General features: G+C 46.4%; 2 protein-coding genes across 9 annotated transcripts; one reads left to right on the top strand and one right to left on the bottom strand.

The window, feature by feature from the left end:
- Nucleotides 1-90985: 90985 nt before the first annotated feature.
- Nucleotides 90986-104684, top strand: LOC130297318 (E3 ubiquitin/ISG15 ligase TRIM25-like). 2 transcript variants are annotated; one of them, XM_056549666.1, is made up of 5 exons: nt 90986-91401; nt 101653-101874; nt 102039-102156; nt 103190-103303; nt 103386-104684. In XM_056549666.1, exons 1-5 carry the CDS (start codon nt 90988-90990, stop codon nt 103970-103972), a joined length of 1455 nt encoding a protein of 484 aa, XP_056405641.1. In that variant the 5' UTR covers nt 90986-90987; the 3' UTR covers nt 103973-104684. The 2 variants fall into 2 exon arrangements, with proteins under 2 accessions (XP_056405641.1, XP_056405640.1); XM_056549665.1 differs by having other exon boundaries at nt 102036-102156; nt 103386-104677.
- Nucleotides 104683-249262, bottom strand: UNC13D (unc-13 homolog D). 7 transcript variants are annotated; one of them, XM_056549659.1, is made up of 34 exons: nt 249223-249262; nt 244202-244265; nt 200837-200875; nt 197783-197881; nt 196576-196683; nt 195424-195483; nt 194635-194701; nt 194308-194485; nt 193175-193219; nt 190235-190303; nt 188908-188977; nt 188721-188825; nt 186800-186889; nt 184988-185091; nt 177242-177359; nt 170930-171054; nt 168711-168801; nt 155895-155951; nt 153507-153604; nt 150361-150412; nt 149833-149963; nt 148962-149082; nt 145585-145728; nt 142864-142959; nt 136311-136517; nt 136157-136225; nt 133707-133786; nt 132471-132576; nt 128355-128426; nt 121416-121499; nt 114526-114646; nt 112269-112392; nt 111883-112085; nt 104683-104820 (listed from the first exon to the last, which is right to left on the bottom strand). In XM_056549659.1, exons 3-34 carry the CDS (start codon nt 200873-200875, stop codon nt 104711-104713), a joined length of 3243 nt encoding a protein of 1080 aa, XP_056405634.1. In that variant the 5' UTR covers nt 244202-244265; nt 249223-249262; the 3' UTR covers nt 104683-104710. The 7 variants fall into 7 exon arrangements, with proteins under 7 accessions (XP_056405634.1, XP_056405632.1, XP_056405633.1 ...); XM_056549657.1 differs by lacking the exon at nt 244202-244265 and adding an exon at nt 209465-209797 and having other exon boundaries at nt 249223-249252; XM_056549658.1 differs by lacking the exon at nt 244202-244265.
- Nucleotides 249263-259756: the final 10494 nt, after the last annotated feature.

Genomic DNA, 259756 nt, shown 5'->3' with positions numbered 1-259756 from the left:
TGCTGCGACCCAAGAGGTCTCAGCCGCTTTTAAGAAGGGGAGGGCGTTTACGGCCGCTGCGACCCAAGAGGTCTCGGCCGATTTTTTAGGGGAGGGGTTCTTCGGCCGCTGCGACCAAAGAGGTCTCCGGCCGCTTTTAAGAAGGAGAGGGGGTCTCGGCCGCTGCGACCCAAGAGGTCTCGGCCGCTTTTAAGAAGCGGGAGGGGAACTCGGCCGCTTTTAAGAATGGTTAACCCCCTCCCTTTCTTAAACAGGGGCCGAGACCTCTTGGTTTACAGTTGTCTAGACGCCCTCACCATGAAGGGGAGGGGGTCTCGGCCGCTGTGACCCCAAGAGGTCTCGGCTACTTTTAAGAAGGGGAGGGGGGTCTCGGCTGCTGCGACCCAAGAGGTCTCGGCCGCTTTTAAGAAGGGGAGGGGGGTTTCAGCCGCTGCGACCCAAGAGGTCTCGGCCGCTTTTAAGAAGGGGAGGGGGTTTTAGGCCGCTGTGACCCACGAGGTCTCGGCCGCATTTAAGTAGGGGAGGGGGTCTCGGCCGCTGCGGCCCAAGAGGTCTCGGCCGCTTTTAAGAAGGGGAGGTTTCTTGGCCGCTGCGACCCAAGAGGTCTCGGCCGCTTTTAATAAGGGGAGGGGTCTCGGCCGCTGCGACCCAAGAGGTTTTGGCCGCTTTTAAGAAGGGGAGGGGAACTCGGCCGCTGCGACCCAAGAGGGTCTCGGCCGCTTTTAAGAAGGGGAGGGGAACTCGGCCGCTGCGACCCAAGAGGTCTCGGCCGCTTTTAAGAAGGGGAGGGGCTCTCGGCCGCTACGACCCAAGAGGTCTCGGGCCGCTTTAAGAAGGGGAGGGGGTTTTGGCCGCTGCGACCCAAGAGGTCTCGGCCGCTTTTAAGAAGGGGAGGGGGTTTTGGCCGCTGCGACCCAAGAGGTCTCGGCCGCTTTTAAGAAGGGGAGGGGTCTCGGCCGCTGCGACCCCAAGAGGTCTCGGCCGCTTTTAAGAATGGTTAACCCCCCTCCCCTTCTTAACAGCGGCCGAGACCTCTTGGTTTGCAGCGGTCTAGATGCCCTCACCATGAAGGGGAGGAGGTCTCGGCCGCTGCGACCCAAGAGGTCTCGGCCGCTTTTAAGAAGGGGAGGGGGTCTCGGCTGCTGCGACCCAAGAGGTCTCGGCCGCTTTTAAGAAGGGGAGGGGGTTTTGGCTGCTGCGACCCAAGAAGTATCGGCCGCTTTTAAGAAGGGGAGGGGGTTTCGGCCGCTGCGACCCTAGAGGTCTCGGCCGCATTAAAGAAGGGGAGGGGCTCTCGGCCGCTGCGACCCAAGAGGTCTCGGCCGCTTTTAAGAATGGTTGACCCCCTCCCCTTCTTAACAGGGGCCGAGACCTCTTGGTTTGCAGCAGTCTACACGCCCTCACCATGAAGGGGGAGGGGGTCTCGGCCGCTGTGACCAAGAGGTCTCGGCTACTTTTAAGAAGGGGAGGGGGTCTCGGCTGCTGCGACCCAAGATGTCTCGGCCGCTTTTAAGAAGGGAGGGGGTTTCGGCCGCTGCGACCCAAGAGGTCTAGGCCGCTTTTAAGAAGGGGAGGGGGGTTTAGGCCGCTGCGACCCAAGAGGTCTTGGCCGCTTTTAAGAATGGTTGACCCCCCTCCCCTTCTTAACAGGGGCCGAGACCTCTTGGTTTTGCAGCAGTCTACATGCCCTCAACCATGAAGGGGAGGGGGTCTCGGCCGCTGTGACCCAAGAGGTCTCGGCTACTTTTAAGAAGGGGGAGGGGGTCTCGGCTGCTGCGACCAAGAGGTCTCGGCCGCTTTTAAGAAAGGGAGGGGGTTTTGGCTGCTGCGACCCACAAGGTCTCGGCAGCATTTAAGTAGGGGAGGGGGTCTCGGCCGCTTCGGGCCAAGAGGTCTCGGCCGCTTTTAAGAAGGGGAGGGTTCTTGGCCGCTGCGACCCAGAGGTCTCGGCCGCTTTTAAGAAGGGGAGGGGTCTCGGCCGCTGCGACCCAAGAGGTCTCGGCCCGCTTTAAAGAAGGGGAGGGGAACTCGGCCGCTGCGACCCAAGAGGTCTCAACCGCTTTTAAGAAGGGGAGGGGAACTTGGCCGCTGCGACCCAAGAGGTCTCGGCCGCTTTTAAGATGGGGAGGGGCTCTCGGCCGCTGCGACCCAAGAGGTCTCGGCCGCTTTTATGAAGGGGAGGGGGTCTCGGCTGCTGCGACCCAAGAGGTCTCGGCCGCTTTTAAGAAGGAGAGGGGGTTTCGGCCGCTGCTACCCCAAGAGGTCTCGGCCGCTTTTAAGAAGGGGAGGGGGTTTTGGCCGCTGCGACCCAAGAGGTCTCGGCCGCTTTTAAGAAGGGGAGGGGGTTTCGGATGCTGCGACCCAAGAGGTCTCGGCCGCTTTTAAGTAGGGGAGGGGGTCTCGGCCGCTGCGAACCAAGAGGTCTCGGAAGCTTTTTAAGAAGGGGAGGGGTCTTGCTGCTGCGACCCAAGAGGTCTCGGCCGCTTTTAAGAAGGGGAGGGGTCTCGGCCGCTGCGACCCAAGAGGTCTCGGCCGCTTTTAAGAAGGAGAGGGGGTCTCGGCCGCTTTTAAGAAGGGGAGGGGAACTCGGCCGCTGCGACCCAAGAGGTCTCGGCCGCTTTTAAGAAGGGGACCTCGGCCGCTGCGACCCAAGAGGTCTCGGCTGCTTTTAAGAAGGGGAGGGGTCTCGGCCGCTGCGACCCAAGAGGTCTCGACCGCTTTTAAGAAGGGGAGGGGTCTCGGCCGCTGCGACCCAAGAGGTCTCGGCCGCTTTTAAGAAGGGGAGGGGTTTTCGGCCGCTGCGACCCAAGAGGTCTCGGCCGCTTTTAAGGGGAGGGGTTCTCGGCCGCTGCGACCAAAGAGGTCTCGGCCGCTTTTAAGAAGGAGAGGGGGTCTCGGCCGCTGCGACCCAAGAGGTCTCGGCTACTTTTAAGAAGGGGAGGGGGTCTCGGCTGCTGCGACCCAAGAGGTCTCGGCCGCTTTTAAGAGGTGGAGGGGGTTTTGGCTGCTGCGACCCAAGAAGTATCGGCCGCTTTTAAGAAGGGGAGGGGGTTTCGGCCGCTGCGACCCAAGAGGTCTCGGCCGCATTTAAGAAGGGGAGGGGCTCTCGGCCGCTGCGACCCAAGAGGTCTCGGCCGCTTTTAAGAATGGTTGACCCCCTCCCCTTCTTAACAGGGGCCGAGACCTCTTGGTTTGCAGCAGTCTACACGTCCTCACCATGAAGGGGAGGGGGTCTCGGCCGCTGTGACCCAAGAGGTCTCGGCTACTTTTAAGAAGGGGAGGGGGTCTCGGCTGCTGCGACCCAAGATGTCTCGGCCACTTTTAAGAAGGGGAGGGGGTATCGGCCGCTGCGACCCAAGAGGTCTAGGCCGCTTTTAAGAAGGGGAGGGGGTTTAGGCCGCTGCTACCCAAGAGGTCTCGGACGCTTTTAAGAATGGTTGACCCCCTCCCCTTCTTAACAGGGGCCGAGACCTCTTGGTTTGCAGCAGTCTACATGCCCTCACCATAAAGGGGAGGGGGTCTCGGCCGCTGTGACCCAAGAGGTCTCGGCTACTTTTAAGAAGGGGAGGGGGTCTCGGCTGCTGCGACCCAAGAGGTCTCGGCCGCTTTTAAGAAGGGGAGGGGGTTTTGGCTGCTGCAACCCAAGAAGTATCGGCCGCTTTTAAGAAGGGGAGGGGGTTTCGGCCGCTGCGACCCAAGAGGTCTCGGCCGCATTTAAGAAGGGGAGGGGCTCTCGGCCGCTGCGACCCAAGAGGTCTCGGCCGCTTTTAAGAATGGTTGACCCCCTCCCCTTCTTAACAGGGGCCGAGACCTCTTGGTTTGCAGCAGTCTACACGCCCTCACCATGAAGGGGAGGGGTTTCGGCCGCTGTGACCCAAGAGGTCTCGGCTACTTTTAAGAAGGGGAGGGGGTCTCGGCTGCTGCGACCCAAGATGTCTTGGCCGCTTTTAAGAAGGGTAGGGGGTTTCGGCCGCTTTTAAGAAGGGGAGGGGGTTTCGGCCGCTGTGACCCACGAGGTCTCGGCCGCATTTAAGTAGGGGAGGGGGTCTCGGCCGCTGCGGCCCAAGAGGTCTCGGCCGCTTTTAAGAAGGGGAGGGTTCTTGGCCGCTGCGACCCAAGAGGTCTCGGCCGCTTTTAAGAAGGGGAGGGGTCTCAGCCGCTGCGACCCAAGAGGTCTCCGCCGCTTTTAAGAAGGGGAGGGGAACTCGGCCGCTGCGACCCAAGAGGTCTCGGCCGCTTTTAAGAAGGGGAGGGGAACTCGGCCGCTGCGACCCAAGAGGTCTCGGCCGCTTTTAAGAAGGGGAGGGTCTCTCGGCCGCTGCGACCCAAGAGGTCTCGGCCGCTTTTAAGAAGGGGAGGGGGTCTCGGCTGCTGCGACCCAAGAGGTCTCGGCCGCTTTTAAGAAGGGGAGGGGGTTTTGGCCGCTGCGACCCAAGAGGTCTCGGCCGCTTTTAAGAAGGGGAGGGGGTTTCGGCCGCTGCTACCCAAGAGGTCTCGGCCGCTTTTAAGAAGGGGAGGGGGTTTTGGCCGCTGCGACCCAAGAGGTCTCGGCCGCTTTTAAGAAGGGGAGGGGGTTTCGGACGCTGCGACCCAAGAGGTCTCGGCCGCTTTTAAGTAGGGGAGGGGGTCTCGGCCGCTGCGACCCAAGAGGTCTCGGCCGCTTTTAAGAAGGGGAGGGGTCTCGGCCGCTGCGACCCAAGAGGTCTCGGCCGCTTTTAAGAAGGGGAGGGGATCTCGGCCGCTGCGAAGCAAGAGTTCTCGGCCGCTTTTAAGAATGGTTGACCCCCTCCCCTTCTTAACAGGGGCCGAGACCTCTTGGTTTGCAGCAGTCTACACGCCCTCACCATGAAGGGGAGGGGGTCTCGGCCGCTGTGACCCAAGAGATCTCGGCTTTTTTTAAGAAGGGGAGGGGGTCTCGGCTGCTGCGACCCAAGATGTCTCGGCCGCTTTTAAGAAGGGGAGGGGGTTTCGGCCGCTGCGACCAAAGAGGTCTCGGCCGCTTTTAAGAAGGGGAGGGGGTTTCGGCCGCTGTGACCCACAAGGTCTCGGACGCATTTAAGTAGGAGAGGGGGTCTTGGCCGCTGCGACCCAAGAGGTCTCGGCCGCTTTTAAGAAGGGGAGGGTTCTTGGCCGCTGCGACCCAAGAGGTCTCGGACGCTTTTAAGAAGGGGAACTCGGCCGCTGCGACCCAAGAGGTCTCGGCCGCTTTTAAGAAGGGGAGGGGTCTCGGCCGCTGCGACCCAAGAGGTCTCGGCCGCTTTTAAGAAGGGGAGGGGTACTCGGCCGCTGCGACCCAAGAGGTCTCGGCCGCTTTTAAGAAGGGGAACTCGGCCGCTGCGACCCAAGAGGTCTCGGCCGCTTTTAAGAAGGGGAGGGGTCTCGGCCGCTGCGACCCAAGAGGTCTCGGCCGCTTTTAAGAAGGGGAGGGGTCTCGGCCGCTGCGACCCAAGAGGTCTCAGCCGCTTTTAAGAAGGGGAGGGGTTTACGGCCGCTGCGACCCAAGAGGTCTCGGCCGATTTTTAGGGGAGGGGTTCTCGGCCGCTGCGACCAAAGAGGTCTCGGCCGCTTTTAAGAAGGAGAGGGGGTCTCGGCCGCTGCGACCCAAGAGGTCTCGGCCGCTTTTAAGAAGGGGAGGGGAACTCGGCCGCTTTTAAGAATGGTTAACCCCCTCCCTTTCTTAACAGGGGCCGAGACCTCTTGGTTTACAGTTGTCTAGACGCCCTCACCATGAAGGGGAGGGGGTCTCGGCCTCTGTGACCCAAGAGGTCTCGGCTACTTTTAAGAAGGGGAGGGGGGTCTCGGCTGCTGCGACCCAAGAGGTCTCGGCCGCTTTTAAGAAGGGGAGGGGGTTTCAGCCGCTGCGACCCAAGAGGTCTCGGCCGCTTTTAAGAAGGGGAGGGGGTTTAGGCCGCTGTGACCCACGAGGTCTCGGCCGCATTTAAGTAGGGGAGGGGGTCTCGGCCGCTGCGGCCCAAGAGGTCTCGGCCGCTTTTAAGAAGGGGAGGTTTCTTGGCCGCTGCGACCCAAGAGGTCTCGGCCGCTTTTAATAAGGGGAGGGGTCTCGGCCGCTGCGACCCAAGAGGTTTTGGACGCTTTTAAGAAGGGGAGGGGAACTCGGCCGCTGCGACCCAAGAGGTCTCGGCCGCTTTTAAGAAGGGGAGGGGAACTCGGCCGCTGCGACCCAAGAGGTCTCGGCCGCTTTTAAGAAGGGGAGGGGCTCTCGGCCGCTGCGACCCAAGAGGTCTCGGCCGCTTTTAAGAAGGGGAGGGGGTTTTGGCCGCTGCGACCCAAGAGGTCTCGGCCGCTTTTAAGAAGGGGAGGGGGTTTTGGCCGCTGCGACCCAAGAGGTCTCGGCCGCTTTTAAGAAGGGGAGGGGTCTCGGCCGCTGCGACCCAAGAGGTCTCGGCCGCTTTTAAGAATGGTTAACCCCCTCCCCTTCTTAACAGCGGCCGAGACCTCTTGGTTTGCAGCGGTCTAGATGCCCTCACCATGAAGGGGAGGAGGTCTCGGCCGCTGCGACCCAAGAGGTCTCGGCCGCTTTTAAGAAGGGGAGGGGGTCTCGGCTGCTGCGACCCAAGAGGTCTCGGCCGCTTTTAAGAAGGGGAGGGGGTTTTGGCTGCTGCGACCCAAGAAGTATCGGCCGCTTTTAAGAAGGGGAGGGGGTTTCGGCCGCTGCGACCCTAGAGGTCTCGGCCGCATTAAAGAAGGGGAGGGGCTCTCGGCCGCTGCGACCCAAGAGGTCTCGGCCGCTTTTAAGAATGGTTGACCCCCTCCCCTTCTTAACAGGGGCCGAGACCTCTTGGTTTGCAGCAGTCTACACGCCCTCACCATGAAGGGGAGGGGGTCTCGGCCGCTGTGACCCAAGAGGTCTCGGCTACTTTTAAGAAGGGGAGGGGGTCTCGGCTGCTGCGACCCAAGATGTCTCGGCCGCTTTTAAGAAGGGAGGGGGTTTCGGCCGCTGCGACCCAAGAGGTCTAGGCCGCTTTTAAGAAGGGGAGGGGGTTTAGGCCGCTGCGACCCAAGAGGTCTTGGCCGCTTTTAAGAATGGTTGACCCCCTCCCCTTCTTAACAGGGGCCGAGACCTCTTGGTTTGCAGCAGTCTACATGCCCTCACCATGAAGGGGAGGGGGTCTCGGCCGCTGTGACCCAAGAGGTCTCGGCTACTTTTAAGAAGGGGAGGGGGTCTCGGCTGCTGCGACCCAAGAGGTCTCGGCCGCTTTTAAGAAAGGGAGGGGGTTTTGGCTGCTGCGACCCACAAGGTCTCGGCAGCATTTAAGTAGGGGAGGGGGTCTCGGCCGCTGCGGGCCAAGAGGTCTCGGCCGCTTTTAAGAAGGGGAGGGGGTTTTGGCTGCTGCGACCCAAGAAGTATCGGCCGCTTTTAAGAAGGGGAGGGGGTTTCGGCCGCTGTGACCCAAGAGGTCTCGGCCGCATTTAAGAAGGGGAGGGGCTCTCGGCCGCTGCGACCCAAGAGGTCTCGGCCGCTTTTAAGAATGGTTGACCCCCTCCCCTTCTTAACAGGGGCCGAGACCTCTTTGTTTGCAACAGTCTACACGCCCTCACCATGAAGGGGAGGGGGTCTCGGCCGCTGTGACCCAAGAGGTCTCGGCTTTTTTTAAGAAGGGGATGGGGTCTCGGCTGCTGCGACCCAAGATGTCTCGGCCGCTTTTAAGAAGGGGAGGGGGTTTCGGCCGCTGCGACCAAAGAGGTCTCGGCCGCTTTTAAGAAGGGGAGGGGGTTTCGGCCGCTGTGACCCACAAGGTCTCGGCCGCATTTAAGTAGGGGAGGGGGGTCTTGGCCGCTGCGACCCAAGAGGTCTCGGCCGCTTTTAAGAAGGGGAGGGATCTTGGCCGCTGCGACCCAAGAGGTCTCGGACGCTTTTAAGAAGGGGAACTCGGCCGCTGCGACCCAAGAGGTCTCGGCCGCTTTTAAAAAGGGGAGGGGTCTCGGCCGCTGCGACCCAAGAGGTCTCGGCCGCTTTTAAGAAGGGGAGGGGTACTCGGCCGCTGCGACCCAAGAGGTCTCGGCCGCTTTTAAGAAGGGGAACTCGGCCGCTGCGACCCAAGAGGTCTCGGCCGCTTTTAAGAAGGGGAGGGGTCTCGGCCGCTGCGACCCAAGAGGTCTCGGCCGCTTTTAAGAAGGGGAGGGGGTTTCGGCCGCTGTGACCCACGAGGTCTCGGCCGCATTTAAGTAGGGGAGGGGGTCTCGGCCGCTGCGGCCCAAGAGGTCTCGGCCGCTTTTAAGAAGGGGAGGGTTCTTGGCCGCTGCGACCCAAGAGGTCTCGGCCGCTTTTAAGAAGGGGAGGGGTCTCGGCCGCTGCGACCCAAGAGGTCTCGGCCGCTTTTAAGAAGGGGAGGGGAACTCGGCCGCTGCGACCCAAGAGGTCTCGGCCGCTTTTAAGAAGGGGAGGGGAACTCGGCCGCTGCGACCCAAGAGGTCTCGGCCGCTTTTAAGAAGGGGAGGGGCTCTCGTCCGCTGCGACCCAAGAGGTCTCGGCCGCTTTTAAGAAGGGGAGGGGGTTTTGGCCGCTGCGACCCAAGAGGTCTCGGCCGCTTTTAAGAAGGGGAGGGGGTTTCGGCCGCTGCTACCCAAGAGGTCTCGGCCGCTTTTAAGAAGGGGAGGGGGTTTTGGCCGCTGCGACCCAAGAGGTCTCGGCCGCTTTTAAGAAGGGGAGGGGTCTCGGCTGCTGCGACCCAAGAGGTCTCGGCCGCTTTAAGAATGGTTAACCCCCTCCCCTTCTTAACAGCGGCCGAGACCTCTTGGTTTGCAGCGGTCTAGATGCCCTCACCATGAAGGGGAGGGGGTCTCGGCCGCTGCGACCCAAGAGGTCTCGGCCGCTTTTAAAAAGGGGAGGGGGTCTCGGCTGCTGCGACCCAAGAGGTCTCGGCCGCTTTTAAGAAGGGGAGGGGGTTTAGGCCGCTGCGACTCAAGAGGTCTCGGCCGCTTTTAAGAATGGTTGACCCCCTTCCCTTCTTAACAGGGGCCGAGACCTCTTGGTTTGCAGCAGTCTACACGCCCTCACCATGAATTGGAGGGGGTCTCGGCCGCTGTGACCCAAGAGGTCTCGGCTACTTTTAAGAAGGGGAGGGGGTCTCGGCTGCTGCGACCCAAGAGGTCTCGGCCGCTTTTAAGAAGGGAAGGGGCTCTCGGCCGCTGCGACCCAAGAGGTCTCGGCCGCTTTTAAGAATGGTTGACCCCCTCCCCTTCTTAACAGGGGCCGAGACCTCTTGGTTTGCAGCAGTCTACATGCCCTCACCATGAAGGGGAGGGGGTCTCGGCCGCTGTGACCCAAGAGGTCTCGGCTACTTTTAATAAGGGGAGGGGCTCTCGGCCGCTGCGACCCAAGAGGTCTCGGCCGCTTTTAAGAATGGTTGACCCCCCTCCCCTTCTTAACAGGGGCCGAGACCTCTTGGTTTGCAGCAGTCTACACGACCCTAACCATGAAGGGGAGGGGGGTCTCGGCCGCTGTGACCCAAGAGGTCTCAGCTACTTTTTAAGAAGGGGAGGGGGTCTCGGCTGCTGCGACCCAAGATGTCTCGGCCGCTTTTAAGAAGGGGAGGGGGTTTCGGCCGCTGCGACCCAAGAGGTCTCGGCCGCTTTTAAGAAGGGGAGGGGGTTTCGGCCGCTTGTGACCCACGAGGTCTCGGCCGCATTTAAGTAGGGAGGGGGTCTCGGCCGCTGCGACCCAAGAGGTCTCGGCCGCTTTTAAGAAGGGGACCTCGGCCGCTGCGACCCAAGAGGTCTCGGCCGCTTTTAAGAAGGGGAGGGGTCTCGGCCGCTGCGACCCAAGAGGTCTCGGCCGCTTTTAAGAAGGGGAGGGGTCTCGGCCGCTGCGACCCAAGAGGTCTCGGCCGCTTTTAAGAAGGGGAGGGGTTTTCGGCCGCTGCGACCCAAGAGGTCTCGGACGCTTTTAAGGGGAGGGGTTCTCGGCCGCTGCGACCAAAGAGGTCTCGGACGCTTTTAAGAAGTAGAGGTGGTCTCGGCCGCTGCGACCCTAGAGGTCTCGGCCGCTTTTAAGAAGGGGAGGGGAACTCAGCCGCTTTTAAGAATGGTTAACCCCCTCCCTTGCTTAACAGGGGCCGAGACCTCTTGGTTTACAGTTGTCTAGACACCCTCACCATGAAGGGGAGGGGGTCTCGGCCGCTGTGACCCAAGAGGTCTCGGCTACTTTTAAGAAGGGGGAGGGGGTCTCGGCTGCTGCGACCCAAGAGGTCTCGGCCGCTTTTAAGAAGGGGGAGGGGGGTTTTGGCTGCTGCGACCCAAGAAGTATCGGCCGCTTTTAAGAAGGGGAGGGGGTTTCGGCCGCTGCGACCCAAGAGGTCTCAGCCGCATTAAAGAAGGGGAGGGGCTCTCGGCCGCTGCGACCCAAGAGGTCTCGGCCGCTTTTAAGAATGGTTGACCCCCTCCCCTTCTTAACAGGGGCCGAGACCTCTTGGTTTGCAGCAGTCTACACGCCCTCACCATGAAGGGGAGGGGGTCTCGGCCGCTGTGACCCAAGAGGTCTCGGCTACTTTTAAGAAGGGGAGGGTGGTCTCGGCTGCTGCGACCCAAGATGTCTCGGCCGCTTTTAAGAAGGGAGGGGGGTTTCGGCCGCTGCGACCCAAGAGGTCTAGGCCGCTTTTAAGAAGGGGAGGGGGTTTAGGCCGCTGCGACCCAAGAGGTCTCGGGCCGCTTTTAAGAATGGTTGACCCCCTCCCCTTCTTAACAGGGGCCGAGACCTCTTGGGTTTGCAGCAGTCTACATGCCCTCACCATGAAGGGGAGGGGGTCTCGGCCGCTGTGACCCAAGAGGTCTCGGCTACTTTAAGAAGGGGAGGGGGTCTCGGCTGCTGCGACCCAAGAGGTCTCGGCCGCTTTTAAGAAAGGGAGGGGGTTTTGGCTGCTGCGACCCAAGAAGTATCGGACGCTTTTAAGAAGGGGAGGGGGTTTCGGCCGCTGTGACCCACAAGGTCTCGGCTGCATTTAAGTAGGGGAGGGGGGTCTCGGCCGCTGCGGGCCAAGAGGTCTCGGCCGCTTTTAAGAAGGGGAGGGTTCTTGGCCGCTGCGACCCAAGAGGTCTCGGCGCTTTTAAGAAGGGGAGGGGTCTCGGCCGCTGCGACCCAAGAGGTCTTGGCCGCTTTAAAGAAGGGGAGGGGAACTCGGCCGCTGTGACCCAAGAGGTCTCGGCCGCTTTTATGAAAGGGAGGGGAGTTTTGGCTGCTGCGACCCAAGAAGTATCGGCCGCTTTTAAGAAGAGGAGGGGGTTTTGGCCGCTGCGACCCAAGAGGTCCTCGGCCGCATTTAAGAAGGGGGAGGGGCTCTCGGCCGCTGCGACCCAAGAGGTCTCGGCCGCTTTAAGAATGGTTGACCCCCTCCCCCTTCTTAACAGGGGCCGAGACCTCTTTGTTTGCAACAGTCTACAAGCCCTCACCATGAAGGGGAGGGGGTCTCGGCCCGCTGTGACCCAAGAGGTCTCGGCTACTTTTAAGAAGGGGAGGGGGTCTCGGCTGCTGCGACCCAAGAGGTCTCGGCCGCTTTTGAGAAGGGGAGGGGGTTTTGGCTGCTGCGACCCAAGAAGTATCGGCCGCTTTTAAGAAGGGGAGGGGGTTTTCGGCCGCTGTGACCCAAGAGGTCTCGGCCGCATTTAAGAAGGGAGGGGCTCTCGGCCGCTGCGACCCAAGAGGTCTCGGCCGCTTTTAAGAATGGTTGACCCCCTCCCCTTCTTAACAGGGCCGAGACCTCTTTGTTTGCAACAGTCTACAAGCCCTCACCATGAAGGGGAGGGGGTCTCGGCCGCTGTGACCCAAGAGGGTCTCGGCTTTTTTTAAGAAGGGGAGGGGGTCTCGGCTGCTGCGACCCAAGAGGTCTCGGCCGCTTTTAAGAAGGGGAGGGGGTTTCGGCCGCTGCGACCAAAGAGGTCTCGGCCGCTTTTAAGAAGGGGAGGGGGTTTCGGCCGCTGTGACCCACAAGGTCTCGGCCGCATTTAAGTAGGGGAGGGGGTCTTGGCCGCTGCGACCCAAGAGGTCTCGGCCGCTTTTAAGAAGGGGAGGGTTCTTGGCCGCTGCGACCCAAGAGGTCTCGGACGCTTTTAAGAAGGGGAACTCGGCCGCTGCGACCCAAGAGGTCTCGGCCGCTTTTAAGAAGGGGAGGGAGGTCTCGGCCGCTGCGACCCAAGAGGTCTCGGCCGCTTTTAAGAAGGGGAGGGGTACTCGGCCGCTGCGACCCAAGAGGTCTCGGCCGCTTTTAAGAAGGGGAACTCGGCCGCTGCGACCCAAGAGGTCTCGGCCGCTTTTAAGAAGGGGAGGGGTCTCGGCCGCTGCGACCCAAGAGGTCTCGGCCGCTTTAAGAAGGGGAGGGGGTCTCGGCCGCTGCGACCCAAGAGGTCTCGGCCGCTTTAAGAAGGGGAGGGGTTTACGGCCGCTGCGACCCAAGAGGTCTCGGCCGATTTTTAGGGGTGGGGTTCTCGGCCGCTGCGACCAAAGAGGTCTCGGCCGCTTTAAGAAGGAGAGGGGGTCTCGGCCGCTGCGACCCAAGAGGTCTCGGCCGCTTTTAAGAAGGGGAGGGGAACTCGGCCGCTTTTAAGAATGGTTAACCCCCTCCCTTTCTTAACAGGGGCCGAGACCTCTTGGTTTACAGTTGTCTAGACGCCCTCACCATGATAAGGGGAGGGGGTCTCGGCCGCTGTGACCCAAGAGGTCTCGGCTACTTTTAAGAAGGGGAGGGGGTCCTCGGCTGCTGCGACCCAAGAGGTCTCGGCCGCTTTTAAGAAGGGGAGGGGGTTTCAGCCGCTTGCGACCCAAGAGGTCCTCGGCCGCTTTTAAGAAGGGGAGGGGGTTTCGGCCGCTGTGACCCACGAGGTCTCGGCTGCATTTAAGTAGGGGAGGGGGGTCTCGGCCCGCTGCGGCCCAAGAGGTCTCGGCCGCTTTTAAGAAGGGTGAGGGTTCTTGGCCGCTGCGACCCAAGAGGTCTCGGACCGCTTTAAGAAGGGGAGGGGTCTCGGCCGCTGCGACCCAAGAGGTCTCGGCCGCTTTAAGAAGGGAGGGGAACTCGGCCGCTGCGACCCAAGAGGTCTCGGCTGCTTTTAAGAAGGGGAGGGGCTCTCGGCCGCTGCGACCCAAGAGGTCTCGGCCGCTTTAAGAAGGGGAGGGGGTTTTGGCCGCTGGCGACCCAAGAGGTCTCGGCCGCTTTTAAGAAGGGGAGGGGGTTTCGGCCGCTGCTACCCAAGAGGTCTCGGCCGCTTTTAAGAAGGGGAGGGGGTTTTGGCCGCTGCGACCCAAGAGGTCTCGGCCGCTTTTAAGAAGGGGAGGGGTCTCGGCCGCTGCAACCCAAGAGGTCTCGCCGCTTTTAAGAATGGTTAAACCCCCTCCCCTTCTTAACAGCGGCCGAGACCTCTTGGTTTGCAGCGGTCTAGATGCCCCTCACCATGAAGGGGGAGGGGGGTCTCGGCCGCTGCGACCCAAGAGGTCTCGGCCGCTTTTAAAAAGGGGAGGGGGTCTCGGCTGCTGCGACCCAAGAGGTCTCGGCCGCTTTTAAGAAGGGGAGGGGGTTTAGGCCGCTGCGACCCAAGAGGTCTCGGCCGCTTTTAAGAATGGTTGACCCCCTTCCCTTCTTAACAGGGGCCGAGACCTCTTGGTTTGCAGCAGTCTACACGCCCTCACCATGAATTGGAGGGGGTCTCGGCCGCTGTGACCCAAGAGGTCTCGGCTACTTTTAAGAAGGGGAGGGGGTCTCGGCTGCTGCGACCCAAGAGGTCTCGGCCGCTTTTAAGAAGGGGAGGGGCTCTCGGCCGCTGCGACCCAAGAGGTCTCGGCCGCTTTTAAGAATGGTTGACCCCCTCCCCTTCTTAACAGGGGCCGAGACCTCTTGGTTTGCAGCAGTCTACATGCCCTCACCATGAAGGGGAGGGGGTCTCGGCCGCTGTGACCCAAGAGGTCTCGGCTACTTTTAATAAGGGGAGGGGCTCTCGGCCGCTGCGACCCAAGAGGTCTCGGCCGCTTTTAAGAATGGTTGACCCCCTCCCCTTCTTAACAGGGGCCGAGACCTCTTGGTTTGCAGCAGTCTACACGCCCTAACCATGAAGGGGAGGGGGTCTCGGCCGCTGTGACCCAAGAGGTCTCGGCTACTTTTAATAAGGGGAGGGGCTCTCGGCCGCTGCGACCCAAGAGGTCTCGGCCGCTTTTAAGAATGGTTGACCCCCTCCCCTTCTTAACAGGGGCCGAGACCTCTTGGTTTGCAGCAGTCTACACGCCCTAACCATGAAGGGGAGGGGGTCTCGGCTGCTGCGACCCAAGAGGTTTTTGCCGCTTTTAAGAAGGGGAGGGTTCTTGGCCGCTGCGACCCAAGAGGTCTCGGACGCTTTTAAGAATGGGAGGGGCTCTCGGCCGCTGCGACCCAAGAGGTCTCGGCCGCTTTTAAGAAGGGGAGGGGGTCTCGGCTGCTGCGACCCAAGAGGTCTCGGCCGCTTTTAAGATGGGGAGGGGGTCTCGGCTGCTGCGACCCAAGAGGTTTTGGCCGCTTTTAAGAAGGGGAGGGGTTCTCGGCCGCTGCGAACCAAGAGGTCTCGGCCGCTTTTAAGAAGGGGAGGGGGTTTAGGCCGCTGCGACCCAAGAGGTCTCGGCCGCTTTTAAGAATGGTTGACCTAATTCCCTTCTTAACAAGGGCCGAGACCTTTTGGTTTGCAGCAGTCTACACGCCCTCACCATGAAGGGGAGGGGGTCTCGGCCGCTGTGACCCAAGAGGTCTCGGCTACTTTTAAGAAGGGGAGGGGGTCTCGGCTGCTGCGACCCAAGAGGTATCAGCCGCTTTTAAGATGGGGAGGGGGTTTCGGCTGCTGCGACCCAAGAGGTCTCGGACGCTTTTAAGAAGGGGGGGGTTCTCGGCCGCTGCGACCCAAGAGGTCTCGGCCGCTTTTAAGAAGGGGAGGGGGTTTCGGCTGCTGCGACCCAAGAGATCTCGGCCGCTTTTAAGAATGGTTGACCCCCTTCCCTTCTTAACAGGGGCCGAGACCTCTTGGTTTGCAGCAGTCTACACGCCCTCACCATGAAGGGGAGGGGGTCTCGGCCGCTGTGACCCAAGAGGTCTCGGCTACTGTTAAGAAGGGGAGGGGGTCTCGGCTGCTGCGATCCAAGAGGTCTCGGCCACTTTTAAGAAGGAGAGGGGGTCTCGGCTGCTGCGACCCAAGAGGTCTCGGCCGCTGTTAAGAAGGGGAGGGGTTCTCGGCCGCTGCGACCCAAGAGGTCTCGGCCGCTTTTAAGTAGTGGAGGGGGTCTCGGCCGTTGCGACCCAAGAGATCTCGGACGCTTTTAAGTAGGGGAGGGGTCTCGGCCGCTGCGACCCAAGAGGTCTCGGCCGCTTTTAAGAAGGGGAGGGGTCTCGGCCACTGCGACCCAAGAGGTCTCGGCCCGCTTTTAAGAAGGAGAGGGGGTCTCGGCCGCTTTTAAGAAGGGGAGGGGAACTCGGCCGCTGCGACCCAAGAGGTCTCGGCCGCTTTTAAGAAGGGGAGGGTTCTTGGGCCCCTGCGACCCAAGAGGTCTCGGCCGCTTTTAAGAAGGGGAGGGGCTCTCGGCCGCTGCGACCCAAGAGGTCTCGGCCGCTTTTAAGAAGGAGAGGGGGGTCCCGGCTGCTGCGACCCAAGAGGTCTCGGCTGCTTTTAAGAAGGGGAGGGGATTTCGGCCGCTGCGACCCCAAGAGGTCTCTCGGCCGCTTTTAAGAAGGGGAGGGGGTTTCGGACGCTGCGACCCCAAGAGGTCTCGGCACTTTTAAGTAGGGGAGGGGGTCTCGGCCGCTGCGACCCAAAAGGTCTCGGCCGCTTTTAAGAAGTGGAGGGGTTCTTGGCCGCTGCGACCCAAGAGGTCTCGGCCGCTTTTAAGAAGGGAAGGGGATCTCGGCCGCTGCGACCCAAGAGTTCTCGGCCGCTTTTAAGAATGGTTGACCCCCTCCCCTTCTTAACAGGGGCCGAGACCTCTTGGTTTGCAGCAGTCTACACGCCCTCACCATGAAGCGGAGGGGGTCTCGGCCGCTGTGACCCAAGAGATCTCGGCCGCTTTTAAGATGGGGAGGGGGTCTCGGCTGCTGCGACCTAAGAGGTCTCGGCCGCTTTTAAGAAGGGGAGGGGTTCTCGGCCGCTGCAACCCAAGAGGTCTCGGACGCTTTTAAGAAGGGGAGGGGGTTTAGGGCCGCTGCGACCCAAGAGTCTCGGCCGCTTTTAAGAATGGGTTGACCCCCTTCCCTTCTTAACAGGGGCCGAGACCTCTTGGTTTGCAGCAGTCTACAACGCCCTCACCATGAAGGGGAGGGGGTCTCGGCCGCTGTGACCCAAGAGGTCTCGGCTACTGTTAAGAAGGGGAGGAGGGGGTCTCGGCTGCTGCGACCCAATAGGTCTCGGCCGCTTTTAAGAAGGAGAGGGGGGTCTCGGCTGCTGTCGACCCAAGAGGTCTCGGCCGCTGTTAAGAAGGGGAGGGGTTCTCGGCCGCTGCGACCCAAGAGGTCTCGGCCGCTTTTAAGTAGTGGAGGGGGTCTCGGCCGTTGCGACCCAAGAGGTCTCGGACGCTTTTAAGTAGAGGAGGGGGTCTCGGCCGCTGCGACCCAAGAGGTCTCGGCCGCTTTTAAGAAGGGGAGGGGTTTCGGCCGCTGCGACCCAAGAGGTCTCGGCCGCTTTTAAGGGGAGGAGGGTCTCGGCCGCTGCGACCCAAGAGGTCTAGGACGCTTTTAAGAAGGGGAGGGGTTCTCGGCCGCTGCGACCAAAGAGGTCTCAGCCGCTTTTAAGAAGGAAAGGGGGTCTCGGCCGCTGCGACCCAAGAGGTCTCGGACGCTTTTAAGAATGGGAGGGGCTCTCGGCCGCTGCGACCCAAGAGGTCTCGGCCGCTTTTAAGAGGGGAGGGGGGTCTCGGCTGCTGCGACCCAAGAGGTCTCGGCCGCTTTTAAGATGGGGGGGAAGGGGGGGAAGGGGTCTCGGCTGCTGCGACCCAAGAGGTTTTGGCCGCTTTTAAGAAGGGGGAGGGGTTCTCGGCCGCTGCGAACCAAGAGGTCTCGGCCGCTTTTAAGAAGGGGAGGGGGTTTAGGCCGCTGCGACCCAAGAGGTCTCTGCTACTTTAAAGAAGGGGAGGGGGTCTCGGCTGCTGCGACCCAAGAGTGTCTCGGCCGCTTTTAAGATGGGGAGGGGGTCTCGGCTGCTGCGACCCAAGAGGTTTTGGCCGCTTTTAAGAAGGGGAGGGTTCTTGGCCGCTGCGACCCAAGAGGTCTCGGACGCTTTTAAGAAGGGGAGGGACTCTCGGCCGCTGCGACCCAAGAGGTCTCGGCCGCTTGTAAGAAGGGGGAGGGGGTCTCGGCTGCTGCGACCCAAGAGGTCTCGGCCACTTTTAAGATGGGGAGGGGGTCTCGGCTGCTGCGACCCAAGAGGTTTTGGCCGCTTTTAAGAAGGGGAGGGGGTTCTCGGCCGCTGCGAACCAAGAGGTCTCGGCCGCTTTTAAGAAAGGGAGGGGGTTTAGGCCGCTGCGACCCAAGAGGTCTCGGCCGCTTTTAAGAATGGTTGACCTAATTCCCTTCTTAACAAGGGCCGAGACCTCTTGGTTTGCAGCAGTCTACACGCCCTCACCATGAAGGGGAGTGGGTCTCGGCCGCTGTGACCCAAGAGGTCTCGGCTACTTTTAAGAAGAGGGAGGGGGTCTCGGCTGCTGCGACCCAAGAGGTCTCGGCCGCTTTAAGATGGGGAGGGGGTCTCGGCTGCTGCGACCCAAGAGGTTTTGGCCGCTTTTAAGAAGGGGAGGGTTCTTGGCCGCTGCGACCCAAGAGGTCTCGGACGCTTTTAAGAAGGGGGAGGGGGTCTCGGCTGCTGCGACCCAAGAGGTTTTGGCCGCTTTTAAGAAGGGGAGGGGCTCTCGGCCGCTGCGACCCAAGAGGTCTCGGCCGCTTTTAAGAAGGGGAGGGGGTCTCGGCTGCTGCGACCCAAGAGGTCTCGCCCGCTTTTAAGAAGGGGAGGGGGTTTCGGCCGCTGCGACCCAAGAGGTCTCGGCCGCTTTTAAGAAGGAGAGGGGGTCTCGGCCACTGCGACCCAAGAGGTCTCGGCCGCTTTTAAGAAGGAGAGGGGGTCTCGGCCACTGCGACCCAAGAGGTCTCGGCCGCTTTTAAGAAGGGGAGGGGGAACTCGGCCGTTTTTAAAGAATGGTTAACCCTCTCCCCTTCTTAACAGGGGCCGAGACCTCTTGGTTTGCAGGGGTCTAGACGCCCTCACCATGAAGTGGAGGGGGTCTTGGCCGCTGTGACCCAAGAGGTCTCGGCTACTTTTAAGAAGGGGAGGGGGTCTCGGCCGCTGAGACCCAAGAGGTCTCGCCCGCTTTTAAGTAGGGGAGGGGGTCTCGGCCGCTGCGACCCAAGATGTCTCGGCCGCTTTTAAGAATGGTTGACCCCCTTCCCTTCTTAACAGGGGCCGAGACCTCTTGGTTTGCAGCAGTCTACACGCCCTCACCATGAAGGGGAGGGGGTCTTGGCCGCTGTGACCCAAGAGGTCTCGGCTACTTTTAAGAAGGGGAGGGGGTCTCGGCTGTTGCGACCCAAGAGGTCTCGGCCGCTTTTAAGAAGGGGAGGGGGTTTCGGCCGCTGCGACCCAAGAGGTCTCGGCCGCTTTTAAGAAGGGGAGGGGACTAGGCCGCTGCGATCCAAGAGGTCTTGAACGCTTTTAAGAAGGGTAGAGGGTCTCGGCCGCTGCGACCCAAGAGGTCTCGGCCGCTTTTAAGAAGGAGAGGGGGTCTCGGCCGCTGCGACCCAAGAGGTCTCGGCCGCTTTTAAGTAGGGGAGGGGGTTTCGGCCGCTGCGACCCAAGAGGTCTCGGACGCTTTTAAGAAGGGGAGAGGTCTCGGCCGCTACACCCAAGAGGTCTCGGACGCTTTTAAGAAGGGTAGAGGGTCTCGGCCGCTGCGACCCAAGAGGTCTCGGCCGCTTTTAAGAAGGAGAGGGGGTCTCGGCCGCTGCGACCCAAGAGGTTTCGGCCGCTTTTAAGAAGGGGAGGGGAACTCGGCCGCTTTTAAGAATGGTTCACCCCCTCCCTTTCTTAACAGGGGCCGAGACCTCTTGGTTTGCAAATGTCTAGACGCCCTCACCATGAAGGGGAGGGGGTCTCGGTCGCTGTGACCCAAGAGGTCTCGGCTACTTTTAAGAAGGGGAGGGGGTCTCAGCTGCTGCGACCCAAGAGGTCTCGGCCGCTTTTAAGAAGGGGAGGGGTTCTCGGCCGCTGCGACCCAAGAGGTCTCGGCCGCTTTTAAGAAGGGGAGGGGGTTTCGGCCGCTGCGACCCAAGAGGTCTCGGACGCTTTTAAGTAGGGGAGCGGGTTTCGGCCACTGCGACCCAAGAGGTCTCGGACGCTTTTAAGAAGGGTAGAGGGTCTCGGCCGCTGCGACCCAAGAGGTCTCGGCCGCTTTTAAGAAGGAGAGGGGGTCTCGGCCACTGCGACCCAAGAGGTCTCGGCCGCTTTTAAGAAGGGGAGGGGAACTCGGCCGCTTTTAGGAATGGTTAACCCCCTCCCTTTCTTAACAGGGGCCGAGACCTTTTGGTTTGCAGTTATCTAGACGCCCTCACCATGAAGGGGAGGGGGTCTCGGCTGCTGCGACCAAAGAGGTCTCGGCCGCTTTTAAGAAGGGGAGGGGGTTTCGGCTGCTGCGACCCAAGAGGTCTCGGCCGCTTTTAAGAAGGGGAGGGGGTTTCGGCCGCTGCGACCCAAGAGGTCTCGGCCGCTTTTAAGTAGGGGAGGGGGTCTCGGCTGCTGCGACCCAAGAGGTCTCGGCCGCTTTTAAGAAGGGGAGGGGCTCTCGGCCGCTGCGACCCAAGAGGTCTCGGCCGCTTTTAAGAATGGTTGACCCCCTCCCCTTCTTAACAGGGGCCGAGACCTCTTGGTTTGCAGCAGTCTACACGCCCTCACCATGAAGGGGAGGGGGGCTCGGCCGCTGTGACCCAAGAGGTCTCGGCTACTTTTAAGAAGGGGAGGGGGTTTCGGCCGCTGCGACCCAAGAGGTCTCGGCCGCTTTTAAGTAGGGGAGGGGGTTTTGGCCGCTGCGACCCAAGAGGTCTCGGACGCTTTTAAGAAGGGTAGAGGGTCTCGGCCGCTGCGACCCAAGAGGTCTCGGCCGCTTTTAAGAAGGAGAGGGCGTCTCGGCCACTGCGACCCAAGAGGTCTCGGCCGCTTTTAAGAAGGGGAGGGGAACTCGGCCGCTTTTAAGAATGGTTAACCCCCTCTCTTTCTTAACATGGGCCGAGACCTCTTGGTTTGCAGTTGTCTAGACGCCCTCACCATGAAGGGGAGGGGGTCTCGGCTGCTGCGACCCAAGAGGTCTCGGCCGCTTTTAAGAAGGGGAGGGGGTTTCGGCCGCTGCGACCCAACAGGTCTCGGACGCTTTTAAGAATGGGAGGGGGTTTCGGACGCTGTGACCCAAGAGGTCTCGGCCGCTTTTACGAAGGGGAGGGTTCTTGGCCGCTGCGACCCAAGAGGTCTCGGCCGCTTTTAAGAAGCGGAGGGGCTCTCGGCCGCTGCGACCCAAGAGTTATCGGCCGCTTTTAAGAATGGTTGACCCCCTCCCCTTCTTAACAGGGGCTGAGACCTCTTCGTTTGCAGGGGTCTAGACGCCCTCACCATGAAGGGGAGGGGTTCTCGGCCGCTGTAACCCAAGAGGTCTCGGCTACTTTTAAGAAGGGGAGGGGGTCTCGGCTGCTGCGACCCAAGAGGTCTCGGCCGCTTTTAAGTAGGGGAGGGGGTCTCGGCCGCTGAGACCCAAGAGGTCTCGGACGCTTTTAAGAAGGGGAGGGTTCTTGGCCGCTGCGACCCAAGAGGTCTCGGCCGCTTTTAAGAAGGGGAGGGGCTCTCGGCCGCTGTGACCCAAGAGGTCTCGGACACTTTTAAGAAGGGGACGGGGTCTCGGCCGCTGCGACCCAAGAGGTCTCGGCTACTTTTAAGAAGGGGAGGGGGTCTCTGCTGCTGCGACCCAAGAGGTCTCGGCCGCTTTTAAGAAGGGGAGGGGGTTTCGGCCGCTGCGACCCAAGAGGTCTTGGCCGCTTTTAAGAAGGGGAGGGGGTTTCGGCCGCTGCGACCCAAGAGGTCTCGGCCGCTTTTAAGAAGGGGAGGGGAACTCGGCCGCTTTTAAGAATGGTTCACCCCCTCCCTTTCTTAACAGGGGCCGAGACCTCTTGGTTTGCAAATGTCTAGACGCCCTCACCATGAAGGGGAGGGGGTCTAGGTCGCTGTGACCCAAGATGTCTCGGCTACTTTTAAGAAGGGGAGGGGGTCTCAGCTGCTGCGACCCAAGAGGTCTCGGCCGCTTTTAAGAAGGGGAGGGGTTCTCGGCCGCTGTGACCCAAGAGGTCTCGGCCGCTCTTAAGAAGGGGAGGGGGTTTCGGCCGCTGCGACCCATGAGGTCTCGGCCGCTCTTAAGAAGGGGAGGGGGTTTCGGCCGCTGCGACCCAAGAGGTCTCGGCCGCTTTTAAGTAGGGGAGGGGGTTTCGGCCGCTGCGACCCAAGAGTTCGTGGCCGCTTTTAAGAAGGGGAGGGGTCTCGGCCGCTGCGACCCAAGAGGTCTCGGACGCTTTTAAGAAGGGTAGAGGGTCTCGGCCGCTGCGACCCAAGAGGTCTCGGCCACTTTTAAGAAGGAGAAGGGGTCTCGGCCACTGCGACCCAAGAGGTCTCGGCCGCTTTTAAGAAGGGGAGGGGAACTCGGCCGCTTTTAAGAATGGTTAACCCCCTCCCTTTCTTAACAGGGGCCGAGACCTCTTGGTTTGTAGTTGTCTAGACGCCCTCACCATGAAGGGGAGGGGGTCTCGGCTGCTGCGACCCAAGAGGTCTCGGCCGCTTTTAAGAAGGGGAGGGGGTTTCGGCCGTTGCGACCCAAGAGGTCTCGGCCGCTTTTAAGAAGGGGAGGAGGTTTCGGCCGCTGCGACCCAAGAAGTCTCTGCCTCTTTTAAGTAGGGGAGGGGGTCTCGGCTGCTGCGACCCAAGAGGTCTCGGCCGCTTTTAAGAAGGGGAGGGGCTCTCGGCCGCTGCGACCCAAGAGGTCTCGGCCGCTTTTAAGAATGGTTGACCCCCTCCCCTTCTTAACAGGGGCCGAGACCTCTTGGTTTGCAGCAGTCTACACGCCCTCACCATGAAGGGGAGGGGGTCTCGGCCGCTGTGACCCAAGAGGTCTCGGCTACTTTTAAGAAGGGGAGGGGGTTTCGGCCGCTGCGACCCAAGAGGTCTCGGCCGCTTTTAAGTAGGGGAGGGGGTTTTGGCCGCTGCGACCCAAGAGGTCTCGGCTGTTTTTAAGAAGAGGAGGGGTCTCGGCCGCTGCGACCCAAGAGGTCTCGGCCGCTTTTAAGAAGGAGAGGGGGTCTCGGCCGCTGCGACCCAAGAGGTCTTGGCCGCTTTTAAGAAGGGGAGGGGTTCTCGGCTGCTGCGACCCAAGAGGTCTCGGCCGCTTTTAAGAATGGTTGACCCCCTCCCCTTCTTAACAGGGGCCGAGACCTCTTGGTTTGCAGTTGTCTAGACGCCCTCACCATGAAGGGGAGGGGGTCTCGGCTGCTGCGACCCAAGAGGTCTCGGCCGCTTTTAAGAAGGGGAGGGGGTTTCGGCCGCTGCGACCCAACAGGTCTCGGACGCTTTTAAGAATGGGAGGGGGTTTCGGACGCTGTGACCCAAGAGGTCTCGGCCGCTTTTACGAAGGGGAGGGTTCTTGGCCGCTGCGACCCAAGAGGTCTCGGCCGCTTTTAAGAAGCGGAGGGGCTCTCGGCCGCTGCGACCCAAGAGTTATCGGCCGCTTTTAAGAATGGTTGACCCCCTCCCCTTCTTAACAGGGGCTGAGACCTCTTCGTTTGCAGGGGTCTAGACGCCCTCACCATGAAGGGGAGGGGTTCTCGGTCGCTGTAACCCAAGAGGTCTCGGCTACTTTTAAGAAGGGGAGGGGGTCTCGGCTGCTGCGACCCAAGAGGTCTCGGCCGCTTTTAAGTAGGGGAGGGGGTCTCGGCCGCTGAGACCCAAGAGGTCTCGGACGCTTTTAAGAAGGGGAGGGTTCTTGGCCGCTGCGACCCAAGAGGTCTCGGCCGCTTTTAAGAAGGGGAGGGGCTCTCGGCCGCTGTGACCCAAGAGGTCTCGGACACTTTTAAGAAGGGGACGGGGTCTCGGCCGCTGCGACCCAAGAGGTCTCGGCTACTTTTAAGAAGGGGAGGGGGTCTCTGCTGCTGCGACCCAAGAGGTCTCGGCCGCTTTTAAGAAGGGGAGGGGGTTTCGGCCGCTGCGACCCAAGAGGTCTTGGCCGCTTTTAAGAAGGGGAGGGGGTTTCGGCCGCTGCGACCCAAGAGGTCTCGGCCGCTTTTAAGAAGGGGAGGGGAACTCGGCCGCTTTTAAGAATGGTTCACCCCCTCCCTTTCTTAACAGGGGCCGAGACCTCTTGGTTTGCAAATGTCTAGACGCCCTCACCATGAAGGGGAGGGGGTCTAGGTCGCTGTGACCCAAGATGTCTCGGCTACTTTTAAGAAGGGGAGGGGGTCTCAGCTGCTGCGACCCAAGAGGTCTCGGCCGCTTTTAAGAAGGGGAGGGGTTCTCGGCCGCTGCGACCCAAGAGGTCTCGGCCGCTCTTAAGAAGGGGAGGGGGTTTCGGCCGCTGCGACCCATGAGGTCTCGGCCGCTCTTAAGAAGGGGAGGGGGTTTCGGCCGCTGCGACCCAAGAGGTCTCGGCCGCTTTTAAGTAGGGGAGGGGGTTTCGGCCGCTGCGACCCAAGAGGTCGCGGCCGCTTTTAAGAAGGGGAGGGGTCTCGGCCGCTGCGACCCAAGAGGTCTCGGACGCTTTTAAGAAGGGTAGAGGGTCTCGGCCGCTGCGACCCAAGAGGTCTCGGCCACTTTTAAGAAGGAGAAGGGGTCTCGGCCACTGCGACCCAAGAGGTCTCGGCCGCTTTTAAGAAGGGGAGGGGAACTCGGCCGCTTTTAAGAATGGTTAACCCCCTCCCTTTCTTAACAGGGGCCGAGACCTCTTGGTTTGTAGTTGTCTAGACGCCCTCACCATGAAGGGGAGGGGGTCTCGGCTGCTGCGACCCAAGAGGTCTCGGCCGCTTTTAAGAAGGGGAGGGGGTTTCGGCCGTTGCGACCCAAGAGGTCTCGGCCGCTTTTAAGAAGGGGAGGAGGTTTCGGCCGCTGCGACCCAAGAAGTCTCTGCCTCTTTTAAGTAGGGGAGGGGGTTTCGGCCGCTGCGACCCAAGAGGTCTCGGCCGCTTTTAAGAAGGAGAGGGGGTCTCGGCCGCTGCGACCCAAGAGGTCTCGGCCGCTTTTAAGAAGGGGAGGGGAACTCGGACGCTTTTAAGAATGGTTAACCCCCTCCCCTTCTTAACAGGGGCCGAGACCTCTTGGCTTGCAGCAGTCTACACGCCCTCACCATGAAGGGGAGGGGGTCTCGGCCGCTGTGACCCAAGAGGTCTCGGCCGCTTTTAAGAAGGAGAGGGGGTTCTCGGCCGCTGCGACCCAAGAGGTCTCGGCCGCTTTTAAGAAGGGGCGGGAATTTCGGCTGCTGTGACCCAAGAGGTCTCTGCCGCTTTTAAGAAGGGAAGGGGTTCTCGGCCGCTGCGACCCAAGAGGTCTCGGCCGCTTTTAAGAAGGGGAGGGGGTTTCGGCCGCTGTGACCCAAGAGGTCTCGGACGCTTTTAAGAAGGGTAGAGGGTCTCGGCCGCTGCGACCCAAGAGGTCTCGGCCGCTTTTAAGAACGATAGGGGGTCTCGGCCGCTGCGACCCAAGAGGTCTCGGCCGCTTTTAAGAAGGAGAGGGGGTCTCGGCCGCTGCGACCCAAGAGGTCTCGGCCGCTTTTAAGAAGGAGAGGGGGTCTCGGCCGCTGCGACCCAAGAGGTCTTGGCCGCTTTTAAGAAGGGGAGGGGAACTCGGCCGCTTTTAAGAATTGTTAACCCCCTCCCTTTCTTAACAGGGGCCGAGACCTCTTGGTTTGCAGTTGTCTAGACGCACTCACCATGAAGGGGAGTGGGTCTCGGCCGCTGTGACCCAAGAGGTCTCGGCTACTTTTTAGAAGGGGAGGGGGTATCGGCTGCTGCTACCCAAGAGGTCTCGGCCGCTTTTAAGAAGGGGAGGGGGTTTCGGCTGCTGCGACCCAAGAGGTCTCGGCCGCTTTTAAGAAGGGGAGGGGGTTTCGGCCGCTGCGACCCAAGAGGTCTTGGCCGCTTTTAAGAAGGGGAGGGTTTCTCGGCTGCTGCGACCAAAGAGGTCTCGGCCGCTTTTAAGAATGGTTGACCCCCTCCCCTTCTTAACAGGGGCCGAGACCTCTTGGTTTGCAGCAGTCTACACGCCCTCACCATGAAGGGGAGGGGGTCTCGGCCGCTGTGACCCAAGAGGTCTCAGCTACTTTTAAGAAGGTGAGGGGGTTTCGGCCGCTGCGACCCAAGAGGTCTCGGCCGCTTTTAAGAAGGGGAGGGGGTTTCGCCTGCTGCGACCCAAGAGGTCTCGGCTGTTTTTAAGAAGAGGAGGGGTCTCGGCCGCTGCGACCCAAGAGGTCTCGGCCGCTTTTAAGAAGGAGAGGGGGTCTCGGCCGCTGCGACCCAAGAGGTCTTGGCCGCTTTTAAGAAGGGGAGGGGTTCTCGGCTGCTGCGACCCAAGAGGTCTCGGCCGCTTTTAAGAATGGTTGACCCCCTCCCCTTCTTAACAGGGGCCGAGACCTCTTGGTTTGCAGCAGACTACACGCCCTCACCATGAAGGGGAGGGGGTCTCGGCTGCTGTGACCCAAGAGGTCTCGGCTACTTTTAAGAAGGTGAGGGGGTTTCGGCCGCTGCGACCCAAGAGGTCTCGGCCGCTTTTAAGAAGGGGAGGGGGTTTCGGCCGCTGCGACCCAGGAGGTCTCGGCGGCTTTTAAGAAGGGGAGGGGGTTTCGGCCGCTGCGACCCAAGAGGTCTCGGCCGCTTTTGAGAAGGGGAGGGGTTCTCGACTGCTGCGACCCAAGAGGTCTCGGCCGCTTTTAAGAAGGGGAGGGGGTTTCGGCTGCTGTAACCCAAGAGGTCTCGGCCGTTTTTAAGAAGGGGAGGGTTCTCGGCCGCTGCGACCCAAGAGGTTTTGGATGCTTTTAAGAATGGTTGACCCCCTCCCTTTCTTAACAGGGGCCGAGACCTCTTTGTTTGCAGCAGTCTACACGCCCTCACCATGAAGGGGAGGGGGTCTCGGCCGCTGCGACCCAAGAGGTCTCGGTCGCTTTTAAGAAGGGGAGGGGGTCTCGGCTGCTGCGACCCAAGAGGTCTCGGCCACTTTTAAGAAGGGGAGGGGGTTTCGGCCGCTGCGACCCAAGAGGTCTCGGCCACTTTTAAGTAGGGGAGGGGGTTTCGGCCGCTGCGACCCAAGAAGTCTCGGCCGCTTTTAAGAAGGGGAGGGGTTCTCGGCCGCTGCGACCCAAGAGGTCTCGGCCGCTTTTAAGAAGGGGAGGGGGTTTCGGCCGCTGCGACCCAAGAGGTCTCGGACGCTTTTAAGTAGGGGAGCGGGTTTCGGCCACTGCGACCCAAGAGGTCTCGGACGCTTTTAAGAAGGGTAGAGGGTCTCGGCCGCTGCGACCCAAGAGGTCTCGGCCGCTTTTAAGAAGGAGAGGGGGTCTCGGCCACTGCGACCCAAGAGGTCTCGGCCGCTTTTAAGAAGGGGAGGGGAACTCGGCCGCTTTTAGGAATGGTTAACCCCCTCCCTTTCTTAACAGGGGCCGAGACCTCTTGGTTTGCAGTTATCTAGACGCCCTCACCATGAAGGGGAGGGGGTCTCGGCTGCTGCGACCAAAGAGGTCTCGGCCGCTTTTAAGAAGGGGAGGGGGTTTCGGCTGCTGCGACCCAAGAGGTCTCGGCCGCTTTTAAGAAGGGGAGGGGGTTTCGGCCGCTGCGACCCAAGAGGTCTCGGCCGCTTTTAAGTAGGGGAGGGGGTCTCGGCTGCTGCGACCCAAGAGGTCTCGGCCGCTTTTAAGAAGGGGAGGGGCTCTCGGCCGCTGCGACCCAAGAGGTCTCGGCCGCTTTTAAGAATGGTTGACCCCCTCCCCTTCTTAACAGGGGCAGAGACCTCTTGGTTTGCAGCAGTCTACACGCCCTCACCATGAAGGGGAGGGGGGCTCGGCCGCTGTGACCCAAGAGGTCTCGGCTACTTTTAAGAAGGGGAGGGGGTTTCGGCCGCTGCGACCCAAGAGGTCTCGGCCGCTTTTAAGTAGGGGAGGGGGTTTTGGCCGCTGCGACCCAAGAGGTCTCGGACGCTTTTAAGAAGGGTAGAGGGTCTCGGCCGCTGCGACCCAAGAGGTCTCGGCCGCTTTTAAGAAGGAGAGGGCGTCTCGGCCACTGCGACCCAAGAGGTCTCGGCCGCTTTTAAGAAGGGGAGGGGAACTCGGCCGCTTTTAAGAATGGTTAACCCCCTCTCTTTCTTAACATGGGCCGAGACCTCTTGGTTTGCAGTTGTCTAGACGCCCTCACCATGAAGGGGAGGGGGTCTCGGCTGCTGCGACCCAAGAGGTCTCGGCCGCTTTTAAGAAGGGGAGGGGGTTTCGGCCGCTGCGACCCAACAGGTCTCGGACGCTTTTAAGAATGGGAGGGGGTTTCGGACGCTGTGACCCAAGAGGTCTCGGCCGCTTTTACGAAGGGGAGGGTTCTTGGCCGCTGCGACCCAAGAGGTCTCGGCCGCTTTTAAGAAGCGGAGGGGCTCTCGGCCGCTGCGACCCAAGAGTTATCGGCCGCTTTTAAGAATGGTTGACCCCCTCCCCTTCTTAACAGGGGCTGAGACCTCTTCGTTTGCAGGGGTCTAGACGCCCTCACCATGAAGGGGAGGGGTTCTCGGCCGCTGTAACCCAAGAGGTCTCGGCTACTTTTAAGAAGGGGAGGGGGTCTCGGCTGCTGCGACCCAAGAGGTCTCGGCCGCTTTTAAGTAGGGGAGGGGGTCTCGGCCGCTGAGACCCAAGAGGTCTCGGACGCTTTTAAGAAGGGGAGGGGGTCTCGGCTGCTGCGACCCAAGAGGTTTTGGCCGCTTTTAAGAAGGGGAGGGGTTCTCGGCCGCTGCGAACCAAGAGGTCTCGGCCGCTTTTAAGAAAGGGAGGGGGTTTAGGCCGCTGCGACCCAAGAGGTCTCGGCCGCTTTTAAGAATGGTTGACCTAATTCCCTTCTTAACAAGGGCCGAGACCTCTTGGTTTGCAGCAGTCTACACGCCCTCACCATGAAGGGGAGTGGGTCTCGGCCGCTGTGACCCAAGAGGTCTCGGCTACTTTTAAGAAGGGGAGGGGGTCTCGGCTGCTGCGACCCAAGAGGTCTCGGCCGCTTTTAAGATGGGGAGGGGGTCTCGGCTGCTGCGACCCAAGAGGTTTTGGCCGCTTTTAAGAAGGGGAGGGTTCTTGGCCGCTGCGACCCAAGAGGTCTCGGACGCTTTTAAGAAGGGGAGGGGGTCTCGGCTGCTGCGACCCAAGAGGTTTTGGCCGCTTTTAAGAAGGGGAGGGGCTCTCGGCCGCTGCGACCCAAGAGGTCTCGGCCGCTTTTAAGAAGGGGAGGGGGTCTCGGCTGCTGCGACCCAAGAGGTCTCGCCCGCTTTTAAGAAGGGGAGGGGGTTTCGGCCGCTGCGACCCAAGAGGTCTCGGCCGCTTTTAAGAAGGAGAGGGGGTCTCGGCCACTGCGACCCAAGAGGTCTCGGCCGCTTTTAAGAAGGAGAGGGGGTCTCGGCCACTGCGACCCAAGAGGTCTCGGCCGCTTTTAAGAAGGGGAGGGGAACTCGGCCGTTTTTAAGAATGGTTAACCCTCTCCCCTTCTTAACAGGGGCCGAGACCTCTTGGTTTGCAGGGGTCTAGACGCCCTCACCATGAAGTGGAGGGGGTCTTGGCCGCTGTGACCCAAGAGGTCTCGGCTACTTTTAAGAAGGGGAGGGGGTCTCGGCCGCTGAGACCCAAGAGGTCTCGCCCGCTTTTAAGTAGGGGAGGGGGTCTCGGCCGCTGCGACCCAAGATGTCTCGGCCGCTTTTAAGAATGGTTGACCCCCTTCCCTTCTTAACAGGGGCCGAGACCTCTTGGTTTGCAGCAGTCTACACGCCCTCACCATGAAGGGGAGGGGGTCTTGGCCGCTGTGACCCAAGAGGTCTCGGCTACTTTTAAGAAGGGGAGGGGGTCTCGGCCGCTGTGACCCAAGAGGTCTCGGCTACTTTTAAGAAGGGGAGGGGGTCTCGGCTGTTGCGACCCAAGAGGTCTCGGCCGCTTTTAAGAAGGGGAGGGGGTTTCGGCCGCTGCGACCCAAGAGGTCTCGGCCGCTTTTAAGAAGGGGAGGGGACTAGGCCGCTGCGATCCAAGAGGTCTTGAACGCTTTTAAGAAGGGTAGAGGGTCTCGGCCGCTGCGACCCAAGAGGTCTCGGCCGCTTTTAAGAAGGAGAGGGGGTCTCGGCCGCTGCGACCCAAGAGGTCTCGGCCGCTTTTAAGTAGGGGAGGGGGTTTCGGCCGCTGCGACCCAAGAGGTCTCGGACGCTTTTAAGAAGGGGAGAGGTCTCGGCCGCTACACCCAAGAGGTCTCGGACGCTTTTAAGAAGGGTAGAGGGTCTCGGCCGCTGCGACCCAAGAGGTCTCGGCCGCTTTTAAGAAGGAGAGGGGGTCTCGGCCGCTGCGACCCAAGAGGTTTCGGCCGCTTTTAAGAAGGGGAGGGGAACTCGGCCGCTTTTAAGAATGGTTCACCCCCTCCCTTTCTTAACAGGGGCCGAGACCTCTTGGTTTGCAAATGTCTAGACGCCCTCACCATGAAGGGGAGGGGGTCTCGGCCGCTGTGACCCAAGAGGTCTCGGCTACTTTTAAGAAGGGGAGGGGGTCTCAGCTGCTGCGACCCAAGAGGTCTCGGCCGCTTTTAAGAAGGGGAGGGGTTCTCGGCCGCTGCGACCCAAGAGGTCTCGGCCGCTTTTAAGAAGGGGAGGGGGTTTCGGCCGCTGCGACCCAAGAGGTCTCGGACGCTTTTAAGTAGGGGAGCGGGTTTCGGCCACTGCGACCCAAGAGGTCTCGGACGCTTTTAAGAAGGGTAGAGGGTCTCGGCCGCTGCGACCCAAGAGGTCTCGGCCGCTTTTAAGAAGGAGAGGGGGTCTCGGCCACTGCGACCCAAGAGGTCTCGGCCGCTTTTAAGAAGGGGAGGGGAACTCGGCCGCTTTTAGGAATGGTTAACCCCCTCCCTTTCTTAACAGGGGCCGAGACCTCTTGGTTTGCAGTTATCTAGACGCCCTCACCATGAAGGGGAGGGGGTCTCGGCTGCTGCGACCAAAGAGGTCTCGGCCGCTTTTAAGAAGGGGAGGGGGTTTCGGCTGCTGCGACCCAAGAGGTCTCGGCCGCTTTTAAGAAGGGGAGGGGGTTTCGGCCGCTGCGACCCAAGAGGTCTCGGCCGCTTTTAAGTAGGGGAGGGGGTCTCGGCTGCTGCGACCCAAGAGGTCTCGGCCGCTTTTAAGAAGGGGAGGGGCTCTCGGCCGCTGCGACCCAAGAGGTCTCGGCCGCTTTTAAGAATGGTTGACCCCCTCCCCTTCTTAACAGGGGCCGAGACCTCTTGGTTTGCAGCAGTCTACACGCCCTCACCATGAAGGGGAGGGGGGCTCGGCCGCTGTGACCCAAGAGGTCTCGGCTACTTTTAAGAAGGGGAGGGGGTTTCGGCCGCTGTGACCCAAGAGGTCTCGGCCGCTTTTAAGTAGGGGAGGGGGTTTTGGCCGCTGCGACCCAAGAGGTCTCGGACGCTTTTAAGAAGGGTAGAGGGTCTCGGCCGCTGCGACCCAAGAGGTCTCGGCCGCTTTTAAGAAGGAGAGGGCGTCTCGGCCACTGCGACCCAAGAGGTCTCGGCCGCTTTTAAGAAGGGGAGGGGAACTCGGCCGCTTTTAAGAATGGTTAACCCCCTCTCTTTCTTAACATGGGCCGAGACCTCTTGGTTTGCAGTTGTCTAGACGCCCTCACCATGAAGGGGAGGGGGTCTCGGCTGCTGCGACCCAAGAGGTCTCGGCCGCTTTTAAGAAGGGGAGGGGGTTTCGGCCGCTGCGACCCAACAGGTCTCGGACGCTTTTAAGAATGGGAGGGGGTTTCGGACGCTGTGACCCAAGAGGTCTCGGCCGCTTTTACGAAGGGGAGGGTTCTTGGCCGCTGCGACCCAAGAGGTCTCGGCCGCTTTTAAGAAGCGGAGGGGCTCTCGGCCGCTGCGACCCAAGAGTTATCGGCCGCTTTTAAGAATGGTTGACCCCCTCCCCTTCTTAACAGGGGCTGAGACCTCTTCGTTTGCAGGGGTCTAGACGCCCTCACCATGAAGGGGAGGGGTTCTCGGCCGCTGTAACCCAAGAGGTCTCGGCTACTTTTAAGAAGGGGAGGGGGTCTCGGCTGCTGCGACCCAAGAGGTCTCGGCCGCTTTTAAGTAGGGGAGGGGGTCTCGGCCGCTGAGACCCAAGAGGTCTCGGACGCTTTTAAGAAGGGGAGGGTTCTTGGCCGCTGCGACCCAAGAGGTCTCGGCCGCTTTTAAGAAGGGGAGGGGCTCTCGGCCGCTGTGACCCAAGAGGTCTCGGACACTTTTAAGAAGGGGACGGGGTCTCGGCCGCTGCGACCCAAGAGGTCTCGGCTACTTTTAAGAAGGGGAGGGGGTCTCTGCTGCTGCGACCCAAGAGGTCTCGGCCGCTTTTAAGAAGGGGAGGGGGTTTCGGCCGCTGCGACCCAAGAGGTCTTGGCCGCTTTTAAGAAGGGGAGGGGGTTTCGGCCGCTGCGACCCAAGAGGTCTCGGCCGCTTTTAAGAAGGGGAGGGGAACTCGGCCGCTTTTAAGAATGGTTCACCCCCTCCCTTTCTTAACAGGGGCCGAGACCTCTTGGTTTGCAAATGTCTAGACGCCCTCACCATGAAGGGGAGGGGGTCTAGGTCGCTGTGACCCAAGATGTCTCGGCTACTTTTAAGAAGGGGAGGGGGTCTCAGCTGCTGCGACCCAAGAGGTCTCGGCCGCTTTTAAGAAGGGGAGGGGTTCTCGGCCGCTGCGACCCAAGAGGTCTCGGCCGCTCTTAAGAAGGGGAGGGGGTTTCGGCCGCTGCGACCCATGAGGTCTCGGCCGCTCTTAAGAAGGGGAGGGGGTTTCGGCCGCTGCGACCCAAGAGGTCTCGGCCGCTTTTAAGTAGGGGAGGGGGTTTCGGCCGCTGCGACCCAAGAGGTCGTGGCCGCTTTTAAGAAGGGGAGGGGTCTCGGCCGCTGCGACCCAAGAGGTCTCGGACGCTTTTAAGAAGGGTAGAGGGTCTCGGCCGCTGCGACCCAAGAGGTCTCGGCCACTTTTAAGAAGGAGAAGGGGTCTCGGCCACTGCGACCCAAGAGGTCTCGGCCGCTTTTAAGAAGGGGAGGGGAACTCGGCCGCTTTTAAGAATGGTTAACCCCCTCCCTTTCTTAACAGGGGCCGAGACCTCTTGGTTTGTAGTTGTCTAGACGCCCTCACCATGAAGGGGAGGGGGTCTCGGCTGCTGCGACCCAAGAGGTCTCGGCCGCTTTTAAGAAGGGGAGGGGGTTTCGGCCGTTGCGACCCAAGAGGTCTCGGCCGCTTTTAAGAAGGGGAGGAGGTTTCGGCCGCTGCGACCCAAGAAGTCTCTGCCTCTTTTAAGTAGGGGAGGGGGTCTCGGCTGCTGCGACCCAAGAGGTCTCGGCCGCTTTTAAGAAGGGGAGGGGCTCTCGGCCGCTGCGACCCAAGAGGTCTCGGCCGCTTTTAAGAATGGTTGACCCCCTCCCCTTCTTAACAGGGGCCGAGACCTCTTGGTTTGCAGCAGTCTACACGCCCTCACCATGAAGGGGAGGGGGTCTCGGCCGCTGTGACCCAAGAGGTCTCGGCTACTTTTAAGAAGGGGAGGGGGTTTCGGCCGCTGCGACCCAAGAGGTCTCGGCCGCTTTTAAGTAGGGGAGGGGGTTTTGGCCGCTGCGACCCAAGAGGTCTCGGCTGTTTTTAAGAAGAGGAGGGGTCTCGGCCGCTGCGACCCAAGAGGTCTCGGCCGCTTTTAAGAAGGAGAGGGGGTCTCGGCCGCTGCGACCCAAGAGGTCTTGGCCGCTTTTAAGAAGGGGAGGGGTTCTCGGCTGCTGCGACCCAAGAGGTCTCGGCCGCTTTTAAGAATGGTTGACCCCCTCCCCTTCTTAACAGGGGCCGAGACCTCTTGGTTTGCAGTTGTCTAGACGCCCTCACCATGAAGGGGAGGGGGTCTCGGCTGCTGCGACCCAAGAGGTCTCGGCCGCTTTTAAGAAGGGGAGGGGGTTTCGGCCGCTGCGACCCAACAGGTCTCGGACGCTTTTAAGAATGGGAGGGGGTTTCGGACGCTGTGACCCAAGAGGTCTCGGCCGCTTTTACGAAGGGGAGGGTTCTTGGCCGCTGCGACCCAAGAGGTCTCGGCCGCTTTTAAGAAGCGGAGGGGCTCTCGGCCGCTGCGACCCAAGAGTTATCGGCCGCTTTTAAGAATGGTTGACCCCCTCCCCTTCTTAACAGGGGCTGAGACCTCTTCGTTTGCAGGGGTCTAGACGCCCTCACCATGAAGGGGAGGGGTTCTCGGCCGCTGTAACCCAAGAGGTCTCGGCTACTTTTAAGAAGGGGAGGGGGTCTCGGCTGCTGCGACCCAAGAGGTCTCGGCCGCTTTTAAGTAGGGGAGGGGGTCTCGGCCGCTGAGACCCAAGAGGTCTCGGACGCTTTTAAGAAGGGGAGGGTTCTTGGCCGCTGCGACCCAAGAGGTCTCGGCCGCTTTTAAGAAGGGGAGGGGCTCTCGGCCGCTGTGACCCAAGAGGTCTCGGACACTTTTAAGAAGGGGACGGGGTCTCGGCCGCTGCGACCCAAGAGGTCTCGGCTACTTTTAAGAAGGGGAGGGGGTCTCTGCTGCTGCGACCCAAGAGGTCTCGGCCGCTTTTAAGAAGGGGAGGGGGTTTCGGCCGCTGCGACCCAAGAGGTCTTGGCCGCTTTTAAGAAGGGGAGGGGGTTTCGGCCGCTGCGACCCAAGAGGTCTCGGCCGCTTTTAAGAAGGGGAGGGGAACTCGGCCGCTTTTAAGAATGGTTCACCCCCTCCCTTTCTTAACAGGGGCCGAGACCTCTTGGTTTGCAAATGTCTAGACGCCCTCACCATGAAGGGGAGGGGGTCTAGGTCGCTGTGACCCAAGATGTCTCGGCTACTTTTAAGAAGGGGAGGGGGTCTCAGCTGCTGCGACCCAAGAGGTCTCGGCCGCTTTTAAGAAGGGGAGGGGTTCTCGGCCGCTGCGACCCAAGAGGTCTCGGCCGCTCTTAAGAAGGGGAGGGGGTTTCGGCCGCTGCGACCCATGAGGTCTCGGCCGCTCTTAAGAAGGGGAGGGGGTTTCGGCCGCTGCGACCCAAGAGGTCTCGGCCGCTTTTAAGTAGGGGAGGGGGTTTCGGCCGCTGCGACCCAAGAGGTCGCGGCCGCTTTTAAGAAGGGGAGGGGTCTCGGCCGCTGCGACCCAAGAGGTCTCGGACGCTTTTAAGAAGGGTAGAGGGTCTCGGCCGCTGCGACCCAAGAGGTCTCGGCCACTTTTAAGAAGGAGAAGGGGTCTCGGCCACTGCGACCCAAGAGGTCTCGGCCGCTTTTAAGAAGGGGAGGGGAACTCGGCCGCTTTTAAGAATGGTTAACCCCCTCCCTTTCTTAACAGGGGCCGAGACCTCTTGGTTTGTAGTTGTCTAGACGCCCTCACCATGAAGGGGAGGGGGTCTCGGCTGCTGCGACCCAAGAGGTCTCGGCCGCTTTTAAGAAGGGGAGGGGGTTTCGGCCGTTGCGACCCAAGAGGTCTCGGCCGCTTTTAAGAAGGGGAGGAGGTTTCGGCCGCTGCGACCCAAGAAGTCTCTGCCTCTTTTAAGTAGGGGAGGGGGTTTCGGCCGCTGCGACCCAAGAGGTCTCGGCCGCTTTTAAGAAGGAGAGGGGGTCTCGGCCGCTGCGACCCAAGAGGTCTCGGCCGCTTTTAAGAAGGGGAGGGGAACTCGGACGCTTTTAAGAATGGTTAACCCCCTCCCCTTCTTAACAGGGGCCGAGACCTCTTGGCTTGCAGCAGTCTACACGCCCTCACCATGAAGGGGAGGGGGTCTCGGCCGCTGTGACCCAAGAGGTCTCGGCCGCTTTTAAGAAGGAGAGGGGGTTCTCGGCCGCTGCGACCCAAGAGGTCTCGGCCGCTTTTAAGAAGGGGCGGGAATTTCGGCTGCTGTGACCCAAGAGGTCTCTGCCGCTTTTAAGAAGGGAAGGGGTTCTCGGCCGCTGCGACCCAAGAGGTCTCGGCCGCTTTTAAGAAGGGGAGGGGGTTTCGGCCGCTGTGACCCAAGAGGTCTCGGACGCTTTTAAGAAGGGTAGAGGGTCTCGGCCGCTGCGACCCAAGAGGTCTCGGCCGCTTTTAAGAACGATAGGGGGTCTCGGCCGCTGCGACCCAAGAGGTCTCGGCCGCTTTTAAGAAGGAGAGGGGGTCTCGGCCGCTGCGACCCAAGAGGTCTCGGCCGCTTTTAAGAAGGAGAGGGGGTCTCGGCCGCTGCGACCCAAGAGGTCTTGGCCGCTTTTAAGAAGGGGAGGGGAACTCGGCCGCTTTTAAGAATTGTTAACCCCCTCCCTTTCTTAACAGGGGCCGAGACCTCTTGGTTTGCAGTTGTCTAGACGCACTCACCATGAAGGGGAGTGGGTCTCGGCCGCTGTGACCCAAGAGGTCTCGGCTACTTTTTAGAAGGGGAGGGGGTATCGGCTGCTGCTACCCAAGAGGTCTCGGCCGCTTTTAAGAAGGGGAGGGGGTTTCGGCTGCTGCGACCCAAGAGGTCTCGGCCGCTTTTAAGAAGGGGAGGGGGTTTCGGCCGCTGCGACCCAAGAGGTCTTGGCCGCTTTTAAGAAGGGGAGGGTTTCTCGGCTGCTGCGACCAAAGAGGTCTCGGCCGCTTTTAAGAATGGTTGACCCCCTCCCCTTCTTAACAGGGGCCGAGACCTCTTGGTTTGCAGCAGTCTACACGCCCTCACCATGAAGGGGAGGGGGTCTCGGCCGCTGTGACCCAAGAGGTCTCGGCTACTTTTAAGAAGGGGAGGGGGTTTCGGCCGCTGCGACCCAAGAGGTCTCGGCCGCTTTTAAGTAGGGGAGGGGGTTTTGGCCGCTGCGACCCAAGAGGTCTCGGCTGTTTTTAAGAAGAGGAGGGGTCTCGGCCGCTGCGACCCAAGAGGTCTCGGCCGCTTTTAAGAAGGAGAGGGGGTCTCGGCCGCTGCGACCCAAGAGGTCTTGGCCGCTTTTAAGAAGGGGAGGGGTTCTCGGCTGCTGCGACCCAAGAGGTCTCGGCCGCTTTTAAGAATGGTTGACCCCCTCCCCTTCTTAACAGGGGCCGAGACCTCTTGGTTTGCAGTTGTCTAGACGCCCTCACCATGAAGGGGAGGGGGTCTCGGCTGCTGCGACCCAAGAGGTCTCGGCCGCTTTTAAGAAGGGGAGGGGGTTTCGGCCGCTGCGACCCAACAGGTCTCGGACGCTTTTAAGAATGGGAGGGGGTTTCGGACGCTGTGACCCAAGAGGTCTCGGCCGCTTTTACGAAGGGGAGGGTTCTTGGCCGCTGCGACCCAAGAGGTCTCGGCCGCTTTTAAGAAGCGGAGGGGCTCTCGGCCGCTGCGACCCAAGAGTTATCGGCCGCTTTTAAGAATGGTTGACCCCCTCCCCTTCTTAACAGGGGCTGAGACCTCTTCGTTTGCAGGGGTCTAGACGCCCTCACCATGAAGGGGAGGGGTTCTCGGCCGCTGTAACCCAAGAGGTCTCGGCTACTTTTAAGAAGGGGAGGGGGTCTCGGCTGCTGCGACCCAAGAGGTCTCGGCCGCTTTTAAGTAGGGGAGGGGGTCTCGGCCGCTGAGACCCAAGAGGTCTCGGACGCTTTTAAGAAGGGGAGGGTTCTTGGCCGCTGCGACCCAAGAGGTCTCGGCCGCTTTTAAGAAGGGGAGGGGCTCTCGGCCGCTGTGACCCAAGAGGTCTCGGACACTTTTAAGAAGGGGACGGGGTCTCGGCCGCTGCGACCCAAGAGGTCTCGGCTACTTTTAAGAAGGGGAGGGGGTCTCTGCTGCTGCGACCCAAGAGGTCTCGGCCGCTTTTAAGAAGGGGAGGGGGTTTCGGCCGCTGCGACCCAAGAGGTCTTGGCCGCTTTTAAGAAGGGGAGGGGGTTTCGGCCGCTGCGACCCAAGAGGTCTCGGCCGCTTTTAAGAAGGGGAGGGGAACTCGGCCGCTTTTAAGAATGGTTCACCCCCTCCCTTTCTTAACAGGGGCCGAGACCTCTTGGTTTGCAAATGTCTAGACGCCCTCACCATGAAGGGGAGGGGGTCTAGGTCGCTGTGACCCAAGATGTCTCGGCTACTTTTAAGAAGGGGAGGGGGTCTCAGCTGCTGCGACCCAAGAGGTCTCGGCCGCTTTTAAGAAGGGGAGGGGTTCTCGGCCGCTGCGACCCAAGAGGTCTCGGCCGCTCTTAAGAAGGGGAGGGGGTTTCGGCCGCTGCGACCCATGAGGTCTCGGCCGCTCTTAAGAAGGGGAGGGGGTTTCGGCCGCTGCGACCCAAGAGGTCTCGGCCGCTTTTAAGTAGGGGAGGGGGTTTCGGCCGCTGCGACCCAAGAGGTCGCGGCCGCTTTTAAGAAGGGGAGGGGTCTCGGCCGCTGCGACCCAAGAGGTCTCGGACGCTTTTAAGAAGGGTAGAGGGTCTCGGCCGCTGCGACCCAAGAGGTCTCGGCCACTTTTAAGAAGGAGAAGGGGTCTCGGCCACTGCGACCCAAGAGGTCTCGGCCGCTTTTAAGAAGGGGAGGGGAACTCGGCCGCTTTTAGGAATGGTTAACCCCCTCCCTTTCTTAACAGGGGCCGAGACCTCTTGGTTTGCAGTTATCTAGACGCCCTCACCATGAAGGGGAGGGGGTCTCGGCTGCTGCGACCAAAGAGGTCTCGGCCGCTTTTAAGAAGGGGAGGGGGTTTCGGCTGCTGCGACCCAAGAGGTCTCGGCCGCTTTTAAGAAGGGGAGGGGGTTTCGGCCGCTGCGACCCAAGAGGTCTCGGCCGCTTTTAAGTAGGGGAGGGGGTCTCGGCTGCTGCGACCCAAGAGGTCTCGGCCGCTTTTAAGAAGGGGAGGGGCTCTCGGCCGCTGCGACCCAAGAGGTCTCGGCCGCTTTTAAGAATGGTTGACCCCCTCCCCTTCTTAACAGGGGCCGAGACCTCTTGGTTTGCAGCAGTCTACACGCCCTCACCATGAAGGGGAGGGGGGCTCGGCCGCTGTGACCCAAGAGGTCTCGGCTACTTTTAAGAAGGGGAGGGGGTTTCGGCCGCTGCGACCCAAGAGGTCTCGGCCGCTTTTAAGTAGGGGAGGGGGTTTTGGCCGCTGCGACCCAAGAGGTCTCGGACGCTTTTAAGAAGGGTAGAGGGTCTCGGCCGCTGCGACCCAAGAGGTCTCGGCCGCTTTTAAGAAGGAGAGGGCGTCTCGGCCACTGCGACCCAAGAGGTCTCGGCCGCTTTTAAGAAGGGGAGGGGAACTCGGCCGCTTTTAAGAATGGTTAACCCCCTCTCTTTCTTAACATGGGCCGAGACCTCTTGGTTTGCAGTTGTCTAGACGCCCTCACCATGAAGGGGAGGGGGTCTCGGCTGCTGCGACCCAAGAGGTCTCGGCCGCTTTTAAGAAGGGGAGGGGGTTTCGGCCGCTGCGACCCAACAGGTCTCGGACGCTTTTAAGAATGGGAGGGGGTTTCGGACGCTGTGACCCAAGAGGTCTCGGCCGCTTTTACGAAGGGGAGGGTTCTTGGCCGCTGCGACCCAAGAGGTCTCGGCCGCTTTTAAGAAGCGGAGGGGCTCTCGGCCGCTGCGACCCAAGAGTTATCGGCCGCTTTTAAGAATGGTTGACCCCCTCCCCTTCTTAACAGGGGCTGAGACCTCTTCGTTTGCAGGGGTCTAGACGCCCTCACCATGAAGGGGAGGGGTTCTCGGCCGCTGTAACCCAAGAGGTCTCGGCTACTTTTAAGAAGGGGAGGGGGTCTCGGCTGCTGCGACCCAAGAGGTCTCGGCCGCTTTTAAGTAGGGGAGGGGGTCTCGGCCGCTGAGACCCAAGAGGTCTCGGACGCTTTTAAGAAGGGGAGGGTTCTTGGCCGCTGCGACCCAAGAGGTCTCGGCCGCTTTTAAGAAGGGGAGGGGCTCTCGGCCGCTGTGACCCAAGAGGTCTCGGACACTTTTAAGAAGGGGACGGGGTCTCGGCCGCTGCGACCCAAGAGGTCTCGGCTACTTTTAAGAAGGGGAGGGGGTCTCTGCTGCTGCGACCCAAGAGGTCTCGGCCGCTTTTAAGAAGGGGAGGGGGTTTCGGCCGCTGCGACCCAAGAGGTCTTGGCCGCTTTTAAGAAGGGGAGGGGGTTTCGGCCGCTGCGACCCAAGAGGTCTCGGCCGCTTTTAAGAAGGGGAGGGGAACTCGGCCGCTTTTAAGAATGGTTCACCCCCTCCCTTTCTTAACAGGGGCCGAGACCTCTTGGTTTGCAAATGTCTAGACGCCCTCACCATGAAGGGGAGGGGGTCTAGGTCGCTGTGACCCAAGATGTCTCGGCTACTTTTAAGAAGGGGAGGGGGTCTCAGCTGCTGCGACCCAAGAGGTCTCGGCCGCTTTTAAGAAGGGGAGGGGTTCTCGGCCGCTGCGACCCAAGAGGTCTCGGCCGCTCTTAAGAAGGGGAGGGGGTTTCGGCCGCTGCGACCCATGAGGTCTCGGCCGCTCTTAAGAAGGGGAGGGGGTTTCGGCCGCTGCGACCCAAGAGGTCTCGGCCGCTTTTAAGTAGGGGAGGGGGTTTCGGCCGCTGCGACCCAAGAGGTCGTGGCCGCTTTTAAGAAGGGGAGGGGTCTCGGCCGCTGCGACCCAAGAGGTCTCGGACGCTTTTAAGAAGGGTAGAGGGTCTCGGCCGCTGCGACCCAAGAGGTCTCGGCCACTTTTAAGAAGGAGAAGGGGTCTCGGCCACTGCGACCCAAGAGGTCTCGGCCGCTTTTAAGAAGGGGAGGGGAACTCGGCCGCTTTTAAGAATGGTTAACCCCCTCCCTTTCTTAACAGGGGCCGAGACCTCTTGGTTTGTAGTTGTCTAGACGCCCTCACCATGAAGGGGAGGGGGTCTCGGCTGCTGCGACCCAAGAGGTCTCGGCCGCTTTTAAGAAGGGGAGGGGGTTTCGGCCGTTGCGACCCAAGAGGTCTCGGCCGCTTTTAAGAAGGGGAGGAGGTTTCGGCCGCTGCGACCCAAGAAGTCTCTGCCTCTTTTAAGTAGGGGAGGGGGTCTCGGCTGCTGCGACCCAAGAGGTCTCGGCCGCTTTTAAGAAGGGGAGGGGCTCTCGGCCGCTGCGACCCAAGAGGTCTCGGCCGCTTTTAAGAATGGTTGACCCCCTCCCCTTCTTAACAGGGGCCGAGACCTCTTGGTTTGCAGCAGTCTACACGCCCTCACCATGAAGGGGAGGGGGTCTCGGCCGCTGTGACCCAAGAGGTCTCGGCTACTTTTAAGAAGGGGAGGGGGTTTCGGCCGCTGCGACCCAAGAGGTCTCGGCCGCTTTTAAGTAGGGGAGGGGGTTTTGGCCGCTGCGACCCAAGAGGTCTCGGCTGTTTTTAAGAAGAGGAGGGGTCTCGGCCGCTGCGACCCAAGAGGTCTCGGCCGCTTTTAAGAAGGAGAGGGGGTCTCGGCCGCTGCGACCCAAGAGGTCTTGGCCGCTTTTAAGAAGGGGAGGGGTTCTCGGCTGCTGCGACCCAAGAGGTCTCGGCCGCTTTTAAGAATGGTTGACCCCCTCCCCTTCTTAACAGGGGCCGAGACCTCTTGGTTTGCAGTTGTCTAGACGCCCTCACCATGAAGGGGAGGGGGTCTCGGCTGCTGCGACCCAAGAGGTCTCGGCCGCTTTTAAGAAGGGGAGGGGGTTTCGGCCGCTGCGACCCAACAGGTCTCGGACGCTTTTAAGAATGGGAGGGGGTTTCGGACGCTGTGACCCAAGAGGTCTCGGCCGCTTTTACGAAGGGGAGGGTTCTTGGCCGCTGCGACCCAAGAGGTCTCGGCCGCTTTTAAGAAGCGGAGGGGCTCTCGGCCGCTGCGACCCAAGAGTTATCGGCCGCTTTTAAGAATGGTTGACCCCCTCCCCTTCTTAACAGGGGCTGAGACCTCTTCGTTTGCAGGGGTCTAGACGCCCTCACCATGAAGGGGAGGGGTTCTCGGCCGCTGTAACCCAAGAGGTCTCGGCTACTTTTAAGAAGGGGAGGGGGTCTCGGCTGCTGCGACCCAAGAGGTCTCGGCCGCTTTTAAGTAGGGGAGGGGGTCTCGGCCGCTGAGACCCAAGAGGTCTCGGACGCTTTTAAGAAGGGGAGGGTTCTTGGCCGCTGCGACCCAAGAGGTCTCGGCCGCTTTTAAGAAGGGGAGGGGCTCTCGGCCGCTGTGACCCAAGAGGTCTCGGACACTTTTAAGAAGGGGACGGGGTCTCGGCCGCTGCGACCCAAGAGGTCTCGGCTACTTTTAAGAAGGGGAGGGGGTCTCTGCTGCTGCGACCCAAGAGGTCTCGGCCGCTTTTAAGAAGGGGAGGGGGTTTCGGCCGCTGCGACCCAAGAGGTCTTGGCCGCTTTTAAGAAGGGGAGGGGGTTTCGGCCGCTGCGACCCAAGAGGTCTCGGCCGCTTTTAAGAAGGGGAGGGGAACTCGGCCGCTTTTAAGAATGGTTCACCCCCTCCCTTTCTTAACAGGGGCCGAGACCTCTTGGTTTGCAAATGTCTAGACGCCCTCACCATGAAGGGGAGGGGGTCTAGGTCGCTGTGACCCAAGATGTCTCGGCTACTTTTAAGAAGGGGAGGGGGTCTCAGCTGCTGCGACCCAAGAGGTCTCGGCCGCTTTTAAGAAGGGGAGGGGTTCTCGGCCGCTGCGACCCAAGAGGTCTCGGCCGCTCTTAAGAAGGGGAGGGGGTTTCGGCCGCTGCGACCCATGAGGTCTCGGCCGCTCTTAAGAAGGGGAGGGGGTTTCGGCCGCTGCGACCCAAGAGGTCTCGGCCGCTTTTAAGTAGGGGAGGGGGTTTCGGCCGCTGCGACCCAAGAGGTCGCGGCCGCTTTTAAGAAGGGGAGGGGTCTCGGCCGCTGCGACCCAAGAGGTCTCGGACGCTTTTAAGAAGGGTAGAGGGTCTCGGCCGCTGCGACCCAAGAGGTCTCGGCCACTTTTAAGAAGGAGAAGGGGTCTCGGCCACTGCGACCCAAGAGGTCTCGGCCGCTTTTAAGAAGGGGAGGGGAACTCGGCCGCTTTTAAGAATGGTTAACCCCCTCCCTTTCTTAACAGGGGCCGAGACCTCTTGGTTTGTAGTTGTCTAGACGCCCTCACCATGAAGGGGAGGGGGTCTCGGCTGCTGCGACCCAAGAGGTCTCGGCCGCTTTTAAGAAGGGGAGGGGGTTTCGGCCGTTGCGACCCAAGAGGTCTCGGCCGCTTTTAAGAAGGGGAGGAGGTTTCGGCCGCTGCGACCCAAGAAGTCTCTGCCTCTTTTAAGTAGGGGAGGGGGTTTCGGCCGCTGCGACCCAAGAGGTCTCGGCCGCTTTTAAGAAGGAGAGGGGGTCTCGGCCGCTGCGACCCAAGAGGTCTCGGCCGCTTTTAAGAAGGGGAGGGGAACTCGGACGCTTTTAAGAATGGTTAACCCCCTCCCCTTCTTAACAGGGGCCGAGACCTCTTGGCTTGCAGCAGTCTACACGCCCTCACCATGAAGGGGAGGGGGTCTCGGCCGCTGTGACCCAAGAGGTCTCGGCCGCTTTTAAGAAGGAGAGGGGGTTCTCGGCCGCTGCGACCCAAGAGGTCTCGGCCGCTTTTAAGAAGGGGCGGGAATTTCGGCTGCTGTGACCCAAGAGGTCTCTGCCGCTTTTAAGAAGGGAAGGGGTTCTCGGCCGCTGCGACCCAAGAGGTCTCGGCCGCTTTTAAGAAGGGGAGGGGGTTTCGGCCGCTGTGACCCAAGAGGTCTCGGACGCTTTTAAGAAGGGTAGAGGGTCTCGGCCACTGCGACCCAAGAGGTCTCGGCCGCTTTTAAGAACGATAGGGGGTCTCGGCCGCTGCGACCCAAGAGGTCTCGGCCGCTTTTAAGAAGGAGAGGGGGTCTCGGCCGCTGCGACCCAAGAGGTCTCGGCCGCTTTTAAGAAGGAGAGGGGGTCTCGGCCGCTGCGACCCAAGAGGTCTTGGCCGCTTTTAAGAAGGGGAGGGGAACTCGGCCGCTTTTAAGAATTGTTAACCCCCTCCCTTTCTTAACAGGGGCCGAGACCTCTTGGTTTGCAGTTGTCTAGACGCACTCACCATGAAGGGGAGTGGGTCTCGGCCGCTGTGACCCAAGAGGTCTCGGCTACTTTTTAGAAGGGGAGGGGGTATCGGCTGCTGCTACCCAAGAGGTCTCGGCCGCTTTTAAGAAGGGGAGGGGGTTTCGGCTGCTGCGACCCAAGAGGTCTCGGCCGCTTTTAAGAAGGGGAGGGGGTTTCGGCCGCTGCGACCCAAGAGGTCTTGGCCGCTTTTAAGAAGGGGAGGGTTTCTCGGCTGCTGCGACCAAAGAGGTCTCGGCCGCTTTTAAGAATGGTTGACCCCCTCCCCTTCTTAACAGGGGCCGAGACCTCTTGGTTTGCAGCAGTCTACACGCCCTCACCATGAAGGGGAGGGGGTCTCGGCCGCTGTGACCCAAGAGGTCTCAGCTACTTTTAAGAAGGTGAGGGGGTTTCGGCCGCTGCGACCCAAGAGGTCTCGGCCGCTTTTAAGAAGGGGAGGGGGTTTCGCCTGCTGCGACCCAAGAGGTCTCGGCTGTTTTTAAGAAGAGGAGGGGTCTCGGCCGCTGCGACCCAAGAGGTCTCGGCCGCTTTTAAGAAGGAGAGGGGGTCTCGGCCGCTGCGACCCAAGAGGTCTTGGCCGCTTTTAAGAAGGGGAGGGGTTCTCGGCTGCTGCGACCCAAGAGGTCTCGGCCGCTTTTAAGAATGGTTGACCCCCTCCCCTTCTTAACAGGGGCCGAGACCTCTTGGTTTGCAGCAGACTACACGCCCTCACCATGAAGGGGAGGGGGTCTCGGCTGCTGTGACCCAAGAGGTCTCGGCTACTTTTAAGAAGGTGAGGGGGTTTCGGCCGCTGCGACCCAAGAGGTCTCGGCCGCTTTTAAGAAGGGGAGGGGGTTTCGGCCGCTGCGACCCAGGAGGTCTCGGCGGCTTTTAAGAAGGGGAGGGGGTTTCGGCCGCTGCGACCCAAGAGGTCTCGGCCGCTTTTGAGAAGGGGAGGGGTTCTCGACTGCTGCGACCCAAGAGGTCTCGGCCGCTTTTAAGAAGGGGAGGGGGTTTCGGCTGCTGTAACCCAAGAGGTCTCGGCCGTTTTTAAGAAGGGGAGGGTTCTCGGCCGCTGCGACCCAAGAGGTTTTGGATGCTTTTAAGAATGGTTGACCCCCTCCCTTTCTTAACAGGGGCCGAGACCTCTTTGTTTGCAGCAGTCTACACGCCCTCACCATGAAGGGGAGGGGGTCTCGGCCGCTGCGACCCAAGAGGTCTCGGTCGCTTTTAAGAAGGGGAGGGGGTCTCGGCTGCTGCGACCCAAGAGGTCTCGGCCACTTTTAAGAAGGGGAGGGGGTTTCGGCCGCTGCGACCCAAGAGGTCTCGGCCACTTTTAAGTAGGGGAGGGGGTTTCGGCCGCTGCGACCCAAGAAGTCTCGGCCGCTTTTAAGAAGGGGAGGGGTCTTGGCCGCTGCGACCCAAGAGGTCTCGGATGCTTTTAAGAAGGGTAGAGGGTCTCGGCCGCTGCGACCCAAGAGGTCTCGGCCGCTTTTAAGAAGGAGAGGGGGTCTCGGCCGCTGCGACCCAAGAGGTCTCGGCCGCTTTTAAGAAGGGGAGGGGAACTCGGCCGCTTTTAAGAATGGTTAACCCCCTCCCTTTCTTAACAGGGGCCGATATCTCTTGGTTTGCAGTTGTCTAGACGCCCTTACCATGAAGGGGAGGTGGTCTCGACAGCTGTGACCCAAGAGGTCTCGGCTACTTTTAAGAAGGGGAGGGGGTCTCGGCTGCTGCGAACCAAGAGGTCTCGGCCGCTTTAAGAAGGGGAGGGGTTCTCGGCCGCTGCGACCCAAGAGGTCTCGGCCGCTTTTAAGAATGGTTGACCCCCTCCCCTTCTTAACAGGGGCCGAGACCTCTTGGTTTGCAGCAGTCTACACGCCCTCACCATGAAGGGGAGGGGGTCTCGGCCGCTGTGACCCAAGAGGTCTCGGCTACTTTTAATAAGGGGAGGGGGTCTCGGCTGCTGCGACCCAAGAGGTCTTGGCCGCTTTTAAGATGGGGAGGGGGTCTCGGCTGCTGCGACCCAAGAGGTCTCGGCCGCTTTTAAGAAGGGGAGGGGGTTTCGGCTGCTGTAACCCAAGAGGTCTCGGCCGTTTTTAAGAAGGGGAGGGTTCTCGGCCGCTGCGACCCAAGAGGTTTTGGATGCTTTTAAGAATGGTTGACCCCCTCCCTTTCTTAACAGGGGCCGAGACCTCTTTGTTTGCAGCAGTCTACACGCCCTCACCATGAAGGGGAGGGGGTCTCGGCCGCTGCGACCCAAGAGGTCTCGGTCGCTTTTAAGAAGGGGAGGGGGTCTCGGCTGCTGCGACCCAAGAGGTCTCGGCCACTTTTAAGAAGGGGAGGGGGTTTCGGCCGCTGCGACACCAAGAGGTCTCGGCCACTTTTAAGTAGGGGAGGGGGTTTCGGCCGCTGCGACCCAAGAAGTCTCGGCCGCTTTTAAGAAGGGGAGGTGTCTCGGCCGCTGCGACCCAAGAGGTCTCGGCCGCTTTTAGGAATGGTTGACCCCCTCCCTTTCTTAACAGGGGCCGAGACCTCTTGGTTTGCAGCAGTGAAAATGCCCTCACACGAAGTGGGAGGCGGTCTCGGCCGCTCCGACCGAAGAGGTCTCGGACACTTTTAAGAAGGGGATTGGGTCTCGGCCGTTGCGACCCAAGAGGTCTCGGCCGCTTTTAAGAAGGGGAGGGGCTCCCGGCCGCTGTGACCCAAGAGGTCTCTGCCGCTTTTAAGAATGGTTGACCCCCTCCCCTTCTTAACAGGGGCCGAGACCTCTTGGTTTGCAGCAGTCTACCTCAGTCTACCATGAAGGGGAGGGGGTCTCGGCCGCTTTTAAGAAGGGGAGGGGGTCTCGGCTGCTGCGACCCAAGAGGTCTTGGCCGCTTTAAAGAAGGGGAGGGGGTCTCGGCTGCTGCGACCCAAAAGGTCTCGGCCGCTTTTAAGAAGGGGAGGGGGTTTCGGCCGCTGAGACCCAAGAGGTCTCGAACGCTTTTAAGTAGGGTAGGGGGTCTCGGCCGCTGCGACCCAAGAGGTCTCGGCTGCTTTTACGTAGGGGGTCTCGGCCTCTGCAACCCAAGAGGTCTCGGCCGCTTTTAAGGAGAGGGGTTCTGGGCCGCTGCGACCCAAGAGGTCTCGGCAGCATTTAAGAATGGTTGACCCCCTCCCCTTCTTAACAGGGGCTGAGACCTCTTGGTTTGCAACGGTGGAGACACCCTCCCCATGAGAGGGAGGGAGTCTCGGCCGCTCTGACCCAAGAGGTCAGGGCCACATTTAAGAATGGGAGGGGGTCTCGGCCGCTGCGACCCAAGAGGTCTCGGCCGCTTTTAAGAAGGGGAGGGGGTCTCGGCCGCTGCGACTCTTGAGATCTCGGCCGCCTTTAAGAAGGGGAGGGGGTCTCGGCCTCTGTGACCCAAGAGGTCTCGGCCGCTTTTAAGAATGGTTGACCCCCTCCCCTTCTTAACAGGGGCCGAGACCTCTTGGTTTGCAGCGGTGGAGACTCCCATCCCATGAAGTGGGAGGGGGTCTCGGCCGCAGCGACCAAAGAGGTCTCGGCAGCTTTTAAGAAGGGGAGGGGTTCTCGGCCGCTGCGACCCAAGAGGTCTCGGCCGCTTTCAACAATGATTAACCCCCTCCCCTTCTTAACAGGAGCCGAGACCTCTTGGTTTTCAATGGTGGAGACACCCTCCCCATGAGAGGGAGGGGGTCCCGGCCGTTCTGACCCATGAGGTCTCGGCCACATTTAAGAAGGGGAGGGGGTCTCGGCCGCTGCGACCCAAGAGGTCTCGGCCGCTTTAAAGAAATGGAGGGGGTCTCGAACTCTGCGACCCAAATGGTCTCGGCCGCTTTTAAGTAGGGGAGGGGAACTAGGCCGCTGCGACCCAAGAGGTCTAGGACGCTTTTAAAAAGGGGAGGGGGTCTCGGCCGCCTTTAAGAAGGGGAGGGGTTCTCGGCCAGTGTGACCCAAGAGGCCTCGGCCGCTTTTAAGGATGGTTGACCCTCTCCCCTTCTTAACAGGGGCCGAGACCTCTTGGTTTGCAGCGGTGGAGACTCCCTCCCCATGAAGTGGTAAGGGGTCTCGGCCGCTCTGACCCAAGAGGTCTCGGGCACTTTTAAGAAGGGGAGGGGGTCTCGGCTGCTGCGACCCAAGAGGTCTCCGCAGCTTTTAAGAAGGGGAGGGATTCTCGGCCGCTGCGACCCAAGAGGTCTCGGCCGCTTTCAAGAATGATTAACCCCCTCCCCTTCTTAAAAGGGGCCGAGACCTCTAGGTTTGCAACAGTGGAGACACCCTCCCCATGAGAAGGAGGGGGTCACGGCCGCTCTGACACAAGAGGTCTCGGCCACATTTAAGAAGGGGAATAGGGGAGGGGGTCTCGGCCGCTCCGACCCAAAAGATCTCAGCCACTTTTAAATAGGGGAATAGGGGAGGGGGTCTCGGCCGCTCCGACCCAAAAGATCTCAGCCACTTTTAAATAGGGGAATAGGGGAGGGGGTCTCGGCCGCTGCGACCCAAGACGTCTCAGCCGCTTTTAAGTAGTGGAAAGGGTCTCGGCCACTGCAACCCTAAGAGGTCTGGGCTGCTTTTAAGAAGGTGAAGGGGTCTCAGCCACTGTGACCCAAGAGGTCTCAGCCGCTTTTATGAATGGTTGACCCAATCCCCTTCTCAACAGGGGCCGAGACCTCTTGGTTTGCAGCGGTGGAGACGCCCTCCCCATGAAGCAGGAGGGTCTCGGCCGTTCCGACCCAGGAGGTCTCGGACGCTTTTAAGAAGGGGAATGGTTCTCGGCCGCTGCAACCGAAGAGGTCTCGGCCGCTTTTAAGAAGGGGAGGGGTTCTCGGCCGCTGCGACCCAAGAGGTCTCGGACGCTTTTAAGAATGGGAGGGGGTCTCGGCCGCTGCGACCCAGGAGGTCTCGCCCGCTTTTAAGAAGGGGAGGGGGTCTCAGCCGCTGCAACCCAAGAGGTCTCGGACGCTTTTAAGAAGAGGAGGGGGACTCGGCCGCTTTTAAGAAGGGGAGGGGTTCTAGGCCGCAGCGACCCAAGAGGTCTCGGCCACTTTTAAGAATGATTGACCCCTTCTGGAGACGCCCTCCCCATGAAGCGGTGGAAGGGGGTCTCGGCCACTCCAACCCAAGAGGTCTCGGCCGCTTTTAAGAAAGGTCGACCCCCTCCCCTTCTCAACAGGGGCCGAGACCTCTTGGTTTGCAGCGGTGGAGACTCCCTCCCCATGAAGTGGGAGGGGGTCTCTGCCGCTCCGACCCAAGAGGTCTCGGGCACTCTTAAGAAGGAGAGGGGCTCTCGGCCGCTGCAACCCAAGAGGTCTCGGACACTTTTAAGGAGGAAATGGGGTCTCGGCCGCTGTGACCCAAGAGGTCTCGGCCACTTTTAAGAAGGGGAGGGGGACTCGGACGCTTTTAAGAAAGGGAGGGGGTCTCGGCCGCATCGACCCAAGAGGTCTCGGCCGCTTTTAAGAAGGGGAGGGGGACTCAGCCGCTTTTAATAAGGGGAGGGGTTCTCGGCAGCAGCGACCCAAGAGGTCTCGACCGCTTTTAAGAATGGTTGACCCCCCTCCCCTTCTTAACAGGGGCCGAGACCTCTTGGTTTGCAGCGATCTAGACGCCCTCACCATGAAGGGAGGGGGTCTCGACCGCTGCGACCCAAGAGGTCTCGGCCACTTTTAAGTAGGGGAAGGGGTCTCGGCCGCTGCGACCTAAGAGGTCTCGGCCGCTTTTAAGAAGGGGAGGGTTTCTCGGCTGCTGCGACCCAAGAGGTCCCGGCCGCTTTTAAGAAGGGGAGGGATTCTCGGACACTGCGACCCAAGAGGTCTCGGCCGCTTTTAACAATGGTTGACCCCCTCCCCTTCTTAACAGGGGCTGAGACCTCTTGGTTTGCAGCAGTGTAGACGCCCTCCCCATGAAGGGGAGGGTGTCTCAGCCGCACCGACCCAAGAGGTCTCGGCCGCTTTTAAGAAGGTGATGAGATCTCGGCCGCTGCAACCCAAGAGGTCTCGGCGGCTTTTAAGAAGGGGAGGGGTTCTCGTCCGCTGCGACCAAAGAGGTCTCGGCCGCTTTTAAGAATGGTTGACCCCCTCCCTTTCTTAACAGGGGCCGAGACCTCTTGGTTTGCAGCGGTTTAGACGCCCTCCCCATGAAGGGGAGGGGGTCTCTGCCGCTGCGACCCAAGAGGTCCCGGGCACTTTTAAGAAGGGGAGGGGGTCTCGGCCGCTGCGACCCAAGAGGTCTCGTCCGCTTTTAAGAAGGGGAGGGGGTCTCGGCCGCTGCGACCCAAGAGGTCTCGGACGCTTTTAAGAATTGGAGGGGGTCTCGGCCGCAGTGACCCAGGAGGTATTGGCCGCTTTTAATAAGGGGAAGGGGTCTCGGACGCTTTTAGGTAGGGGAGGGGGTCTCAGCCACTGCGACCCAAGAGGTCTCGGCCTCTTTTAAGAAGGGGAGGGGGTCTCGGCCACTTTTAAAAAAGGTTGATCCCCTCCCCTTCTTAACAAGGGCCGAGACCTCTTGGTTTGCATCGATGGAGACGCCCTCACCATGAAGGGGAGGGGGTCTCGGCCGCTCCGACCCAAGAGGTGTCGGACACTTTTATGAAGGGGAGGGGTTCTCGGCCGCTGCGACCCAAGAGGTCTCTGCCGCTTTTAAGTAGGGGAGGGGGTCTCGGCCTCTGAAACCCAAGAGGTCTCGGCCGCATTTAAGAAGGAGAGGGGGTCTCTTAAGAATAGTTGAACCCCTCCCCTTCTTAACAGGGGCCGAGACCTCTTGGTTTGCAGCGGAGGAGACGCCCTCCCGATGAACGGGAGGGGGTCTCAGCCGCTCCAACCCAAGAGGTCTCGGCCACTTTTAAGAAGGGGATGGGGTCTCGGCCGCTGCGACCCAAGAGGTCTCGGCCGTTTTTAAGAAGGGGAGGGGTTCTCGGCCGCTGCGACCCAAGAGGTCTCGGCCGCTTTAAAGAAGGGGAGGGGGTCTCGTCCGCTCCGACCCAAGAGGTCTCAGCCACTTTTAATTAGCGGAAGGGGTCTCGGCCGCTGCAACCCAAGAGGTCTCGGCCCGCTTTTATGAATGGTTGACCCACTCCCCTTCTCAACAGGGGCGGAGACCTCTTGGTTTGCAGCGGTGGAGACGCCCTCCCCATGAAGCGGGAGGGGGTCTCGGCGGTTCCGACCCAAGAGGTCTCAGCCGCTTTTAAGAAGGGGAGGGGTCTCGGCCGCTGCGACCCAAGAGGTCTCGGCCGCTTTTAAGAAGGGGAGGGGGTCTAGGCCGCTGCGACCCAAGAGGTCTCGGCCGCTTTTAAGAAGGAGAGGGGGTCTCGGCCGCTGCGACCCAAGAGGTCTCGGCTGCTTTTAAGAATTGGAGGGGGTCTCGGCCGCTGCGACACAAGAGGTCCCGGCAGCTTTTAAGAAGGGGAGGGGGACTCGGCCGCTTTTAAGAAAGGGAGGGATTCTCGGCCGCAGCGACCCAAGAGGTCCCGGACTCTTTTAAGAATGGTTGAACCCCTCCCCTTCTTAACAGGGGCCGAGACCTCTTGGTTTGCAGCGGATGAGACGCCCTCCCGATGAAGGGGAGGGGGTCTCAGCCGCTCCGACCCAAGAGGTCTCGGCCACTTTTAAGAAGGGGAGGGGTCTCGGCCGCTGCAACCAAGAGGTCTCGGACGCTTTTAAGAAGGGGAGGGGTTCTCGGCCGCTGCGACCCAAGAGGTCTCGGACGATTTTGAGAATGGTTGACCCCCTCCCCTTCCTAACAGGGGCCGAGACCTCTTGGTTTGCAGCGGTGGAGACTCCCTCCCCATGAAGTGGGAGGTGGTCTCGGCCACTCCGACCCAAGAGGTCTCAGGCACTTTTAAGAAGGGGAGGGGATCTCGGCCGCTGCGACCCAAGAGGTCTCGGACGCTTTTAAGTAGGGGAGGGGTCTCGGCCACGGCAACCCAAGAGGTCTAGGCCGCTTTTAAGAAGGAGAGGGGATCTCGGCGCTGCGACCCAAGAGGTCTCGGCCGCTTTTAAGAATGTTTGACCCCCTCCCCTTCTTAACAGGGACCGAGACCTCTTGGTTTGCAGCGGTGGAGACACCCTCCCCATGAAGCGGGAGGTGGTCTCGGCCGGTCCGACCCAACGGCGTATGCATACCCCCTTGCGTCCTGGTACTTAAGGACGAAGGGCGTATCCATACGCCCGTGGGAATTTCGGTCCCCGTCGCGGGCCGGGCGGGGACCGGGCCGGGGTGACTGCTGATATCTATCAGCAGGCACCCTGTGCAAATGCCCAGGGGGGTCATTAGACCCCCCATGTCGGCGATCAGCGCAAATCGCAAGTGAATTCACACTTGCGATTTGCGTCGATTCCAGGTCATTACGGGTCTATGGTGACCCGGTGACCCGGAATAGAAGGGGGATCGCGGTTGTCTAAGACAACTACGATCCCCCTACAGCAGAGGTGCCACCCCTCCTATCTCTGCTATTGGTGGTCTAGACGCGACCACCAATAGCAGATCAGGGGCGGAGGGGTTTACTTTCATTTTCCCCGTCATGCCCACCCACAATAGGCGGGGCAGGACTGGGAAAACGATAGGGACCGAACGCCGAAGGTTCACTTACCCCTCCGGAGGCTGCGGGCGACGGTGATCGGCGGGCGGCGACGGAGATCGGCGCTGGCGGCCTGCGGCGGGCGGCAGAAGAGGACGGCTCCCTGGATCCTATGGAAGCCGGTAAGTTGCCTAGCAACATCTGGAGGGCTACAGTCTGAGACTGTAGCCCTCCAGATGTTGCAAAACTACAACTCCCAGCATGCCCAGACAGCTGTTTGCTGTTTGGGCATGCTGGAATATGTAGTTTTGCAACAGCTGGAGGGCTGCAGTTTGAGACCACTATATAGTGGTCTCTAAACTGTATCCCTCCAGATCTTGCAAAACTACAAATCCTAGCATGCTCAAACAGCTCTTTGCTGTCTGGACATGCTTGGATTTGTAGTTTTGCAAAATCTGAAGAGTCACAGTTTGGAAATCACTGGGCAGTGGTCTATAAATTGTAGCCCTCCAGATGTTGCAAAACTGCAAATCCCAGCATGCTGAAACAGCAAACAGCTGTCTCGGCATGCTGGGAGTTGTAGTTGCGTAATCTCCAGCTGTTGCATAACTACATCTCCCAGCATGCCCTTCGGCGATTAGTACATGCTGGGAGTTGTAGTTTTGCAACAGCTGGAGGCACACTGGTTGGAAAATACTGTTAGGTAACAGAACCTAACTAAAGGTTTTCCAACCAGTGTGCCTCCAGCTGTTGCAAAAGTACAATTCCCAGCATGCACGGTATGTCAGTACATGCTGGGAGTTGTAGTTTTGCAACAGCTGGAGGCATACTGGTTGGAAAATACTGTTTGGTTGGAAAACCTTCAGTTAGGTTCTGTTACCTGTGTGCCTCCAGGTGTTGCAAAAGTACAACTCCCAGCATGCACTGTCAGTGCATGCTGGGAGTTGTGGTTTTGAAACAGCTGGAGGTTTGTCCCCCCATGTGAGCGTACAGGGTACATTCACCTGGGCAGGTTTACAGTAAGTATCCTGCTTCAAGTTTGGTCTGCGACAAATTTTTGGCCGCAGCGCAAACTCCTAGTGGGAAACTCACCGTAACACGCCAGTGCGAATGTACCCTAAAAACACTACACCACCACATAATAAAGAGTAAAACACTACATATACACCCCTTACACTGTCCCCCACCCCCCCCAATAAAAGTAAAAACGTATTGTACGGCAGGGTTTCCAAAACGGAGCCTCCAGCTGTTGCAAAACAACAACTCCCAGCATTTCTGGACAGCCACTGACTGTCCAGGCATGCTAGGAGTTAAGCAACAGCTGGAGGCACCCTGTTTGGGAATCACTGGCGTAGAATACCCCTATGTCCACCCCTATGCAATTCCTAATTTAGTCCTCAAATGCGCATGGCGCTCTCTCACTTCAGAGCCCTGTCGTATTTCAAGGAAACAGTTTAGGGCCACATATGGGGTATTTCCGTAATCGGGAGAAAGTAAAAGTTGGGGGTTACACTAACATGCTGGTGTTGCCCCATCCTTTTTATTTTCACAAGCAGTAAAAGGAAAAAAAGCCCCCCAAAATTAGTAATGCAATTTCTCCTGAGTACGGAATTACCCCATATGTGGGCGTAAAAAACTTGTGATTTGCACAGGGGTCGCTGATTTTACAGTGGTTCTGACATAAACGCAAAAACATAAATACCCACATGTGACCCCATTTTGGAAACTACACCCCCCATGGAACGTAACAAGGGGTATAGTGAGCATTTACACCCCACAGGTGCTTGACGAATTTTCATTAAATTTGGATGGGAAAATGAAAAAAAAAAATGTTTTCACTAAAATGCTGGTGTTATCCTAAATTTTTCAGTTTCACAAGGGACAATAGGAAAAAAGCCCCCCAAAATTTGTAACCCCATTTTCTTTCAGTAAGGACATACCCCATATGTTGATGTAAAGTGCTCGGCGGGCGCACTACAATGCTCAGAAGAGAAGGAGCGCCATTGGGATTTTGAAGAGAAAATGTGTCCGGAATTGAATACCACATGAGTTTACAAAGCCACCATAGTGCCAGAACAATAGACCCCCCCCCCCCACATGTGACCCCATTTTGGAAACTACACCCCTCGTGTAATGTAATAAGGGGTACAGTGAGCATTTACGCCCCACAGGTGTCTGACAGATTTTTGGAACAGTGGTCCGTGAAAATGATAAATTTTATTTTTCATTTGCACAGTCCACTGTTCCAAAGATCTGTTAAACGCCAGTGGGGTGTAAATACTCACTGCACCCCTTATTAAATTCTGTGAGGGGTGTAGTTTCCAAAATGGGGTCACATGTGGGGGGGGTCCACTGTTCTGGCACCACAGGGGGCTTTGTAAACGCACATGGCCCCTGACTACCATTCCAAACTAATTCTCTTTCCAAAAGCTCAATGGCACTCCTCCTCTTCTGAGCCTTGTATTTCGCCCGCAGAGCATTTTACGTCCTAACATGGGGTATTTCCATACTCAGAAGAGAAGGGGTTACAAATTTTGGGGGGCATTCTCTCCCATAACCCTTTGTAAAAATGGTAAATTTGGGAAAGAAACTGAACTTTAGTGAAAAATTTTTTTTTTCATTTACACATCCGATTTTAACGAAAAGTCGTCAAACACCTGCATGGTGTTAAGGCTCACTGGACACCTTGTTACGTGCCTTGAGGGGTGTAGTTTTCAAAATGGTATGCCATGTGGGGTTTTCCGCTGTTCTGGCACCATAGGGGCTTCCTAAATGTGACATGCCCCCCAAAAAAACATTTCAGCAAAATTCACTCTCCAAAATCCCATTGTTGCTCCTTCCCTTCTGAGCCCTCTACTGTGCCCGCCGAACACTTGACATACACATATGTGGTATTTCCTTACTCGAGAGAAATTGGGTTACAAATTTTTGGAGGCTTTTTCTCCTATTATCACTTGTAAAAATTCAAAAACTGGGTCTACAAGAACATGCGAGTGTAGAAAATGAAGATTTTGAATTTTCTCCTTCACTTTGCTACTATTCCTGTGAAACACCTAAAGGGTTAACAAACTTACAGAATGTCATTTTGGATACTTTGAGGGGTGCAGTTTTTATAATTGGGTCATTTGTGGGGTATTTCTAATAGGAAGGCCCTTCAAATCCACTTCAAACCTGAACTGGTCCCTGAAAATTTTCGATTTTGAAAATTTTGTGAAAAATTGGAAAATTGCTGCTGAACTTTGAAGCCCTCTGATGTCTTCCAAAAGTAAAAACATCTCAACTTTATGATGCAACTATAAAGTAGACATATTGTATTTGTGAATCAATATATAATTTATTTGGAATGTCTATTTTTCTTATAAGCAGAGAGCTTCAAAGTTAGAAAAATGCTAAATTTTCTAATTTTTCATAAAATTTGGGAATTTTTCACCAAGAAATTATGCAAGTATCGACAAAAATTTACCACTAACATAAAGTAGAATATGTCACGAAAAAACAATCTCGGAATCAAATTTATAAGTAAAAGCATCCCATAGTTATTAATGCTTAAAGTGAGAGTGGTCAGATTTGCAAAAAAAAGCTCCCATCCTTAGGGTTATAATGGGCTCTGTCCCCAAGGGGTTAAGAAGGGGAGGGGGTCTCGGCCGCTGCGGCCCAAGAGGTCTCGGCCGCTTTTAAGAAGGGGAGGGGGTCTCGGCCGCTGCGACCCAAGAGGTCTCGGCCGCTTTTAAGAATGGTTGACCTAATTCCCTTCTTAACAAGGGCCGAGACCTCTTGGTTTGCAGCAGTCTACACGCCCTCACCATGAAGGGGAGTGGGTCTCGGCCGCTGTGACCCAAGAGGTCTCGGCCGCTTTGAAGAAGAGGAGGGGGTCTCGGCCGCTGCGACCCAAGAGGTCTCGGCCGCTTTTAAGAAGGGGAGGGGGTCTCGGCCACTGTGACCCAAGAGGTCTTGTCCACTTTTATGAACTGTTTACCCCCTCACCTTCTTAACAGGGTCCGAGACCTCTTTGGTTGCAGCGGTGGAGACGCCCTCCCCATGAGGGGGCTCGGCCACTGTGACCCAAGAGGTCTCGGCAACTTTTAAGAAGGGGAGGGGGTCTCGGCGGCTGCGACCCAAGCGGTCTCGTCCTCTTTTAAGAACCCAAGAGGTCTCGGCCGCTTTTATGAACTGGTTACCCCCTCACCTTCTTAACAGGGTCCGAGACCTCTTGGGTTGCAGCGGTGGAGACGCCCTCCCCATGAAGGGAAGGGGGTCTCGGCTTCTGTAACCCAAGAGATCTCGGCCACTTTTAAGACGGGGTGGGGTTTAGGCCGCTGTTACCCAGGAGGTCTTGGCCACTTTTAAGAATTGGAGGGGGTCTCGGCCGCTGTGACCCAGGAGGTCTTGGCCGCATTTAAGAAGGGGAGGGGTTCTCGGCTGCTGCGACCCAAGAGGTCTCGGCCGCTTTTAAGAAGGGGAGGGAGTCTCAGCCGCTTTTAAGAAATGGAGAGGGTCTCGGCCGCTGCGACCCAAGAGGTCTCAGCCGCTTTTAAGAAGGGGAGGGGGTCTCGGCCGTTGCGACCCAAGAGGTCTCGAACGCTTTTAAGAAGGGGAGGGGTTTTCAGCCGCTTTTAAGAAAGGGAGAGGGTCTCGGCCGCTGCAACCCAAGAGGTCTCGGCCGCTTTTAAGAAGGGGAGGGGTCTCGGCCGCTGTGACCCAAGAGGTCTCGGCCTCTTTTAAGAAGGAGAGGGGGTCTCAGCCGCTGCGACCCAAGAGGTCTCGGATGCTTTTTAAGAAGGGGAGGGGGACTAGGCCGCTTCGACCCAAGCGGTCTCGGACACTTTTAAGAAGGGGAGGGGTTCTCGGCCGCTGCGACCCAGGAGGTCTCGGCCACTTTTAAGAATGGTTGACCCCCTCCCCTTCTTAACAGGGGCCGATACCTCTTGGGTTGCAGCGGTGGAGACGCCCTCCCCATGAAGGGAAGGGGGTCTCGGCTTCTGTAACCCAAGAGATCTCGGCCACTTTTAAGACGGGGTGGGGTTTAGGCCGCTGTTACCCAGGAGGTCTTGGCCACTTTTAAGAATTGGAGGGGGTCTCGGCCGCTGTGACCCAGGAGGTCTCGGCCGCTTTTAAGAAGTGGAGAGGGTCTTGGCCGCTGCGACCCAAGAGGTCTCGGCCGCTTTTAAGATGGGTAGGGGTTCTCGGCCGTTGCGACCCAAGAGGTCTCGGCCGCTTTTAAGAAGGGGAGGGGTTCTCAACCGCTTTTAAGAAAGGGAGAGGGTCTCGGCCATTGCGACCCAAGAGGTCTCGGACGCTTTTAAGAAGTGGAGGGGTTCTCGGCCACGGCGACCCAAGAGGTCTCGGCCGCTTGTAAGAAGGGGAGGGGTTCTCAGCTGCTTTTAAGAAAGGGAGAGGGTCTCGACCGCTGCAACCTAAGAGGTCTCGGCCGCTTTTAAGAAGGGGAAGGGGTCCCGGCCGCTGTGACCCAAGAGGTCTCGGCCGCTTTTAAGAAGGGGAGGGGGGTCTCAGCCGCTGCGACCCAAGAGGTCTCGGCCACTTTTTAAGAAGGGGAGGGGGTCTAGGCCGCTTCGACCCAAGAGGTCTCGGCCACTTTTAAGAAGGGGAGGGGGTCTCTGCCTCTGCGACCCAAGCGGTCTCGGACGCTTTTAAGAAGGGGAGGGGTTCTCGGCCGCTGCGACCCAGGAGGTCTCGCCACTTTTAAGAACGGTTGACCCCCTCTCCTTCTTAACAGGGGCCGATACCTCTTGGGTTGCAGCGGTGGAGACGCCCTCCCCATGAAGGGAAGGGGGTCTCGGCTTCTGTAACCCAAGAGATCTCGGCCACTTTTAAGACGGGGTGGGGTTTAGGCCGCTGTTACCCAGGAGGTCTTGGCCACTTTTAAGAATTGGAGGGGGTCTCGGCCGCTGCGACCCAAGAGGTCTCAGCCGCTTTTAAGAAGGGGAGGGGGTCTCGTCCGCTGCCACCCAAGAGGTCTCGGCCGCTTTTAAGATGGGGAGGGGTTCTCGGCCGTTGCGACCCAAGAGGTCTCGGATGCTTTTAAGAAGGGGAGGGGTTTTCAGCCGCTTTTAAGAAAGGGAGAGGGTCTCGGCCGCTGCAACCCAAGAGGTCTCGGCCGCTTTTAAGAAGGGGAGGGGGTCTCGGCCGCTGTGACCCAAGAGGTCTCGGCCTCTTTTAAGAAGGAGAGGGGGTCTCAGCCGCTGCGACCCAAGAGGTCTCGGATGCTTTTTAAGAAGGGGAGGGGGACTAGGCCGCTTCGACCCAAGAGGTCTCGGCCGCTTTTAAGAAGGGGAGGGGGTATCGGCCTCTGTGACCCAAGCGGTCTCGGCCGCTTTTAAGAAGGGGAGGGGGTCTCGGCCTCTGCGACCCAAGCGGTCTCGGCCGCTTCTAAGAAGGAGAGGGGGTCTCAGCCGCTTTTAAGAAAGGGAGAGGGTCTCGGCCGCTGCGACCCAAGAGGTCTCAGCCGCTTTTAAGAAGGGGAGGGGGTCTTGTCCGCTGCCACCCAAGAGGTCGCGGCTGCTTTTAAGAAGTGGAGAGGGTCTCGGCCGCTGCGACCCAAGAGGTCTCGGCCGCTTTTAAGATGGGGAGGGGTTCTCGGCTGTTGCGACCCAAGAGGTCTCGGCCGCTTTTAAGAAGGGGAGGGGTTTTCAGCCGCTTTTAAGAAAGGGAGAGGGTCTCGGCCGCTGCGACCCAAGAGGTCTCGGACGCTTTTAAGAAGGAGAGGGGGTCTCGGCTGCATTGACCCAAGAGGTCTTGGCCACTTTTAAGAAGGGGAGGGGTTCTCGGCCTCTGCGACCCAAGAGGTCTCGGCCGCTTTTAAGAAGGGGAGGTAGTCTCGACCGCTGCGACCCAAGAGGTCTAGGCCGCTTTTAAGAAGGGGTTCTCAGCCACTTTTAAGAAAGGGAGAGGGTCTTGGCCGCTGTGACCCAAGAGGTCTCGGCCGCTTTTAAGAAGGGGAGGGGGTCCCGGCGGCTGTGACCCAAGAGGTCTCGGCCGCTTTTAAGAAGGGGAGGGAGTCTCAGCCGCTGCGACCAAGAGGTCTCGGATGCTTTTTAAGAAGGGGAGGGGGACTAGGCCGCTTCGACTCAAGAGGTCTCGGCCGCTTTTAAGAAGGGGAGGGGGTATCGGCCTCTGCGACCCAAGCGGTCTCGGACGCTTTAAATGAGGGGAGGGGGTCTCGGCCTCTGTGACCCAAGCGCTCTCGGCCACTTTTAAGAAGGGGAGGGGTTCTCGGTCGCTGCGACCCAAGAGGTCTCAGACGCTTTTAAGAAGGTGAGGAGTTCTCGGCCACTGCGACCCAAGAAGTCTCCGACGCTTTTAAGAATGGTTGACCCCCTCCCCTTCTTAACAGAGGCCGAGACCTCTTGGTTTGCAGCAGTGGAGACGCCCTCCCCATGAAGGGGAGGTGGTCTCGGCCTCTCCGACCCAAGAGGTCTAAGCCACTTTTAAGTGTAATTTACAAAGATGTTTAACTTTCCGGAGCCAGTTGATATATATATAAAAAAAAAAAAAGGTTTTGCCTGGAATACCCCTTTAAATTCAAACTTGTCCATTTCAAAGGTGGGTACAAACCCTAATTCTTTAATTAAGTTCAACTGGTCATATGTTAATCAAGAGCTTACCTCCTTGTTTTCTTTCGCTTTCTTTGCACTCCTTGTTTTCATTTCTCCTTTGTTCACTTTCGATCTTATTCCTAAAAAATCCTTCTGACTTTTCAGAGCCGTTGCACCTTTCTGTATAAGACTTTGTTCACTCCCAGATGAAAAACTTTCGTTTGAAGAAAATGTATTAGTATTCCAATCCCTGCAGCGGATGGCTCTTCGTTCCTTCGTCCAGGTGTATACTCTACACGCTGATATCAAGCTGATAATCGCGAGTGTCTCTTTCAAATTTACTAAATTTCGTTTGTAATATAGATGTTTTTAATTTCAACATATTTTCTTGTAGATTTTTCCGTGTTTTTTCCACCACTTCAATAGTGGAATCTTTGACAAAGTCCTCTTCAATTTTTTTAATCTCACTCTGTAAATTTTCTATTCCTGACTGCAGATGTTGTACAGTCAGGAGGCTTAAATCCAAGGAATGACGATTGCATAGGGTGTACCACTTTCTCTGATACTCTTGATCATCAGTTAGGAGAGCAGGTGTTAATGTGATTCTCAGACCTCTCGGTATCCTCTGTACCTTTAAATATTCTGTGAGCGTAGAGGCATGTAATATTAGGCTGGTCTCTTTCTTTTTTAGTTGTAACAATTTCTTAGCATAGTCCACTTTTATACCTTCTTTCACTTCACTTAAAGAAAATCCAGCTAATTCAGCCAAAGATAAAATATTGCTGCGTTCCCCTTCTGTGAATAGGAAGGTGTTGGTGTTTTTATCTGTATTCTTTGATATAGCTTCAGATGACATTTTAAGCAAGCTTCAGCAATGTCAATCCTTTTTCTAAAATTTATTTAGACGGTTTGAATAGAGCACGTACTAGTCAATCAAATAACCAAAAGGACAAACCTTATATTCGACACTGGGGTATGAGTGTGAGAAAAACGAAGGCTCAACTTCATTGCTATAGGTAACACCAATACAAAATCCCACTTGGCAACAATGTGTTTTTCTTTCCAATGCTTTTTAGTTTTCCATTGTTATAGTACAAACACGGAAAATTCTCTACTTTTCAAATATGAACAAGTACAAAAAATGCTTCACCCACAGTGCTCTCTTAAACGTCCGACAGTCCTCATACAGCTTCCGACATAGCTTCACCCTTCAGCGGGCATTACGGAGCTGACTTTTCCTTCATCTCACGAAGGGGTTAGATCAGGGGTGTCAAACTCAAATTCATCGGGGGCCGCACCAGCAGTTTGGTCACCCTCAAAGGGCCGGTTGTATCTGTAGGACCCCTCCCCCCCCCCCCCCCCACATACCGTATATGCCGGCGTATAAGACGACTGGGTGTAAAAGACAACCCCAACGTTTACAGTTAAAATGTAGAGTTTGGGATATACTCGCCATATAAGACTACCCCTCCTACCGCAATGTACAGTACCTTGTAGTTCCCCCCACCGACATTAGGTAGGCAGCATGTTTCCCCACATTAGTAGGCAGCATGTTCCCCCACATTAGGTTGGGAGTATAGTTCCCCCCACATCAGGTAGGCAGCATGTTCCCCCACATTAGTTGGCAGCATGTTCCCACACATTAGGTTGGCAGTATAGTTCCCCCCACATTAGGAGGCAGCATGTTCCCCCACATTAGGTTGGGAGTATAGTTCCCCCCACATTAGGTAGGCAGCATGTTCCCCCACATTAGTTGGCAGCATGTTCCCCCACATTAGGTTGGCAGTATAGTTCCCCCCACATTAGGTAGGCAGCATGTCCCCCACATTAGTTGGCAGCATGTTCCCCCACATTAGGTTGGCAATATAGTTCCCCCACATTAGGTTGGCAGTATAGTTCCCCCCACATTAGGTTGGCAGTATAGTTCCCCCCCCCCCCCACATTAGGTAGGCAGTATAGTTCCCCCCACATTAGGTAGGCAGCATGTTCCCCCACATTAGTTGGCAGTATAGTTCCCCCCACATTAGGTTGGCAGTATAGTTCCCCCCACATTAGGTAGGCAGTATGGTTCCCCCCACATTAGGTGCAGTATAGTTCCCCCCACATTAGGTAGGCAGTATAGTTCCCCCCACATTAGGTAGGCAGTATAGTTCCCCCCATATTAGGTTGGCAGTATAGTTCCCCCCACATTAGGTTGGCAGTATAGTTCCCCCCCCCACATTAGGTAGGCAGCATAGTTCCCCCCACATTAGGTAGGCAGCATGTTCCCCCACATTAGTTGGCAGTATAGTTCCCCCCACATTAGGTTGGCAGTATAGTTCCCCCCACATTAGGTAGGCAGTATGGTTCCCCCCACATTAGGTGTAGTATAGTTCCCCCCATGTTAGGTAGGCAGTATAGTTCCCCCCCACATTAGGTAGGCAGTATAGTTCCCCCCACATTAGGTAAGCAGCATGTTCCCCCACATTAGTTGCCAGCATGTTCCCCCACATTAGTTAGCAGTATAGTTCCCCCCACATTATGTTGGCAGCATGTTCCCCCACATTAGGTTGGCAGTATAGTTACCCCCACATTACGTAGGCGGCATGTTCTCCCACATTAGTTGCCAGCATGTTCCCCCACATTAGTTGGCAGTATAGTTCCCCCCACATTAGGTAGGCAGCATGTTCCCCCACATTAGTTGGCAGTATAGTTCCCCCCACATTAGGTAGGCAGTATGGTTCCCCCCACATTAGGTGCAGTATAGTTCCCCCCACATTAGGTAGGCAGTATAGTTTTCCCCCCCCCCACATTAGGTAGGCAGTATAGTTCCCCCCACATTAGGTTGGCAGTATAGTTCCCCCCACATTAGGTTGGCAGTATAGTCCCCCCCCCCCCCACATTAGGTAGGCAGTATAGTTCCCCCCACATTAGGTAGGCAGCATGTTCCCCCACATTAGTTGGCAGTATAGTTCCCCCCACATTAGGTTGGCAGTATAGTTCCCCCCACATTAGGTAGGCAGTATAGTTCCCCCCACATTAGGTAGGCAGTATGGTTCCCCCCACATTAGTTGCCAGCATGTTCCCCCACATTAGTTGGCAGTATAGTTCCCCCCCACATTAGGTAGGCAGTATAGTTCCCCCCACATTAGGTAAGCAGCATGTTCCCCCACATTAGTTGCCAGCATGTTCCCCCACATTAGTTGGCAGTATAGTTCCCCCCACATTATGTTGGCAGCATGTTCCCCCACATTAGGTTGGCAGTATAGTTACCCCCACATTACGTAGGCAGCATATTCTCCCACATTAGTTGCCAGCATGTTCCCCCACATTAGTTGGCAGTATAGTTCCCCCCACATTAGGTTGGCAGCACCCCCCCCCTCCCTCCCCACAGACATACATCCTGCAGCCATTTACAGTGTATGGCTGGAGGCTGTATGTCTGTGTGCTGCCCCCACTGTGATCCGGTCACCGCTCCCCGGCCCGGGGTCACATCTACTGCTATGGCCTATGGACCATAGCAGTAGGTGCCAGGACCGGTCGATCGGTGACCGGAACGCTGAAGAAGATAACACGCAGCCGGTCACTTACCAGGACCTGCGCCCGTCCTCCTGCGATGATCCTGCCGTCCTACTGTTCCTCCCGCGTCTCTATGGTTGTACGCACGGGACGTCACTGACGTACAACCATAGAGGCGGAGGACCAGGAGGATCGCCGCGTATGCGCTGAAGAGGCGGCTTTCTTTTTCTTTTTTTTTAAAAGTGAGATTAAAGTTGAAGGCTGGCGGCCAGTGGTGGGCCACATGACGAGGTCTGGCGGGCCGGATTCGGCCCTCGGGCCGGGTGTTTGACACCCCTGGGTTAGACAGATGAATGATTGCCAGACACTCCCGACGTTTCGGAGGACACGCCCCCTTTCTCAAGTGACCCTATCGTGCACCCATCACCAAATACATAGTATTTCATCTCTTCTGATAACTCAATTCTAAAATGAGAGATTACACATTATTATATGGACAGGTTCCACAGAACAACTTAAAGAATATGTGAAATAACTTATGCACTTATCCACTTATGGAATTCACTATGGAGTCACATCCTCAGCAGATCCATTATTTGGATGTAGAGGTGTATAAAAATGGGAAGAAATTAGAGTCTACTTTATATAAAAAAAGAAGCAGACAGGAATAATGTTCTGTTAAGACAAAGTCAGCATGCACCTCAAACGTTTAAAGGGATCCCTAAAGGACAATTTATAAGAGCAAGGAGAATTTGTAGCAAAGAGGAGGATTATGTTAAAAGCAAAGAAATGGTAGTACAGAAGTTTGTGGAATGTGGATATAAAGAGGAGGTAAGAAGTAAGAAGAGTAAGAGAGGAGGTTCAGCAAATACCAAGGGAACAGCTAAGACAGAGAAAAAATAAAAAGAAGAAAGGACAAGATGAAAATAATTTTTCATTTATTTCCATGTATGACAGTCATGCACAATTAATAAAAAAAACTGTACATAAATATTGGGGTTTATTGCAAGCTGAACCCAAGTATGGGAGGATCTTTGATGAAAAGCCAAGATTTATTTATAGGAAGGGAAAATCCCTGGCTAATTTTTTGGTCCGTGCTGATACAAAAAAGAAGAAGAAAACTAAACAAACATTCCTTGATACTAAGAAGAAGGGTACCTTCCCATGCTTGGGTTGTCAGAATTGCAATAGCATTATTAAAACAGAAGCTATAAGTCATCCACTGAAAGGGTTTAAAATTCCCGTGAGAGGTTGGTATAACTGTAATTCAAAACGTGGTGTATATGTTAAAATGCCCCTGTGGTCGAGTTTATGTAGAACAAACAATGAGAAATGTCAAATGCCGGATTAATGAACATCGTTGCGCCATCCGGAATATGAAAAAGATGGGTGATCAAAGTCAGATTGAAATGGTGAATAGGTTTGGAGAAACAGGTGTTGCTAAACATTTTCTAGAGTTTGGTCATCAACCCAGTGAATTACGCTGGATGGTGATTGAAGAAATAGAAGGGTGTTCAGACGAGAGTATAAAAAGAAAATTGTTACAGAGAGAAGTGTTTTGGATAGAAAAGCTTAACTCATTGAGCCCGGATGGACTTAATAAAGTTTGCAATTTTTCAGTATTTCTGTGAGTCAAGTGTAGGTTTACACCATCCAATATTGCTGCTACGATATGTTATTTCATCTTGTTTTTAAATGTAAAGCACATTTGCTTTGATTTTAATGTGTAATCTCTCATTTCAGAATTGAGTTCTCGCGAGAGATGAAATACTATGTATTTGGTGATGGGTGCACAATAGGGTCACTTGAGAAAGGGGGGTGTCCTCCGAAACGTCGGGAGTGTCCGGCAATCATTCATCTGTCTAATCCCTTTGTGAGAGGAAGGAAAAGTCAGCTCCGTAATGCCCGCTGAAGGGTGAAGCTATGTCGGAAGCTGTATGAGGACTGTCGGACGTTTAAGAGAACAATGTGGGTGTCACGATGCCGGCTGGCAGGAGGTGGATCCTCTGTGCCAGAGAGGGATTGGCGTGGACCGTGCTAGTGGACCGGTTCTAAGTCACTACTGGTGTTCACCAGAGCCCGCCGCAAAGCGGGATGGTCTTGCTGCGGCGGTAGTGACCAGGTCGTATCCACTAGCAACGGCTCAACCTCTCTGACTGCTGAAGATAGGCGCGGTACAAGGGAGTAGACAGAAGCAAGGTCGGACGTAGCAGAAGGTCGGGGCAGGCAGCAAGAATCGTAGTCAATAAGGCAATAGCAGGAGGTCAAGTACACAGTATGGACAAACACAGTAACGCTTTCACTAGGCTCTAAGGCAACAAGATCAGGCAGGGGAGTGCAGGGGCAGTGATCAGATATAGTCTGGGAGCAGGTGGAAGCCAATTAAGCTAATTGGGCCAGGCACCAATCATTGGTGCACTGGCCCTTTAAGTCTCAGGGAGCTGGCGCGCGCACGCCCTAGAGAGCGGAGCCGCGCGCGCCAGCACATGACAGCAGGGGACCGGGACGGGTAAGTGACCTGGGATGCGATTCGCGAGCGGGCGCGTCCCGCTGTGCGAATCGCATCCCCGACGGCCATGACAGTGCAGCGCTCCCGGTCAGCGGGACCGACCGGGGCGCTGCGGAGAGAGAGACGCCGTAAGCGCTCCGGGAAGGAGCGGGGACCCGGAGCGCTAGGCGTAACAGTACCCCCCCCCCCTTAGGTCTCCCCTTCTCTTTGTCCGGTAACTGCCTCCCCTGGGATGAGGACACCGGGAAAGAATGGAGGGTTTCCTCAACGGCAGGCAGTACAGCAGGAGTGGGAATGGGGAGGGAGGGCAGAGGGCGAGGCCTGGCACGGGGCAGTGTGACACCAGGACGGGGGCCATGAGGAGGCACCGAGGCTTGCCTGACTGGACTGGGAGGGGGGGAGAGGCACTTCTTATGGCAGGCAGAGTCCATAAAGACCTTAGGGAGACCGGTTACAGGGGGAACCACAGGGTCACGGCAGGGAGTACTGGGAACCGGTTTAAGGCAGTCCTTGAAACAAGAGGTACCCCAGCTCTTGATCTCCCCTGTGGACCAATCCAGGGTTGGGGAATGGTGTTGAAGCCAGGGTAGTCCAAGGAGAATTTCGGAAGTGCAATTGGAGAGGACCAAAAACTCAATTTTTTCGTGATGAGGTCCGATGCACATTAGGAGGGGCTCCGTGCGGTAACGCACGGTGCAATCCAACCTGACTCCGTTGACCGCGGAAATGTAGAGTGGCTTGACGAGACGGGTCACCGGGATGCGGAATTTATTCACCAAGGAATCCAGAATAAAATTTCCAGAGGCACCGGAGTCCAAGCAGGCCACGGCTGAGAGGGAAGAGTTGGCTGAAGGAGAAATCCGTACGGGCACCGTGAGACGTGGAGAAGCCGACTTAGCCTCAAGAGACGCCACACCCACGAGAGCTGGGTGCGAGCGTGCGTTTCCCAGACGTGGAGGACGGATAGGGCAATCCACCAAGAAATGTTCGGTACTGGCACAGTACAGACAAAGATTCTCTTCCCTACGGCGATTCCTCTCTTCCTGGGTCAGGCGAGACCGATCCACTTGCATGGCCTCCTCGGCGGGAGGCCTAGGCGTAGATTGCAATGGAGACTGTGGGAGAGGTGTCCAGAGATCTAAGTCTTTTTCCTGGCGGAGCTCTTGATGCCTCTCAGAAAAAAGCATGTCAATGCGAGTGGCTAGATGAATGAGTTCATGCAGGTTAGCAGGAGTTTCTCGTGCGGCCAGAACATCTTTAATGTTGCTGGATAGGCCTTTTTTAAAGGTCGCGCAGAGGGCCTTATTATTCCAGGATAGTTCAGAAGCAAGAGTACGGAATTGTATGGCGTACTCGCCAACGGAAGAATTACCCTGGACCAGGTTCAGCAGGGCAGTCTCAGCAGAAGAGGCTCGGGCAGGTTCCTCAAAGACACTTCGAATTTCCGAGAAGAAGGAGTGTACAGAGGCAGTGACGGGGTCATTGCGGTCCCAGAGCGGTGTGGCCCAAGACAGAGCTTTCCCAGACAGAAGGCTGACTACGAAAGCCACCTTAGACCTTTCAGTAGGAAACTGGTCCGACATCATCTCCAAGTGCAGGGAACATTGCGAAAGAAAACCACGGCAAAACTTAGAGTCCCCATCAAATTTGTCCGGCAGGGACAAGCGGAGGCTAGGAGTGGCCACTCGCTGCGGTAGAGGTGCAGGAGCTGGCGGAGGAGATGGTTGTTGCTGCTGTAGCTGAGACTGAAATTGCTGTAGCTGTGACTGAAGCTGCTGTAGCTGCGACTGGAGTTGCTGTGTCATGGTGGTCAAGTACGACAGCTGGTGATCTTGTTGGGCGATCTGTCGGGCTTGCTGGGCGACCAGTGTAGTGAGGTCGGCGACAACTGGCAGAGGAACTTCAGCGGGATCCATGGCCGGATCTACTGTCACGATGCCGGCTGGCAGGAGGTGGATCCTCTGTGCCAGAGAGGGATTGGCGTGGACCGTGCTAGTGGACCGGTTCTAAGTCACTACTGGTGTTCACCAGAGCCCGCCGCAAAGCGGGATGGTCTTGCTGCGGCGGTAGTGACCAGGTCGTATCCACTAGCAACGGCTCAACCTCTCTGACTGCTGAAGATAGGCGCGGTACAAGGGAGTAGACAGAAGCAAGGTCGGACGTAGCAGAAGGTCGGGCAGGCAGCAAGAATCGTAGTCAATAAGGCAATAGCAGGAGGTCAAGTACACAGTATGGACAAACACAGTAACGCTTTCACTAGGCTCTAAGGCAACAAGATCCGGCAGGGGAGTGCAGGGGCAGTGATCAGATATAGTCTGGGAGCAGGTGGAAGCCAATTAAGCTAATTGGGCCAGGCACCAATCATTGGTGCACTGGCCCTTTAAGTCTCAGGGAGCTGGCGCGCGCGCGCCCTAGAGAGCGGAGCCGCACGCGCCAGCACATGACAGCAGGGGACCGGGACGGGTAAGTGACCTGGGATGCGATTCGCGAGCGGGCGCGTCCCGCTGTGCGAATCGCATCCCCGACGGCCATGACAGTGCAGCGCTCCCGGTCAGCGGGACCGACCGGGGCGCTGCGGAGAGAGAGACGCCGTAAGCGCTCCGGGAAGGAGCGGGGACCCGGAGCGCTAGGCGTAACAGTGGGTGAAGCATTTTTTGTACTTGTTCATATTTGAAAAGTGGAGAATTCTCTGTGTTTGTACTCAAAAAATGGAAAACTAAAAAGCATTGGAGAGAAAAACACATTGTTGCCAAGTGTGATTTTGTATTGGTGTTGCCTATAGCAACAAAATTGAGGCTTCGTTTTTCTCACACCCATACCCCAGCGCTGAATATAAGGTTTATCCTTTTGGTTATATTGATGGACTAATATGGGACTTCCAGTACCTTACTCCACAAGCTCCGCTCTGCACATCCTGGTGAAAGTGTCAATCCGGCTTGCAAGCCACACCCCATTTCACAAAAACACCCCCACATTTAAGCCCCACACCTTTTATTTTCTACCCTTTTTGTGCCTCTGTCTGGCTTGCAAATCAAGCCCAGCCCCACACAGCCATGTCCCCTTCTATTTTCAGCTAACAGTATCTTCATCACAAATCAGTCCCACCTGAGGACAGGATATTAGGATGGGACATAGGGACAGGATATGAGGTGGGGATATGAGGTCGGGATATAAGGATGGGATATGAGGATGGGATATAAGGACGGTATATGAGGTTGGGATATAAAGACGGAATGTAAGGAAGGGATATGAGGACGGGATATGAGGTCAAGATAGGAGGACAGGAAATGAGGTTGAGATAGGAGGTCGGGATAGGAGGTCGACATAGGAGGTCGGGATATGAGGTCGAGATAGGAGGTCGGGATATGAAGATGAGATATGAGGTCGAGGTGTGAGGACGGGATAGGAGGTCTGAATATAAGGTCAAGATATGATGACAAGATATGAGGACGAGTTATGAGGTCAGGATATGAGGTTGGGATATGAGGATGGGATATGAGGTTGAGATATGAGGACGAGATATGGGGTTGGGATATGAGGATAGCATATGAGGACGGGATATGAGAATGGGATAGGAGGATAGCATATGAGGATGACATATGAGGTCGGGATAGGAGGACGGGATATGAGGTCAAGATAGGAGGATATGAGGTCGAGATATGGGGTTGGGATATGAGGATAGCATATGAGGACGGGATATGAGGATGGGATAGGAGGATAGCATATGAGGATGACATATGAGGTCGGGATATGAGGACAGGATATGAGGTCAAGATAGGAGGATATGAGGACAGGATAGGAGGTTGGGATAGGAGGTCAGGATAGGAGGTCGAGATATGAGGTCGGGATATGAGAACGGGAAATGAGGACAGGATATGAGTTTGAGATAGGAGGACGGGATAGGAGGTCGGGATATGATGACGGGATATGAGGTTGGGATATGGGGACTGGATATGAGGACAGGACATGAGGTTGAGATAGGAGGATGGGATAGGAGGTAGGGATATGAGGTCAGGATATGAGGTCAGGATAGGAGGTCGGGATAGTAGGTTAAGATATGAGGTCGGGATATGAGGACAGGATATGAGGTAGGGATATGAGGATGGCATATGAGGTCGGCATATGAGGACGGGATATGAGGACGGGATATTAGGATAGCATATGAGGACGGGATATGAGGTCAGGATATGAGGTCGAGGTATGATGACGGGGTATGAGGACGGAATATGAGTTCGGGATATGGGGACAGGATATATGGACAGGATATGGGGAGGGGATATGGGGTCGGGCAATGAGGACGGGATATGAGCACGGCATATGAGGTTGGCATATGAGGACAGGATATGAGGTTGGGATATGAGGAAAGGATTTGAGGACGGAATATAAGGTCAAGATAGGAGGATGGGATAGGAGGTCGAGATAGGAGAACAGGATAGGAGGTCGGGATATGAGGACAGGATATGAGGTCGAGACAGGAGGTCGGGATATGAGGACGGGTTAGGAGGACGGGACGTGGTCGAGATATGAGGGCGGGATAGGAGGTCAGGATATGAGGTCTAGATATGATGACTGCATATGAGGACGGAATATGAGGTTGGGATATGGGGACGGGATATGGAGACAGGATATGAGGTCAGGATAGGAGGTCGTGATATGAGGTTGAGATTAGTTATGAGCACGAATATTCATAATGCTAATTTTTATCGTGAATATCGGCACTTTGCAATTTCGCAAATGTTTAGAATATAATGCTATATATTGGTAATGATGAATATTTGTGAACGAACATAGCGAATATGCAAATTTCACGAACATAGGACAAATAATCATAAATATATTCATGAAATATCGCAAATTTGAATATGGCCCCTGCCGCTCATCACTATTGATCAATATTGCCTCCTCTAATATTCATTTTCAGTGTTTAAATGGCCTGGAAGGAGATATTCAGGGGGGAGTCTGCGTGGTGGAGGTGCATGTGATTGGATATAGTTTTGTCCCTTCTGTTCTTTTGGGCAAGGATGTGTGGCCAGATAGATTATGCGGTCTTGCAGTTGGCATAGTTGAAATTGCTAAATTCGTGATTGTCTGTATATCTTTTGAAAGTTTTGGATACTTTGATGAAATCACATGCCTTACAGCCACCACACCTGAATGTCCCCATGATGTTATGGTCCAACCAAGTTGATCTTTTTGGAAGTGTGAAATGACTATGAACTAAAGGATCATTTAGGTTTTTTGCTCTTCTATAAGTGATGACTGCTCTATCTTCCACAAATTAGCCCACTAATGGGTCAGATTTTAAAATAGGCCAATATTGGTTAATAATAGGATATCATTAGCAGTCACATCGAATGTGGCAATGATCCGTGATGGCTGGATCATGGACCCTGGTGTGTAGGAGGTGAGTTCTGTCCCTTTGTTGCTCACTCTGGTAGGCTTGTCTTAAAATTTTGTCTGGGTAGCCCCTTTCTCATTTCTCTAGTTCTCATTTCCTGGGCTTCTGCTTTAAATGCTTGTTCAGAGGAGCAGTTTCTTCGGATACAGCAATATTGTCCCTAAGGAATACCTCTTTTTTAATGATGCCGGGTGGTGGCTTTCCCACCTTAACAGATTGTTCCCTGCGGTTGGTTTTCTGAATACTTTGGTCTTAATACCTCCATGATTGTTTTGTTAAAGAACGACGTCTAAGAAATTCAGAGTATTTTTATTTGGGTGAATCTGAGGCCTATGTTGTTATTATTAAGAGTTAGTACAAATTCTTGAAAAAGTTGGGATGTTCCAGACCATATGATGATGATATAATCGATATACCTGCTTCACAGCACTATGTGGTCGTGGTATTGGGGGTTCATGGTCGCCGAAGACAGTAGTCTCCTCCCACCAGCCCAGGAGCAAGTTGGCGTAAGTGGGGACCACCGGGGACCCCATTGCCGTGCCTCTGAGCTGGTGATAGGTCCTGTTATTAAAGACAAAGAAATTGTGTGTTAAGATGAAAGTAAGTAATGACATAATGACGTTTTATATTGCCCTGCCTAGTGACACTGGTATCGGCGTGAATCCCCTACAGTAGTCCAATCAGGGCCACCTTTGCATAGGATTATATCGGTTTTACGTCTGTCATGCTATACAATCAGAACTATGTATGAATTTGTGTGTGCAACCCCTCCCCTGTCACCTATCTTGTGACCTACTTTTGTGACTCAGTGATTCATCCTGACAAAACACTGACTTTGACTGTAGTCTACACATAACATTTTACATCAGAATAGCTGACACCTACTAACCCAGTGTACCAACGCTGTACTGTCATCACTAATATCAATATCAATTGTTCATATACATGTTCGTATAAATGTAGTATTTTCTGTAATATCACTATCTTATGTATCCTATTGTGGTCTCCTCTTACTCCCTGATGAGCCCTTGTAACCAATGGGCGAAACGCGTTGGCAAGAGAGGTTTGCCACTTCATTGTGTATATGTATATAATTAAATTGTATTGTGTTATTTCCCTACCCCCGTTCCACACTTAGTGATAGGAGCCCCCCCCCCCCTCCTTATTTAGACAGGGTTGTTAGTGTAGGTACACACCTGTTCCCTTCTCCCTCCTCTCCCTTTTGTACTATCTTACCTTATTGAAGTAAAAGCTATGTTTTACTATATCACAAGCCTAATTGGTGACTTCCTACCTATACTTGTATCCATGTGTTTTGTCACAAAGTGCCAGAAGTGGATCGTGCATATTTGGGGAAGATATTCCCTAATACACCAAACATTACACTACTGTCTTTGCTTCCTGGGCTTCTTAACTAATGCCAAAAAAGGCATACTACATCATCTTGTAACAGCTACTTGGTTTGTAAAAATTTTGTCAATTATTTTTTTTTTTTTTATGGATTGGTGAACTCAAGGAGAATGGGAGAATGGAGGAGGATTTGTCTGAGGCACATTGTTGGTTTAGCAAGTTTGACAGGATCTTGTTTCCTTGGCACAGATTTATGGATTCGGAGGAATTTTTGGTTCTCCTCCATTGTGCATTCCATTTATGTTTCCCATCTGCTTCCCCATTCTTCTCCCCCCTTTTCCCCCCTTTTCCCCCTCTACAAACATTTTTTTTCCTTTCCCTCTTTTTTCCATGACTGGTTTTTATCCACTGGCCTAGGTATCTTTCTTCTGTCTGACCCTCTTAACCTCCCTTCTGCCTTCCCTTCTCCACCTCTGCTTGTTCCACATGGTTTACCTTACCTTCCCCTGCTAGAGTGTGATTCACCTTCATATGATCCTTGGTGGTTTATTGTTTGACCTGCTGTTGATTTTTGTTTCTTGTTGTTCCCCTTATATTATGATCTCTTTTATTTAATGGGCTTGGTTTTCCAGTCTGATTGTTTCACTCCAGTTGTTCTCCCAATTGCCTTATCTTATTACCGTCAATTGTGTTCTTGTGCTGCCAACAAAGAATAAACTCTGCTGTGATAGGCTTGATATATGTTTTGCCATTTCTTTGCATTGAGTGATTGCTGCTGTTCTCATCCCCCCCCCCACACCCTTGTTTGCATTTTGTTTTCAATAAAACCTTTGATATGAAAAAGGTTGGATACGTTTCTTGTTAGTCCTAAAGTAGCAGACTGTAAGTGTAAAGTAACTTCGTTTTGATGTATTATCCTATGTAATCGCCAGCGTGTGCTGATAAGGAAGTTGTTTATGTCCCTAAGGTACTATGTTTTCTCAGCTGGATCTGACTTTCCGGCAGATAGTAAAAACAATCTTGGCATAACACAGCAGGCCAATGAACAATGGCACAATCATTTCCTACAATGCCGGAAGAATTGCTCAGCTTTATAACTTGGTTCACAGCCACCAAGTACTTTAACAGAACTGTGCAAGTACAAAAATAATTCTGAAAGATCAAATATATAGACAATGAACAGTGGCTCTCCAGCTAGTGTCCATACTTTGTACCTATTGAGAACCAAAGATTGTGGATCACCAATATAGGCATTTAGGGGGAGATTTATTATGCTATCTTATAGTAAGATTCTTCTTCTTGTCCATATCAACCAATCATTTTGCCAGAGTGATATAAGAAATATGGTTGGCTACTATGGCAACAAATAAAATCTTACTGTAAGACAGCTTAAAAAATGTCCTCCCTAGTGCAACATGTTCAGTGTGTCGGTACCATCTCCCACCTGCTGACATCTAAGATTGATGTGTGGTTCACAAATCTCCCTTCAAGTGTGCTAGCCTGTGTTACGCCGAGCGCTCCGGGTCCCTGCTCCTCCCCGAAGCGCTCGCGGCGTTTCTCTCCCTGCAGCGCCCCGGTCAGACCCGCTGACCGGGAGCGCTGCACTAATATGGCCGGCGGGGATGCGATTCGCATAGCGGGTCGCGCCCGCCCGCGAATTGCACCCCAGGTCACTTACCTGTCCCGGTCCCCGGCTGTCATGCTCTGGCGTGCGCGGCTCCGCTTTCTAGGGTGGGCGCGCGCCAGCACTCTGAGATTTAAAGGGCCAGTGCACCAATGATGGTGCCTGGCCCAATCACCCTGATTAGCTGCACCTGTTCCTTGCCCTACTTATGCTCACTTCCCCTGCACTCCCTTGCCGGATCTTGTTGCCTTGTGCCTTGTGAAAGCTTTACTGTGTTACCTATACTGTGTTCCAGACCTCCTGCTATCCCACCTTGACTACGAACCTTGCCTCCTGTCCCGACCTTCTGCTACGTCTGACCTTGCTCTTGTCTACTCCCTTGTACCGCGCCTATCTCAGCAGTCAGAGAGGTTGAGCCGTTGCCGGTGGATACGACCTGGTTGCTACCGCCGCTGCAAGACCATCCCGCTTTGCGGCGGGCTCTGGTGAAAACCAGTAGCAACTTAGAACCGGTCCACCGACACGGTCCACGCCAATCCCTCTCTGGCACAGAGGATCCACCTCCAGCCAGCCGAATCGTGACAGTAGATCCGGCCATGGATTCCGCTGAGGTTCCCCTGCCAGCTGTCTCTGACCTCACCACGGTGGTCGCCCAGCAATCCCGACAGATCGCCCATCTAAGTCACCAGCTGTCGGAAGTGTCCACCATGGTACAGCAACTTCAGTTGCAGCTACAGCATCCGCAACAGCAGCTACCATCTCCTTCACCAGCTCCTGCACCTCCTCTGCAGCGAGTGGCCGCTCCTAACCTCCGCTTGTCCCTGCCGGACAAATTTGATGGGGACTCTAGACTCTGCCGTGGTTTTCTGTCACAATGTTCCCTTCATTTGGAGATGTTGTCGGACCAATTTCCTACAGAACGGTCGAAGGTGGCTTTCGTGGTCAGTCTCCTGTCTGGGAAGGCTTTGTCTTGGGCCACACCGCTCTGGGACTGTGATGACCCTGTCACCGCCTCTGTACACTCCTTCTTCTCTGAGGTTCGCAGTGTCTTCGAGGAACCAGCCCGAGCTTCTTCTGCCGAGACTGCCCTGCTGAACCTGGTCCAGGGTAATTCTTCAGTAGGCGAGTACGCCATCCGATTTCGTACTCTCGCTTCCGAATTATCTTGGAAAAACGAGGCTCTCTGCGCGACCTTTAAAAAAGGCCTATCCAGTAACATCAAAGATGTGCTGGCCGCACGAGAGATTCCTGCCAACCTGCATGAACTTATCCATTTGGCCACCCGCATTGACATGCGTTTTTCAGAAAGACACCAGGAACTCCGCCAGGAAAAAGACCTTAATCCCTGGGCACCTCTCTCTCGGTATCCCTTGCAATCTACCCCTGTGCCTCCCGCTGAGGAGCCTATGCAAGTAGATCGGTCTCGCCTGACTATTGAAGAGAGGTCTCGCCGTAGGGATAAAAATCTATGTCTGTACTGCGCTAGTACCGAACATTTCTTGGTGAATTGCCCTATTCGTCCTCCACGTCTGGAAAATGCACGCACGCAACCTGCTCATGTGGGCCTGGCGTCTCTGGGTACGGAGTCTGCTTCTCCATGTCTCTCTGTGCCCGTACGGATTTCTCCTTCTGCCAACTCCTCCTTCTCTGCTGTGGCCGTCTTGGACTCTGGTTCTTCTGGAAATTTTATTCTGGCCTCTTTGCTTGATACGTACTGCATCCCGGTGACCCGTCTCATCAAGCCGCTCTATATTTCTTCGGTCAACGGAGTCAAGCTGCACTGCACTGTGCGTTATCGCACAGTGCCCCTGCTTATGAACATTGGACCACATCTCGAGGAAATTGAATTTTTGGTTTTGCCCGGCTGTACCTCTGAAATCCTCCTCGGTCTGCCATGGCTCCAGCACCATTCTCCCACCCTTGACTGGACCACCGGGGAGATCAAGAATTGGGGTCCTGCTTGCCGCAAAGAGTGCCTCACGTCTGCTCCCAGCCCCGTCTGTCGGTCCTCAGTGTCTCCTCCTGTGCCTGGTCTCCCCAAGGCCTGTCAGGACTGTGCCGTGCCCCCTCATAGTCCCCGTCCTGGTGACACTCTGCCCCGTGCCAAGTCTCACCCTCTGCCCCCCCTCCCCATTCCCACTCCTTCTGACCGGTCTGCCATTCTCGTTAAAACCCAGGACTTCACTGTCCCCCAGAAGGAGACTCTACAATCACTCCCGATGTCCTCGTCCTCTGTGGAGCGACATCCCGACAAAAAGAGGGGGAGACCTAAGGGGGGGGGTACTGTTACGCCGAGCGCTCCGGGTCCCTGCTCCTCCCCGAAGCGCTCGCGGCGTTTCTCTCCCTGCAGCGCCCCGGTCAGACCCGCTGACCGGGAGCGCTGCACTAACATGGCCGGCGGGGATGCGATTCGCATAGCGGGTCGCGCCCGCCCGCGAATCGCACCCCAGGTCACTTACCTGTCCCGGTCCCCGGCTGTCATGCTCTGGCGCGCGCGGCTCCGCTCTCTAGGGCGCGCGCGCGCCAGCGCTCTGAGATTTAAAGGGCCAGTGCACCAATGATGGTGCCTGGCCCAATCACCCTGATTAGCTGCACCTGTTCCTTGCCCTACTTATGCTCACTTCCCCTGCACTCCCTTGCCGGATCTTGTTGCCTTGTGCCTTGTGAAAGCTTTACTGTGTTACCTATACTGTGTTCCAGACCTCCTGCTATCCCACCTTGACTACGAACCTTGCCGCCTGTCCCGACCTTCTGCTACGTCTGACCTTGCTCTTGTCTACTCCCTTGTACCGCGCCTATCTCAGCAGTCAGAGAGGTTGAGCCGTTGCCGGTGGATACGACCTGGTTGCTACCGCCGCTGCAAGACCATCCCGCTTTGCGGCGGGCTCTGGTGAAAACCAGTAGCAACTTAGAACCGGTCCACCGACACGGTCCACGCCAATCCCTCTCTGGCACAGAGGATCCACCTCCAGCCAGCCGAATCGTGACAGCCTGGGGGGTGTAGGGTATGGGGAGTGTAGCTGTGCGGTAATTAAAGGGTGCTTGTTTACCCTTGCTATTTGTGACGTCAGGGTGAGGGCTCCTCAATAAAGCTTTTCCTACAGCCGCACTTCCCAAGAACAATAGGGAAGTAGATGATAATAGATTTGAGGTAGACAATTATAGATTATCCACAATCGGAGAGTTTTCTGAAACAGTGTTAATGTTTACTGAAGGTTTTCTGCAAGCTTCATTAACATAACAGTCTCTAAGCATAACAACAGCATTCCTTGGAGATTGACAAATGTTGGGACTTTAGCATTTAGAGTCTTTCAGTATATCACGTTGTTCCACTGGATTTAGGGGATTATTTGCTGTCCAGTAGTCACGCTAGCATTAGCAGGAAGTTAGATTTGAACTCACGATTTTGGTTCTGCTGCAATTCAAGAGAGCAATAATTGGACTCAGCTCCCTTATATGGGCAGTGGCTGGACTAACGTTAATTGGTCCATACTGATGTCAATGGCCATTACAGAGATTTTTGGGTAACACGTGACCCAAGGACCTCCTAAGGTCCTACAACATACCATAGAGGTTATGAGCATGGTCACATGACCGAAGGTCCTGCGACGCTGAGCAAGGTAAGTACTCTACATTCCTATAAAATATAGATATAATTATGAAATATATACATATAATAACAATAGAGTTAGACCTAAGGAGAGGCAACTAGGGGCTGTCCCACCTGGGAACCCTACCTGAACGTAGTTACTCTGACTTTGGGGACCTCTACACTAGGTACGGTATGCAATACGGTACCGGGACACCACAAACCTCCTTACTCAAGGTATGTCGGCCTCGACGTCAGTCCCCTAAGACAGAGAGACAAAGTGAAGGTAAGGCACAACACTATAAAGCTACTTAACATTTTCTTTTGGTGTACATACATTGGTTTGGGTAAACTCACGAACAGGATTGGTTCATGAATTTAGTAACAGGATGATATTACAGTAACCCCCCGACATGCGATGGCCCGCATTAGAGCGGTAAGTTCAGTAATATCTGTACCCTTGTTCATGATATTTAGAGATTCTCTGGTGTCTGGTATTGTGCCAAGGGACTGGTACCAATCTTCAAGAAGGACTCTAGGTCTTCGCCAGGCAATTATAGACCGGTAAGTCTAACGTGCATTGTGGGTAAATTGTTTGAAGGACTTATAAGGGATTACATACAGGAATACATAGGGGATAATAGTATTATAAGTGATAGCCAGCATGGGTTTACTAAGGATAGAAGTTGTCAAACCAATCTAATTTGCTTTTATGAAGAGGTGAGTAGAAGCCTTGACAGAGGAATGGCTGTGGATATAGTGTTTCTGGATTTTGTCAAAGCGTTTGATACTGTCTCTCACAGACGTCTGACAGGTAAGTTAAGGTCCTTCGGCTTGGAAACTTTAGTTTGTAACTGCATTGAACACTGGCTCATGGATCGTACCCAGAGAGTGGTGGTCAATGATTCGTACTCTGATTGGTCCCCGGTTATTAGTGGTGTACCCCAAGGTTCAGTACTGGGCCCGCTGCTGTTTAATTTATTTATCAATGATATAGAGGATGGTATTAACAGCTCTGTTTCTATCTTTGCAGATGACACCAAGCTTTGTAGCACGGTACAGTCTATAGAGGATGTGCATAAGTTACAAGATGACTTGGATAGACTAAGTGTCTGGGCATCCACTTGGCAAATGAGGTTCAATGTGGATAAATGTAAAGTTATGCATCTGGGTACTAATAACCTGCATGCGTCGTATGTCTTAGGGGGGATTAAACTGGCTGAGTCACTGATAGAGAAGGATCTGGGTGTACTTGTAGATCACAGACTACAGAATAGCATGCAATGTCAGGCTGCTGCTTCCAAGGCTGACAGGATATTGTCATGTGTCAAAAGAGGCATGGACTCAAGGGACAGGGACATAATACTCCCCCTTTATAAAGCATTGGTAGGGCCTCACCTGGAATATGCTGTTCAGTTTTGGTCGCCTGTTCATAAAAGGGACACTGCGGAGTTGGAAAGGGTGCAGAGACGCGCAACTAAACTAATATGGGGCATGGAACATCTTAGCTATGAGGAGCGATTAAAGGAGTTACAATTGTTTAGTCTTGAGAAGAGACGTTTAAGGGGGGATATGATAAATGTATATAAGTATATAAATGGCCCATACAAAAAATATGGAGAAAAACTGTTCCAGGTTAAACCCCCCCAAAGGACGAGGGGGCACTCCCTCCATCTGGAGAAGAAAAGGTTTAGTCTAAAGGGGCGACACGCCTTCTTTACCGTGAGGACTGTGAATTTATGGAACGGTCTACCTCAGGAACTGGTCACAGCAGGAACAATTAACAGCTTTAAAACAGGGTTAGATACATTCCTGGAACAAAATAACATTAATGCTTATGCAGAATTATAAAACTACATCATTTCCCTTATCCCCTTACACCCTTCCCTTCAATCCCCTGGTTGGACTTGATGGACGTATGTCTTTTTTCAACCATACTAACTATGTAACTATGTAACTGCTATCCGACAGTGCAAAATGCTTAAGCTGCTGTCGGATAGCAGTTTAAGCATCCCGGACAGGTTCACTTAGCTGTCCCCGCTGCTCCGGGTCCACTTCGCGATCCTCCGGCATCTTCTGCATCTTCTCCGGGGTCCGGGCCTTGCTTTCCGGCGTCGTTATTACGTTGCTGCGCACGCCATCCCGACGCAGCAACGTAATAACATCACCAGAAAGCAAAGCCTGGACACCGGAGAAGATGCGGAATAAGCCGGAGGATCCCCAAGAAGGTGCCGGAGCAGCGGGACAGCATCGGGAGCCCCTGGGACAGCATCGGAAGCGGTGAGAACGGGGTCCGGAGCGCCGGGGACAGGTGAGTATGAAATGCACTTTTTACATTGCACAAATCCCTCAACATACGATGGATTCGACAAATGATGGGTCGTTTGGAACGAATTACCATGGTATGTTGAGGGACCACTGTATTCACATGAAATACATCATACTTACCATTTTTTCTAAACTCACTAGACAAGACAAATGTCACTATACATTTTTGCCATATTAGCTACCTGTTTAGTACACTGGAAGTATAGTGGCTTGCCTGAGGCTTTCTACCAATAAGTCTGGCTACTAGGGTCTATTGTCTACACGCTCCTATCCCTAGAACACAACAGATAAACCTTACCTAGGTTTCCTTTAATTACGTGCATTACTTTTAGCTCACAAGAGTATCTACTGGCCATGCAGAACATCTCGCACACGTATAAGAACAGAGAATTAGTGTACATGACAGTGGCAGGAATTGGAAAAATGACATTAGATACAATTCCCAAGGCATTTACTTTAATGTGAGATATTTTTGTTGGTTTACTTTTTTGGTGTACTAAGTTTAAGTGAGGTAAGTACACTTAAGTGATTGTTTTGTGAAGTTCTGTGTGTTTAGTACTATGAGTAAGGTCAGTCTTGATACCTTAGGGGTAGTTTCCCTTGAGTAGACCTTTGAGAAGGTGTTAGTGATGGGTAAAAAAATTGTTATTCCTCAGAGGAGCCAAGGAAGCCACCTACTAGCAACTACTACAACACCTATTATTTACATTTTTTTATGTACATGTGTACAATAACCATTTACATTTAGTTACTCTAGCATGAAGATTTATTAAACACTCCAACAGGGTTCAAGTGCGTTCACGAATGAATATCACGTAACTATACATGTACATGTACATATAGATGTAAACAAGCATGCAAGGATCTGCAGTCCACCTGCACTGAGTCTAAACTTCACGGCTAGCACAGTTTAGCCAGGCACACTCTTACGAATCTCCTACCTCTAGGAGTCTCTTAGTCTAAAGACCAGGCACAAAAGCTTGATGGTTACATTACAACTGGAACAGTCTTAGCATAGTCTTGCTAGTCACATTTCTTAAATGGTTGCAGAACAGTCTGTGAAGACAAAAACCTTTAAAGCAGAATAAGTGTCAGCTTAGATGAAACTCTGGCGATGTCGTCCTTCTCCTCGCCTAGTGCCTCTCCCCCTCTCAGGATCCCGAGCAGGCAAAGAGTTAATGTGGCTCTCCCACACCACATTAATAAGGGTAGAATGTGACACTGAAAGATTGAGGTTAACAGTTGGTGCTGGTTGATTCGGCCCAACCTCCTCATCAGGCGTGGGCCACAGCACATTTCTTGGTACCTGGGGGGCAGACCAAAGCTCCTTGTCGGGAGTAGGCCCAGGTACTTCAGTTGGCACCCGCGGTCGAGGCCAAAACTCCTGGACAGGAGTAGGCCAGGGCACTTTGTGGTAGACAGAGGGAAGTGGTTGCTGCTGTAGAGACTCCTCCTCCTTGGGTACGTTGGTGGAGGCATCAGGAGCAGGCCATTTCGGCCTCAGTTGGGAGAGGTCCGCTTCCCAATCATCAGGAGGAAAATCCTTGAAGGGCAACTGGGTTGGAGCTGCTGGCCTGGTGACTGCGGCCGCCCACTCTCCTCGCAGGCCCCGGACGGGGGTGTATTCCACTATCTCACCCACCTCGAGGGAATGGAACTTTTTGTGTAGATATGACCTCTGTACAGCTTGCCGGTTTACAAGGATGGTATAGCCGGTGCGGCAATCAATGAGGGTACCATAGCCTCTGACCTTGTCGAACTTGGCCACTGTTGCTCTGCGACATTCCAAGGGCTTCTCCCCTTCTCGGGGATGATCCCACTTGCGAATAAAGAGTGCCTCCATCTCTTTGGTGTTCTCCTGGTTGTGGATCCTTTCCTAGAGAGGCAGATGTACATGCTTGGGGGCGTAAAGTTCTCTGTGTCGGGCCTTACATTTTTCCACCAGGTCGGCCATTTCGGCCTCCTGGCGGGCCCTTTCTTGCTGTGCCTTAGTAGCCGATGGTAGGGGCTTTCCAGGCAGGGGTTGAAGCACATCATGCATGTATTGAATAAAGTCAGGTTCATCCCCAAAGACCCATTGGGGCAATTTTGGTGAGCACAGTCATGCGTTCTGCAAGGTGAACAGGGGTATCTCTGGCTCAGGGCTGGTGGAGTAAGAGAAGGCAGCCTCAGATGGTGTGCTTACCGAGGATTCCTCTGTCTGGATCTGAGCCCATGAACCCCAGGTGCGGTGGTGCAGGGAAAATCTCACCGGTTATTGAGTTCCAGGTGTCCCTGCGGTGTCCCCTGGAGGGGTATCTTGCCAGTCGCTGTCGTCATCGGGCAACGGGAGAAGATTGCAGGCCCCCTCTTCATCCAATGTCAACCACTGCAAACGGTCGGCAAGATTGTGGAACAGTTGGGCTGCGACCGCCACAACTTTCCTTTTGATCTAGTGCCATCTTCGTGCGCATGCCACGTGGAACGCTGCTCTCCGCCATGTCTGTACCTTCCGTCTCTCCTTTGTGCAGACTGAAGAGGTCGCTGTGCAGGGTTCCCTTTATACTGGGCTTCGCCAAGATGGCTGCAAGCCAGAAGAACGTCATCGGTGCAGCCCCGACTTCCTGTCCCCCCTGAAACAACAACCGTGTCTCTAAGTTCCCTTTCGGCTGTGATACACTCACTTGATAGCCACGCCCAGGGGCAGGGCGCGGCGCAGTGCAGGCCTTCTTTGCGCGCTTTACCGGCAGCGGGTTAACTCTTGCAATGCTGACCGTACCAGAGGATCGTAGCACACATTCACATCTCACTTTACACATTTCTGCAGCAATAACATTTTCGTCTCCCCCTCTTACTTTTCGCGTGTGCTCTCTGCACGCGGCACCATACGCAATCTTCTGTACAATTATATGGTGCTCCGTAACACTGTCTATAATACAGGGGGAGTACACTTTACTTGGTGGCAACAGCTGGAGGCACACACCCGTATTCTGTTCATGACACCAAAAAGCTATGTTATAGCCTGGGGGTGTAGGGTATGGGAGTGTAGCTGTGCAGTAATTAAAGGGTGCTTGTTAACCCTTGCTATTCGTGATGCCAGGGTGAGGGCTCCTCAATAAAGCTTTTCCTACCGCCGTCCTTCCCAGGAACGATAGGGAGGTAGATGATAATAGATTTTATGTAGATAATAATAGATTATCCACAACTGGAGAGTTTTCTGAAACAGTGTTAACGTTTACTGAAGGTTTTCTGCAAGCTTCATTAACAAAACAGTCTCTAAGCATAACAACAGCTTTCCTTGGAGATTGAAAAAGGATGGGACTTTAGCATTTAGAGTCTTTTAGTATATTGCGCGGTTCCACTGGATTTTGGGGATTAGTTGTGGTCCAGTAGTCACGCTAGCATTAGCAGGAAGTTAGATTTGAACTCACGATTTTGGTTCTGCTGAGGCCGGAGGTTTTGAGGCCTAGCATGTCTTTGAAAGTTGCGTAGCACGGTCCTGTTAGTCCGGCATCCACGAGAGCAGCAACCCAAGAGAGCGATAATTGGACGCAGCTCCCTTATATGGGCAGGGGCTGGACTAACGCTAATTGGTCCATACTAATGTCAATTACCATTACAGAGATTTGTGAGTAACACGTGACCCAAGGAACTCCTAAGGTCCTACAACATACCATAGAGGTTATGAGCATGGTCACATGACCGAAGGTCCTGCAACGCTGAACAATGTAAGTACTATACATTCCTATAAAATATAGATATAATTATGAAATATATACATATACTAACATTACAGTTAGACTTAAGGAGAGGCGACTAGGGGCTGTCCCACCTGAGGAACCCTACCTGAACGTAGTTACTCTGACTTTGGGGACCTCTACACTAGATACGGTATGCAATACGGTACCGGGACACCACAAAGTATCTAAGTCTTTTATCTGAGTATTGTGAGTCTCAAATGTATTTAGCAAGTGCAAGGGTTAAATATTTGCTCACTGTATAAAACATATATAAATATCAGTACTATAGTACTATAGTACTAATCAAAATAAAACATCTTCCCAATATAGTTCATTTAAAAAAATTAGTTTAAAACACTTCATTTTATCTTTGAAAATCCGGCTACTAGGGGTGTCCCCCCTAGTGGCCAGCTGCAAAGCGGCTGACATCACAGCTGAATGTGGACTGATCCAGGCCGGGCATCAGTCCGAATTCAGTCAGCCAGCGCTCGCTCCCAACCTGTCAATCAGACAGGTGGAAGTGAGCCCTTTGAACGGCGGGGCAGCACGCATTGGCTCCCTGGCCTCGCGCGCCGTCCCCACCTCCCGGTATATACACGCAGCAGCGCGCACTGAATCTCAGTATTGCGCTGCTGCCTCAGGACATCATATGTCCTGCACATGGGTAGGTCTGATCTAAGGTCTTATATGAAAGAAAATATAATCAGCAATATAATGACTTCATAGGAGGGGGGGATTACAAAGAGAGATTTTTTTCAAGACAGGGTGCCTATAGCTATTTCACCGCTACAACTCCCAGCATGCCCTGATAGCCAATAGCTGTCAGGGCATGCTGGGAGTTGTAGTTTTGCAAAAGGTGGAGGGACACTGATGATTAGACATCAGTGTTTCTCTAACAGTGTGCCTCCACCTGTTGCAAAACTACATCTCCGAGCATGCCTGGACAGCCAAATGTAGTTTTGCAACATCTGGAGGCACACTGTTCGAGAAACACTGAGGTCTAATAATCAGTGTGCCTACAGCTGTTGCTAAACTACAACTCCCAGCATGCCCTGACAGCTATTGGATAACAATTTTATATTTCTTTTTGGGCTCAGTGGTATAGAATAGCACGGCAGGTCCGACGATGCTCCTATACTCCTCCTCCCTAGATAACACATGCAATGCTACACAGGGAGGAGGAGACCCCGGAGCAGCCTGCCGTGCTATTAGCCGCTCGTCTACAGGGCCAGAGAGTGAGCTGTGCGGCCGCACAGGGCACCATAGCAACAGGGGCCCGGGCGGCTGACACAGCTCGCACGAGTATATATAATTTGTATTGCCCGACGCCCGGGATTTAGCCCTGCTTCGGGCAAGCAGCGCTAAATGCTGGTGTAATGAAGAATACTGTGCCCTGTAGCGGAATGTGACCCTCCGCACAGGGACACAGTTTTCTGCTTTGCAGGCCGCTCCCTCTCATTACATTCCCACTATCCTCCCTCAACTGTGTCCCTATGCGGAGGGTCACATTCCGCTTCAGGGCACAGTTTTCTTCATTACACCGGAAGGCTTCACTTACCCCGCCCTCCTCCGCGTCTCCAGTTGGCTGGCGGCCGGAGTCTGAAGAGGGACGTTGCGCATGTGACGTCCCTCCGCAGACCTGCACAGGATGTCAGTGATGTCACTCGTCAGGCCGCCGCCAGAGTGAAGAGAAGTGCAGCGCAGGTCAAGTAAAGTTGTCTATGTGTATGTGTGGGTGTCTGTCTGTGTGTGTGTGTGGTTGTCTGTCTGTCTGTGTGTGTACATGTGTAGTTGCCTGTCTGTGTGTGTGTGTGTGTGAATGAGTCGGGGGCGGGGGATGGGGGAACGACAATGCTACCGAATTTGGGGAACCTGCTACTACTACCTAATGTGGGGAACCTGCTACTACCTAATGTGGGGAACCTGCTACTACCTAATGTGTGGAACCTGCTTCTACCTAATGTGAGGCTATACTGCACCTAATGTGGGGAACTATACTGCACCTAATGTGGGGAACTATACTGCACCTAATGTGGGGAACTATACTGCACCTAATGTGGGGAACTATACTGCACCTAATGTGGGGAACTATACTGCACCTATTGTGGGGGAACATACTGCACCTAATGTGGGGAACTATACTGCCAACCTAATGTGAGGAACTATACTTCACCTAATGTGGAGAGCTATACTGCACCTAATGTGGAGAACTATACTGCACCTAATGTGGAGAACTATACTGCACCTAATGTGGAGAACTATACTGCACCTAATGTGGGGAACTATACTGCACCTAATGTGGGGAACTATACTGCAACTAATGTGGGGAAGTATATTGCAACTAATGTGGGGAACTATACTGCACCTAATGTGGAGAACTATACTGCACCTAATGTGGGGAACTATGTGGCACCTAATGTGGGGAACTATGTGGCACCTAATGTGGGGAACTATACTGCACCTAATGTGGGGAACTATATGGCACCTAATGTGGGGAACTATATGGCACCTAATGTGGGGAACTATACTGCACCTAATGTGGGGGAACTATACTGCACCTAATGTGGGGAACTATACTGCACCTAATGTGGAGAGCTATACTGCACCTAATGTGGGGAAACTATACTGCAACTATGGTGGGGAACTATAATGAACCTAATGTGGAGAGCTATACTGCACCTAATGTGGGGGAACTGTACTGCCAACCTAATGTGGAGAGCTATACTGCACCTAATGTGGGGAACTATATGGCACCTAATGTGGGGGAACTATACTTCACCTAATGTGGGGAACTATACTGCACCTAATGTGGGGAGCTATACTGCACCTAATGTGGGGGAACTATACTGCATTTGATTAAGGGGGGGGCAGGGGACTGGTGAAGGGGGACATGGGACTTATTAAGGTGGCAGGGGAATGATTAAATATTAAAAAGAAATATTTGTTCCAAAGATTTTTTTCCTCTTTGTGTATGTTTATGGGGTAATAGGGGGGGGGGGGGGGGCGCCACAAGGTTAGCTTGCACAGGGCGCCTTAACACCTAAGGCCGACCCTGCTCGTCTATGCACGCTTCCGACGGGAGCGCAGCATAGATTCGGTAAGGGCGGAAGTCGGACCCCAGCAGGCATCAGCGACGTCGCGCCTGCTGGGGAAGTCTGCCTGGTTAGTGAGCACACTACCAGGTAGGTAAAAAGCCATTTCTACATTAGTAAAAAAAAAAATTTAAGGCAGGGAGGGGGTTAGGGATAGATGGGCAATAGGTAGGGACAGAAAAAAATTAGATGGAACCATTTGATAAAGTGCTTGAACATAATTACTATAGCAACCAGCCCTTTAGTGGGCCCAACACCTGTGCCGCAGGTCTGCCCGAGAAGTCTGAAGCCCACAGGACAGCCTTTGGTTTCTGACACCCCACATTATATTAATACTTGTCAGTTTTAGCTATTTAGCAATAAGGGTGCAATAACACTAACTGGCAAGAGTTTAAAAAAAATGCAGGGTAACAGCAGCATTTCAGAAGTAGCAACGGTGAGTTGATAGGACTAGGCACTGCAGGTGTTAACTGAGTGTAATGAATGCATGAAACCACTATAAAGCTATGTTCACACATCCGGAATGTCTGCATGGAAAATCTCTGTAAAATACATCATAATATGCCAGCCCTAGGACCGCAAGGAAATGCGCCATCTTATGGACGACAATGCAGAAATCTTATGGACTGTTACGCCTAGCGCTCCGGGTCCCCGCTCCTCCCCGGAGCGCTCACGGCGTCTTTCTCCCTGCAGCGCCCCGGTCAGTCCCGCTGACCGGGAGCGCTGCACTGTTTTGGCCGTTGGGGATGCGATTCGCACAGCGGGACGCGCCCGCTCGCGAATCGCATCCCAGGTCACTTACCCGTCCCGGTCCCCTGCTGTCATGTGCTGGCGCGCGCGGCTCCGCTCTCTAGGGCGCGCGCGCGCCAGCTCTCTGAGACTTAAAGGGCCAGTGCACCAATGATTGGTGCCTGGCCCAATTAGCTTAATTGGCTCCCACCTGCTCCCTGCCTTTATCTAGTCTCCTCCCTTGCACTCCCTTGCCGGATCTTGTTGCCTTGTGCCAGTGAAAGCGTTTAGTGTGTCCAAAGCCTGTGTACCTGAACTTCTGCTACCCATCCTGACTACGAACCTTGCCGCCTGCCCCCGACCTTCTGCTACGTCTGACCTTGCTTCTGCCTACTCCCTTGTACCGCGCCTATCTTCAGCAGCCAGAGAGGTGAGCCGTTGCTAGTGGATACGACCTGGTCACTACCGCCGCAGCAAGACCATCCCGCTTTGCGGCGGGCTCTGGTGAAAACCAGTAGTGGCTTAGAACCGGTCCACTAGCACGGTCCACGCCAATCCCTCTCTGGCACAGAGGATCCACTACCTGGAAGCCGAATCGTGACAGTAGATCCGGCCATGGATCCCGCTGAGGTGCCGCTGCCAAGTCTCGCTGATCTTCCCACGGTGGTCGCTCAGCAATCGCAGCAGATTGCCCAACAAGGACAGCAGCTGTCGCAGTTGACCGCCATGTTACAGCAAATTCTGCCTCTGCTACAGCAGCAACCATCTCCTCCGCCAGCTCCTGCACCTCCTCCGCAGCGTGTGGCCGCTCCTAACCTCCGCTTGTCCCTGCCGGACAAATTTGATGGGGACTCCAGACTCTGCCGTGGATTTTTGTCTCAGTGTTCCCTGCATATGGAGATGTTGTCAGACTTGTTTCCTACAGAACGGTCTAAGGTGGCATTCGTAGTAAGTCTTCTTTCAGGAAAGGCCTTGTCTTGGGCCACACCGCTCTGGGACCGCAATGATCCTGCCACAGCCACAGTCCAGTCCTTCTTTGCTGAAGTCCGAAGTGTCTTTGAGGAACCTGCCCGAGCCTCTTCTGCTGAGACTGCCTTGCTGAACCTGGTCCAGGGTAATTCTTCCGTTGGCGAGTACGCCATACAATTCCGTACTTTTGCTTCTGAACTATCCTGGAATAATGAGGCTCTCTGCGCGACCTTTAAAAAAGGCCTATCCAGTCGCATCAAGGATGTGCTGGCCGCACGAGAGATTCCTGCCAACCTCCAAGAACTCATCCATTTGGCTACCCGCATTGACATGCGTTTTTCTGAGCGACACCAAGAGCTCCGCCAGGAAAAAGACTTAGATCTCTGGGCACCTCTCCCACAGCATCCTTTGCAGTCTTCGCCTGGGCCTCCCGCCGAGGAGGCCATGCAAGTGGATCGGTCTCGCCTGACCCAGGAAGAGAGGAATCGCCGTAGAGAAGAAAATCTCTGTCTGTACTGTGCCAGTACTGAGCATTTCTTGGTGGATTGCCCTATCCGTCCTCCACGCCTGGGAAACGCACGCACGCACCCAGCTCACGTGGGTGTGGCATCTTTTGCTTCTAAGTCTTCTTCTCCACGTCTCACGGTGCCCGTGCGGATTTCCTCTACAGCCAACTCCTCCATCTCAGCCGTGGCCTGCTTGGACTCTGGTGCCTCCGGGAATTTTATGTTGGAGTCCTTTGTTAATAGATTCAGCATCCCGGTGACCCGTCTCGTCAAACCGCTCTACATTTCCGCGGTCAACGGAGCCAGATTGGACTGCACCGTGCGTTACCGCACAGAACCCCTCCTGATGTCTATCGGACCCCACCACGAAAAGATTGAGTTCTTCATTCTCCCCAACTGTACCTCTGAGGTCCTCCTCGGTCTGCCTTGGCTCCGGCTTCATTCCCCCTCCATTGATTGGACCACCGGGGAGATCAGGAACTGGGACTCTGCCTGCCACAGGAAGTGTCTCTCCCCCCCTCCCAGTCCCATCAGGCAAGCCTCTGTGCCTCCCCATGGCCCCCGTCCTGGTGTCACACTGCCCCGTGCCAGGCCTCGCCCTCTGCCCTCCCTCCCCATTCCCACTCCTGCTGTACTGCCTGCCGTTGAGGAAACCCTCCATTCTTTCCCGGTGTCCTCATCCCAGGGGAGGCAGTTACCGGACAAAGAGAAGGGGAGACCTAAGGGGGGGGGTACTGTTACGCCTAGCGCTCCGGGTCCCCGCTCCTCCCCGGAGCGCTCACGGCGTCTTTCTCCCTGCAGCGCCCCGGTCAGTCCCGCTGACCGGGAGCGCTGCACTGTTTTGGCCGTTGGGGATGCGATTCGCACAGCGGGACGCGCCCGCTCGCGAATCGCATCCCAGGTCACTTACCCGTCCCGGTCCCCTGCTGTCATGTGCTGGCGCGCGCGGCTCCGCTCTCTAGGGCGCGCGCGCGCCAGCTCTCTGAGACTTAAAGGGCCAGTGCACCAATGATTGGTGCCTGGCCCAATTAGCTTAATTGGCTCCCACCTGCTCCCTGCCTTTATCTAGTCTCCTCCCTTGCACTCCCTTGCCGGATCTTGTTGCCTTGTGCCAGTGAAAGCGTTTAGTGTGTCCAAAGCCTGTGTACCTGAACTTCTGCTACCCATCCTGACTACGAACCTTGCCGCCTGCCCCCGACCTTCTGCTACGTCTGACCTTGCTTCTGCCTACTCCCTTGTACCGCGCCTATCTTCAGCAGCCAGAGAGGTGAGCCGTTGCTAGTGGATACGACCTGGTCACTACCGCCGCAGCAAGACCATCCCGCTTTGCGGCGGGCTCTGGTGAAAACCAGTAGTGGCTTAGAACCGGTCCACTAGCACGGTCCACGCCAATCCCTCTCTGGCACAGAGGATCCACTACCTGGAAGCCGAATCGTGACATGGACGATTCCGCAGAAATACTGGACAGGTTAATTCTTTCTGCAGACATGGAAATCAGAATTTCCGTGGACAGCAAGGCAGAATCCCATTGAATACAATGGGACTCTGCTGCTGCAGAATCTCCGGCTCGGAAATTCGGGACGTGTGAACATGGCCTAAAGATAGACAGCCAGCTAATATCAGGGGTGTTAATGTCAGTAGCAAATACTTAATAAATCAAACATCCAAAAGTAGAAAGTATGAAGAACGTGGCACTCACCATGATGTCATCTTGATTGTTGTATGTTTATTGTAGCATCACATTTTAAATATTAAAATCAGACTGGCTTACACACTATGGGAGAAGATGCAGGTGCAGGGGCAAGGTAGGCAATGTCTGTTTGGCATCACATGACGCTTCTTCCGGCCTCTAATTTTAGAATTGTAAATATTTGGTATAAATGTATATGCTTCATCACTGGGACACTTCTTTGATCACTTTCTTCTTACAAGTGCACAGGCTCTGCTGCAGAATATGTTTGTGTGCGACAACTTCCATGCAATATTTGGAGAAAATATCCACATTTTACTGGAAGAGCCTATGATGCCTCTTAAAAGATTTACCCTTCCTTTAAGCATCTGTCTTCTTGTCTAGAATAGTAGGAACCGATGTGGCACTGTGATGTAAGGACAGGAGGACAGGGGGTGACTTGTGAACTGATAACCTACCAAGTGACAAAAGTATGGGAGACTGATAGTTCTGTGACATCTATTTTATACTGCTTCCTTAAGATAATGAAGAAAATTCCAAACATATTCATTCAAGTTCACAGATAGGATATGACCTGGACACTGGCAGAGTGATCATTTGGATGGACTATACATAGTAAAACACATTTCCCTTCCCAAATCTAGCTTACTGTAATGTAAGAGGTGGAAGTAAAGTAAAAAACTATATCCTGTTATTGTCGTGGAACTTCTGACCCTTTGCGGTCAGTGCTGTCCTCACATCTTGTAAGATGGCCACTGTTGCTTTTCTCTGCTCTGAATATTTGTATTGCCCTGTCTGCCTAGACTTGTTTCAAGAACCGGTTACCATCCCTTGCGGGCACACCTTCTGCTTGACATGCATTACCCAGTGTTGGTCTCTGCAAGGAATGCCTAGCTCCTGCCCACAGTGTAGGTCTTCTTTTCGACCAGACTGCTCACCGAGACTCTGCAAGAACAGTATTCTTGCCCAAATGGTGGAGGATTTTTCCAGTCTTCAGGGGTCTAATGATCTCAATGCCTTCAGCAGTCATGCCAGGAGCATTGGCATTCCACAGAAAAATCAGTACCAAGAAGAGATGCCAGATGGGACCCATGAAATTGAAAACAGCAACAACTTTGACCTGCCAAATATCAGTGAGAGCCATGAAGCCTCCCAGGCTCAGGTATGTCATTCTAATGGTCAGTGGGTAATGCATGCCAGGGTTTTGTACAGAGCCGAAATAGATCTGCCATAGAGGTGAATGGGCTCTCTACTGTACAGTATGCTTCTGATTTCATACATTGTCGTACAAAGGTATTTTCTGTCAGATTAGGGACAATTAACAGCTCTGTTTCTATCTTTGCAGACGACACCAAGCTTTGTAGCACAGTACAGTCTATAGAGGATGTGCATAAGTTACAAGATGACTTGGATAGACTAAGTGTCTGGGCATCCACTTGGCAAATGAGGTTCAATGTGGATAAATGTAAAGTTATGCATCTGGGTACTAATAACCTGCATGCATCGTATGTCTTAGGGGGGATTAAACTGACAGAGTCACTGGTAGAGAAGGATCTGGGTGTACTTGTGGATCACAGACTACAGAATAGCATGCAATGTCAGGCTGCTGCTTCCAAAGCCAGCAGGATATTGTCATGTATCAAAAGAGGCATGGACTCAAGGGACAGGGACATAATACTCACCCTATATAAAGCATTGGTACGGCCTCACCTCGAATATGCTGTTCAGTTTTGGTCACCTGTACATAAAAGGGACACTGTGGAGCTGGAAAGGGTGCAGAGACGCGTGACTAAACTAATATGGGGCATGGAACATCTTAGCTATGAGGAGCGATTAAAGGAGTTACAATTGTTTAGTCTTGAGAAGATACGTTTAAGGGGGGATATGATAAACGTATATAAGTATATTAATGGCCCATACAAAAAATATGGAGAAAAGCTGTTCCAGGTTAAACCCCCTCAAAGGACGAGGGGGCACTCCCTCCGTCTGGAGAAGAAAAAGTTTAGTCTCAAGGGGTGACACGCCTTCTTTACCATGAGAACTGTGAACTTATGGAAAAGTCTACCTCAGGAACTGGTCACAGCTGGAAAAATTAACAGCTTTAAAACAGGATTAGATACATTCCTGGAACAAAATAACATTAATGCTTATGAAGAAATATAAAATCCCATCCCTTCCCCAATATCGCGCCACACCCCTACCCTTTAATTCCCTTGTTGAACTTGATGGACATATCTCTTTTTTCGACCGTACTATGTAACTATGTAAGCTCATTCGGGTTATTTTACCATTACTTCTAGGGCAGTATATCTCTTTACATGCATAGTCTGACAGTGCCTGAATGGCAGTAAATGGAGGCTTTGTGGCTCTATACAAAGGAACCATACAGGCTCCACAATGTGTGTGTGTGTGTGTGTGTGTGTGTGTGTGTGTGTGTGTGTGTGATCTTACGCTATTTGCTGACTGATCCCTATGCTGGTTATATCTGCAGTAACTGGAGGGAAAAAAATTACATTTACTTGAGGCTTAGTCTGGGTCCACATGACGATTAGTATGTTGCATGTGTACTTTACCAACTGGTCAAAATAAGATTCCAGTGTATACTGGCATGTACTGTCTCAGACTTTATTGACTTTATTGGCCTGAACATAGTCAAGCTATGACGTCGTTCAGGTCATATCCTATTTACATGTCAGATTGTGATGTGAACCCAGCTTTATAAATAAAAGCAATTAGACATATAGAACACTAATATCTTTTATAAATTGTAGAGGATGTCTAGTTTTGTAAATGCCCCACTAAGAACTGAGAACTAAGAGGGGGATGTCAGCCTTTAGTGACCCTCATCTATTAGCTCTTAAAAGACCAGCCTCGTCTATGCAGCCCATTGATTTTAATGAGTAAAATACCTCCCCTGGTGCTACAGAGGAACTAAACAATTTCTGTCTGGTCCCCCCACAGAATCCAGCTGGTTCTTGGGGGTCCCAGCAGCTGGACAACCTCTGAACAACTTATTATCAGTGAACATTTCTAACATAAATGGATTGTACAAAGGTGTCACTCCTCATGCCCCTTTTGCTTTAGGGTAGGGCCACACATAGCGTTTACACAGCATATTTTATTCTGCGAGAAATACACCAGGCAGCAGAAATTATGCTGCGTATGGGCTATGAACAGGCACACAGGGAATCATGTTACTCCTGTCTCTGCTTGGACCATCTTCAAGCTCTTATCAGAAAGAAATTTGGTGTCACATCACTCATCATGTGTTCTACCACTGTCACTTCCATTTGCAAGAGAGTTGTGAATAAGAAACCTGGACTTGCTAAGGACTGGAACAATGTCATATTTTGCAATGAGTCCAGGTTCTGTTTGGGATCTGATAGAGGTCAGGTTTGTGTATAGAGGCCTCGCAGTGAGTGCCTCTATTCTTACTTTCTATATAATAACACACAGCCTTAACTGCTAGTGTTATGACCTGGGGGGCCATTACAAACGACAGTCAGTCACCCCTAGTAGTGATATGAAGGTAGAGGCAAGGCTGGCAGGAAGCTTCCTCCAGATACCCACACTGGGCCAATGGGCGGAAGCCAGCAGTCACTTTGGGTGAACTTGTTGGAGCATCTCATGCTCCCCAGTCTTGGCATGGGAACCACTCAGAAACTGTTCAGTTATGTTCTACAGCCATCAAGCATGGTGTATTCTGTCCCACTTTTGTAGAAGAATATCATTAGCTTGAGTTTGTTCTGAGATTGTTTACCCAAACATTCTGTCCCTGTACACATTAGATTGTTGTTAAAGGGGTTGTCCCACAATGGACATTTATCTCATAGAGCTCCACCTCAAAGGGGAGTACCAGAGGCCTCAGGACTCCCATTGTAGTGATTGGTGGGAGCCCCAGTAGGGGTGAGTAGTTGTGATCAGACAATTGTCACCTAATTATCATTTCAATAGGAGTCCTGCCAGTAAAGTGATAAATGTCCATACTGGACAACCTTTAAGTTCCATTGACATCACAATATGCCTATTAAAATTTCTACTATTAAGGCAACACCTCCAAATTTGTTTCTCAAAAGTCTTTGGAGCCAACAGGATTTATTTTTTCTTGATCGTGTTCTCTAGGAAATAAGTGCTGCCAGAGGTGACTTTTGTTCTTTCCCCTATTGGGTGTCTAAGATATGTTCCTGAGAGCTGAGGGCTGAAATGTCTTCTTGCTCCCCTTCCTATTCTTGTCCCTCTTTTATTGAAAGTCAGCTGAAAGCCAAGTTCTGTTTTCAAATCTCCTTCTTGCTCTGTGCATACAAATTGTGCGAGATTTGAAAACAGGGCTAAGCATCAAGCTGACTGTCAATAAAGCAGGGACTGGCATGTGTCTCCTTGCCCTAACATCTACCTTACAGTGTGAATATCTGACTATTTTCCTTTAAAAAATGAGGAATGGCTGGGGATATACTTGTATATATTCAAATACTAATTATGGATGACTAAAGGAATAGTTTAAGGGATGCAAAAATTGCAACCACCCTGAGGGACCCAAAGACTCATCTAGGAAGACACCAGTAATATAAATGGTAAATATTAGGTGGATGCCATGTATTGTAATAGAGCCCAGGATCTCCAAGTTGCAGCAGGCTGTGGAAGACCCTAGATCAACATATTTTTTTTCTTTTTTTGAGAAACAATATAAATAATTGTTTCATGATAAGACAGTGTACAAGCCAGTGTCTTGTCTCAGTACAGTATCTACCATATGTAACATAGGAGTAAGGAGTCTGCCAGGGTTATATAAATAAGTTCAAGGTTTTTACATCATTTCCTGAGGATGAGCATAAATAGGGGAGAAGAATGAGTATTTACATTCAAGCCAAGGTAATTCCATTTCAAAGGATTTTCTCACAGAACTACACTGATTTTACACAGTGTCCTTATGAAAAAAAAAACTGATTTATATAGATAAACTTCATTACTGTGTTCTCACATAGCAGCTGAGTTGCGATTCTTTTTGCATTTCTTAACTGCATCAGATACTGGATGGAAAGGTCCATGCATTTATATTGCCTAAAAGCATAATTTTTTTGCCTAAAGTATAAATATAAACAACTATAATAGTCTGTGGATTTTTTTTTGTGCTATCACAACTCACTTGTAATTTTTAATACTATTCAAATAATTCATTTAATGTTACAAGATGTTTATTTATTAGGCAATCACAAAATTTTAGCATTTTCCTATCCAGTACCTGATGCAGTTAAGAAACGGGTAAAAAGGCTATGAACAAAAATATTGGACCCAACATCTTAATATTTAACCCGGCATTGCCTGGTTTTTCCTGTCTAATCCTTGTGGGGGAGTAAAGGAATAAAGGAGGAAACGTTTGTCCTATTATCCCCTCCTAACATCCCGACCCCATATCCCGACCTCATATCCCGTCCCCATAACCTGTCCTTATATCTCATCCTCATATCCTGTCCTTATTTCCCAACCTCATATCCTGTCCTTAAATCTCATCCTCATATACCGTCCTCAGGTGGGGCTGAGTTGTGATGAAGAGATTGTAAGCTGAAAATAGAAGTAGGCATGGCTTTATGGGAGTGGGATTGTTTTACCAGCCAGATTGATGCACAAAAAAGGGTAGAAAATAAAGTGGGTTTGGCTTAAAGGGTGGGCATGGATTTGTGAGATGGGCATGGCATGCGGGAAGGGTGTGGTTTGCAAGCCGGACTGATGCACTCACCAGGAGATGCAGAGCAGAGCTTGTGGAGTAAGGTACTAGAAGTCCCATATACTTGCATGGCACTTGAAACAAAAACCCCATCCTTCAAATAAGGATAGGTTCGGGTTAATATAACTATCATATATTTTTCTTTGACATATAAGTGATATGTGTACCAAGCATTAACAAAATATCTCCAGCCGTATGGAAGTTATGCTGGAACATACATTTCCCATAGACTTGCATTGGACTTAAAACAAAAACCCCGACCCTCGCAAATGGGGTTAGTTTAGGGTTAAAATAACTATCCTATATTTTTAGTTGACATATAAGTAACATGTGACCAAGTATTATCAAAATATCTTCAGCCGTTTGGAAGTTATGCGGCAACATTTATTTCCCATAGACTTGTATGGGACTTTCAACAAAAACCCTGACCCTTGCAAATAAGGATTAGAAAGGGTTAATTTACCTATCCTATATTTTTAGTTGACATATTAGTAACGTGTGCCAAGTTTCATGGAAATATCTTTTGGAAGGGATGCTGGACATACATACACAACTTGAGTTTTATTAATATAGATTAATTAATGTAATATTTCAGGTGTTTTATTAATTGCCACAGGTGTATAATATCCAGCTCCTACCAATGCAGTCATCTTTACATACATTTGTGAAAGAATTGGCAACACTCTCTAAAAGCTTCTAAAATGAATAGAAGTCATCAAAATAAGTCACCAGTTTGTGAGAAAATCATAATCAACAATAACCTCCAGTGTATATGCAATCACCGTGGAGTGATGCGGCACCTACGTGAAACAATAATTAAATGCAGAAAATGTGTACTGCAAATAAAAGAATGCTGGGTACCAACTAGAATGCTAGGATAGGTGTAGAAAAGTGACCATATTCCCGAAATTGGGACTGCCACTGCAGGACATTCAGACACTACACTCTAGAATATTGTTTGGGGTAGTAAGTAGCCACGTTGCTGAACACTTTTTCTGGCATGGATAATGGGTACTCTTTCTACCCGCCACCATACCTCCATAGACACATGGGTTACGTGCAACACATATTGCTGGATGCTGCTGTACACAATTGCATCTTGCCTCTGTTTGGGCACTGGACATGCACAATTGCAAGCTTTACATAATTTCCAGTTTAATTATATACACTCGCACAGGTTATCTATTAAAGCATTTTTGATGGTTTTGCCTTCAACTCATCTCTGCACAACCATTTTGGCCTTTTTACTTTTTTTCTCTTTTTGTGAGGCCATCTTGATTGTTAGCTCTTTGTGTGAGGTGGCTCTACACTACACCTTCTCACTTACTATTGGTACCCTACCTCTGGTTGCTGTACAGTGTAGGGCATGAAGTCTACCTGATTATGCCATATAATACAGTACACATTGGTTATTTTTACTCACACTCCTCCAACAGTTTCTCCAGTGAAGAAGTCGTTAGCTATATTGCGACAGAAATGCGTCGGCTGGCAATTGACACTTTAATATACCTACCCCAGCATTCTAGTTGGGTGTAACACCTCACATTGACTGTAGACCTACTGGAGTTGGTTGTTGATTATAATTTTCTATATATTTCAATAGATATGATATTTTAATCATATCTATTGAAAGTAAAATTTTAGGCACTTCAAGTTTTGGCATTCTCTCTGTTTATTGCCTCGAAGCTATCTTTATCCAGTTTTACAGATTGCCTTATTTATCTGTTTTATAGTAAATTCCAGAGTCGCTAACACTGTTGAATGGTGGAAACATGTTGTATGGATAATGGGTCAAACTTCTCTATCTGGAAGTCTAATTCAAGGTTTGGTGAATGTCAGGAGAACATCACCTGCTAGAATGCCTTGTGCCAACTGTAAAGTTGGTGGAGGAGCGATAATGCTTGGGTTGTTTTTCAGGGCTTGGCCTAGGCTTTCTTAGTTCCACTTCTTAGGAGTCTTAGTTAACAGTAAATTTAGCTGTAGTGACCAGTGTCAGACAGCTGCTGCCAAGGCAAATAAAATCATGGGGTGCATCAATAGGGGCATAGATGCTCACGACAAGGAAATAATTCTACTGCTGTACAAATCACTATTAGACCACACATGGAATACTGTGTACAGTACTGGGCACCAGTGTACAAGAAAGATACAGTGGAGCTGGAGAGGGTTCAAAGACGGGCAACCAGAGTGATACAGGGAATGGGAGGACTACAGTACCCAGAAAGATTATCAGAATTAGGGTTATTTAGTTTAGAAAAAAGAAGGCTTAGGGGAGACCTAATAACTATGTTTACAGCACAGGAGAATTAGAGCAGCACGTCCCACAATGATGTGATAGCGGTGCAAGCAGCGAGTGGAGCCCCGGTCAAGGCAATTCAGACATCTAGGAAGGATGCCGCAGCACACGGAAGGTTCAAAAGTGTAAACAGTGGTTTATTCCATGATAATACAAGTTAGCAACGTTTCTGCTGCCAGTGCAGCCTTTGTCAAGGCTTGACAAAGGCTGCACTGGCAGCAGAAACGTTGCTAACTTGTATTATCATGGAATAAACCACTGTTTACACTTTTGAACCTTCCGTGTGCTGCGGCATCCTTCCTTAATAACTATGTTTAAATATATCAGAGGACAGTACAGAGATCTCTCCCATGATCTATTTATACCCAGGACTGTACCTATAACAAGGGGGCATCCTCTACGTTTAGAGGAAAGAAGGTTTCTACACCAGCACAGACGGGGGTTCTTTACTGTAAGAGCAGGGAGACTGTGGAATTCTCTGCCTGAGGAGGTGGTCATGGTGAACTCTATAAAAGAGTTCAAAACGGGTCTGGATGCATTCTTGGAGAGTAATAACATCGCTGGTAATGTATACTAGATTTATAGGGACAGAACGTTGATCCATATTTGGAGTCGGGAAGGAATTTTTACCTCTAGTATGAGGGTTTTTGCCTTCCTCTGGATCAACTCAGTAGGGACTCATTAGGGATATAGGTTGAACTTGATGGACTCTGGTCTTTTTTCAACCTCATGAACCATGTTACTATGTTACTAATGAAAGGAAATCTTAAAGGGGTTGTCTGGCACAAAACATCTTATCCCCCATGCATCGGCGGGACCCCCACAATCTCCGGTGTGGCACTCCGGTCATCTGTGCACGGAGCAAACTCCGCTCCATGCCGGATGACTGGGGACTAAAGCCGCCACACCCCCTCCATTCATGTCTATTGGAGGAGGCGTGATGGCTAGTGCAGAGACATAGACCTGAATGGAAGGGGTGTGGCATGGCGTCACGAACATGGAAACTCCAAGCTTCAGTTTTCCGGATGCCACCGCTGGCGGCCCGGAGATCTCAGGGGTCCCCAGCAGCGGGACATCTTATAGTATAATGATAATAAGATATTTTAATTCACCAGTACCCCTTTGATGCTTCAGCATACTAAGGCAATCCAACTTCTTAATCCAATTACTTATATGTAAAAATATCAAGCTATCCAGTACTTTTCAGCTGCTGTATGTCTTGGAGGAAGCTGTGAAGTCTTTCCAGTCAGACACAGTGCTCCCTGCCACCTCTGTTAGTGTCAGAGCATGAGTAAATCTATGTAGCAAACTTCTCCTGTTCCTGCTCTGGACATTTCCTGACATGGACAGAGGTGGCAGCAGGGAGCACCATCTCTGACTGGAAAGACTACACAACTTCCTCCAGGGAATACAGTAGCTGATGAGTATAAGAAGGCTTGAAATTTTTACATAAAAGGAATTTGATAATCTGTATAACTTTGTCACTTTTAGTCTGTGATTTTAAAACAATCTTTAATTCTCCAGAATACCCCTTTAAGCAAAAGAAATAATCAAGTGCAAAGTTTCATATTTACTGTATATGGGCATCTTAGTTGAAGGCATCTAAGGCACACCTCTAGGGGGACATCCGCAAGCACTTTGGGGGGCATTTGAGGCTGATACTTTGGCAGGAACTATGAGGCTGGGCATATGAAGAGGGAACGTAAAATGGGCTTAGGAGCTGTAATGTTCTTAGTTAATTTGATGCTGCAGTTTGTGGTAGATCCAACAACATGAATGATCTACATTAAAGGAGAAATCCGGCAAAAATAAACTATTCCCCTATCCACAGGATAGGGGATAAGTAGCTGAGCAGGCGCCACGCGCTCCATTGATTTCTATGGGAGCGCCGAAAAGACCAGAGTACATCACTCGAGCATCATCAGCGTTCTCATAGAAATGGATGAAAGGTGCCATCTGCCAGTGGCTCCTCACCGAGAGAGCCGGGGGTCACATCCCAGAGATTGCCGGGTGTCCCAGCAGTCAGACCCCCCACGATCAGCTACTTATCCCCTTTCCTATGGATAGGCGATAAGTTTACTTTCGCTGGAGTTCTTTAACCGTTTGCTGTCTAAGGACGAGCCGGCTCGTCCTGAGACAGCAAGCGGTGTATGACGTGGGCTCTTGACTCGAGCTCGCATCATACTGGCCGGCTCCCAGCTGATTCCTGCAGCTGAGGGCCGGTGTTAATAGCCAACATGCGGCGATCACCACGGCCGGCTATTATCCCTTTAGGCTAGGGATATTTCAACCATCCCGTTGGTCCAGTGGGGAGGATGGCCCCCCACAGTGCGATCGCGCGTGCGGTGGGGGGGTGATCCACTGCTGAGTCAGCCAAAGGCCTTACCTCTCTTCCTGTGCTGGCTGCTGTACTGAGAATGATAAAGGCTGGCATGACCAGGGTTTATCAATCGAGTGCAGAGAACGCTGATGAATGTGGTTCTCTGGAACCACATTGACCTGTATGAGGAATCTACTGATTCCTCCTAAAAGTCCCCTAAGGGGACTAAAAGTGTAAAAAAAAAAAAAAAACAGTTGAATAAAAGTTTAAAAACACACACATTAAGCCCTTCCATATTTAAAGTGTGAATCACTCCCCTTTTCCCAAATTCCATATAAAAAATATGTAAACATAATAAAAATAAATATATGCAGTATCGCCACGTGTGTACATGTCCGAACTATAAAAATAACCACACAGTCAATGGCGTACACGTAAAAAAATTCCAAAGTCCAAAATTGCCTATTTTTGATCACTTTGTATACCCTAAAATGTATAAAAAACGACCAAAAAGTCAGATCAAAATAAAAATAGTACCAATAAAAACTTCACATCATGGAACAAAAAATTTGCCCTCATATAGTCCAGTATGAGGAAAAATAAAAAAAGTTATAGGGGTCAGAAGATGACAATTTTACACATACTGATTTTGGGGCATGTAGTTATAATTTTTTTAAAGTAGTGAAATAAAATAAAAGCTATATAAATTACGTATTCTTGTAACCGTATGGACCTACAGAATAAACATATGGTGTCATTTTTACTGAAAAGTGCACTGCATAGACTCGGAAGCCTCCCAAAAGTTACAAAATGGCTTTTTTTTTTCCAATTTTGCCCCACAAATATTTTTTTTTCTGGTTTCACCGTAAATTTTGTGGTGAAATGATTGATGTCATTATAAAGTACTATTGGTGGCGCAAAAAAAAAAAGCCCTCATATGGTTCTGTATGTGCAAAATTGAAAGCGTTATGATTTTTAGAAAGTGATGAGGAAAAAAACGCTGTGTCCTTAAGGGGTTAATATATAGGCACAAGCATGAATTATTCTGTTTCACCCTGTTTATAACCATGCTCAGTCCCCTCAGGTTTCATCTACCAGACATCGCAGAGTAGTGAGTCATGGCTTTTCTGAAATGGTTAAGATCCTGCGGGCCTCAGGATATCGGCTACTGCAAATGATGGAACAAGCAGAAAATCAGATGCTGAAAAATACAAACAACCAAGACCTGGAAGAAAGTCTTATCATGCAATCTGCCCAAGTTGTTCCAGATCAGCAGCAGGATCAGCTTGTGACCGTGGTACATATCTGTCATACATTCTGTGCAGATTCTTGTGTTACAGACACAGGCATCATTGTGTAGCAATTACATATTTATTATAGGGAAGTTTCCTTTACACACACATTAAATACATAAAAATGATAATACTGTATAATACATTCAATAAGTCATTTGTGCAGCAGGAGGAACAATCCACATTTCAGGAACTACAGTGGACTGGACTGGATGCTGCAGTCTCCAAGTTCAAACAGTCTTTACAAGAATTGTGTGCAGATCACATGGGCAGACTTGTGCAAGAAGGTAAGCGAGAGATATGAGAAGTGAATGTTTGTGTGACTGTATCTTGAGAGGTTTTTGGATAATGACATTGTATAGCATGTGTCCTGGAGATCCCTGCAAGGAGTTGATGGACGAAAGGTATAGTAGGTGGCCAAGAACAGATAAAATATGGGGCAACACAAAGCTAAGAGTTTATGCACATGCCAGAGCTGTGGTAATGGACCACTCTGTGTGCCACCTTCTGGTGCCTTAATCCTGTACTTATGGCTTCTAGTGGGAAAATACATTTACAATACAGAATAGGTTTAAAAAAAAATTCTGTCAAAGTATACATAAAATATGTGCATCTGTATCAAGTCACAGGCAAACAAAGTCTACAACACTGACCCATAATTCAGCATTTAGCTTGAGGCCTTAGGAGACAGAAACTACAGTAAGGGCCAGTGGCATAGCTATGAGGAGGGGGGGGTTAACATTTTCATCTAGGTACTGGTGTCCAAAGGACTCCCTGCTACATACAATAGTATTGTAAACACCATGGGGTAGCTGGGGTTAGACTACATGAAGTACCTTACTAATATAATGTTATGAGTAATAGTGCAGAGATCTTCCATATCAGCTGTGCCCTCTCACTTGTAATCTGTGACGTCATGTCACAGGCTCTAAATACAGTACTTTCCATCAGAACAGACCCTTTGCTGCCTTTTGAGCAGTAATACCAACTCACCTTTCACATCAGTGGTCATACTGTGCTGACAGGAAGGGAGGGGGAGGGACAGTAGCTTTGCATTCAGAGCCTGTGATGTGAAGTCACAGCTTACAAGGGAGAGGTCATAGCTTATTTGGAAGATCTCTGCACTATGGCTTATAACAATATATTAGTAAGTTGCTTTATTATACTTTTTGACACCATACACAGGTTGTTTCAATGGACAATCTCTTTAATTTTATAGAAGTGAGTTAAAGATGATACAGGAAAGTGATTTCAGCAGCATATTTTGTGTCTTTTGCCATTCTTCACATTTATTTCACATTTACTTACTTTGTTCAACAGTGTGGACCACACATACCAGTTACCCAATATTACCACCTGGGGAATATCTGGGGAATGTCTGGGGAAGTCCAATACTGCCCTTGATGCCGAGGGTAAGAACAGAGTTTCTCCAGTGTAAGTCTACTTCTACCTTGTGTTCTAAGCATACATTCCCAAACTTTGTGTTCATCTGCTCAAGTTACCCTCTCATTTGCAGATTCTCGGGATATAAGCCTGGATCCAGACACTGCCCATAACAACCTTTGTCTTATGCAAGGAAACCGAAGAGTCCTGTGTAAATTGCAGCCCCAGGATTATCCAGAAAGTATAGAACGATTTGATCATTATACACAAGTGATGGGCAGACAGCCAATGGCACATGGACGGCACTATTGGGAGGTACATCTCTGTGGAAATCGTGTAAGCCTAGGCATCACTTATCATGGTATCCCACGTAAAGGGCACCAAAGCTCCTGTCTGGTGGGAAGGAACTCAGAGTCTTGGTGCTTGGAATGGAGCAGTACCCGTTGCTATGCCTGGCATGATGGTGAGAGAATTTTGGTAGCCACAGGACAGCAAGAGAAACTGGGTATCTTTTTGGACTGGGATGAAGGAACTATCTCCTTTCATGAGGTATCAGATGACATGCTGCTTTTATACCGCTTTCATGCTTCCTTTACTCAGCCTCTCTACCCCATCTTTTTCATTAGCTGGAATTCTATTGTGTCTATTGGAGAAGGAGCAGCAATAAAACTCAGTGCTCACAACAAGCGCTTCCAGAGGCAGTTTTCGGCTGACTTCTAATGGAAACCATTGACATCTGGATCTACTAATCCTAATCTATTTGTATTTAGAATAGTTGTCTCAATCCAGTGTCTTGTCGTAGTTAAAGGGGGTGCAGCGGCTGTAGCTGTACCTAATTCTGGTATCTGAGGCCTTCTTAGAGCCTCTTTGGAGAGTCATTTGAGATCATGGGGCTGTTAAGGAGTTTGCAGTGTGCCTTGTTACTTACAGCAATGGCTTAGGTTCTTCTCAATACTTCTTTAAAGTAACTTAAAGGGGCATTCCCATCTATAGAAGTTATCCCCTATCCAAAAGCTTTGGGGTATTAAGCTGATTGATGGGGATCCAACTGCTGAAACATCATTGATCCCAAGAATGTGGCAAGGGTGCCTTGTTTATTTTGGGGGACGATTTTGTCCCTGTTCTTGGGATCGATGTTGGTCCCAGTGGCTGGACCCCCATCAATTAGCTTGTTTTTCCCTATTCTGTGAATAGATGGGAATACTCCTATAACTCTTCTAGTTATCAAGTTTTGAGGGTTGACACTCATAATATTTGTATACCTTTAAAACATTTCAGTACTGCAACATTTATTTAAAAGGTGTGTTAAACATGTGTTAAACATCCATGTACAGAATTCAGAGTCATTGAACCTTTGCGATTGATTATGTCTCTGTTCTCTGAAAGAACTGTGCATTCAATAAAAATTTTTCCTGAGTGACCAATTTTATTAAAAGCACTGAGTGTCCTGCACCAATGTCACCGCTCACTCTCCTTAGACTGGCGAGCTCTCTGCTTACGGAGCTTGACGAACATTGCAGCTTCCCTGTCAGAACGGCGACAGTCCAGGAGTTGTAAGATACGATCCCCTGAGAACAAAACACATTGTTTAACTATTTACTTACAATATCCTGAAAACAGGAAGAAATCTGTTATGTCACTTTGATGTCAGTGTGCTTTCTGAATGGTTATGTAGCTGCATACTTAAGCATTAAAGGAAGCTTATAGTTTTGTTTGGCTCACAGCCATCATCTACAACCAGTGTTCCCAGTCTATTTATAAAACACTTTTGTTGTTTTGACATTGAAAACTAAAGTGGCATTGCATTTACTATACATTAAAGTGTCTCCATCAATTACCAAAACTTGACTTGACATTTCACAGTCAAAGTTTTGATTGGTCGAGATCTGAATGTTCATACCCCCACCAATCATTAGAATGAATTGGAAGTCCCCACTTAAGTGCTTCACTGCCCAGTTCACAGCGATCTCCAGTTGCACAAGACATGCTTTATTGACTTACTGTATAATGGGTCAGTCTGCTTCAACTGGATGAAGACCACTTTGAGCGATGAAGTGAAGTGCTCAAGTGCCCACTCTAATTATTGCTGGGGGTTTAACCAATCAAAACTTTTGACATGTCTCTGTGAAGCAAAGGGAGGGTGTCAATGGAACTTATTCTGGTTGGGTTACAGTTACTAGTGGGTACCACAAGGGTCAGTACATGGTCCACTTCTTTTCAATATGTTTAGTAATCACCTTGTAGGGGGATTACACTAAACTGGGTAAGGTGATCACCACAGAGGAGGATAACATAATATTACAGAGGGATCTGGGGAAGCTGGAGGCTTGGGCACAGACATGGCAAATTAAATTTAATGTGAATAAATGTAAGGTTATGTACTTAGGCCATAAAATGTACAATTATGTGCTAAATAAGGCACAATTAAGCACTTCTACCAAAAAGGACTGGAATACAGTAATCTCTACTTTAGTGATCAGTGTCAGGCAGCTGTTGCCAAGGCTAACAATGTCATGGGATGTATCAAGAGAGGGATAGAGATTTTTGATAAGGACATAGCTTTGCCTTTGTATAAATCACTAGTCAGACCACATATGCAGTATTGTGTCCTTTTTTGGGCACATGTATATAACAAGGACATGGCCGAACTGGAGAGGGTGCAGAGGAGGGCGACAAGGATAATTAATGGTATGGGAGTATTACAGGACCACGAGAGCTGATCAAGCTTGGGGTTATTTAGTTTGGAGAAAAGATGTCTAAGGAGAAATTTGATCACAATGCACTAACATATGTGAATGGACAGTAAAGAGATCCTTCTAGTGATCTTTTTATATCTAGGCCGGTAACCATGATAAGGGGGCAACCTCTACGTCTAGAGGAAAGAAGGATTCGCCATCATCACAGACAGAGATTCTTTACTGTAAAAGCAGTGAGACAATGGAACTCCCTATCCCATGATGTTGTGATGTCTGTCTCAATAGTCAAAAAAGTTCAAGAGGGGCCTGGATGTTTTTCTGGAATAATATAATATCACAGGTCACGGATTCTAGATTTATGGGGATAGAACATTGAACCAGGGATTTATAATGATGCCATATTGGAGTCAGGAAGGAATTTTTTCCTCTGTCATGGGGCAATTTGCATCAGCCTCATAGGGTTTTCTTTTCGCTTTCCTCTGGATCAACACAGTAGGGTTTTAGGTTGAACTTGATGGTCTTTTTTTCCAATTGTACAAACTATGTAACTATGTTTTTTATGCCCTTGAAAACAAGCTGATTTTCTTCCTTCTGGGACCCCCAGTGATGACCAGAAATCTGCAGGAGGAACGTCAGCAAGTGATCAATAGCACCGAAAGGCAACCACAGGGGAAATAAGGGACTGCATTGAAATTAATAGGCTGCCCATTTATTAAAGAAGAGGATGATCCAACATTGAGGTAAAATCTCCAGCTTTATTGGAATCTTTAAAAGCAGAACTCACTCCATAGTGCACAGAACATGGCCAGCTGGACGCGTTTCGAGCGGATCACCACTCTTTATCACAAACTAGAGGGCTCACACCACACCTCCCTTAAATAAGGGAAGGGCAAGAGGAGTATGGGTGTCATATGTTCACAAGTGTAGATTAAAAAGCAATTAAAGGAGTATTCCAGTCCTGAAAAACGTATCCTGCCCCCAGCGGTCGAACCCGCCGCGATCTCCTGTGCAGGACCCCGGCAGCCCGCGGGAAGGGTTCATGTTGACCACTACATGAAGTGGCGGCTGACATGCCCCCTCAATGCAACTCTATATCAGAGCTAGAGTGCTGCCTTCAGCAATCTCCGGCCCTGCCCTAGCGCTGTATTGAGGGGGCATGTCGGCTGCCGCTTCGTGCGGTGGTCAACATGTCCCCTTCCCGTGGGCTGCCAGGGTCCCCAGCAGTCGGACCTCGCGCGATCTTTAGGTTACGGGATACGTTTTTCAGGACTGGCCTACTCCTTTAAGAACAATACAACGACGTAAACATGGAGCTGTACTCAAACGCATGCAGTGTGAACAAGACCATATATGTGAAGGCGAGGCATAATAGCAATGTTCATGTAAGCTGAAATCTCACCATCACTATGATCTGTTCATATATGCATTCACAGGAAACACAAACAGACAAGCTGATAATGTAACAAAAATATATACCTGAATAAACAGTAATTCAATCATGCATTGCACTGGACAAATTTACTATTGCATTCATTTACTATTGCAAACCCGACATGTTTTGCCGGGTTGTGCGTCAGATTCTGTCCCATTGCGCCAGATTCTGTCGCATTGCGCCTGAAATTTTGTCTGTGGCAGAATTTGTGCCAAAAAACCCGACTAACTCTCCATTTTGCTAAGAAAACCCGAATGGGGCGTGGTCTCCGAAAAGGGGCATGTTCCCAACATATTCACAAAAAAACAACATATTTACTAAGGTTTTCAGATAAAATGTGATGGATTTGGGCTGAGGAAAACCGGACAGATCAGAGCATGAGTAAAAAAAAAAGCAAAGTGTAGGGAAAGTGAAAAATGTATGGAAACCTTAGTAAATACCGTGGAAAATAAATTGTAGGGAATTAAAACCCACAAAGAAACCTACACTCCACTCTTAGTAAATAAGGGCCAGAGTGTATCAGCAATTCTTGTCTGATGTTAAGACCTGCAGGGGCACAAGTGTCTAGCATACATTGCCAATATGTCTCCCTATTTTGGAGTTTCTTATGCAATTCACCACCTCTTTTACTGACTTATTCAATGGTGAATGTCTTGAAAAAACTTTTTGAACTGTTGTGTTTTTCAATAAAATGCAGAGAGGCACCTGACTTGGAATGAGTGGTGTTCTTGTCTATGTCATAGAGATGCTAAAGAATGTACGTTTTCCTTTTCCTTTTAGTACATCCTATGTATTTTAAATTGCAACTAGTGCACTATGGCAAATACAACATTTGTGCTGCAACAGTTCAGATACTTCTTAATGGAAAATTCCTTAGTGCTTGTGGTATTTTGAAAGTACTTGGTCACATGAACATATTGAAATGTCTTGCAAATGTTACTGCAGCGATAAAAACCGCTGTGATGTAACCAAGTACTTGTAGAATGGTTGGTCAGCATGCTCAGAGAAAGTTGGTCTGCTAGTGTGGGGGCTCATTTCGAGACTATAGAGCATCCACCCGCCAATATGTGTGATAATGTGGAATCTTCTTTCAAAATGTGAAGATATTTGTAAATAATATTTTTGGCTTTCTTAAAAGAAGGAGAATACGTAAGAGCCAATACTGTTTTTTGTTGAAAAGACATGTCATTGTTTTTTTCCCTATTTATATTGGACAATAATGATGTACGCTCTTTATGTGATACAATTTTTTCTGCTCTGTCAATGATCTTAATTGTGTAACCCCTGTCGTTTAGCCAAATTATCAATCCCTGTTTGTGCTGTTGATATATTACTTCACTACTGCTGTTTCTTTTTAGACATATCAGTTCACCTACTGCGATGGCTCGGGTGATTACTATTGACTCTCAACAATGTGTTGCCAGATGACGGTTTTCTGTATGTAGGCAGTCTGGATTTGGCAGTGTTCATCTATTGTGATGTTTAAATGTAGAAAAGAAATCTCCCTCAATGACATATGGAATGTGAATATGAGATTGTACTGATTATCTTTCATGTACTGAATAAACAGTGGTACGGAAGGTATATCGCCACTACAGACAAACGATACATCATCTATGTACCTTCCGTACCACTGTAACTGTGCTGAAAAAGGATTGTGAGCATCAAAAATAAATTGGTGCTCCCAAAACGACATAGTTAGGTTTGCAAGGGATGAGGAGTGACGGGCCCCCATTGAAACGCCGCTGCATTGTAAATAAGTCTGATATAACTCAAAATAATTCTGCGACATTAAAAAGTGGGTGACTTGCATGACAAACTCACTTAAATCAAGTGTGTACTCACTGAATCTTTTTAAGTGAGTTTGTCATGCAAGTCACCCAAGTCACCCAGTACAATCTCAAATTCACATTCCATAGGTCGTTGAGGGAGATTTCTTTTCTAGATTTAAACATCACAGTAGATGAACACTGCCAAATCCAGACTGCCACATACAGAAAACCATCATCTGGCAACACATTGTTGAGAGCCAATAGTAATCACCCGATCAATACAATCAAAGCCATCCGAGTAGGTGAACTGACACGTCTAAAAAGAAACAGCAGTAGTGAAGTCATGTATCAACAGCAACAACAGGGATTGATAAATAGGCTAAAGGACAGGCTTTACACAAATAACATCATTGACAGAGTAGAAAAAATTGTACCACATAAAGACCGTACGTCATTACTGTCCAATATAAATAGGCAAAAAAAAAATGACATATCTTTTCAGAAAAAAACAGTATTGGCTCTTATGTATTCTCCTTCTTTCAAGAAAGCCAAAATTATTATTTACAAATATCTTCACATTTTGAAAGAAGATTGCACATTATCGCAAATATTGATGGGTGGATGCTCTATAGTCTCGAAAGGAGCCCCCACACTAGCAGACCAACTTTCTCCAAGTACTTGGTTACATCACAGTGGTTTTTATCGCTGCGGTAAAAACATTTGCAACACATGTCAATATGTTCATGTGACCAAGAACTTCCAAAATAACACAAGCACTAGGGAATTTCCCATTAAGAAGTATCTTAACTGTTGCAGCACAAACGCTGTATATGTCACAGAGTGCACTAGTTGCAATTTAAAATACATAGGATTTACTAAAAGGAAAATGAAAACGTGCATCCTGGAGCATCTCTATGACATCACTCATTCCAAGTCAGGTGCCTATCTGCATTTTATTGAAAAACACAACGGTTCGAAACATTTTTCATGACATATGCCATTGAACAAGTAAGTCCAAGTAAAAGAGGTGGATACTTGCATAAGAAACTCCAAAATAGGGAGACATGTTTGCAATTTATGCTAGACATTGTGCCCCTGTAGGTCTTAACATCAGACAAGAACTGCTGATACACTATGAGTAAATTTGTCTAGTGCAATGCATATAACATTAAATGATTATATACGGTTCTATTGCCTGATAGAATTACTGTTTATTCAGGTATATATTTTTGCTACATTATCAGCTTGTCTGTTTGTATTTCCTGTGAATGCATATGCGAACAGATCATAGAGATGGTAAGGTTTCAGCTTACATAAACGTTGCTATTATGCCTCATCTTCACATATATGGTCTTGTTCACACTGCATGCGTTTGAGTACAGCTCCGTGTTTAAGTCATTGTATTGTTCTTAATTGCTTTTTAATCCACACTGAACATATGATGCACATATTATTCATCTTCCCCTTCCCTTATTTAAGGGAGGTGAGGCGTGAGCCCTGTAGTCTTTGATAAAGAGCGGTGATCTACTCGAAATGCGTCCAGATGATCTTGTTCTGTGCACAATGGAGTGAATTCTGCTTTTAAAGATTCCAATAAAGCTGGAGATTTTACCTGAACACTGGATCATCCTCTTCTTTCTTGATTCTACACGTACCAAGCCAGTATGGATCTGTGAGGAGAGGTGTTGTGGGAGGTGAGCTGACTTCTCTCTTAGCTGACCATTTATTGTATGGTTGCACCAGGATCCCTGGAGCAGGAGATTTTTTTTGTCAAAAAACGGTATCCCTTAACAAGAATGTTTGATCGTTAAACATTGATGTGTGTCAGATTTGTGATTTCTGTATTTACTATGAAGTAAGAAATCTAAATGTAAGTGTGCTAAGTGTGCTGATTCCATGTTATTTTCCACAGGTTGAAGCTGCTCTCAGTCTGTGTTCTGGCTCCATTCATAGACTTTTTGGGGCTTTAGCAAAAGCTCGCTTCTTAATGTTTTTAGGTTGTTTATGTCCCAAATTATGTGCCAAAATATGGCAGTATTTTGGTACATAACAATTATGGCCATAAAATGAACATGTGCACAGAGAGTTTTTTTTTACCATTACATTCGATAAAATCCAGTGGGAAAAATACTGTTTTTTGGGGCCATAAAATGGCATTTTGGGACAATTTGGGGGAGATATATCAAACTTGTCCAGATTAAAAGCAACCAATCAGATCACTTCTTTCATTTTTAACAAGGCCTCTGAAAAATTAAAGAAGCGATCTGATTGGTTGCTAAAGGGCAACTGGGCAACTTTTCCTCTGGACAGGTCTTGATAAATCTTTATGTCCAAGAAAATATCCCAAAAAGGGTATGGATATAGCCTCACAATTCAGTAACACACTGACCTGTCCTTTCATACACTAATTCTCCAATCACACTTTAATTATGTAGGTGGAGGGGTGATATTGGCCAACATATTGACAGACCCATTTGTTCTGTGACCACTCAATTTATTCAGATGATATGGATTTTTGGGGGGATTTCATAGTACCACCTTAGTTTATTAAGGCAAGGCATTTGGCAGTGCAGTACACATAGTCTATTGAGTTGCATATAAGTATTCCCTGATCAACTGTTTCCATATACTGTATATCATAGTGAACAAACAAAATAGTGTTTATATTAATCACACTGAAAGTGTTTACATGTAAGTGTGAAATTTCAGCATTTTTAGAAAACCACTGACCATTTACTTTTGGATGGGTGAGGGCTACTCGTGTTTGAGGAATATTAGCTACAGGATCACTTGTCTCCTCTTTTAACCCAGGAACATCTGCAAGAGACAAAAATGCCTCTCCCTCCAACTCATTAGAAAGAATCGCATCATAGTCAAACACCGTCAGCAAAAGACAGGCTCCTGGAACTGCACACTGCTCCGGGGTCACCAGGCTGAGGGATAAAAGAACATTAGAACATTGTGAATTCTTTGATCTATTTTGTTAATAGGAAGTTGTCTTATTAGCGTTATTAGTCATATGGATGGCTAGATTAATAGGGAGCTATATACGGCCTATAACAGTACAGCACATATAGTTAATACAGTGTTTGTGAGTAAAGATTAAGCATACTCACAAGTCAAAGGCCTCATCATAAAGAGGGTTCAGTTCATTCTTCTTGGTTTCTGTAGACCTCAGCTCTACTGCTGGAAATATGTGTTTAGGTTCCAATGTCAGCTGAATAAATGGGTCACTGCTGCCTGAGGTGAGGAACATGGAAATCGATGGTCAGTTTGTTTATTTAAGAAATACTTCTTTACCGATGGGTTTACCTCCAACCCCCAATTATTGTGCATATTCTGGCCCAATTTTTTTTTCAGCATAGCTGTATTAGAGCTTGTTTTTTGGCGGGTTGAATAGTTTTTTTTAATGGCAGCATTTTAAGGTGCATATAACACCACTACAACCAGTGAACAGGCATTTTCTGCATGTCGAAACAAAAGTAGGGACTTACACCAAACCCAAATATTTACAGAAAACACTTTTGTTTCCTGTGGACCCCTAATGATTAAATGTAACTTTTATGCTTACTTTTTAATACACAAAACAGTTGATGAGGTTTAAAAAACAAAAAAAAAAAAAATTACTAGGCTATGAAAATAATAAAATACAGCATACACACCTTGCAGTCCTCTCTGTGCCTCTGTTTACTTTCCAAAATGACATGCTCTCCTGCCTCTCCTGATGACATTTGAAACACATTACAACCTTAAAATGAATCTGTCAGCTGCAATTCACGTTCCAAACTGCTGATACTGTTAGATAGCTGAAAGGGCAAAGAGGCACATGGTACCTTTCATATTATCTGTCTGTGCTTACATAACATAGAAAAAAAAATTTTTTCTCCTCTGCAAAGTATCGGAGAGGTGTTTTTAAGCCCCTGAAGTGCTGTGGACTGGAATCCCCTTCTCTCCTTCTGCCATACCTTTCCCAGCTTGATTGACAGGCAGCTGAAAACTGAGCCCTATTAATCAAGCAGGGACAAAGATGGAAGGGGGGGGGGGCAGTCAGGGCTGAGTTTTCACCTGACTGTCAGTCAAGCTGGGAAATGTATGGGAGAGGGAGAGAAGAGGGGTTTCAGCCCACAGCCCTTCATGGGGCTTGAAATAGCCTATTTTACACTTTGCACCAGAAAATAAAAATAAAAATTTTATGTCATGGAAGTGCAGACAAATATATAACAGGTAACATGTGTCCTAAGACCTTTCGAACTGTCTCAGCAGTTTGGAACCTGAATTGCAGCTAACAGTTGTCCTTTTACATGGGCCGATTATTGGACAAATGAGCATTCTTACGGACACTAAGTCCCAAAAATGGGCCCATGTAAAACGGCCAGCAACCTGCTAAGGAACGAGCCGACTAATAGAGATCCAGGGAATGTTCCGGCAACATGATTGGTTAAGCCTTGTGAAGATCGGCGCTTGTGATTCGGGCCGATTGTTGATAATATTCCTAACCCCTACAGCCAGAGCAGAGAGCAGGGAGAGCATGTAAGGAGGGGAAGTAAACTGGAGCACTGGCGCTGGACTTTCCATGGTGAATATGCTGTATTTTATTGTTACGCTAGGCTGTAATTTTGCAATTTTGTTTAACGTTATATACCTCAGAGCAAGTTTAATGTTAGTTACCTCAGAGTAGGTAAGAAGATTATGATATAGTTATCTTGCCATCACAATTTGGCCCTTTTTAAAGTCACTCATAAAATGTTCCTGCTTCCACCAGATCAACTTCCAACAGAGCTGTCTTAAATTTTGTGGAATTCCACAGTGAATCCTATTGAAGTCAATCGGGCTTTGAATTTCAGCAGAATTTTTTTTTTTTTTTTTTTTGAGAACACAGAATTCTGCTGAAATTTTGCCATAATGGCGGCAGAATTTCATATAAATTCTGCAATTCTATTCAGCAAGCTTTGTTGAATGGAATTTGTGTGGAATTGCGCCTTGTGAACATAGCCTAATATATCACATCCCTTGACGGTTGCCACTGTCTCAAGATGATCAATACTTCAATGCTCAGCGGTTTTAAAGTGATCCTGTTAGTAGTTTTATGTTGTCTAATACACAGACAGCATGAAACAGGGACAGGAGGGGATATCACAACATAGTATCATGTACTCTAAAATACTCAGTTGTTTGAAAGAACTCATAGTCATAAAAGTCGCCAGAAATGGGAAAAACTGTTTTCTCTCAGGGTTATGGTCATTTATAGAATGTTGTGATCTTGCTCCCTGTCTCCGATTCATGCTGCCCGTGGTCTGAGCAACCTGAAACTGCTGATAGGTTCCCTTTATTGGTTTAGATGTATGTGCATGTTAATGTGTGTATTTTGTTTACCATTGGAATCCAAAGGAAGAAGATTCACTGCATTGAGGATCTCTACATGCAGTTTCTGCTCTGAGTGTCGATAGATAACTTTCACTGTAACAGCTCCATACTTTTCTGCCGTGGAACCCTGCTGTAAGTGGTTACAATATACAAACATGAAATACTTAACATACACGTATACAGCTTAGGAAGACATTTTAACGTTAACAAACCCACTTTGTTCCTTATAACACAACATATAATACATAAAACTTCACAAAATTCCAATGGGTCAGAAGTTTACATACACCAAATTTACTGAGTCTTTTAATAGTTAAAACATTTCTCAAAATTAATTCCCCAAAATAAATTGAGACATTGTGGTAGCCCAGAACAGCTTTTCCAGCTACTGCCCAGTAGAGGATACATGATTTACTAGAATGTAAGTTGTATATTTCTGGTGCTGAAGGTCTAAATGACTGTATTGCCCATACACTGAGGCCTACAGCGTGCAGGGAGTAAATTTGGTTGCATATTGCCATGCATCATCCTGCATAGCTGAACCACAGTATTATCACATGTTGCACTCCTAGCCAATGAATTCAGGAGCCAGTCCCAACGCCTTACCCTTGCCTGTCATACCCTAATATCCAAATTAAGGGATACACACCCCATTATATTTTACCCCCATCCTTTTCTTAATATGTTGTGTTACTAAAACTTCATATTTTATTAGTATGCTTTAAAATAATACAATCCTACAAAAATGTGACTTAAAACATGCAGATTACAGTCCAGTTGTAGATATAAATAGCTCTCATAAGAAGTCACCATTCACAGCATCTGCAGTACACTAGAAAAATGTGGGCTGAGATACTAATCTCCTAAAAGACATTAACCCTCTGTTGTACGAACGATGTCTTCAGGGGTATATAGGCAAAATGGCACACAGGTCCAACTGTCCAATAAATACTGAGCCAACCATGCTCAGTACACTTATTGCTTAAAATTCATATCCTCATGTCCTCTGCTGGGTGCTACCATATACCGCACTTCCGCAGGAGTCACATGACACTCAGATCATGTCACACCGACTTCTGTTTATTCCATTACCATGCATGCGTACAGACTTAGCAATGTCTCTATAACTAACCTATCTCCTCTGGCACATAGAACAAAAGAAAGGACATGGAACCATACTATTAACCCAATGCTCTATAGGGATCACAAAAGTCATCATCAGACTGAATATCATTGGGGCAATATGTCCATACCTGGGTAGTATGAATGCATGTTACAATGTGTCATATTCAGCAATGCAATAAAATTAATGTAAATCACATCAGAAATGTGTTTTTCTTAATTTTATACTAGAACCTTGATTGTTGCTCTTGTAGCATCTGTTTAAATATCCTATGATATTAATTAATATTAGTTCTGGTCTCACCAGTATTCACATTTTTACTGGTAAGTATGCATATTATTATAGTAGTTAATAAATGCCTTTAGATATATTGGAGGATATTTCACCACAGTCCATCCTAACTGTAAGTAAACATGTCACAGTATTATTCACATTATCACTGATAAAACATTTTCTTAATAAGCACATATACTACCTAACAATAACATTGTCAGCTGATGTATAACTTCATCAGTATATTAGATTTTATATTCTTGATGGACAGTGAGTGTATTATTATAAGGATATATATATATATATATATATATATATATATATATATATACATATACACACACACACACACACATTATATTCATTAGTGGACATTGCCATAATCGCCACTCTGCCTGGTTCTGATCCCTCCATAAAAATAACACAATGGGAGATACCATAATTGTTGTCTGCAGCAATTAATGTCAACACCTATCCTGAAGAGCCCACATTTGTTAACAGGTAAGTTTTAAACATCTTGGGGGTACTAGTGGATGGTAAACTCAACTTTAGTGATTAGTGCCAGGCAGCTGCTGCCAAGGTTAACAATGGGAAAGTACATCCTTCTTCAAACACAGATTACACATTCGTGTTCTTTCATTAATACTGTTACGACATGATGCACATTTTGACAGGACACGTGATTAACAAACATGCAGGGGTACATAGATACAGCTCGACTGATGGATATAATGGGGTCATGTTTGGGTTCTACAGGAAGCGTAATAACTTTGGGTCAGATTTCAGGGTGATGTATAACCACGGCTCCTAAGGGGAATCCTGGAAATCATTTATCTTCAACATATTCCACTACACACAGGAAGTGCATTTTTGGAGGTCAAATTAAAACAGGATATGTATATCTCAAGACCAACCAAAATAGCTAAAATTTAACAACTTTTATTAAATCCAGTTAAAACCTATAGTTACTATAAAATGGATACAGAGTCATCGGTCTATAATACATAAAGACTCAAAACAGGGTAGATTCCCTCCAGGGTCGATCCCCTATTTAACACCCTTATCAAACCCGACGCGTTTCCCCGTGGGTTAGATATGTCCACGGTTCATCAGGGGTTATACTTAAACCCCGGACACACAGTGGAGAAGTATATCTTATAACTTATTCTATTCAATGTATAACAGGCAGGAAGAACACATAAAACACATTTGAGTGAATATGCGATTTGAATTAATAAATTATAGTTCATCAATTTATATTATTGTATTTTCTTAAGCTAATAGGGGCCATTGCTGAGGAAGAAAATAATTGTATTTATTAGCCTATTTCATATCATATGGGCGCTCTTTGATGTACTCTGACATTCAGGTACTTTTCAAAATTATTCTATTCTCTGTGTTTAATGGTCTTTGTATTTGCATTCTGCTATCTGGTTTCTTTTGCTGTATGTGCTTAATGTGCCTGAGCCACATGTTTGTTTACTATTTATTATTAATTATTATTTATTATTTTTTATTTTTAGTCTGTCTGCTCTGAGTTTGTTTATTTATTAACGGCTATATGTCTTTTTGTCGCTTTCCTGCCTGTTTGCTTTTTGCTTTTCAGGAAGTGGCACTAAACCTGGAGGTCATATCAAGGACCTTGGGTCTATTGGTTATCAAAGACACTATTGGAGACTATCCATGAAGAGGAATCCCACAGAAACTATATCGTACATTTATTAACCCTGCTTGCTGTGTGTTTTATGTGTTCTTCCTGCCTGTTATACATTGAATAGAATAAGTTATAAGATATACTTCTCCACTGTGTGTCCGGGGTTTAAGTATAACCCCTGATGAACCGTGGACATATCCAACCCACGGGGAAACGCGTCGGGTTTGATAAGGGTGTTAAATAGGGGATCGACCCTGGAGGGAATCTACCCTGTTTTGAGTCTTTATGTATTATAGACCGATGACTCTGTATCCATTTTATAGTAACTATAGGTTTTAACTGGATTTAATAAAAGTTGTTAAATTTTAGCTATTTTGGTTGGTCTTAAGTTAGTAATTAGCTAAATTGGATTTATGTTCCATATATCAGTGATTTGAGGATATGTATATCACCTGACTGCAGGTGGTATACACCAAATAACACAATTAATATGGGGCAATGGCTTATATTAAGGTGATGACTGAAAAACGAAAGGAGAGATTATGCACATTAAAGGAATATATACACACACACACACACAGCAGAATGGAAGGTGCAACAAATTTCTAGGTGTTTAGATATTCTTCTTCTGAATTCTTGGGTTGCTTTCCAAGTTGTTCCACATATAAAATGTTTTAGGCCATCCATCTGTAGGATTATAAAATTCTCTTATCTTCCGTAGGAAGATGCAAAAATCACAGTGGCCACATGAGCAGTAACAAAATAGTATATAGAGGTTTAGCATATAAAACTTAACTTTTATTAGACCTATTAAAATGGTCAAATGGACCTGTAATAAACAATATATAAACCAAGGTGAAACCTAAAGTGCTCAAATAATGTGTGTGATCATAAATGCTACTTACGGTATATATATGGGTTATCAGGATCGGTGTAGCCAATATAGACAAACAGGCAATTGGTTTTAATTTGCCCTATAAACTGTCCCTAAAAAATACCCTTTTTGGTAAGTTTTGCATCGCCCTAAAACGGGCAGCCCCACACAGGTACCTGTCCCTGTTATATTCTCATTCACCCTATATGACCTCCCTACGCATTTCTTTGCCTATGTCAGCAGAGTCAGGGATTAAACAAAGGCTTCACATACAAAAGCTGCACATACAAAAGCAATTATGAATGTATTATAATACGCGTTTAATCCATACTCATGTGTTTTGTTCTAAATTTTTATTATATAATGCAATTACCTAGTATTCATGTGCTAGAAGAAGAGACTGTTTCTATGTACGGCAGTGATAACATGTACTGCCTTCACAGGTTTTGGACTTATTTACTTTTTAGTCCGACACAATTACTTACTAACCTAAGATTCATAATTGCTTTTGTATGTGCAGCTTTTGTATGTGCAGCCTTTGTTTAAAGGGGTACTCCGGTGAAAAACATATATATTTTTTTTAAATCAACTGGTGCCAGAAAGTTAAACAGATTTGTAAATTACTTCTATTAAAAAATCTCAATCCTTCCTGTACTTAGCTGCTGAATACTACAGCGGAAATTCTTTTCTTTTTGAAACACAGAACTGTCTGCTGACATCACGAGCACAGTGCTCTCTGCTGACATCTCTGTCCATTTTATGAACTGTCCAGAACAGCTTATGTTTGCTGTGGGGATTTCCTTTTACCATGGACAGTTCCTAAAATGGACAGAGATGTCAGCAGAGAGCACTGTGCCTGTGATGTCAGCAGACATCTCTGTGTTTCAAACGGGAAAGAATTTCCACTGTAGTATTCAGCAGCTAATAAGTACAGGAAGGATTAAGATTTTTTAATAGAAGTAATTTACAAATCTGTTTAACTTTCTGGCACCAGTTGATTTAAAAAAAAAAAATTGTTTTTCACCGGAGTACCCCTTTAATCCTTGACTATTCCCCTGAGGACTCTGCTGACAAGGCAGAAGAAATGCATAGGGAGGTCATATAAGGTGTATTAGGGTATAACAGGGACAGGATCCTGTGTGGGGCCGCCCTTTTTACGGTGATGCAACACTTGCCAAGAAAGGTATTTTTCAGGGCCAGTTTATAGGGCAAATTAGAACCAATTGCCTGTTTGTCTATATTGGCTACACCGGTCCTGATAACCCATTCCTGATATATACGGTAAGTAGCATTTATGATCACACACATTATTTGAGCACTTTTGGTTATCACCTTGGTTTATATATTGTTTATTACAGGTCCATTTGACCATTTTAATAGGTCTAATAAAAGTTTTATATGCTAATCCTCTATATTCTATTTTGTGTCTGATGCAAGGATTTCTTGTTTTGGTTGGGTACAGCACCCAAATTATCTCCTTGCTGTGTGCTGTCACATGAGCAGTCACCCACAGTTTGACTTGTTGACCACATAGTACTGTGTACAAGGATGTCACAGCTAGAGCTTTAGGAAAGAGTGTAATGAACTCTTAAAGGAGATATCCAATGGTGAAAAACGTATCCCCTATCCTAAGCATAGGGGATAAGTTTCAGATCGTGGGGGGTCCGACCGCTGGGGCCTCCCGTGATCTCCTGTATGGGGCCCCCGACAGCCCGCAGGAAGGGGGCGTGTTGACCACCGCACGAAGCGGCTGCTGACACGCCCCCTCAATACAACTCTATTGCAGAACAGGAGCGCTGCCTTCGGCAATCTCCGGCTCTGCCATAGAGTTGTATTGAGGGGGTGTGTCGGCTGCCGCTTCGTGCGGTGGTCAACATGCGCTATCTGGCCAGCGAGCTGGTGACCCGTACAGGGAGATCACAGGGGGCCCCAGTGGTCGGACCCCCTGCAATCTGAAGCTTATCCCCTATTCTTAGGATAGGGGGATATGTTTTTCACCACTGGACTACCCCTTTAAGGAGATTTCGAGCAAGGGGTATCCCAAAATTTATTTAAAAATAGAGCACAGGGAAGCGATAGAATGGCTCTTCTAGCATCCGGTAGACAGAAAAACTAACAATCCGTCACTAGATGCATTGGAACATTTGATGGATATGCATCAAGGTAATGGCTGATACTTGAAGATACCGATCATGATCTCAAGGAGGTTTTAGCATAGAGACCAATGGTGACATTTAGAAGGTGTCCAAGCTTAAGAGACATCTTTGTTTACATGTCCTCAGTCCCGAGAAGTACTACATGGTTAAAGAGTCAAACTGTGATTTCTTTCCCATGTGGCCAATGTAATTTTTGCAGATTCCTGCTGAAGATAAGATCATTTCGGAATCCTACAGATGGACAATCAAGTCAGACAATTTATTAACTGTATGACCAATAACATTCTATATATAGAACAATGTGGATGTCCGAAAATGTATATTGGTAAAACAACCCAAGAATTCAGAATGAGAATATCTAAACATCTGAGTACTATCCAGACCAACAGTAATACATAACAAGGCACATGAGAGACATAAATAAACAATGGATGTTTGATATTAAATTCTTCGGTGTATGGCAAAAAACTTTGGGGCCACAGAAGGGAAGTATTGAAAAATTGCTACTACAAGAAGAACACAGGTGGATCTTTAGGCTTGGCATGGCTGCCATCAGAAATTTTAGGGTCCCCTACATAGCTCAAGGCCTGAGCACCCTGGAAGCCCCTCAGCATACTGCCAATTGCACATATCACTTTGCGCGTCCAGTGTCAGCATTACTAATGTGGCTGCTACCCTGCTGTACACTTTTATTTCCACCCTTGTTCCACCGTGTGCCATTTCATCTCCCATTTATTACCCCCCTGTGCAATGTCATTAACCCTTCATCACCCCCTGTGTAGCAAAGCATCTGAGTATCATAGCGTTTAATGCTTTTACCTGCTGCTGGATCTTCTGCTGATAGTACCGCCCTATTAGTTCCCGAGTGCTGGAAGAACAAAGACCAAGATCCTGTTCCAGGGTCTGTAGGTAGAGAAAACATTGATATATGGTTTAGATTTGTCAATCAAGCATATAATTTAATTGAATTTTGACACTACACTATCTGTAAAAAACATGAGTCTAAGGCCTCTTTCACACAAGCCTATTTTGTCTCCCTGTTATTTGTCTGTTTTTTTTTTTTTTTTTTTTTTGTGTGTGTTCCGTAACATGGAGCTAATGTTGATCTATGGGGCTATTCAAATAGCTGTATAAAATATGGAAATATAAAAAAATGCAGTATGTGCAACATTCATACATTTTGTGGATGAAGTATGCCCATTGAAGTCTATGAAGAGGGATTAAAATACTGAGGTATCTGTATTCATGAGTGTTTTTTCTTCTCATCTTCGTAATATGGGGCATGGAACATCTTAGCTATGAGGAGCGATTAAAGGAGTTACAATTGTTTAGTCTTGAGAAGAGACGTTTAAGGGGGGATATGATAAACGTATATAAGTATATTAATGGCCCATACAAAAAATATGGAGAAAAACTATTCCAGGTTAAACCCCCCCAAAGGACGAGGGGGCACTCCTTCTGTCTGGAGAAGAAAAAGTTTAGCCTCAAGGGGGCGACACGCCTTCTTTACCATGAGAACAGTGAACTTATGGAACAGTCTACCTCGGGAACTGGTCACAGCAGGAAAAATTAACAGCTTTAAAACAGGATTAGATACATTCCTGGAACAAAATAACATTAATACTTATGAAGAAATATAAAATCCCATCCCTTCCCCAATATCGCGCCACACATTCCCTGGTTGAACTTGATGGACATATGTCTTTTTTCGACCGTACTAACTATGTAATAACAGGACCACATGAGATTGGACCACTTGACCAAATAGGGACAGGAAGCACAGCATGAGAGGTTAAAAGCCCCCCTCCCTCCATTATCAGTGCTTTTCTGTCCCTGTTAGGGAATATACGAAAGGGTCTGCTGTCAGGAGGTGAAAAGCGGACCCTATTGTTTCCTTTTATAAATGGTCAGAAATATGAATCAGGGCCTAGCCTTCCTGTGGTCTCAAGAGGTACTCCGATATGAGTTATGCATGCCCCATCCATGCCATAGGTCTCTGGGAGCAGTCTGGAAAGCTGGAAGAACTATTGTTCAGCATGTGTGCTCCTGGGCGTGAGCCAATAGTTGTGTAAGATGCTTGTGGTGCACTGCTGGTAATGCTCTTTAGGTCTCCACATACTCAGGATCAAGCAGCAGGAAAATTGAAAATGAAACCAGATCTTGATAGCCGCTTGGCAAGCGATCTGATGTCAGTGTATATAAAACTTTAGTGGGGCTCTCATCCCAGCCCTTTTAGCTGACACAATTTGTGGCATCTGTATAGAACAGATTTAATTCTTGTAGAAATATTAATGGTTTGTCGCATAGCCTTAATGGTGGGCTTTATATTGTGCACTAGATCGTGTTCTTATGTTATTGGCGATTGCCATAGTTGTAGATGTAGTAACAGTCCGTCACATAGATATTTGGCGTGGGAGTGGCTTTGGAAACCCTCTCTTTATTGTACTGTGCCTAAATAAACAGGACTCCAGGTAAGAGACACTCCTTCATTCTGAGCTGGAGAAGGAATCTGTTGTTGAGCTACTGACAACGTGTCTGTATTTTTCCAATTATAGCAAATTTGCTTATCCCTGGGTAGACCACTGGATCGGATTATTGTTAAAAGTCCAGATTTCTACCACATTTTGGCAAGGCAGGTAGGAGCTAACTTTGTTTCAGTAGTTGCATTTGATGGATGATCTGAATGTTTTGAAGCCATGACTCATGGCCCATTTTTTCAAAAGTAAGTGTTTCTAATTTATCTTAGTTTTGTTTAGGGTTGTTTTTGTAATTGAACTTTTACACAACACATTCGGTGCACATTTAAGGCTGGGTTCACATTACGTTTTAAGCAATACAGGTTTGTATATGGCTGGGGGAGCGAAAACCGGGCGCTCCCATATCCCAGCCGTATCCGCCCCGGCCAACCAGAGAGAAACGCTGACTCCGGTCGGCTCTTTTTTGCCCTGTATGCGGTTTTCTCACCGGACCTAAAACCGTGGTACACCACGGTTTTAGGTCCAGTGGGAAAACCGCAGGCAGGATTTTTTTTGCAAATCTGAGCTGTGTCCCTTTATGCATTAACCCCTTAAGGACTAGGGTTTTTTCCATTTTTGAACTTTCATTTTTTCCTCCTTACCTTTAAAAAATCATAACACTTTCAATTATGCACCTAAAAATCCATATGATGGCTTATTTTTTGCGCCACCAATTCTATTTTGTAATGACATCAGTAATTTTACCCAAAAATCGACGGCGAAATGGAAAAAAAATCATTGTGAGACAAAATTGAAAAAAAAAATTCCATTTTGTAACTTTTGGGAGCTTCTGTTTCTACAGTTAAAAATGACACCTTTTCTTTATTCCTTAGGTCCATACGATTAAAATGATACCCTACTTTTATAGGTTTGATTTTGTATTACTTCTGAAAAAAACATCACTACATGCAGGAAAATTTATAATTTAAAATTATAAAATTGTCATCTTCTGACCCCTATAACTTTTTTATTTTTCCGCGTATGGGGCGGTATGAGGGCTTATTTTTTGTGCTGTGATCTGAAGTTTTTAGTGGTACTATTTTTGTATTGATCGGACTTTTTGATTGCTTTTTATTCAATTTTTCATGATATAAAAAGTGACCAAAATACGCTATTTGGACTTTGGAATTTTTTTGCGCGTACGCCATTGACCGTGTGGTTTAATTAACAATATATTTTTATAATTCAGACATTGTGGCACTTGGCGATACAACATATGTTTATTTTTATTTACACAGTTTTTTTTAAATGGGAAAAGGAGGGTGATTCAAACTTTTATTAGGGTTAAATGATCTTTATTCACTTTTTTTTTTCCACTTTTTTTTTTTTGCAATGTTATAGCTCCCATAGAAGGTTATAACACTGCACACACTGATCTTTTACATTGATCAATGGTTTCTCATAGGAAACCATTGATCAATGATTCTGACGCTTGACTGCTCATGCCTGGATCTCAGGCACTGAGCAGTAATTCGTCGATCGGACACCAGGAGTCAAGGTAGGGGACTCTCCTGCTGTGTCACAGCTGTTTGGGATGCCGCGATTTCGCAGCGGACATTCCAAACAGCCCCCTGAGCTAACCAGCAATGATTTACTTTCACTTTAGGTGCAGTGCGCTATTAGCCGCGGGTCCCGGCTGTTGTTAGAGGCTGACCCGCTATAGAATGGGAGCGGTCTCAGGGCGTCCTTGGTCCTTAACAGGTTAAAGGGGTACTCCGATTGAAAACTTTTTTTTTAAATCAACTGGTTCCAGAAAGTTAAACAGATGTGTAAATTACTTCTATTAAAAAATCTTAATCCTTCCAGTACTTATTAGCTGCTGAATACTACAGAGGAAATTATTTTCTTTTTGGAACACAGTGTTCTCTGCTGACATCATGACCACAGTGCTCTCTGCTGGCATCTCTGTCCATTTTAAGAACTGTCCAGAGAAGAGGAAAATCCCCATAGCAAACATATGCTGCTCTGGACAGTTCCAAAAATGGACAGAGATGCCAGCAGAGAGCTCTCTGTGTTCCAAAAAGAAAAAAATTTCCACTGTAGTATTCAGCAGCTAATAAGTACTGGAAGGATTAAGATTTTTTAATAGAAGCTATGGTTACTGGTAATAGGAGAATGTGCCCATTCACAAGAAAGGTAGTAGAGAGGAATCAAGTAACTATAGGCCAGTTAGTCTGACATCAATAGTGGGGAAATTAATGGAAACCCTTCTAAAGGATAGTATTGTGGAACATCTAAAATCCCATGGAATAGAAGATGAAAAACAACATGGGTTTACTTCAGGGAGATCATGTCAAACAAGTCTTATTGATTTTTTTGATTGCGTGACTAAAATAATAAATGGCGGAGGGGAAGTAGACATCGCATATCTAGATTTTAGTAAGGCTTTTGACACTGTCCCACATAGAAGACTTATAAATAAACTACAGTCATTGAGCTTTGGACTCCCATATTGTTGAGTGGATTAGGCAGTAGCTGAGTGACAGACAACAGAGAGTTGTAGTCAATGGAGAATATTCAGAGCAAGGTCTTGTTACCAGTGGGGACCTCAGGAATCTGAACTGGGACCAATTTAGTTTAATATCTTCATTGGTGATATTGCAAAAGGTCTCGATGGTAAGGTATGTGTTTTTGCTGATGACACAAAGATTTGTAACAGGGTTGAAGTTCCTGGCGGGATACGCCAAATGGAAAAGGTAGGAAGACAATGTAATAGAGAAGTAGGAAATGCTAGCAGAATCCTTGGATGTATAGGGAGAGGTATAAGCAGTAGAAAGAAGGAAGTGCTAATGGTGCTGTACAGAACACAATGGTGAGACCTCATTTGGAGTATTGTGCGCAGAACTGGAGGCCGTATCTCCAGAAGGATATAGATACTCTAGAGAGAGTTCAGAGAAGATACTAAACTAGTCCATGGATTGCAGGATAAAACTTCCCAGGAAAGGTTAAAGGACCTTAACATGTATAGCTTGGAAGAAAGACGAGACATAGGGGATATGATAGAAACTTTTAAATACATAAAGGAGATCAACACAATAATGAGGAGAGGACATTTAAAAGAATAAAAACTACAACAAGAGGAAATAATTTTATATTAGAGGGACAACGGTTTCTACAGTAACATCAGGAAGTATTACTTTACTGAAAGAGTCGTGGATGCTTGGAATAGCCATCCTGCAGAAGTGGTAGCTGTAAATACAGTGAAGGAGTGTAAGTATGCATGGGATAGGTATAAGGCTATCCTTCATATAAGATAGAGATAGGTATAAGGCTATCTTTCATAAAAGATAGAGACAGGTATAAGGCTATCCTTCATATAAGATAGGGATAGACATAAGGCTATCCTTCATATAAGATAGGGATAGGTATAAGGCTATCCTTCATATAAGATAGGGATAGGTATAAGGCTTATCCTTCATATAAGATAGAGATAGGTATAAGGCTATCCTTCATATAAGATAGAGATAGGTATAAGGCTATCCTTCATATAAGATAGGGATAGGTATAAGGCTATCCTTCATATAAGATAGAGATAGGTATAAGGCTATCCTTAAAAGGTAGGGACAAGGACAATTTATAGGTACTCAGAATATTGGTTAGACAAGATGGGCCAAATGGCTCTTATCTGCCGACACATTCTATGTTTCTTAGCTGATGGGGCCTCAGAACCAAAATCCAATTTGACCAGAGTTATATCTTCCTCATGGGCGGAGGAGGCTTTATCCTGAATTCAACAAATATGTAGGGTTTCCACGTGATCTAATCCCCACAAATTTACTAAACCGTATAGATTACAAGCTGCCCAAGATTTGGCTTTCGGTAGGAAGGTCCTACAGGCAGTGATCCCTCCCTAAGTTACTAATTTGGTATTATTTCTGTGGTGCTGTTTTGGATGAAGAAAAACTAGGATTAGTCTTTGTCGATAAGATGTTTCCCCCAAATCCTCCAGGACAGCACCAGTTACCTTCCTGTGTATGACTGATGTGTTAGAAATCTCTGATGAAAGAGGGCCGGGACATCACTTTTAACCTCTTGTGCTGTGCTTCCTGTCCTTAGTAGGTCAACAAGTCCAACCTACTGTGGTGCTGTTGTGGAGGATTTTGAGAAATCAGCTTACTGGTAATATGTAACCTAGTTTTCATTCATATTTTCATCCATTTCTCAAGGTGTGAAACTTTACTTGGAAGAATGGATGATAATACAAATGCAGCACAGTGAACTACTGATCACTTACTGTTCACATTGGTAATGTATGCATATTTTAGATCCGATAGATAGTGGCACAAATGATGTACAGAGTTATGTAATTTTTCACATGTATTAAAAACTGATGTACAGTTACAAAAAGTCAGGTTTGACTGATATATAAGACCATTCATACACACTTACCTGTCTGAGTCAATTACACCTAATATACTTATTTGGTGCATCAGATTCTCACAATATAGCTGGAGATTTGCACATTTAAATAGGACATGTGGCCAAATTTTTTGATCGGGCAGGATCTACCGATATCTTGGTATTGCTGTATCGCTATGTGAAGCACAAGGATGAGTACCTCCCTCTCCAGCTGGCTAAGATCTCTGCCCAATTGCAGAAGACAGCTCCATTATAAGTCTATTAGGCTGTCTCCTGAAACTGGACAGAGATGGGGGAAATCCCCCTATGTCTAAACAGGGGATTTGTACCTCTCTTTCAGAAAACGAAAGCTCTGATAACTATAAAGATACTGTATATTAAAGGGGTAGTCCGCTACTCAACTTTTTGAACAAACTTTTCCAAATGCTGGACCCGGCGGTGGGAGCTCATGATGTCATAGCCCCACGCCCTCATGACGTCACATCCCACCCCCTCAATGCAAGTCTATGGGAGGGGGCGTGACGGCTGCCATGCCCCCTCCGATAGACTTGCATTGAGGGGGTGGGGCTATGACATGACGAGCTGACGGCTCCAGCGTTCGGAACAGTTTCTTCCAAACGTTGAGCAGCGGAGTACCCCTTTAAGAAACTGTGAGCCCAGAATTCTGAAAAGACCTAAAAAGACAAGATTTTAGTCCAAAGTTGCCCTCTAGTGCTTTTTGTTACTGTTGTTGTCTCAGTTAGGTGGTACAAGGCCTACGTTGCAGCCACATATTCATAATCTGTTTTATATTTGTTTGATTATATCTGTTTTCAGATGTACACAATGTTTTTTTACATTTAATATTGATCAATTTAGAATTGAAAGAAATACTTGTACTTACTATAAATGTTGCAGTATGGAGGATTTCTAGGGACAGTCCACAACCTTCTGCATGGAAACATGACTCCAGGTTCTAAGTGGACAGAAAAATTTTCTTAGTCCAACTTATGAAGTGATAAAGAAGATATATAATACTGTATATTGATAGGTCCATTGTCATTTGGAGGGGAGGGCCTATTCTTCTCACTTTAACACCCCTGGGCTGCATGGGTTGCACCTTAGATTGAAAAATTGCATCCATTGTGGGAAAACTATTTGACGCACATACAGAAATACATAGGGGGTAATAGTATTAAAAGTTATAGGCAGTATGGTTTTAGGCTCACACTCTACAGCTAATTATTACATGTGTTTTTGCCATACATGACCGAAATCACGGAAAATAATGGATTCGAATGTTACAGTGACTTGTATAATTACAGTAAATTGTGCATTTTTATACTGTGATTTCAGTAATTCATGGCAGCTTCAGTATCACAATTTTTCTGCATTGTGTAAACACAGCCAAAGTAAGCAAAGAAGTCGTGAAACCAATCTAACTTGATTTTATGAAGAGATAAGTAGCCGGGATAGTTGGGTGGCTGTGAATATAAGGGGAGCAAATTAATGAATAATATGCTAACTGATTGGAATTTAAAATTCCCTGAATTCATGAGCTGTTTTAGCTTGCGAATATTCCATTTGCAAATTCCAAATTGCCCAAATATTTTTCCATCAGTACCCGACCACTGACTAAGTTTAGTTTTTACACACTTAACCCAAAGGTAAAGGGGAAAATTTATGAGGAAAACATGTGAAGAAGATTGCAAATATTTATGCATTTTGCCCAAAAACTTTATGTGCAAGCATAGTAAAACAAAACAAAATGCAAAAACAACATTAATTTCACTAATGATACCCCCATAGCGTGTTTGACACTGTCCCTCATAGACGCCTAATCGCCTGATTGGTAAATTATGGTCTTTGGTTTAGAAAGTTTAGTTTGTAACATGATTGAAAACTGGCTTAAGGACCATACCCAGAGACTGGTGGTCAATGTTTAGTACTCTGATTTGACCCCAGTTATTAGTGGTGTACCCCAAGGTTCAGTAGTGGGTCCGCTCTTGTTTAACTTATTTATTAATGACAACAACCTAAAAAAAGTCCTATATACTGTGGTCTAAATGAAATTGGGGAAAACCCAAAACAACCACTAAAAAACCTATAAATACGCCACTACAGCGTATAGGGTAAACCCACCAAAAATAAAAGATGTATATAATAAAATGAATAAGAAATGTATTAATCTGATAAATCAATAGCCATCAAGTTTAATAAATATGATTTTATTTTACAAAAAATACATATGTCATACACAAGCAAAAAAAGATTGGTAATAATATATAGCTATATAACATACATAAAAATAGTAATCATTAGCGCAATTTGATAATGTGTATAATTATTTAAAAAAATATTTTATATATATATATATATATATATATATATATGTAAATAAATGAACTTAAAAAATGCAAAGGATAGCAGGGACGGGAAAAGGATGTAAAAAAGGATGTAAAAAAGAAAAGCGTAAGTGTTGGGGTCGACTGATCACCAATGGATCATAAAAGCACCTGTTGCTATAAAATACGTGCAATGTGACACTCTGTTTGAAGCATAAAAAGTGTGTTTAACCTTAAAAATAAATATGCATAAAGTGCAATGTGCAACACAGAAATATAAGTGTATACAATAGATGTAAAAAAGCAAAAAAGCGGTGCAAGAAAACAAAAAATAAGGTGCTAAAAGTGAAGGTGTCAGAATGTAAATCCTTGACCCCACATGTAAAAAGAAGATGGGTTCCACGTCCCTGCAGGGACGTGGAACCCATCTTCTTTTTACATGTGGGGTCAAGTATTTACATTCTGACACCTTCACTTTTAGCACCTTATTTTTTGTTTTCTTGCACCGCTTTTTTGCTTTTTTACATCTATTGTATACACTTATATTTCTGTGTTGCACATTGCACTTTAGGCATTTTTATTTTTAAGGTTAAACACACTTTTTATGCTTCAAACAGAGTGTCACATTGCACGTATTTTATAGCAACAGGTGCTTTTATGATCCATTGGTGATCAGTCGACCCCAACACTTACGCTTTTCTTTTTTACATCCTTTTTTACATCCTTTTCCCGTCCCTGCTATCCTTTGCATTTTTTAAGTTCATTTATTTACATATATATATATATATATATATATAAAATATTTTTTTAAATAATTATACACATTATCAAATTGCGCTAATGATTACTATTTTTATGTATGTTATATAGCTATATATTATTACCAATCTTTTTTTGCTTGTGTATGACATATGTATTTTTTGTAAAATAAAATTATATTTATTAAACTTGATGGCTATTGATTTATCAGATTAATATATTTCTTATTCATTTTATTATATACATCTTTTATTTTTGGTGGGTTTACCCTATACGCTGTAGTGGCGTATTTATAGGTTTTTTATTTATTAATGATATAGAGGATGGGCATCTTGGCAGATGACACTGAACTTTGTAGTACAGTATAGCCTGTGAAAGATGTGGATTAGTTACAATCTGAATTTTTAGATCCACTTGGCAAATGAGGTTCAGTGTAGATAAATGTGAAATTAGGCATCTGGGTAATAACCTACTTGGGTCATATGTACTAGGGGAAGTAAAAACTGGAGAGTCACTGGTAGAAAAGGATTTGTGTGTATCTTTAGATATAGACTACATAACAGCATGCAATGATCTGAGGCTCTTAGAAAGCATTGGCAAATATGCTGTTCATTTTTGGACACCGGTTCATAAAAAAATGTCCTGGAGCTTGAAAAGGTCAAAGGCACACAGATACATGGAACATCTTAGTTGGAGGAAATGTTTTTTAAAGAATTACATTTGTTTAGTCTTGAGAAGAGACATTAAAGGGGTACCCCACCCCTTGACATCTTATCCCTTACACTTTGGATCTCCAGCCTGGCACCTCGGCGTTCTGAACATTTCTGTTCCGAACGCCGGCTGTGCTGGGCTTCGGGTGGTTGTGGTCATCACACCCTCATTTAATATCTATGGGTGGGGGCATGACTGCTTTGGTCGCTCATTATCAGGCAAGGATTGGATTACTGTGGTGCCGGGCCGGAGCTGGGGGGGGGGGTCTTAGTGGCCTTGGGAATAGGGGATAAGATGTCTAGGGGTGGAGTGGGGGCATGAGATCAACCTATTTAGGTAGATAGATATATATATAGTCTTCAGAAGCAACAGCCTTCTTTACCATAAGAACTTTGAATCTGTGGAACAGTCTCCCTTAGACTTAGACAAATTCTGAGCCAAAATGAGGTAATGCATATGTATAAATACAGCATGACATCCCCTTCCATCCATACTCCTTCCCTTCATCCATCTCCTTCCTTTCTTGGTTGAACTTGATGGGCACTATGTATCATTTTAGTTCACCTCTCAAAATATGACAATGACTCCCTTAATGCTATATATATATATATATATATATATATATATATATACACAGAGCCTACCCCTGAGAACTTTCACGCCTAACTGTGGACTTATAAAAAACAGGTAATGTCTGAGGTATACATTTGATGAAAATACTGGACCACCTCCAGTGGCTCCTACAGAGAATGAATAAAGAAGCAAAGTGCATGCACAACCCACCTGCACCATTGTAAAGAGAGACTTTTGTTCTGTGATCAAGATTACACAGTGTCCCAGCAGTCAGACGCATCGAAATCAGATAGTTAACTAAGCACGATATAAAAACTTCTTTAACGGTTTATTCACACATACAGTATTCTGCGCAGATTTGATGCGCAGGATTTCAAGCTGTGTTCAGTCAATCAATTAACATTGAAATCTGCAGCAGAAAATCCTGCGTATCAAATCTGCGCATTAAATCTGTGCAGAATACTGTACGTCTGAATAGACCCTAAAGGGGTACTGTGGCAAACACTGATATGGGGCAATTCACTTACATAAATACTGTGTTTATGAACCTTATCAGAACAGTGAAACTAATATCCTGACTTATCACAGACAGTGTGTATAGTGTCATACATATTCCAAAGATGAAGTGTTACCTTTAGTGCTGCATGCAACCTCTGGTAGTATCGGACAGAAGGGGTGATGTGGCTGGACAGATTGGAGATGACTGTGAGTATGTGAGACCAAAGTAAAGATAGAAGGCTGTAAAAGACATGCAATGACAAAAGATGTCACCAGAGAGATATGAAGGGGGGGGGGGGGGGGGGTTGGATTTATCAAAACCTGTCCAGAGGAAAGGTTGCTGAGTTACCCATAGCAACCAATCAGCTCACTTCTTTCATTTTTGAAAAGGCCTCTATAAAATGAAAGACGCAATCTGATTGGTTGCTATGGGCAACTCAGCAACTTTTCTTCTGGACAGGTGTTGATAAATTTCCCCCACAGAGCTAGAACATACACTGAACTGTTAAAAACCACTTGTCATTTCTATGGAAAAACAAAATGCATGGAAGGGGTCCTTAATGTTAGGGTTAAATATTATTACTATCTTACTTATTATATAAATTGCTCTGTGCAGATCAGAGGCCTCACATTTGTGACAAATTATGCTTGACACAAAGTTGTTTATCCAATCACATAACAGGTCAATCCTAAGCAACTCAACCAGTAACTGGCCAACAATTTGCTGTAAATTTAGTGTAGTTCCTAATATAGTGTATGTACCTGTGTTTGATGGCTGGTCTCACAGTTCTTATGTGATCTTTGCCCCTGATGTTCATTTTTAGCAGCATACAAAATGAAAATGCATCACTAGTAAGGTGTTGAAAAGAAGCGTACCTGTGTTTTAATGGGTGGCCAGTTCACATAAACAAGCCAGCAGTAGGATGGGGGACATAGGACATGACCATTAATTACCAATGTAAGCATGGATTCTTGGTAAGCATGTCCATTAATGGATGACAGATAATTAGTAAAGTCACTGTATGTTGGATAACCCCTTTAACAATGGTTGTCCTCTTTGGAGAAACCCTTATTATTAGAATGGACCTCTACAAATAAACTGATTACAGAAAACCCTGGTTTTGGAATCCCTGTGGTCAGTTTTGATCTACAGGAGAAGATGGCAGCAAGAAGTTAAATTACTGCAGAACTACCACAAATGACATGGCTTACATTGAAATTGATGAATGGGCCCTGTTTGCCACTATTGCTAATTAATTAAGGCCCAAAATGACAAACTCTTCTGTATTAATTTTGTATGTCTAAGTCCACATACCACCTTTAAGAATTTTGAGTACTTTAACTTTAGTAATTGAATTTGAGTCACTCACCAGTTAAAGTTTTCCTGCACTAGGTTCTGGTTCATGTATTGTAGCTCAGATTCCAAAAATTTCATCATTGGTACAATGCTCTGTATTGTGAAAAACATATATTAATACTAAATTTAAAAAAGCAAACACAAAATAGTCCTAGCTCCTCCTGCCAGTTATATCCCTCCTGCATGCAGTAAGCTGAACCAGTCTGTACTGAGGCATTATAGGAGACACAGAGAGAAAAAGAAAAATACTAAACAACCTGGGAAGAATATGGAAACTTGGAAAAGAATGCCCACCCACACCCAACGAGTTTTACAGTGAGTAATAACAAAATCCCTTTTCCATGCTTGTGTCATTGAGGAACACAGAAACTTTGGGACATCGTAAAGCAATTCCCAGGAGTGAGAGCAACATGAGGACATTTAGACCCCCCAGGAAGGTTAATGAAAGATCCCGGCAACTCTGGAGAAATGACATAATCCTAGAAAGCAAAAAATGGATCAGGCAAGCAGGATGAGAAAGGTTTTCTAGCCATTAGCATTGTCTGAGTACATACTGTAACTGTGATCTCTTACCATGACAGCTTCAATAACCATGTTGTTAAAGCTAGCAACCCTAAATACTGGTGGTAGAGAGGACCTAGAGAAGGTAGGGGCCATTGGATCTTGGCAAGAAGGTTTATCAGGTCAGCTTACCTTGTGCAATAAGAACAGTCTTGCACTACCAGGATTATTTGAGTTTGTTCTGCTTTGATTCTCTTGAGAACTGGAAGTGGCAGGAATAAGTATAGAAGGCTGAAGTGTCCCAAAGGTGCGAGGAGAGGATCCACCACAAGAGCTTTGAGATACTGAGCACAGGACAAGAAGTAAGTCACAAGTCCTAAGTCCTGTGCTTGGATGTGGATGTCAACAGGTCCACATCTGGAGTAACTAGATTAGTTTCCTGGCTACTTCCGTCATAACTTCATGAATGGATATTTTTGGACATCTTTCCCTGATGGTCAAGGTACACCATAAACATCACCAAAGACATGACTTTTACCTTCTGGACATGAGCAGGATGACCAACTACTGGAGTCATCCAATCTTGTAGATACAGATAAATTGTCCTCAGGTCAAGGATGTTGATGGGGGAAGCCAATAACTCTAGAGACCAAAGTCCATGGCCCATCAGCATCCAGAAGGAGCCTTTAGAAATCTGAAGACTTGCATCTGTGGAAAGAAGGAGGACTATGCTCTGCAGGAAGGATGGGAAGGAAAGACCAGAGAAGGAAGCAATGGAGTGACAGAGGAAAGAGGATCTTTCAATCAAGAAAGTTCAGGAAGTGGTTCAAATTGAAGAAAATCTCTTTCTAGAGGGTTCATGTGTAGAATTGCACAAAGAGAACTGCTGTGATGGAGGGCAAACCCTTTCAAAGAGTGCAAACTCCCTTTCTGTGAAAGGATAACTTTTTGGGATGAAAGTACCACTTTTGCTGATGCAGTGTTGAAGGACACTCCCAGGAAGGAGGGCCTTTAAGAACGGAAAATACAGGACGTTGTGGTTTGAATATCCAGCTAATGCAGGAAATAGTGTCTAGAACAATTTGAAGTATGTAAAGATTTTCTTGTTTGTTTGGAGCCTTCACCAAGATGTCAGCCAAATGAGGCAGGGCTAACACACCTCTTGTACGAATAAGTGGCACAAAGAGTACTTTTGGGGAGCTGGACAGAATGCCCACACAATGAAAATAAAGGAAATGGATTGTAAAGTAGAAAACGCTGATAAGAAATGCCGATTTGAATGTACAGCGAAGTGAAGCTCGCCTTGTTCCATAAAACTTATCACAGATTTGAGGAATTTCGTGGGGATATGCCAGATTAATGAAAACAAAAGCAGAGTAGAAACCCTGGAAACCTTGTACTGAAGGCGTGTGGACAATCTGTCTTGCTGTTACAGAGAGTCTACAAAAAAAGGGGAAAACCTTTGATAAGTTAAAGGGTAGGGACAGTTGGAAGAACTGAATGGAAGGCATTCTATGGAGAACAGAAGAGACTACTTCCCAGATCCAGATATGAAAAAGGACCTGTGCCCCACTCAAGAAAAGTTGGAAAGCGAACTTTCTAAAGAAAATAGGGAGACAGCGGCATTCCTGTTTCCTGCCTAAAATGAAAAAAAAAAAATAGATAGAAAAAAAGGAAAAATATAAAAAGCACCTGCTGACAAATGAGCAATGTGTGACTATGGACACTAAGCTAAAGACTGGAGTGGCATAGTCTGGTAGGAGGAGATAGCTTAGTATCGCCTAATAGTAGCACAAAATCAACGTGTGCCACTTATATAGTTTAATATTATTGTCTTAAAGAAGGACATTAGCCCTGTGTACCTCAATGACATGTGAGAAAGTTAAAATTATACTCCATAAGTCTATAGACTCTACATGTACTGTATTGAAATCAATAAGACATAGATAACATAATACTTACATCATTGGGATCCTGGGAATCACTAGCATCAGCTATGGAGTGGAGGTGTCTGGCAATGCCAGAGTCAAGCTGTGATCATGTAAAAAAGAAAATTTAGGAAAAAAAATTATAGACTGAAAGACTAATAATGAAGTCTATATAAGATAAAACTTACTTTTTGAGCAAGAGCCTGCACCACACCTCGAATCTCTCGATCCAGGCATGCCACGGCATTCTTCAGCTGGTCATGAAGTGTGTGCTGAAATTGCCCGGTGCTTATCACCTCATGCGTTTGTTCCTCTAGTGATGCCCAATTCAGTTTCTCAGGTAGAGAGCGCACCACCAGCCGCAGCTGCTCAATGTTATTCACCACTAAACACAACTGAGAGAAAGTGACAGGCATCATAGTTAAAAAAGGAGGTCCAAAAGGAATGGAATATAATGGTATCTATTTATCTACAGACAGAACAACTGAGGTATATTCACTTAGATATACACATAGATAGTACAGTTCAGAAAATAGAAATGAGAGCTGTGCCATGTCTATTAAAACATCTTGTGTTGGGAGAAATGTCGAACCACATATCATGTGTGGATTCTTAATAGTTACATAGTTTATAAGGTTGAAAAAAGAAGACGCTTCATCATGTTCTACCCATAACCTCACCGTGTTGATCCAGAGAAAGGCAAAAATGGCAGATGCCACAATGCCCATAAAATTTTATTCCCGACTCCAAATACGAGAATAAGAATAAATTCTAGGTTTAATGTCCAAACTCCAATAATCTAGACTCTATTACTTGTAATATTATATTTTTCAAGAAAAGAATCCAGGTCCCTCTTAAACTTGTTTATTGAGTCAGACATCACAACATCATGTGGCAGAGAGTTCTATAGTCTCACTGCTCTTACAGTAAAGAATCCATATCTGTGGTGATGATGATGATGATGATGATAATGATAATAATGATGATTAAACCTTTTTTCTTCTAGATGTAGATCGCCCCTAAGCCGTCTTTTTTTTCCAAACTAAATAACACCATGTTTGATAGTCTTATCTTCTTCTAAACCCATACCATTAATTATCTTTGTCACTCTCCTCTGCATCCTCTTTTTTTCATTTTTTTATTTATTATATCAAATGACAAAAATCAATCAACAATATCATTAACGTACAAAGTATCCCCTCTTAACCCCTTGGGGACTCAGGGTTTTTCTGTTTTTGCACTTTCGTTTTTTCCGCCTCACCTCTTAAAAATCATAACCCTTTCAATATTGCCCCTACAGACCCAAATGATGGCTTAATGTTTGCGCCACCAATTCTTATTTGTAATGACATCAGTCATTTTACCAAAAAATCTATGATGAAACCAAAAAAAAAAAAAATTTGTGTGACAAAATTGAAGAAAAAACGCCATTTTGTACATTTTGGGGACTTCTGTTTCTACACAGAACATTTTTCGGTAAAAATTACACCTTATCTTTATTCTGTAGGTCCATACGATTAAAATGATACCTTACTTATATAGGTTTGATTTTGTATTACCTCCAGAAAAAAAAATCATAACTACATGCAGGAAAATTTATATGTTTAAAATTGTCATCTTCTGACCCCTACAGCTTTTTTATTTTTCTGCGTACAGGGCGTGATCTGACGTTTTTATCGGTACCATTTTTGTTTTGATGGCTTTTTATTCAATTTTTTATGGTATAAAAAGTGACCAAAAATAAGCTATTTTGGACTTTTTTTTTTATTTTGGACTTTTTTTTGCGTGTACGCCATTGACTGTGCGGTTTAAGTAATTATATATTTTTATAGTTCAGACATTTACGCATGCGGCGATACCACATATGTTTATATTTATTTTTATTTACATGGGTTTTTTTTTATGGGAATTTGATTTGAACCTTTATTAACATTCATTAACTAATTTCAATCACCGATCGGAGGCACCGGAGGTAGGTAACAGACCCTCCACTCACGTCCTAGCTGATCGGAACACCGCCGTTTCACTGCGGTGGTTCCGATCAGCCCAACTGAGCTGCAGGGAACGTTTTTTTTTACAGTTTAGACGCAGCGATCAACTTTGAACGTTGCGTCTAAATGGTGACGGTGATGGTGATCGGTGACGCACACTATTAGCCCCGGGTCCCGGCAACCATTAGACACCGCGTGACCCTGCGTTATATCGCGGGAGCGGGACTCAGGATGTGCAGGTATGCCTGGAGTCCCCAAGAGGTTAATATTATATGTCATATTATATGCCTGCGTGGAGAAAAATGGGGAAAAAAAAGACACTAGAACCTCCAATTCTCACCTTTTCAAACATTTTTATTTTATTAACTAACTCTTTCCACTTGCTGATGTTAGGCGCCCTCGACTCAAACCATGTAAAAGCAATAAGCATATTGCCAAGATAGTCAGTTTTGGTATACATTTTTTCAGCATGCCAATCTCCAAGTCACACCCGAGCACCACAGAATTTATATCCCATGCAACCTTATAATTAAATTTACTCTCAAGAAGTTCCCTGCCTGCACCCTCTTTAGTTCAGCCATGTCCTTTTTATATACAGGTGGCCAAAATTAGACCATATTTGTAGTATTGTGTCTTATTCTGGGCACCTGGGCAAAGCTATGTCCTTGTCACGTGCCTCTATGCCTTTCTTGATGTATACCATGACTCTATTAGAATTAACAGCAGCTGCCTAACATTGGTCACTAAAATTTAACTTACTATCCACCAGTATCCTCAAGTCCATTTCGGTCAAAGTTTTACCTAATGTTTTACTATTTGGCACTACCTGTTTTGTATTTACGGCGCAAGTTTACGGCCTTACATTTATCCCCATTTAATTTCATTGCCATGTCTGTGCCCAGGCCTTCAGCTTCCCTAGATCCCTCTGTAATATTATGTTACCCTCCACTGTAGTGATCACCTTACCCATTATAGTGTAATCTGCAAATATTGAAATCCCAGAAATACAAGGGATTTCGTGGGTTTAAGCACTGGATTTACCACGTTCTCCGAAAACATATCTCTTTAAGCAGATTTAGGATATTGTCTCTGTGTAACGACAGTGTCAGCCTCCAAATAGAAAACTAGAAGGTCTTCTAGGTAAATCAGGCACATTATTCTTGATAATCTCAAATGGAAAATTATGCTTTTTATTACCCTCGAGAAAATGTATGGAGAGGCCATACCCCATTGCATTCCAGTGCTTTGGATTTAGAAAAATGGCATGAAGGGCTTCTTTTATGTCTATTATTAGCAATATTTGCCATATGGAAACAGTTTTAAAACCTATGGTTTTATGGATCGTACATTGACAAGTGGTCTCACTGATCAGTCTGATTTTTGAACTGGAAAAATGTGGCTACTGTTTAAACAGAAGATATACTCCTTTTTGACTGAGGTCCCGGTGATAGAAAAAAGGGCAGGATTGATATGAGGAGCCAGAAAGATTGAATATTGGGCATGCCAATAAAATTTCTTAAGTAAGTTGTCTTCCTTAACCATGGAAGAGCGAAAGGCATGTTGAATAGATTATCTTTCTTCGAGTAAGAAGAAGATTAAGAGAAGAAGATTAAGAAATTACCAATCTATGGCGAGTTTTAGGTATGTGACCCTGTATGACTTGGGGCAAATGCCTCTTGGTGACCATTGAAGCCAAACACTCCTTGTTGTGTAATTGAGACAATGCTTTGTGAGCATGTGAGGCCAGTGCCTCAGGCTGCAAGTCTTGTGGTGATTTACTCTCTATCTTTGTTTATTGGCCTTGCTAACCTGACCTAAGGATTCCTGGCTAGACTGAGAGGAGTTAAAGGCAGAGTCCCTGACCAAACATGTATGTCTTTTTGGTTTAATGCATTCATCTGAGGATAAAGAGGAGTCAGAGGAATTCTGCCCTTTTCTTTTGAAGGAGGCCAGCTTTCCTTAGTCAGCCATTCTGCAATGGAGCAAGCATCCTCCTTCATTGCCGCCGTTTGGAAGCACGTTTGCTTGAGCACAGGAACTGCCTCAGAGGAGTCATGTGATCAATGAGTCCGCGCTGACACACTGCTCTCAGCAATAACTTTTTCTCTGGCAGTATTGGGAACAAATTAGATTATGTTCCATTGACATCCACCTTCTGCTTCCTGTCAGATGCTAACACATTTACATATATTATCCCCTAGTCCCAGCATTTTCATTTTATGTATTAACCTTTTGTGTGGCACAGTATCAAATGCCTTAAAAAAGTCTAGATACAAAACATCCACAGGGGGCATTGTTACTGGGTGGGGGTTTACCATTGTGGCATTATTTGTAAATGGGATTACAGTAGGAGCACTTTTCGTGATTAGAGGCATTATTAGTGAGCAAATTATTTTTATATTCAGAAGGGGAGAAGTGTGTGCTACGCTGCCAGCATTCTAATATCAAGGGTAAGTATTTTTAACAGGAAGATTTATTTTGTACACCCAAAGTGTTTTTGAGCTGTGTTGGCCCTTTCATCAGGTGTGATAAGTAGTGTTACAGATGAGAATAAACAGACACTGAAATAACACATCATACAGGAAGTGACAAAAAGAGAAACGCCTAATCAAAAACATATATATACCGTATTTATCGGCGTATAACACGCACTTTTTAGGCTAAAATTTTTAGCCTAAAGTCTATGTGCGTGTTATACGCCGATACACCCCCAGGAAAGGCAGGGGGAGAGAGGCCGTCGCTGCCCGCTTCTCTCCCACTGCCTTTCCTGGGGTCTAGAGCGCTGCTGCCGGCCCTTCTCTCCCCCTGATTATCGCCGACAGCCAGGGGGAGAGAAAGGGCAGCGGCACCCATTGCCGGCGCCGCTGCCCCGTTGCCTCCCCCCATCCCCGGTGGCATAATTACCTGGGTCGGGTCCGCGCTGCTGCAGGCCTCCGGCGTGCGTCCCCGGCGTCATTGCTATGCGCTGCGCGGCGCATGACGTCAGTGCGCCATGCCGTGCATAGCAACGACGCAGGGGACGCGCGCCAGAGGCCTGCAGCAGCGCGGACCCGACCCAGGTATTTATGCCACCGGGGATGGGGGAGGCAACGGGGCAGCGGCGCCGGCAATGGGTGCCGCTGCCTCTTCTCTCCCCCTGGCTGTTGGCGCCGCTTCTCTCCCCCTGGCTATCGGCGCCGGCACCGATAGTCAGGGAGACAGAACGGGCAGTGGCGCCGATAGCCAGGGTGAGAGAATGGCCGGCAGCAGGGCTCTAGACCCCAGGAAAGGCAGGGGGAGAGAAGCGGGCAGCGACGGCCTCTCTCCCCCTGCCTTTCCTGGGGGTGTATCGGGGTATACACGCGCACACACGCACCCTCATTTTACGATGGATATTTGGGTAAAAAACTTTTTTTACCCAAATATCCTTGGTAAAATGAGGGTGCGTGTTATAGGCCGATGCGTGGTATACCCCGATAAATACAGAATATATAAATATAGAATTGCATATTTAAATAACAAATTAGGAGTTTACCCCGCATACAATTTTTATTGTTATTTTAGATGGACAGTTAAAGGGGTATTCCAGGCCAAAACTTGTTTTATATCAATTGGCTCCGGAAAGTTAGACAGATTTGTAAATTACTTCTATTAAAAAATCTTAATCCTTCCAATAGTTTTTAGCTTCTGAAGTTGAGTTGTTGTTTCCCGTCTAACTGCTCTCTGATGACTCACGTCCTGGGAGCTGTGCAGTTCCTATGGGGATATTCTCCCATCATGCACAGCTCCCGGGACGTGACATCATCATTGAGCAGTTAGACAGAAAACTTCAGAAGCTAATAACTATTGGAAGGATTAAGATTTTTTAATGGAAGTAATTTACAAATCTGTTTAACTTTCCAGAGCCAGTTGATATATATAAAAAAGGTTTTGCCTGGAATACCCCCCCCCCCCCCCTTTAATATGGACAAAAAAATATTAACTGCACATCTAAAAAAATACAAATATAAAATCAGCTTTGCTAGTGGTAAAGCTAAATTCTTGAACCTATAGACAGAGAGAAACTTGTCAAGTTAGGAAAATTGTGGCATACACTATATGGTATATGTAGCTCAAATTGTCCCTGTCACTGTACAAAACATGTGAAAGAGTGCAAAAGAGAATAATCCAGATTTATTAAGCGACAACATTACGTGTTACGAGGTTTTGGAACCTCTTCCTCAGATATATAGGCAATAGTACACACAATTAAAATGGCAAGAGTTTATATGCACAAAAAACAGCGCCAATGCAAATAGGCTCCCCCCCCCCCCCCCCCCCCCCCCAGGGGCATGGCATGACATAACAGCTGTATTATAAAAATTATAATATGTTATACAAGCTTCAAAATACTCATTACAAACATTTGGTAATACTAAGAAAACATAAAGAAAAGGATAGTAATAGTAGGAGACTGTTTCTCATCCTGCGCATGTGCATTGTACTCATTGTACAAAACATGGTACATGTCACGGGGATATGTCAAAAGACGTCTCCTGCAACTGGACGGAGACCGTGGCAAGCAGAAGGTGAAGAACCCTACCATGCAATTTACCCTGCTATATTTAGAGATTGGTAGGAGTCTGAATCAAAATTGTTGACACTTTCCCACGACATGTTTTGTATAATGAAAGGTGGCGCTGTAAGCATAAAACTAAAAACATATGATGATATACTGTGAATGACAACAAACTTTTTTCAATCACGTGTAAATAATGTTTCAGTGTTTTACCTTGTTTGCAGCCTGTCCAGCATCTCTGGTATCTGATAATTCCTCTGCTCTATGTTTAATCATTGTGCAGTACATAAGGGCAATACGGCACATATCCTGTAGAGGAAATGAGGATGTATTACTAAGGCAAGATAAACCATGGCTGTATGCAATAAACAAGACACCATAACTTCAGTTGTGCTCGGAGCTTCACACTCGTGCTTGTGATTACAACAATACATACATACCTGTATGGAAGACATTAAACTTAACAAAGTGGTCAGATTTGTGGCCATAAACGCAATGGAGGGCACGCCTTTTGTAGGCATACCCTGTAATGGATGAATTGAAAAAAAGAGATGGTTGGGAGGGGTCCGCAAAATGTCACGTACGCCTAACCAGTAGGTGCAGGGGCATAACATACCCACGCCCCCTACCCACAACTCCTTAACGCCCCACCAAGAAGTGCAGGGGCTGAAAAACCTCACGCCCCTCGCACAAATACAATCTGATAGGCTTAATACTTGTGCTCGGGGCTTCACACTTGTGCTCGTGATTACAACAATACATACATAACTGTAAGGAAGACATTAAACTTAACAAAGTGGTCAGATTTGTGCCCATAACCATGACGGAGGGCACGCCATTAGTGGGCAAAAAGTGGACCTAGTAGGAAAATATGAGAATTTATAATCATGAACCAATACCACAACCCTAACACAAAACCTGATTTAGACTCTAACTTGAGACAGAAAGTAAAGAATATGCGAACTAGTTGGCTTAATAATCGATGCCTGGTACCAAAGAGCTGTGGTAGTCATGCCCACTCTAATAAATGAGCCAGCACTGAAACAAGATCAAGCTGACATACTAGCTGATAGATGCCTCTTTAACATACTTGCCTATGACATCATGGCAAGAGGGAAACCAATAGATACCTGTCAGGTATAATATGAAACTCCCTGCAACAGATCCCTTCATCACCATCATGCCTGTAGACATGACAGATCTTTGCATAACCGTCATGCCTATAAATGTCCAAGGTCTTTGCATAACCATCATGCCTGTAGATGTGACAGGTCTTGCATTTCACAAAACATCACGTATGCCCCACCAGTAGGTGCAGGGGCGTAATATACCTCTGCCCCCTACCCACAACTCATTAAAGGGGTATTCCAGGCAAAAACTTTTTTTATATATCAACTGGCTCCGGAAAGTTAAACAGATTTGTAAATTACTTCTATTAAAATATCTTAATCCTTCCAATAGTTATTAGCTTCTGAAGTTGAGTTGCTGTTTTCTGTCTAACTGCTTTCTGATGACTCACGTCCCAGGAGCTGTCCAGCTCCTATGGGGATATTTTCCCATCATGCAAGGGATATTCTCCCATCATGCACAGCTCCCGGGACATGACATCATCATTGAGCAGTTAGACAGAAAACTTCAGACGCTAATAACTATTGGAAGGATTAAGATTTTTTAATAGAAGTAATTTACAAATCTGTTTAACTTTCCAGAGCCAGTTGATATATAGAAAAAAGTTTTTGCCTGGAATACCCCTTTAACACAACTGGACAGAGATGTCAGAAGAGAGCACTGTGCTCGTGATGTCAACAGACAGCTCTGTGTTTCAAAAAGAAAATAATTTCCGCTGTAGTATACAGGAAGGATTAAGATTTACAAATCTTAAAGTAATTTACAAATCTGTTTAACTTTCTGGCACCAGTTGATTTAAAAAAAAAAAGGTTTTCACCGGAGTTCCCCTTTAAAGGAGAACTATTGTACCCCTTTAATGAAAATACCCTTCTAACACAGCGCCAACATGGGTTTATGTGGCAAATCCAATCAGCTTCTACGAGGAGGTCCAGAGAAAGGGATAGTTTTGCCTCTGTATAAACCATTATTGAGACCACATATAGAGTATTGTGTCCAATTTTGGGACACATGTATATAAGAAAGACATAAAAGAACTATAGAGAGTGCAGAGGAGGATTACAGGACCAAGACATGTTATCGCGCTTGGGGGTAATTTAATTTGAAAAAGACCACAATATACAAAAATATAAATGGACAGTACAGAGATCTTTCTAGAGTTCCTTTTATGACTACCAATGAAAACGGAGCATCCTCTGCGTCTTGAGGAAAGAAGGTCATCACAGACAGGGATTCTTTACTGTAAGAGCAGTAAGAGTATGAAACTCTCTCAAGGGGGCCTGGATGTTTTTCTGGAAAAATATACTATTACAAGTTATGGATACTAGATTTATGTCGACAGACCGTTGATCCAGGGATTTATTATGATTTCCATATTGGATTCGGGAAGGAATTTTTCTCTTGTTAAGGGGCAATTGGCATTCGCCTCCAACACAATACAATTTAAGGTTGAACTTGATTGACTATTCTCTTTTTTTATAGCCTACAAGTAGGGTCTCAGATGCCGTATTTTGCTGTGTATTTTGTGCAGCTGATGTTGCTACCCCATATGCAGCAAAATATGGCACGTGTGACCTACCCTTATAAACGATGTAACCATCTCCTGTTGCGCTATACGAACATTGTTGAAGTCAGAAGGATCACCAGACATTCTTGGAGAACAACAATCATGGGGATTAATCCACTGTAAAAATAACATATGGAAACTTTATAACGCTAACAATATGAAATGATTATTGGATATGTGATTATCAGATTTTCTTTTTCTCCTCACAATATCTCTCATTCTTTCATTACATTCTTACTCACCTCAGTAAACTTCACCATAATCATAAATGCCTCTTCAGGGTCAGGCCAGGCCAGCTGCTGCCATGTGCGTCCAATCTGAGTGAAGCATGTGGACAGATCCACTGTGGAAGCACTATGTTTCTGCAACTCTGACAACGGAACCAGCTGAAGGAAGAAACACAGTTATTATACTTGTCTGGCATCCTAATGTCTATAGAGTGTGAAACATAGAAAGTTTATTTGTCTATTATGTTAGTGCTAATCAGTTTTTGAATGACAGCATGGAATTATCTCCAGTAGGAAAAAAAAACATTGGGTACGAAAAATTCCTTTGTCTTATTATGATGAAAATATTATTCTGACATCTACTGTCAGGAGGCCCCACACACATTAGATTATGAGTTGATCCCAAAGCTATTGGCAGATTTGGCCGACTTACACCAAATGAGTGTGGTCTGTTTAAAATGAACCTGTTTTCACTTTCATGCTGCTCAAACCACTAGCCACTGGGAGCATTTTCCCAACCCACCAGTCTTGATTGATAGATCTTTCTCTCTTTTGGTATAGGGAGAGATCTGCCAAGAAAGGCCAGTGGGGGCCGTGAGAAGCCGCCAAGGACCACTTCGATGACTTGTGTTTTTGGCAGTGTCAGGCCCAAGGCCTGATTATTGAATCCTAAATGTGTATTATAATTGTATCTGTGTGTAATGTATTATCCAAGACATGGGTGAGGGGTCATTCAGACGGCGTATCCTTTGTTTTTGTGTATTGCATTTTATTGGGGGTCTGGCTGTTTGGCATCTCCTTTGAAGTCATGCACTCTGGTCCCATCATATAATCAAACAGATAAGGGGTCAGGAAGAGAGATGCCCCACCTGGTGGGATCAGAGGGGAGGGGGGGAATGGAGTTGCCCTCCAAAGAAGCAGATAAGATTTAAAATGCTGGACTCAACTGTTGTTCAAGGCTGTGCCAAAAGCTGACAAGAGCTGGACTTCATTTTTGCTTTCTGAACTTGTCTTGCCAAACTCTTTTATATATTTTTGTACCTGTATGTCATTTGTTTCTGTATTTATATATATATATATATATATATATATATATATATATATATATATATACATATAGCACTGTGAGACCTTTTATCAGATTAAATGTTTAATTAATCAGCTCTGGTCTTTGATCTCTAAATATATGAGCTCAACTTTCTGAAGGAAGCTCTGGTGAGACACGTTTATCTAAGGGTTAATTTGGTGACTTGCTGGGAATAGTAGTGGATACCCAGAGGTCTGGTGGCCTTAACCCTTGCACCATCACACTCTCTCTAATGTCTTGGCTGGACCGATAGGGTGTGATCGTGAAAGGCAGCATGAAAGTGATAGCAGGTTCCTTTTTTTATTAGGGTTGTCCCAGACTGAGAACATATTACCACAGGAAATATCAAAAGTTTCTAATTGGAGTAGCTGGTATATATCCATTCTCAAGAATGGGAGTTCCGAGTTTTCCAGTTTAAGGGTCTATTTACACGTATAGTATTCTGTGCAGATTTGATGCGCAGGATTTTCTGCTGCAGATGTCAATGTAAACTGAATGACTGAACACAGCTTGAAATCCTGCACATCAAATCTGCACAGAATGCTGTAGGTGTGAATAGACCCTAAATAGAGCAGTGATCATGTATGCATAGTAAGTCACAATAATAGTGCAAATTTAAAGGGGTACTCTGCTGCTCAGCGTTTGGAACAAACTGAAACAAACTGAGCTTGTGACATCATAGCCCTGCCCCCTCATTATGTCTCGCCCCGCCCCCCCTCAATGCAAGTCTATGGGAGGGGGCCAGACAGCCGTCACGTCTCTTCCCATAGACTTGCATTGAGGGGCAGGGCATGATATCATGAGGGGGTGGGGCTATGATGTCACAAGCTCAGTTTGTTCCAAATGCTGAGCAGTGGAGTGCCCCTTTAAGCTCAGATAGTGGCATGTCTATCATGTATACAATGGTATGTCTAATGGTATCTCTGAAATCAATGCATGTCTATATGAACTGGTCATCCAAAACCCTAGGAACGCCAGGCTGTAGCCTCTATAGGAGTTTTGCTTGTTGCAATATAGGATATTATCAACTTTTCCCAAAAACATAGAACGTAATAATGTCCCCTTTGATATTTAACCCGATAAAGACCATGGACGTCTATAATCGTCCAATGGCTGTTACCGAGGTATGACACGGGCTCCCGACTCGAGCCCGCGTCATACCGGCCAGCCCCCAGCTGATTCCTGTAGCTGGGGGCCGGCGTTAATAGCCGACATGCGGCGATCGCCGCGGCCGGCTATTAACCCTTTAGATCGCCGCTGTCAAAGTTGACAGTGGCGTCTAAAGGTGCCTGTATTAAGTCCTTGGTGGTCCAGTGGGGTGTATCGCCCCCCCCCCCCCCGCAGCACGATCGCGGGGGAGCGATCCCCTACTGAGGTAGCCTGAGGGCTTACCTCTCCTGCTGCGGCGGCTCCGGCTCTCTGAATGATAAAGCCTGGCAGGACCAGGCTTTATCAATCGAGCCCAGAGCACACAGATCATTGTGGTTTTATGAAACCACAATGATCTGTATGAGGAATCTAATATTCCTCCTAAAAGTCCCCTAAGGGGACTAAAAGTGTAAAAAAAAAAGAGTTTAAAAAAAGTTTAAAAACACACACATTAACCCCTTCCTTATTAAAAGTTTAAATCACCCCCAAATTCCCAAATTCCATATAAAAAATATGTAACCATAATAAAAATAAACATATGTGGTATCGCTGCGTGCGTAAATGTCTGAACTATAAAAATATATCATTAATTAAACCGCACGGTCAATGGCGTACACGCAAAAAAATTCCAAAGTCCAAAATAGCGTATTTTTGGTCACTTTTCATACCATAAAAAAAGGAATAAAAAGCGATCAAGAAGTCCAATCAAAATAAAAATGGTACCGATTAAAACTTCAGATCACGGCGCAAAAAATTAGCCCTCAAACCACCCTGTACGTGGAAAAATAAAGAAGTTATAGGGGTCAGAAAAGGACAATTTTAAATGTATAAATTTTCCTGCATGTAGTTATGATTTTTTCCAGAAGTAGTTTTTCCGTTTCGCCATAAATGTTTGTGTAAAATGACTGATGTCATTCCAAAGTAGAATTGGTGGCGCAAAAAATAAGCCCTCATATGGATTTTTAGGTGCAAAATTGAAAGGGTTATGATTTTTAAAAGGTAAGGAGGAAAAAACGAAAGTGTAAAAACAGAAAAATGCTTGTTCCTTAAGGGGTTAAAATTAAATTACTTAAATGATTTATTTTATGCAAATAGAATATAAATATTTGATATTAGTGTTTTCTAACTAGTTCTATCCTTTTCTAAAACAACTCACCAGATCTATTCGCACAGCTCTTTGGACTCGCTCAAGAGCAGTTGAATATGCCTTCTGAAGCCAACTAGGTAAACAGTCAGCAAACTTGCAATGGAAATTAGACAGTGGGAGAGAGCTGTCCCTATAAGAAGAAGAATATATTCAATATAAGATGTGGAAAGTCCCAGTGATTGAAAGATTTACAAATCAACAACATTAGAGAATACAGTTGTACCCAGGCTTTGAACCCGAAAGGGCGAAAGGGTTCCTCTATCCTCTATCTATCTATAATAGCTGGGAGAAGACGTAAAGGGGTACTCTAGTGGAAAACAATTTATTTTAAATCAACTGGTGCCAGAAAGTTAAACAGATTTGTAAATTACTTCTATTAAAAAAAATATTGATCCTTCCAGTACTTATCAGCTGCTGTTTACTGCAGAGAAAGTTCCTTTCTTTTTGAATTTCTTTTCTGTCTTTCCACAGTGCTCTCTGCTGACACCTCTGTCCATGTCAGGAACTGTCCAGTGCAGGAGCAAATCCCCGTAGCAAACCTATCCTGCTCTGGACAGTTCATGACATGGACAGAGGTGTCAGCAGAGAGCACTGTGGAAAGACAGAAAAGAAATTAAAAAATAAAGAAACTTTCTCTGCAGTAAACAGCAGCTGATAAGTACTGGAAGGATTAAGATTTTTTTTATAGAAGTAATTTACAAATCTGTTTAACTTTCTGGCACCAGTTGATTTAAAAGAAATTGTTTTCCACCGGAGTATCCCTTTAATGCATATTCTGAAAAAAGGGCCCAAAATCCTATGGCTAATAACATTACTGTATTGATACATGCAGATATTATTGCAATTAGCATGATAGCAATGAATAACACTGCTTGGTTACCTTGTTGGAAGGAAATTTTGGAGGTTATGAAGGTCACGTAGAGTGAGATACAGTTGGTACAAGAGTTCAGAGAGCTGACGCCGAGAACTGTGGTTAGAGGGTGGAAGTTGACAGTCCAAATACTCAGAGACCTGACAGAGAAATTATATAAATATTATAATATATATATATATGCATATATATATATATATATATATATATATATATATATATATATAACTATATGTATTCTAGTTAGACTAGGGAATGAAATATAAAGGAAGAAGATACATTAGAAAGCAGGGAATAAATCAATATTCTAAGGCCTTGTTTATATATGTCCGCAAATTGTGTTTTTTTATTAGATAGCAAATAATGTGTCTAATATATTGTGTTCAATGCCAAACAACCCCATTCCAGCCTATGGGGCAACGGATGTGATGATGGATGCAAAAAAATCCGGCTTGTGGTATCCAGCGTTCCCATCCATTCGCATCAGGCATGGTGCCAGATCATTGGACAGATGTGAACCCAGCCTAAGGTACCTACCAGCTCCTCAAGTTCCTGGAAAGTCAGGCTGAAAACATCCACCTTAATAGTGCTGAAACAGAGACAGAAGTAACATAAATAAATAAAGTAAGAAGGAGATGTATAGACTCTATTGATGATAATAAAAGTTTCAGACTGTGTTTTTTCTACAATTTGATGGCATACTTGTATAGAATATTATAATAACAAAATTTAACATTTGGATTCTCTTCCAAATGTTGACACAAAAAAAAGTATCTCTAAAAAATGTCATAACATCAGAAAAATAAGTATATTCCATTATTTTTGTTAGCCCAGGCAGGTATCCATTGACCAGCATTATGTGATACTATAAATATTGCTGAAACAATGGAGGACTTGTATGTACTATACATGCATAAATCCATTACATTACTTGTCTAGAACTGGTCTTAAGTTTTATTCTGTATTATGTGTCTAGACCGGAACTCACAATTGTGGTGGTTGTTATTGGAAACAGTCGACATGCTTGCTAATAGTAAAATCCCTAACAGCTTCCCAGAGCTCCTAAATTGCAGGGGGCAGTTGGCTCTTTATACACCAGAGTGCAATATGGAGAACACAGTGTATCACACCTCCCAGAACAAGATATGTAATGCAATGTACTTACTTTCATTAAGCATTGGCTGAAATATTAGATTTTTAAAATACTTTAAATAATATTATTAGTTAATATATTTTTAAAAGGTATGTACACTACTTAAAAGAATAAAGGGAACACTAAGATAACACATCCTAGATCTAAATGAATGAACTAATCATATGAAATACTTTCGTCTTTACATAGTTGAATGTGCTGACAATAAAATCACACAAAAATTATCAATGGAAATCTAAGTTATCAACCCATGGAAGTCTGGGTGACAAAATTGAAGAAAAAATGTAATTTAGTAAATTTTGGGGGCTTACGTTTCTACGCAGTGCATTTTTTGGTAAAATTACACCTTATCTTTATTCTGTAGGTCCATGCGGTTAAAATGATACCCTACTTATATAGGTTTAATTTTGTCGTACTTCTGAAAAAAATCATAACTACATGCAGGAAAATTTATACGTAAAAAATTCTCATCTTCTGACCCCTATAACTTTTTTATTTTTCCGCGTACAGGCCAGTATGAGGGCTCATTTTTTGCACCGTGTATTGTTCGGACATTTTGATAGCTTTTTATTCATTTTTTTATGATATAAAAAGTTACCAAAAATATGCTATTTTGGACTTTAGAAATTTTTTGCGCGTACGCCATTGACCGTGCGGTTTAATTAACGATATATTTTTATAGTTCAGACATTTCCACACGCGGCAATACCACATATGTTTATTTTTATTTACACAGTTTTTTTTTATGGGAAAAGGGGGGTGATTCAAACTTTTATTAGGGAAGGGGTTAATGACCTTTATTAACTTTTTTTCCCACTTTTTTTTTGCAGTGTTATAGCTCCCATAGGGGGCTCAAGCCTGTAGCTCAGGCTTGGAGCAATCAAACGCTGATCAGACGTGACGGAGCAAGGTAAGGGGACCTCCGCTCACGTCCTAGCTGATCGGGACATCGCGATTTTATCGCGATAGTCCCGATCAGTCCAACTGAGCTGCCGGGAAGCTTTTACTTTCGTATTAGACACGGCGATCAACTTTGATCCCCGCGTCTGAAGGGTTAATAGCGTGCGGCACAACGATCGGTGCCGCACGCTATTAGCCCAGGGTCGGCACAACGATCGGTGCTGCGCGCTATTAGCCCAGGGTCCCGGTTATCATAAGCCGCTGGGACCGACGCGGTATGATGCGGGACTGGGCGCAGGGCGTACAGGTACGCCCTGCTTCCTTAAGAGTTTAAAACAAGTCAAAACGAGGCTTAGTAGTGTGTGTGGCCTCCACGTGCCCGTATGACCTCCCTACCACGCCTGAGCATGCATCTGCCAACTCCTGGACAGTCTGTTGTGCAACGTGGTGTTGGTGGATGGAACGAGACATGATTTCTCAGATATGCTCAATCGGATTCAGATCTGGAGAAGGGGCTGGCCAGTCCATAGCATCAATGCCTTCCTCTTGCATGAACTGCTGAGACACTCCAGCCACATGAGGTCTAGCATTGTCTTGCATTAAGAAAAACCTAGGGCCAACCGCACCAGCATATGGTCTCACAAGCGGTCTGTGGATCTCATCTCGGTACCTAATGGCAGTCAGGCTACCTCTGGCAAGCTCATGGAGGGCTGTGCAGCCCTCCAAAGAAATGTGACCACACACCATTACTGACCCACCACCAAACCGGCAATGTTGGAGGATGTTACAGGCAGCAGCACGTTCTCCACGGCATATCCAGACTCTGTTAAATCTGTCACATGGACTCAGTGTGAACCTGCTTTTATCTGTGAAGAGCACAATCTTGGTGTTCTCTGGTAAATGCCAAACATCCTGCACAGTGTTGGGCTGTAAGCACAACCCCCACCTGTGGATGTTGGGCCCTCATACTACCCTCTTGGAGTCTGTTTCTGACTGTTTGAGTGGACACATGCACATTTGCTGCCTGCTGGAGGTCATATTGCAGGGCTCTGGCAGTGCTCCTACTGCTTCTCCTTGCACAAAGGCGGAGGTAGCGGTCCTGCTGCTAGGTTGTTGCCCTCCTAGGGCCTTCTTCACATCTCCTGATGTACTGGCCTGTCTCCTAGTAGCGCCTCCATGCTCTACACACTACGCTAAAAGACTCAGCAAACCTTCTTGCCACAGCTTGCATTGATGTGCCATCCTGGATGAGCTGCACTACCTGAGCCACTTGTGTAGGTTGTAAACTCTGTCTCATGCTACCACTAGAGTGAAAACACCACCAGCATTCAAAAGTGAGCAAAACATCAGCCAGGAAGCCTAGGAACTGAGAAGTGGTCCGTGGTCACCACCTGCAGAACCACTCCTATATTGGGGGTGTCTTACTAATTGCCTATAATTTCCATCTGGTGTCTGTTCCATTTGCACAACAGCATGTGAAATTGATTGTCAATCAGTGTTGTTTCACAAAAGTGTGATTGACTTGGAGTTACATTGTGTTGCTTTATTGTTTGAGCAGTGTATATGTATATATTCAACCTTAATTTCAGAGCATGATCAGGAATCCACTCCCTTACTTTCCTTCCCTTACTTGATAAAATGCTTGTTCAACATCTTCTGACAACTCTTCAGGTCAACAGTTACATCGACCACCAGGCTTATCAAAGACTTCAAATTTTCCTCATAGCCCTAATGGAGTAATAAGTACATTAAGACTTTAAAAAAACAAAAAAAGAGGCTGGAAAAATGTAAGAGAGGAGTAAGAGCCTCTGAGAATGTATATAGGTAATTACTAAAATTATATGTATGATAAGTATCATATTTCTTACTTCCCTAAATGTTGTTATTTGTAAGCTCTTTCTGCTTTAAGGGGTTTACCACTACAGACATATGTCCCCTATTCATAGCATAGGGCATAAGTGTCTGACTATGAGGGGTTCGACTACTGAGACCCCAACATGATCATGAAAACAGGCCTCCCTGTTCCTGCCTCTGCCTCTGAATGGAGCGGTCGCAGGGTCAGTGTGAGTTGCAGAACTGCGTCCCATGCATTTCTGCATTGGCTCCTTCCCTCAGCTGTCCAAACATAAAGTAAGGGGAGGGGAAGGCAGAGCTGGCCAGGACGCTGTTCTGCACCTCACTCAGCCCCAAACACAGCTCCCTTGTCACGTAGAATTTCACAGCCCCACTCGCACAGCCCCGCTCCTGGACGTAGATTTTGACAGCTGTGAAAATCTACGTCCAGGAGCTGTGAAAATCTACGTGTGGTTGTGGGACTTGTGATCCTGGGATGTCTTCACAGGGTTGGGACAACGAAGCCATTGTGAATATCTACATCCAGGGGGCTGCGCACTTCCCTCAGGAGGAGAGGGAATCCCACGTCCCTGCTCCTGGATGTAAATTTTCACACACCACCCTCAGAAGGAGAGGGATACTCACAGACCTGCTCATACAGCCCCCTCGGATATAGATTCGGATGTAGATTTTCACAGCTGTCAAAACCTACATCTAGGAGCGGGGCTATGAGAATCTACGTCCCTCCTCTCCTCCTAAGGGATGAGCAAGGAGGGAGCTGTGTACGAAGCTGATGGAGGTGCAAAGCTTCTTCCTGCACAGCTGTCCAGAGATTTCTGAACATACAGCGAGGGGAGGGGCCGATGCAAAACTGCATAGGACGCAGTTCTTTACCTCACACCGGTTCTCCCTATAGGCTAAAGAGGTGGCCGCCTATAGCGCACTTTCAATGGGGGGTGCACTTTCGATGGGGGCGCACTTAATGCCCCGCACTTAGTGTGGAACGGAGTGTCAGAGTCACGGAGCGCTCCAGCTTGACCACCCCCTCCCACTCTCAGCGTGAACTGTCACAGGCATGGAGCACTCCAGCACAGAGCGCTCACACTATCATAGGCATGGAGGAGGGAATTTGTTACAGTGTGTCACCCCAGTAGTAAGGAGATTACATGAGGAGGAGGTTTGTTACAGTGTGTCACCCCAGTAGTAAGAAAATTACATGAGGAGGAGGTTTTGTTCAGTGTGTCACCCTAAGAGTAAAGATATGACATGGGGAGGGGGGTTGCTACAGTGTGTCACCCCAGTAGAAAGGTGATTATGTGAGGAGGAGGTTTGTTTAAAGTGTGTCACCAAAGTAGTTAGGTGGGGAGTGTCACAATGGACGAGTCAAGGGAGTGGCAATATTAGCTTTCACCCAGGGTGGCAAAAAATCCTTGCACCAGCCCTGAGCGGTAGTGCATAGACTCCACTCTTGCTTAATACATTGTCTATGGAAACACCTAAGATAGCTGAGTATAGCACTCCCAAAGACAATGAATCTTGGCGTCACTGCCACTCCATTCAGGACCACAGATGCAATATAAATTCCCTCCAAACAGGCAGAGATCAAGAAGGCGCTGGAGATCAGATAAAATGCAGCTTTTCTTTATTCCCACAATGCAGCGCGTTTCGCGGAAGATCCGCTTCATCAGGCATGATTGATTTATTTTGCATCTGTGGTTATGTGAAGCGAAGCGGCTGCTGAGAACTCATTTCTAAACATACTCTCTCCCATGGTTGTACTTGGATGGAGTACAACCGCATCTGGAAAGCGCTAATTCACATTGAGCGTTACCACATTATATTTGGGTATCACACAAGGGAGCGCATCCTTTTGTCTTCTTTTTCTCCATTCAGGAGACTCGGTCTCAAAATCACGAGGTTGTACCCACCATGATCAGACACTTATTCCCTATCACAGTATTCGATTCAGGTGAAACCATGTCCACATGGGGTAAACAATGGCTTTACTGCTTCCAAATAACACCTTTAATTTACAAGTGTGATCAGAGCTCTATGGCATCTCTAGACAGCTTATCGCTGTATGTCCTAGGAATTGAATCTCTACTAATATGATATCAATAACCTATCCTAAGGATAGGATATCAATATGACAATGTACAACCCCTTTAATGTACAACTTTGGTACCTGTATCATTGGTTGTAGATGCTGTCTCTTCAGATCAAACCACTCGTGGGTTCCAGTCTGTATTGAGCAAGAGAACAAATAAAAGAGTTTATCACTATATTAATAGAGTTTTCCTACCATTATCAATGATAACGAGGCCAGCACTGCTTATTTCCTCTACTGCGACCTCTACAGGTAAAATGTAGTATTAAAAAAAAAAAAACAACAAGAGTCCTCTAAGTAATAAGGAATACATGTTTATATTTGTATTGAATTAAACTATGTTAAAAAATATTATAAAAATCTTCGTGAACGAAAGACCTCAGGGTCCTTGCCATCTATTCACTCCCCGGTATAGTGCAAATAAATTTACATACCAGTATACCTAGATTAAATAGTTATTATTCAATATATTCACTGTCCTTGGTATAGACAAAAAGATACTTTACTGTAATAGTTTTTGTAATTATTGTATCCCAGTAACAGCAAAAGATGTAACAATAGTTGTAGCCAGAGATCTAATTGCTACATAGAGTATAGATGCAGTCCTTTATGCAAAATCCTTGTGTAGCATAAAGTATATATTTATTTGCATATAGCTGGGTGAATTTCACGGCATGGTGGCCCTTTCTTCAGCAGCAGGTATATAGGCCCAGATTTATCAAACTGTGTGAGAGAAAAAATTTAGTGATTTTTCCACAGCAGCCAATCACAGCTCAGCTAACGAGCTCTGGTAAAGTGAAAGCTGAGCTGTGATTGGCTGCAGGAGGAACATCATTCCACTTTTATTCTTACACAGTTTGATAAATCTGGGCCATAGTATTTAGCTAAATACTATATACCTGCTACTGAAGAAAGGGCTGCCACACCCTGAAACGCGTCCAGCCTTTTAATTTAATACATAAGTTTTAATATATGAGTCGAGATAGGGGAATTTTTCAAAAATTCGATTCAGCCGATCTGCCGAATTTTCCTAAAAAAATAGTTTAGATACGAATAAATTTGCAGAGAATCAATATTAAAAATGGCTATTTCCAGGTTACATAGAGCCTCTATAGGGGTGTAGAACACTTTGTCTTGTTGTAACACACATAGGTAGTGTGCTGGGGTAGTGAAATAATACTGTTATTCAGTATGACATGCAGATTACAGGCGTAACTATTAGAATCACTGCCACAGAGAGTCTGGATGTGACAGCAGGGTCAGGAGACCATATGGCGTCACAATTGAAGTGATTAAAGAGATTTTTGAGATGTCAATTAAAAGTTTAAAGAGATTAATGAGTATAATGTGCCATCAGCAGCATGAGATCATATGGCGGCACAATGACAGAGCCTGGAGGTGGCAGCAGCATGACAAGACCATAGGGCAGCACAATGACAGAGCCTGGAGGTGGCAGCAGAATGAGGAGACCATATGGCAGCAAAATGACACAGCTTGGAGGTGGCGGCAGCCTATGTAGGCTGCAGAATGGCACAATGACAGAGGCTGGAGGAGGTGGCACCAGCATGAGCAGATCATAAGGTGGCAGAATGACACAGACTGGAGGTGGCGGCAGCATGAGGAGATCATATGGTGGCAGAATGACACAGCCTGTAGGTGGCTGCAGCATGAGGAGACCATATGGTGGCAGAATGATACATTTTTTTAAATCAAACAGAAAGAAAGGTGTGCAAAAAACACCATGTGCCCACTTGCACCAAGTACGCATGGTCCAGTGTAACAGGTGGTGGGTAAAAACTGACACCGTAAGGCCCTACTCTCGCCCTATTAATTCCCTTCTTGGCAAGTGTTAATCGCCCTAAAAAGGGCAGCCCCACACACGAACCTCTCCCTGTTTCCACCTAAAAATAGCAGGGTTTTTAGGTGGAAATAGGGAGAGGTTCCTGTGATGGCCTCCCTTTTTAGGGCGAGGAACACTTGCCTCTAAAAGGTGGAAGGGAACAACGTATGGTCCATTGTAACAGGTGGGGTAAAAACTGACCCTGTACTGCCCTACTCTTGCCCTATTAATTCCCTTCTTGGCAAGTGTTACTTGCCCTAAAAAGAGCATCCCCACACAGAAACCTCTCCCTATTTCCACCTAAAAACCCTGTGTGGGGCTGCCCTTTTAAGGGCGAGTAACACTTGCCAAGAAGGGAAGTAATAGTGCAAGGGAAGGGCCTTACAGAGTCAGTTTCTACCGCCACCTGTTACAATGGACCATATGTTGTTCCCTTCCACCTTTTAGAGGTGTTTGCATCAAATCAATACTTGGTGTAGGTGGCACATGGTGTTTTTTGCACACCTTTCCTTTTGGGTCCTTACATTTTATCCTAAGAAAAGTTAAGTTTTAGCTAATGCATATCCTCAATACTTACTTGTGGTCTGATGCGGAGGAATTTCTGTAACTGTGGAGCAGCACCTTAAATATATTTTTCTGTTATTTGTAAAGTGTTGGTGTGGCACCATGGTTAATCTAGTCTGATGCATCAGGCATTAGTGGGTGGAAATCCTGGCTGATCCAAGCCTGATTCATCTTCACAAAGGCCAGTCTCTCAACATTTTTGGTGGACAGGCGAGTTCTCCTTGGGGTTACTATGGCCCTCTGCCGCACTAAACACCCACTCTGATGCCACAGTACTGGCCGGGTAGGGCAGCTTTTCCAGGGCAAACTCTGCTCGTTGCGACACAATTCCAGTTGTTTGGCTGCCCAGAAGTCCAGAGGATCTTCAATGTGAGTTGGCGGGGTCATGTCCAAGTATGCCACCACCTGCTGGTTCAGGTCCTGCTCAAGGTCTTCCTGCTGCTGCTGATTAGTTGTTTCACTATGCGGGTGAAGAAAGGTACTCATCAGCTGCTGCTGATGGAGCTGGTACTGCTTCTGCCACCCCACCCCTCCCCAGCAGCCATGGCAGTGGAAGGTGAGGACAAAGGGCCCCCCCAGTGTGACCTGTGAGAGGAGGGACGATGGCGCAGATAGGCATTGGCCAACTGACTACGTAGGATGTCTCCATAGTAGGTCAGTTTGTCCTCCCTCTCAGTGGGTGTAAAAAAGGTTCCCATTTTGTGCCAGTAACGAGGGTCCAACAAGGTGGAGAGCCAGAAGTCATCCAGCTGCTGAATGGTGACAATTTGGCAGTCACTAGGCAAGTAAGTGAGCATGCATCGTGCCATTTGTGCAAGTGACTCGGAGGGACTCCCTGCCTCCATCTCCACTGCATACTTCCACGGTGTGCCTGGGTCCTCTGTCTCGTCTTCCTCATCACCCTGTAGCTCCTCTGGCTGCTCCTGCTCCTCATCTCTTATACTTAGATGAGTATACGCTACGCTACACATTGCCTGTGCTCCAATGTCCCCCTCTTCCTGTTCAGCCCCCCCAGGGCTCATGTAGCCGTGAGATGTAGGCGCCACATTCCAGTTTCCTAACCAGCCATTGTTTTCACCACCTGTTATAGGAAATGAAGCAGTGGAATGATGTTGTTCATCCCGTAATCCTAGCGACTGACAAATAATGTGGCAGGTGTCACGTATGAGCTGCCACTTGTTGACATCCAAGTTACACAGGGGAGTAACCCTATCTGCTTGGATTATCAAGAAATCGTTGATGGCCTTTCTCTGTTCGTATTCGGTCCAACATATGGAAAAGATGAATTCCAACGGGTGGAAACATTGCATATCAGACTATGTTAGGGGATGCCGTTCTGACTGCTCAAGGAGGATGTGCTTTGTAGTGTACCAGTGGATGAAGTGCATGCAAAGATTCCTGACGAGAAGTAGGAGGAGCAGGAGCATCTGGACCAATAGAACATGGGAATGACAGACAGCTCCATTAGGCTAAGGTGGTGGAGCCTTGGCTGGCTGAAACAGGGAGTGGCGTGCCACTGTGTGATGTAGCAGTTGCTGCAGCAGGCTGGACCACCGCATTGGAGACACGGTTCTCCCAGGCTACCTGATGGTGACGCTGCATATGTTGACGGAGGACCGTGGTGCCAACATTGCGACCCTGGCCATGCTTCACCTTCTGCCGACACATCTTGCATGTGGCCACGTTAACATCCTCCAGATGCTTGATAAAAAAAACTGCCACACCGCTGAGTAGCTGATTTTCCCCCCAACAGTCCGCACTGACTAACTGCTACTGCCGCTGATTCCAGGAAACCCCTGCTCCACTACCTCCCGAAGCAGGTGCTCTACCCCTTGCATGTTTGTCTCCAGACTTCCCACTGCTGCCACTATACAGACTCCCAACCATGCTACCACCTTGCTGGCTCAGCTGCTGCCTCACGGGCAACCTGCAACCCTCTTCTCCTGAGGATGATGAAGCCCCTTCTGCACACGGCTCCCAAGTGCGATCAGTTTCCTCATCATCATCAAGTTGTGTCTGCACGTCACTGATGTCCTTCTCAAGTTCCTCAACAGTGTATGATTCAGTCGCCTGAACACTCGCAACACCACCTCCCACACCACTCTCCACATCACTACTTACCCGCCTAGCGGAGGAAGCGGCAGATGTCTCCTCCACTTCTTGTCTGGGCAACAGCTGTTGACTGTCCTCTAGTTGATCATCCTCGCTGTATAGTGGAGCTGAGCCCACAGCATACAATACTTCCCTGGAGGAGTAAACCACAGAGGATAGAGGCAATGGGATGACAGGGACTGCTCCCGGGCCATGCCAACTGAGGGCTGAGTCTGAGGAACCCACCATCTGTTGACTGGGGGTGTCAGAAGTCCCTTGGGAGGAAGTGGATGACAGAGTAAACTAATCAATGACGGCAGATGGGTTGCTGGTCAAGTCACAACCGCTAGATTATACCAGGAGCTCAAGCCTCTCATTGCAACACCTGCTGCCACGCGCCCCTACTCTGCTGCAACCTCTGCCTGCGCCTGATGAATTTAGGCCTCTGCCACACCTCTGTGCATGGCCTGGCACTTCTCTGCCTGACATACTGGTAGAACAGTGGTGTGCGTATATATTTAACTTTTTATAGAGCAATATGCCGCTATACGGCTGCAAAAGAAACTTGCGGAGCACTAAATGTGTGTGAATATATCCCTGCTTTTACACTAACAGGCCATTATACGCTTGAAACAGAAAACACATACAACAGCAGAGTGCGTCTATATTTTACTTTTTTATAGAGAAATACGCCCCTATACGGCTGCAACAGAAACTTGCGGAACACTTAAAGGGGTTATCCAGGAAAAAACTTTTTTTTATATATCAACTGGCTCCAGAAAGTTAAACAGATTTGAAAATTGCTTCTATTAAAAAATCTTAATCCTTTCAGTACTTATGAGCTTCTGAAGTTTAGGTTGTTCTTTTCTGTCTAAGTAATCTCTGATGACACGTGTCTCGGGAACCGCCCAGTTTAGAAGAGGTTTGCTATGGAAATTTGCTTCTAAACTGGGCGTTTCCCGAGACACGGGTCATCAGAGATTACTTAGACAGAAAAGAACAACCTTAACTTCAGAAGCTCATAAGTACTGAAAGGATTAAGATTTTTTAACAGAAGAAATTTGCAAATCTGTTTATATATATATATATATAAAAAAAAGTTTTTTCTGGGAATACCCCTTTAAGGTGTATGTATATATCCCTGCTTTTACACTAACAGGCCACTATATGCTTGAAACATAAAACACGTACAACAGCTGAGTGCGTATATATTTCATTTATTTTAGGACAATACACCCCAGTACGGCTGCACTAGAAATAAGTGTAACAATCTAGTGCATAAGTCTTTTAGGGCTTTTACACTAACAGCCCCTATTAGCTTTAACCAGAAAACACATAGAAATGCAGAGTGCGTATATTTTAATTATTTTAGGATAATACACCCCAGTACAGATACGCCTGAAATAAGTGTAACAATCTAATGCATAAGTCTGTTAGTGCTTTTACACTAACAGCCCCCCTATTTGCCTTTACCAGAAAAAAACGTAGAACTGCTGAGTGCATATATATTTCACTTATTTTAGGATAATACGCCTCAGTACGGTTGCACCTGAAATTATCGTAACAATCTAGTGGGTAAGTCTTTTAGTGCTTTTACACTAACTGCCCCCTATTAGCCTTAACCAGAAAAAATGTAGAACTGCTGAGTGTGTATATATGTCACTTATTTTAGGATAATACGCCCCAGTACGGTTGCACCAGAAATAAGCATAACAATCTAGTGCAAAAGTATTTTAGTGCTTTTACACTTAGTGCCCCCTATTAGCTTTAACCCAAAAAAAATGTAGATCTGCTGAGTGTGTATATTTTTCACTGTATATTTTTCAGCACAAAAAAGCTCTCTCTCTCTCTCTCTCTCTCTCTCTCTCTCTCTCTCTCTCTCTCTCTCTCTCTCTCTCTCTCTCTAATATATTGGGCTGTGACATCACAGGGCTGGCTGCTGATAGGCTGCATGCCACCATGTGATTCAGGGTGATCCCTCATACCCACATTCCCAGAATTCCTTGCCCCATGTCCTCACAACGAATTGCGCCAAAATTCGGATTCGTTCCAAATCGGATTTTCCATGGAATTCGGAACAAATTTGAATTAGTCCGATTTAATTTGCCCATCTCTATATATCAACAGTATACATCACTATATCTGCAAAAGAAAAGTGCACGCTCCAGACACACGAAAAAGCTGCAAACAATACTAGAGTTTGCTGCAACAAGCCTGGGACATGCCAGAAACTCCAGCTAGACATTGGGGTGAACTCCAGCTATATGGCTATATGCCTGCTCGTCCTACTGTAAAGTAGAGCCATGCAGAACATTTCCAGCATGTATAAGGGCACTACTTGACTTGTAGTCCTTTGCCGCATATCTAAAGGACCCCAGTGGTGAGTGGTGTATAAAACCCCCCCAAAAAACAGTCCTTACAATTGGACTTCACTGGAGCATCACTGAATTAATATATACTTCATGCTACTGTGGTGAGGGTGTGGTGAGAGCAGATGTTATAACCCTAGGGGCAGATGGCATTAACCCCTTGTATTCATGATGCCAGCGTGTGGTTAACCTCTGCACCACCCGATGTATGGGCGCTAAATCCTGGGCTAGGTGCGGGGCAAATAATGACTCCAATGCCAAATTACGGAACTATGTCAGCCTTACTGAGGCAGACAGATGGAATAGTCTTTACAGCTCAGTTAGGCCCAAGGAGATGACCAGTGACTTAGGAGAGTTGCGGGCTTGCTGGGACTTGTAGTAGACTTGGCTGGATTATGCAGACCCACGCTGAATTTAGACAGACTTTGACTTTGACGTTCACCTGTGGGGCACTTGGTTACTGGAAGTGTAGCTGCGTGATTAGGCCTTTGATCTCTTCAGGACACCAGACACTCTCTGGTCTTGACTGTCCTGTATTCAACAAAGACTGGAACTCAAGAGAGTGAACTAGATCCTCCCTTAGTTTATATAGGAGGTCTTTTGGGGAGTCATATAGGTCACCTCAAAAGTCACCTGGTCACTGACACCTTCCCTGGTTACATGACTTGGTAACAACATTTAAAGGTATGTAACATTATAAAGGCATTCTCATACATAAAATGAAGCAAGTGTTAACCATTTATGATACACAGATTAAAGGGAGAGTAGAGTCCACCAGACAGGTCAGCAAGGGTACAGGGGTGCAACTCCTATACTGGGCCACCACAAACTCCCCCTCTTAACAACAGCTGTCCTCAGAGCCCAGTCCTGGAGGGTAGATGATATAAAGTGGCCACTGGAGGCCTTGAGATGACAACAAAAACAGTTCCTGGGGCATTTGAACCAATGTCCTTCACAGGGCTGATGAATCTGGGGAAGAGTCCATGTAGCATTGTGCATAACGTCCATATATGCTCAGTCTTTTGGGGTATTTAACCATGATAAATTGAACCAAATGATGGTGAGGTGTTCTGGTCTCTTAACTGCTTGATGCTAAATAGTTGGTTTTAGATCGGGATGCCTGAGGCTCTCTACCCTGATACCTGTGCTAACGGGGCCCATTGGCTTAAGCTACTTTTCCCCATAACATTGGAATAGCAGTTTTTCTGACAACACAAGTAAATATTACATATGTACACAATAGCTCTGCCACCTTACATGCTACTTATGCCTTTCAGGGGAACTCTCCGGCCACAAGAGAACCCTGTGTACAGTGAACTGGAAACAATAGACAGAAATGTGATGACTGATGTGGACTGAATATATTAACTATCAAAGAGGCTACAGTCCTGACTAAATATATTACTATTTTAGGCACACAAAATATGCCATGTACATTACTGACTCTACGTACATGAAATTATATTAGAATTAGTCATTCTATAGTGACTGGACATTAAAATGCTATAGAATGGTAACTTTTATATACATAGGCACTTTATTTTCAATACCTAATATGCATAACGATGAGGTGATCAGGTATATTGCACTGATATGTGAATAGCACAGTATAGATTTAGGTGTACTTTCTCACCTTTAACTCGATAACGACCATGGACGTCTATACTCGTCCAATGGCCGTTACCGGGGTATGACGCGGGCTCCCGACTCGAGCCCGCGTCATACCGGCCAGCCCCCAGCTGATTCCTGTAGCTGGGGGCCGGCATTAATAGCCGACATGCGGCGATCGCCGCGGCCGGCTATTAACCCTTTAGATCACCGCTGTCAAAGTTGACAGCGGCGTCTAAAGGTGCCTGTATTAAGTCCCTGGTGGTCCAGTGAGGTGTATCACCCCCCCGCAGCGCGATCGCGGGGGAGCGATCCACTACTGAGGTAGCCTGAGGGCTTACCTCTCCTGCTGCGGCAGCTCCGGTGCTCTGAATGATAAAGCCTGGCAGGGCCAGGCTTTATCAATCGAGCGCAGAGCACGCAGATCATTGTGGTTTTATGAAACCACAATGATCTGTATGAGGAATCTAATGATTCCTCCTAAAAGTCCCCTAAGGGGACTAAAAGTGTAAAAAAAAAAGTTGAAAAAAAGTTGAAAAACACACACATTAACCCCTTCCTTATTAAAAGTTTAAATCACCCCCCTTTTCCCAAATTAAATATTAAAAATATGTAACCATAATAAAAATAAACATATGTGGTATCGCCGCGTGCGTAAATGTCTGAACTATAAAAATATATCATTAATTAAACCGCACGGTCAATGGCGTACACGCAAAAAAATTCCAAAGTCCAAAATAGCGTATTTTTGGTCACTTTTCATACCATAAAAAAAGGAATAAAAAGCGATCAAGAAGTCCAATGAAAATAAAAATGGTACCGATTAAAACTTCAGATCACGGCGCAAAAAATGAGCCCTCAAACCACCCTGTACATGGAAAAATAAAAAAGTTATAGGGGTCAGAAAAGGACAATTTTAAATGTATAAATTTTCCTGCATGTAGTTATGATTTTTTCCAGAAGTACGACGAAATCAAACCTATATAAGTAGGGTATCATTTTAATCGTATGGACCTACAGAATAAATATAAAGTGTCATTTTTATGGAAAAATGTACTGCCTAGAAACAGAAGCCCCCAAAATTTACAAAATTATGTTTTTTCTTCAATTTTGTCGCACAATGATTTTTTTTTTCCGTTTCGCCATAAATGTTTGTGTAATATGACTGATGTCATTCCAAAGTAGAATTGGTGGCGCAAAAAATAAGCCCTCATATGGATTTTTAGGTGCAAGACATTAAACAATATATTACTTGTTAAGTAGTTTGAGTACCGCTCCATAGTTCTGGTACAGAAGAGTCTGTAGTAAAGGATCATGGCTGTATGCCGGACATATAAACTTACGCAAAAAGGTTTACGAAGAGTTCTTGGTTAGTCCACCAGGCACTTTTCTTGACTGTTGCAATAACCTAGAAAACAACAGTGGTATCTCCACATAACAATGTCAGTCTCACGACTAAGTAGTAGAAGACAAAGTTATCACACTTATACCTTAGCCTGGAATTTTCCCATCCCAGCCTCCCCTGTCGGACCCTAGGCTGGGACATGTAATGGGGACCACAGGACTGTGCCCCCTCTAAAGGACTGACCTGAGTGTTCCAATTTACTCAAGACAACTTGGAATCTGTTATGATAGGACTCACAGTAACTACCATTTGTACAGCAGCAGCTTGCACCACTGGGGGACAATGTGTTGGTGCCTGTCAGTCCGGCCAAACCTCCTCCACAGCAGGAGTAGGCCAAGGCACTTTAGTTGGTGCCTGTTGGGTAGGTAACTTTGACAGGTACTCATGTATAACGAAGACTACTTGCGGCTCATCACCGAATAACCACTCTGGAAGTGGGGGTGATCTGGGGTGTGTTGCGGGTTTCTGGACCTGGGGGCAGGTTCTGGGCTAGGAGTAGACGGAGGGGTAGAGAAAGCGGCCTCACCTCACATCCAACTCCTCAGTGTGTTTCTCCGCCCAGGATCCCCAGGTTCGGTGATGTGGGGACAGCCTCACCGGTGACGCTCCTTGTGACGGTGCAGGCGTTTCGCCCGCTGGAGTCGCTGACCACTCTCTGTCATCATCGGGCAGTGGGACTTTTAGGCAGACGTCTTTGGCCCCAATGGAAATCTTCTGCAGCCGGACCGCCATCTCCTGGAACATCTGAGTCGCAGCCGCTGTGACTTTTCGGGTGCTCGCCGCCATCTTAGGACTCTCAGGCCTCATGCTTGCTTGCTCCTCTATCATGATGCTCTCTCTGCAGACTTCCGGCAAACTGAAGAGGCCCAGCAGTACTGTTTCCTTTATAGTGGACTTCGGGAAAATGGCCGCCGGCCAGAAGTACGTCATGCATCGCTGACTTCCACTGCCGCAGCAACCAGGAGCAGATCTTTCTGGTTCCACCTAGGGCTCAGAATGGCAACATGACTTCAACCCCAGGGGCATCCCGCGCTGAACTTTTTTGCTCGCTTCTCCTGCACATCTTTAACTCTTTCAGGTACAGCCAGCACTTTGTTAGGCAGCATAACTTAAGCCCGTACTTTACACATGGTGGACACAATTTTTCTACTGTTCAAAATGGCAGATAGCAGACTTCTCTTCACCCCGCTCTATTTCACAAGCGCCTTGCAATAAACAGATTTCACTGAAAAAGTCCTGTACACTTTCTGGCGCAATTTCTTTTCACATCACTGTGCGAATTTTCAGCAATACTGGACACAGTTCAGACAGGAGGGGTACTTTTTGCATAAGGCGCACACCTGTATCCTGTTCGTGATGCCAAAAGTTGTGGTAAGGGTATGGTGAGGGCAGATGTTATTACCCTAGGGGCAGATGGCATTAAGCCTTGTATTTGTGACGCCAGGGTGTGGTTAACCTCTGCATCACCTGAAGTATGGCCGCTGAATCCTGGGATAGGTGCGGGGCAAATAATGACTCAGATGCCAAGTTACGGAACAACGTCAGCTTTACTGAGGCAAACAGATGGAATAGTCTTTACAGCTCAGTTACGCCCAAGGAGATGACCAGTGACTTAGGAGACTTGCGGGCTAGCTGGGACTTGTAGTAGACGTGGCTGGATTATGCAGACCCACGATGAATTTAGACAGACCTGACTGACTTGACTAGGACTGACTAGACTTCACCCCTTTGGTATCTTACCAAGCTTTGACGTTCACCTGTGGGGCACTTGGTTAGTGGAAGCGTGGCTGCGTGGTTAGGCCTTGGGTCACTTCAGGACACCAGACACTCAGGTGTTGACTGTTCTGGAACTCAAGAGAGTGAACTAGCTCCTCCCTTAGTTTATATAGGGGTCTTTTGGGGAGTCCTATAGGTCACCTCACAAGTCACCTGGTCACTGACACCTTCCCTGGTTACGTGACTTGGTAACAACATTTAAAGGTATATAACATTGTAAAGGCATTCGCATACATAACATAAGGCAATTGTTAACCATTTATAATACACAGATTAAAGGGGGACACAGGGGACACTGCCAGACAGGACAGCAAGGATACAGGGGTGCAGCTCCTGTACTGGGCCACCACACTACACAATGATTTTGCTTAAAAGACTGCATCTATATTCTATGCAGCAATTGGATCGCTGGCTACAACTAAAGTTACATCTTTTGCTGTTACCTTGATACAATAATTACAAAAACTGTTACAGTAAAGTTTTTTTTTTGTCTATACCAAAGACAGTGAATACATTGAATAATAACCATTTGATCTAGGTATACTGTTATGTAAATTTGTTTGCACTATACTGGTGAGTGAATAGATGGCAAGGGCCCTGCATCTTTTGTTTACTAAGATTCTCATAATATTTTTAACATATTTCAATACAAATATAAACTAAGAAGACTGCTGTCTGTTTAGATATTTCTCTTTTTTTCCTTGCGTATGGGAATTCATGCAGTCACCTCAGTGACAGCAGTCATGCCCCCTCCCATAAACATGAATGGAGGGGTCGTGGCGTGACCACAGCCTCCCGAACCCAGCGTTCTAAACATAATGTTCTGAACTCCGGGTGTCTGTGCGGAGATCGCAGGGGCCCCTGAGATCAAACATCTTATTCCCTATCTTTTGGATAGGGAATAAGATGTCTAGCAACGGAGTACCCCTCTTATGCTGTCAGGACCAGGGTCATGAGGAGTGGTCTCCGTAGCTGCTCTCCACCCTTCTGGCATTTAATATGGCTGTAGACCCATTCCTGTCACATCACCTAAAACAGGGTATCAGAAGGCATATGCAAGAACTTCTAAATTATTCTCTAAAAATTACCTATGCTGCAATATGTAAGCAAAAAAATAAAAATAAATTCCTGGAGTGCTCCTTTATGTCATCATCTCCCTGTGTTTTTCTTCCAAGAATAACCCAGACTGATTTTCATTTCACAAATCAGGATGTAGCTACAATGGTGAAATGTTTTTTTACCTTGATGGCCTCGGTCACTTTATCTTGTAGGCTGGGAGTCGAGGAGCACAGCTCTCTGAATGCCTTGGTCTTACACATCTGTATCAGAACTCTATTTATAAGAATATAGATCATCAATATATAATGCAGTAAATACTGAAAATTGAAACCAGATATGAACAAGTTACAGAATAAATTTGTTTGTATGGCTGAAAAAAGACATATGCTTTTCCAGTTCAGCCTGTGACCCTATAGTGTAGATCCAGAGGAAGTTAAATAAAAAAAACATGAGGCAGAATCCAATATTCCTTATTTTAGGGTTAATAATTCTTCCAACCCCAAGTCTCGCAATGGGAAAAATATAACTTTTACTGCATCACAATAAAATATAATAGTCCTCCAGCACCACTAGGTGTGCAAAATAACCAAAACTGGTACAAAGATAAATGTCAAATACACAAAGTGCTAAGGTAAGAAGATGTATAATATCAAATGGAGCACAAGCTGAGCAAATAAGGCCTAAAATATCAATCTACTAGAACACACCCAAGTACTATTACAAATTTCTGCCTATGAAACGTCACGGCAATATATGTCCCATATATCCCAACGTGTTTCCCCCTTAAATGCGGTAAATAGCAATAATGAGGTTCATCAAGGAACCTGATGCAGTCTATCTAATTTTACATTACTATCCTGCATATTTAGGTCCCCTGATGAACCCCGTTATTGTTATTTACAGCATTTAGGGGATAAACAGGTTGGGATATAAGGGACATATGTTGCCTTGATGTTTCATAGGCAGAAATTTGAAATAGTACTTGGTTGTTCTTGTGAATTGATAACTAAGGCCTTACTTGCTTGGCTTGTACTACATTAGGTATTATACATCTTCTTACCTTAGTACTTTGTATTAGAGATGAGGGAACTTCCAGTAATTCGATTCGTCACAAACTTCTGGGCTATGCGTTTACTGACTTTAGCCTGCATAAATGAGTTCAGCTTTCAGGTGCTCCGGTGGGCTGGAAAAGGTGGATACAGTCCTAGGAGACTCTCTCCTAGGACTGTATCCACCTTTTCTAGTCCACCGGAGACCATGAAAGCTGAACTCATTTATGCAGGCTAAAGTCATGAACTGCCGAGCCGAGAAGTTCCTGACAAATCGAATTACTGGAAGTTCGCTTATCTCTACTTTGCATGTGTTTTTTGTACCAGTTTTGGTTATTTTGCACACTTAGTGGTGCTGGAGGAATATTATATTTTATTGAGGTACAGTAAAAGTTAGGTTTTAAGAGAGCCATATTACGATATATTGGCTTTGAGAATAAAACCTGTCATGTCAATGCTGATTAGTAAGGATCAAGCAGGATTCATGTCTAAAAAATCTGTTTTTGTTAACAAGTTTTTGCTGTTGTTCAGATTGGGGGTGGGCCGAGGCGCTCCATCTTATCATTGGATGAGGTAATAGCCTTTGACAGGTTAGAGTTGCCGTTCCTATGGAAAGTGTTGAGTAAACTCGGATTTGGCCCATGGTTTCTCAGTGCAGTAAAAGCATTTTACTGTGACCTGATTGCAAAAGTCTGCATTGATGGAAGTGACAGAGAGCTTTAGTTTAGGCCGAGGTACTAGACAAGAATGTCCCCTTTCTCCTTTATTATTCTTATTATTTGAAGAACCTCTGGTAGTTTTTCTTAAAGATATTGTTCCGTATGAAAGGTTTGTATTGGGGAACCCACCTCAGAAAGTAATTGCATACACAGATGTTAATCAAGTCCAAGTCTTATGCCTCCCGACCACGGGGACGGAGTATCGTGATGTCACGACTCTGCCCCCTGAATGCAAGTCTATGGGAAGGGGCGTGACGGCCATCACGCCCCCTCCCATAGACTTGCATTGAGGGGGAGGGGCGCCACATGGAGGCGGAGTCATGGCATCACGATACTCCGTCCTCGTGGTCGGGAGGCATAAGACTTGGAACCTCCAGCGCTTCCTGCAGTGCTCACAGATGGGTGTTGCATGCTAGATTGCGGCGGTCCCTTTGGATAGGGGATAAGATGTCTTAGGGACGGAGTACCCCTTTAAAGCTATTGTGCAGCTTTTGGGAAATCATCTGGTATGTGAGTCAATTGGAGTAAATCTAGCCTGCTCCTTCTTGGGTGAACCCAGCCTTATAATACTCTATTTACCTATATCGAGCATTGTGTAAAAAGTAACGCAACACTTTAGGTTCAGTCACTGACCTGAGCAGACCTTGCATTCGTTCCATGGACCTAGATTCTGACAATGGAAAGACAATGCGATATCTTCCTAGAAGGGACAACCCATATTGCAGTAAAGAGTCAAATGATTCTGCCAACTCATTTTTCTGCAGGTTGGGAACAGAACAAAGACAATGAATTAATCTAGGAATGCACAATAGCACTTATAAGCAACTGCACATACCCTATCTGAGAAAAAGGAGCAATGAGGCCTCCCGACTTTCCTCCGACAAATTATGTTTGGGGTTAGAAGGGTCAGACATATTAGATTTAAACTATATAAGGGTCAGGTATGTTAGATTTAAACTATATAAGGGTCAGGTATGTTAGATTTAAACTATATAAGGGTCAGGTATGTTAGATTTAAACTATATAAGGGTCAGGTATGTTAGATTTAAACTATATAAGGGTCAGGCATGTTAGATTTAAACTATATAAGGGTCAGGTATGTTAGATTTAAACTATATAAGGGTCAGGTATGTTAGATTTAAACTATATAAGAGTCAGGTATGTTAGATTTAAACTATATAAGAGTCAGGTATGTTAGATTTAAATTACATAAGGGTCAGGTATGTTAGATTTAAACTATATAAGAGTCAGGTATGTTAGATTTAAACTATATAAGAGTCAGGTATGTTAGATTTAAATTACATAAGGGTCAGGTATGTTAGATTTAAACTATATAAGGGTCAGGCATGTTAGATTTAAACTATATAAGGGTCAGGTATGTTAGATTTAAACTATATAAGGGTCAGGCATGTTAGATTTAAACTATATAAGAGTCAGGTATGTTAGATTTAAACTATATAAGAGTCAGGTATGTTAGATTTAAATTACATAAGGGTCAGGTATGTTAGATTTAAACTATATAAGAGTCAGGTATGTTAGATTTAAACTATATAAGAGTCAGGTATGTTAGATTTAAATTACATAAGGGTCAGGTATGTTAGATTTAAACTATATAAGGGTCAGGCATGTTAGATTTAAACTATATAAGGGTCAGGTATGTTAGATTTAAACTATATAAGGGTCAGGCATGTTAGATTTAAACTATATAAGAGTCAGGTATGTTAGATTTAAACTATATAAGGGTCAGGTATGTTAGATTTAAACTATATAAGAGTCAGGTATGTTAGATTTAAACTATATAAGAGTCAGGTATGTTAGATTTAAACTATATAAGGGTCAGGTATGTTAGATTTAAATTACATAAGGGTAAGGCATGTTAGATTTTAACTATATAAGGGCCAGCCATGTTAGATTTAAACTATAGGTAAGGGTTGAAACTAAAAAAAATGTGTGAGTTGCAAGGTAGTGTGGAATTTTTTACCATTTGGTCAAATTTCAATCTAAAAGAATTTAATAAAGGCTTGGATGGTATATTTTGGAAACGTATGGAAGTGAGACTTGTAGTGCACCTTTTTGATCAGGGTAGATAGTTTAAAGTCGTTCAATGAAATGAAAAGAGCATTTGGAGTTGACGATAATCAGAAGTTCTGGTATCTCCAGTTGCACATAGAAACATAAGGAGAAAAACTTGTTTACAGCATGTATACACCATATTATAGATTTTATATAGGTGTATCCCCACAGGAATAAAACACTAGGGTCATCTATAAATTGTTAATTGGTCAGATCCCCACCGGGTATCGAGGAAAATATAGAGAAAAATGAACTTCACAAATTGGTGAAATAGGAGACACATTATGAAAACGAGCATTAGAGATTGTGATTAAATGTTCTTATAATAAATTGCATCAATTTATACAACTAGAATGATATTTCAGTTATACGATTCCCCTGTTAATATGTGGAGACTGCCATGTCAGGATAACTAACTGTCCAAAATGTGTTTTACATTTAACTCTTTAAGGACCACAGGTTTTTTCATTTTTGCACTCTTTTTTTTTCAAAATTCATAACATAGTTCACAAGGTTGAAAAAAGACCAGAGTCTATCTAGTTCAACCTATATCCCTAATGAGTCCCTACTGACTAGATCCAGGGGAAGGCAAAAAAAACATCATACTAGGGGTAAAAAAAAATTCCCAACTCCAAATAAGGCAGTCAGAATAAATCTCTGGATCAACATTCTGTCCTAATAAATCTAGTATATATAACCATGAATGTTATTATTCTCCAAAAATGCATCCAGACCCCTTTTGAACTCTTTTACAGAGTTCACCATGACCACCTCCTCCGGGAGAGAATTCCACAGTCTCATTGCTGTTACAGTAAAGAACCCTGTCTGTGCTGGTGTAGAAGCCTTCTTTCCTCTAAACGGAGAGGATGCCCCCTTGTTATAGATACAGTCCTGGGTATAAATAGATCATGGGAGAGATCTCTGTACTGTCCCCTGATATATTTATACATAGTTATTAGGTCGCCCCTAAGCCTTCTTTTTTCTAAACTAAATAACCCTAATTCTGACAATCTTTCTGGGTACTGTAGTCCTCCCATTCCCTGTATTACCCTGGTTGCCCGTCTTTGAACCCTCTCCAGCTCCACTATATCTTTCTTGTACACTGGTTTCCAGTACTGTACACAGTATTCTGGCTAGTGATTTGTACAGCGGTAGAATTATTTCCTTGTCATGGGCATCTATGCCCCTATTGATGCACCCGATGATTTTAATTGCCTTGGCAGCAGCTGCCCGACACACAGGTCCCCACCCCCCGATGTCCATGATGTGCGGGCCGGCGTGACTCCACTGAGCCTATACATATAATGTGCACCTTTATGTTATATGAAATACAGTGCCCGTACTCCTCTTCTTTCTTCTCACGGTGCTGGGGACGCGCTGCTTCTGCTTTCACTATAGGCAGAGAGCTCGCTCCCTGCCTCTAGCACTGCACAGGCGCACTGAGCTGGCAGCAGACAACGGGAGCGAGCTCTCTGCCTATAGTGAAAGCAGAAGCAGCGCGTCTCCGGCACCATGAGAAGAAAGAAGAGAAGTACGGGCACTGTATTTCATATAACATAAAGGTGCACATTATATGTATAGGCTCAGTGGAGTCACGCCGGCCTGCACATCATGGACATCGGGGGTGGGGACCTGTGTGTCAATCACACAGTGGTCCAGCACTCACTTACAGGGGATAGGCGTGGTGGAGGTGGGGCATTACGATCCCCAGCCACGCCTATCCGACTGTTGCTGACCGCACAATAAAACTATTTTCCTGCTGATAAAGAGTGATAAACAGCAGCCAAAAGTACAGCTGCATTACACATATCATCATCATCTATACTATCATGTTATTAGTCTGGGGGGTATAATTTCATTGACAGTTGTGCTTTAAGTTTACTATTAACTAAGACTCCTAAGTCCTTTTCCACGTCAGTCGTCCCAAGTGTTCTCCCATTTAATATATAACCCCGTCCCGGATTTTTCCTCCCCATGTGCATAACCTTACATTTATCAGTGTTAGACCTCATCTGCATCAACGCTTTAAATTTTTCACCTACAGACCCATATGAGGGCTTGTTTTTTGCGCAACCAATTTTACTTTGTAATTAAATCAATCATTTTAACACAAAATCTACGGTGAAACCATGGGCAAAATTGAAAAAAAAAAAAGCCATTTTGTAACCTTTGGGGGATTCCAATTCTTTGCAGAGCACTTTTATTTTGATTTACTTTTTCTTAAAAAAAATATATATAACTTTTTGTATGAAAATTTGCATATTTAAAAATGTTCTATTCAGACCCCTATAACTTTTTAATTTTTCCGTATATGGGGATGTGTGAGGGCTTATTTTTTGCTTAGTGACCTGTAGTTTTTATTAATAGCATTTTTGTTTTGATGGGACTTTTTGAACGCTTTTTATAAAAAAGATTTGAAGGTATACAAAGTGATTAAAAATACGCAAATCTGGACTTTGGTATTTATTTACTTATATATGCCATTTATTGTGAGGTTAAATTAATGCTATATATTTATAGTTTGGACATTTACGAGCGTGGCGACACCACATATGTTTATGTTTATTTTTGTTTAAATATTGTTTTTGTTTTTTTAAAGGGAAAAGGGGGGTGATTCAAACTTTTATTAGGAAATGGGTTAAATCACATTTATTAACTATTTTTTTTAACTTTTTTTCTTTTTACACTATTTTTTTGTCCCCATAGGGGACTATTACATGCAATCCTTATATTGCATATATTGAACAATGCTATGCCATAGCATAGCACTGACCAGTGTTACTGATGCTCGACTGCTCCAGCCTGCCATGGCTGACTGAAGCATCGGAGCACCGATCGGACAGCGAGGAGGCAGGTAAGGGCAATTTCACAGCGGCGGTCCCATACAGCCGGCTGAGCTAGCCCCGATAACTTTTCTCCCGTCTAAAGGGTTAATACCAGACATCAGCCCGATCAGCATTGTCCGGCATTAGCTGCAGGTCCTGGTTGCTGATAGAAACCGGGACCCACCGGGTATAAAGCATGCTCAGCTCCTGAGCGCGCTTCATATAACAGGAACAGGAGATTGCAGGAAATCTCAGCCTGTGGATAGGGGATAAGTGTCTGATAAGTTCCGTTTCCTGGAGTACCACTTTAATATATGAATGTCAAAAGGTAAGATCTTTATGGACAGCAGTGTTTTTGAAAATAGGGGAGAAATTTTACTGTAAGTTTAAGTAACAGCAAAAATGGTTATTCTTGGAGATGTGGGTAAGTTTAGTGCATTGAAACCTATAAAGGACTTGGTTTGAGGGCCCAAAAATTAGTTCAGTTGAAGACAGTAGTAGAAAGCGTAAGGAAATATGAGGGAATGATGGCTAAATATTCTATGAAGGTGTTAAAAAAGTACCATGAATCCTGGGGATATTGGTGAATTCCCCCCCCCCCCCCTCAACATCGATGGGGTGGGCCGAGCTCATTTAAAAAAAAGGATAATGTTTTCGTTGGAACTGTCGTTTCTCACATGTACAACGATCAATGTATGTGGTATAATAATTAATAAAAAATTTTTTAAAAATTAAAAATAATTTAACTGCCTAAACCACTGCTATAAAAAGTCTGAGTCTCAGTGGCTTACCCCTCCTCTCTCCATTGAGAACACATATATGTTAATAAGAATAACAACAATATTTATTTACATATTCTGCCGCACTTTACAATTCTGAGGTACTGTATATAGATGCGCTGGGGGCAGACATATAGAGTTATCTGACCCCCCCCCCCCCCCCCCCCCAGCGCATCTATATACATATGCCCCTGCAGCGCTATGTATGAAAAGTATTCCTATCAGCATCATCAGCCCGGCCAGCTGCGATGCGCTGTTGCTAGATATACTTTTCACATATAGTGCTGCGGTGGCATATTATGACAAATGCGCTGGGGAGGGCATATTATGACAAATTTGCTGCGGGGGGCATATTATAAATACACTGAGGGGGTATATATTTATTAATGCGCCGGCGGGGGTCATATCTTTATTAATGCGCTGCGGGGGGCATTTTATAAATGCGCTGGGGGGCTAGATATATAGGCTATATGTCAGCCCCCCTTGCAGTGCTATATATGTTGCCCCCCTACAGAACTTTTAATATACATATAGCCCACGCTGCCACTCACAATGTTCATTTTAAAAACCCAGTTGGGAGCCTTGAATGGCTCCTCGGTACCGACCATTCAGGGGTCCCCACGGGGATTTTAAAATGAAAGTAAAAACACATGGTACATCCCAGGGTTGTGGACCATGCCGCCCGCTCCCCTGCTTAATAACTTCTGATTGCATCGGGTCTCAGAAGTGAGACCTGGTGCGATCAATCCCTCAGCCCCTGTACTACAACCCCCATCATGGAACAGACTCTGTTCCATGATGGGGGTAGTAGTACAAGCACTAATGTAGCCTCCACAGCCACCGGCAGACTCCCGCAGCTGGGGAACTACTACTCCCATCATGGAAGCAAGTCTGTTCCATGATGGGAGTAGTAGTAGTCCTGGCTGCAGGAGTCTGTAAATGGCTGATTTTTCATACTAATAGATGATAAACTGATGCAAAAGGATGCCACAGAATGTCATCCATTTGCATCAGTTTGCATCCGTTAGTAGTATGGTCCGTTTAGGAGACAGTGACGGGAGAAAAGTGGTACGGAATTAAATGGCCGTGTGAACCTAATTCTATGAGGAATGAGGCTGAGACAAAAGCAGAAAGTGCTTTATTTGTACAATGGTCCAGCCATGTTTTATAAATAGGGAAGGTTACCGTATATAAAGGTGGATGAACCAGTCCAGTCACTAACCATATGCTACCCTTCACATTGTGTCCCACAAACCTCCCATGAGTACCTGCTCATCCTGGAGCCGTCCTTGAACCCATAAGTATTCAATACTTGTCATATGATGTAGCAAGCAGCTACTGCTGAATTCCAGACTCTGATATAATTTACTATACGCCAGCCACTGTCTGAAATGACATAAATTGATTCATTACAGTCACTATAGAATAGGATGACAGAACGGATAAAAAATGTCAAGAAGCAGGGCACATGAAGCACAAGAGCTGCGAGCTAATGCCACAGAATACAGAAAACAACTTATAATGTTGTACCTTAGATGATGGGTTCAGAAGATATAACCTGCAATAAGGCTGCATTCACACAACATTTTTGATGCACATTTTAATGCAAATTCCTGTTTCCTGGGCTTGATTAAAAATGAAATGTTAAAATCCAGCTTTGGCTCCCATCTGGGAAAGTGGGAGAACGATCTCAAATTAACTTTGAATTCCATGAGATGGGAGAAAGCGTTTTTCTGGGCTAAGAAGTCAACCCGATGTGCTTCCCACTGGGAATCGTACGCTAAAGTGTTAATGAGATGGCATTATATGCCGCTCCGTCTATCTACAATGTATCCTTCCGCTTCTATGGATTGCTGGAGGGGCTGTGGTGGAATCGGATCCATCAAACATATTCTATGGAGCTGCCCGAAGCTCAAGCACTTTTGGTCAAATATAAATTCATTGATTAATGATTTATTGATCTCCCCGATCTCATTAACCCCTGAGTTGGCCCTGTTATTTATTGACATAGAGAATATTACATTCCCCCAGCGAATCCCCATATACCACATATTTCATGTATCCAGACTCCTCATTACGAGGCGCTGGAAAATTACAAATATCCCAGATATCCAAGAAGTCATCGATAACGTCTCCACCAATGGGTCATAAGAATGGGCTCTGGCAAATCAACAAGGGTGTGGGGAAAAGATGAGACACAAATGGAAATCCTGGTTTACAAAATTCCCTCAATCGGCCAATAACTTCTGTGATGGTTCCACGTAAATTCTGCTCTATACCTCAGCCGGACCAATATATAAGACCTAGGATTAGGGATCGGGACAGTTACATGTATTACATATGACATCACACATGATATCACTGCTGGACCAATATATAATACCTGGATAATGGATCAGGGACAGTTACGTGTATTACATATGACATCACACACTGAGCTTAAATATAGCAAAACTGGAGATGTGGACGCACCTGGTGAATCCGGAATATTACTTCCCATTCATATCAATAGTAATAGTGAGTATAATAATAGTAACCACTCTGATTTAGTGGCGTTTCCTATAATAGTTTATAATATAATTGTAGTACTAAATCTCCATATCTATTGTTTTACTAGAACATGAAGGTCTCATACTGAACATTGTGTTCTTTGTTGTTATACAGTTAGGCGGAATTGTTATTACCCCTTATTATACCCCATTATTTACACTGCAGACAAATCCTACATAACCCAGGATCTCACAGATCATCGTGTATATGGACGTGTATACACCATTATATTCCCCCACCCACTGGACTTCTGTTTATATCTTCCCTATTACCATGTTCATATTGGAGATTAGTCCGGACCTTCCGCTATATCAGGTCCACATGTCATTTATACTAAGTATTAGTGCGATTATTGTGAGTCCATTATATGTCATGTCTGTCAGCATTTTTATCCCATTTATTGTCTTTTGTTTATCCTTTGTTAAATTCTAAAATCCTTTAATAAAATCCAGCTTTGGGGCTCATGCACATTGCTTTATCATGGTTCCATACAACTTCCAAATTGTATGTAGCTGTATATTTTGCATACTCTGTTCCATCAGACACCATATTGCAAAAGTATCCTGCCCTTTATATCTTAGACAAATAGCATTCTATGGACTATAAAACAGTAGCTGCTACTGTTGCTGTACAGCCTCCTTTAGAATGCACCACTTCTTAAAGAATGCCCATTATTTCAGGTAACTTTTAATGATAATTATATGTATTTACATGAGACGTAGCACAATTTCTGTACATTATATAACCTAGCATATTTGACTAGTTTTCCCTTTTTCTGGCTCCATTTTAATTTCCAGTTCTCCCTAAGCTTGTGGCTAAAGAGCAGTTGCCATGTTGTCTCACATGTACTGCAAGCACATAGAAGATGATATCCATCTCTCCAATATTTCTGCAGCACACATTCACTCTGTCTTTCTCTCGCTGATTCCAGCCACTTCCCCTGCACTCCATCCTTCCCCTTCTTTCTCAATAGACTTCTATGGGCACCATGTAACCTGATCTGTCAGTGAGCCTAGCCTGGCTCCTGTCTCTAGAAAAACCTGTACAGAGGTGAAGAAAGAAGACCCTTGTTTATTAGCAGTACAAGAAAATAATAAAAGGATCCATGATGCATTTCAGGGTGCACTGACACCTTCCTCAGATTGGTACCAGATACTGATCTGAGGAAGGGGTGAGTGCACCCAAAAACACTTCATTGGTATTGATCTATTTATTATTTTATTGTACTGCTAATAAACAAGTCCACTTTGGTTTTGAACATGACTCCTGACTTGGAATGCATTTTCATTGGGATAAGCAGCACCTGACATCAGAAGGGTCTTCTTTCTTCCCCTCCGTACTACGTTCTACAGGACAGGTTTCCACTTTCCTGTGACTTCCTGGGCTGAGCAGCTTTTCCACATCATCTGATACCCCATCAATAGGGGTGATAGGTGCATTTTTCATGTACATGGTGAGCGGCCATCTTACAGAGTGTGGACCCCTGAGCAGGGTCTCCGAACGCTGTCCTCTGTTTTTTTTTTTTTTTCCTACTCTCATACAGGCTCAAGTTAAGAGTTTAAGGGGCCAGGAAAGGAGCCTTATAAGTGGAGAAAGAGACATTCTTTTCAGATGAGATACATTACAAAGTTGTTTATATGTGCTTGCACTATTGCTTTATTCAAGGTTTGTTGAAACTACAGTGACTGTTTAACTACAAATTATTAACCTAGGTTATGTACAGAGTAAAAAATGTGTTGAAAGCAAGAAGTTAAAACTAAACTTAAATATGTAAGCTCTACAAACAAAACTAAAGTCAATAGAGGTGCCATATTACCGGCTTTCATTGGAAGAATAACTCAAGTTTATAATTTTTTTGTCCTACATTTTATCTTAGCGACATGGACTATATAAAATGTAGTCTTTAAAGTGGACCTTTCAGCAGGAAAACAAGGATGTAAATATGCCAATGGGTAGATAAGGCTAGTCATTATGATTCATTAGTACTCTCCATCAGCTTAAAATTGAGCCTAAGTGCTAAGTGGGCATTCCCCAGCATGGCCTTTTTTTATCTAGTGGCTCCGCAAAATGGCCTTAAAACAGGCCCATTGACTTTTTAAACTAGTGCCGGTCAGTCAAACAGAGTAGGGATGCAAGCAGATTGGGGGCAGGGGTGCCAGATATGGTTGTAATGTCCGTTTATTTGTTTTTCTGTTTTTCTGTTTGGGTGTGTATTCACACACTAGTATGTTCAGAGCAGCTTGCTATTTTCCCTGGATACGGAGTGGTTGGTGCTCTGGACGGTTGGGATCTTGGGTGCGTCTGTTTGGCCAGAGTTCTCCTGCATTCTGGTGCTGGTTATTTTGTGCTATAATGCTACTATGATGTTTGTGCAATTTTGCTACTATGATGTCTGTTTGTGCAATACACTGCAATACAAGACAAACACTGCACTTAGTGTTTGTCTTGTAAGATTTTGTCTGAGTTTTAGCCATGGTTAAATAGTCTTGTTTATTGTAGATTTTAGTCTGTGTTATTTGTCGGTTTTTAGGATGTATGGCAATATAAAAAGGTTCGGGGTCCAGCTCACAAAAATAAATAAAACCTACTTCACATGGGTAAAAAATATGGACAACAAGAAAAGTAAACAAAAACCTATAGGTACATTAAAAACAAACACCAACGCGTTTCAAACTTGCTACAAGTTCTTAATCATGGCAAATGATATATAAAAGAGAAAAGGTTTTTATACATGTGTACCTGAGTACATGGGAGTAACTCCTGGTGGAGTTGGCGTGTGATGTCAGTTCCGGTGGAGCCGACTGAAGGAGATTAACTAACTAGAGTCAGGTGTATCCTGACATTGCATTATTCACTAGCCTTCCATTCCTGCGGTAGTCAATAGTAACCAATTTCAAGCTAAAAAGCAGAACAGTAGCCAACAATCATAGTGGTTAGTTAGAATATATGTATCACGCTGTATTAGCCCAAGTGCACTGGCAAACCAATACCTGCAATATTTGTAAAGCAACATAGGTAAAGGTAGCAAAAACTCATAACGCATATAGTATATAAGCTCTGCATAGTCAAAGGCGTATCGCCAGGTTAGTATAAAGAAACTACAAGATGGTGGCACACACAATATTGTGATAAAAAATTATAATAATAATAAATGCATTAGGCCAACCAAATAATAGAAAAAAGACATTTGTACACTTGTATCAAAAAGCAACCGTGATCCTAGGCAACAGCACTGAAATGCATAGAACCACACAAATAAACACCACATAAATAAAATATAGTATGAAAATGGCTAGAAAATATAATAACAAAATAAATTGAAATATATTAGCATAGACTTAAGAAGAACAAAACAAAAAAACATCTTTTAGTATTGCAAGTTGTTACCATGGGCGGTCACATATATATAACGAAGCTACACAGTCACGAATGCAGGTGTGGATGATATTATGTTCAGACCTAGAATCCTGCATGCAGACAGAGATCATTGCTATAGGTAACCATAACACATCCCATAACATAGTAACAAACTGAAATAGTGCTCAAGAAACCATAAGCATATGAATATATTTCTGTTTTCCTGCTGGGCCAGCTTCCTGACCACACTGCGATGTGTGTGCCGCTGGTCAGCAGTCTATTTGGATTTATTATTAATGGCTATTCCTATAGTGGAGTGGAGTGTCCAGTCTGTGTGTCCAGTGTGAACAGTGTCCTATCTGGCATCCCTGTTTCTGGTCCATGGGGACTTGGAGTCTACTGGACGTTCCTGAGGGATTGCAGTTTCCTGTCTTGTGTTCAGTGTGAACAGTGTTCTATAATTATATTCCTTTTAGCTAAAGATCCCTGTTTTTGGTCCATGGACTTGGAGTCTCTTGGACGTTCTGGGGATTATGCTATATTCCTGTCTATTCTTATAGTCGTTTAACTTATCCGTTTTCCTGTCTAGTGTTTTGAACTTTGTGTTTATTAGTTTTGGTATTCTGATCCCTTGAGTTTTGTACATGTCTACTTATCTATAGTGACCTCTGTTCATGACCACAGATCTATAGAGTCCTCTGTTCACAGCCACTGTGCCCCCTGTTCATGTTCAATGATCTTTAGTGTCCTCTGTTCATGACCGCTGATGGTGTCCTCTGTGCTTCTCACTGATCTGTGTCCTTTGAAGTTATCTACCATAGAGTTGTATTTTCCTGTTAGTGTTCTGGTTGGTGACCGACTATTTATTAGTGTGTGTTTTTATTAGGCCCCAGCATTTTAGTTCAGGGATGGACCGGCGCCCAGTTGTCGACTCACCATTTACGGTGAGTGGGCAAGTAGGCAGGGAGAGTCGTTTTAGGGTCAGTTTAGGGCTCACTCTACCTGTCCCCTGGTCAGTCCCTGACACAAATAAAATTGTTATAAAAATAATAAAATTAATTCCCTACAAATTTCTGTATCCCTACTGTATCATTTCTTTTTATTTTATTTTTAATTTTAATGGTGCCCTACAAAATTCCTAAAAAAAACGCCCACAGGGAAACACTGACAAATGTTCCAAAAATTACCACACAAAGGTAAAAATGCCAGAAAAAATGCCAGAAATTTTTGGGGCGTCTCTTACCTAGTGGAAACCTAGCCTCAGGAAGTTCCTCACCTTTGCTTGGGGTTAAAGTTTTTTTTTTTTTATTAATTTGGGGATGGGATACCTGTTCTCTGTATAATCATAGTTTTTTTAAATAAAGTTGTTTGCTTTTTTGATACTTCAAAACTGGACCGGCGCCCAGTTGTCGACTCACCATTTACGGTGAGTGGGCAAGTAGGCAGGGAGAGTCGTTTTAGGGTCAGTTTAGGGCTCACTCTACCTGTCCCCTGGTCAGTCCCTGACACATGTATTATATTTCTGTTTCCTACTGGGTCAGCATCCTGATCACATGGTGGAGTGTGCCCGCTGGCCAGTAGTCTATTTGGTTTTATTATATTGGCTACTCATTTTGTGGAGTGGGGTTTCCAGTTAGTTTGTTCTGTGTCCCAGTGTGAACAGTGTCCTATGTTCCTGATCAGTTTGGTGTTTAGCTTTCAGTTCTTCCGTCCTTCCCCTGTATCTCCTGGATTCTGCTGTATACCTGTTCCATGCCTAGTCTTGTTCGTTTTATCATGTCTGCCATTTATCTGATATCCGGTTTCAGAACGGTTTGTTTATACACTATATTCTGCCCTGTTAGTATTGTATTTTCTGTTTCTGGCCTGTGACCAACTATGTATTATTTGACAATGTCAATCAGTCATGACAATCAGTCATGACAATGGTCAGTGAATAAGAGGACATGGGCTCAACATGCCTTGGCCCTTGCTGTGCAGGGAATGCCCCCTGGGCTTATACCTTGTGCTGGAAAGGACTATGGAATTAAAAAAGGTATGCCCAGAATTCTTAAGAGAAGTCCTATCTAGCATATGTTTATGTACACCACTGCTTTCCTGCTTACAGATCTGCTTTTTACACAGCCCTTGACTCCTTTGATGAGTTGCACTCCACACACACAGCCGAGGCATTGTCAGGAGGTAGGGACACACATGTATGTATGCCTTTTTTTACTTTGCTATTTTTTAAACTGATGTTGTTATGAATTTAGTAGTAGGGACCCGAGGTTTTCAGCAGCCCCGGCCTCCAAATTGTAATGTCAGCGGGTCTCAGGAGTGAGACCCAGTGCCATCGATCCCTCAGCAGCTGAACCACTACTCCCATCATGGAACAAAGACTGTTGCATGATGGAAATAGTGCAGCACTGAGCGAAATTTAAAATACCTAAAAGTTAAAAAGTCATTAAAACACATACATTACACATAAAATCATACATAAAATTATACATTAAAAAATCAGACATTTTCATTTATTTTTATATTATCAGCCACTTATAATCCCCTGCCCAACTCTTGATAATTATTCTCTGCTTTATAAAATAAATAAAATTGTTATAAAAATAATAAAATGAATTCCCTACAAATTTCTGTATCCCTACTGTATCATTTCTTTTTATTTTATTTTTAATTTTAATGGTGCCCTACAAAATTCCTAAAAAAAACGCCCACAGGGAAACACTGACAAAGGTTCCAAAAATTACCACACAAAGGTAAAAATGCCAGAAAAAATGCCAGAAATTTTTGGGGCGTCTCTTACCTAGTGGAAACCTAGCCTCAGGAAGTTCCTCACCTTTGCTTGGGGTTAAAGTTTTTTTTTTTTTTATTAATTTGGGGATGGGATACCTTTTCTCTGTATAATCATAGTTTTTTTTAAATAAAGTTGTTTGCTATTTTTGATACTTCTGATGTCCTTGTGCTGTATTTTTGGTAGCTATAGTTTCATTGGTACTTTCAATACTGCTTTTAAAGGTGATGCTGGGAATTTTGTAGGTTTTGACTGAAGCTGTGAACTTTCCTGCTTGACCTTGTTAGGTGAGAGAACATGAAGACAACTAGACATAACTTACCCAAGGCCTTGATGAAATTCAGACAAGTCTTTCTGGGTTGCATGTAGGTACAAAATGGTCATACCGTGTGGACTGATCTCCCCATCCCATGTGGTTCCAGTGGCCTGTGATAAATGAGAATGTTATGCTGTATACATGCATTACACAAGACAGCAAAACCAACTATGTATCTGTAATAATTTGCCCTATGGTGTCATCTGTCTGTAGTGGTCTTTTTGGTTTACTCGGCAATGATGGCTTTTTAACACTCAAAATCCCAAGGAACATCTGGAGGTGAAGACTTTTGCCAGTATACATAACAATATAATGCACAATTCTGTTAATGTCCAATAATCTGCCACCTCTTAGATTCTATTGACGTTACATTTACGTTAAATCCATTTAATATAGTTTATTGATTTTTTATTAAAAAAGAATGTGACATCAGAAAATGTCCTATTGTTTAATAGTTTTATGACACATTTTTTAAAGAATTTTAGCTTAGTTTAATCCTAAAACTTGCAGTTTCCATTTTCATCACCAAGCCTAAAACTAAGCTAAAACTTCCAGTTTTGGCTGTGATAATTAGGTGGAATTCCGCTGAAAAATGTATCTGGAAATTCCGCAAAAATGTACTGCCCATGGACTTCAATGGGATTCCGCTGACCCATTCACACAGGAAATTCTGCATTTACTTTTGCGGAATCCTGTGGCTAAATCCTATAGAAGTCAATGAGGCTTTTAATTGCAGCAGAATTCTGTGTTTTGAGAACACAGAAATTCTGCCAAAATTCTGCTAAAATTCTACCGGAATTCCACAACAATTCAGCTGCAAACTTTGCAGAATGGAATTTGAGCAGAAGTGATCATAGCCTAAGGAGAAGGCTGCAGGACAGACGACATAACTGTGAAGAGCAGGCCTTACTGCACACAAAGGGCTGCAGTCGGGTAGCCCTGTGTGTCTGCTGATTACAGAATCTCAGCTGATTTCCCACTGCCGGACGGATTTCCCGCAGTGTAACATACGCTGCCAATGGGCTACGTGTGACCCTATCCTTAAAGGATGAGTATCATGAAGAAAAACCTATCCCCTATCCGAAGGATAGTGGATGAGTTTTAGATTGTGGGGGGTCTGAGCGCTGGGGACCCCATGATCTCCTGTTTGGAGCCCCAGTTCTCCCACACTGAAGTGCATCACAACCCCTGCCCGAAGCAAAGGCCGCCATGCCCTTTCCATAAAGCTCTACAGGAGAGCCGTTCGGAAATCTTCGGCTCTTCCATAGAGCTTTATGGAGAGGGAGTGGCGGCCTCCACTTCGGGCGGGGGGCGCAATGCACTCCAGTGCTGTGGAACAGGGGCCCAGCGCTTGGACCCTCCGCGATCCTTCGGATAAGGGATATGTTTTTCTTCATGATACTTATCCTTTAAGGAAAATCAATTGGATATCTATCAAGTTAAATAGATGTCACTTGAAAATGTTGTTTTTGTTAACTTAGTATATTAGACCAGGGCTACACTGCCCGTTTTCATAGGTATTAACTGATTTTAACTATTCAGTGACAGCTGCAGTTCACTAGCTTGCATACAACTTTATGTATTCCTTTGGACTGCATCTGTAGCTTCATAGTTAAAATAGTAGCGCTACAAAATGTCACAATGTAGCCCAGGTGACAGATCTGCTTTAGTTAGCAAATTTATAAGAAGGGTAAAACTCCAAAAGGAACAACTTCATCAATTTCTCTGATTCTTCCAAAAAAAAAAAAATTGTATGCAATAAAAAATTGTTGTAAAATAAGTAGTTTGCATCTCCTTTAAGTTTGATTTGTTATTTACCTGGTGACAGGTGATCTCATGTCGAACAAACTGCTGAAGAAGCTGTCGGTGGACTATGTAGCTGGGGTTTCTGCTCAGCATAGTTGCTCTCTAGAATTGGACATATTTATGGAACAAATGTTAGTGCACTGATGAATTATGTGTAAGAAGCCTGGTTAAGAACGACTGGTCTCACTCAGGTGGATGCACAAAAACGTAATAAACCAAAGTGTGGCCTGCAGAGTGTAATGTCTGAAAAGTATAGCCCTTATACAACTGTCTATAGATGATTTTTAAGTAAAAGATTTTTAAAAAATGGGTCTCTTAGACTACGTTCCCACTAGCCCAATACATTTATCTTTTTGCTTCTATATTAGGACTGCAGGTCTGTTAACACGAACTGACAGTTGTATTATACTTGAATGAACCCGCTTTAGGGTAAAAACACACAATGCTGTAGCGTTGTGGTTGGCCACTTGCAGTAAGTGCTTTTAAATTGTTGCCGTTAAACCATGTGTTTTTTTTTTCTATTTACCAGTTTTAGTTATTTAGCAATTAGGGTGTAATTGCTAAAACTGGAAAGGATTAAACAAAGCAGATTCAGGGCAAGTCTACACTGTATTCCTGCTATCCGTTGGCATCCTGACGGAAAAGGGAAGTGGACCTATACTGTTAACGGGAGCAGTGGGCCCCATTCACTTCTATGGTAGAACAGAGTGATCTAGTATACGTCAGCATCCCATTTTTTGTGGCGACTGATATGGTTAATGGAGGCAGAAACAAAGTGCTGACAGCAGCGTTTCAGAAGTACATACTGCATACACCCAACTACAACTTGTCTTTACCCTAAGGCTCCATTCCCAAGGCTGAAATTTGACATTAAATCCAATGACATGTAAGTCGATGCATGTGAATGGGGTTTTTACAACTCCACTGATATGCTGATATAAATTTTTACACAGATTTTTGTCTGCACTGCAGAAAAAAACATGCACTCTGGAGACAAGTAGCAAACATCAGACAGAATCACTGCCATTCAATGGTGCTAATCCTTGTGTGAATCTGCTACACACACACACACACACACAGCACATTTGCGGCAGAAATCCATAAGCTAGCTTCATATTTCTGCAACTTAAATACACGGTGTACTGCTTTTGTGTGAACACAGTCTTAACCACCTGCAGCGAAAAGCAAAACCTAATATCTCCATTGGGCAAGGAAAACACACAACTTTTGTTTTGCCTTTTTTTTGGCTAGAATACTTGGATATGAAAAAGATTAAGCTTGATGGGTAGTTTTCTGAGACTTAAAAACAAGACCTACAATGATGTTTAAGAGCCCTTGCTTTCAGGAACAAAAACAATATGTAGAAAAGTAACCACCGGCGTACTGTGTGTCCTATCTCCTACTAGCTGCAGTTTCTCCTCTGTCCTCTAGGGGCTGCATGTGAGCACTGGCTGAGACCTATAGGGCCAGTGTGCACTCCCTATTAGATTCCCAGCCATTTCCTGCCAGGCACCACCTATAAAAGTGCACTCCTACATTCCTGTGGTGCCTGAGCAAAGTTGTAGTTTACTACAGCGAAGGTCCCTGCCTGCTGCCTCCAGTGTTCCAGTGTTTCAATGTTCCTATGTTCCAGTGTGCTGCATCTGAGCTTTCCTGCTCTCCTTTTGTTACAGCACCTGCCTGCTAAAGTCACCTAAATTAGCTCTGCTGCGTCTGACGCCTTCTATTGCCTCTGCCTGCCCCTCTCTGGAAGTTAGGCCAGCAGCCACTTGTGGCACAGTGGGTCCACAACTGTTGGAGCATGACAGCCTGCTTCTTCAGACTGCAAGACAAAACCAGTGCTAACATATAACAAACATTGATCAAAAACCTTTTTGGACCTTGAGGCTTAAAAAAAGTGATACATTGCAGAATGGAGATAAAGTGTTCTTACCTTTTTGTGTGTAAGAAGAAACTGTAAGTGACACTGCCCCCTGTCTGGATATGTCTCTGTCCGAGGTTCTAGAGGGTACCAGCGATCTTCTCTACACTTCAGATCCTAAGCACAGACAATCATATCTGACCTGAATACATTGAACTGTATACTTGCATAGTAATTTCCTAACCACATAGACTCTTACCCGCAGTCGTAGAACAACATTGCCTAGAAAGTCATCTTGACCTTTGTCCTTACGAGCATCTTTAAATATTCTAAATGAAAAAAATTGTACCAATTAGATATAGAAACACTAGAAAGCAATGAACATCTAAAATGCCCAACTATGTAACTTATTTTCTACTGTCTAATAAATTAACATATATTGGTAAATAAAGTTATTTTGCTACCTGTTTAAGTGCAAACAATCTCCTCTGTTATCTTTATTAGATTAACTTCCTGTCTGTTCAGGACACTCTAGCCAGGAATTCAGCCAACTGTATCTCTCTCCCACTACATAGGAGGAGTTATACTCAAAAAGGTGTGGTGGGAGGGAGATAGAGTTGACTAAATTCCCGGCTAGAGTGTACTGACCAGACAGGAAGATGGATTAATAAGGGCAACTTACAGCTTGTATCAGAAATGGAAATTTATAAAAGACCACTGAAAAGTAGTAAAATAACTTTATTTACCAATATATATTCATTTATTAGACAGATGAAAATAGGTTTAATTGTCCAACAACCCCTTTAAAGGCTCAAAAAAACTGCAAAGGCTCTCCATTTCTATATTAATAAAGCTTATACAATGTATCAAAGTATTCTACTAGATTTTTCTTGTAATGAAAAGATCTCATTTTGCGGACAATAAAAGGAAGTACAGAAGACCTGTACAGATGTAATACTGCTGACGGTTCGCTACAATTGCATCCAGTCTCAGCAATCTTTAAAATGCTAAATATATCAGCAGCACAAATCCTGAAAGTTTCCTACAATGTCTCACAGTTATCCAGCCTATTCTTAAAAGCTGCGAGAGGTTTTCAGCAACTAGATTTAAACAAATAGGGTTTCTATTAACAGAAACCAGAGATCTTCAAATTAGTAATCAAGTGATACACCAAATTAAAACACCTCTGCTGTTGGATTTCTTTATTGGTTATGCATGTTGTATCTTGGGGTCCTGCTCCAGGCCGTCCATGCACTCCATACAGTACAATAGAGCTGGACTTTTTTTTACTTGTTTGCAGTACAAATTAGGCCAGGTTCACATGTGAGATTTTACCTAGGCACGTGTATACCTCTGATCACCAGCAGCAAGGTATTTTTGTGATAAAGTCTATTCTATGCTATCCCACAAATAAAACATACACTGACAAAAGATAAACCAAACATAATAAAAAGTAGTCTGTTTGGTCTATTAAAGGCTATGGTACGATATACATATGAATACCGTTTAGCTGGTATTCTGACATATACGGAGTACATAGCAAATAATTCAGACGTGACTTAGATAAAGGTTAATTCGTCTCTCACCTCTTTAATCCATGCAGGTCTGTCAACTCTCCAAGCTTTGTCCTGACAGATTCCACATCATCTGAATCCCTTTAACATATGCCAACAGATAAAACATTGTAATAGTGCATGAGTAGTGACCCTGATCATATTGGAATTTAGCAAGACATCTATAGAATGAAGCTAGGTAGGTCCATTATTCCATTGATGATCTCCCCCTATTCATTTCTTTTCTTTGATCACAAATTTCCCCCAAGTGGTAGTTAGGAAGCCAATGGTTTAAATATCTTAGTGCATCTACTTTTGCAAGGAATCAATAAAATAGGGTTTCGTTACTGCAAAGAGCCATGTTATAAGTAGAGACAGAGCAGGCTGATCTCCAGAACGGGACCCGGCCCTCAGTGTCTGCAGATGGCACGCGTTCTAATTATTTCTATGGGAGTGCCGAAACGACCTGAGTACCTGAGTCGGCATCATTGGCACTCCCATAGAAATGAACGAAGTACGTTTCCAAATGGCTTGAGATATTTTGGTAATACTTGGTGCACGTTACTTATATGTCAAATAATAGGATAGTTAAATTAACCCTAATCTACCCCTTACATGAGATTTTTTTGTCTAAAGTCCCATGCAAATCTATGGGATTTCCAATATTTTATTCCACAAGCACTGCTCTTCATCTCCTGATGAGTGCATCAGTCCGGCTTGCAAGCCCCACCCCTGCAGCAAAGCCACGCCCCTTCTATGTTTGGCCCTTTTTGTCTGATGGTCCAGCTTGCAAGCCACACCGACCCCACAGAGCCACGTCCCTTCTATTTTCAGCCTACAATGTCTTCATCACAATTCAGCCCCATCTAAGGATATGAGGACGGGATACAAGGTTGGGATACGAGGATGGGATACGAGCTTTTCCACCCCCACAATGATTAGGTAGGAAAAACCAGGTAACGCCAGGTACTCTGCTAGTAAATATATATATTAAACTCAACATGCGTGTATATTTCAGCATGACTTCCAAATGGCTATAGATATTTAGATGAAACTTGGTACACATGTTAAATATGTGTCAACAAAATATATAGTAGAGTTAAATTTACCTTAAACCACCTCCTTATGCAAGGGTGTTTTTATTGGATGAAGTCCCATACAAGTCTATGGGACTTTCCGTACATGCCTGGATCTCTCGGGCTGCAGAGATTGCCTAGGACTTTTAAATATCCTGCCGATGTGAAGAATAGTTAGAGCGGGGGTAGGATATGAGGTCAGTATAAGAGGATGGGATATGAGGACCAGATGTGAGAGTGGGATATGAGGGTAAGATATGAGGTTGGGACATGAAGATGGCACATGAGTTTTGGACAAGAGGATGGGAAATAAGATCGGTACATGAGGTCAGATATTGGACAGGATATGTTGAAGAAATATGATGACGACATATGCGTTCGGAATATAAGGACAAGAGCATCATTGTTGCTCTTTCTCTCCCACAAGGTTAAGGTAAGGCCAGGTACTCTGCTAGTATCTAATAAAAGTGAGTTGCATAGTTGACCCCTTGTGAAGTTACACGTTTACACTGTCCTTTTGAACCTGACACTGGCCTGACAGCAATCCACAACGCTCAAGTTAAACCTGATACACCTGCCAATCTAGCTGTGTCCTGGATTTATCATTGAGTATCTGTATTCTTGACCTTTCATGGGAAAGTGATCTGGAGTTCATCAGGCAACAAAAGCAGTAAACAGAGTTAACAGTAGATGTGAGTAACACACATTTAATAGTGTTGTGGCTATAGTAGTAATATTTTTATAGTTTTAATATTTAAAACAAACCTTTAGTGCTTTTATGAAAAATGACCGTGCAGCATAGTATTTTTCTGAATAACAGTAATTTTACAATCAGTTCCTGAATGCCTATATAACTATATACCTCCTATATATCTATTCAATATAAGACAAAGCTTCCCACACCATCTACACAGCCCCCTTCTATCCTTCTCCAGTACGAGACCCAGTGTAATGTCATTCTCTGGCACAGTGCTGCATTTTTAAACAAGCAAATGGAGGTACTCTTTTAGTTTGACCTATGGTGTTCACTTATAATGTTACAGATTTACATTATCTTAAAGCTGTTCTCTACAATGTTGTGCAGCATCACTTCTCTCCATTTAAAAGGCCATAGACTTGCATTACTCTAGCATGTCAATATTTCTCTTAAAGGGGTACTTGCTCAGCGTTTGGAACAAACTGATCTGAACGCTGGAGCCGACCCAGGGAGCTCTTGAAGTCATAGCTCCGCCCCCTCAATGCAAGTCTATGGGAGGGGAGTGATGGCTGTCAAGCCCCCACCCATAGACTTGCATTGAGGGGGCGGAGTGTGACATCATGAGGGGGTGGGGCTATGATGTCACGAGCTCCCAGCACCGGCTCCTGCGTTCAGAAGAGTTTGTTCCAAAGGCTGAGCAGCGGAGTACCCCTTTAAATAAGGCTAAAGATAAGGTGACAGGAAGCAAATAAATGCAGTACATAATGTCTACACATCCTTATACATTTTTAAGATTTTTTTTTTCAAAATATGTATTAATATATGTCGTGAAATATGGACATATATTGGCACTTATTTTTTTAAGCAAAACAATTACAGCTGTAAAATTCAGATGTTTGTCAACTAAGGGACGTTTTCCCATTGTGTTTAATATAACTTATTGTTATTTAAAAAAAAAATGTTTTTGGGGCTATTTCTGGAGATTTAAAACTGCCCAAAAATGAATTTGCGGCATTATGAGTGCTTACACCAAAAAAGGTGTGAACAAAAGGGCAAGTTTTTGTAAAAAAAATAAATAAAATTGGTACATTCTTGCTTTTGTTTTGTAATGTTATGTTTTCATGCCAAAAAACTGTCATGCAATCCTTGTAAATGTCCCTGTATGTGTATGCAGCCAGTAAACATGAAAGCAGCACTCACCACATATCCATCTGAAAGCGTGCATTATCCATGTCCTCCACATCCCTTAAACAAAAGCAGTAAACAGAGTTAATTCATTTTCTGTTCTTTTGCAGATTAATTAAAAGATTTTTTTGTTGTTTAAAAAAAAAAAAACAACATGTTTGTGAACATAGGCTTAGTTTTTTAGGCTGCTTTCACACTATAAAAATTCATCCGTAATGAAAATCTTGAAAATATGTAAGTGGTGTTTATACACAATCATTCAGATCCATCAACCTCTGTTGCTCTATTGAAGAGGACCCTGCTGGTACCTTCCATAATTAGTATAGGAGCTCTAGTGGAACTGTGTTTTTAAAACGTGTGACCCTCACCTTTAATTATTTATGAATACACAATAAAAGTTACATTTTATTACTTTTGACACATGTATTATAGAGGCTTTATCTAACCCCTCGGGGTTATATCGTTGTGACAGTAAGCAAAAGTTGTCCATGTCTTCCATGGATTGTTTCGTTTTGGAGGATAATACGACCATGTGAATTGGTTGGCTCATTCTTGGTCATCTCAGGAGGAGAAAGATGATATGTGAGCCAAGTGTCACTGGATTCCTCATTGTCTACAGTTCCATGACAATATGGACATGTCCCCCCCCCCCTCTCCCCCCAGTGCTAGCAGTATAGCATTAGCCACGAGAAAGAGTTGTGTGAGGACAGCCTTTTGGAGTGTGTTGCAGAGATAGGAAAGGGGGAAGCAGTGGCCGAGCATAGCACTTGTGGAACCGGTGGTGGTAGGGGTGGTTGTGATACTGTAAGGCCTCTTACAGTGGCATCTTTGGCATCTTTACCGTATAGTCCCCTAATCATATGGCAGACATGGGGCAAAGAGTTATGGAGACACTAGGCAAGTCTCTTCCCTATCCTTACCACATGCTGATGCTGGCTAGTACATAGTAAGATTAGGGGTATTAAGTGGTACTACACCTTTCATATCTTTCGATCATACATAATAAAATGATATTATTTGGAATCAGGACAATAAAAAGAGGCCAAAAATTTTTTTTAAGATACAATAAAGAGGAATATATTAAATGTGTCATCCCATGCAGTGAGACATGGACACCTTATTATATATAATGGTAAAAAAGTACATACATTATAAAGGTTTCGTTCCATACAGGATTTAAGGTCTGGACCTTAACCTGCGTCTTATGTGTCTGATCTTCAGGTAGAGTATTCCTGACCACTGCTTTCTGCTTCTGCTTCTTGTCAGAATTGGGGCTACTGTCCCTGGAGCTCTCAATTCCCAGCATGCAGTAGGGATCACTAAAACCTTGAGACAGCAGATAAAAATACAAGATTTCCAAATGCAGCTTGTGGCACTACATGGAATAAAAAAATGATCTACTAATAGAAGCATGGAAATTTTAAGACCAAAGAAGAAACTGAGACTGTGAATGTAATAATTTTATGTTCTCTTACCGCTAACATCCTTTCCAAGAATTCCTTTAGCTTGTTTCACTGTAACTTTCACACAGAAAATGGGGGGCTGTAACAAAAAATGAATACTCTAGTTTAGTCCAGTTGTTTCCCTACATTTTTATTCAAGCCCCAGGGAACTACATAATGGCCCCAAAGAAAAGATCAGTATGTAGTCCAATTTTTAGTGCTCATTCTTTCTGTCCCACAAGTCCAGAAACAGGAAATTCGGTACTTTGTGAGAACTCCACCTCTATTCCATAATTTGGGTCAATGCCCCTTTTTTTGCTACCTCATGTTGCTCTAATTGAATATGAGACAATGACTCAAGACCGATAGATAAAGAAAGATGATGGCGTATCTATTGGGGGTGCAGAGCTAGCAGTTTTTACCTTAGCTCTAAGGGGGCCCAAAGCCCTTCAACAACAAAATGATACACCAATGTTTTAAATATTGGGGGGCGCTGTAAGAGACTTTGCACTGAGGCTCGCAGAGTCACTTTTGGCCTCTACCTGGTCTACATAGAGAAATGTTGAACAAATATAAAATATTTAGTTTCACCATCTGATCTTTGTTTATTCTGAAGTATAGTCTTTCCCTGTATGGACAGCTTGATGGCATTGACGCTAGGTGAATTTCATCAGCTTGTATTTAGTACTACACCATTAGCCTTGACCTTTTTTTTTTTATCAGACATGTCAAATGACCACCTAACCTACAAGTCTTAATGCATTTTGTTGTAAACACACATTTAAAGTGGCATGATAAAAATTATATATGGTTTATATTTACCTCCAGACTTTTTACACTTTCAAGTATGGCCTTGTGCTCCGCAGGATCCATATTGAAGGCCTAAAAGGAGAAATATATAAATATACAGCAGATTAAAGGAAACTGATATCAGATTTTACTATATATACACATGGTAACACAATATTTATGATATGCTGCCCTTACTATGCCCAGGAGACATTCCTGCTGGCAACGATGGTGAAAATATTAACTTTGAAAGTTGTGTTTTTTGTTGTTGTTTTTTTAGAAAAAGGTAAAAAAAAGGAGGGGGGGATTCTTTATTGTAGGTGTAGATTAAGCATTTTTGTACACCTTTGTTTGTGTGCTGGTAATGCGTAGGTGCACCAAATTTAGGGCATTTGATAAATTTTGTGCAGGTACACATTTTCTGAAATTTAATTTTATACACACATTAATAAGCTAAGCTAAGTCTGGGCTGGTGTATTTTTGCAATTTTTGGGTGTTTTTTTCTCAAAACTTTGTGACTTTTTAAAAAGGTGTTAGTTGATAAATTAATTACCACTGCCAAATACTAACCTTAAAGGGGTACTCCGCCCCTAGAAATCTTATCCCCTATTCAAAGGATGGGGAATAAGATGTTTGATTGCGAGGGTCCCGCCACTGGGGACCCCCCCCCCTCCCCGCACGATCTCTCCTGCAGCATCCCCGTTCATGAGCTGCATGGAGCGAAGAACATAGTCACGCCCCCTCCCATAGACTTGCATTGAGAGGGCGGGGTGTGATGTCAAGAGGGGACTGGACCGAGATGTCCCGATACCCCAGCTCCTGTATCGCCTGTCATCAGCCACGGAGCAATCTTTGCTCCGTGCAGCTAATGAACGGGGGAGCTGCAGGAGAGATCGTGGGGGTCCCCATAAAGTGTTTGGAAACTTACTGTGCATAATCATTTGGAACAGTGCATTGTAAGTTTTTTAGGTATGACAAAAAAATCCTGTTATCATTAGGAGGTTTGTTCAATAAAATATGAATTGTACTCTTAATAGTTGATAACAAAAGAATTATGCTGACTGTTATTTGCATCAATTATTTAGGTAAATGAGAAAAATATCATTTGCATAATAATTTGGAACAGGGTGTAATGTCTCTTTTTTACCCCAACTGCATCAACTACATTACACTTTTGCCTCTTACCATTTGGAGATATTCATATAACTGGTCATTATCCGATATATGGTCTGGCTCTGAAATTCCGATTCTGTGAATGACTGTATACAAAGCTTCTCCATACAATAGATTGCGCTGAGTGAACAGTCAATAGTTAGAACAAAATATAATGAAGATAAAATTCTAATACTGTATAATTTACAAGTTAAAAAAACAGCTAAATTGATAAATTAGTGCTGGCTATATGTTTTTATAAGAACTATGCTCAATGTGTCAGAAAACATGGCGTATACTCTGCTTTGAACAACATTTTACTAGTTACATATATAAATCTTCACAGTATTTTACCAATTGTGTAATGCATAGCCTGTTTTATTGTCGAAAATAGCATTCATAACTCTGCAAACTGAAATCCCTGTTATCCAGGAATTGAAAAACAAAGCTAATTTCTTTCAAAACTCACTCCCTGTCTTTCTGCAGGTTGGGTGTGGTTCTACAGCTAAATTCCATTGAAGTGAATGGAGCCAAGTTGTAATACTACACCCAACCTGGAGACAGACATGGAGTTGTTTTTGAAAGAAATTAGATATGTTTTTCAATTCCTGGATAACCCCTTTAACATTCCTAAGACTGTATTCACACTATGGAATCTCTGGCTAAGAATATTCCAGCTGGAAATTCAATCTGCCATTCTAGGAACACTCAGACATGCACCGTCTCCATAGACGGCAATGCATATCTGGGCTGATTCTGCAAAAAGAATGAACTTGATCATTCTCTGGGTGTAGTCTGGAATTTGAATTTCAGTGGCAGAATTGTCCGCCATGGAATTTTGTAGTGTGCACTTTGCAGCAGAATCCAATTGGATACAATAGGAGGCTGCTGCACTGGAATTTCAGAGCAGAACTTCTCTGATTGGAAATTCCCTAATGTGAACCCAGCCTTACTAGCCCAATGTCTGCACACTGAATGCTCTGGTGATCTGCATTCAGGTAAATACAGTGTTAACACCAGGCACTGCACAGTTAGCAAATGTTGAAAAAAAAAACTTAATGGGATTTGTTTGATGACAAGCTTATTGACTTTTTACAATGAAAACCAGCAGAACTGGAAAGCAGATCTGTACTATAATACTGGCTGTAACTCAGGATCAGTGCAAAGACTGAGCAGACAAGCAAAGATTGTGTAACTGTAAAAGTCCTTCCAAAAATACCATTTGACTGTGCATTCTAACCTGTACAGAGGGAGAAACCGTTTTTTTTTCATCGTCATTGGTCTCCTTTATTGATTGTTTCTGTGAAGGACGCACTGTGCCCCTTTTCCCATACCTGGCCTATGTCAAGAGAGTTCACAGTTAACAACATTTATTTGAAAGATTAGTTATAAAAATAAAAAAAATGTCTAACAAAAAGGCAAAGGCTCTATAGTGACTTCTGGTGACATGATATTCTTCATAAAATTGCAACTGTTGCTTTACATTAATGTCTCTACATGGGTGTGAAAAGTAGCATGTTCTGTTAGTGAAGTAGCTCCCTTTTGTTAATGTGATGGTTTTATTAATTGATATGTGTTATTTTTTTCCTGCAGGATGTTTGTGTTTTTTTACCTGTATCTTGGGCCGGATGTGCTGTAGTATCTGTGACTGTCGTCCGCACTGGCAGCCATGTTCGCTTCATGCTGTTGACAACTCGTAGTTGTTTTTCTTTTTTTTTTTCTTTGCCTGCCCCAGAGAGTGGGTGTTCTTTCACACGCCCTCCTTATGAATATTTATGTTGTTTGTTCACTGGGGCTGCCTTGATTGGTGTTCCGTTTTGCTCAGCCGGTTAACCCGAAATGTATGCCCCTGTGCATATTTATAATAAATTACTGGCCCCAGTGTTCAAAATAAGCTTATTCCCCCCCCACCCCCCCGTGTCCTTATGCCCCCGTTTTCTTATCTCCCCCATCCCCCCGCCCCCCTCCCCCTGTCCTTATCTGTGAGAGCACACCACCGGGACGAGAGCGCACTGTGTCCATATCATTATCCTTATCCCCGCTGCCTGATGCTCCTCATCCTCTTGGAGCAGGGCAGCAGCGGTGACATGCCCGGGAACTGGTGGTAGCAGCGAATTAAGCCGACATGTCCTGCATATAGGCTCCATTCATTCACCGCCATCGCCCATGTCCCCGCTGCTGCTGTGCTCCTAGTAATCAGAGCACACTGCTGGGACCTTTCTATTCTCCACTGCTCATCTACGTACCCGGCAGCGTCGGTTCCCGACATGTCCCCGCTGCTGCACTGCTCCAAGAAGATGAGGAGCATCAGGCAGCGGGGGATAAGGATAATGGTATGGACACGGTGCACCCTGGTCCCAGCAGTGAGCTCTCACAGATAAGGATGGGGGGGGGGGATAAGGAAACGGGGGGCATAAGGACACAGGGGGGGGAATAAACTTATTTTGCACACTGTAAATTATTATAATTTATTATAAATATGCACAGGGGCATAAATTTGGGCTTGTTACAGTAGTAGTTTAAAAATCCTGTCTGGAGCCCTGTAAAAACCCTGTCTGGAGCTCCTCGGTGCCGGCCATTCAGGGCTCCCAGCGGTGGATTTAAATATGAAAGTATACACTGTACAGACATCGCAGTGGAGCGCAGCATGCTGCTGATCGCATTGGGTCTCAGAAGTGAGACCCGGTGCGATCAATCCCTTATCCTCTGTACTTCTACCCCACCATGGAACAGACTCTGTCCCATGATAGGGGTAGTAGTACAAACACTAATCTAGCCTCACATCATGGAAAGGAGTCTGTTCCATGATGGGAATAGTTGTAGTCCCGGCTGCGGGAGTCTGCAGATGGCTGATACTAACGGATGAAAAACTGATATGTGCGTGTGTTTGTGTGTGTGTGTGTCACACGCAACAGACACTCCTGATTGGCCAATACCCCACAATCATGAGCAAACACTGACAAGGCAACATAGCAACCAAACACCTAGCCACGTGAGAGACAGAATGCTAAACAGAAGGGCGGGAACTAGGCATCACCAAAAAACAAAGGGGAAGTACTGGGGTGTACAAACAGTAAGCCGGGTGAAACCCAAACAAAAGCAAAGTACATGCCCCAACCGAAAAAAACAGGGCATGTGGCCTGCTGGGATATGTAGTTTGGAGCGCAGCAACAAAAATGAAACAGCAAAAGCTAAAAAACAGAGAACCAAAAAATAGCAACCAAGACACAAAGGAAACAAAGGAAAAACAACAACAAGGGTAAGTTAAGATGACAAAAACACATTGACCACCGGAGTACCCCTTTAAGTCTCTAGAATTCAGAATTATTTTCATGTCACTTCTCTTACATAGAGAAACATTAAAGGGGTCTTCCATGAAAAAACATTTTTTTTTCATATCAACTGGCTCCAGAAAGTTAAACAGATTTGTAAATCACATTTTGATCAAAAAGTGCACTAAGAGCCTCAATTTTTTGACAGAGTGCTATTGCAACCTTCTTTTTTGTATACTCTGTATTTGCCACAGCAGCGTGCATCCATCTATTATGTAGTTGTGCTGGCTATTTTTCTTTTTGTTTTTGCTGTGCAATTTAGGGGGAGTGGCACCCTCTCTAGCCGTGCACCCCTCCCTATTCACAGGAGGTTGTTAAATTGATTGTGGATCCAGCATGTCACCCAGTCAGAGGCCATATGCCCAGGTGAGTGAAATGAGTGTTTGAGTCCCATCTCAAATAAGGCCACCTCCGCATGGTGGATGGGGGACACATTTTGATCAAAAAGTGCGCTAAGAGCCTCCATTTTTTGACCAAGAGTGCTGCTGCAACCTTCTTTTTTGTAGATTTGTAAATTACGTCTATTAAAAATCTTAATCCTACCAGTACTGCTAAAGTTGAGTTGTTCTTTTCTGTCTGACAACAGTGCTCTCTGCTGACACCTCTGTCTGTCTTAGGAACTGTCCAGAGTAGCAGCAAATCCCCATAGCAAACCTCTAATGCTTCGGACAGTTCCTGAGACAGACAGAGGTGTCAACAGAGAGCACTGTTGTCAGACTGAAAAGAACAACTCAACTTCAGCAGATGATAACTACTGGAAGGATTAAGATTTTTTTATAGAAGTAATTTACAATCTGTTTAACTTTCTGGAGCCAGCTGAAAAAAAAAAGGTTCTTTCATGGAATACCCCTTTAAGGCTGCACAGCAATAATAGAAAAAAATCTATGGACACACAAAATCAAACTATGCCATGAAGCCTTTGCATTATTTATAGCGAAATATATAGCAATGTTTATTCGTACTTCTCTCCTTGTGAATCGGTGAGGACCAGAAGACTCCATCTGTAAGAAAATGTATTTGAAAGAAAACATATATAGTAAGTATAAAATGAAAAAAAATAAATAGCCAGACGCCAGACATCAACTACAGTGCAGAATCAGTATACTGATCTGACAAAGGGGTTAACCCCGAAACAGGTTATCAGTGATCTCTTCAAATAAGTTCTTCTGAACTTTAGGACGAGTGTTTCCTGGGTTGCAGGGCCTAAAATATTTTTTTTTTCCTATTGCTTCTGATCTCCATGTGTCTGTTACCCTACAACCCAGCAGCTTCCCAGTCTCCTCCTGAGTTCTAACCTTAGTTTGGTTATATGTGTATTGATCAAGGTGAGCGGTATATACACACCCTGACACCCTGATATCTGTGCCCTTTTTGGTCTTTCTTCCTTTTTCTTTCCATTATTAGATATATCCATATGTAGCTGCCAGGCCCAATTGAGGCCAGAATGGCTCTTATTGAGAATGACCCAGAAGAAAGGATTGGATAGGTAAGTATACTAATGTGTAAGAAGCAGCCTGTTTCCTGGTATGGAATAAATTACTGTTTACCTCTTTTACCTTACCTTGGAGTACTGCGGTGGACTACCAAGAGTTATGTGGTATACACACACGCACGCACACACACACACACGTGTATATATATATATATATATATATATATATATATATATATATCCTCCTACTCTGGACAGTTCCTGACATGGACAGAGGTGTCAGCAGAGAGCACTGTGGTCAGACAGAAAATAACTATACAACTTCCTCTGTAGTATACAGCAGCTGATAAGTACTGGAAGGATTGAGATTTTTTTAATAAAAGTAATTAACAAATCTGTTTAAATTTTTGGTACCAGTTGATTTAAAAAAAACATTTTGTTTTTCACTGGAGTACCCCTTTAAGAATTCAGCTCATAAAAACAGTAATAACATACATTTCATACCAACGCTACAGTACATTAATGATCAAATATATAAATAAGTTATCTATAATGATTAATAGAAATTAATCAAAACAACTCCAAATATATTTATAAATCTGAATTCATGTTTAAAAATTAAACTGCAAAAAATCAGACGTTCCTCAGAGAGTACTTGGAAAAGAATACCCGATGTATAATCCAGAAGGATTTGCGATGAATCAACCTCTGGAATCAGGGCAACTAGCAGGGATAGTTTCCAAAACAGTTCATTTTAAAGGGGTTATCCACCATAAGGTTATTTTACCTCGTACCTGGCAGACAGTAATGGACACACTTAGGAAGGATCTGCGCTTGTCTTGGGGCTAAATGGCTATGTTGTGAGATTACCATGTTTACCAACACTGTGGCTAGCTTTTTGTGAACTAGTATTTCCTGTTTCACTTTTCTTTTTTTGACTACAAATCCCACAATTCCATTTTCCTCCCTCCCACACATCAGCTACCCCACCCATTGAAACATAAATGAGCTGCATCCATTCAAAGACCTGTGGTTTTCAATCAGGGTGCCTACAGCTGTTGCAGACTGATCTCTCTCCCACCAAGCGATTGCTCCACCCATTGAAGCAGACAGGCTACCTGTCATCAGCTGACAAGTGACAAGTGAGTCAGGTCTCGGCCGCATTGCAAGGTGGGAAAATTCTGAAACAACAGTCATTTTGTATGCTGTTTAAAATAAATATTGGGGTGAAAATCACAGAAGAATTGGGAGAAAACCGTCACACACAGGTAAAGACACTATATTATGAACTACTCTAACTTTACAGCCCCTGTAGCATAGTCAAATAAAAAAAAATCCTGGAATACCCCTTTAAAGTATCAGGGTTTCTTTCATATACTCTATCTTATGTAGCAAGTAGCCATTTTTTTATGATGACGTGCTTATTTATTCATACAAATGAATAGCCGAGCATGGCCAGAAGCAAGTGAACAAAGTGTTCCCTGACTGGCTGCCTGGCCCTTCTTCTATGATGCAGGCAGCGGGATTAGTGCTACTGGAATCATCTGCTCTCGCCAAGCCTGACTAGAAGAGGCCAGAGCAGAGGAGCAGCATCAGGACCTGGGACAGGGATCCTGAAAGGTCAATAGTTGTGTTCCTCAATCTCATTGTTTCAGAACTACAGCTCTGCTGGAAGGTCACAGGAGATTATTTGATGTATAGTTCATGTGGGGGCACAGTGGCAAAGTTCATGTGAGGGCATAGTGGCAAAGTTCATTTGGGGGCACAGTGGCAAAGTTCATGTGGCAGCACAGTGACAAAGTTCATGTGAGGGCATAGGGACAAAGTTCATGTGGCAGCACAGTGACAAAGTTCATGTAAGGGCACAGTGACAAAGTTCATGTAAGGGCACAGTGGCAAAGTTCATTTGGAGGGCACAGTGACAAAGTTCATGTGAGGGCATAGTGGCAGAGTAAATGGGACACAGTGGCATAGTTCATGTGGGGGCACAGACACCTCACTTATTGTTTTAAGGGACAAAAAGGTACAATTATTCGGTACAGGGCACATTGTGTGTCAATATTATATTGGGAACATAGCTTGTGGCAATATTATACTCAGGGGCACAGTGTGTGGCAGTGTTATACCAGGGGCGCAGAGTGTGGCAGTATTATGCCAAGTATCACTATAGGACCTATAATTTGACATTTTTACACATACATTTGATCATCATGTGATCATAAGAACCCTTAACACCTCTAAAATGAAAGTAAAACGATCCTGGCAGCTCAGCAGAGCTGATCCGGACTATCGTGATGAAATTGCGATGGCCCGATCAGCTGAGGGGGCGGTGGGAGAATCGGTGAACCTCTGCTGTCTCTAGCCTCCGCAGGCTGGAGCAGCAAAGCACTGATAATACTGCTCAAAGCCAAAGCTCAGCATTGAACAGTGTATGCAGTCAAAAGATTGCATGTAATAGTCCCCTATGGGGGCATTAAAAAAAAAAAAGTTAAATGTGTAAAAAAAATTAAAAAAAAGCCCCTCTCCTAATAAAAGTTTGAATCATCCCCCCTTTCTCATTTTTAAATAAAATAATGTAATCAAAAATAAGCATACACATATGTTGTATTTCCACGTGTGTAAATGTACAAACTATTAAAATATAAGGTTGGCTAAACCGTACGGTCGATGGCACACACGTACAAAAATACCAAAGTCCAAAATCATGTATTTTTGGTCACTTCATATACCATAAAAAATGTATAAAAAGCGATCAAAAAGTCCCATCAAAACAAAAATCTAGGTAAAATTACAGACAGTGGCCCCAAAAATTAGCCCTCATACGGCTCCATATGTGGAAAAATAAAAAAGTTATTGGGGTCAGAAGATGACAATTTTAAACATACTAATTTTGGTGCATGTAGTTAGGATTTTAAAGTAGTAAAGTAAAATAAAACCTACATAAATTGGGTATCGTTGTGATCGTATATAGACCTAAAGAATAAAGATAAGGTGTCATTTTTTACCGAAAAGTGCAGTACATAGAAACAGAAGCCCCCACTAATGAATTTTTTTTAGTTTTGCTGCAGATTTTGTTATAAAATAGGTGAAGTCACTACAAAGTACAATTGGTGACGTTTATGGGTCTTGCAAAATTGAAAGTGTTATGATTTTTAGAAGGGGAGGAGGAAAAAACGAAAGTGCAAAAACAAAAAACTTGCCTGGTCCTTAAAGCGTACCTGTAAGATCCAACAAAATTATTATTTTTTTAATATATCACTCAGTACCTAATCCTGACATGTACATCAAATTTTTATGTGTCTAGCACCTTTATTTTATTTTTTTATTACAGTTTTAATTTAGCTCACTAGTCTGAATTCCTCTCAAAGGGAGGGGCGTGGCCTCACTGTGCAGGTCTCCGCCCCCTCTCTCAGTATGCTGTCTGCTCACATCTCCCCTAGCATTCGCAAAACTTGTTGTTTGACTGGCTTTTACAGTATGAAATACTGAAAATTTTCAAATTAAAGCAATTACAAAAACTATTGGTTTTGCATGCAACATATCAAAAGTTTTTGTATCTGACAGTGCCCATTTAAGGCCAAAATGGGCTTCGTCCTTAAGTGGTTAATTTCCCATCCACTGATTTATTAAAACATAACTTTTATTTTGAGCCTTGGAAATTAAAAAACATCAACCTGCTGGTCTCATCGGTATAAACAGAGAATTTCAACAGCTGCAAGATCACTAGTATAAGTGTATCAAGGTGTTGTAGTCCACAACTACTTACTACTCTAGAGACCCAGCTGGTGATTATTAAAACTTAACACATCCTCCGCCCCCCCAGGGTAGTTGTGGACACCTTGGTACACTTATTCCAGTGAGAATGCCACCGCAGCCAAAATTCTCTGTTTATACTGATGAGACCAGCGGGTCACGGTTTTTTACTTTCTAAGGTTCAAAATAAAAGTTAATGTTTTAATAAATCAGTGGATGGAAATTAAGGGTTCTTGTGATCTAAAGGGTTAATAGCAATCAGATCTGTGCCGTGCAATATTAGCCACGGGTCCCGGCCTTTGTTAGCATGGCGCCGAATTATAGAACGGGAGCGGACTCAGGACGTACATTTATGTCATGGGTTCTTAAGAGGTTAATGTAACTGGGAGAAATAGACTTTACCATCTGTAAATTTCCCATCAGGTCGGGTGTATAAAAGCATTCTACTGTTACATTGCTTAAAGGGATACTCCGGTGGGAAAACATTTTTTTAAAATCAACTGGTGCCAGAAAGTTAAACAGAATATGGAAATAACTTCTATTAAAAATCTTAATCCTTCCAGTACTTATCAGCTGCTGTATGATGCAGAGGAAGTTGTATTTCTTTCTGGAGTTCTTTTCAGTCTGACCACAGTGCTCTCTGCTGACACCACTGTCCGTATCAGGAACTGTTCAGAGTAGGAGAGGTTTGCTATGGGGATTTTCTTTTACTCTGGACAGTTCCTGACATGGACATAGGTGTCAGCAGAGAGCACTGTGGTCAGACTGAAAAGAATTCCAGAAAGAAATACAACTTCCCCTGTATTATACAGCAGCTAATAGCCTGCCACGCCACCTCCCATAGGCGCTTGCATTGAGGGGGCACAGCGTAACGTCATATGGGGGCAGAGCCGTGATGTCAGGATACTCCGGCCCGTGATCATGATTCATCAGACCCAGAGCGATGTTCGCTCCGGAGGCTGATGATAGCGGGGTGCTGCATGAAAGATTGCAGGAGTCCCCAGCGGCAGGACCCTCACCATGAGGCATTGTATCCGATAAGATGTCTTAGGGCTGGAGTACCCCTTTAACCCCTTAACGACTATGAGCGTATGATCGGCTCCCATTATGTGAAGCGCACTCAGAAGCGCTTCATACCTGGTAGGTCCCAGTTGCTATCAGCAGCTAGGACCCGCGGCTGATGTCCAGTACTAACCCTTTAGACACCGCGATCAAAGTTAACCACGGCGTCTAAAATGGGAGTAAAGCATTGCCGGTTAGCTCAGTGGGCTGTTTGGGACCGTCGCAGCATCCCAAACAGCTGAGAGGGCAGCGGGAGACTTCTTACCTTGTCTCCCGCTGTCCGATAGTCGCTCTGCTGCTCATGCCTGAGATCCAGGCTGGAGCAGCAGAGCACCGATAACACTGATCAATGCAATGCTAGGGCATAGCATTGATCAGTGTCTGCAGTCAAGGTATTGCATGTTATAGTCCCCTATGGGATCTATAACATTGCAAAAAAAAAAGTATAACAAAATAGTTAATAAATGTAATTTAACCTCTTTCCTAATAAAAGTTAGAATTTTTCCCAATTTTTCCCATAAAAAAATAAAAATAAATATGTAAATAAAAATAAACATATGTGGTATCACCGTATGTGTAAATGTCCGAACTATAAAAATATAATGTTAATTAAACCACACGGTCAATGGCAAACAAGTTTGCAAAAAATTCCAAATTCCAAAATTGCGTATTTTTGGTCACTTTGTATACCCTATAAAAAGCAATCAAAAAGTCCCATCAAAACAAAATGGTACCGATAAAAACTTCAGATCATGGCGCAAAAAATGAGCCCTCATACATCCCTGGATACGAAAAAAAAAAAGTTATAGGAGTCAGAAAATGACAATTTTACACATACTAATTTTGGGGCATGTAGTTATAATTTTTTTAAAGTAGTAAAATAAAATAAAACCTATATAAATTAGGTATCCTTGTAACTGTATGGACCTACAGAATAAAGATATGGTGTCATTGTTACCGAAAAGTGTACTGCATAGAATCAGAAGCCTCCCAAATGTTACAAAATGGCAGGTGTTTTGTTTTCTTTTCAATTTTGCTCCACAAATATATTTTTTTCTGGTTTCGTCGTAAATTTTGTGGTGAAATGATTGATGTCATTAAAAAGTACAATTGGCCGCGCAAAAAATAAGCCCCCATATGGGTCTGTTTGTGCAAAATTGAAAGGGTTAGGATTTTTAGAAGGTGATGAGGTAAAAACGAAAATGCAAAAACGGAAAAACCCTGTGTCCTTAAGGGGTTAATAACCTTTTATTGGCATGACTTTTTCATCATCATAGTTATAGTGTTCTCTATTTGGATACCTAGGGGAGATTTATCAAAGCCTGTCCAGAGGAAAAGTTGCTGAGTTGCCCATGGCAACCAATCACTTTCATTTTTTAAATGGCCTCTAAAAAATGAAAGAAGCGATCTGATTGGTTGCTATGGGCAACTCAGCAACTTTTCCTCTGGATTCTTGACTTTACTAATGACTTGCCTGGAGGTACATGGTAAAAGTCATCCAGTGTCCCAGCCTACGAAGCATCATGCTATTTCCCATCCTGTGCAATATACTGTAACTTTGGGAGATGGAAAAACCCTGTTCATAAGTGAAGTTAAAGGGGTTCTCCGGTGCTTGAACATCTTATCCCCTATCACGCCCCCTCCCATAGGCTTGCATTGAGGGGCGGAGCGTGACGTCACATGCCGCCCGCCCTGTAGTCGCCGGTAATCAGTCCCGGAGCGAACACACTCCGGGGACTGATTACAAACGGGGTGCTGCGTGCATGATCCCTGGGGTCCCCAGCGGCGGGACTCCCGAGATCAGGCATCTTATCCCCTATACTTTGGATAGGGGATAAGATGTTTAAGCACCGGAGAACCCCTTTAATAGTGCTTTAAAATAGATAAGAATAAAATGTCTACAAAAAATGACAGCTATATTGCTTTGGAGATCTATATTAGTTTTGAGGTTTTGACATTTCCAGCACATGTACCCTTTTACATACCAGGTTGTCTATTTTTCTGTAAATGCAGCCACAACATATGAACCGTAAAGAGAACAAGAGTGAAGAAAGGTGGCAAGAGAGAAAGAGGAAGAACAACAGGGGGAATATATGATAGATAAATAGCCCCTTAAAGGGGTACTCCGGTAGAAAACAACTGGTGCCAGAAAGTTAAACAGATTTGTAAATTACTTCTATTTAAAAATCAAAGTCCTTACAGTACTTATCAGCTGCTGCATGCTCCAGAGGAAGTTCTTTTCTTTTTGAACTTCTTTTCAGTCTGACCACAGGGCTCTCTGCTCTGCAGCAAATCCCAATAGCAAACCCCTCCTGTTCCAGATATGAACAGAGGTGTCAGCGGAGAGCACTGTGGTCAGACAGAAAAGAATTCCAGAAATAAATACAACTTCCTCTGTAGTATACAGCAGCTGATAAGTACTGGAAGGATTAAGATTTTTTTTTAAAGAAGTAATTTACAAATCTATGAAGAAGAAGTTGATCAGCTCACCTGAGCCTCCTGTGCACGGCAATCCTCAAGATAAGCAGCACAATAGAGGAATGTAGCCAGCACATGAAATCAGGAGTTTATTGATATCTCATTAAAAGCTCCATAGAAATGCAGTTAGGGGAGTACATCAGCCATTATAGGTACAGTTACCAGCTTGGAGATGGGTCCCTTCACGCCAACACATTTTGGGTCAAGGACCCTTAGTCATGGAATACATGTTCATCTGCCAAGCAACATTTTTATACTGACCTGGAAGGGGTGAACCTTGACCCGAAACACGTTGGCGTGAAGGGACCCATCTCCAAGCTGGTAACTGTTCGTGATATTGCCTGATGTACTCCCCTACCTGCCTTTCTATGGAACATTTAATTAGATATCAGTAAACTCCGGATTTTATGTGCTGGCTACATTCGTCTATTGTGCTAATTTACAAATCTGTTTAACTTTCTGGAGACAGACAGTTGATTTTAAAAAAATTAAAGTAAAAGAGTACCCCTTTAAGCTGTTACCATTTCAGGCTGGGAACAAGATAACAGTAGTGTTTCTCAATGGAGTTTCTAAGACATAGTCCAGAAAGTCCTAACCCAAATTTTATCCTCCCATGTAAATGCTGCAGTGCCTGTGAAGAGGGTGGCCTTTTGGCTGACCTAAAAAGTTTGTCCAGTTTTGAGGGATAGGGTCAACTTCAGATGGTTGATCATAGTATTACCCCCAGGTAACAGAAACAAATGCTGTCGTACTTACTCCCTTAAGGTACACAAGTCAATAAAATTATTATATAATTGAAAATTGTAAATTCTCATTATAAAATGAGAATTAATGGAGCATCAATATTTAAGTAGTTATGACTTACCTGTGAGTCTTTATTTTCCGGTGGTGAATCATCACTAGTGATATCTGGGGAATCCATATGTAATCCTAAAATGTTGTACAGAAACTACTTTTTTAATGGCCCCAGTCCTGCCAAAATAATCAGTCGGCTGTCACCGTGTAGCTGTCACTCATAATAAACTGTGTATTCGACTACTAGAGTCTTCTGGACCACTCAGAACAAGTGCAAACAACAACGCTCCATGATGGCCGCATACTTGGTGCTCACAACTGTCTAATTTCTGGCAGGTCCGGTACTCACTCTTCTAGTGCTTCTCATCATTCTACAGTTTCAAAGAGGAAACCACAAGTTTATCTGCAGTGAGGAAGTGAAACAGTCTGTATATTGTATATCAGACTGACATAGACATGACGGGGGAGGAGAAATGCCCCCAGATCTACTGCCTTAACCCCCTTATAGTAAACCATTTGGAATAAAAAATAAACTCAATACTTGACCAGGTTTTTTTTCTTCTGGTGTATGATTTGTATGCAACAATATTATGGTTCTTCTGCAATATATATATATATATATATATATATATATATATATATAAAAAATATATATATATATATATATATATTATAATAAATTTGTGACTTGTTCACTTTTTATGCAAAAGTCGAAAAATATGAAACAGATAGGGAAAAGAAATTGTAACTAAAATTGCATTCAAGCTCTATTATATTAATATATAACATGAGTTTCCTGCATGATAGAATACAAAAAGAAGGGTTGTAATAAATGACAAAAAGAAAGCATTCAGACGGTAGTAGGGAGGCATTAATGTATCATAAGGAGAAGAATGAATTCTCTTAAAAATAAAACAAATAAAAGTTGCCAAACGTACAACAGAGAATTGATTGCCACTGAATATAAAAAGAACCCCAATATATACTTCATCTACATAAACATGTCATCTACAAATCCAATCTCAGATGACATCAATTGGAAAAGTCTCCAGCATATCTGACCTACTTAACCCCAACAAAAAGTGCAGTGGTGCCTTAGGCTAAGTCTCCACTTGTTTTTTTTGCACTGCGTTTTTAGGGATTAAAAAAACGCCAGAAAAATCGCCAGTGCAAGTGACGTCATCATGCGTTTTTTCTTGCGTTTTTTCCAGCGTTTTTTTTTCATTTGTGTGGAAATTGCACCTTGGCGTTTTTTTTCTGGTACCCAAAATTTCTTGGGTACCAAAAAAAAAAAAAAAAAGGATGCAGCAGGGATGGAAAATGTTTTATTAAACGCAATGTATATATTTTATAACCCAATTTTTATTATTTTTTTATAAAGTGTGTGTGTTTCACTTTTTTTTTTTTTTTTTTTATACATTTTTAACTTTTTTTTATGTAGTACTACTACTCCCAGAATGGAACATGCTGTTCCATGCTGGGAGTGATAGTACCTGTACTATAGATATATATCGTCCATAATATAGCAGAGAAGCGAGCGGGTCTATACAGCGCTCGCCTCTCTGCACTATACTCCGGCCACTGATGTCAACAGAAATTCATATTTTCCACCCAGAGCTGTGATTGGCCGTATGGTTTCAGCCAATCACAGCTCTGAGGAAAAGATGAATGAATGAGTGGCCGGCCCGGAGTATAATGCAGAGCAGGGATGTGAGCGATGTATACAGCCGCTCCATCTCTGCTATAGACAGGACAATCACAGAGGGTGTCAGTAGTGACATCCACTGTGATGTGTCCTTAAGCAGGCACTACTACTCCCAACATGGAGCACACTCTGCTCCATGCTGGGAGCTGTAGTACCTGTATTAATAGACAGATCGCAGCAAGTGTAACTTCTGACACCCGCTGCGATCTGTCTATTAATGCAGGTACTACAGCTCCCAGCATGAGGCAGAATGTACTCCATATTGGGAGTAGTAGTGCCTGCAGTTATGGAAAGATCACTGCGGGTATCACTTCTGACAGCCGTTGTGATCCTACTGTATAATGTATAGAAGCGGGCAGCCGCTCTCCTATGGTCCCCTGCACGGCCGTATATATACACATGTTCCTATTTCTCACAGAGAGCTGTGATTGGCTGGAACCATCTGGCCAATCACAGCTCTGTGTGAAATATGAATAGGTGTATATATACGTCAGTGCAGGGGACCATAGAAGAGCGGCCGGCCACATCTATACATTATACAGAAAGATCGCAGTGGGCGATCTGTCTATTAGTACAGGTACTACTACTCCCATCATGGAACAGTGTGTTCCATGCTGGGAGTAGTAGTACTAACTAAAAAAATGTAAAAAATAAAGCAAAAAAGTGAAAAACACACACACAATACATTTTTACAATTGTCGGCTACATTTGTATTTCCCCGCACACATAAATTGATCCCTGTTTAAAAAGTTATAGTTTTTAGTTTTTTTTCAATAATATACATTTCGTTAGATACAATTGTTTCCTTCACTACTGTATATTTTTGCATAGTGCAATACTTTCACACTGATATGGCATTGGCTTTGTGCATTACATACTGATTACACTTTGTGTGTGTGTGTGTATATATATATATATATATATATATATATATATATACTGCTCAAAAAAATAAAGGGAACACTTAAACAACACAATGTAACTCCAAGTCAATCCCAGTTCTGTGAAATCACACTGTCCACTCAGGAAGCAACACTGATTGACATTCAATTTCACATGCTGTTGTGCAAATGGAACAGACAACAGTTGGAAATTATAGGCAATTAGCAAGACACACCCCTACCCTTCAATTCCCTGGTTGAACTTGATGGACGTATGCCTTTTTTCAACCGTACTAAATATGTAACTATGTAACACCTCCAATAAAGGAGTGGTTCTGCAGGTGGTGACCACAGACCACTACTCAGTTCCTATGCTTCCTGGCTGATGTTTTAGTCACTTTTGAATGCTGGCAGTGCTTTCACTCTAGTGGTAGCGTGAGACGGAGTCTACAACCCACACAAGTGGCTCAGGTAGTGCAGCTCATCCAGGATGGCATATCAATGCGAGCTGTTTAAAGAAGGTTTACTGTGTCTGTCAGCATAGTGTCCAGAGCATGGAGGTGCTACCAGGAGACAGGCCAGTACATCAGGAGACGTGGAGGAGGCCGTAGGATGGCAACAACCCAGCATCAGGACCGCTACCTCCGCCTTTGTTCAAGGAGGAGGAGCACTGCCAGAGCCCGACGTCCACAGGTGGGAGTTGTGCTTACAGCCAACACTGCGCAGGACGTTTGGCATTTGCAAGAGAACACCAAGATTGGCAAATTCGCCACTGGCGCTCTGTGCTTTTCACAGATGAAAGCAGGTTCACACTGAGCACTGAGTCTGGAGACGCCATTTAGAAAATTCTGCTGCCTGCAACATCTTCCAGCATGACCGGTTCGGCGGTGGGTCAGTAATGGTGCGGGGTGGCATTTCTTTGGGGGGCGCCGCACAGCCCTCCACATGCTTGCCAGAGGTAGCCTGACTGCCATTAGCTACCGAGATGAGATCCTCAGACCCCTTGTGAGACCATATGCTGGTGTGGTTGGCCCTGGGTTCCTCCTCATGCAAGACAATATTAGACCTCATGGGGCTGGAGTGTGTCAGCAGTTCCTGCAAGTGGAAGGCATTGATGCTATGGACTGGCCCACCCGTTCCCCAGACCTGAATCCGATTGAGCACATCTGGGACATCATGTCTCGCTCCATCCACCTACGTCACATTGCACCATAGACTGTCCAGGAGTTGCCGGATGCTTTAGTGCAGTTCTGGGAGGATATCCCTCAGGAGGCCATCCGCCACCTCATCAGGAGCATGCCCAGGCGTTGTAGGGTGTTCATACTGGCACATGGAGGCCACACACACTACAGTGCCTCATTTTGACTTGTTTTAAGGACATTAAATCAAAGTTGGATCAGCCTGTAGTGTGGTTTTCCACTTTGATTTTTAGTGTGACTCCATATCCAGACCTCTATGGGTTGATAAATTTGATTTCCATGAATAATTTTTGTGTGATTTTGTTGTCAGCACATTCAATTATGTAAAGTTCATTCATCCAGATTTAGGATGTGTTATCTTAGTGTTCCCTTAATTTTTTACAGCATTTTTTTTCCCATATATACTTGTCCACTGTTTGTACGTTACATTGTGCTGCTGCTTTGCCCTGTTTGTATGCCCCCTTGTAGTTTTCACTGTATATTGCATTTGTCTGTATTAACTGCTATTTGTGGAGCATACATGTAATTAGTGTTGAGTGCGAATAGTCGAGATGCAAATTTTTATCGTCACTGCTGGATTTTGCGAATATTTAGAATATAGTGATATATATTCGTAATGACGAATATTCATTTTTTTTTTCTTCACAGTACACATCCCAACAATGATGTATTATATGTAAAAAAAAAAAAGTCATCATCCCTCCCTGCTTGCAGTTTGTGGTCCAAAGAAGGCTCCAATATTATTTACTGGGTGAGTCGGTGTGGAGCGCGAATATTTAGTATATTTCAAAAATATGCAAATATTTCCAAACATCAGCACTTCCAGAGGACACCGATCCCTCCCTTCTTCCAGGGGAAAGATATAATTGCGCATGCGCACTATGCAAATTTAATTTATTTTAGCATTAAAAAAAAGGGAACGAACATAGCGAATATGCGAATTTCATGAACATGGGGCGAAGATTTGTCCATATAGTCGCAAAATATTGCAAATTCGAATATGGCCCCTGCCGCTCATCTCTATGTTATTACTTATTTAAATTATCTATGTACTATTCATACTCTCATGTACTGTATGTATTATTTCCATGCCAATTACTTTATGCTCTGGCTGGGCTCCTGAGGTGTTGCCTTTATGTCCTGTGCTTGCATGTAAGTCTGTCCTCCTTTGCATGTAAGATTATTTTTATAATCACAAGTAAATCCCTAATCCTTAATATCCTTGAATCCTTAATATCTGACAGTGACCATTTAAGACTACTTAAAAGTTTTGATCTGTGAGGGTCTGGGTGCTAAGACCCCACCAATGGCTAAAATGAATGGGAAGCAGCGTTCATTTATGCTCTGTACCTGTTAGTTTCTGCTTATCACCACTCCCCAAGGCTCGGAGAGTGGCACAAGCAGTGTAAAGATTTCCAGGAAGTCTAGGGGGAGCATGAGAAGGAAAGAACATCATCAGGGGCACCAGGGCTGGGCTAGGTTAGTATGCTCTGTTTTGTTATATTAATTTGGTGTTTACTTAAATTGTAATACCCCTTTAAATGGACCCTTGCTGATAAATTCTCCTGCAGATTAATTGATAAATTACCATACAACTAATTGCCAAAAATGTAAAGATTGGTAGAAAGTAATTCCATTCAAAGCAACATTTCTCAGTTTATTTCTGAACATTTGTTCACCAGTCTTCTAATACTTTAGAAAAGGAACAGTTTATCTCTACTTCAGTTGTCAGGCATGTGACTTAACCTCTTATCGACCAGGCCAGTCAGGCCTGTGTGTCACTTAATAGACATGTTTTTTTTTTCCTTTTACTATCACTGTATTCAAATAGCAAACTTATGTACCCATATGAGGGCTTGCATTTTGTGGGAAGAGTTATATTTTTTATACTTAACTTTTTTTTTTAGATTTTTTTTTTACTTAATACATTTTTGGAGGGAATGCAAAAATAAATATGAAAAACAACATAAAAGACAGCAATTCTGCCAAATTTTTTCACTAATAACCAGTAAAAATAGCACATTAACTTTATTCTATGGGTAGGTATGTATGAGGCAATGCCAAATGTGTATACATTTTTTTTTACACATTCAGTTTAATGAAAAAGCACCCCATTTTGAAAGCCAAACTTAATTTCTTTCACAAATATAGCCATTTATTTTATTTTTTTTCAATAGTGGTTTCGGGTGCTTTAGTTCCATTTTGGGCTAAAAAGATACCTTTTTCTTTTTTCTTTATGCACCATAGAAATCTTTAAAATAAAACTAAATGTGATTTTATTTTATTTTGTATCACACTAGGGGACTAGAAGCGGCAATCACTAGTACAATATTTGAGAATATATAGGGGGGGGGGGGGGATTTATCATTCCCTGCACCATCACAGAATGGCAAAATTGAGCACATTTTTGCGCAAGCTCTCTTTGAGAGCAAAATCTCTTGCATAAAGTCTCTTGCAACATTTTTGGTGCAAAGACAAGATTTAAACAAACAAATTCTGCCAATCTGCACTGGACCAGTGAAAGATAAATTCCCCCCATAGCGTTCTAAAAGATTGCTGCCTCATTGTTACACTAATAGGCATAAGCCAATAGCAGATCTGGGGGTCTTTGTTCGGCCCATGGCTGCCATATTGACTATATACACAACATGATTACGTAACACTGTGCCAATAGCCAGACAGATGGAGTTCTGTAACACTCACATTTCAGTAGACTGGAACACAGATGATAGAGGATCCGCTGGACCTGTGTGGTAGATGACTGGTAGTTGGAAGAGAGGATGTCATCTAGGTATACAACAAAATGCATTACAAGATACTCAAAATGTCCATCACGAGTATTGAAGGCTGTTTTCCATTCATCTACCTTGCTGATACGAATGAGGAGAACTTGGAGAATACCTTGGCAGCACGTAGACGGTCAAAATGTTCTGAGAAAAGAGGTAGTGGGTAACGATTCTTGACTGTGATTTTGTTAAGTCCCCTGTAGTCAATGCATGGACGGAGTGAACCATCCTTCTTCCCTACAAAGAAGAATCTAGCTCCAGCAGGAGAAGAGGACTTACAGATAAATCCATTTTGGAGATTCTCCTGGATATACTCAGCCATATCTTTGGTCTCAGGAACTGATAGAGGGTATATCCTTCCACGAGGAGGAGTGGTATCAGGCAGAAGATCTATAGGGCAGTCGTAAGGACGATGTGGAGGCAAAGACTCAGCCTCTTTCTTGCAGAATATATCAGAGAAATCTTAGTAAGGTAGCGGCAGGCCAGGTAAAGGAGGAAGATGAGAAACAACTTTAGACTGAACTGGTTGGAGGTAAAGATTTTGACAGGATTGTCCCCAGCAAATTATTTCTCCATTTCTCCAATCCAGTTGCGGAGAATGGCGTTGCAGCTAAGGAAGGCCAAGAAGTATCTCAGAAGTACAGTGTGGCAGAACATAGAATTTCTTTATGCAATACTCCCACTTGCATGACGAGAGATTTTGTACGGAAGTGAACCATACAGTCCAGATTTTGTCCATTAACAGAGGAGATGAACAAGGGCTTGACAAGCCGAGTAAGGAGAAGATGATACTTGTGGACCAAAGAAGCATCAATAAAGTTACCTGCTCATCCAGAATCCAAAAATGCTGTAGCGCTGAAGGAAGACTTGGCTGTAGCAAAGACTTGTACAGAAATAGTTAAGCGTGGAGAGGTAGAATTCACACCCAGGGACACCTCTCCCACGTACCCTAGGTGCGGGCATTTCCCGGACACTGTGGGTGAACTGTACAGTCCTTGAGGAAGTGCTCTTGGTTAGCACAATAAAAGCACAAATTCTCACTGCGTCGTCGTGACCTCTCCTGTTGCGGAAGACGAGAACGATCCACATGCATAGCCTCTTCAGCAAGAGGTGCAGGAAACTGAAGAGGTGGACGTTGAAACATGGGTACCAGGTGGTGACATCTCCGTGTTCAGGCAGGTTCCCTCTCTAAGCGCAGTTCCTCCTGTCTCTCAGCAAAACGCACGTCAATGCGTGTGGCCAAATGAATAAGTTCAGTCAAAGAAGATGGAGGATCACTTGCTGCGAGGGCATCTTTAATCCAGCTTGACAGTCCTTTTTTGAATGTGGCACTAAAGGCCTCATCATTCCAGGCAAATTCTGAGGCTAGAGTGCCGAATTGAACCGCGTAGTTGCCAATGGAAGAATTCCCTTGAAAGAGGTTCCGCAAAGCCATCTCAGCAGAAGAGGCATGTGCGGGTTCCTCAAAAACATTGCAAAATTCTCCCCAAAAATCTGACAAATTGGAGGATACCGGATCACCACTGTCCCAAAGGGGTGTAGCCCAGGCCAGGGCTTTTCCAGACAGTAGACTAATGACAAAGGCCACCTTCGTTCAATCGGAAATTGTTCAGACATAAGCTCCAAGTGCATGGAGCACTGTGTAACGAAGCCTCTGCATAACTTGGAATCAGCATCATACTTAGAAGGTAAAGTAGACATAGCTGGGAGCCAGAAGACACTGCAGGAACTGGTGGTGGGAGTGGGCCAGATTGCGGTACCTGCTGCTGTTGTTGCTGCAAGGTCAATAGCTGTTGCATCATAGCAGACAGTTGGGTAAGTTACTGCACCTGTCGCGCCAATTGCTAAGACTGACGTACCACAAAGGAGGGAAGATCCACGACTTCAGGCAAGGGTACCTCAGTGGGATCCATGGCCGTATCTTACTGTAATACTCACGTTTCAGTAGACTGCAACACATATCATAGTGGGTCCGCTGGACCTGTGTGGTAGATGACTCAGACCATACCAGGGAGCGGAGTTTAAGGTGCCGCTGGTTTTCACCAGAGCTCGCCGCAAAGCGGGATGGACATGCTGCAGCTGGCGGCACCAAGGTCGCTACTCCTGGCACAGCTCGACCACACAGGCAGCTGAGGATAAATCGAGACACAGGTGGGATAAGGCAACTTATGGTCTGAATAGCAGGTGGTCAGGGCAGGCAGCACAGTAGCGTAGTAAGGAATTAAGCAAATAGTCAGTAAGCAGGCAGCAAAGGAGCAAGGTGAGATCACGGAACTGGGGTATGAAACATGGCAAGGCAATACACAGGAATGCTTTCTCTAAGGCTCTAGGGCAACAAAGATCCGGCAGGGAAGTGTGGGAGGTGGAGGAATTTGTTAATGAGCCACAGGTGTTACTTTACTAATAAGCACACTGGCCCTTTAAATCTTAAAACTCCAGCGCGCGCGCCCTAGGGGATGGGGACACGCGCGCCAGAGCTGAGAGGCAGAGGCGGGGGCAGGAGAAGCACCAAGTGAGTGACGGGCTGGGACCATGCGCTCACGGCCAGCGTGTGTGGCCAGAGTGCATAACGTAACAAGCTCCTCTGCCAAACACCTTACATGTAACAGTTGCTAGTGTCTGTGGAACGTAGGGGGTTAAGCCAGGATCAAAGTTTACTTTTATTTTTTATACACTGGCAAGTAGCCACAAGATCATAACAATAACTATATCTGCCATGATGTGGAGACTAGCACAATAATAGATATATCCATCTTTGGATGTCTTTGGTTTACAGACAGGATTACAGTGAAAGGTGACACAATTTGATAGCTAAAATTGGATTAGCACATATACAAGAAGTGATGTTTACAGATCAGCCTCCCCTTCCTGCACACTGACCTCTGCACAGGTGACAAAACATGCCTAGAAAACTCTCCCATAGAAGTGGGAATAGCAGCTCCAGTTTATTGTTACTTACTGGCAAGATGGCTACCCCCCCCCCCCCCCCCCCCCAAAAAAAAAAAAATTGTAATAAAAAAAAAGTAAAAAAAAGTTTAGAAAATAGAAAGAGATTACTAAGATTTTTACATCCATGTCGTTCATACAATTTTTTACTTAAAAATCGTATAGAATCATATGTTTATATGTATCCATCGATTTCTATTGATAAATCGTATCCAACTCATGCGCCCATTTTCATCCATTTATGTTTTCGTCCCATTATGTAAGGAGCCCGGGCAGCAGGGAGAAGGCGAGGCCCTGGCTCCTTACATGACGCTGCCAATCACCAGTGGGACATCGCTGCAGCGGGTGATACACTGATATGTGAGACAATCCGTGCACACAGAAGCAGGAAAGAAGACCAGGATCGAAGGACCAAAGAGCTATATCGGTGCCACGGGGAAGCGAAGGAAGGTGAGTTACAGTTTGTTTTTCTACTTTTTTGCAGCCCCAGCACAATGGGATTTAAAAAAAATGTGCACTACAGTACTCCTTTAAATAGTGACTCAGGCTTTTTGAAAATCTCGAGCATCTTACACAGTGTGCTGAGTCTACACCACCTCTGAGGTGGAATAGTAAAGGACTGGGTTTCTTTGGCCCAGACTTTTGAAAATTTTACACACTTTAAACCCTATCGTCACATGCGGCAAACAAGGCAAATTTATTTTAAAACACAGGGGCAGTTTACATCCAAAAACATTGAATTCACTTTTAAATATTCCCAAATGAACCTTATTCACTCATATTGGAGTCTGCTGTAGTTTCTGTAATTCTACCAACAAGAATGGGGCAACATGCATTAAGAGTATGGCCACATTCACACTGCAGCATTTTGGTAAGTATTTTTAAGGGTGTGTTCACATGCTTGTAACTAGCAGCGGGTTTCCTTCTGCGGGAAATACGCTGCAAGTTACGCTACCATTCATTTCACTGGGTCCGTAGACAGTCCGCAATAGTGTCAAATTGGCAGACTGCCAGCGGACCCATTCAAATGAATGGTAGGTTAACTTGCAGCGGATTTCCCACTGCTAGTTACAAGCATGTGAATGCACCCTTAGGCTGGGTTCACACACAGTATTTTGGTCAGTATTTGGTAAGAATTTTAGACAAAACCAGGGGTGGGTACAAAAACATATTTTCAGGTGCATATTTTTTTTTTCTTTGTCGGTTCTGGTAGAAATACTGATCAAAATTTGCTCCAAAAAGAGAACCAAATGGTGACTAGAGTAAAGCCAAAAAAAAACCAGTCTTAGTGAGTCTATCACACAGAAAATATGAAAACGTTTCCATTACAGATTTCCTCTATGTGGGGGAGATTTACCAAAACCTGTGTAGCGAAGGAGTGGCGCAGTTGCCCCTAGCAACCAATCAGATTGTTTTTTTTTTTTCATTTTTCCCAGGCCTCTTTAGAAAAGAAAAAAGCAATCTGATTGGTTGCTATGGACAATGTGCCACTCTCTCTATACAGGTTTTGATAAATCTGCCACTGTATGTTAAACTCCTGGCTCACAAATGCTCATGCAAAATACTGTCCTAACTACTGCAAAAGAATCCTCTTATACCCTCTGGGGAAGATTTGTCAAAACTTGTGTAGAGGTAAATTTGCCCATAGCAATCAATCAGATTGCTTCATATATATTTCACAGGCCTCTTTATACGGAAACCAAGTGTTATCAATACCAGTGCAGAGGAAAAGATGACCAGTTGCTCATTGCAACCAGATTGCTTCTTTTGTTTTCAGAAGCCTTTTAAAATTAAAGAAGCAATCTGATTGGTTGTTATGGGGCTGGTCTACTTTTCCTCTGCACACTTTTTGATAAATATTCCCACAAGTCCACAACGAATCCACTGTGTGGGCAGGGTCACACTCGCAGTGTATTTCCTGCTGCGGATGTGCTGATGGCAGTAGCAGCAGAACGAGCTCCCAGCTGCGGCCAGGTAGCTCTGTGTGTCTGCTTGTAGCGGTAGATTTCCCGCTATAGAAACCCGACGCTACGAGCAGACAGACAAAGCTACCTCCCCGGGAGCTCGCTCTGGAGTTTCTCTGTGATTATTGCCATCAGTGCATCGGCAGCGTGACATACAATGAGGATGTGCCCAGTGTGATCCTACCCTATGTAAGAAATAAAAGTGGCACTCACCATTCTTTTCAAATTCTTTGTTTATTAAATCAATACATGGATATACAACATTCACTTCTATAGAAGGAGGCATGTTGGCTATGTACTAGCTGTCATGCCCCCTCAAATAGACATGATTGGAGGAGGCGTGGCGTGTGGTCGTGAATGCAGAAGCTGCAAGCTTCAGTGTTCTGGAGAAGCAGCTGTCGGCCAGGAGATCGCGGGGGTCCCCAGCGGCGGGACCCCTGAGATCTAACATACCAACGGAGTACCCCTTTAAACTTTTTTTTTTTTACACTTTATTGGTCCCTTAGTATATTCCTCATACAAATTAATGAAGTTCCATAGAACTTCATCGATCTGTGTGCTCTGCGCTCATTTGAAAGAGCCTGGTGCAGCCAGGCTCCATCAAATGCAGAGCAGGGGCCGAGACAGAAGGAGAGGTAAGCCCTCCCCACTAGACCACCAGGGATGGTTTAAAGCCCCCATTAGACTCCGCTGTCAGCTATGACAGCGATGATCTAAAGGGTTAATAGCCCAAGGTCCTCCAGGAATGAATGAAAAAAACGACATGAGTGTCTTCTTGTAGTTACATCTGGATATGCTGCTATTGTCTTTTTAATATGTTTGTCTTGTATTATTGCACATTTTGTATATATTCACTTTTCTATTATTATTTTTTAATTGATCCTGAAGCCTTCTGGTTGCCTTGCGGCTGCAGTCCGCTCCTTTGCACTTTGAGCGCTGTGCGGATGCGTTAGAAATGTGTTGTACGCCATTGCCGTAGTGACATTTGCCTATGACATATGCTGCTTGCGTATTTCAGGGGCGCCGCTGCCATGTCCCAGCATGGGACCGGAAGAAGCCATCGGTGAAACATTGTGTCTCTCTACCTGTGGATAGCTCCAGCTTGTCTTTTGTATCCCGTTTGATCCCCTGCATAATAAAGAAGCCCTGCATTGAAGTAGTGAGTGCCGCTATTTCTCTCTAATTTTTACTGTGCTTGGAGTCGGCTGCGGTGATCGCTGCATGCCGGCTATTAGCGGCAGCCCCCAGTTACAGAAATCAGCTGTGGGCCACTGGGTATGGAGCGGGCTCGAGTCAGGAGCCTGCTCCATACACCCTGAGCAGTACCATGACAGACTAGGTCCGTCATGGGTCGCAAAAGGGGTCACAAATCTTGTCAGGTGGCTATTTGCCCAGTGGGACCCATTGTAGAACCAGATCTGCTGACCACAATGTCCATGTCAGGAACTGTCCGGAGCAGGAGAGGTATTCTATAGGGATTTGCTTCTACTCTGGACAGTTCCTGACACGGACAGAGGTGTCAGCAGAGAGCACTGTGGTCAGAAAGAAAAGAACAACTCAACTTCCTTTGGAGCATACAGCAGCTGATAAGTACTGGAAGGATTAAGATTTTTTAATACAAGCATTTTCCAAATCTGTTTAACTTTGTTTAGAATTTTTTTTTCTACTGGAGTACCCCTTTAAAGTACTACTAATCATCTCTGTATGTAGAAAGCTTGCTTCAAAGAGATGGATCAATACGGCGCTGGACATAATCAGGAGGTAGGTTCTTGGAAAACTTAATTTACTCAGAATGCAACGCATTTTGTAGCACAGCTGGCTACTTCATCAGGCTCTTTGAAACAAGCTTTCTACATACATCGTTGGTTACTCTGGTTAAAAAGCTGCAGGATACGTATTTATTCATGCACTTTCCATGGTTGTGTATGGGGTACACAACCATGTGGGGTAAACACAATGTAGCGCCCTATTTTAATGTTTTAATCATCTCTAGCATTTACAGGAATATCCCCATGTCTATTCAATCATTCAACCCAACCCTTTCTTGAGCATTTGTGCACATTCTGAAAAGAGGTTACCTGCAAGGACTTCTTATAAAAGCCCTGATAAAAGCTAGCAAAACCCACACCAGACACTCTTAAAAAAGAAACAAAGGTTGGATATGAGTAAATATATAAATAAAAATGAAAGATTCTCGTTTTCATTTAAATAGAGTTCAATGGCCAATGTAATCAAAAGCAGTATTCAGACACAATGGGGTTGACTGAACTAGATCAGGCAGCACGTTTAATATATCAAGAAATCTAAAGGATTTTTTAGTAAGCAGTAAATTAAAATGGAAGAAGACAGAAAATTGCTTAAAAAAACAAACAAACAATACTTCAAGAAAATTGCAGGTGCTGTGGTTGTTCCTGGTTTGCGCAGTTCACACCTTGCTGCACAGTCTCGCTGGGTGGTGTGAACAGTTCCCGAACACATTTCATGTGCTGCAAAACAAATTACGTAAAGTGTACAGTGATGTGTGCCTGTGGGCAGTTTTATGTCGACAGCATGATATGTGCTGTCAATACCAGGTCCCCAGAACACATATGGTCAATCAGAGGGGGTAAGGGTTCACCCTGATATATTAAACATGTTATTAAGGAACATGGAGGAGACATGAAGGTTCTTAATTTTATGGGTCTAGAGAGTGCATGCACACGACAGTTAGAGGCACGTTGGATCCTATGTACAAATGCCCACAAAATGGTTGGGATGACTGATCAAATAGATATGGGGATATTCCTGTAAATGCTAGAGATGTCATTGAGGCTGCTTTCGCCTTTAATATGTTTTATTATACTTTTGCATTACGCACTCACTGTCATTACACTTACATCAGGGGAGGTATGTATGTACTTAAAGGGGAACTCCGGTGGAAAAAAATTTTTTTCAAATCAACTGGTGCAAGAAAGTGATATGTAAATAACTTCTATTTAAAAAAAAAACCTTAACCCTTCTAGTACTAATCAGCTGCTGTATGCTACAGATATACTAAAGCCTGCCTGACAACAGTGCTCTCTGCGACACCTCCGTCCATAACTTTCTGGCACCAGTTGATCTGAAAACATTTGTTTTCTACTTGATTCCACCAGAGTTCCCCTTTAAGTCGTTATGTGGGGGCAGGGTCTGTTGATGCTTAACCCCTTAAGGACGGAGCCCATTTTCACCTCTAGGACGAAGCCCTTTTTTGCAAATCTGATCACTGTCACTTTAAACATTAATAACTCTGGAATGCTTTTACTTATCATTCTGATATTGTTTTTTCGTGACATAATCTACTTTAACATAGTGGTTAATTTTTTGTTGTAACTTGCATCCTTCCTTGGTGAAAAATCCCCAAATTTGATGAAAAAATTTAGAATTTTGCATTTTTCTAACTTTGAAGCTCTCTGCTTGTAAGGAAAATGGATATTCCAAATAATTTTTTTTTTTTGGATTCACATATACAATATGTCTTCTTTATGATTGCATCATAAAATTGACGAGTTTTAACTTCTGGAAGACACCAGAGGGCTTCAAAGTTCAGCAGCAATTTTCCAATTTTTCACAAAATTTTCAAACTCACAATTTTTCAGACACCAGTTCAGGTTTGAAGTGGATTTGAAGGGTCTTCATATTAGAAATACCCCATAAATGACCCCATTATAAAAACTGCACCCCCCCAACCCCCCCCCCACCCAAAGTATTCAAAATGACATTCAGTAAATGCTTTAACCCTTCAGATGTTTCACAGGAAAAGCAGCAAAGTGAAGGAGAAAATTCAAAATCTTCATTTTTTACACTCGCATGTTCTTGTAGACCCAATTTTTGAATTTTTACAAGGAGTAAAAGGAGAAAATGTAAACTTGTATGTGTAACCCAATTTCTTTCGAGTAAGCACATACCTCATATGTCTATGTAAAGTGTTCGGCGGGCGCAGTAGAGGGCTCAGAAGCGAAAAGGGGATTTTAGAGAGTACGTTTTTCTCAAATGGTTTTTGGGGGGCATGTCGCATTTAGGAAGCCCCTATGGTGCCAGAACAGCAAAAAAAAAAAAACACATGGCATACCATTTTGGAAACTAGACCCCTTGATGAACATAACAAAGAATAAAGTGAGCCTTAATATCCCACAGGTGTTTCACGACTTTTGCATATGTAAAAAAAAAAAAAAAAAATTTCACTAAAATGTTGGTTTTCCCTCAAATTTCACATTTTATAAAGGGATAATAGCAGAAAAGACCCCCCAAAATTTGTAACCCCATCTCTTCTGAGTGTGGAGGTACCCCATAAGTGGACAAACTACAATGCTCAGAAGAGGAGTCATATTGGCTTTTTGATAAAGTGAGCCTTAATACCCCACAGGTGTTTCACGACTTTTGCATATGTAAAAAAAAAATATTTTTTTTCACTAAAATGTGGGTTTCCCCCCAAATTCACATTTTTGCAAGGGTTAATAGCAGAAAAGACCCCCCAAAATTTGTAACCCCATCTCTTCTGAGTATAGAGGTACCCCATAAGTGGACCTGAAGTGCACTACGGGCGAACTACAATGCTCAGAAGAGAAGGAGTCATATTTGGCTTTTTGAGAGCAAATTTTGCTCAGGGGGCATGTCACATTTAGGAAGCCCCTATGGTGCCAGGACAGCAAAAAAAAAAAAAAACACATGGCATACCATTTTGGAAACTAGACCCCTCACAGAATGTAATGAGGGGTACAGTGAGCATTTACCCCCCACTGGTGTCTGACAGATCTTTGGAACAGTGGGCTGTGCAAAATTTTTAATTTTCACGGACCACTGTTCCAAAGATCCGTCAGACACCTGTGGGGGGTAAATTCTCACTGCACCCCTTATTACATTCCGTGAGGGGTGTAGTTTCCAAAATGGGGTCACATGTGGGTGTGTTTTTTTTTTTTTGCGTTTGTCAGAGCCGCTGTAACAATCAGCCACCCCTGTGCAAATCACCTCAAATGTACATGGCACACTCTCCCTTCTGGGCCTTGTTGTGCGCCCCCAGAGCACTTTGCGCCCACATATGGGGTATCTCCGTACTCGGGAGAAATTGCGTTACAAATTTTGGGGGGCGTTTTTCCCTTTTACCTCTTGTGAAAATGAAAAGTATAGGGCAACACCAGCATGTTAGTGTAAAAATGTTTATTTTTTTACACTAACATGCTGGTGTAGACCCCAACTGTTCCTTTTCATAAGGGGTAAAAGGAGAAAAAGCCCCCCAAAATTTGTTAGGCAATTTCTCCCGAGTACGGCGATACCCCATATGTGACCCTATTCTGTTGCCTTGAAATACGACAGGGCTCCAAAGTGAGAGCGCCATGCGCATTTGAGGCCTGAATTAGGGACTTGCATAGGTGTGGACATAGGGGTATTCTATGCCAGTGATTCCCAAACAGGGTGCCTCCAGCTGTTGCTAAACTCCCAGCATGTTTGGACAGTCAATTGCTGTCCAGAAATGCTGGGAGTTTTTGTTTTGCAACAGCTGGAGGCTCCATCTTAGAAACACTGCCATACAATACGTTTTTTATTTTTATTGGGGAGGGGGGTGGTGGGGGGGCAGTGTACTTGTGTATATGTAGTGTTTTACTCTTTATTTTATGCTAGTGTAGTGTAGTGTTTTTAGGTTACATTCACACTGACGGCGGATTACACTGAGTCTCCCGCTAGGAGTTTAAGCTGCGGCGGAAAATTTGCCGCAGCTCAAATTTGTAGCGGGGAACTCACCGTAATCTGCCGCCAGTGTGAATGTAGCCTGTACATTCACATGGGAGGGGGGTCAAAACTACAACTCCCAGCATGCACTGACAGACCATGCATGCTGGGAGTTGTAGTTTTGTAACAGCTGGAGGCACACTGGCTGGAAAACCTTGAGTTAGGTTCTATGACCTAACTCAGTATTTTCCAACCAGTGTGCCTCCAGCTGTTGCAAGACTACAACTCCCAGCATGTACTAATTGCGGAAGGGCATGCTGGGAGATGTGGTTATGCAATGGCTGGAGGCACGCAAGTACAACTCCCAGCATGCCAAGACAGCCTTATGCTGTTCCTGAATGCTGGGAGTTGTAGTTTTGCAAGATTTAGAGTGGTTCAGGTTGTAAATCACTGTCCAGTGGTCTCAAAACTGTGGCCCTCCAGATGTTGCAAAACTACAACTCGCAGCATGCCCAGACAGCAAACTGCTGTCTGGGCATGCTGAGAGTTGTAGTTTTGCAACATCTGGAGGGCTACAGTTTGAGACCACTTAGTGGTCTACAACCTGAACCCCTCTAAATATTGTAAAACTACAAGTCCCAGCATGCTCACACAGCAAACAGCTGTCTGGGCATGCTGGGAGTTATAGTTTTGCAACATCTGGAGGGCCACGGTTTAGAGACCACTGTAACCTGTGGCCCTCCGTTTGTTGCTAGGCAACTACTCACCTAGCAGGACCCGGAAGTATTGCTGCCGCCGCCGCACGTGGGGGAAGGATCGCGCTCGGGGATCCGGGATCCAGGTAAGGGACCTTCGGTGCCGACCTTCCCTGGACGGTTCCCACATTTTGCCCGGACACCGATAGGTGGGCAAAGCGGGGGAACCGAACTTTAACCCCCCCTCCCCCGGTCTCCTATCGGTCGGTCGCTCGGCCGACCAATAGCAGGGATAGGAGGGGTGGCACCCCTGCCACCAAACTCCTATCCCTTCAGGGGGATCGAGGGTGTCTCGGACACCCCCGATCCCTCTTATTTTCCGGGTTACCAGTGACCCGTATGACCCGGAATCGCGCAGATCGCAGGTCTGAATTAACCTGCGATTTATGCGCATCGCGGTCATGGGGGGTCTCAGGACCCCCCTCGGCGATGTGCCGGGATGCCTGCTGTTAGATAACAGCAGTCATCCCGGCCCGATCACCGCTACCGGTGACGCGGCGCTCCCGGAACACCGCGACGTACATGTACGTCGCCGTGCGCCAAGTGACACTTCGCGGCGCCGTACATGTACGTCGCTCATCGTGAAGGGGTTAAAGGGGTACTCTGCTGCCTCAGTGTTCGGAACATTTTGTTCTGAACGCTTGGAGCGGGCAGCGAGGGTTGTGATGTCATGACCACACCCTTTGTGAGGTTATGCCACGCCTCCTCCCATAGACTTGCATTTCTGGGATGTGGTGTGATGTCACGAAGGGCGTGGCCGTGATGTCATGACCCCTGCCGCCCGCACTCAGCATTCTAAATGAATGCTGGGTGCTGCAAAGAGATCGGGGAACTCTCGATCAGACCCCCGCAATCAGACATCTTAACCCCTTATCCTTTGGAGAGTGGGATAAGATATCCAGAGGCAGAGTACCCCTTTAACATTAGGGAGAAACAGCTGTCACTGATTAGAGCACACTACACACTAGTGTCTCTGTCTGCTAAAGTTTTGTATCTGTGAATAAATAAATTAAGAAATTGAAATAACCCGGACACTTTAATTGTACAGAGTATTTGGAATGTCACATCACAGATTTTAGTTGTGGTGTTGTACATTTGTTTAGTATGTTTGTTGTTCAATTTCACCTTAGTTCATGACTGCATTTTCTTGACCATACCCCACAAAAAGGACTCCTGGTACTAATTTGTCTTGTCTTAACTTCAGACAATGCTATGAGTGATATACTTGATTACCATGTAGGCACAGTGTTCGGCCACCTTCACATATGTCCGGCTTTCGGAGGTGTTTACCTCTGGCTGTAGAAAGAGTGTCAGATGGAAACTGATGATGGAACTGATCTCATTCATTTCAATCTGAACGCCCAATGTTCGGACACACGAATGGTCGACTGATGGGGGAACGTATCTTGCTGTGTTCCACTGTCCGGTGCTCAGAAATAATGGAGGCTGAATCCTAAACAACTGATGCATGTTGTCTTCAGTTGTGTCATCAGTTGCAGCAAGCTTAAAGGAGAACTACGGGATTGAACATTTTATCCCCTATCCTAAGGATAGGGGATAAGTTTCAGATCGCGGGGGTCCGACCGCTGGGCCCCCCCCCCCCCACGATCTCCCGTACGGGGGCCCCGGCTCTCGGCATAGAGAGCACGTGTCGACCACCGCACGAGGCGGCGGCTGACACGCGCCCTCCATTTACTGCTATGGGAGAGCCGAAGCGCTGCCTTCGCCAATTTCCGGCTCTCCCATAGCAATGTATGGAGGGGGTGTGTCGGCCGCTGCTTCGTGCAGTGGTCAACACACCCTCTCTAACCAGAGAGCCGGGGCCCCGTACAGGAGATCGCGGGGGGCCCCAGCAGTCGGACCCCCCGCGATCTGAAACTTATCCCCTATCCTTAAGATAGGGGATACATTTTTCAATCCCGTAGTTCTCCTTTAAAGGGGTACTCTGCCCCCAGACATCTTAAGGCTTTAAGGCTCGATTCAGAGTTATGAGTCAGATGCTGGACATACAGTGTGGATCAAAAGTTTGGGCACCCCAGGTACATTTTTATTTTTCTGCGAGCTGTGCTGTCTGATACTTTTCTTGGTCTTCCAGATCTTGCTTTAACTTCCACTGTTTCTGATTACTGCAATTTCTTAAATACATTCCAAACAGAGGATATTGACATCTGAAAACGTTTTGCTATCTTCTTATAGCCTTGTCCAGCTTTGGGAGCGTCAACTAATTTCAGTTTCAGATTTCTCAACAACTGCTTAGAAGAACCCATGGTGCTGATTGTTGGGGCAAGGTCAGATGAGTCTGGGCATTTAAAACCTTTGAGATTGACATCACCTGGTCTTCCCAGATGATGATTGAGAACAATCCATGATACTGGCAGGTCTCAGCTTTTTAAAGGGGGCAGTGCATGCTATAAATTCTAACTTTTGTTGACATATTATAAGAATTTCTAATCTGTAATTCGATGCCTTTTGGAGATTTTTCCATCTTTCCTTTGCTTCTTTATGCACATTAATACAAATTTTTATCTGGGGTGCCCAAACTTTTGATCCCCACTGTATGTGAACCCAGTCTTAGGGCTCTTTCATGCAAGCGTATTTTCCTTTTTAAACTGACATTTTTATTAAAGATTTTCAACATAAGAAATACAGCAAAATGCAGGTCATCAACAAGCATCGAATAAAACAGACTGGGAGAACTCGGATAACCAAGCACAAACGGCATACAGTAGTCAACGTTAAGGCAAAATCAGGAAACAGCATAAATCATGTAACATAACATTTTGTATGAAATTCGTAAGCTAAACTTGAGCTCAAAGTACACACACAAAAAAAAAACACAAAACAAACAACAAAAAATAGTCAACATCAAACAGACATACAGGAGAAAAGGAAAAGACAAGAAAAATGGAAAGCCAACGGCGCATTGGGAGGAGAGGTAGCTCAAGGAGGTTGCCGGTTAGTAAAGTGATCCCACTGATCCCAGACAGACAAAAATAGCAGCACTGTATTATTCAGAGAAGCAGTCAATGACTCAAGGGATTGGATCTCACAAATACGGGCGAAAAAATCACGCTCTGAGGGGGGAGCGTCTGCTTCCAATATTTAGCAATCAGCGTTTTTGGCGGCTAAAACAATATGCATAAAGAGTTTAAACGGCTTTTGGGATAAAGCCCCATATGACAAATGCAGAAGGTAAACCAGCGGGTCAAGAGGCACAGAAACCCCCAGGACTGAGCAGACTAAATGGGCCACCACTCTCCAAAAGCCCACTATAAGTGGACAAGAAAATATGAAATGTGGACCCAATCAACACCCCACAACGCCAGTACTGCGGAGGAATGGAAGGGTTCAATCTATTGAGAAGTTCAGGGGTATGGTACCAACCCATAAGCATTTTAAACTGGGTTTCCTTATAAGCCGTACATATTGGAGCCTTGGAAGCCCTCTCCCAAATCACCCACCACTGGGGATAGTTATACAAGTGTTCAAAGCCTCCTCCCAGGGGAGTGGAGTAAATAGCTGAAAGGAGACCCTTTACCTGTGGCCCCTGACAGCATAATTTTTCACAGCCTGTGGGCAGAGAGACCACCGTGGAGCCCAGGGTTGAGGACATATAGTGAGTAAGTTGGAGAAAATGGAGGGAATAAACAGCCAGCTCAACCTATCAAAGGAATTTTCTGCCTCAAGGCTAAGAACCAAGGCATGCTGAGAACGCCAATTGATCAAGTCTATCAGACCCACTACCCATCTGGTATTATCACCTCCTTGGCGACAGGGGATAAAGCCAACCTGATCTTTCTGAATAAGGGAAGGAAGAAAGCTACCAAGGTGAGCCACCAAGACTTTAGTAAACAGCTTCAGGTCCGAATTGAGAAGGGCAATGGGTCTGTAGCTCGAACAATCATGGGGGTCCTTACCCGGTTTAGGGATAAGAGTCACTGAGGAATATAGAAAGGATTGCGGGTTCTCCTCACCCCTCAGAAAAGAGTTAAACAGAGAAACGAGTCTAGGCAATAGAAGAGAGGCAAAAGTCTTAAAGTACAAATAAGTAAAGCCATCTGGACCAGGGGAGAGCCCCGCTCGGGAGTGATCGGTGCGTTCAAGACAGCACGATCAGAGGGTGAAAGGGTCGGTAAGTTATTACATTGCGACAAAAAGGAATGCAAGGCAGCATCACACTCCCCCTGGTCAGATGGGAGTTGCGAAGGAAGGGAATAAAGTTTAGAATAATAGTCCAAGAAGAGGCCTCAGGGTGATAGTGAAGAGTACCTACAGCATTCTTCACGGCCGAGGGAGACTGGGCCGTAGCACGGTCACGCAGGCGTGTGCGAGCATAGTATAGACCTTATTGCACTTTTCATAAAAAGTTGTTTATCATAGAGAAGGAGGAGCTCAACCTTCTGAAGAGCCAGATCACCCAATTTAGCACATGCCGCAACAAGTCGCCTCAGCACCAAGAGAGACGAAGAAACCAAAAGAGAAGCCTCCAGTCGAGAGATCTTGTTGCAAAGCTCCTGAGCATGAGCCAAGACATCTTTTTTCAGACGAGATCCCAGGGCAATAGAGTGACCCCGGACCACTGACTTATTTGCTTCCCAGAGAATAACCTGCAAGGAAACAGAGCCATCATTGTCAGCAAAATACTCAGAAATGCATGCCTGGATTGAATCCCGGGAGTGTGTAAACTTGAGCATAGAGTCATTAAGACGCCAATGACAGCGACGGGCAGGAGTAGACTGAGGAGAAAAGGAAAGTAAGACTGGACTATGGTCTGACCAGGAAATCAGTTCCAAAAGGGCATCCATAAGCATACGCACCATTGGGAGGTTCCCCAAAAAGTAGTCAATACACGTATGCAACTGATGGGGGTGAGAAAAAAAAGAAAAAGGCCGGCCCGTTGGATGGTTTATACACCAGAGATCCTACAAAGAGGAGGAGTGAATCACTCTTCAAAAAACTGCAGATGGAGGATACCTGTGGAGCTTTGCAAGAACCCTGCGGAGAAAAGGAATTTGGGAAGATTTCAGGGCATAGATATTACAGAGAAGTAAGGGTTTACCCCTCCGCCCCCCCCACAGAACCTTCAACAATAACATAGCGCCCCCCAGGATCTACAAAGCATGAAGCTGCCTGAACAGGGCAGGACCTAGAGATCAAAATGGCCACCCCGGCAACTTTCCTATCTGAGGTGGTTGAAAAAACCTGGGGATAGAGGTGATGTAAAAACTGGAGGAAGCCAGTACGATCAACGTGCGTCTCCTGAAGAAATGCAATGTCCCTTCACATTTAGAGACACACCTGACCATAACGGATACCAAGGGGAGAAAAATGCTAAGGAACAAGGACACTCACCAAGGCCCAGAGAGCGAAGAAGACCATTACAGAAGGGAGATTTCTCACAGCAGAGTCCAGGAGCAGGAGATCCAATCCCATTGAGCCTGGAGAAGGAAAAAAGAAGAGGGGAAAAACAAGGACTGGGAAGGAGATCAGACGACAAGTAAGACACAACAAAACGAAACAGAAAACACATCCAAAAACAGACCAATGACCCAAAGGTCCGTGAGGAGGCAAAGAAACACATCAAAAACCATGGAAATCAACACCTCAAGGGCACCAAACCAATTGACACAGCCTCTGAGGGGAGGTGAGAGAGAAAACTACACCAGAGGAGAACGAACTGAAAGAGGACCATTCTGCCTAGAAGTAAAAAGTGACCATTAAGTAGCAAAATACATGTCTATTGCAAATGAAAACAATAAAAAACAGAGTAAAACTAAAGACATGACAAAAAAAACAATATAACCCAGAAGAGAATGAGCACCGCAGAGGCTGCCGAAGTAGCCACAGGAACTCAGGTAAACAAGCAAACCGGAATACAGTCCACTTCAAGGAGGAGCAGATGTTGGGCACCAAGGACCAGAATAGGCAGGTTTACTACCCATCCCAGATCGTCATTTGCGAACAGGTTGCCACACAGGGGGAGATGGGGCGGAGGGGGAGTAAGACCCCAGTCCATATCCAGAGTGGAACAAAAAGCTAGGAGGTCAGAGTAGGACCGCAAAACAGCAGAGCGTCCATCCTTATGGGCATGGAGAGCAAATGGAAAGCCCCATCGATATGACACCTGATTACTTCGTAGAGCAGAAAGAAGAGGCTGAAGAAACCGCCTCTTCCGCAGGGTGATCCAAGACAAGTCCTGATACAATTGCATGGGGGCCCCATCAAAGTCAAAGTTCCGCAGAGAATGGGCCTTTGTCATAATCGCCTCCTTCAGCTGAAAGTCAGATACACAGCAAATTAAGTCCCTGGGGGAGCCTGTAGAAGATCTAGGACGGAGAGCACGGTGTGCCCTATCCAATTTTATCTTGTGAGACGGGGATTCACCAAGGACGATATTGAAAATAGCCTCCAAAGTCACATGAAGGTCTTCCTACCGAGCTGCCTTTGGAAGCCCCCGGACTCGAATATTGTTGTGTCTCCCACAGTTATCCAGATCCTCAACATGGTTCTGCAGATCACACAGAAGGTCCGATTGAGAGGCAATAGTAGATTGCAGCTGGGCGACAAAAGCTCTGGTAGAACCATGCGCCTCCTCAAGCCCCTCAACCCTGTCAGAAACATGAGCAGATATCTCTGCCCGACAAATGTCCTTAACCTCTGAGATCAGGGAGCGGAAATCCTCCTTAGTAGGTATCTGGGAAAGGAGCTGACTCCACTCAGGAGGAGCAGGAGAACTCACAGGCATGCCTGAACACTCCAAATCAGCATCAGAAATAGTATCCCAGGACACTCCTTCAAGAGCAGGTTGAGGCAAAGCAGAAACCCTGGTAGGGAGGGTGAACCCAGCTGGGAGGTGAAGCGGGGGGTCCCAGCATTCAGCTTACTGGCATGGGACATCCTCTGTGGTTCAGGAGGACAGGTAGATGATCCAGGGGAGAGCAGCAGGGTATCTCCGGGTGAACAAGCAGGTGAGACCCGAGTAGATGGATCTAGTGGTAGGGCCCAATCCACAGATGGAGCAGGTGAGGCAGGTAGGTGGCCCACAGTAGCTCTCTCAGCAGGTGCAAGGGGGTGGGAAACAAGGGCAGAGTTCAGGGGTGAGGGAGAGCCTGCTACCAGGGAGGCCCAAGATGGTGTCTGCTGGGCCTGAGGAGGGGAGGCAGAGAGTCGCAGGGCAGGTGGGCTGATGAGAAAGTGAGCCCACCTTGGGGGACACAGAGGCAAGGTATCCAGGAGACCGGGGGTCCCAGGAAGTTTGCTGCGGGACCTGAGCCTGGCTGTCAGGAGGCTCTGTTGCAGGGCCGGCCAGAAGGGAGGGCGCAGGCCCAGAAAACGTCGGCCACTCTGTGCTGGAGTGTGCGCTGGAGTGTCTATAGCAGCAGCAGAGGGAGAGCATGGCCGAAACGCAGCCCTCGCTGCGACAGGAGGGGGCTGCTGTGTCTGTCCAGGAGAGCTGGTCCGGAGAGAGGAAGCACTGCTGGAGAGGGACCAGAGACCAGCCGTGGGCCACCAATGGCGGATGTCTTCCCGGAGAAAGCGGGTAATGCCACCGGGAGGCATGGAGGAAGAGGACTGATGGACGGAGGATCCCTTCTGGGATCTGCGGGAGGTTCTCCCTATCATGTAAGTGCGGGTCATGGATGAAGATTACATGCAGGAGGCCTCAGGGAGCGGGAGCCACATCACTAAACTGCTATCTCCCTCAGAGCATCGCCACCCCCCACCCCCACACACAAACACACACATAAGCCTATTTTCATTTAAACTTGCAGCATGTTTCCCACTGCGAGTTTGAAAGAGGGCAAGCTCTCCGCTGCAAATTTTCGTCAGCGGAGTCTCAACTGCGAAAAATCTGCTGCAGACCCTATTGAAGTCAATACGGCCTGAAGCAGGTTTTCAGGAGCTGACTTTCTGCTGCCAAAAATCTTCTGTGGAGAGCCCTTCCTCTTTCAAACTCGCATTGGGTAACACGCTGCAAGTTTTAATAAAAACAGACCACAATTGGGAGGTTAATAACCACCTCTCTAACACAGAAACTTATGAAAGGTGTACCAGTGACCAAACTAAATGAGTTATTGATAGATTGCGCACCTTCTTAAGGGTCAGCATGGAGATGGGGGTATTGGCAGAAGAGACAGCCGAACGTCTATTACCCAAAAATCCTGTCCCTGCTAGATGGTATTTATTATTGAAGGTGCATAAGTCGCAGTGGTGACCCCCAGGGCGACCTCTAGTTGCGGGGATCAGCTCGGCGACTGGATGTTTTTGTGTGGCAGAGCGGATTCCATCTAGCGTCGATTGATGCTGAATGTCTGTACACCCGCATCCCCCATGATGTGGGTGTACAGGCTATGGGCAATTTTTTGTCCCATACGGATAAGTCAGATTCCTTTGGCGTTTTGTTTCTACTTCTTTGAAGTTCATTTTGGAGGAAAAAAAATTTCATGTATGATACACAATGGTACAGACAGACACAGGGGACGGGTATGGTGTCCCCCGTGTTCTGTACATATGCAGGACACTTAGGGAGCCAACTCATCTTCTCTAGTCCATATAGTTAAGAAGAAAGTACAGGCAACTCACCACGTTGTAGTAAATTCGTGTTTATTGCTGGGACATGCAGGTAAAGCGGCTTCACGCCACACCGGGATGCCGAACACTAGTGCGTTAACCGATGACAGCTGTTTCTTTCCTTTCAGGAACTTCAACAGATCTTCCTTTCAGGAACTTCAGAGACGATCTGTTGAAGTTCCTGAAAGGAAAGAAACAGCTGTCATCGGTTAACGCACTAGTGTTCGGCATCCCGGTGTGGCGTGAAGCCGCTTTACCTGCATGTCCCAGCAATAAACACGAAGTTACTACAACGTGGTGAGTTGCCTGTACTTTCTTCTTAACTATATGGATTTGCATTCACCTTATCACTATCGTAGTACATGAGCACCACCACATGAAGACACGCTGCTAGCTAGAGTGCGCATATAGACTATTCAAGGGAGAATATAGAGGGAGAGCAGTGCCAGCACTTCACTTTCTGTTATGAAACCTTGTGATCATCTTCTCTAGTGCCAACCCTTTCACCCGTCATCTTAAATTATATCTCCGGTATGTTGATGACGTGCTAGTAGTGTGGGATGGCACTAGAGAAGAGTTTGAAGCCTTTGTTACCTACTTTCATTTAAACAATCACGCTAATATGTTCTTTACAAGCCATTTCGGTGATACTCACTAGAGATGAACAAACTTACAGTATATTCGATTCGTCACGAACTTCTCAGCTCGGCGGTTGCTGACTTTTCCTGCATAAATTAGTTCAGCTTTCCGGTGCTCCGGTGGGCTGGAAAAGGTGGATACAGTCCTAGGAAAGAGTCTCCTAGGACTGTATCCACCTTTTCCAGCCCATGGGAGCACCTGAAAGCTGAACTAATTTATGCAGGAAAAGTCAGCAACCGCCGAGCAGAGAAGTTCGTGATGAATCGAATTTACTGTAAGTTCGCTATTCTCTAATACTCACCTTGACTTTCTCAATGTGAACATCGATGTAACCAATGGCAACATCTCCACATCAGGCTATAGGAAGGAAATAGTTAAAAACTCTCTGCTACATTATAAAAGTTCACATTTACCACATGTAAAAAACTCTATCCCTTAAAGTCAGATGGTACGAAGAGTAAATAGTGATTTTGGGGTCTTTTTGCAACAGGCAGAAGATTTAAAATCTCGATTAATGCAGAGAGGTTGTCCTGAATATAATTGAAGCAGCTCTGGGTAGAGCCAAAAATCTCGATAGGAACATATTACTTACCAGTAAAAGCCGTAGGTGGAAAGAACATGACAGGAAGAAAAGATTCATGTTTGCATTTAGAAATACACCTCTTAATCAGGTCATTAAAAATTCAATATAAAGGCATTGGTTTATGATTGAAAATTATCCTGATTTTAAGCATGTTGCAATTCATAAACCAATAATGACTTTCAAAAGAACAGGCACAATAGGAGATTACATTAAAAATAAGTAAAAACAAATAGTCCACAAAAGGTCTACGAATTGGTTACATGACACGATCCCTCTGGGTAATTTTCCTTGCAAGAGCTGCTCTTTTTGTCAGCATAATTTAGTTAAACGGAATTTCCGAGTAGGAAACATAATTTAGTTAAACGGAATTTCCAGTTCATAACTTGCAAGAGTACCCACGTAGTCTACTGCATTTGCTGCCCATGTGGTAGATTTTATGTGGGGAAAACAAAAAGACCCCTTTTTCATTGCATTCAAGAACACCTTTATTCTCTTAGGACAGAGAAGGGAGCAACTTGTTTCATTTCCCATATTAAGGAGATTCATAGCAGCAGTCCTGCTGAATTAAAATTTATGGGTCTTGAAAGAGTTTATTCAAGGCCTGGGATGGATCGCGACACTCGTTTGCTACAGCAGGAAGCCAAGTGTATCATCCATTTGGATGCCACTGGAGCTCTGGGGCTAAACGAGTGTAGCGATTTCTCCTAGTTTTTATAATTATTGGCCTTTTTTGGTTGTTGCACGTCACGTTTTGTGATTTCCCTGATTTTGTTGATTTTAATTATGCATTGAAACTATGTTTTTATTTTCTAGCATATTTTATTACACAATTTGGTTTTTGCTGTTGCTAAGGGTTTTTCCCACTTTTGCCCATGTATAAAAACCCTGGGAGCTTCCCCCTCAGAGAGGCCGGATGAAGCGTCACCTATGACATGAAACGATTCGTTGCCCTACTCCACACCTGTGTTCCACTCGCCCACTTTCCTGACCCTACGCTGTTTGGAATGATTCCTGCATGATGTCTGATGCTGTGCATTTTCTAGAATAAAGCTGCTTGTGTTCCCCGAAGTGCAGTCCTTCTTTCTTTATGTATCCATTTAATAAAAATATGCTCGTGTGAACTAGCCCTTAGAGTTTAGAGTTTAAATGAAAACTGACATCATCTTCACCCGCACTAACCTGCAGGGACAGCCTAAGGCTTTGTTCACACAACGGAATGTCCACACAGTGAATCTCCATGCAGACATTACACAAACTGTGGGGCACCCGTCAAAAATGTTTTGTCTCCTGGACAGTTATGCATTCCGTGCAGACTCTGCACAAAGAAGGAAAGTGTTTATTCTTTGTGCGGACACGGAAATTAGAATTGTCGTGCCAGAAACATCTGTCACGAAAATTCAGCCGTGTGCCCAGAGCAGCAGAATACCGTTGAATTCAAATTCTGACTTGTGAACATGGCCGAATAGTGCCATGTTAAATTATCACTGTAATAAATATATACCTTATGAGAATAAAAGGGTCAGAAATAAAAGAAAACCAAAGGGGCAATAAATGACAAAAATAAAGCATTTAAAATACTAACACAGGACAGCAGTGAAGAAGCATTAAAAAGCTATAGAGAAAAATGCTGAATATGTAAAAAACAAATAAAAGCCGCAAAAATAAATACAGAAAGACTCATTGCTAAAGAGAGTAAAACTAACCTCAAAATGTTCTTTAACTATAATAATAACAAAAAGTTCAAAAATGAAAGTGTGAGCCCCTTAAAAAATGATGGGGAAGAAATTATAAACGGGGATCAGGAAAAAGCAAATATATTAAACAAATTCTTCTCCACTGTATTCACTGAGGAAAATGAAATGGCAAGTGAAATACAGTGAGATAAGGTAAACTCCCCAGTACAGGTCACCTGTCTAACCCAGGAAGAAGTACAGTGCCACCTACAAAAAATCAAAACAGACAAATCACCACGTCCGGATGGCATTCACCCCCGTGTTCTAAAGGGATTAAGTAATGTTATAGACAGACCCCTATTTTTAATATTCCGGGACTAGATCTATAGCAACAAGGACTGTTCCCCTGGACTGGCGCATAGCAAATGTGGTACCAATATTTAAAAAGGGAACAAAAAGGTGACCCCGGCAATTATAGACTTTGTTAGTTTAACCTCTGTTGTATGTAAATTGTTTGAGGGTTTTCTAAGAGATGCTATTTTGGAATATCTTGTATGACTCCATATCAGCATGGCTTTATGAGGGATCGGTCCTGCCAAACTAACCTGATCAGCTTCTATGAGGAGGTGAGCTCCAGACTGGACCAGGGGCAATCGCTGGATGTCGTATATCTGGATTTTTCCAAAGCATTTGGTACGGTGCCACATAAAAGGTTGGTGCATAAAATGAGAAGGATCGGGATGGGGGACAATGTGTGTAAGTGGCTAAGTAACTGGCTCAGTGATAGGAAACAGAGGGTGGTTATTAATGGTACCTATTCTGATTGGGTGACTGTTACTAGTGGGGTACCAGAGGGGGTCCATCTTGGGTCCTGTTCTGTTTAATATATTTATTAATGACCTTGTAGAGGGGTTGAATAGTAAAGTAACAATCTTTGCAGATGATACAAAACTCTGTAAAGCGGTAAACACAATAGAGGACAGAGCACTATTACAACTGGATCTGGATAGGTTAGAGGTTTAGGCTGGGAAGTGGCAAATGAGGTTCAACACTGATAAATGTAAGGTAATGCACATGGGGAGGAAAAATCCGGGCTGGGATTATGTATTAAATGGGAGAACACTTGGGATGACTGATATAGAAAAGGACTTAGGAGTCTTAGTTAACAGTAAATTTAGCTGTAGTGACCAGTGTCCGGCAGCTGCTGCCAAGGCTAATAAAATCATGGGGTGCATCAATAGGGGCATAGATGCCCACGACAAGGAAATAATTCTACCGCTGTACAAATCCCTAGTCAGACTACACATGGAATACTGTGTACAGTACCGGGCACCAGTGTACAAGAAAGATATAGTTGAGCTGGAGAGGATTCAAAGACGGGCAACCAGGGTAATACGGGGAATGGGAGGACTACAGTACCCAGAAAGATTATCAGAATTAGGGTTATTTAGTTTACAAAAAAGAAGGCATAGGGGCGACCTAATAACTATGTATAAATATATATAAATCAGGGGGCAGTACAGAGATCTCTCCCATAACCTATTTATACCCAGGACTGTATCTATAACAAGGGGGCATCCTCTTCGTTTAGAGGAAAGAAGTTTTCTACACCAGCACAGCAAGGGGTTCTTTACTATAAGAGCAGTGAGACTGTGGAATTCTCTCCCAGAGGAGGTGGTCATGGTGAACTCTGTAAAAGAGTTCAAAAGGGGTCTGGATGCATTTTTGGAGAGTAATAACATCGCTGGTTATGTATACTAGATTTATAGGGACAGAATGTTGATTCAGGGATTTATTCTGACTGCCATATTGGAGTCGGGAAGGAATTTTTACCTCTAGTATGAGTTTTTTTTTGCCTTCCTCTGGATCAACTCAGTAGGGACTCAGTAGGGATATATGTTGAACTTGATGGACTCTGGTCTTTTTTCAACCTCATGAACTATGTTACTATGATTAAAGTGTTTTTATGTTTTTTTTTTCATTTCTCATTTTTCTATATATATCATCTGTAATCTTAATATGCAAATTAGTTGGTTTGGTGCACTCAGGCATTCCCTAGCTCTGTGTATTACAGTTGCAACTTGGCTGTTAACAAAATAGCCAAATCACAGAAAAGTCATAAAAAGTTGCATGCAACATGCATTGAGGTCAATGGTGGTAAAGTCATATTCAACTTGTGACCAGCAACCAAAGATGGATTGTTGCGACAGTCATGTCACAATCATGCTTTGTTGCATTTAACATGCAACACCATTCACTAATATCACAGACGACATGGCGCAATCTTTGTGTCACATAACCAAAGTCGTTCTGTAGTCCTAGCCTTACTATTCAGAGCAGTGCCCTATTTATAAAATGTTTATATTTAAATGATTTCAGTCTTATATATTGCAACTATTAAAATGTGCATGAGATAACTAGACAGTTAAAATGACAAATAGAGTTACATAGAGAGAAATAGAAAAATAGAGACATAGATAAATATTAATATTGGGTGCATAAGTGGAACAAGAAAAAGAAACTGTCCTCCTCCGTACACACTATAAAAACATACAGGAAACCCACACATTAGGAAAACAGAGTGACACAATAGATCTATTAGGCAGAAGAAGAGGCTGACTTCCTCTGAACGATAAATAGAAGTTTTACTGTAAGCAATCTATGGGACTTTTCCACCTAGTTTGTAGATGTTCTATATCTATATTTTAAAATAAAAAATTCCAAAATTTCCATCACAACAAGCTCCTGTGCTTGGTTTAATATAACCTATTTATTCTCTTCAAATAAATCTAAACCAATGTTTATTTTGGGATTTATTGTGAGAGGTGAAATATCCAAATAAAATTATGTTTTTTTGTCTCAAAAACTGCAGTCCCTCCCATTGAATTAAGGGACTTCTTTTGGCCCTTTTTAAAAATTATTTTTTGGAACTTTTAAGGGACTATTTTTGGCCGTTTCTCGTCTAATCAAATATGGTTTTGCAAACTGTATATTAGCATTTGCTGTAGTAAAAAAAAAAAAAAAAACAGACAGGACTTGCAAAATAATACTTTTTTTGAGGCTTAGGCCCCGTTCATACTACGGAATTCTCGCGGATGAATTCATCCGCGAGCGGAGCTTCCGCCTGGCGACCGCCGACGAAAATACTTTGGCGCTAGGGCCGAGGGGCACTGAGCCGTCACCATTGACGGCTATGCAGTGCATTCGGAATCTGTGCAAAGAATGAACATGTTCTTTCCGCCGCTGAAATTCCGCAGTGTGAACGGGTCTCGCGGAAACCCGTTCACACTAATGTTAAAGTTCACACCGCGGAATTCCGCCCGGAAATTCAGTGGGAATTCCGTAGTGTGAACGGGGCCTTAAACTGAGTTTTAAAATACAGCATATTTATTAGTCTTAGTGTAATATGCTTCCACTTTGCATAGATTTATCTTGACAAACTAAGTAACTATGTGGTTTATATACTACATGGGGTATATCGCTGGATGGTATCTGTACTGTTCTCATTTTGCACTTTTCTTATGTTCATTACAGTGTCCCGTTGTGTAGGGATTACCTGGCACAGAAGGTCCAGAAACACTGCTCTAGAACACAACAAGCTTGCAAGTCTTTGTTATTTGGAATACCAATAGAGACATATGCAGCCCACCAAACATGGAGGAGCGTCCTGACAGAGATCTCCAGCTTTAATCATACCTCTAATAAGACACTCTAAGAGTGCTACAGAGCGTCTAAGCATTACCAGCATGATGGTGTAACTCCCCCACCTGCGTAGCATGACCGTGGTCCTCTTGAAGATGTTTCAAGCATGATAGTGGTCTCAGGTCAAGGAGGCTACTTATGACGTGACCTCACCTGGGTGACCCTGCACAGTTTTTCAAAGTGGTTGAGGCAGACTAAGTCAGTCAATGCATAGTAAGGCTGGGTTCACTACACGTTTTCTCCCATACGGGAGCACATACGGTAGGGGAGATCTAAAACCTTGCGCTCCCGTATGTGCTCCATTATGTAATTAATTTCGAGTGAAACATTTTAGGTCCGGGGAAAAAGCGCATACAGCGCAAAAATGAGCCAATCGGACCGAACGTTTCACTCCGGCCGGCTCATTGAAATTAATTACATACAGGAGCGCATACGAAAGCATACGGGAGCGTGAGGTTTTAGCTCTCCCCTGCCGTATGCGCTCCCGTATGGGAGAAAACGTGATGTGAACCCAGCCTAACAGTGTGAGAAGCTGCAGCCTTCTGCAAGCACCAACAAGTCAAAAGTTTCTTGACAATAAACTTTTTAAAAATTAAATAGTTGTTAGGGCACACACTTACGGTAATTTTTTATTTTATTTTTTATCTATATACTATTTAAAATCTTATATAGACCTTTTACTTTATATATATATTTTTTTCTTAGTGAAAAATAATTGCGGCTCATGCACAAATACATTTCTGACCCAATGCAGAAAAAACTTAGACACCCCTGCAATAAAAGATTCTAAGATTGCAGTCAACCTAAGAGGGCCAAAGATCCCTCTGCCATATAAAAAAGCAGCAGTACTAAAACGACATGTGAAAGTAAGGGAGCGGGGGTGACGATTTTGCAAATTTGGAGTGATTTTTCTATAACTAGGCCCACAGAATGTACTGGTACACGGTCTGTACATTCACGGCACATTGGAAATGGTCTTCATGTGGTTGTAAATGAAGAGGAAGGCTATGGACCTTATTGATATTGATCCCGGCCTTACTTTTTTGTAAATACTGGTTGTTTGTTCTCTGGTCATTGGAGGAGATATATCAAAACCTATCCAGAGGAAAATTTGTCCAGTTGCCCATAGCAACCAATCAGATTGCTTCTTTCATTTTGCAGAGGCCTTGTTAAAACTGAAAGAAGCAAGTTGATTGGTTGCTATGGGCAACTGAGAGTGAAAGTATCTCTTCATCGAGTGCGTGACACAGAAGATAAAGATTTCCCGTCATTTGATGACATGCTCATATCTTAACATCCATCTTAGATCTTACATAGTAACCCTTAATAATACTCTACACATATTCCATATAAAGCTGACCTTTATTATTTAGCAACACTTATTTAATTCATCCAGCCTTCAGACTTCATTCATCCAGAAAGTCACTTAGAGTTAAATGATTCAGCTCTGCTACATCTGTACTATTGACGGCAGCCATTCAAGTAACAAGTCTGTTGGTCTGAATGTAAGAATGTTGTATTGTGCAGTGCGTTCAACGCACTGCACAATACAACATTCTTGCATTCAGATCATTGAGTTGTTTTTTTGTAATATAAGTCATACTGAGACAGACAATAATATTTGTATCTGTGCGCTGTTTGCTTCCTGGAAAATATACAGGTTACATGATACTGCAAACTGTTAAAAAAAAAAAAAAGTAAATAAACTTCTTACGTACCTGGTATGTGGCGAGGAATTTGGCTTTGCTGCAGATTATGGACTGACGTGGACTTTAGCCTTTTCTAGAGACAACTCAAACACAGCCGCATTTACTAAGCTGTATGAGCATGACACTTTCAAACAGTATACACCAATGGGACTAGTGTGTCATAAAAGATACATTACCGAAGCAGTACATTGCTTGTGAACCTACTAAGTCTGTACCATACCAAGGCACACTAGGTAATAGATGACTGATTCCTACAAAAGGAACTGCTGGTGAACACATAGCTGTCACTCTGAAACTGATCGTCATGAAGGAGACAAGGGGTTTTGGCAGGGTGTGGCAATATTACATAACTCCCAACATAAAACTGACTGCTGTTTTGAAATGTTATACCAGAACACTGTGGGAAGTACATACAGACTTCCCAACAACAACAAAAAAAACTCATCCAGCGAGATAATAGCATGAGATAATAGCATAAGGGTGCGTTCACACTGAGCAAATCATGAGGAATTCACGTCGAAAAATTTACGGGCGGATTTTTTTATTTTTGTGCGGAATTTGCGTGGAATTTGCACGGAATTGCATGCGGAAATGGGGGAGAAAGAAGTGTAGGGTTTTTCAGCCATTTCCGCACAAATTCTGTGCAAATTCCACGCAAAACGATGTCGGGCGGATTTTTTTTTTACCATTGACTTCTATTGGATTCTGCTAGCGGATTCCGCTTGAAGAATGAACATGCTCTTTCTTCAAGCGGAATGGAATTCAGTGTCGGAATTCCGCTAGCAGAATTTCCGCAGTGTGAACAGGACAGTGGAAAAAACATTAAAGTCAATGGGCAGAGGAGATGTGAATTAATTTGAAGCGGAGAATTCAAGAGGAATTACTCGAATAAATTCCTCTTGAATTACTCAGTGTGAACGCACCCTAAGGCATTCTTTGCTCCAGGGTTTCCTTCATCTGCAGTGTCCTGATCTTTGAATGATCAATGTCAAAATCCAAAATATTGTACATCTTGACAAAATATTAACCTTTCATCAACATTTTTTATTTCCTTTTAATAGAAATAATGGCTTATTTAAAAAAAGACCACTATGGGTCCCCCTACCATTTAGAACACTGCCCTGTCCAGCTGCAGAATCATCTTTGTCTCAGCTGAAGTGCAATCTGGAAAGTGCAGGAAGGAAGCGTGGGACCAGCACTTCTCTGCTCACTCCTGTCCTGTCTATTAGACTCATGTCTGAAAACAGAAATGAGGGGGTACAGAGCAGTGATTGGATGAAGAGACACAGCACACCAGACTCAGAAAGGAAGTGAATGCATGGTGAGTGAGGGCGGGCTCAGTGCTTTCCTCGGACACGCCCCTTCCTAAACAGTGGACGTCAAAATGAGTGAGCAGCAGAACAGAGGGATTTGTGAGCCAAATACAAATGCTAGACATATAAAAAAGACATATAAAGCATCTGCAGGACCTAGTGAGGTAGATATACAAGCAAATACATTTTATCTGTCATATGACAGGTAAGCTTTAATGGCACACAAGTAAAGTTAAACATTATAGAGCAATCCAGAAAAAATTACTTAGCAAAACGCGCACAAAATCTTACTCAAATTGTGCAAAAAAACTAATGTACATGTCGTGTTATGTTATGCACTACGGCCGCCCACGCTGGCCATGAGCGCATGGTCCCGTTACCTGCTGCTGCCGGTGGGGCTGGGTCTCGCATTGCGGGAGGCGTCCACTTGCGAGCCCCAGTCCGTCACTCACCGGGTGTTTCTCCTGCCCCCGCGTCTGCCTCTCTGCTCCGTGCGTGTCCCCGTCCCCTAGGGCGCGCGCTTGCCGGAACTTTAAGATTTAAAGGGCCAGTGCGCTCATTAGTGTAATTCCCCTGTGGCTCATTGAAAAATTGCTCCACCCTCCTCACTTCCCTGCCAGATCTATGTTGCCTTGAGCCTGAGAGAAAGCATTCCTGTATTTGCCTTGCTGTGTATCTGATCCTTTGCTCTGTGACCTGACCTTGCTCCTTGCCACCTGCCTAATGACCATTTGCTATGTTCCTGACTATGCTACTGTGCCGCCTGCCCTGACCTTCTGCTATCCTGACTACGAGTTGCCTTATCCCTCCTGTGTCTCGCATCTCCTGAGCCACCTGTGTGGTCGAGCCGTGCCAGGGGTAGCGACCTGGGTGCCGCCTGCCATAGCAAGACAGCAGCACTTTAAAACCAGCAGCCCTTTAGACTCCGCTCCCTGCTACGGTCCGAATCATCTGCCACACAGGTCCAGCAGATCCACATCCACCGGGGTTCCTGTCTTCTGAAACGTGAGTGTTACATCATGCCCCAAATTAGTTCTGTCTTTTTTAAAACTAGTCTGGTGAGGCTGAAGTGTGCTTGGAAATGACTAGATTGTGGGGGGAATTTACTAATCGTTTCATCCTGCCCCCATTGGATTCTGCAGATTCATTAAGATATGCTGGCCTCTAATAAAACTATAGCTACAGCTGCTTTACCTACCTGAATTTAGTGTATTTTGCTGTGTTTTGTGGATTTCAATCCTGTGTAGATGTTGTTTTGTTTCTTGTTTTAATTTAAAACTAAACCAATAAAAACATAAATAAGAAAATTCCAGTGCAAGCTAGAAGATTTCAGCTATTTCTATATATATAAGCCCACCCTTTTTTTTCAGGATGGTGAAAGCAGCATAGTCACACAAAAAAAATAGCTTTGCACAAAAATGTGTGACTTTTTACAACAAATGCAGATGTACAAGGGATGATAAATTTACCCCTATATTCAGACTACTGAACTCAGACGATCCATGGGTATGCCATAGTATACATTGTACTATACAGACATATACACGAATTGTGGGCTACTTTTAATATGTGAGCGTAGTACAGTAGAATCTCCCAATAGCGGACATTGACAGGGAAAAAAAAGTGTCCGCTATTGAGAGATGTCCCCTTCTGGGAAAAAAGGCTCAAAAATCTTTCTAAATGACCGAATACTGCACTTACTCCAGAGTGTAATTACCTATAAAACGCAATATTACAGTAGAATCTCCCTGTGACCTTTAACGTAATTACGTATAAAACACAATATTACAGTAGAATCTCCCAGTGCCCTTTAATCACCCTTTATCTCTCCCTGTACCATTTTATCCCCCCCTCCCGCAGTGCCATTTTATTCCCCTTCTTGATTCCTCCAATGCCACTTCATTCCTCCCCCCTTGAACCACTGTGCCATTTCATTCCCCCTTTAAACCCTATGCCACTTTATTCCCCTGTGCCCTGTGCCAAATCATCCCCTCCTTACCCCCCGTGCCAGATAATTTTCCCTTGATCCCCCATGTGCCATTTCATTCCCCCTTTATTACCCTCTGTGCAAATTCATCACCCGCTTTTTACAACCCCTTATGCCATTTCATCCCCCCCCCTTCATCCCTGTGCCATTTCTTCCCCCTGTGCCATTTCATTCCCCATTTACCCCCCTGTGCCACTTTATTCCCCTGTGCCCTGTGCCAAATCTTTCTCCACCCTCACCCCTTGTGCCACATCACTTTTACCCTTCCCTTCTCCCCCTGTTGTCCTTCTTTCCTGGCCAGCAGGCTCAGGTGTAGGGGCTCTCGGCGGGTTTGACCTTCTCTTGACGTTCACTGCACATAAAAATTATTTTATCCTAAATAATCCCTTCTTAATTTTTTTTTAACCTTTTAGGGATTACTATTTAACAATTTAATTTTGCATCTTAGTTGAAAATAAAATAGCTGTATGCTACCACTCTATACTAGATATCACTGTGGCACAGGTTGCCATTAGGGCAACACTTAATGTCCTTTTACATGGGGAGATTATTGTTATTAGGAGCACTGACTTAGTCAGTTAGGATACAGAAAGCCTTTGCAAAGGCCAATTGTTGGGAGTAAACAGCACCTCAAACAATAGTTTGTGTGGCCGTTTACTTCCATTACTGATGAGATGTGTTGCTGACAAAAGATGATTTTTTTAGGGCTACATAAAAGATGTGATAAGTCGAAGAACAAGCATCTGTTGGCTGATTGCAGGCCCAGTGTAAAAGGACCTTTAGAGTAGGGTCCCAGGTAGATTACGTGCAGGTTATTTTAGGCTGTGCAGTGGAAATAGCCTGTATATTCTACTATGAGCTTCCCGTGGCAGCACTGTGTGTGTAGTAAGGTTTGGAGGTGGGGTCATCACGCCAAAGTGACTGTGACGCGCATGCCTCCCTCCAAACCTCACTGCACACACAGGACTGCCGCAGGTATCCCTGGGTGCCTGCTCATAGGAGAATATTTCCAGCTGTGCAGCAGATTTTGCCACTGTGCTATACGCTGTGTATACGCTACGTCTGACCCTTCTCTGGGTGTGGATAAACGGCGGGAGTACTCAACACACAGATCTGGGTTCTAGATTCCCCAGGCTGACTGCAGAGGTGTTCTTCAGTCTCAATTCGGGTTACTGGTAAACCTGATGATCCAATCGAAGAAGGGAATTCACTAACATCATAGTGCAGATAATAACTGTGGTGGTCAAAGGGTTAAAGGGGTTTTACAATAGGTCTAAACTGATGCATTATATGAAATGAAAAATATTTGCAAATACAAATAATTATCAGCAATCAATTACTTTTGAAAGGCAGCCCTGCCACTATAGGCTGGATGCTCTCATGTTTTTTGCTTGTTGCCATGGGATACGTCCTGTAGGCAGTCTTCTCTTCTGGTCAGGCATGCTCAGTCGCTCAGTTCTCTTCACACAGTGAATATACAGACAAATACACTGCAGTATACATCTGCAACACTGGCCTATCAGAAGCTTCTAGAAGTACCTCATTTACTGTAGTAAATATGTATGAGGGAGTCCGGTTTAATATTCACTGGGCAGGATAAAGTAAATAAACCTCATATAATATGATGTCCTGTAGTAGCTTTTATATTACAGTCTGTAACACTAAAGGGGAAAGATATTATTCACTATAATAAGACTGTAGTTGTGTGAGAAGAGAAGAGATAACTTTACCATTATGAAGATAATATTCTCAATGCAGCACAGGAATGAGCGTCTGCACTAATGACTGCTGGGAAATTAAGTTCAGAGAAAATCATGTGACAGTCAGAAGCCCCGCCCACCACACAGATTTTCTAATAAAAAGGAGAAAGGATATAAAAAGGCAAGGAAATAATCTCATGTCTGCATTATTTTTCAGACGCAGATGTTTATTTTCATTCTTCCTAATAATATATATATATATATATATTTTTTTTTTTCCTTACACTCCCCACCCCAAGCACCTGCCCCGTACGACCGACTGACCGACTCCCGGGAAGGACAAAAAATTTTTTACAAAAATTATATATATATATATATATATATATATATATATATATAAATATGTAAATTTTACAAAGGATATTTCAGGATTCATTCCCAAACAAAATATTAAGTGGGCATAATATCTGAACTAGAGGTAGGGGGTCATCTTGATAATAGTGACCACAACATAATAAGTTTTCATTTATCCTATAAGAGGATGTCTACTAGTGGGGCTACAAAAACATTAAACTTCAATAAGGCCATTTTTCATTAACTAAGAGGACCTCAGTGGCATAGATTGGGACCATGCCCTCAGTAGTAAAAGTACACAAGCTAAAACACCAAGTAACAAAAAAAACACACAAATGACAGGGCCTAGATGGCATCCATCCCAGGGTTTTGCAGGAATTAAGTATCGTGCTAGACAGACTTTTTTGTCTTTCTATATTCTTCATCATCACAGACAGATTCTTTACTTTTTTTCAAACTTACAAACTATGTTACTATGTATATTGTAAAACTCCTTTAAGCACCCAGTCATAGACAGGAGGCTGTTAGTAACTTGTTCTTAAAGAAGGTGCTCATAATAAAGCACTTACCTTTCCCCAGCAATGTATCCTACCGAGTGCAGTTTCTGCCTATTTTATCTATGTTTATGTTGTATAATTTTAAGGACAGTAATAATAAATCTGCTCCAAAGTCTCTACTAGGGCATCACAATTTGGGGAAAATGTTCAAATGTGATTATGGTGGTAAATATTGCAATTTTGATATGCAAATGCAATATAATAAACAAATGGTAAAATCCCCCCCCCCCCCCCCCATTTTATGACCATTTTCCCTATGTCATGTCCAGTCCCCATATTTCAAATAGCCACCCCCCACCCCCATTTAATGTTCATTGACTGAACATAAAATCAGGGGAATGGATAAGAAATAGAGAGAAATGAGCTCAATTCCTTTTCCACATTTCATGTGCCTGGCCTGGTTTGGTGCAGTGCAGCCGCGTAGGAGGGAGCGCTGGAAGGAAGTGACCACTTAAGGACCAGAAAGGGGGGGGGGGGGGATGTTCTTAGTTTTTTCCTCTTCGCCTTCTAACAGCCATAACACTTTTCCTCTTCTCCTTCTAATAGCCATAACACCGATATGAGGGTTTGTTTTGTGCGCCACCTATTGTAATTTGTAAAGACAACCCTTATTTTACCACAAAATCTACAGTGAAACAAAAAAATTATATATATATTTGTTGGGAGAAATTGAAAAAGCAAAAAAAAGCAACTTTTGATGAGATTTGTTTTGTTTAGTTTTTGGTAAAAATGACACATTATCTTTATTCTGAGGTCCATGCAATTACAATGATTTTGTTTTAACCTCTTAAGGACCCATGACGTACCTGTACGTCATGAGTCCGCTCACGATCTATAACGCAGGGCCACGGCGACATAGAGTCGTAGCGGGTCTATCAACGGCCGGGACCCGTGGCTAAAAGCGTGCAGCACTGATTGCGGTGCCGCGCACTATTAACCCTTTAGACGCGGCATTCAAAGTTGAATGCTCTGTCTAAAGTGAAAGTAAAACCATGCCGGTTAGCTCAGGGAGCTGTTGGGGATCGCCGCTGCGAAATCGCTGCATCCCGAACATCTTACGTGACAGCCGGAGGAGCCCTACCTGCCTCCATGCTGTCCGATCGGCGAATGACTGCTCAGTGCCTGAGATCCAGGCATGAGCAGTCAAGCTGCAAAATCATCGATCAATGGTTTCCTATGAGAAACCACTGATCAATGTAAAAGATCAGTGTGCAGTGTTATAGCTCCCTATGGGAGCTATAACATTGCAAAAAAAAAGTGAATAAAGATCATTTAACGTAGACAAAAGACAAGAAGAAGCTGCACTCACCATCCAGGCCTTTATTGTGTTGCAGTCATGTCAACGATGGTACAGGCGGGGGAGCTGGGTGGAGAGCGGGGGTCCGGAACAAGTTGTTTCGTGCGTCAAGGAGCACTTCCTCTAGCCGGAATGGCGTATTCCGGTGCCGCTCGTCTATACATAGGGGCAGCGCCGGATAGTCGCATAGCAACCTGGTGAGCGTCGGAGTCAAGTGACCGCAGCCGCGGTCACGTGACAAGGATGCCCTAACAACGTACAGAACAACAAATGTGAGTGATACATAATAATGATAAGTTTCAAAACAATGACAAAACTATTTACATTGTGAATAAGTGAGCTTACTAAATTTACAAAAATGCACCGAATTAATTTCGGTCATTAAGGCCAGCATTCCCAGTGGCATTCAGACGCACTCTCCAGCGAGCTTCTCGCTGGAGTAGGAGTCTGCTCCTATGCCCTCCATTCTTAAGTGGTGGTATTCTCTCCAAGCCTAAGAATTTGAGATGGTCATGACTACCATTATGCATCTGATTCATGTGGGCAATGAACCTAGGAGCTCCAAGCCCGGTCCGGATAGAGCGAACGTGCTCACGGAACCGTACCTGGAGCTGCCTAATAGTCTTGCCCACATAGAACCGACCACAGGGGCACAGCAAGGCATATAGTACATGGGTAGACCTACAAGTGATCAATTCTTGACCTGATGGTGCCATTCTCCCAAAGTAAGGGTGTTTCCTGTATGCATGTGTTTGCAATAGTGGCAAGCTCTGCATGGGTAATTACCCTTGAGGGGGTTTTGGTCAACCAATTTTTCTCTGGGTGATTCTGGTCTCTTACACCCTTCAATTTCTAGTTTTGTATCTGCCGGCAACTCTCCCTCTTTGCCAAAGATCATTTAACACCTTCCCTAATAAAAGTTTGAATCACCCCCCTTTTCCCATAAAAAAAAAAACTGTGTAAATAAAAATAAACATATGTGGTATCGCCGCGTGCGGAAATGTCCGACTTACAAAAAATATATATCTTTAATTAAACCGTCAATGGTGTATGCGCAAAAAAAAATCAATAAGTCTAATCAATGCAAAAATGGTACCGCTAAAAACTTCAGATCACGTGGCAAAAAATGAGCCCTCATACCACCCCATACGCAGAAAAAAAAAAAAAAGCTATAGGGGTCAGAAGATGACAATTTAAAACGTATAAATTTTCCTGCATGTAGTTATGATTTTTTCCAGAAGTACGACAAAATCAAACCTACATAAGTAGGGTTTCATTTTAATCGTATGGACCTACAGAATAAAGTGAAGGTGTCAATTTTACTGAAAAAATGTACTGTGTAGAAACGGAAGCCCCCATAAGTTACAAAATGGCGTTTTTTTTTTTCAATTTTGTCTCCCAATGATTTTTTTTTCCGTTTCACCATAGATTTTGGGGTAAAATGACTGACATCATTACAAAGAAGAATTGTTGGCGCAAAAAATAAGCCATCAAATGGATTTTTAGGTGCAAAATTTAAAGAGTTATGATTTTTTTAAAGGTAAGGAGGAAAAAACGAAAATGCAAAAACGGAAAAACTCGGTCCTTAAGGGGTTAATTTCCTTTTTTCATTTATATATCTGAAAAATGTCTTATCCCCTTTTTTCACAGACTGAGCAAAAACGGAAAAACCCCGGATCCTTAAAGGGGTACTCTGCCCCTAGACATCTTATCCCACTAAGGACCCAGCCCAAATATACCTTAAAGGGGTATTCCAGGCAAAAACTTTTTTTTATATATCAACTGGCTCCGGAAAGTTAAACAGATTTGTAAATCACTTCTATTAAAAAATCTTAATCCTTCCAATAGTTATTAGCTTCTGAAGTTGAGTTGTTGTTTTCTGTCTAACTGCTCAATGATGACTCACGTCTCGGGAGCTGTGCAGTTTCTATGGGGAAATGTTCCCATCATGCACAGCTCCGGGGAAGTGACATTATCATAGAGCAGTTAGACAGAAAACTTCAGAAGCTAATTACTATTGGAAGGATTAAGATTTTCTAATAGAAGTAATTTACAAATCTGTTTAACTTTCTGGCGCCAGTTGATATATATAAAAAAGATTTTGCCTGGAATACCCCTTTAAGGACCCGGCCATTTTTTGAACATCTGACCACTGTCACTTCAAGCATTAATAACTCTGGGATGCTTTTACCTTTCATTCTGATTCTGAGTTTGTTTTTTCGTGACATATTCTACTTTATGTTAGTGGTAACATTTTGCTGATACTTGTATAATTTCTTGGTGAAAAATTCCCAAATTTGATGAAAAATTGAAATTGAAAATGTAGCATTTTTTTTTTTACTTTGAAACTCTCTGCTTATAAGGAAAATGGATATTCCAAATAAATTAAACATTGATTCACATATACAATATGTCTACTTTATGTTTGCATCATAAAATTGACATGTTTTTACTTTTGGAAAACATCAAAGGGCTTCAAAGTTCAGCAGCAATTTTCCAATTTTTCACAACATTTTCAAAATCAAAATTTTTCAGGGACCAGTTCAGTTTTGAAGTGGATTTGAAGGGCCTTCATATTAGAAATACCCCACAAATGACCCAATTATAAAAACTGCACCCCTCAAAGTATCCAAAATGACATTCAGTAAGTGTGTTAACCCTTTAGGTGTTTCAGAGGAATAGCAGCAAAGTGAAGGAGAAAATTCTAAATCTTCATTTTTTAATATTGAATACAAGAAAGAAAATGGTGCGCACCTCGTGCAGGTAAACAAGATAACTTCGTGTGTAAATGGTTAGATAAATGGGCAAGCAGGGTGGTCCCCTACCTTACGGTGTTATGCTCAGAGCATAACACTTGCAGTCACTTAGAAATTAGAGAGGGGTCGCAGCATCCAGGTTCCTCTGGGCTCTGGGTAGCAGGGTCCAGCACATCAATAGAAAGGTGGAGCGGATGATCCGATCACAAAAAAGTGGAACATCTGAAGGAGCGCAGACCTCTTATTTGATAGCTCTTCAAAAGACCTTTCCAACAATACCTCATTTGTCCCTGAGGTATTGTTGGAAAGGTCTTTTGAAGAGCTATCAAATAAGAGGTCTGCGCTCCTTCAGATGTTCCACTTTTTTGTGATCGGATCATCCGCTCCACCTTTACATTTTTTAATATTGGCATGTTCTTGTAGACCCAGTTTTTACATTTTTACAAGTGTTAATAGGAGAAAAAGCCCCCCAAAATTTGTAACACAATTTCTCTCGAGTAAAGAAATACCTGTGTATGTCAAGTGTTCAGCGGGCACAGTAGAGGGCTCAGAAGGGAAGGAGCAACAATGGGATTTTGGAGAGTGAATTTTGCTGAAATTGTTTTTGGGGGGCATGTCACATTTAGAAAGCCCCTATGGTGCCAGAACAGCAGAAAACCCCACATGGCATACCATTTTGGAAACTACACCCCTCAAGACATGTAACAAGGGGTCCAGTTAGCCTTAACACGCCACAGGTGTTTGACAACTTTTCGTTAAAATTGGATGTGTAAATGGCAAAAAAAAAATTTCACTAAATTGCATATTTTTCCCCAAATTTTCCATTTTTACAAAGGGTAATGGGAGAAAATTCCCCCGAAAGTCTCTGGAAATACCCCATGTTAGGACGTAAAATGCTCTGCGGGTAAACTACAATGCTCAGAAGAGAAGGAGTCACATTTGGCTTTTTGAAAGCAAATTTTGCTGAAATGGTTTTTGGAGGGCATGCCGCATTTAGGAAGCCCCTGTGGTGCCAGAACAGCAAAAAATACCCACATGGCATACTATTTTGGAAACTACACCCCTCAAGGAACATAACAAGGGGTACAGTGAGCCTTAAAACCCCACAGGTGTTTGACCCATTTTTGTGAAATTTGAATGTGTAAATGAAAAAAAAATAAAAAATTTCACAAAAATTTCCCCCCCAAATTTAAAATTTTTACAAGAGGTAATAGGAGAAAATGACCCTCAAAATTTGTAACCCCATTTCTTCTGAGTATGGAAATATCCCATGTGTGGACGTCAAGTGCTCTGCTGGCGCACTACAATGCTCAGAAGAGGAGGAGCGCCATTGAGCATTTGGAAAGAGAATTTGGTAGGAATGGAAGTCGGGGGCCATGTGCGTTTACAAAGCCCCCCGTGGTGCCAGAACAGTGGACCCCCCCCCCACATGTGACCCCATTTTGGAAACTACACCCCTCACAGAATGTAATAAGGGGTGCAGTGAATATTTACACCCCACTGGTGTTTGACAGATTTTTGGAACAGTGATCCGTGAAAATGAAAAATTTATTTTTTCATTTGCACAGCCCACTGTTCCAAAGATCTGTCAGACACCTGTGGGGCGTAAATTCTCATTGCACCCCTTATTACATTCTGTGAGGGGTGTAGTTTCCAAAATGGGGTCACATGTGGGGGGGGGGTCCATTGTTCTGGTCCTATGGGGGCTTTGTAACCACACGTGGCTTTCAATTCCGGACAAATTTTCTCTTCAAAATCCCAATGGCGCTCACTCTTTTCTGAGCATTGTAGTTCGCCCGCAGAGCACTTTACATTCACATATGGGGTATTTTCTTTCTCAGAAGAAATGGGGTTACAAATTTTTTGGGGCTTTTTTCCTATTTTCCCTTGTGAAAAAGAAAAATTTAGGGTAACACCAGCATTTTAGTGAAAAAAAAATATTTTTTTCATTTTCCCATCCAACTTTCCTGAAAATTCGTCAAACACCTGTGGGGTGTTAAGGCTCACTATACCCCTTGTTACGTTCCGTGAGGGGTGTAGTTTCCAAAATGGTGTCACATGTGGGTATTTATTTTTTTGCGTTTATGTCAGAAACGCTATAAAATCAGCCACCCCTGTGCAAATCACCAATTTAGGCCTCAAATGTACATAGTGCGCTCTCACTCCTGAGCCTTGTTGTGCATCCGCAGAGCATTTTACGCCCACATATGGGGTATTTCAGTACTCAGGAGAAATTGCGTTACAAATTTTGGGGGTCTTTTTTTCCTTTTACTGCTTGTGAAAATAAAAAGTATGGGGCAACACCAGCATGTTAGTGTAAAAATTTTTTTTTTTCTACACTAACAAGCTGGTGTAGCCCCCAACTTTTCCTTTTCATAAGGGGTAAATGGAGAAAAAGCCCCCCAAAACTTGTAGTGCAATTTCTCCCGAGTACGGAAATACCCCATATGTGACCCTAAACTGTTTCCTTCCAATACGACCGGGCTCCAAAGTGCGAGAGTGCCATGCGCATTTGAGGACTACATAGGGATTGCATAGGGGTGGACATAGAGGTATTCTACACCATTGATTCCCAAACAGGATGCCTCCAGCTGTTGCTAAACTCCCAGCATGCCTGGACAGTCAGCGGCTGTCTGGAAATGCTGGGAGTTGTTGTTTTGCAACAGCTAGAGGCTCTGTTTTGGAAACACTGCCGTACGATACGTTTTTCATTTTTATTGGGGGGGGGCACAGTGAAAGGGGGTGTATATGTAGTGTTTTACCCTTTATTATGGGTTAGTGTAGTGTAGTGTAGTGTTTTTAGGGTACATTCACACTGGCGGGCGTTTACTGTGAGTTTCCTGCTAGGAGTTTGCGCTGCGGCGAAAAATTTGCCGCAGCCCAAACTTGAAGCAGAAAACTTACTGTAAGCCCGCCCGTGTGAATGTACCCTGTACGTTCATATGGGGGGGCCAACCTCCAGCTGTTTCAAAACTACAACTCCCAGCATTACTGACAGGCCGTGCATGCTGGGAGTTGTACTTTTGTAACAGCTGGAGGCACACTGGTTGGAAAACCTTCAGTTATCTAACTCAGTATTTTCCAACCAGTGTGCCTCCAGCTATTGCATAACTTCAACTCCTAGCATGTACTGATTGCCGAAGGGCATGCTGGGAGATGTAGTTATGCAACAGCTGGAGGTACTCAACTACAACTCCCAGCATGCCGAGACAGCTGTTTGGGCATGCTGGGATTTGCAGTTTTGCAACATCTGAAGATCTACAGTCTGAGATCACTATACAGTGGTCTCTATACTGTAGCCCTCCAGATGTTGCAAAACTACAACTCCCAAGCATGCCCAGACAGCTATTTGCTGTGTGGGCATGTTAGGAGTTGTAGTTTTGCAAGATCTAGAGGGCCACAGTTGGATCACCAGACAGTGATCTTCAAACTGTAGCTCTCCAGCTGCAAATAGCTGTCTGGGCATGCTGGGAGTTGTAGTTTTGCAACATTTGGAGGGCTACAGTATAGAGACCACTGTATTTCACTGGCTTCCGTAGGATCCAGGGAGTGGCACTGCCTTCTTCTTCCGCCGACCCAAGTCCCGATCGCAGCCCGCAGCCGTCGCCGATGGGTAAGTGGACTTCGGCACCCGGTCCCTGTCGGTTTCCCTGTCCTGCCCCGCCTATTGTGGGTGGGCAGTACGGTGAAAACGAAAGTTAACCCCCCCCCCACCCCCGATCTGCTATTGGTCGTTGCTTCTGACGACCAATAGCAGGGATAGGAGGGGTGGCACCCCTACCACCTCTCTCCTATCCCTTCAGGGGGATCGTAGGTGGCTTAGACAAACGTGATCCCCCTTATATTCCGGGTCAACATAGACCCGTATGACCCGGAATCGGCACAAATCGCAAGTGTGAATTCACTTGTGATTTGCGCCGATTGCCGACATGGGGGGGTCTGATGACCCCCCTGGGCATTTGCACGGGGTGCCTGCTGATCGATATCAGCAGTCACCCCGGTCCTGTCCCTGCCTGGCGCGCGGCGGGGACCGAAATTCCCACGGGCGTACAGGTACGCCATGGGTCCTTAAGTACCAGGGACCAAAGGCGTACCTGTACGCCCTGGGTCCCTATGTGGTTAACCCCTTAAGGATGCAGCTCATTTTCACCTTAAGGGTACGTTCACACGGGCGGCTTTATTTGCGGGTTTCCTGCTGCTTATTTGAAAAGGGGGCAGGCTCTTCTCGGCTGTCTGCAGCAGATTTTCGTTGCAGACCCTACTGACTTCATGGGGCTTGCGGCGGATTTTCCGCAGTATAAATTCCGCAGCAGAAAATCTGCTGCGGACAGCCGAGAAAAGCCCGCCCCCTTTCAAATACGCAGCGGGAAACCCGCAAATCCACCCATGTGAACGTACCCTAAGGACGCAGCCCTTTTTTGCACATCTGACCACTGTCATTTTAACCATTAATAACTCTGGGATGCTTTTACTTTTCATTCTGATTCAGAGACAGTTTTTTCGTGACATATTCTACTTTATGATAGTGGTAAATTTTCGTTGATACTTGCATCATTTCTTGGTCAAAAAATGCAAAAATCTGATGAAAATTTTGCATTTTTTTAACTTTGAAACTCTCTGCTTATAAGAAAAATGGATATCCCAAATAAATGATATATTGATTCACATATACAATATGTCTACTTTATGTTGGCATCATAAAGTTTACATGTTTTTACTTTTGGAAGACATCAGAGGGCTTCAAAGTTCAGCAGCAATTTTCCAATTTTTCACAAAATTTTCTAAATCGGAATTTTTCAGGGACCAGTTAATTTTTGAAGTGGATTTGAGGGGCCTTCATATTTGAAATACCCTATAAATGACCCCATTATAAATACTGCACCCCTCAAAGTATTCAAAATGACATTCAGTAAGTGTGTTAACCCTTTAGGTGTTTCACAGGAATAGCAGCAAAGTGAAGGAGAAAATTCTAAATCTTCATTTATTACACTTGCATGTTCTTGTAGTCCCAGTTTTTGAATTTTTACAATGGGAAAAAGGAGAGAAATCACCCTAAAATTTGTAACCCAATTTCTCTCGAGTAAGGAAATATCTAATATGTGTATGTCAAGTGTTCGGTGGGTGCACTAGAGGGCTCAGAAGGGAAGGAGCAACAATGGGATTTTGGAGAGGAAGATTTCTCTGAAATGGTTTTTAGGGGGCATGTCACATTTAGGAAGCCCCTATGGTGCCAGAACCGCAAAAAAAAAAAAAAAAAAACACATGTCATACTATTTTGGAAACTACACCCCTCAAGGAACGTAACAAATGGAACAGTGAGCCTTAACAACCCACAGGTGTTTGACGACTTTTCGTTAAAGTTGGATGTGTAAATAAAAAAAAAAGATTTTTGTTCACTAAAATGCTGGCTTTTCCCAAAATTTTACATTTTTACAAGAGGTAATAGGAGAAAATGCCTGGCAAAATTTGTAACCCCATTTCTTCTGAGTATGGAAATACCCAATGTGTGGAAGTCAAGTGCTCTGCTGGCAAACTACAATGCTCAGAAGAGAAGGAGCGCCAATGAGCTTTTGGAGAGATAATTTGGTTGGAATAGAAGT

The sequence above is a fragment of the Hyla sarda genome, chromosome 13, assembly GCF_029499605.1.
Source record: "Hyla sarda isolate aHylSar1 chromosome 13, aHylSar1.hap1, whole genome shotgun sequence".
NCBI classification, from domain to species: Eukaryota; Metazoa; Chordata; class Amphibia; order Anura; family Hylidae; genus Hyla; species Hyla sarda.
Note: the sequence above shows the minus strand (reverse complement) of the source record. Positions and strands in the feature narration are given on the sequence as shown.

Coding starts and splice junctions, on each gene's coding strand:
- LOC130297318 (XM_056549665.1), top strand. CDS start 90,988: ATGGCCACTGTTGCTTTTCTCTGCTCTGAATATTTGTATTGCCCTGTC. Junction 101,875..102,035: donor AGGATCAGCTTGTGACCGTG/GTACATATCTGT, acceptor TCATTTGTGCAG/CAGGAGGAACAATCCACATT. Junction 103,304..103,385: donor AAGAACAGAGTTTCTCCAGT/GTAAGTCTACTT, acceptor TCTCATTTGCAG/ATTCTCGGGATATAAGCCTG.
- UNC13D (XM_056549657.1), bottom strand. CDS start 209,521: ATGGATTCCCCAGATATCACTAGTGATGATTCACCACCGGAAAATAAA. Junction 133,787..136,156: donor ATTCCCAGGATCCCAATGAT/GTAAGTATTATG, acceptor TTCACAATACAG/AGCATTGTACCAATGATGAA. Junction 112,393..114,525: donor TCTTCCTTTGGATTCCAATG/GTAAACAAAATA, acceptor TCCTCACCTCAG/GCAGCAGTGACCCATTTATT.